This window comes from Oncorhynchus masou, chromosome 18 (assembly GCF_036934945.1).
Source record: "Oncorhynchus masou masou isolate Uvic2021 chromosome 18, UVic_Omas_1.1, whole genome shotgun sequence".
NCBI lineage: Eukaryota > Metazoa > Chordata > Actinopteri > Salmoniformes > Salmonidae > Oncorhynchus > Oncorhynchus masou.
Genome location: NC_088229.1, coordinates 52,167,099 through 52,446,426, shown reverse-complemented (window position 1 = coordinate 52,446,426; position 279,328 = coordinate 52,167,099). Strand labels below are relative to the sequence as shown.

Below are 279,328 nucleotides of genomic sequence, written 5' to 3'. Positions count from 1 at the left end.
TTTATTCCCAAGGACCCTGCCTTTGATCCATAACTATTTAGTTCCCCCTAGTGATACGTGGTTGGAAGTGTAACTCTCGACCTGATAGGATATAGTGAAGCCTATACTTATGGAAGTAAATTAGAGACAGGCGTGTAAAGGACGATTTTCAAATGTAAAATATGAGTTGCACCTGTATAGCCCTAATCAGTTTTCTATTTGCAAAATATATTTTCAAACATTTAACTTATTTTGGGAATAAATATAACAACACTTGCAAGCATGTAACTTGATAGGTGAATAAATGCTATAAGATTTGCAAGCATGCAACTCAATCTGTGAATCAAAACTACATTTGTCAATCTGCACACTCAAGAGTTTTGTCTCTACTTTTAAGAGCTGCTCTGCAAGCAAACTGCAGCAGAGAAAAACAAAGAGCTCTTGTGGGCAGAGCTTTTTCTTCCAACCAATCAGATGAGCTGGCATCATTCAGGAACGTGCTTTCAAACAGGGTTCCAGGGATCCAGTATGGGAGGACACTTTCCACTGTGTTAAACATAGATCAAATTATTTAAAATGACTGAATGATATCCACAGAATTTGAAAGCTACATGAAGGTGTTGGTGAGGGAATTGAAGGGAAAAATTAAAACAAGTGTTTCCACATAGCATAACCGCTCCAAAGCTGATGCTGTTTTGAGGAGAACAGGCTAGCTCCCTGTAAAATTAAGACAAGAGGGGATGGGGAAGAAGATTAGATGTGCAGTTGCTTCATCTGGCTGATGCCGTTCCTAGACGAGATGAGATTCAACTGTTATTGAGATGGGAGATCTCTCAGATTCTCCCTTTATCTCGATAAGCTTGCTAAATGTCAACGTTGAACCAAAGCAATGATATACATTTTATTGGCTTGCTATATGAGCTGCTTTTCCTGAAAATGTCTATCTGATTCATCTCGTCATGCATCTGCAGACACAGCGAGGAGGAGAAAAGCCTGCTTCGGGTGAGCTACCTAGAACAACATCAACTAGCTAGCTGTAATATCAGATAGACATTTTCAGGAAAAGCATGGCTAGACATAGCTATCAGTATGAACATTATTGCTTGAAACCACCACATGCACATCATCTGTATCTGTTACATTCCATATGATGTTTTAATATATTTGTACCGTGTTGCTATCTGTCTCAAGATGTACAAATCATCAGCATGAAGAATACTGAATTCTGTTGAATTGTCAAGTGGACTGAATTCTCATGAAAATATTGTTGTGCCTCTCTTTCAGATCTGCTAAGCACACCTCTTCCTCTGCTAGCCACACAACCACTGCCTCCTGCTTGGCCTTGTCCAGGGGATGACACTAAACAGGCCCACAGTGTTTCCCAAACCCCCTTTCTCACCCCCCAGTAATTATTTTGCAATAGCTTATGTTCCGTGGGGTTAGGGTCAACTTGTCTTATCTGGACCTGTATTCACAAAGCGTCTTAGAGTAGGAGTGCTGATCTAGGATCCGTTTTTCCTTTAAGATCATCATTAATCAAATTATATTGACTAGTGGGACCTGACCCTAGGTCAGCTCTCCTACTCTTGTGGTGTATTTCCATATTGGATTTACCCCAGTGCTTTACCCAAAAGGCTCAGACTTTTCGGGTTTCCATCTACGTGGGCCAGAACCTGGGCCATGGCTCCAGCAGACCTGCTCTCATTTGGGGCCAAAGCCAGGCCACTGGTACTTTTCAGCCAGCATTTACATAACTATGGCTAACTGTGAATTTTCTAGAAGAAAAAGAAACGCACACCTATTTAGACAAGGTGCTGGCTAGCGGAGTAGAAACTTGAAAATAAAAGAGAGCTGCACATTCTAGGAGCTCAGATGCAAAAATTTAATTACCAACGTTTCGACAGCCAAGCTGTCTTCATCAGGGTATAATCACAAACACTGCGGGATGACTCGTTTATATAGTGTCAAAAGACACAGGTGTCTGTAATCATGGCCAAGAGTGGCCTCATATCATTGGTTAATAATCAAATATTAAAATGTCATACAAAGAACAGCATACAAACAACAAATGGATAGCATACGATCATAGATTAATTTGACTACACAAGTTTACAAATCATTACAATGGCAAAGTCACAATAATCACAAGAATGGTTTCTGATCAAAGTCTACGTTGAGACGAAGGGCGCAAGGGTCTTTAAATTAAAGATCCAGGCAGCCTCTCGTTTTAACAATAAATTATCAAGGTCACCCCCTCTCCTAGGGAGGGTGACATGTTCGATGCCAATATAACGCAGAGACGAAATCGAGTGGCCTGCCTCCAAGAAGTGGGCCGCAACTGGATAAGTAATGGGGCTATGATGCTCTGAGATACGTAGTTTTAATTCGCGCTTTGTTTTACCTACATCATTTTTACCACAAGGACAAGTTATAAGATAAATAACTGTGGAGCACGTAATAACACCTTTTATTGGGATCAATTTCCCTGTTTGTGGGTGTTTTGAAGGATCTACATTTATAAGTGCCATTGCATTGAGCACATCCATTACATTTGTAATTTCCATCCAGTAGGGACGCAAATAGACGTTGTTCAGGAATATCTTGGGGTGGTAAATCAGAGTTTACCAATTGGTCTCTGAGATTTCTGCCCCGCGAGAATACGACCAAGGGAAGGACCGAATAACACATTACCGAGACTATCATCGGATTTTAGGATGTGCCAATGTTTGTGAACAATTCCCTTCATTTGTTCAGAGCACTTTGAATAGCGGGTAGTTAGAACGCAAGAATGCGTCTTTTTGCGAGACTGACCTTGAAAAAGGTCATTCAACAAACTGTGAATTTTAACACCTCACAATGCAACTGTTTTGATTATGCAGAGGTTGTTGATTCTGCTCCTCACAAGTCCTAGCTGTCAGTCCTAGCTATGGAAACACAGTATCCCTAGTATAACATAAGGGTGTATACACTAGTGTAACAATGGTGCTACAGTCGAAAAACAACATTGGATGCTTTGTGAATATGGGCCCTGGTGAAGTGTGTGATCTTAGGCATGCTCCCATGGCTCCAGCAGACCTGTTCTCACTTGGGGCCAAAGCCAGGTCACTGGAACTTTTCAGCTGTCATTTACATAACAATGGCTAACTGAACTTTAACACCTTCTCACAAAGCAACTGTTTTGATGTAATGAGTGATTTTAGGCATGCTCCCACTAATCCCCCCACCCCCTTTCTCCCTGTGTCTCCATTCCCAGAGGACCTGAGCCCCTGCTCGGGCTGGCGTTCCGACTGCAGCTATGGTCTTCTGGCCTGATATCACCGGGCATGCTACCTTATCCTGGACCCCTGCTAGAGTCCTCACTGTCAGTCCTAGCTCAGCCAGGTAGTCACTGTGCTTCTGCCTCTGCATTGCTTGGTCTTTGACATTTTAGGCTGGGTATCTGTAAAGCAATTTGTGAGTTGTTCAGGGCTGTCTTGTTTCATGTGAGACAATAGTCATGCATTTGTAACAAGAACAGTGGTTTTTTGTGTTGGGTTTGTATATCCTTATTTTGCCAATTTGAATGTTTAGCTGATCTGGAGTGGACTACATCTGAATTTAAATGATTCCCTAGGATGACTAACATCCATCATTATCCATGAGTACCATACACATGCAATCCATCACCACTTTCTTTAATGAACACTCCTCCTCAATCTATTGTACATGGAACCATAAAGTTAATATTCACTTTTGTCAATAATAACTTCTACACATATTGGCAACATGCTTGAATGAAAACATTTCTTTAGACTTTATGGATGTTATGGGGGTGGTGCTGTTGCTCATCAGATTTCATATTATCAAATCAAATTGTATTGGTCACATACACATATTTAGAAGATTTTATTGCGGGTGTAGTGAAATGCTTGTATGTAGCGATTTTGCCAATATGTCAACGTTATCAATTAGGAAAGATGGTGTTGTTCATAATAACAAGTTCATGACTGTTGATGTTCACAGGACCCTACTAATGCTATGTTGAACGAGCACCATGGACAGAGGGGGAGGAAAACAGACAGCTACTCTCTACCACACATTCACCAAGTCATCCAATGTTTGCATCATGAACAATTTTTGCATTTTCTAAAATAAATATATAATACATTTTAATCATTCTGTTTCTAATGGTTTGTTATGCTAGATGTGAATAACTTAGCAGGTCTATGCTATAATGTATTGTTTTTAAATGTTTATTAAATATATATACAGTGGGGAGAACAAGTATTTGATACACTGCCGATTTTGCAGGTTTTCCTACTTACAAAGCATATAGAGGTCTGTAATTTTTATCATAGGTACACTTCAACTGTGAGAGACGGAATCTAAAAATCACATTGTATGATTTTTAAGTAATTAATTTGCATTTTATTGCATGACATAAGTATTTGAAAGGGCAGTGTTGAGAAAAGGGCAGTGTTGAGATTGCATCATCTGTGGATCTGTCTGGGCGATATGCAAATTGGAGTGGGTCTAGGGTTTCCGGGATGATAGTGTTGATCTGAGCCATGGCCAGCCTTTCAAAGCACTTCATGGCTACAGACATGAGTGCTAAGGGTCGGTAGTCATTTAGGCAGGTTATCTTGGCATTCTTGGGTGGACTATGGTGGTCTGCTTTAAACATGTAGGTATTCCAGACTCGGTCAGGGAGAGGTTAATATGTCAGTGACACTTGCCAGCTGCTCCGCGTATGCTCTGAGTACAGGTCCTGGTAATCCGTCTGGCTCCGCCGCCTTGTTTATGTTGACCTGTTTAAAGGTCTTACTCACATCGGCTACGGAGAGCGTGATCACACAGTCATCCGAAACAGCTGGTGCTCTCATGCATGCATCAATGTTGCTTGAACAAAAGGCACTGCTCGTGGCTGGGTTTCCCTAGTTTGCAAGACCTGCCAAATCCGATGGGTGTCAGAGCCGGTGTAGTATGATTCAATCTTAGTCCTGAATTGACGCTTTGCCTGTTTGATCGTTCATCTTAGGGCATAGCGGGATTTCCTATAAGCGTCCGGATTAGTGTCCCGCTCTTTGAAAGCGGCAGCTCTAGCCTTTAACTCAGTGCGGATGTTGCCTGTAATCCATGGCTTCTGGTTGGGATATGTTTGTACGATCACTGTGGGGACGTCGTCATTGATGCACTTATTGATGAAGCCGGTGACTGATGCGGTATACTCCACAATGCCATTGGATGAACCCTGGAACATATTCCAGTTTGTGCTAGCAAAATAGTGCCGTAGCTTAGCATCCATGCCATCTGACAACTTTCGTATTAAGCGAGTCACAGGGACTCCCTGCTTTAGTTTTTGCTTGTAAGCAGGAATCAGGAGGATATAATTATGGTCAGATCTGCCAAATGGAGGGCGAGGGAGAGCTTTGTACGAGTCTCTGTGTGTGGAGTAAAGGTGGTCTAGAGGTATTTTTCATCTGGTTGCACATGTGACATGCTGGTAGAAATGAAGTAAAATGGATTTAAGTTTGCCTGCATTAAAGTCCCTGGCCACTAGGAGCATCGCTTCTGGATGAGTATTTTCTTGAATGAAATCAGAAGGAAACATTTGCATCATTTAGGTTGTTTTCTAAAAGAAGAGTAGATTTACTGTTGACGCAAAGACTTGACACATTTGGTTTTTAAACTGTAACAGGTTTTGGTTTTTCCAATTATGTTTTAAGGTTGGACTTTAGCACACATAGCACAAAGGGCTTACCAATTGGTGTCACCTTGTTAGTCAGTATGTGTTCCACCTGTGCTGGGTTGTCCATCTCTTTAGTCTGAGAGAGGTTTCACCTGTGTTGGCACAGGTGGAAGTGAGTGCTACAGGGCGGTAGTCATTTAGCTCAGTTACCTTAGCTTTCTTGGGAACAGGAACAATGGTGGCCCTCTTGAAGCATGTGGGGACAGCAGACTGGGATAAGGATTTATTGAATATGTCTGTAAACACACCAGCCAGCAGGTCATGTCTGTAAACACACCAGCCAGCTGGTCTGAGCATGCTCTGAGGACACGACCGGTGATGCCATCTGGGCCTGCAGCCTTGCGAGGGTTAACACGTTTAAATGTTTTACTTCACGTTGGCTCCAGTGAAGGAGAGCCCACAGGTTTTGGTAGCGGGCCATGTCAGTTGCACTGTATTGTCCTCAAAGCAAGCAAAAAAGTTGTTTAGTCTGTCTGGGAGCAAGGCATCGTGATCGTGGCTGGTTTTTCATTTGTAGTCCGTGATTGACTGTAAACCCTGCCACATACCTCTCGTGTCTGATTCGTTGAATTGCGACTCCATTTTGTCTCTGTACTGACGCTTAGCTTGTATGATTGCCTTGCGGAGGGAATAGCTACACTGTTTGTATTCGGTCATGTTTCCGGTCACCTTGCCCTGATTAAAAGCAGTGGTTCACGCGTTCAGTTTTGCCATCAATCCACGGTTTCTGGTTGGGGAATGTTTTAATAGACGCTTTGGGTACAACATCACCGATGAACTTGTTAATAAACTCACACAATGAATCAGCGTATTCGTCAATGTTGTTGTTTGCCACAATGTGGAACATATCCCAGTCCACGTGATCGAAACAATCTTGAAGCGTGGAATCAGATTGGTCGGACCAGCGTTGAACAGACCTGAGCGCGGGTGCTTCCTGTTTTAGTTTCTGTCTATAGGCAGGGAGCAACAAAATGGAGTCGTGGTCAGCTTTTCCAAAGGGCGGGCGGGGGGAGGGCATTATATACGTTGTGGAAGTTAGAATAATGGTGGTCTAGGGTTTTGACAGCCCTGGTAGCACAATCGATATGCTGATAGAATTTGGGGAGACTTGTTTTCAGATTAGCCTTGTTAAAATCCCCGGCTACAATAAATGCAGCCTCGGGATATGTGGTTTCCAGTTTACATAGAGTCCAAAGAAGTTCTTTCAGGGCCGTCGATGTGTCTGCTTTGGGGTAATATACACGACTGTGATTATGATCGAAGAGAATTCTCTTGGTATATAATGCGGTCAGCATTTGATTGTGAGGAATTCTAAGTCAGGTGAACAAAAGGACTTGAGTTCCTTTATGTTGTTATGATCACACCACATCTCGTTAATCATAAGGCATACACCCCCGCCCTTCTTCTTACCAAAGAGATGCTTGTTTCTGTCAGCGCGATGCGTGAAGAAACCAGGTGGCTGTACCGACTCAGATTGTGTGTCTCGAGTCAGCCATGTTTCCGTGAAACAAAGAACGTTACAGTCTCGGATGTCTCTCTGGAATGCTACCCATGCTCGGATTTCGTCTACCTTGTTGTCAATAGACTGGACATTGGCGAGTAGTGTGCTCGGGAGCGGTGCGCGATGTGCCCGTCTACGGAGCCTGACCAGAAGACTGCTCTGTCTGCCCCTTCTACGGCATCGTTGTTTTGGGTCGCCGGCTGGGATCCGATCCATTGTCCTGGGTTGTAGGCCAAACAGAGGATCCGCTTCGGGAAAGTCCTGGTCGTAATGTTGGTGAGTTGACGTTGCTAATATATCCAATAGTTCCTCCCGACTGTATGTAATAAAACCTAAGATTACCTGGGGTGACAATGAAAGAAATAACATAAAAAAACTAAATACTACATAGTTTCCTAGGAACGTTGTCAGGATTTGGCCAGGGTTGTTCCGGGTTTTTGTCAGTAGATGTCCCCATTGTGCTTTTTGTCCCTGTGTTTTTCCCTTGATCCCCATTATTGTTTGCACCTGTGTCTCGTTTCCCCTGATTGTATTTAAACCCTTTGTTTCCCTCAGTTCTGTGCTCTGTGTTTGTATGTTAGCACCCTTCCCTAGTGTTCTGTGTGCTCTTGTCGATTCCGGGTGACGTTCTTGTGGTATTCTGTTTTTTGTTTTTGTTTATTTTTGGTGAGTTTCTTTTGAGTTCTTTTGTGTTTTTCCTACCACCTTTTTGGATTTGCCATTTTTGTATTTTTTGGATTTTCTTTCTTTATTAAATTCACCGTCTTAAGTACTGCTGTGTCTGCCTCATCTTCTGGGTTCTGCTGTCTATTCGTGGCTCAGTTGGTTAAGTGACTGTTTCTCACTCCGGAGACCCAGGTTCGAAACCGGGTCCTGACAAACGTGAAGCGAGGCGGCCATCTCTGTTTACGCCGGAAGCGATGCTTTAGTGATATGGACAGTTAACACCTTCAGTTGATTTTCTTTTGATTCTTTATCTGATGTCCCTGTTTTTGTTTTGCTCCACTATTTGGTTTGCTAGGTGTTTTTTTTGTTTTTTTGCCTCCTCCTGGGCAAATTTAGTGGGCGCTCATAGAGGGTGTCTTTTAGGTTCCAGTTGTTGTTGCTAGTCAACTTTCAATTCACACCCCCACGAATGTCTTTCAGAACCACTCCTAAAACCCCACCTGTTTTGCCTTTGTTTGAGCGACATTATTTGGTTTTCTTGCTGGGGAATGTAACATAAACATCCCGGCACAAATAATCTGGCAAACTGGAAACGTTGGAAATACATTTTAAAATATTACACAATGCATTTACATTGAAAGAGAGAGAGAGCACAGTATGCAATTATTGTGATAACCAGACCCATGTACAGTTGAAGTCGAAAGTTTACATACACTTTGGTTGGAGTCATTAAAACTTATTTTTCAACCACTCCACAAATTTATTGTTAACAAACTATAGTTTTGGCAAGTCGGTTAGGACATCTACTTTGTGCAGGACACAAGTAACAATTCCAACAATTGTTTACAGACAGATTATTTCCCCTTATCACAATTCCAGTGGGTCAGAAGTTTATATACACTAAGTTGACTGTACCTTTAAACAGCTTGGATTCCAGAAAATTATGTCATGGCTTTAGAAGCTTCTGATAGGCTAATTGACATCATTTGAGTCAATTGGAGGTGTACCTGTGGGTGTATTTCAAGGCCTCCCTTCGAACTCAGTGCCTTTTTGCTTGACATCATGGGAAAATCAGGAGAAATCAGCCAAGACCTCAGGAAAAAAATGGTAGACCTCCGCAAGTCTTGTTCATCCTTGGGAGCAATTTCCAAACGCCTGAAGGTACCACTTTCATCTGTACAAACAATAGTACGCAAGTATAAACACCATAGGACCACGCAGCCATCATACCGCTCAGGAAGAAGATGAATTCTGTCTCCTAGAGGTGAACGTTCTTTGGTGTTAAAAATGAAACTGGTACAAAAGTATCTATAACCACAGTTAAACAAGTCCTACATCGACATAACCTGAAAGGCTTGGTCACAAATGGGACTTCCAAATGGACAATGACCCCAAGCATACACTCAAAGTTGTGGCAAAATGGCTTGAGGACAACAAAGTCAAGGTATTGGAGTGGCCGTCACAAAGCCCGACCTCAATCCCATAGAAAATTAGTGGGCAGAAATGAAAAAGTGTGTGCGAGCAAGGAGGCCAACAAACCTGACTCAGTTACACCAGCTCTGTCAGGAGGAATGGGCCAAAATTCACCCAACTTAATGTGGGAAGCTTGTGGAAGGCTACTTGAAATGTTTGACCCAAGTTAAACAATGTAAAAGCAATGCTACCAAATCCTAATTGAGTGTATGTAAACTTCTGACTCACTGAGAATGTGATGAAAGAAATGAAAGCTGAAATAAATAATTCTCTCTACTATTATTCTGACATTTCACATTCTTAAATCAAAGTGGTGATCCTAACTGACCTAAGACACAGCATTTTTACTCGGATTAAATGTCAGGAAATGTGAAAAACTGAGTTTAAATGTAGTTGTCTAAGGTGTATGTAAACTCTCGTCTTCAACTGTATGTATGGCTCCACCCACCTCTGCACACAAGTGGAAGTAGCAAAATAGGATGGTGAACTCGGAGTGGGCGATGAGGGAAATTATTAACACCAGGAACAGGAACCCAAACATGTAGTACACAGGGTGAACATTTTGTTGTTGAAAATACTCAACAATCAATCAAATTCAGTCTCCTTGCTCAGTGGCTGAGTGGCCTTAGTTCAAATACATTATTAAGTATTTACTTATGAGTTAGATTGTAAATGTTAATTACACATTAATAATATATTTTCTTTAGGAATCATTATACAAGCACCACTAGGCAAATTCATGCTCCTGGTTGAGAACCTTGTCCTTACCAGATGTTGTTGAGGATAAAAAAATTAGCTGGAGGAAGATGCATCCAAAGGGCATGATGCCGCCTTTGACAATACCGGGCATGGGCTGGATGAAGAAGGAATGTTCATGGATCTGCCTGGAGTACAGAGAGTAGCATAGAAACTCATCAAGACATTGTTAGACCTTTGTAAGTGTGCTATGTTTTCTACGATGGTTATACCAGTGTGAAATAGATTGCAAACACAGAAGGGAAATGTACACAATGTAAGATTACCTGAAATAGCTATTCATACAGACATTGTGATTGATAGCTGAAACTCACAGGTCTCTGCCCACAGAGATGCCAAACCACAAAGCAATGGCCACTAGTGTGCCGAAAGGGATGACTGCCACGAAGCCTTCCAACCACAGGATCAGTTTAATCAGAGAGAGAGAGGGAGATAAAATGTGTGGGGGAGGGGCGGGACAGTGAATATCTCACTGGGGACAATGCCTAATATCACATATTACACCAGGGCCCATATTCACAAAGCATCCAATGCTGCTTTTCGACTATACACCCTTATGTTATGCTTGGGAAAATGTGTTTCCATAGCTAGGACTGACAGTGAAGACTTGTGAAGGGCAGAATCAACAACCTCTGCATAATCAAAACAGTTTCTTTGTGAGAAGATGTTAAAGTTCACAGTTAGCTATAGTTATGTAAATGCTGGCTGAAAAGTACCAGTGGCCTGGCTTTGGCCCCAAGTGAGAGCAGGTCTGCTGGAGCCATGGGAGCATGCCTAAGGCCACACATTACACAGGGCCCATATTCACAACACATCCAATGCTGCTTATCGACTTTAGCACCATTGTTACACTCGTGTATACACCCATATGTTATACTAGGGAAATTGTATTTCCATAGCTAGGACTGATAGTGAGGACTTGTGAAGAGCAGAATCAACAATCTCTGCATAATCAAAACACTTGCTTTGTGAGAAGGTGTTAAAGTTCAGTTAGCTATAGTTATGTAAATGCCAGCTGAAAAGTACCAGTGGCCTGGCTTTGGCCCCAAGTTACTGGGGGACTGAGACGAGGGGGGTTGGGAGTAACTGTGGCCCCATTCAATGTCACCCCCAGACAGACCAAGCAGGAGGGAGCTTACCCAACCACTCTAAGGTAGTGTTCATGTGGCTAGCAGAGGCAGAGCTGTGATATGAAAGAGACACACAACAATATTTGAATGAGAATTCAGTCCACTTGACAATTCAACGGAATTCAGTATTCTTCATGCTATTGATTTGTGCAACTTGAGACAGAGAGCAATAGAGTACGAATATATTAACTTCTTGGAACTCTAGGGGCGCAATTTCATTTTTGGATGAAAAACGTTCCCGTTTTAAACAAGATATTTTGTCACAAAAAGATGCTCGACTATGCATATAATTGCTACTGTTCGAAAGAAAACACTCTGACGTGTCCAGAAATACAAAGATCTTCTCTGTGCGTGCCCTTTAACGTGAGAGGCAAAACCAAGATGAGATGGCATCCAGGAAATGACAAGGATTTTTGAGGCTCTGTTTGTCATGATCTCCTTATATGGCTGTGAACGCAAGAGGAATGAATCAACCCTCTGTCGTTTCCCCAAGGTGTCTGCAGCATTGTGACGTATTTGTAGGCAGATCATTGGAAGATTGACCATAAGAGACCACATTTACCACGTGTCCGCCCGGTGTCCTGCGCCGAAATTGGTGCGCAAAAGTCACCTAGTATTTTTCCAAGGAATACAGAGAGGAAAGCAAGCTTCCACGAACTGCATGTCAATGAAGAGATATGTGAAAAAACACCTTGAGGACTGATTCCAAACAACGTTTGCCATGTTTCGAATATTATGTAATTCATCCGGAAAAAAAGTTTTACGTTGTAGGTGACTGCATTTTCGGTTCGTTTCAGTAGCCAGGCGCAATGTAGAAAACGGACGATTTCTCCTACACACAGACGAGGAAACACTGCGCATTTGGCATGTGACTGAGAGTCTCCTCATTGAAAACATCAGAAGCTCTTCAAAGGTAAATGATTTTATTTATTTGGTTATCTGGCTTTTGTGAAAATGTTGCGTGCTACATGCTACACAAAATGCTATGCTAGCTTTGCATACTCTTACACAAATTAGTCCATTTCTATGGTTCAAAAGCATATTTTGAAAATCTGAGATGACAGTGTTGTTAAGAAAAGGCTAAGCTTGAGAGCAAACGCATTATTTTAATTTTATTTGCGATTTTCAGAAATCGTTAACGTTGCATTATGCTAATGAGCCTGAGGCTTTAGTCACGATCCCGGATCCGGGATGGGGAGTTTCAAGAGGTTAAAACATATTGACTGATGGCACCGACAGAGAAACTATGCAGTATTTCGTTTTTTTTATGTATTATTTCTAACATTGTTACCCCAGGAAATCTTAAGTCTTATTACATACATCCAGGAAGAACTATTGGACATAAGAGCGACGTCAACCTACCAACATTACAACCAGGAATATGACTTTCCTGAAGCGGATCCTCTGTTTGGACCACCACCCAGGACAATGGATCTAATCCCAGAAGTGCCGCAAAAGGGGGCAGACGGCGCGGCTTCCTGGTCAGACTCCGTACGCATGCACATCGCCCACCGCTCCCGAGTACACTACTCGCCAATGTCCAGTATCTTGACAACAAGGCAGACATAATTCGAGCAAGGGTTGCCTTCCAGAGAGACATCAGATATTGTCACATTCTCTGTTTCACGGAAACAGGTTCAGTCACCGGGCTTCTCCATGCATTGCCCCGAACAGAGATAAACACCTCTCTGGGAAGAGGAAGGGCGGGGGTATATGTTTCGTGATTAACGACTCGTGGTGTAATCATAACAACCTTCTGCTCACCGACCTAGAATTCCATACAATCAAATGCCGGCCATATTACCTCCCAAGAGAATTCTCATCAGTTATCGTCACAGCTGTGTACATTCCCCCTCAAGCAGACACCAAGACGGCCCTTGAGGAACTTCACTGGACTATTGAAATTGGAAACCACATATCCTGAGGCTGCATTTATTGTAGCTGGGGATTTTAACAAAGCAAATTTGAGAACAAGGCTACCTAAATTCTATAGGCATATTGATTGCACTACGCGCAGGGTAATACACTCGATCACATCTACTCTAACTTCCGCGATGCATACAAAGCCTTCCCCCGCCCTCCCTTCGGCAAATCCAACCACGATGCCATCTTGCTCCTACCATCTAATAGGCAGAAACTCAAACAGGATGTACCAGTGACTAGAACCATTCAATGCTGGTCTGACCAATCGGAATCCACGCTTCAAGATTGTTTTGATCATGCAAACTAGGATATGTTCCAGTCAGCCTCAGAGAACAACATTGATCTAAAATCAAATCAAATCAAAATTGTATTTGTCACATACACATGGTTAGCAGATGTTAATGCGAGTGTAGCGAAATGCTTGTGCTTCTAGTTCCGACAATGCAGTAATAACCAACAAGTAATCTAACTAACAATTCCAAAACTACTGTCTTATACACACAAGTGTAAGGGGATAAAGAATATGTACATAAAGATATATGAATGAGTGATGGTACAGAGCAGCATAGGCAAGATACAGTAGATGGTATCGAGTACAGTATATACATATGAGATGAGTATGTAAACAAAGTGGCATAGTTAAAGTGGCTAGTGATACATGTATTACATAAAGATGCAGTAGATGATATAGAGTACAGTATATACGTATACATATGAGATGAATAATGTAGGGTATGTAAGCATTATATTAGGTAGCATTGTTTAAAGTGGCTAGTGATATATTTTACATAATTTCCCATCAGTTCCCATTATTAAAGTGGCTGGAGTTGAGTCAGTGTGTTGGCAGCAGCCACTCAATGTTAGCGGTGGCTGTTTAACAGTCTGAAGGCCTTGAGATAGAAGCTGTTTTTCAGTCTCTCGGTCCCAGCGTTGATGCACCTGTACTGACCTCGCCTTCTGGATGATAGCGGGGTGAACAGGCAGTGGCTCGGGTGGTTGTTGTCCTTGATGATCTTTATGGCCTTCCTGTAACATCGGGTGGTGTAGGTGTCCTGGAGGGCATGTAGCACTATTGTAAAGTGGCTGTTCCACTGATGTCAGAAGGTGAATTCACCAATTTGTAAGTCGCTCTGGATAAGAGCGTCTGCTAAATGACTTAAATGTAATGTAAATGTAGTTTGCCCCCGGTGATGCGTTGTGCAGACCTCACTACCCTCTGGAGAGCCTTACGGTTGTGGGCGGAGCAGTTGCCGTACCAGGCGGTGATACAGCCCACCAGGATGCTCTTGATTGTGCATCTGTAGAAGTTTGTGAGTGCTTTTGGTGACAAGCCGAATTTCTTCAGCCTCCTGAGTTTGAAGAGGCGCTGCTGCGCCTTCTTCACGATGCTGTCTGTGTGAGTGGACCAATTCAGTTTGTCTGTGATGTGTATGCCGCGGGAACTTAAAACTTACTACCCTCTCCACTACTGTTCCATCGATGTGGATAGGGGGGTGTTCCCTCTGCTGTTTCCTGAAGTCCACAATCATCTCCTTAGTATTGTTGACGTTGAGTGTGAGGTTATTTTCCTGACACCACACTCCGAGGGCCCTCACCTCCTCCCTGTATGCCGTCTCGTCGTTGTTGGTAATCAAGCCTACCACTGTTGTGTCGTCCGCAAACTTGATGATTGAGTTGGAGGCGTGCGTGGCCACACAGTCGTGGGTGAACAGGGAGTACAGGAGAGGGCTGAGAACGCACTCTTGTGGGGCCCCAGTGTTGAGGATCAGCGGGGTGGAGATGTTGTTGCCTACCCTCACCACCTGGGGGCGGCCCGTCAGGAAGTCCAGTACCCAGTTGCACAGGGCGGGGTCGAGACCCAGGGTCTCGAGCTTGATGACGAGCTTGGAGGGTACTATGGTGTTAAATGCCGAGCTGTAGTCGATGAACAGCATTCTCACATATGTATTCCTCTTGTCCAGATGGGTTAGGGCAGTGTGCAGTGTGGTTGAGATTGCATCGTCTGGACCTATTTGGGCGGTAAGCAAATTGGAGTGGGTCTAGGGTGTCAGGTAGGGTGGAGGTGATATGGTCCTTGACTAGTCTCTCAAAGCACTTCATGATGACGGAAGTGAGTGCTACGGGGCGGTAGTTGTTTAGCTCAGTTACCTTAGCTTTCTTGGGAACAGGAACAATGGTGGCCCTCTTGAAGCATGTGGGAACAGCTGTCACCCACTGTGACTATACGCTGACTTGATGTGTGAGTTTATAAGGAAGTGCATTGGAGATATTGTACCCACTGTGACTATTAAAACCTACCCTAACCAGAACTCATGGATGGATGGCAGAATTCGCACAAAACTGAAAGTGCGAACCACGGCATTTAACCATGGAAAGAGGTCTGGGAATAGGGCTGAATATAAACCGCATAGTTATTCCCTCCTCAAGGCAATCAAACAAGCGGAATACCGGTACAGGGACAAAGTGGACTCGCAATTCAATGGCTCAGACATGAAACGTATGTGGCAGGGTCTACAGGAAATCACGGACTACAAAAAGAAAACCAGCCATGTCACAGTCACTGACGTCACGCTTCCAGACAAACTAAACACCTTCCTTGCCCGCTTTGAGGACAATACATTGCCACCGTCGAGGCCTGCTAACAAGGACTACGTCCCCCTCTCCTTCTCCGTGACCAATGTGAGTAAAACATTTAAACGTGTTAACCCTCACAAGGCGGCATCCCTAGCCACGTCCTCAGAACATACACAGACGAGCTGGCTGGTGTGTTTACGGACATATTAAATCGCTCCCTATCACAGTCTGCTGAACTCACATGCTTTGAGATAGCCACCATTGTTCCTGTACCCAAGAAGGCAAAGATAACTGAACTACTGGCCCGTAGCATTCACTTCTGTCATCATGAAGTGCTTTGAGAGACTAGTCAAGGATCATATCACCTCAACCTTACCGGCCACCCTAGACCCACTTCAGTTTGCATACCACCCCAACAGGTCCACAGACGATGCAATCACTATCACACTGGACACTGCCCTATTCCATCTGGGCAAGAGGAACACCTATGTAAGAATGTTCATTGACTACAGCTCAGCATTCAAACCATAGTACCCTCCAAGCTCATCATCAAGCTGGAGGCCCTGGGTCTCAACCCCGCCCTGTGCAATTGGATCCTAGACTTCCTGATGGGCTGCCCCAGGTAGTGAAGGTAGGTAACAACATCTCCACTTCGCTGACCCTCAACACTGGGGCCCCACAAGGGTGTGCTCAGCACCCTTCTGAACTCCCTATTCACCCAAGACTGCGTGGCCATGCATGCCTCCATCTCAACAATCAAGTTTGCAGACAACATAACAGTAGTGGGCTTGATTACCAACAACGACGAGACAGCCTACAGGGAGGAGGTGAGGGCACTCGAAGTGTGATGTCAGGAAAACAACCTCTCACTCAACGTCAACAGAACAAACGAGATGATTGTGGACTTCAGGAAACAGTAGAGGGAGCGCATATCCACATCGAAGGAACAGCAGTGGAGAAGGTGGAAAGTTTTAAGTTCCTATGCGTACACATCACAGACAAACTGAAATTGTCCACCCACACAGAGTGCAGTGAAGAAGGCGCAACAGTCGCAACAGCGCCTCTTCAACCTCAGGAGGCTGAAGAAATTTGGCTTGTCACCCAAAACCTTGACAAACCTTTACAGATGCATAATCGAGAGCATCCTGTTGGGCTGTATCACAGCCTGGTATGGCAAATGCAAAGCTCTGAACCGCAAGGCTCTCCAGAGGGTGGTGCAGTCTGCCCAACGCATCACCGGGGAAAAACTACCTGCCGGCCATGACACCTACAGCACCCAATGTCACAGGAAGGCCAAAAACATCATCAAGGACAACAACCACCAGAGCCAATGCCTGTTCACACCACTACCACCCAGAAGGTGAGGTCAGTACAGGTACATCAAAGCTGGGACAGAGAGACTGAAAAACAGATTCTATCTCAAGGCCATCAGACCGCTAAACAGCAATCACTAACTCAGAGAGGCTGCTGTCTACATTGAGACCCAATCACTGACCACTTTAATAAATGGATCACCAGTCACTTTAAACAATGCCACTTTAAATAATGCCACTTTAATAATGTTTACATATCTTACACTACTCATTTCATACGTACAGTTGAAGTCGGAAGTTTACATGCACTATGTTGACTGACCGTGCCTTTAAACAGCTTGGAAAATTCCAGAAAATTATGTCATGGCTTTAAAATCTTCTGATAGGCTAACTGACATCATTTGAGTCAATTGGATGTATTTAAAGGCCTACCTTCAAACTCAGCGCCTCCTTGCTTGACATCTTGGGAAAATTAAAAGTCTGGTTCATCCTTGAGAGCAATTTCCAAACGCCTGTAGGTACCACGTTCATCTGTACAAACAATAGTACGCACGTTTAAACACCATGGGACCACGCAGCCGTAATACCGCTCAGGAAGAAGACGCATTCTGTCTCCTAGAGATGAACGTACTTCGGTGTGAAAAGTGCAAATCAAGGATGGAAAATGACGTTTATACATTGAAGCAACATCTCAAGACATCAGTTAAAGCTTGGTCGCAAATGGGTCTTCCAAATGGACAATGACCCCAAGCATACTTCCGAAGTTGTGGCAAAATGGCTTAAGGACAACAAATTCAAGGTATTGGAGTGGCCCTCACAATGCCCTGACCACAATCCTATAGAAAATTTGTGGGCAGAACTGAAAAAGTGTGTGCAAGCAAGGAGGCCTACAAACTTGACTCAGTTACACCAGCTCTGTCAGGAGGAATGGACCAAAATTCACCCAACTTATTGTGGGAAGCTTGTGGAAGGCTACCCAAAACGTTTGGCCCAAGTTAAACAATGTAAAGGCAATGCTACCAAATACTAATTGAGTGTATGTAAACTTCTGACCCACTGAGAATGTGATGAAAGAAATAAAAGCTGAAATAAATAATTCTCTCTACTATTATTTTGACATTTCACATTCTTAAAATAAAGTGGTGATCCTAACTGACTAAAGCCAGGGAATTGTTACGAGGGTTTAATGTCAGGAATTGTGAGAAAAAAAGTTTAACTGTATTTGGCTGAGGTGTATGTAAATTTCCGACTTCAACTGTATATACTGTATTTTATACCATCTACCTTGTATATGCCTCTCGGCCATCGCTCATCCATATATTTATATGTACATATTCTCATTCCCCCCTTTAGATTTGTGTTCATTAGGACGTTGTTGGGGAATTAGATTGCTTATTAGATATTACTGCACTGTCTGGAAACGAGAAGCACAAGCATTTCGCTACACTCACATTAACATCTGCTAACCCTGTGTATGTGACCAATACAATTTATTTTGATTGATAACATGGAATGTAACAAAGATACAGATGATGTCCATGTGATGGTTTCAAGTAATAATGTTACTACAGAAAGCTGTCTAGCCATGCTTTTCCTGAAAATGTCTATCTGATATTATAGCTAGCTAGTTGATGTTGTTCTAAGTAGCTCACCCAAAGCAGGCTTTTCTCCTCCTCGCTGGTCTGCAGATGCATGACTACATGATCATAATTTTGTGTCTGTAACATTTAAGAAAATATTGCACTAGCGCAACAACTAGTTTGCTGTATCAGATAGACATTTTCAGGAAAAACAGCTCATATAGCAAGCCGATAAAATATATATCCTTGCATTGGTTCGACATTGACATCTGGCAAGCTAATCAAGATGTAATCTGAGAGATCTCATCTTTTTATCTCTATAGCAGTTAGCTCATCTGGGCACTGCATCAGCCAATGGAAGCAACTGAACATCTAATCTTCTTCTCCATCCACTCTTGTCTTGAGTCTACATGAAGCTAGCCTGTTCTCCTCAAAACATTATTAGCAAGCTAGCTAACTTCAGCCATCTTGAGCAGAGATCTCAGCTTGATAACTAGCAAAGCCAACCAACTACTTTACACACCAAATATACACAGAGCAAGCAATTATTTTCTAATCTAATGTTAGTCTTAACGAAATTACAACTACATACTACATACTATTGCTCTGTTAAACAACGTAAGAACCACTAGATACAGGCTAGCCAGAATGTTCTAATGCTAGCTTGTTAACCAGCCATGTAATTTCAATTGAAAAGAGGCTAGCTAGCTAGCATCAGATTTGTAACGGTTTTGCTATGTTGGAACACTATTTTGAATTCTTCCCATCATTTTTCTCACAAACACCTTGCTGTAGTTTTCAAATTCTTTGCATATCATTTTGTAATTTTGTAACTAATTTGATCCATATTAAGCGATGCCCAAAGCATGCTTCTAGACCGGAACCCTGGACCCCTGTTTGAAAGCACATTCCAGAATGACAACACCTCAGCTGATTGGTCAGAAGAAAAAGCCCTACCCGCCAGAGCTGTCCTTTTTTTCTCTGCTTCTTCTTCTTCTTTGGTATTGTTATGGAAATGTAACGCATGTGACACTCGAATTCAATCTTAAATGAATCATTGTTTATTACCAGCAAGCTGGAGAAGTCACAATCAAACTTGGATACACAAAGTACCGTTCTGAAGTCAGCTCTCCCGGGGCCGTCCAGTTATATATCTTATACACTGGTTACAGACACGTTACATAGTTCAGATGGTTGGTTCCGGCACCGTCTTCTATCTTAACTTATAGAACATGTTCTGGGCATTCTGCTAGATGGTCGTCGCTCCCCCCTCATATCTCCACCTAGCACATTCAGGAACCAAGATGAACATTTTCAAGGCTGTCTCCCCACAAGGTAAAATGTAAGCTTTAAATATTTGCTTCTATCAAAAGGTTCTATACTTCTATTATAGTAAGGGAAATCAACATGAAAAACCAGACACTTCATTTCAAACCCTTCATTCTGGGTGATACAATCAAATTAATATGGTAATAATATCATCATAATAAAGGTTACACTTCCATTAGTGGGAGTGCATTTATCAAAAATACACACACATGCACAGCATGTTAAATAACACAAATAGGCAAACTAAGCCAAAAAAGACGCTGCAGCACATTTGGCAATTTGGGATCCCCAACTTCCAAACAGTGATTCCAACCAAGTTGACGGCTTCCACTGGTTGTGGGGAATTATTCTTAGCAACAGTGGCAATATATTCAGTGAGATCAGTCATATTAGAAGAGTGATCTGGGACAAAAGTACAACATTCATCACCAATGTGTAATGGGTGCCTGCTGGTGGCAGAGAAGTCAGGCGCAGGAGAACGAACCTGGTATAAAGTCGTTTAATAAGTGCTCACAAACTCCGAAAACCAACATATACAAAATAATGAACGTGGGTACAAAACCCGTCGCACACCAGAACACCAATACATACAATAAACAATCACCGACAAGGACATGAGGGGAAACAGAGGGTTAAATACACAACATGTAATTGATGGGATTGGAACCAGGTGTGATGGAAGACAAGACAAAACCAATTGAAAATGAAAAATGGATCAGTGATGGCTAGAAGGTCGGTGACGTCGACCGCCGAACAGCGCCTCGGACATGGAGAGGGACCCGACTTCGGCGGAAGTCTTGACACAATGATTGCACAAGTGCCCCCTTGACCACCCGAAAGAGAGTCAAGAGTCTCTCTGTTTTACACTGCCAATTTACGCAATTCTTTTAGCATTAACAACTTTCTCTACATCTCAAAAGATCTCCCGAATTTGGTCGAGGGCACATTGTTGGTCATAGTCTTAAAATGATTTTTTCATATCAATGCTATATTAAAGTTCACCACTTAACCGGACTCAACCCAGGAGCCAGCAGGCCTCCTCTTCCACGATGACCATCTACTTCTGGGCAGCTACTCCGGGCCGGCGTTGGTCCCTTTCTCTCAGGATCCCTTTACTTTGCCTACGGCCACAAATACATTTGCACATGAATCATTCCATCTAACCCATAACACATGAATTGCTCCACTTATATAGTTAAAAACATACTAAAAACTTGCTCAAGTCAATTAGTCAGTTACAAAAAATGTGTCTGTTTCCAACAATCCCTCATCTGGAACAATGATCACTCACATGTTCCACACAACCTAGATACCATGTTGACTTTCATAGGGAAGAGAGAGAACGCATGTTATAACAGTTTCACACCAACCTTGATAAGAATGAGATTGGGGCAAGGTTAGCCAAAGGTTCAATCTAGTGGCTCTCCTCACATTTTGGTGACATCTTTTTGTCTCTCGAAACCTCGCCTTTCCAAATCATAATTAGAACTATTGATAAGTTATCCAACCCAAATTTAGAATGACAGGCCTTCATTGCTTCACGTTGGGTCTCTCACTTCAAATTTTAAGACCCTCAATTTAGCACACACTGATACTGGCAGAATGTAGATTTACATTGATATACGGTACTTTTCTCATCACGGGCCCCATTTGCAGGGTTGGGTATGTTACTTTCAAAATGTGATCCGTTACAGTTACTAGTTACTTGTCTAAAATTGTAATCAGTAACAACATTTTGTGTTGCCCGAACTAGTAACAAAATCTGATTTCCTCTTAAGAGGCATTAGAAGAAGACACAAATGTATGTTACCAATTGAACGACATCTATTGCAGGATGAGTCAATGTTAAAGTTTACATAGCTGGCCATTTATGGATGTAAAATGTTACTTTATGTGTTGGTTATGAAGGCTTCTTCTGACCCATCGCTTTCTACTACTACTAAATTTTGTCTTTACATTCACAAACAAAGTCTATCAGAATTCCAGTCATTCCAATAAATGTTATTTTAAGAATGTGAAATGTCAGAATAATAGTAGAGAATTGTTTTAATTTCAGCTTTTATTTCTTTCATCACATTCCCAGTGGGTCAGAAGTTTACATACACTCAGTTATTATTTGGTAGCATTGCCTTTACATTGTTTAACTTGGGGCAAACGTTTTGGGTAGCCTTCCACAAGCTTCCCACATTAAGTTGGGTGAAATTTGGCTCATTCCTCTTGACAGAGCTGGTGTAACTGAGTCAGGTTTGTAGGCCTCCTTGCTCGCACACGCTTTTTCATTTCTGCCCACAAATTTTCTATACGATTGTGGTCAGGGTGTTATGATGGCCACTCCAATGTCTTGACTTTGTTGTCCTTAAGCCATTTTGCCACAACTTTGGAAGTATGCTTGGGGTCATTGTCCATTTGGAAGACCCATTTGCGACCAAGCTTTAACTTCCTGACTGATGTCTTGAGATGTTGCTTCAATATATCAACATAATTGTCCATCCTCATGATGCTATCTATTTTGTGAAGTGCACCAGTCCCTCCTGCAGCAAAGCACCCGCACAACATGATGCTGCCACCCCCGTGCTTCATGGTTGGGATGGTGTTCTTTGGCTTGCAAGCCTCCCCCTTTTTCCTCCAAAAGAACAATGGTAATTTTGGCCAAACAGTTCTATTTTTGTTTCATCAGACCAGAGGACATTTCTCCAAAAAGTAAGATCTTTGTCCCCATGGGCAGTTGCAAACCGTAGTCTGCCTTTTTTATGGCGGTTTTGTAGCAGTGGCTTCGTCCTTGCTGAGAGGCCTTTCAGGTTATGTCAATATAGGACTCGTTTTAATGTGGATATAGATACTTTCGTACCTGTTTCCACCAGCATCTCCACAAGGTCATTTGCTGTTGTTCTGGGATTGATTTGCACTTTCCACACCAAAGTACGTTCATCTCAAGAGTGGTATGACGGCTGTGTGGTCCCACGATGTATATATTTGCGTATTATTGTTTGTACAGATGAACGTGGTACCTTCAGGCATTTGGAAATTTCTCCCAAGGAGGAACCATAGGTCCTGGCTGATTTCTTTTGATTTTCCCATGATGTCAAGCAAAAAGGCACTGAGTTTGAAGGTAGGCCTTGAAATACATCCACAGGTGCACCTCTCAACCTGTCTTCATCATAAGGGAGGTTTCTGAGTCAAAGGTGAACAAGGTGATTAGCTCACTAAAGAACTCTAAAGCCAAAGGTGTGTTTGGGATGGACTCTACCTTTCTTAAAAACTACAAAGAGTCACTCATTGGCCCCATTACTAAGGTCACCAACACATCTATTGGTCTCGGTGTGTTTCCAAGGGTATGGAAGTCGGCCATAATAACGGCCATCTTTAAATCAGGCGACCCTGCTGACGTGAGTAACTACAGGCCCATTAGTATACTACCTGTGGTGTCAAAGGTTGTTGAAAAGTGTGTAGCAGAACAACTGATTGCCCACCTCAACAACAGCCCCTTCACATTACACTCCATGCAGTTTGGCTTCAGAGCGAAACACTCCACAGAAACGGCCAACTGCTTTCTTCTGGAAAATGTGAAGTCCAAGATGGACAAAGGGGGTGCTGTTGGGGCTGTGTTTCTGGACCTAAGGAAGGCTTTTGATACTGTTAACCATGAGATTCTCATCAAAAAATTGTCCAAGTTCAACTTTTCCCCTGATGCCTTGAGATGGATGAAATCATACCTTGAAGGCAGAACTCAGTGTGTCAGAGTGAGCAATGAGCTGTCGCCCTCTCGTAGCTATGATGTGGGCGTGCCCCAAGGGTCAATACTGGGGCCCCTCCTGTTCAGCCTGTACATTAATGATCTGCCTTCTGTCTGTACTGGGTCTGAAGTTCAAATGTATGCAGATGATACAGTGATATATGTGCATGCAAAGAGCAAACAACAAGCTGCACAAGAACTCACTACTGTAATGGTCCAGGTTACAAAGTGGCTCAGTGGCTCGTGTTTGCATCTCAATGTGAAAAAAACTGTTTGCATGTTCCTCACAAAGAGGGCAACAGATGCTACTGAGCCAGATGTCTATGTGTCAGGGTAGAAGCTTCAGGTGGTATCCGATTTTAAGTACTTTGGCATCATACTTGATTCCAACCTCTCTTATAAAAAGCATGTGAAAAAGGTAATTCAAATAACTAAATTCAACCTAGCTAATTTCCGATTTATATGAAATTGTTTGACTACAGAGGTAGCAAAACTGTACTTCAACTCTATGATACTCCCCCACTTAACATACTGCTTGACTAGTTGGGCCCAAGCTTGCTGTACAACATTAAAACCTGTCAGGACCCGGTTACGAACCTGGGTCTCCAGAGTGAGAAACAGTCACTTAACCAACTGAGCCACGAATAGTCAGCAGAACCCAGAAGATGAGGCAGACACAGCAGTACTTAAGACGGTGTATTTAATTAAGTAAAAAGGAGAAGTCCTTAAATACAAAAATGGCAAATCCAAAAGGTGGTAGGAATAGCACAAAAAAGCCTCAAGAGACACTCAAAAACAAAAACAGAATTCCACAAGAGCATCCACCGGAATCGACAAGAAAACACAGAACACTAGGGCTGGGTGCTAACATACAAACACAGAGCACAGAACTGAGGGAAACTAAGGGTTTAAATACAATCAGGGGAAACGAGGTACAGGTGCAAATAATAATGGGGAACAAGGGAAAAAAACATAAGGTCAAAAAGCACAATGGGGGCATCTAGTGACCAAAACCCGGAACAACCCTGGCCAAATCCTGACAGAATCCCCCCCCCTAGGAACGGCTCCTGACGTTCCTACCAGCTCTCTCAGGGTGGAGGGCCCTGAACTGACGAATGAGGTCAGGATCCAGGATGTCTTTGGCAGGAACCCAGGAGCGCTCCTCGGGACCGTAGCCTTCCCAGTCCACCAGATACTGCCAGGACCGCTGCACCCGGCGGGAATCCAGTATCCTATGGACGGTATAAGCCGGCTGGCCTCCAATGACACGAGGCGGAGGTCTGTCTGCTGGGACAAGGGGAGAAAAAACAACAGGTTTTAACAATGAAATGTGAAATGTGGGATTAATCTTAAGGGATCTGGGTAAGTGTAGGCGATAGGAAACTGGGTTAACTCTCCTGGCAACCTTGAAGGGACCGATGTATTTTTGGGACAGCTTGCGAGACTCCACCCGTAGAGGTAAGTTTCTTGTGGAGAGCCAGACTCTCTGGCCGGGGCGCAAGGTAGGCCCGGGACGGCGACGTCTGTTGGCTTGTTGTTGGTACCTCTGTGAGGAACGCATAAGATTAAGACGGGTCTTCCTCCACATAAGCCGACAGCGTCTGACGAACTTCAAGGCTGAAGGCACTCTGACTTCTGCCTCCTGGTCCGGGAACAATGGAGGAGCATAGCCAAACTGACACTCGTGCGGGGACATACCAGTGGAGGAGGAGCGCAAGGTGTTGTGCGCGTATTCGGCCCAAACAATAAAGGATGACCATGTGGACGGGTTGTCACGAGTCATACATCGGAGGGTGGTTTCCAGCTCTTGATTCATCCTCTGTTTGGCCGTTGGATTCCGGATGGTACCCTGAAGATAGACTGGCAGAAGCCCCCATGAGTTGGCAGAAGGCCTTCCAAAACCTTGAGGCGAACTGGGGACCTCTGTCAGAAACCATATCTTGAGGAATGCCGAAGACTCGGAACACATGATTAATTACCAACTCAGCTGTTTCCTTGGCAGAAGGTAACTTAGTCAGAGGGACGAACCTGGCCGCCTTTGAAAACCTGTCGATTATGACTAGGATAGTAGTATTGCCATGGGATGGAGGAAGTCCAGTAATAAAGTCCAATGAGATATGGGACCAGGGTCTGTGGGGAACAGGTAAAGGGTGAAGGAGTCCTTGAGGGCGGAGGTGAGAAGATTTGCCCTGGCAGCACACGGGACAGGCATTGACGAAAGTGGCAATGTCTTCTCTTATGGTAGGCCACCAGAACTTACGCTGGATGAACTCCAAGGTGCGACCTACGCCCGGATGACAGGTGAGGCGAGAGGAGTTCCCCCACAGAAGGACCTGAGTCCTCACTGCCTTGGGGACAAACAACCGATTGGCAGGACCTCCTTTCGGGTCCGGTTCGCTAGCTTGAGCACGTCTCACGGTATCCTCAACTTGCCACGAGATCGGAGCCACAATCTTAGCAGCAGGAAGGACAGGCATGTCCGTGTCATCTCGAATGGCAGGAGCGTAGACTCGGGACAGGGCATCCGGTTTGAGATTCTTCGACCCGGGCCGATAGGTGAGGATAAACTGGAATCGATTGAAGAAAAGAGACCATCTAGCTTGTCTAGAGTTCAACCGCTTCGCCTGCTGGATATACTCCAGATTTTTGTGGTCCGTAAGCACTTGAAACGGGTGAGAAGCCCCCTCGAGCCAGTGTCTCCATTCCTTCAATGCCATCTTAACCGCTAGGAGTTCACGATCCCCCACATCGTAGTTCCTCTCAGTCGGGGTAAGCCGGTGTGAGAAGAAAGCGCACGGATGAAGCTTCTTGTCTTCACCCCTCTGAGACAGGACAGCTCCAACACCAACCTCTGATGCGTCTACCTCCACCACAAATGGTTCATCCGTAGTCGGTAGTATCAGGATGGGAGCAGAGAGAACGCGCTGCTTGAGTCCTTGGAAGGCCGTCTCAGCTTCTCTTCCCCACAAAAACCTTGCATTGCCACCCTTGGTTAAAGCTGAGAGAGGGGCTGCCACCAAGCTGAAGTTCTTGATGAACTTGCAGTAAAAGTTTGTGAAGCCCAGGAAACGCTGAACTTCCTTAACGGATTTGGGGGTGGGCCAATCCGCTACCGCCCCTACCTTCCTGGGGTCCATTTGGACTCGACCGGGTTCCACTACAAATCCCAGGAATTGTACTCGGGATGAATGGAATTCACATTTTTCCGGCTTAACGTACAGATGGCTGTCCAGGAGGCGTTTGAGTACTTGTCTGACATGCTTAGTGTGTTCTTGAAGGAGCTCGAAAAGATGAGGATGTCATCCAAGTAAACGAACACAAAAATGTTAAGCATATCCCTAAGCACATCGTTTATGAGCGCTTGGAACACCGCTGGGGCGTTGGTCAGGCCGAAGGGCATCACCAAGTATTCATAGTGACCAGTAGGCGTGTTGAAAGCGGTCTTCCACTCGTCACCAGGTCTGATCCGCACAAGATGGTATGCGTTCCGCAGGTCAAGCTTAGTGAAAACAACTGCTTCCTGGAGCAGCTCGAAGGCTGTGGCCATAAGGGGTAGCGGGTAACGGTTAAGGACGGTTATGGCATTGAGTCCCCGGTAGTCGATGCAAGGACGTAATCCACAGTCTTTCTTGGCCACAAAGAAAAACCCTGCTCCCGCCGGGAGGTGGATGGACGCATGAGGCCTGCTTCCAGAGCGTCCTTGATGTAGGTATCCATAGCAGCTCGTTCGGGTGGAGATAGGGAAAAGATCCGACCCCTGGGGGCAAGTGCCCGGAAACAGGTCGATGGGGCAATCGTAAGGTCTATGGGGTGGTAGCATGGTGGCCCTCTGTTTGCTAAACACCAGTTTGAGGTCATGGTAACACTCGGGAACTCGGGTCAGGTCGATGGATTCAAAAGACTCGGGAGTAGAACTCGGGGAATTCTGGAAAATACAAGTAGCTTGGCACGTAGGACCCCACTGCTTGATAGTGCCCACAGACCAGTCGATGTGAGGGTTATGGCTGTGAAGCCAGGGGTATCCAAGGACGAGAGGGAACTCGGAACAGGAGATCAAATGAAAGTTCATCAATTCCTGGTGTTGTGAAACTGAAAGTCGCAAGGAGGTAGTTACATGAGTGACAAGTCCAGATCCCAAAGGGCTTCCATCCAATGTAGTGACCCTCATGGGTTCACTTAGAGGTTCAGAGGGAACGCCATTCTCCTTCGCCCAGACACCATCCATGAAGTTACCTGCGGCTCCAGAGTCTACCAAGGCTTGAAGGTGAAGCTTGTGGTTGTCCCAGGAGAGGGTGACTGGAATGAGCAGACGGGAGTTGGACGGATGGGAGGAGGTTATGTTTCCCGTTACAGTTCCCCCGGTCTGTACGGGACAGAGCGTTTCCCTGGAGCCCGGGACACGTGGAACGGAAATGGCCCGGTTTGCCGCAATATAGACAGCGTCGCTCCCTCATCCGGCGGTCTCTCTCAGCCTGGGAGATGCGTCCAATCTGCATGGGTTCCGATGGAGCCAGCGAGGATAAAGGTGGGGACTCGGAGCTGGGACTGATAGGGTTCTAGAGGTCTACGGTTGAGTTCTCTCTCTCTCAGACGCTGGTCAATGCGTGAGGCCAACTTGATCAGGGACTCGAGATTGTCCGGTGGTTCCCGAGTGGCCAGTTCATCTTGGATAGTGTCGGAAAGGCCTTTCAGAAAGCACACCGTGAGCGCCTCGTTGTTCCAGCCACTTGCTGCTGCCACCGTGCGGAACTGGATGGCATAGTCCGTCACGCTGCGCCAACCTTGGTGGAGAGTCAGGAGCTGTTTGGCTGAGTCAGAACCACTGCTTGGGCCTTGAAACACTCGTTTGAATTCCTCTGCAAAGGCAGAGTAGCTGGCACAGCAGGAACTATGGGCATCCCACATAGCAGTAGCCCAGGCCAGGGCTTTTTCCAACAGCAGGGTGATGATATAAGCGATCTTAGACCGGTCGGTGGGAAACGACGAGGGTTGTAGCTCAAAGGAGAGAGAACATTGGGTGAGAAACCCTTTACAATCACTTGGATCACCTGAGAACCGTTGGGGAGGTGGAAGACGAGGTTCAGCCAGGGGGTTAACTACCATGGGTACGTGAATCTGAGGTACTGGGACGGGAACTGTTGCCGGAGTAAGACGATCAGATATTTGCTTAATGGAAGTCAGCATCTCCGACAGAAGATGAGAATGTCTAGCCATTAAGGCCTCTTGCTGAACCAGGGCGGCTTCGTGGCGTTGGACAGTCTCCTGGTGGTGGGACAGCATGGCAAAAAGGTCCTGGGAACTGGCTGCCTCTGGGTTCATTTTGGCTCTGTGTTTCTGTCAGGACCCGGTTACGAACCTGGGTCTCCGGAGTGAGAAACAGTCACTTAACCAACTGAGCCACGAATAGTCAGCAGAACCCAGAAGATGAGGCAGACACAGCAGTACTTAAGACGGTGTATTTAATTAAGTAAAAAGGAGAAGTCCTTAAATACAAAAATGGCAAATCCAAAAGGTGGTAGGAATAGCACAAAAAAGCCTCAAGAGACACTCAAAAACAAAAACAGAATTCCACAAGAGCATCCACCGGAATCGACAAGAAAACACAGAACACTAGGGCTGGGTGCTAACATACAAACACAGAGCACAGAACTGAGGGAAACTAAGGGTTTAAATACAATCAGGGGAAACGAGGTACAGGTGCAAATAATAATGGGGAACAAGGGAAAAAAACATAAGGTCAAAAAGCACAATGGGGGCATCTAGTGACCAAAACCCGGAACAACCCTGGCCAAATCCTGACAAAAACCTATTCAGTCTGTCTACAAACAGGCTCTCAAAGTGCTTGATAGGAAGCCCAATAGCCATCATCATTGTCACATCCTTAGAAAGCATGAGCTCTTGAGTTGGGAAAATCTTGTGCAATACACCGACGCATGTCTTGTATTCAAGATCCTTAATGGCCTGGCTCCCCCTCCACTCAATATTTTTGTTAAACAGAAAACCCAAACATGTGGCAGCAGATCCACAAGGTCTGCCATGAGAGGTGACTGTATAGTTCCCCTAAGGAAAAGCACCTTTAGTAAATCTGCATTCTCTGTGAGAGCTTCCCATGTCTGGAATACATTGCCATCAGAGACACACAACTGCACCACATATCACACTTTCACAAAATGCTTGAAGACATGGCTAAAGGTCAATCAGATTTGTGAAGATGGTCCCTAGCTGTGTGTTGCCGCTTTCCATGTTGTCTGTTGTCTGTAGCTTGTGAGGTGTGGAAACACTTTGTTGCTTTTATGAATTTTGTCTTGTTGCTTTTTGTTCTATGTTGCTCTGTCTGTATGCTACGTCTTGCTTGTCCTATGTTGCTATGTCTTGCTTGTTCTATGTGGCTATTGTTTATATTGTAATTGTTTTTAATAACCTGCCCAAGGACTGCGGTTGAAAATTAGCCGGCTGGCTAAAACCGGCACTTTTACTGAAACGTTGATTAATGTGCACTGTCTCTGTAAAAATAAAAATAAACTCAAACTCAAACCTCCAATTGACTCAAATGATGTTAATTAGCCTATCAGGAGCTTCTAAAGCCATGACATCATTTTCTGGAATTTTCCAAGCTGTTCATAGGCACAGCCATGTAGTAAACTTCTGACCCATTGGAATTGTGATACAGTGAATTATAAGTGAAATAATCTACCTGTAAACAATTGTTGGAATAATTACTTGTGTCATGCAGATGTAGATGTCTAAACCGACTTGTCAAAACTATAGTTTGTTAACAAGAAATTTGTGGAGTGGTTGAAAAACAGTTTTCATCACTACAACCTAAGTATATGTAAACTTCCGACTTCAACTGTATATACAGTGAGGGAAAAAAAAATATTTGATCCCCTGCTGATTTTGTACTTTTGCCCACTGACAAAGAAATGATCAGTCTATAATTTTAATGGTAGGTTTATTTGAACGGTGAGAGACAGAATAACAACAAGAAATCCAGAAAAACGCATGTCAAAAATTTTATAAATTGATTTGATGAGCTGTCCTAAATAAAGTGTCTAGAAAAGGTCATTTATTAAGTGACACAATTCTACTACTCTATTCAAACGATTGTATTCTTCTACTCTTATCACCACTGAGAACCATCGACACGGCTGGCTAGCCTATCTTCAAATGAACGTCTTCCAGAGAGAGTGGAGGGAGAGTGAGCTCTGTAGTTCTGTTCAGGACTACACAACAGGTCACCGGATGCCAGGCGACGGCAGAGGAGAGCAACAGCACGAGACAAGTCGGGACCCCTTTTGGATAATCAGAGCCTTTACAAGCAGGCCGCAAACTGGCCCCACAACCTTTCCAAGAAAGCCTGGTTCCGACTGAAATCCACGAAGAACCAAGACATTTACACGTAAATACATTCATGATTTCTTATTCAAATTGGGCGGCGGTTCGAGTGCAAAGTATATGATTACTGTTTCTAAATGTATTATGTCTCTGTCTCTCTCGCCCTCTCCTTGTCTTTTGTAACAAGCCGCCAAATTGTGTCAATCCGCTAGGGACCTGTTTCTAACGTATTAAGTGTGTATGTTTATCCTGTGTTATCATTTAGTTAGCTAGTAAATAAATAATTAAACCAATTTGTGTAGTACTGAATCATAAGTACTCATTCAAGGTTTTTACTTTTTTAAACTATTTTCTACATTTTAGAATAATAGTGTAGACATCAAAACTATTAAATAACACATAAGGAATCATGTAGTAACCAAAAAAGTATAGTACATGTCTGTCGGGAGCTCTCCTGGGGCAGTCCCGTTAGATCTCTTACATACTGGTTACAGACACATTACATAGGCATAGCTCATAGGGTTGGTTCCGACATGTGTCTGGCACCGTCTCTCCTATCTTAACTTATAGAACATATTCATGGCGTTCTGCCAGATGGTCCTAAGGAGTGGGTCATGTCACCCCCCCCCCCATATCTTTACCAAGAACAGACACGAAAGACAAGATGAACATTTTCAAGGTCTCTTCACATGATAAAATTTCGTTCACAGTGTCATGGCTTTGCACATTGTTTCTGCATTCCGCTACCTACTGTGTGGTAGTGTGTGGTCGATCACGTTACATTCTGTCATACAAAAATAGAAAAGCACCACCACCAATATTTCATCAAATAAAAATATCACCACCCCATTCCACTACTTTGACCCTAACTGATCCTACACCAGGCAGACGGCCTGGGAGGACGAGACTCTTTGATTCAACACACCTTTGTAACTCTCCTGCAGTAAAACCATGTACACCCAAGTACTTCTCTGCAGCTGCCACCATAACATTCTCTGTGATTTACGTTCCATTGCTGCGGTACATTTGATAACAATGGCAATGAATGAATGCTAAGAAGCCAATCTAACTGAAGCACAAATTCATATCACTCTGTATTGGCCTGAGCCTACTACTCACCATTGACCCATCATCCTCTACTCTCTTCACTGTCTCAGCATATGACCCCCTCTGTTCCACTCTGACCCTCACAACCCCAACCTGTCTCTCTCGCACCGGACAATTGTGATCCCCAGCAACATGGACACCCCCACAATTGACACCCCCAGTTTTTCCCACTAATACTACACATTCCTTTGTCCCATGCCCTCCTGCACACTTCTCACATCTCAGAATCTCTCATCCTACACTCTGCTGCTACACGTACATGACCATAAGCGTGGCATCTGAAATCCCTTAGTGGGTTTGGCACAAAAGCTCTCACGGGATAACTGACCTATCCTAACAAGACTTTATCAGGTAAAGACTTCAAAACTCAAAAGGACAGACAAAGTTTCACCACGCTCGCCACTGGGTATGCATCGCACCAAACGGCGTGTGTCACTTTCAATGGCACCCTGCTCCTGAGAGCAAAACAATTCACAGGTCTTGTCCCTAGGCGAGTGACGCGAAGCACCCACTCCCTCTGGATGGAATAATCAATAGAAATCCACTTTGAGCTACCTTCACATGATACAAAATTCACTTTTAAGTGTTTTGTTCACAGAATAGTAGCTGTTTTCATCAGAAGAGAAATGTATGCAATTTTCTTAATTTAACCTTTATTTTGACAGGGAGTCAATGCTGCAACCAAGGTCTCTTTTCCAGATGAGCCCTGTATACCACCACAATACAATAAACACATTAAACTACACATTCATAAACACAATACAATACACGTTAGTATACACAATAATAAACTAAAAGCAAAACACAATCATAAAAAACAGATGCAATAAAAAGGTCCCCTAACAGCCGTTTGAAATGCTCTACACACACCAATTCCTCACATTTTAATGTGTATTGTAGATCATTCCACACATAAGGTGCAAGGAAATGAAAGGCTGATTTGCCTGACTCTCTAGACACCAAAGGAGTGTTCAGAGTTAACCAACCCTGTGAACAGGTTTGATAACGTATCATTTTAAATCTTAACAGTGATGTTAGGTAAGCCAGAAGTTTGTGGAGCAGGGCTTCGTAAACAAAAATAACATAACGATTTGATCTACGGGATTTCAAAGAGGTCCAGCCAACCTTTTGGTAAAGAATATAGCGCTGAATAATACAACTGTCTCCTGTGATAAAACAGGAGGGCACAATGAAAAATGACATTCAATGGTTTAAGAGTAGAAGCAGCTGCACTTTGATAAATATTATCACCATAATCAAAAACAGTTAGAAAGGTTGACTGCACAATCTGCTTCCTGCTGACTAGAGAGAGACCAGATCTGTCTCTGTTAAAGTCTGTTCACCGTTTCCAGCAATCAGTCAATACTATTTCACAACATTGTAAATCACCCCATCAGTGTCAAACCATGTACAATATAGGGAAAGATCTCTAGGCAATGGGGACTCTTATTTTTATGTTGTTGTTGTTTTACAATATTGCAGACACGCGGAGATGCAGAGAATGAAGTTGGGTTACTTCTAAGTGACTTTGGTTTACTCCTAAGTCATCCTCTCCAACATTGTGACCTTCCATTACAATGGCGTCATGCCGATAGACTGGTTGATTGTTTAGCAACAAACCGAGGTGTGCGCCACTATGGGGCAAAACAGATGGGTTTGACTTAGATTGTTGACAACATGTAAGCCATATTTAGCCTTCAATGTTTATTGAAAACATAAATATGAGCAATGAACACTTGTTATCCCTCCAATACATTGCTACAGTTGCAAGTTAGCACGCTAGAGAATTTTAGCCATATTACCATTGACATTAAATCAGTCAAAACACCTCAAAACAAGATATGGTTTCAATAACAAGATGAAATGACCCACTTACGATTCCCCGCATGGCAGTTTCTTGTCGTCCTTGCTAACAATCTGTCCATTCAGAATCACAACAACACGCTGACCTCTGCCCCATGGACGCGCACACATCGTTTCCGTGACATTTCTAGCTAACCCATCTTTAGAGGGCACAGGGTCGCGTGCCTCCTCAGATTTGTCCTGTTTAAAAAATTAAAAAATAATTGTTTTCTCTGCAATACTAATAACCACTTAGTAATTTTATGAAGCTGGCTTTATCTAGCCCGGATAGGTTCCCCATTTCCCAAACTCATAACTAGGTACCAAGAAGCCATTTCAGGCTATGAATCAAGTTAGAGTAGCTAGCTTGTCTAACTATCATAGCTGGCTTGCCTGCTGGCAAAGTTAGTAGACTTTAGTAAAACAATCAATAACTAAATGTACTGAATAAGACACACATTCCCTTCAATCTTTTATCCAGATTTGAGCAAAGATGCTGACAAGCGTCAGGAGGATACAGAAAGCTCAAGAGTTATGCTTTGATGTGCAGAAAAATATACTTTAAAAAAAAGAAACTCAGAAAAAAAAGAAACCTCCCGTTTTCAGGACCCTGTCTTTCAAAGATCATTTGTAAAAATCCAAATAACTTCACATATCTTCAATGTAAAGGGTTTAAACACTGTTTCCCATGCTTGTTCAATGAACCATAAACAATTAATGAACATGCACCCATGGAACAGTCGTTAAGACACCAACATCTCACAGACGGTAGACAATTAAGGTCACAGTTATGAAAACGTAGGACACTAAAGAGGCCTTTCTACTCACTCTGAAAAACACCAAAAGAAAGATGCTGTGAGATGTTACCCCACTCATCCACCAAGGACATTTCTGGAGGGAATGGCCCTAGCCCTAACCCTCCGATCCAACAGGTCAGAAACATGCTCAATGGGATTGAGATCCGGGCTCTTCGCTGACCATGGCAGAACACTGACATTCCTGTCTTGCAGGAAATCACACACAGAACGAGCAGTATGGCTGGTGGCATTGTCATGCTGGAGGGTCATGTCAGGATGAGCCTGCAGGAAGGGTACCACATGAGGGAGGAGGATGTCTTCCCTGTAACGTTGAGATTGACGACAATGACAACAAGCTCAGTCCGATGATGCTGTGACACACCGCCCCAGACCATGATGGACCTTCCACCTCCAAATCAGACCTCGGTGTAATGCTCATTCCTTCGATGATAATGCAAATCACCCCTGGTGAGACAAAACCGCGACTTGTCAGTGAAGAGCACTTTTAGCCAGTCCTGTCTGGTCCAGCGACGGTGGATTTGTGCCCATAGGCGACGTTGTTGCCGGTGATGTCTGGTGAGGATCTGTCTTACAACAGGCCTACAAGCCCTCAATCCAGCCTCTCTCAGCCTATTGCGGACAGTTTGAGCACTGATGGAGGGATTGTGCATTCCTGGTGTAATTCGGGCAGTTGTTGTTGCCATCCTGTACCTGTCCCACAGGTGTGATGTTTGGATGTACCGATCCTGTGCAGGTGTTGTTACACATGTTCTGTCACTGCGAGGACGATCAGCTGTCCGTTCTGTAGCGCTGTCTTAGGCATCTCACAGTATGGACATTGCAATTTATTGCCCTGGCCACATCTGCAGTCCTCATGCCTCAGTCATGTTCACGCAGATGAGCAGGGACCATGGGCATCTTTCTTTTGGTGTTTTTCAGAGTGAGTAGAAAGGCCACTTTAGTGTCCTAAGTTTTCATAACCGTGACCTTAATTGCCTACCGTCTGTAAGCTGTTAGTGTCTTAACAACCGTTCAACATGTGCATGTTCATTAATGTATGGTTTATGGTTCATTGAACAAGCATGGTAAACAGTGTTAAACTCTTTACAATGAAGATCTGTGAAGTTATTTGGATTTTAACGAATTATCTTTGAAAGACAGGGTCCTGAAAAATGAACTCTTTTATATTAAACTTGGCAAGTCAGTTAAGAACAAATTCTTATTTACAATGACAGCCTACCCTGGCCAACTGTGCACCGCCCTACCGGACTCCCAATGACAGCCGGACATGATGCAGCCTGGATTCGAACCAGGGACTATAGTGTCACCTCTTACACTGACTTAGACCGCTGCTCCTCTCGGGAGCCCTATGGAGCAAGGATTTCAGCAAGCATTTGATACATTTTCCCTGTGCTAGGCAATCATTTACCATATTTCTTCATCTATATTGATCCATTAATAAATAATGAAATGTATATAATCTACTCAGGACATTGAAAGGGTAAGCACACTTGCACTCTTCATCAAAAGAGTACTGGTGCTCCTCCCTGAACTTCAGTTCCCCTCCTTTGTCCAGGCATGTCAGCAACTTGTTTGGGTCATTTAGGCTGGACATCTTTCAATCCCTGAAGTTATAAAGGTCTGCAGCATCAAGTAAGATTATGACAACAATCCTGCAGACCTCCAGAGACAACTCAATGTCAGAGAGGATGACCAGTCCTAGAAGTCCTCTTTTGATGGAGACTGAAGTGTGCATTCCCTGATAATATCCTGAGCCACGTCTTCAGCCAAGATGTCTTGAGTTACCACTCATTGTCCGCTTGATGTTTCAGTGTGAGCAAAAACCATTTCTGCTGAAACATCATTACAATATTATTTAAGTAGAGTTGAGTCACCATGTCTTTCTTCAGTGTGTTCTTCTTGGCTTTAAAATGGGCCAGGTCTCCCCAGGGGCAGTGCAAGCTATTTGGAATTTGATTTGGGGCCCTCTCGCAACCTCCTCCCCTTGGTTAACACATTGGACTCAGAGAACTCTTGCAGTTGGGACTCTTTGCACAGTATGGAATCTGCTGTTGGCCTCCCCAACCATCTATCTATTTTAGGACTAGCCTCACTGATGGAGTGATTTACAGTCTCAGTTGAAATATTCCTACTATGAAATGAATTAATCTCTCCTAGAATGACAGTAACACAGGCCATATGAATCCAGTCCACAGCAGTATTTGGATGCCACTTTGGGGCTTTTTTGGCTTCCTTAGCAACCAAGGCAGTGACGGAGATGAACGGCCGCATCGTGGGCACCAAGCCGCTATACATGGCCCCAGCCCAGAGCCAGAGCAGACACACTGACAACCATGAGCAAGACTCAGTACAAGTAGGCTACGTACAGTGCATTCGGAAAGTATTCAGACCCCTTCACTTTTTCCACATTTTGTTATGTTACAGCCTTATTCTAAAATTGATTAAATTGTTTGTTTTACTCAACAATCTAAACACAATGCCCAATAATGACAAACCAGAAACTGTTTCGAATTTCTTGCAAATGTATATTTAAAAAAACCTGAAATATGACATTTACATAAGTATTCAGATCCTTTACTCAGTACTTTGTTGAAGAACCTTTGGCAGTGATTACACCCTCGAGTCTTCTAGGGTATGATGCTACAAGCGTGGCACACCTGTATTTGGGGGGTTTCTCACATTCTTCTCTGCAGATCCTCTCAAACTCTGTCAGGTTGGATGGGGAGCATCGCTTGATCAATCTTGGTTTCATCAGACCAGAGAATCTTGTTTCTTATGGTCTGAGAGTCCTTTAGGTGCCTTTAGGCAAAGCGAGTTGTCATGTGCTTTTTCCTGAGGAGTGGCTTCCACCTGGCCACTCTACCATAAAGACTTGATTGGTGGAGTGCTGCAGAGATTGTTGTCCTTCTAGAAGGTTCTCCCATCTCCACAGAGGAACTCTGGAGCTATGTCAGAGTGACCATCGGGTTCTTGGTTACCTCCCTGACCAAGGCCCTTCTTCCTCATTTGCTCAGTTTGGCCAGGCGGCCAGCTCCAGGAAGCGTCATGGTTTTTCCAAAATTCTTCCATTTAAGAATGATGGAGGCCACTGTGTTCTTGGGGACCTTCAATGCTGTTTTGGTAAACATCGCCAGATCTGTGCCTTGACACTATCTTATCTCGGAGCTCTATGGACAATTATTTTGACCCTATGGCTTTGTTTTAGCTCTGACATGCACTGTCAACTGTGGGACCTTATATAGACAGGTGTGTGCTTTTCCAAATCATGTTCAATCAATTCAATTTACCACAGGTGGACTACAATCAAGTTGTAGAAACATCTAAAAAAAACATGTCAATTTGAACAGGATGCACCTGAGCTCAATTTCGATTCTCATAGCAATGGGTCTAAATACTTACATAAATAAAGTATTTCTGTATATAATTCTTTAATAAAATAGCAAACATTCATAAAAACCTGTTTTTGCTTTGTCGTTATGGGGTGTTGTGTGTAGATTGATGAGGAACATTGTTTATTTAATCCATTTTAGAATAAGGCTGTAAAGTAACATGTGGGGAAAAAAAATTGGAAAAAGTGAAGGGGTCTGAATCCTTTCCGAATGCACTGTATGTATGATAGAATGAAATGTGCCTTGTTAACCTTTTACTGCAATGGGCTACATCAGGGTCACACTGAGTGTTCCTTGGTAGTCTTAAGCAAGTCTACTTTGAAACAAAAGTATACACCTCACACACATGGTTATGGTCTTAAAAATGTAAGACACCAGTATCATGTCAGATATAGACATGAAATGTATTCAATTTGGAGTTTGTATCCCAGTATTACACTTTGTATACATCACAGAAGACTGAACTATAACATAACCGTTTGAGAAAACACTGGATTATATTAAATATTAATAACATTCCACCCATGTGTCCACTGGAGGGCGATTTGGTCATTTGACTGCAGGAAGGGGCTACATAAATGTGTTTGTACAGCATAAAGTGATGTTTAGCTGATTGTTAGTTCTTATAGATGACATTATTTAAAAAATAAATAGGTCCGTTATCTACATACTTTATGTCTGGTTTTTACTCGTTTTAAGTTTTTATTCAGAAATGTTATTGGGAAAAAAAGCTGATTTTTTTTTTTTTTACACTGTTTGGACTCTGTGACCCGAAACGGCCCACCCAGGGATTTCAATGGCAGAAATATCCCTGGCTCTTTTGATGTCAAGAAATTCCTATAGAGGTAGAGCACTGCAAGGTGGATGAGGCAGTGGCTGTGCTTTAAGCTCGCCAGGCTAAAGTTGCTACACAGAAATCTGTCCACAACACAGCTGGAGCTTGAACCCAAGGAAGGGACCACGATCCTTGAAACTTCCTTGAAAAAATAAGACACCAGTAAAAATGTCAGAAAACATTTTTACGTTGAAAAACATCTGGAAACTGCAATATTGATATAGAAGCACTTCTTTACTTTTTTGAATGAAATTAATACATAAATGTATTCATACATAATTAAATGTACCACTAAGCAATATGATAATCATTCATCTGAGTGTGATAATACATGTACGATCTGTGTCCTCAGGGTTTTTTTCTGGATCAAAAAATGGCTTGGATGGTGGGCGTGGCAGGGGGCACGGTTGGACCGTCTGAAAGGACAAAAAGTGGATACAGTTTTAGAGTAATTTTGGCATTTTTAAGCCAATGTCCTTCAATTCTACAAATTTCTCATTGGAACTGAAAAACAATTTTTCCATTTTAAAATAAATTTCCTGCAATTCTACACATTTTGCCATGGAGCTGTGAAAAACTGTCTAGCTTTTACTTAGTTGTTAGTTTTCAGAGATTAAATTATTTAGAAATATATAGGTCCATTATCTTTTCTACATGCTATATATATCTGGTTTTACTAGTTTATGTTTACACTGAAAGGGTTTTTTCATTCTGAAATTTTACTGGAAAAAAAATAAATATATATATATATATATTTATTTATATTACACTCTCTGGACTTGGCAACCGGAAACAGCCCGCCCAAGGATTTCAATGGCATAAAAATCCCTAGCTCTTTTGATGTTGTCACGCCCTGACCTTAGAGATCCTTATTATTCTCAATGTTTGGTTAGGTCGGGGTGTGACCCGGGTGGGAAATTCTATGTCTTCTGTTTTTTTGTTTTTGGCCGAGTGTGGTTCCCAATCAGAGGCAGCTGTCTATTGTTGTCTCTGATTGTGGACCATACTTAGGCAGCCCTTTTTCCCACCATTAGGTTGTGGGATCTTGTTTTCTGTTTAGTTTCTGTAGCCTGACAGAACTGTGCGCGTTTGTTTTTTGACGTTGTTATTTTGTTTGGTTTCATCAATAAAGTTACGATGTACGCCTACCACGTTGCGCCTTGGTCTCCTTCTACCAACGAGAGCCGTTACAGATGTCAAGAAATTCCTATAGAAGGAGCGCACAGCAAGCTTCTCGTTCATTACAAATGTAACAGAAGCAAGCTTTGGTGTCCTTGGGAATCATTTCTCATATCTTCCCCCATCCAGGAGTACAACATTACAAAGCAACCCAATACCCAGAGCTTTCCATATTCAAGTCCAGGAGCCTCTGATGGCCTCTGTGCTGGCTGCTGTTCTTCCTCCTCAGGAACAGAAGCAAATGCTGGGTGAGAATCTCTTCACCCTCATACAGAACATGCACCCCTGCCAGTCTAAGAAGATCACAGACATGCTGCTGGAGTTACAAAACTCTGAGTTGCTCCACATGCTGAAGTTCCAAGAATACCTGTGGTCCAATGTGGATGAGGAAGTGGCTGTGCTTCAAGCTCACCAGACTAAAGGTGCTACACAGAAATCTGTCCCCAACACAGCTGGAACTTGAACCCAAAGGAGGGACCCCAATCCTTGAAACTTTCTTAAAACTTGCTTCACTGAAACAATTTTACATTGAAAAACATCTGGAAACATTGCAATACTGATAAAGAACTAACTCTTTACATTTTGAATAAAATAAACACTTTGAGTACGTGATTGACCAGACAATTTGAACGTGTGTGTGTGTGTGTGTGTGTGTGTGTGTGTGAGAGAGAGTGAGATAGAGATGGGCAGAGACCTAGCCGATCACATTTGTTTCAAATAATGATGCAAAAGACCACTGCAAAAGACCACATTAACTCAATATTCAGAATGTTGTGACTTCTATCATCAGAAGCCCATCTGCATTTGTTTAATCTACAGTGCAATGATGATTTACCTTACAGAATTACAATTGAGCCACAATAAAATAAAACAAAATATAGTGGTCTAGTGGATAATATTCCAGTCAAAAATATCGACCTGACAGTGGAAAAGGATGTTGTGACCTTAGGTCACACTAGCCATCTCTAGGGTACTGCAAGTCTGCAGTCTCCAGTCATCACTAGCTTCTATAGCCACAAAGGCATAAACCCTGCATATTCATACAATATATCTTCTTAAAATTTAATTTTAAACCTAACCCTAACCTTATATCTAACCACACTGCTAACCTTATTCCTAAACTAAACCTTAAATTATGTTTTGTTTATTTGCCAATTTGGGCTTTGCGGCTGTGGAATCTGACTTTGTGGCTATCAAAGCTAGTGGAAAGCCCATTGCTTTCCGGGTTCGGTGAGAAATCCCCACCTCATTGAAGTTTAAATGTCAAATTGTTAAAGGTAAGGGTTAAGGTTTTTGATTCACGGTATGGACGTCCCAAGGACCCCAGATAGCGCTGTCTCTAGGGGAAACCCCTGTCTCCTCCCCTCTCAGGACCCGTCTGCTCGCTAGACCCATAATTCCCCGCGCCAAGACAAGATGGAAGAAAGCAGGGGCCCCAAGACAACAATGTTTTGGCTATAAAACCTAAAAAGAACGAGAAAGGGAAGAAAATACGAACGTTTAATGCAAATAGCGGTCATGTGTAGGTAAATATACATTTCCATTTAATTTGGAGTATTTGTTGAAATTTGTCGAGTTACGTGGAAATGTCAAACGCAAATCGTTTCAACCAGCGAGAGATTCACTCAAAGCCGAGCATCATTGTTTCTCTGTTGCATGGATCATAGTAATGCGGGGTTTCAGTTGGAGCGGCTAGCTCGTTAGCTTTAGCAAGCTGGTATGCACTAATTTGGCTCATAGCATCCGTAGTTACTATTTGCAGAATGCGGTGCAATTTAACTTTAGATCCCAAACAGTACATAATGTATTACTAAATGCAGCGGTAATTGCTAGCTATAATTAGCTACAGTTATAGCTAACTAGTTAAGTAGTAGTCTGATAAATATTACTCGAACGCCAGAGATGACCATAATGTATTTATCGAGCCTGGTCCCAACCAAGGACAGCAAACCAATCGTTTTTCATAAATGGGTTAATAAAAACGTGAGCTAATGTCAGTATTTGAGTTTTTATTAAGGTCGACCTGTAAAGCCATTGAATCCCAGGGTAATGTAATGTTTTGTCAGTTTGAGATTAACGTTACTTGGATTTAGCTAGCACAACTAGCGAACGTTAAACACTATTATTGAGCCGTCGCCATCTAGGTTCTATTTTCATAATGTATGAGTCGATGTGTTGTCCTGTGTTATTGTGTTTTAATAGTATTGCATTTATGTGACAGAAGTGTGTTTTGTATCAGCAAAGCTGGCGAGGACATCTAGGTAGGTAGCTAACGTAATTCGTTTCATTGTAGCCAGCTAGCTAGCTATGCATCACAAAAGCCCATCCGCTTTCCGTATAATTCGATGTCGCGTAGCCAAATGGTAGGCTAGACTAAACAATACAATTGCGCCTGAGCCGTTCGGGATCCAGCTGGAATAGTCAGCCAAAGAGTAGTTTTCAACGTTATACTACATTGTTACTAAATTAAAGGTGAAATATGGTTTGTTTTAGACTAGTGGACCGTGTAATTTGATGTGTTTATCACAGGTAGTGACTGAAGCCTGTGGTTCTTCTTATAAATTGTCAAGGGCAGCAAATTCAAGGTGTTCACATCCCGGGTAATACATTTTAATCGATTGTCAACCAGACGGTGTAATTTGAAATGGAGAACATAAAATTGCAATTTTTTACATTGCAGCAACGATTTTTGTTTGGCTGCATGTGATATACAAAATGTCGCACGTAACACGTGATTTGGATAATGTTTCAGAAGTGGCTAGCCTACATTTGATTGGTGATGGTTGGCTACACTGTTCTTCACGGACCTAATGTTATGGTGATGTCTAATTGGCATTGGGCGAGCACAAGGTCATTTGAGAGGGTTAGAATCTAGGGCAACATTTTATTATGATGCATTTAGGACCACAATAAGGAAGAGATAATCAACAAGGGGCTGCAAGCGCATCGAAGGAAAACAACTTCCATGACGTTCATTATTTTCTATAGAACACATACTGCCCTGAGCTGATTGTTAAGCAATAATGCACGAGGGGGTGTGTTATATTAACCATATACCACAAACCTCCTAGATGCCTTATTGCTATTATAAACTGGTTACCAACGTAATTAGAGCAGTAAGAATTAATGTTTTGTTAAACCTGTGGTATAGTGCCCTGATATACCACGGTTTTCAGCCAATCAGCATTCAGGGCTCGAACCACCCAGTTTATAATCCCTTTTATACCAATGGTATAATTCTTAATTTGCCTGTAGAAATGTGTTCAACATCCACTAAAGTAGTTGGCAAGTTTACAAGATAGCTATAGTAGTTGCCTGGGTAACCAAACAGACTCGCTAGTTTAGCTAACCAAACCATCAGCTTGCTATTATGAAAATCCAATTTAGCAATGCCAGTAATGTTTTTAATTCGACAGTTGCTATCAAAAGCAGGTCAAGCAGAACAAGTAAGCATGAACTATAGCCTTTGAATTCTACTGTGAGGATATACCTTAATGCATGCTCTATAAAAGCCCTTCCAGCCAATCAGAAATAGGCTTAGGAGGTGTACCTCATAGTGTTTGGAAATAGCCACAAGGTGGGTTTTCAATAACATCAATACTGTGAAGTTTAAAAAATATATATAATATTTGTCGCTACTTTAAGTAAATACCTGCAGGTAACTTGTGCAATGCGTTAGATGAAGCAGATTGTGTTCTTATTTCACCTGTCACGTTATTTTACATTTACACTTAGTTACTTACTTAGTTCCCAAGCACAGTTGAGCCACATGTTTGTTTGTAATTATGAGCTTGGTGGTTCGAGCCCTGAATGCTGCTCTTATTACGTTTGTAACCAGTTTATAATAGCAATAAGGCACCTCGGGGGTTTGTGGTATATGGCCAATATACCACGGCTAAGGGCTGTATCTAAGCACTACGTGTTGGGTCTAATGTTGATTAGTTAAAACCGCATTTCATCCGATGTCTATTTCACAACTTTCTACCGGCTAAATCTATAACGTTAAAATGCCTATTTACTGTGTTCCATCTGACTGTGCAATCCACTCTCATCAGCCCAGCCAGACATTTTATAAACTTCATCTCCACTATAAAAAGCATCTAGACATTGTCTCACATTTCTTTTAGACTAACATTTAGTTTTCATCTGCTAAGGTTTTTATAAACCTTGCTTGTCTGTGTCTGACATTTGTAACATTGTCAGACAGTCGAAACCACGAATCAGCTGGTGTAATTTTTATGGATATATATACAAAGAAATGTAAATTGGAAAAAGATAAAAATAAATGAAAAAAATAAATGAAGTGCAGCTAGTTTGCAGTCATTCCAGCTTCAGTTAGATGTGATTGTGTTAGCTGTGTTGTAGGCTAGCTCCTCTGAACACCGGTTTTCTGACGAGAGAACACATTTTCTATGCCAGGTATAATCGTGCCTCATTAGACTGTATCTTGCGGAAGGATGAACTAGTATGAATAAATTCCTCAACATAACGTTTTTGTGAAAATATGTTAATCATTATTTGAATATGTTAACCCGTTGAATAAAAGTGATAATGCCATTGATGCCGACGTTTGGAAGATAAATTGTCACAGTTTGCCAGCCCTCGGCTTCGTCTCGGGCCTAACACCCGTGCCAATATATCCTCCAAACCCCGGCTTCTCTGCATTATCACTTAAATAGCACAACAGGAGAAAGCGGGAGCAGATGAGTCCAGTTGTGTATTGACAGGGGGTCAAGATTTATATTGAAAGTAGTGTTTTATTGCTTCTCTGGGGTATTCAGGGACGTGCAACTATCGTTTTCCATCACAGAAAATACATTAGTGCAACATTCGACATAAAATGGCTTCCATTTTCATCAGATGACAACACTATTTGGCTGGAGGCCACACAAGTAAATGAGCTTACAATAAATAAATAAAACTATGCATGGTCATCATATTTCTAATGTTTGAAAAACACTGAATTATGCGTAAACACGACCCCTGTTTTTTTGCTATCTAAAGGTGGCTGAATTAATAAGGTGACGGAGAATCATATTGTGTTAGCTTTCTGCCGTGTTTGAGATGGTAAGCCCTTTTGGATGAGTTATTTGTACAGCTGCCATTGCTATCTTGATTTCCTTGTATTTTTCTCTTCTCTGTTCTCAGCCCGTCTGCTCCTCCCCCCCTCATCTTAGAGCAGGCAGGCCAGTTACCCTAGCGACTCCAGACTCCACACATCTTGTAGACATGCTGCTGGAGCGCCAGTGCTGCAATTCGTCAAAACTTTGTTAATTTGCACAATGTCTCATTCACATTCACTTGTAATGTCCAAACTCGAACAAAAATGACATTCGGTAGCTCCTACCTAGATATGTGGAACTTTATGAGCTTGATTACCGGTCTTTGCATATTGTTTGCGCCTTGTTAGCATATTTAGCTAGCAGCCCCCATGCAGCTTCGCTATATATAGACGCCAAATGGGCTTTTTCGTGTTTTTTGTCGCCCACCTGTGTATTAAACCGCTTATACCAGAAATCACAGTGTGAGAGAAGGACGGTATGACGATATGACAATCTAGATGCTGCCCAACCCCAATCAGACTGCAACATAGGGGCCGGAGAAATTCTAGTTCATCACTCACCACTTTAGGCTATCAAATGCTCCAAAAAAACACATCTTTGCTGAAACATCAATACTAGCTAGCTAAGTTTTTCCTTGATGGATCTGCATTTACAATGTAGTGTGGTTGTTGGTTTAGCTTTCTGTAACTTTGTATTTAGTATGGTCTGTATGTGTAGGTGCATATTGCGTCAGGATTGCAAGGTGTCCCGATATCTTTTACAAGTGTCCCGCTACCTGGTTTTAATGTCCATTTCAGAATGCCCTTCTAACCAATCAGAAATTAGTATTCTACAATGCTGTGGTATAAACATTTTTAACATTTGCGTAGACCATGGATAAACAAGTAGTCGTTGAGAGTCGACGCCAAATGACTCAATTCCTCGACTCCTTACCCATCGTAGTTGACATCGGCTACTTCCGAGCACAAACTTTTTTTGCGTCTTTCACAGCAAATAATGAGCTGGGGGGAGCATAGATAAGCAAGTCGACAACCAGGCAGACAGTCCTAACCATGCGTCGGTATTCAAATGCTGTATCTTGCAATGCTGTATCTGTCAATTTCTTGACTTGAAATGTCTCAAGTTCACTAAAGTGGGGGTTATCATGAGTAGGCTAAGGTATTCTAGATGCAACAGACCGAAGACTGAACACACACTTGCATCTTTCATAGCTAGGATAAAGAGCAGGCAAGGGGGAGACAGTCAGTCGTAACCGTGCGCGTAGACTATATCTTTAATTTGTATCTCGCAATGTCTTATCTTGCAATGCCATGTAAATTCACCAAGAGTATATTAAAGTATAGATTATGCTATTAATGAGTATGGCTAAGCTATTCTACAATGCTCAAGTGGAATTGAAGTTCATCATCGCCAAATGTGTCAATTTAATTAGGCCAAAATGGGCAAAAAGTGCTGTGCCTACATATCTTCTTTAATGAATTCCTGGCTGTTGATGTCCTAGGCAATAGATCGCAACGCAGAGCATCCCCGATTCCCCGCTGTGCAAAATTTATTGAAAAGCGCAATTTCACTTTCTCGTCCATAAATGCGGCTCATGTGCAAATACTGTTCAGCAGCTCAAATCAGCAGGATGGGAAGCATTTTTATTAGGGCGGCATATACCATGAATTGCTAAAATAATGGTTATCACAGTTCCTTAATTTAAATATTATGGGGACATGTATACGTTTGGCAGTCAAGCATGAGTTATCAGTGTAGCCTATATTGTTCTTTCGACCAATCGATTGGTCAATTTTTTTTTGCCGTGTACAGTGCCTTTGTAAAGCATTCAGACCCCTTTACTTTTTACGCATTTTGTTACGTTACAGCCTTATGCTAAAATGGATCAAATACAACATTTTATTACAACCCACCTTATTTACATAAGTATTCATACCCTTTGCTATGAGACTCAAAATTTGTCTCAGGTGCATCCTGTTTCCATTGATCATCTTTGATGTTTCTACAACTTGATTGGAGTCCACCTGTGGTAAATTCAATTGATTGGACATGATTTGGAAAGGCGCCTAACACCTAAGGTCCACAGTTGACCGTGCTCGTCAGAGCAAAAACCAAGCCATAAGGTTGAAGGAATTGTCTGTGGAGCTCCGAGACCAGATTGTGTCGAGGCACAGGTCTGGGGAAGGGTACCAAATTCTGCAGCATTGACGGTCCCCAAGAACACAGAGGCCTCCATCATTCTTAAATGGAAGACGTTTGGAACCAACATGACTCTTCCTGGAGCTGGCTGCCCAACCAAACTGAACAATCAGGGGAGAAGGGCCTTGGTCAGGGAGGTGACCAAGAACCCAATGGTCACTCTGACAACGCTCCAGAGTTCCTCTGTGGAGATGGCTGTCCTTCTGGAAGGTTCTCCCATCTCTTAGCATTCATTTCAAAGCGTCACGTCTGGAGGAAACCAGGCAGCACTCATCAAAAGCAAGGTCGTGACAGCATAATGCTGTGGGGATGTTTTTCAGCAACGGACTGGGATACTATTCACGTTAAAGGGACAGATGAACAGAGCAAAGTACAGTGAGATCCTTGATTTAAAACCTGCTCCAGAGCACTCAGGACCTCAGACTGGGGCGGAGATTCACCTTCCAACAGGACAACGACCTTAAGCACACCGCCAAGACAACGCAGGAGTGGCTTCAGAACAAGTCTCTGAATGTCCTTGAGTGGCCCAGCTAGAGCCCGGACTTGAACCCAATCCAACATCTCTGGAGAGACCTGAAAATAGCTGTACAAATTTCTACAGTCCTGTTTTTGCCTTGTCATTATAGGGTATTGTGTGTGGATTGATGTAGGGGAAAACAATTTAATCAATTTTAGAATTAGGCTGTAACAAAATGTAGAGAAAGTCAAGGGGTCTAAATACTTCCCGACTGCAATGTACACTGCTCAAAAAAATAAAAGGAACCCTAAAATAACACATCCTAGATCCGAATGAATGAAATAATCTTATTGAATACTTTTTTCATTCCATAGTTGAATGTGCTGACAACACGATCACGCAAAAATTATCGATGGAAATCAAATTTATCAACCCATGGAGGTCTGGATTTGGAGTCACACTCAAAATTAAAGTGGAAAACCACACTACAGGCTGATCCCACTTTGATGTAATGTCCTTAAAACAAGTCAAAATGAGGCTCGGTAGTGTGTGTGGCCTCCACGTGCCTGTATGACCTCCCTACAACGCACCAGTGGCGAATTTGCTAATCTTGGTGTTCTCTGGCAAATGCCAAACGTCCTGCACGGTGTTGGGCTGTAAGTACAACCCCCACCTGTGGACGTTGGGCCCTCATACCACCCTCGTGGAGTCTGTTTCTGACCGTTTTAGCAGACACATATACATTTGTGGCCTGCTTGAGGTCATTTTGCAGGGCTCTGGCAGTGCTCCTCCTTGCACAAAGGCGGAGGTAGTGGTCCTGCTGCTGGGTTGTTGCCCTCCTACGGCCTCCTCCACATCTCCTGATGTACTGGCCTGTCTCCTGGTAGCGCCTCCGCGACACTATGCTGACAGACACAGCAAACCTTCTTGCCACAGCTCGCATTGATGTGCCATCCTGGATGAGCTGCACAACCTGAGCCACTTGTGTGGGTTGTAGACTCCGTCTCATGCTACCACTACAGTGAAAGCACCACCAGCATTCAAAAGTGACCAAAACATCAGCCAGGAAGCATGGGAACTGAGAAGTGGTCTGTGGTCACCACCTGCAGAACCACTCCTTTATTGGGGGTGTCTTGCTAATTGCCTATAATTTCAACCTGTTGTCTATTCCATTTGCACAACAACGTGAAATTTATTGTCAATCAGTGTTGCTACCTAAGTAGACAGTTTGATTTCACCGAAGTGTGATTGACTTGGTGTTACATTGTGTTTAAGTGTTCCCTTTTTTTTGAGCAGTGTATAAGAAGCATACAAATGACATGACTTATTATGATGATCATAATAATTGTAATAACAATTAGGTAAAGAAAAAGGAGGGTGTAGGAGAAAGAGCTGCGTGCATATAATCGACCTGTTGACTCGAATGGCGTCAGCCCAAGTCGCATACTCCCTTTAAAGACCTTCGCTTGAAAAACTTGAAAAAACCCACAATAGCATATTTTATGTCTCTTGAGACACCAGCGCCAGTATACACTACCTCAAAATAGTAACTAGATAACTCAAGAAATCTGTAATTTCTTTTGTTTTTTGCAGAGGAGATCTTAGTTGCACAATTTTACATCTATGATGCAGTTTTTCTGAAGTGGACACATTTGCATGAAAGTGAGTATCGTTGAATGACAAACACTTAATTGAAGAATGCCTACTGTTGACCAATGAACCAACAAAGGGCCGTAGACTTCAGCTCCCGAACTTGGGCTTGCCTCGAGAAAAATGTTTGTGCACAAAATCCTTGCCAAAGACAAAATGTTGTCATAATAAATGCACAAAATGTTTTGGATGGGAGCATGCAGACAACTTAAAGAATCCTCCGAAACCACTAATTCCTATAACTTAGTGTTACACTAATATGTGAGAACAATATTTTTTGTAAAATGTTTCATTTTGTCAAGGTTGGAAGCAACATGAAAATTTGTTTTGGAAATCTGTTGCAGGTCAAGTTGACTACAAAACCCACAATGCTCTCTCTATTGGCTGGCTAGCTAGCTAGCAAATGTTGCGGCTCACAGTAATACCAACGTCAATGTGAAGTCACCATGTGAAGTGGCTAGTTAGCTGTAAAATCACCTGAACAAACTGCACTATTAATTTAGGAGTCTACAATCTCACCATGTTCAACCTGGAGATCGATGTGCCTCAGTGGAGTCTGACATTCGCAACGACAACATGCAATGCACCCTGGACTGAAAAGGCTGACAAATAGGAGAAAAGTTTTAGGGCCTCTGTTAAATTACACATTTCTCGAGAAGGAATTTAACAAAAACGAAAAAGAGAACCTACTGCATTATGACATCGGACAGTATTGAAATCTGAGATGTATGATGTATGCAGTCTAAAAGTCAACTTACTAACTTCCAGTGTAGTGAGAGCGGCGTTATCGCAATGCTTCATCATACCAACCGATCTTCTGCCGGCTTGAACGGTAATAGCTCAGATACACGTGAAATGACCCAGGGAATCATCATAGATTCCAAAAACAATATAACCGGGTGATCTTCTGTCCGGTCAACTTACTAACTTCCAGTGTAGTGAGAGCGGCGTTATCGCAATGCTTCATCATACCAACCGATCTTCTGCCGGCTTGAACGGTAATAGCTCAGATACACGTGAAATGACCCAGGGAATCGATAGTTTCACTCAGATTCACAAAAACAATATAACGTTCAAACTGGGTGAATCGTTTTCTTAAGTCTCCATATCAATCTACATTCCTATTTGATATGAAGGTCCGGCTGCAGGGGATGTCCACTGTTCGGTAGTCTAGTGCCTGAAAAATGGTGCAAGGCGCATCGCAAGCGCTGATTTATTGACGTTTCTAAACATTAAAACAGAGCATTGGGATTGTATTTTGCATGATCCCACCGGTAAGCAGTGCTTCTAGCTGAGAACCCATGGGATAAGGCGGAATGCCTCTTTTAATGCGTTGGGTTTTCGAGAGCAAAATCTTCAGCACCATTTATTAGGCAGATATTCCATTCAGACTGCCACAGCTGCTGGCCTTGGTCCATTGTTGGGTGTATGCTGCCTGCAGTCAAGGGGTTAAGCTTTGCTTTAGCTTAAGTCATTTCTTTAATCTTTGTTGACCCGGTGAGAGAGACTTAGCATGGTTAGTAATGGCCTTGATTTTGCTGCGGTGCTGTGAACCCTATGTGACATTGATATAACGCATGTCGCTCCGCTAGTGCTTTGCATGATAGCACTGGACTAGGCAAATTAGTCCCTGCTTTAACAGCATAGTTATTTTGCGCTCTTTAATCATGGCCATTTGATTTAGCCATAGCCGCCTGGCATTTGGAAATGTGAGCTATCCTACATTGAACATTAGACCATTACATTGCTTCAAGTGAACAAGAGGCAGGATGTTTAAAAGGTCTTCAAAGGAGCCACAGAAGTTTTGCTCGATAACCAGCAACTATATCATAGCCTCACTCCATAGAAATGGAATACTCATATGCATCCTGTTCCAGATAGGCAAAGCCAATAAATCCAATCAAGTAATTAATGGATGACTGGGGAAATGGAGGACACGCTGACTCCACCTGGGACCAGTCAAGCCCTGAGGTCAGGGTTACAAGATTACTTTACAAGATTGCAGTCTTGCAGCCTATATCTTCCTCGGAATAACTGTCCTGTTTTTTTCCTCTCGCGCAAAAAAGCCACAGGAGAAAACAACTTTTCTATTATATTCTCTCAACTCAAGATATAGAAAAATCTGTCAGCGTGCCCTCAAGCAAGGCAGTTAAAGGGAAATTTCCCCAGCACCACCCCAACATCAACATGTGCTAATAGTACATTTCTAATTGTTGTAGTCAAAAAGATAGAGAAGGGTTTCCAATGACGTCGACCAATAGTAGGCAATGCCTACTCATTGGTTAAAGTCAATGATGTCATTGGAAACATCCCTGCTGGAGAGGATGAATATGAAGTTGAACAATTGTGAAATGTCCCTTTAACCCCAATTAATCCTTTAACCTTTCTAGGACAAACCCCCCTCGACAACATTCCGCTGAAAAGGCAGTACGCAAAATTCAAAAATATATTTTTTAGAAATATGTAACTTTCACACATTAACAAGTCCAATATAGCAAATGAAAGATAAACATCTTGTTAGTCTACCCATCGTGTCCAATTAAAAAATAAATAAATGCTTTACAGCAAAAACACAACATATGATTGTTAGATCACTGCCAAGTCCAAAAAACACAGCCATTTTCCCAGCCAAAGATAGGAGTCACAAAAAAACAGAAATAGAGATTAAATTAATCACTAACTTTTGATTATCTTCATCAGATGACACTCATAGGACATCATGTTACACAATACATGTATGTTTTGTTCGATAATGTGCATATTTATATCCAAAAATACTTTTACATTGGCGCCATGTTCAGAAATGCCTCCAAAATATTGCAGAGAACCACATCAAATAACAGAAATACTCATCATAAACTTTGATGAAAGATACACGTTTTACATAGAATTAAAGATACACTTGTTCTTAATGCAACCTCTGTGCCAGATTTCAAAAAAACTTTACAGAAAAAGCAACCCATGCAATAATCTGAGACGGCGCTCAGATAAAAACAAAATTTCTCCGCCATATTGGAGTAAACAGAAATACGAAATTACATTATAAATATTCCCTTACCTTTGATCTTCATTGGAATGCACTCCCGGGAATCCTAGTTCCACAATAAATTGTTGTTTTGATCGATAATGTCCATTATTTTATGTCCAAGTAGCTACTTTTGTTAGCACGTTTAGTACACATATCCAACGCTCGTGCAGGTCCAGGCAAACGTCAGACGAAAACTTCAAAAAGTTATATTACAGGTCGAATAAACTTGTCAAACTAAGTGTAGAATCAATCTTTAGGATGTTGTTATCATAAATATTCAATAACGTTCCAACCGGAGAATTCCTTTGTTTCTATAGAAGTAATGGAACCGCAAGTTGATATCATGTGGAATGCGCCTGACCAGGACCTGGCTCTGTGCCAGACCACTGACTCATTCGCCTCTCATCCAGCCCCACATCAGAGTAGAAGCTTCATTCAAGGTTCTATAGACTGTTGACATCTAGTGGAAGCTGTAGGAAGTGCAAACATCCATATCCCACTGGGATTTCAATAGGCGATGAGTTGAACCTCTTATCGACCAACCTCCGATATCCCACTTCCTGGTTGGATTTTTCTCAGGTATTCACCTGCCATATGAGTTCTGTTATACTCAGACATCATTCAAACAGTTTTAGAAACTTCAGAGTTTTCTATCCAATAGTAATAATAATATGCATATATTCGCATCTGGGACAGAGTAGGAGGCAATTCACTCTGGGCACGCTATTCATCCAAAGTGAAAATGCTGCCCCCTATTCCCTAAAAAGTTAAGTTGCTCTGTATAAGAGTGTCTACTAAATAACAATTGTAAACTGTAAAACTGATGTGGTTCTATACTTAGCCTCTTCTCCTCCTTCTCTTCCAGGACATCCCCACCAGGCCCCATTTAGTGTTTCCCCTTTCTACACGTGCTGACCAACCATGAGTATTATCCAAGACAAGCTAGGCAACGAGTTTCTGCGAGGCAATGGGGGCATGGACCCAAACTTTGCCCCCGGCATGCTTATGTTCAGCCACCTGCCGCCCGTCACCAGCTTCACCCGCCTGGCCTCGCAGTCGGTCATGGGGGGCGACCTGCCACAGGAGATGATCCTGAAGAAGGAGCGCGACTCGCCACCCAACGCCCACGGCTTCCTCCACGGCATGGGCATCAAGCAAGAGCGGATGAGCGAGCTGGACTACCGCATGCCCCTTTATAGCGGAGCTGGCGGGGGAGGAGGAGGGCTGGGTGGCAGCTGTGGCGGAGGGGGCGTGGGGAAGGGCAACGAGATGCTGGAGATGCAGTTTGGTGGAGGCCACCACCACAACCATCAGAACATGCTTCTGCACGACCTCAGTCTCGGCAATGTCCGAATGGGAGAGCCGGTGAGGGACCCATGTTTATTTGTAGAGTTGTAGTGTTAGTGGCTGAAAGAGGGCCTCACTCAATAGATATTTTCTGTAGAGTTATCATGTGTGCTTTGATATTTTTGTCTTTGGTACTGTACTCTCTCTGTGAAGATCAAAATGAGTTATCAGTATAGCACCTATCGCTCCTTTGAGAATATTCACACTGCGTGTGTGTAAGCACGTATCTGTCTACATGGCCAACCTCTTCCTCCTGCTTTGTCCACAGATGTCTGGAAGACCAGAGAAAGGGTCGAAAGAGACGTCGGGAAGAAGACGGAAGAGCAACAGTGATGGGGAGGGGAAAGCCAGAAGAAAACGTGGAGAAGCCAAGGTAGAGCACATCTCTAGCATTTTCATTAATAAGCATTTTTAGAACCAAAGCTACCAAAAAGTCGTACAGCAGATCAGTTTTTCTGTGGTCAGGTCATGTTAACAGCAGTTTGTCCCCTCAAACAACATGTTTGCACTTTGACGCAAAGTTGCATTCGGGTTATACTGACCTTTCATTCTGTCCCGCGCCCCGCTCAGGCCATGATGTTGGACGGCGAGGGGACCGGCCTCTCTCCCAACTCCAAACCGCACATCTGCGAGCACTGCAACGCTGCCTTCCGCAGCTCCTATCACCTCCGTAGACACGTGCTCATCCACACAGGTGAGAGGCTTTCAGTGCTTTCTGCATGGGAATTATTTTGGGGTGGCTGGAGTGTGCACTTTGTTTTAGGTCATTCTATTGATCCTAAAGTGAAATCCTCACCAGCCCAAAGCACAGGGTGTGCTAAAACGAATACACCCAATATCACTGACGTGAGTAGCATGGATGACATTTGTTTGATGCTACAAATGTCCTGTAAATGTTGAGGTAATCTAAATGACAAACATTTCTTGCAGGTTTGACTCAGTCGCCGCGGTGAGGAATTCTGTTTTATTCTGTTTCTTTCAAGCGAATGTTCAGCCAAATTACAAATGTCTGTGTGTGTATATATACATTATATATTTTATTTATTTATTTACCTTGAAAGTAATCTATGGACAAGGAGAGAATGCGATCCACATTGGTTTCGGCAAAACAAAACACTGTTCCCGCAAAGTGTTTTATTGCTGATTCTGTCCAGAGATTGCTTTCAAGGTAAGGGAACAAATATAAATGTGTTATTTGGCTGAACTATCCCCTTTAGGTTTTCACTCAGTAACTTACCCTAGCGTGTTTGCTTCATCTGCAGTGTTTATCCAAAAAGTTTAATTTAATGAACTGAGACTTGAATAAAGCCAACTTCTGCTTTCCCCCACTGATAGTCAATTAATGTGGAGAGTGGGTGATTGTATTTTTGATCGCACAGGTGAGAGGCCTTTCCGGTGCAGTCAGTGTAACATGAGCTTTATCCAGAAGTACCTGCTGCAGCGGCACGAAAAGATCCACAGTGGTGAGTCTTGACCTATGACAGCCAGCGCTGTGGTCAATTCCATTTCAATTTAGTCAATACAGGAAGTAAATGGAAATTCAAAGAGACATTTTGGATTTGAAATTCAGTTTACTTCCTGACTGGAAATTAACCCAACCCTCATGCCTGAATACCATTTTTTTTGTATGTATGTATGTACAGTACCAGCCAAAAGTTTGGACATTCAAGGGGTTTTCTTTATTTTTATATTTCCCAGGTTGTAGAATAATTGTGAAGACATCACAACTATGACATATCACATATGGAATCATGTATTAACCAAAAAAGTGTTAAACAAAACAAAATATATTTTATATTTTGAGATTCTTCAAAGTAGCCACCCTTTGCCTTGATGACAACTTTGCACACTCTTGGCTTTCTCTCAGCTTCATAAGGAATGTTTTTCCAACTGTCTTGAAGGACTTCCCACATGCTGAGCACTTGTTGGCTGCTTGTCCTTCAATCTGCAGTCCATCTCATCCCAAACCATCTCAATTGGGTTGCGGTCGGGTGATTTTGGAGACCAGCTCATCTGATGCAGGACTTCATCACTATCCTCGGTCAAATAGCCCTTACACAGCCTGGAGAGGTGTTTTGGGTCATTGTCCTGTTGATAAACAAATGATAGTCCCACTAGGCCCAAACCAGATTGGATGGTGTATCGCTGCAGAATGCTATGGTAGCCATGCTGGTTAAGTGTCCCTTTAATTCTAAATAAATCACTGACCGTGTCACCAGCAAAGCACCCCACACCATCACACCACCTCCATGCTTCATGGTGGGAACCACACATGTGAAAATCATCTGTTCACCTACTCTGCGTCTCACAAAGACACAGTGGTTGGAACAAAAAATCTCCAATTTAACTAATCAGAACAAAGAACAGATTTCCACCGGTCTAATGACCATTGCCCATGTTTCTTGGCCCAAGCCAGTCTCTTCTTCTTATTGGTGTCCTTTAATAGTGGTTTCTTTGCAGAAATTCGACCATGAAGGCCTGATTCATGCAGTCTCCTCTGAACAGTTGATGTTGAGATATGTCTGTTACTTGAACTCTGAAGCATTTATTTGGGCTGCAATCTGAGGCTGGTAACTCTAATGAACTTATCCTCTGCAGCAGAGGTAACTCTGGGTATTTCTTTCCTGTGGCGGTCCTCATGAGAGCCAGTTTCATCATAGCGCTTGATGGTTTTCGCTACTGCACCTGAAGAAACTTTCAAAGTTCCTGATATTATCCAGATTATCTGATCTTCATATCTTAAACTAATGGGCTGTTTCTCTTTGCTTATTTGAGCTGTTCTTGCCATACTATGGTCTTTTACCAAATAAGGCAATCTTCTGTATACCAACCCTACCATGTCACAACACAACTGATTGGCTCAAACACGTTAAGAAGGAAAGAAATTCCACAAATGAACTTTTAACAAGGCACACCTGTTAATTGAAATGCATTCAAGGTGACAACCTCATGAAGCTCATTGAGCGAATGCCAAGAGTGTGCAAAGCTGTAATCAAGGCAAAGGTTGGCTACTTTGAAGAATCTCAAAATATAAAATATATTTTGTTTTGTTTAACTCCTTTTTGGTTACTACATAACATATATTAAATTATTTCATAGTTTTGATGTCTTCACTATTATTCTACAATGTAGAAAATGGTACAAATTTAAGAAAATCCCTTGAATGAGTAGGTGCATCCAAACTTGACTGGTAGTGTGTTTGTGTATCTACATACACACACGCAGTGCATTTTGAAAGTATTCAGACCCCTTAACTTTTTCCTTATTTTGTTATGTTACAGCCTTATTCTAAAATGGATTAAATAGTTTTTTCCACTCATCAATCGACACACAATTATCCCATAATGACAAATAATATTTAGCAAATGTATCAAAAATAAACAACTGTAATCACATTTACGTTAGTATTCAGACCCTTTACGCCTTACTTTGGCATTGATTACATCTAGTCTTCTTGGGTATGACGCTACAGGCTTGGCACACTTGTATTTGGAGAGTTTCTCCTGTTCTTGTCTGCCGATCCTATCAAGCTCTGTAAGCTTGGTTGGGGAATTTCGCAGCACAGCTATTTTCACGTCTCTCCAGAAATGTTGGATCAGTTTCAAGTCCAAACTCTGGCTGTGCCTCTCAAGGACATTGAGACTTGCGTTGTCTTGGCTGTGTGCTTACGTTCATTGTTCTTTTGGAAGCTAAACCTTCACCCCATTCTGAGGTCCTGGAGCAGGTTATCATCAACGATCTCTCTCTGTACTTTGCTCCTTTTATCTTTCCCTTAATCCTGACCAGTCTCCCAGTCCCTGCCCTTGTAAAAAAAATCCCCACCGCATGATGCTGCCACCGTCATGCTTCACCTTAGAGATGGTGCCTGGTTTCTTCCAGGCGTGACACTTGGCATTCAGGCCAAAGAGTTCAATCTTGGTTTCATCAAACCAGAGAATCTTGTTTCTCATGGTCTGAGTCCTTTGGGTGCCCTTTGGCAAACTCCAAGCGGGCTGTGCCTTTTACTGAGGAGTGGTTTCCAGTTGAATTTACCACGTGGATTCCAAGGACACCACATCACTATAGTAGCCTCCAAGCTCATCATTAAGCTTAAGTCCCTGGGTCTGTACCCTTCCTTGTGCAATTGTGTCCTGGACTTTCTGACGGGCCGCCCCCAGGTGGTGAAGGTAGGAAACATTGAGTCGAGACAGCCTACAGGTGAGGGTGCTCGGAGTGTGGTGTCAGGAAAACAACCTCTCACTCAACCTCAACAAAACAAAGGAGATGATTGTGAACTTCAGGAAACTGCAGAGGGAGCATTCTCTATCCACATCGACGGGACAGTAGTGAAGGTGGAAAGCTTCAAGTTCCTCGGCGTACACATCACGGACAAACTGAAATGGTCCGCCCACGCAGACATTGTGGTGGAGGCGAAACAGCGCCTCTTCAACCTCAGGAGGCTGAAGAAATTTTACTTGGCACCTAAAACCTCACACACTTTTACAGATGCACAACTGAGAGCATCCTATCGGGCTGTATCACCGCCTGGTAGGCAACTGCACCGCCATCAACCGCAGGGCTCTCCAGAGGGTTTTGCAGTCTGCGCAATGCATCACCGAGGGCAAACTACCTGCCCTCCAGGACACAGACAGCACCCAATGTCACAGGAAGGCCAAAGGGATCATCATGGACAACAACCACCCGAGCCACTGCCTGTTCACCCTTCTACCATCCAGAAGGTGAGGTCAGTACAGGTTCATCAAAGCTGGGACCGGGAGACTGAAAAACAGCTTCTATCTCAAGGCCATCAGACTGTTAAACAGCCATCACTAACACAGTGGCTGCTGCCTAAATAGACTCAATCATTGGCCACTTTAATAAATGGATCACTAGTCACTTTAAATAATGCCACTTGAGTAATGTAAGATATATAAACATTATTAATCTATTATGTTTGTACTCTATTTTATACTATCACATCTTGCCTATGCTGCTCGGCCATCGCTCATCCACGGTAGTTGTGGAATTGTTAGATTACTTGTTAGTTCCGACAGTGCAGTACTATCTATCAGCACAAGCATTTCGCTACACTAAGATTATTAACATCTGCTAATCAAGTTGTAGGAACATCTCAAGGATGATCAAAGGAAACAGGATGATCAAAGGAAACAGGATGCACCTGAGCTCAATTTTGATTCTCATAGCAAAGAATCTGAATACTTGTGTAAATAAGGTATTTTGTTTTTGAAATGTTTTATATATATAAATTTGCCAAATATACCCTGTTTTTGCTTTGTCAGTATGTGGTATTGTGTGTAGATTGAGGAAAAATGCATAAGGCTGTAACAAAATGTGGGAAGTCAAGGTGTCTGAATAGTTTCAGTGTGTGTGCACGCACAAGTTTGGACAACTACTCATTCAAGTGTTTTCTTTTCTTTTTGCTATTTTCTACCTTGTAGAATACTGGTGAAGACTTCAAAAACTATGAAATAATACACATGGAATCATGTAGTAACCAAGTGTTAAACAAATCAAAATATATTTGATATTCTTCAAAGTAGCCACCCTTTGCCTTTATGACAGCTTTGCACACTCTTGGCATTCTTTCAACCAGCTTCATGAGTTAGTGACCTTCAATGCAGTTCAATTAATAAGTGTGCCTTGTTAATTTGTGGAATTTCTTTCTTTCCTTAATGCTTTTGAGCCAGTCAGTTGTGTTGTGACAAGGTAGGGGTGGTATACCGAAGATAGCCCTATTTGGGAAAATACCAAGTTCATATTATGGCAAGAACAGCTCAAATAAGCAAAGAGAAACAACAATTTGGTTCTGTGTCAATGTTGTCCCATTCTTTCCTTAGGAGAGAAGCCCTTCAGCTGTGACCAGTGTAACATGTGCTTCATCCAGAAGTACCACATGGAGCGACACAAGAGGACCCACAGCGGAGAGAAGCCATACAGATGTGACACCTGCCAACAGGTCAGTCTGTCAGTCAGTCACAAGGGTAACTCGGTTTTACCCTCAAAGCAGAACAGATTGAAATTTAGTTTTTCAATTACTTTCAAACACATTTCGAGGTAAGTCTTTTTTTAAATGTAGTTGAATGTATTTGGAAATACTTGGAAAGTATTGTTGTGTATTTAAGTATTTTCAAGTACAAATATGTAGCCTTTAACACTCACAACAAATTTGGTTACTGATAAGCTCCTAAAATGGAACGCAGTAGCTGTACAGTAAGCTGTACATGAAGTCATAGTTCAGGGTCTCCGCCTTTTCAGCTCTGTATGGGATTCAACTGACAGCCTTTCTAAACCTGAGCACTACTTGCAACAAGAATATGCCCCCAATCCTCCCGATGATTGGGCTCCTTTTACAAATGTTTTGTCTGAGTGAGGGCAATGCTGTAAATCAATATGTTCTGAGACGTTGAGAATTATTAAAAAAATACCGCTTTGACGTCATGAAAGCAAACCACACGTCCGTGAGTCCAAATGTGCATTTCACATTTCCATATGATAAAATGTGTCATTTGTATATCAACATTTATGATCGCTTTGTTTGATGTACAGTTACGAGGATGACATGGCGTCATACCCTGGGTTCTTCTGAACAGAATGAGCCTGTGTTGGTCATATTGTAAAGAGAATGATCATGAGAACAAGCACCCAAATGCACTCATGACTCTATTCTATGCCCAACAGAGATACGATGTGTCTCTGAAGTTCTTTGTGAAAGTCTAGCACTGTAAGATCATATTTTCTAACTTCGCTAGTAGCGATGGGCATTTGACATTTTTATGTTCGAGTAGTCAAGTACACTTTTTTTTAGAAAAGGGCCCACACTGGGGTGGGGGGGATGATGGTCTAATTATCTATATGCCAACAGTGCGCAACAATGCCTCATTTATTACCATTACAGATAACGAATCCTAATTGCTAAATTGCCTCAGACTCTGAGTGTACAAAGCATTAGGAACACCTGCTCTTTCCATGACAGACTGACCAGGTGAAAGCTATGATCCCTTATTGATGTAATTAATTCAATCCACTTCAATCAGTGTACATGAAGGGGAGGAGACGTTAAATACGGATTTTTAATCCTTGAGACAATTGAGACATGGATTGTGTATGTGTGCTTGTCAGAGGGTGAATAGGGAAGACAAAATATTTATTTTGCCTGTGAATGGGTATGGTAGTAGGTGCCAATCACACCAGTTTGAGAGTTTTAAGAACCACAACACTCCTGGGTTTTTCACGCTCAACAGTTTCCTGTGTGTATCAAGAATGGTCCACCACCCAAAGAACATCCAGCCAACTTGACACAACTGTGGGAAACATTGGAGTCAACATGGGCCAAAATCCCCGTGGAACGCTTTCGACACCATGTAGTCATGCCCCAATGAATTGAGGTTAAAGGGGGGTGCAACTCTATATAAAGGTGTTCCTTTATGTTTTGTACAGCCAAGAAAAGAAAAGTGCCATTTAAGATTCCCTTATTGAAACCGTAATATCAACTGGTTATATTATGCAACACGATCTTCACAAAGGTAGTACCCTCAGTGGCGCTTGCTTGTAGAAGCCTATGGCTGTGCAATGGCATAGTCTTGTTTTGTTAATTTAGTAGACAATACCCTCTTATTTCCCGAGCCCATATTGCAGTCAAGACTCATCTGTTTTATAGTATAAAAAACATGATTATAATATAACAGAATAAAATAGAACGGAATAGTGCGAGGTGACGCGCATCTCGTGTCTGGAACAGTTATTCTCAGAGTTCAAGTCCAAGTCTTTCAGGGTTACAAACAAATGTCTTTTTCAATATACCGTTGTTCGATTTGGCCTGTTCTTTTGGAATTTTCTAAATGGAATAACAATTCCACTTTGAACTGTGGGGGGGGGGGGGGTGAAATATGCTTGAGTAGGCCTAGGGATAATGATTCTGATGAATATACGCTCTTTGTCAAACTAAAGTTTTTGTATAGGGGGTTAAAGCTTAGGCTAACCAATTCTAAATGGCCCTAGCAGTTTGTAAAGTAGGGTCCCCGCAGCCATAAACCCTGGCTTTTTGTACGATTTCTCTTAAAAGCTGATTTTAAATCTAACTTTAACCACATTGTTAAATTTATGCCTAATCCGAAACTTAAATGAAGAGCAAAAATGTAATTTTGTTTCTGTATTATTTAAATAGGCCATTTTGACTTTGTGGCTGTGGTAACTAGTGACAATTTCAATTATTCCAACACATTTCCTTACTTCAGTCAACCAGTCCATTTGTGTGTGGCTACATGGAGACACTAGTTAGACCTCTCACTCAAACCCTTGTCATTTTTTCTGTTTGATGCACCGAACTCCAAGTCTCATGAATATTCTTACTATGTTACTGAATGTAACCAGTGTTATTTCAGATTTCTTTCATTGACAAATGCTGCAAAAAGTACAGTAAATGTAAAATGCACATAAAATCAAGTGTAATGTTTGGATTCAGTCTTGAAATCCGTCCGGTAAGGTGAACTGTGGTGGATTTCCAAAGTGTTCTCTTTCATTTGCTACCATGATTATACATATGCTTCTCATATTTCTTCTGTTAACATTTCTATTCTCATATTTCTTCCGGTTAAAAACATTGTGCCCCTATAGGCCAATGGAAAAAGGTTTAAGTACTAAATGCACTTGAACCAAGGTCTGCTTGGTCCTAGGTGTATTTGATATAATGTATTTGGAAGTAAGTATTTGAAAATAGTTTTGTCCATTTATAGGAATTTATTTGAAAATGCTACATAATATGTAAAATAGAAGTAGCTGATTTGGCCACATTATTTGAAAATACTTAAATACACATGTTCTATGTATTTTAGTAACATACTTGAATACGCATTTATTTGAACCCAGGTCCGATTGACAATAGTTATTGATGTCTGTTCTTGATGTTTGCAGTTTATCTCAATCTAGCATGTTTGCTCAAAATATCATGGGTGTTGGACGCTTGCTATGTGCTCTGTCATCAGACATTTCAAACCATAACACCTGGTCAAGAGCCAGATCAAATTTTATTTGTTACATACACATGGTTAGCAGATGTTAATGCGAGTGTAGCGAAATGCTTGTGCTTCTAGTTCCGACAATGCAGTAATAACCAACGAGTAATCTAACAATTCCACAACTTCTACCTTATACACACAAGTGTAAAGGGATAAAGAATATGTACATAAAGATATATGAATGAGTGATGGTACAGAACGGCATAGGCAAGATGCAGTAGATGGTACAGAGTACAGTATGAGATGAGTAATGTATGGTATATAAGCAAAGTGGCATAGTTTAAAGTGGCTAGTGATGCATGCATTACATAAAGCACTTTGGGTGCATCTAACAGTGGGCCGATGCATTTTGCTGTCGGTGAGCCATTTGCTCAATCCAGTGACTAGAAAGTTTTCAAATACTCTGCACCACCCCCCCCCCTGTTCCCCTGTAGTTTTTCTCGAGGACAGACCGGTTACTGAAGCACAAGCGGACCTGCGGAGAAGCCATAAAGAAGGGCCCGGACCCCAGCATGTTGGAGCTTGCCCACGGGGACATGGGCCAGGGCAACTACTCACTCACTCAGGGAAACGCTACCGCCACCTCTGCATGCAAGAGGGGCAAGTCCAAAAACGCAGGCGAGGGCGGTGATCGTAAGCGTAAGAAGGCTGCTGCCACCACCGCGTCGTCCGGGGGCCTGCAGGACTACGGAATGGAGTGTTCCGACCCCAGCCTGCAGGGCCGCACACCCAAGCTGGTGTTCAAGAAGGCAAAGAAGGGCCTCGTCCCCATGGAGGACGGGGGGCCGAAGCTCCTGTCTCAGAAGCAGGGCTCCATGGAGCTGGCGGGGGGCTCTGGGCTAGATGCCATGGTCCTCCTCCAGGGCTCCTCCAGCGGCGGGGCAAAACGAGGCCCATCAGCCACAAGCAACAACTACGATGACGCCATGCAGTTTGTGAAGAAGCGGCGCTACCTCCAACACGTGGCCAGCAACGACTATGCGGCGCCCTCCCTCCACATGGGCCAGACCCATGCCAGCAGCGTGATCCAAGGCTCGCTGGGACACCACAACGAGCCCACTCTCACCATGCTGGACACTTCGCCCCTGGACCTCAAGCACCACGACAAGTCGGTCATCCCGGACGAAGTGCTCCAGAGCCTGCTGGACCACTACAGCCACAAGTCTGATGGCACGCACCACCACCACCACGACGTGACCTTTGACCTCTCGGACCACAGTGTCCCGCACCACGTGACCCTGCAGCCAGCGGCCCCTGTCACCCCAGAGCTGGACGACGACTCGCCCAGCGGCGGCGACAAGCAGGTGGTCATGAGTGAGTACTCCAAGTTCCTTCTGCAGGCCCTGGAGCGCACCAGCCACAGCGGGCCCTTCTCCACGCTGGGACCCAGCGGGCCCTTCCCTTTGCTCTCCAGCCCTACGGGGCCCCTCTTCTCCGATAAGCATGTCTACACTACATCTCCGCTGGAGTGCGGCTACCCGCCCGCCGACTCCTCGCCACTGCCCATCCCCTCCATCTCTTCTTCTTCCTCCTCCTTGTCTTCCTCTAAGTCCCACTACAGCATGGTGGTGGGCTCCCCCTCCCAGCCGGCCTTCCACCTCAGTGGCCTGGAGGCGGCTGGCCACCAGCAGCTCATCCCCTCTCAGGAGCTCACAGAGCAGCTGGAGAAGCAGCACCACTCTCCTGCGTTCCAGCTCACGCCCCAGGAGCTGACGGCCGCCGGTGGAGCCCCCAAGGAGCAGGGGGCCAAGGGCAACGGGAGAAACGGCAGCTACTCCGACCTGGACACGCCCAAGGAAATGGACCTGCGGGCCACCTACCAGATCGAGAACTTCGCCCAGGCCTTTGGTTCCCAATTTAAGTCGGGCCGCCGCACCCCGCTGGGCTACGGCACTGGGGCCGAGGTCGACCACCGAATACGAACTCCTGTGTCAGAATTCTCAGGGTATACCAGTTTGTTAGCTGACGTCAGCGAGCCAGTAAGTACAGGATCGAAAACCCCAACAAGCCAAAGTTTCAGGTAAGGGTTAAAACGAGGTGAACCTAGTTGCGGGTCTTGTGTTTTTCTTTGTGTCCCTATACCCTTCTACATTTTGTTCTTGTAGCAAGGTCAATTTATTTTTTAAACACTGCCATTAAATGTTGATAACGAGAACTCTACCAGGGGAAGGTCTTCAAGGCCTCAAATGCAATTTTTTATATTCCTTTTTTTTAAATCTGTATTTTGTCTTTATTTTGTTAGCGTAGTTGGTATGATATGAACGTAAACGTAGATTTTAATGTAATTTAAACTGAAAAATTAGGGGTTAGATAAGCTTGATGATTTTTCTTTGAACTCTTGTTTTACCAAACATCATACAGTTGTAAAGTAATGATGAATGATGTTAATAATTTCAATAATATTACGTTTGTGGCAGGGAAAGGCCCAGAATTCAAATGGCAAAAAAAGTTCTATATTGTCTGTTACTAGAATCGTATTACTCAGGTATTAAGGCAAAATTGTGTAATAATAATAAAAACTTTGTATTATGAGATGCAATTAGCACACTTTTTTAAGTGTGCTTTGAGACTACAAAGCTTTGTTACTATTTATCCCTCGAGGAGCAGGGGAACAAAAAGACAAAACAAATTCAGCGGATCTTCCTGTTCAGTTTTCTTCGCCATTGAACAACCCTTTCCTCTACGTGTAGCTGTGTAGAGATTACGGTACTTCTGTGTCAATGTGAAAATGACCGTTCCCATTTCCTCCCCGTAAAGGGCCACATGTAAAACACACGCCGACGCGGATATTTATACACTCAAGAACTCGTAGTGCACACAGTCCAGGCTCAATGGAAAGAGGTTTCAATCCGCAAACCTTTTTTGTTTATAAACAGTGTCAAGTGATGTTTGTCTAGGCCATGCACCTTTTGGATGGCCCCTTCAGTGGCCCGTGACAAGGAAATGTGCTGGCCCCGTTGGCGAGGTTTCAACAACTGTTGTCGCTCATTTTTACTGGGTTCCACTCCACTCCTGGCTGTTAACTACTTCTTGTTTTTTGTCAGTGGAAATCAAACAAGCACTTTGAAAAACAAAATTGTCATTGAAAACTGAAAACATCCCAACTCAATTAAGGATGTGCAAAACCAAGTGATTATTCTTTTTTATTTTATTAGAGGAGAGAACTGTGAACGGGGGTGGGTGGGATAGGGTGGTTTGTTGCTCTGTAGGGAGGGTTAGACTGGGATTGAATAGATGTTTTTTGTTTTTTTTTTTTTGACGGTTTGGTCAAGGGGAAGGGTTGTACAAATGATTTGCCATTACTGTATGTAACCCAATGTTCTGAGAAGATCTCTGTATTGATACCGAACAAAAATATAAACAACATGCAACAATTTCAAAGATTTGACTGAGTTACAGTTCATATAAGGAAATAAGTCAATTGAAATGTATTCATTAGACCCTAATCTATAGATTTCACATGACTGGGCAGGGGTACAGTTATGGGTGGGCATAGGCCCACCTACTGTGGAGCCAGGCCCAGCCAATCAGAATGAGTTTTTCCCCACAGAAGGGCTTTATTATTTTTGGTTCCCAAGTGGCGCAGTGGTCTAAGACATAGCATCTCAGTGCAAGAGGTGCCACTGCAGTACCTGGTGATTGGGACTCTCATAGGGCGGAGCACAATTGGCCCAGCGTCATCCAGGGTAGGCCATCATTTTAAATAAGAATTTGTTCTTAACTGACTTGCATAGTTAAATAAATAATATTACATTACATACCAAAATACCGCTCAGCACAAATGAAAGAATTAAAGCTTTTTGTGCGTATGGAACATTTCTGGGATTTATTATTTCAGGTCATGAAACGTGGGACCAACACGTTACATGTTGTGTTTTATATTTTTTGTTCGGTGTAAGTTGTTTCGAGAGGGGGCAGGTAATATGCTGCAACACTTCCCACTGATGTACTAAGACTCTACTGGATGCAAAAATCAAACTATTTTCCCTTTATTTATTTGTAACCTAGCAAGAGTTTTTTTATTTTTGCAGGTCGTTTTTGAAGTGCAAGTACTCACTGTACATCAATCTGTCTGTACCTTATGAAATCAGGCCTGATACATACAAATTACCTCACTCATACAGGCTCAACGTTATGGTGTATGTGTATATATATATATCCCCCAAAAAGGCAGTCCTTCAAACTTTGCAAGAATAAACAATGGCCTTCTTTGTCTTCCGCAGCTCAAGCCATTCTCTCCTGGCAGTCAGGGTTGATATTTAGTTAATTTCCTGTGTGCCCCCCTCCCCACCCCCACCACAGCTGATAGACTTTAAAAGCTGCTCAGATCACAGGGAACAAAAGAATGACTGACTGGCCACTTCACTCCAAAACACACTATGCTTTTAAAGAAAAGAGGGAGAGCGAGAGACAGATGAGGAAATAAAAAATAGGATTGACCTAAATATACAGTGGGGTCCAAAATTGACAACCTTGATAAAGATCAATAAAAGTGACTGTAAAATACTGAGCTCTATTGTATTCTCAAACAAATGGGGGAAATGTATTAGATTATGCTTCATTGCCATTATTCTCTGAAGGTAAGGTATTGAAAACAGAGGTATCAATAATTTTGACCCCCACCTTCGTTCTCTGAGCAATTGTATTAGTATTCAATATTGTATTTTCCCCAGCATGCAATATAGCTCAGTATTGGAATTATTTTATACAGCAATTTTTGCTCATTTTTGTCAAGTGTCTTTCAGAGATCAATGTACCTCATATCACTGAAGCGTCAGAAAACAGGGACACGTTTCATGTATGTAGTGGAAATACTTGTAGTATAGGTTAAACATTTGTATAATCACGTAACAATGCCTGTGTTTACAATTATAGAAGCGCAATTGACTCGTTGAATTGCAAAATGTATTTGTTTTGTCTAAAGCCTTCACGCCAAGCAGTGTTGCATTCTAGATGCCTCATAGAAACTTTAATTTCTCATGTTATATCCCTTATTTTTGTTACTCGCCATAAATGTGTTGATATGATCTCTAGAAGGATATTGTTTACAAAAATGTACAAAAACACTAAAAATGTATGTTAATTTTTATGTTTTTGTTTCTACCGATATGCATGATATGTTTTTATGGCTTTTTTTCTGATCGTCACCACAACACCAAATTTTGTAGCAGATGCCTCCCCATCCCTGTCTTTTTTTTTTTTTTTTTTTTTTTTTTTCAAGACCCTTGTGATATGATTTCCAGGGCTGTACCTGTTACTGAATTTATAAAACGATTTAGAGAAGCCAATAAAAACATTTTTTGGTAATAAAAATGCAGACTGGACTTGATTGTGATAGTGAAGTCCTCAACACGTCAGCAATGATGTTTCTAAGGGTTTGAATCACAGTAAAAACCGGCAAGAGCTCACATTTTTGATTTTTGGATTGACTCAATTATATTGCAAGATTTGAGTTGCAGGGGGATACGGGAGCAAAATAATGGAAATATCAATGTTAGTGTAATTTGGACCATGATATGTTCTATTGTAAGTCTCTTAAAATCTTCCTGATATGATTATTTTTAAAATCATATTTTAAGATTCTTTATCAATGCTCTCAATTCGAAGCGGACGCTAACATCGGTACTGACTGGTAAGTGACCTGGCATATGGAGAATCTCAATTGCATATCCTCTTCCGCTCTCTCTCCTCCTTCTCAAAACCCTTTTGAGGAGAATGTTGGAGGAGAGGTACATCTGGCTTTCTCATCCAATGGGTTTTGAGAAAGAGGTGAGGAGCATGCTATTGAGATTCTCCCATAGTCTTTCTCTACCACACTCGGCCATTCATTCATTTCTCTGCCACACTCTACCACACTCGGCCAACCTTAAGTTGGTCAAGGTAGCCTAGCGGTTAAGTGTTGGACAAGTAACCGAAAGGTTGCTGGTTTGAATCCCTGAGGAAACTAGGTGAAAATCTGTGCCCTTGAGCAAGGCACTTAACATCTGCTAAATGACAATACATTTTTTTCCATGTCTTATGTTTTGGTAATACTTTACATTAAGGTTCCCTTTAAATGTGTAAATGGTTAATAAGTAGTTAGACAGTTTAAATATCAATTAATATGAATTGGGACTTAATGTCAAACTAATGTTAACCCTTTACCATCTCCCATTAAAGGGTACACATTTGTCCCCTCTGTAAGGAATCATCTTTATCCTAAAGCTTCATGTTCAGATATTCCATGTTCTTTTTTGTTCTCAGCTTGACAGTTACTGCAACCATGTATCCCACTGATGTCTTCATGTTTGCTGTCCTGATACATTCTTTACATTTTATTTCACCTTTATTTAACCAGGTAGGCCAGTTGAGAACAAGTTCTCATTTACAACTCCGACCTGGCCAAGATAAAGCAAAGCAGTGCGACAAAAACAACACAGACTTACACATAAACAAACGTACAGTCAATAAGAATATAAAAATTGAAAAATCTATGTACACTGTGTGCAGAGGTAGGCAATAAATAGGCCCTAGAGGTGAAAATAATTACAATTTAGCATTAATACTGAAGTGATGTGCAGATGATGATGTGCAAGTAGAGATACTGGGGTGCAAAAGAGCAAGAGGGTAAGTAATAATATGGGGATGAGGTAGTTGGGTGTGCCATTTACAGATTGGCTATGTACAATGATCGGTAAGCTGCTCAGACAGCTGTTGTTGTTAAAGGACTAATAAAGTTGAATACAGAAGTATAATTTACCAATTTTTTTTGTTATAAATTTTCACTCGTCTTTATCTTATCCCACCTTTTGGTTTTGCTTTATTTCTCCCCACTGGCAGTGGGAAGAGGGGTGTAGGAGAAAATGGCATTCCCTTTAACCAATTGCAAAAGCCACCTGAACTATCTGATAAGATGCCAGGAACAGTCCAAAAGGCTCAAGTTCTAGACTTCACAGCTTAAAATTATAACACACACCCCACATGGTGTAAAGAGAGTGGGGAGAACCTTGGGTCGGCTCTAGGCATAAGCGAAAATAAGCGACTGCTTATGGCCATGTGGCCGGTAGGGGTTCCTGACCATTTAAAAGGTAATAATTGTGTGTGTAATTATTTATTTGTGTATATATATATGCAACGATTTTTACTGAGTTGCGATTCATATAAGGAAATCGGTCAACTAAAATAAATGAATTTGTCCGTAATATATGGATTTCACATGACTGGGCAGGATTGCACTGATGGATGAAGACTAGAGGTGGACCGATTTAGATTTTTCAACACCGATACCGATTATTGGAGGACCAAAAAAGCCGATACGATTTTTTTTTGGGGGGGGGGGGGGTTAACAAAAAAAATGTAATAATGACAATTACAACACAGAATGAACACTTATTTTAACTTAATATAATACATCAATAAAATCATTTTCGCCTCAAATAAATAATGAAACATGTTCAATTTGGTTTAAATAATGCAAAAACAAAGTGTTGGAGAAGAAAGTAAAAGTGCAATATGTGCTAACGTTTCAGTTCCTTGCTCAGAACATGAGAACATATGAAAGCTGGTGGTTCCTTTTAACATGGGTCTTCAATATTCCCAGGTAAGAAGTTTTAGGCTGTAGTTATTATAGGACTATTTCCCTCTATACCATTTGTATTTCATTAACCTTTGACTATTGGATGTTCTTATAGGCACTAGTATTGCCAGTGTAACAGTATAGCTTCCGTCCCTGTTCCTCGCTCCTCCCTGGGCTTGAACCAGCAACACAACAGCCACCATCGAAGCAGCGTTACCCATGCAGAGCAAGGGGAACAACTACTAGAAGGCTCAGAGCGAGTGACGTTTGAAACGCTATTAGCGTGCACTAACTAGTTAGCCATTTCACTTCGGTTACACCAGCCTCATCTCGGGAGTTGATAGGCTTGAAGTCATAAACAGCGCAATGCTTGAAGCACAACAAAGAGCTGCTGGCAAAACACGAAAGTGCTGTTCGAATTAATATTTACGCCCCTGCTTCTGCCTACCACCGCTCAGTCAGATACTTGTATGCTCAGTCAGATTATATGCAACGCAGGACACACTAGATAATATCTAGTAATATCATCAACCATATGTAGTTAACTAGTGATTATGATTATGCTTGCTGTTTGGGGTTTTAGGCTGGGTTTCTCTACAGCACCTTGAGATATCAGCTGATGTATATAAATTTGATTTGATTACTTTACTGCATTTGCGTAACAGGCAGTCTCCTTGTGGAGTGCAACGAGAGAGAGGCAGGTCGTTATTGCGTTGGACTAGTTAACTAAAAAAATCGGCGCCCAAAATACCGATTTCCGATTGTTATGAAAACTTGAAATCGGCCTTAATTAATCGGCCATTCCGATTAATCGGTCGACCTCTAGTGGAGACATTGGGAGCTAGGCAAAGCTAATCGGAATGAGTTTTTCCCCACAAAAGGGCTTTATTACCGACCAAAATACTCCTCAGTTTCATCAGCTGTCTGGGTGGCTGGTCTCAGATGATCCTGCAGGTGAAGAAACCGGATGGCATGGTTACACGTGGTCTGCAGTTGAGGCTGGTTGGACGTACTGCCAAATTCTCTAAAACGATGTTGGACGTGGCTTATGGTATAGAAATTAACATTAAATTCTCTGGCAACAGTTCTGTTGGACATTCCTGCAGTCAGCATGGTAATTGCACGCTCCCTCAACTTGAGACATGTGGCATTGTTACCAAACTGCACATTTTAGAGTTGTCTTTTGTCTCTAGCACAAGGTGCACCTTTGTAATGATCCTACTGTTTAATCAGTTTCTTGATATTCCACATGACAAGTGGATGGATTATCTTGGCAAAGGAGAAATGCTTTTTAACAGGAATGGAAAGAAATTTGTGCACAAAATTTGAGAGATATAAGCTGGACATTTTCTGGTATCTTTTATTTCAGCTCATGGGACCAACACTTTACATGATGCATTTATTTATATATATATTGTGTGTGTATTTACACAAGCATGCATGCATACACACATACTCTACCGGTCAAAAGTTTTAGAACACCTAGTTTTTTAAAGTTTAAAAAAAATATATTTTCTACATTTTAATGCAGGCATCCCGGAGTCGCCTCTTCACTGTTGACGTTGAGACTGGTGTTTTGGGAGTACTATTTAATGAAGCTGCCAGCTGAGGACTTGTGAGGCATCTGTTTATCAAAATAGACACTCTAATGTACCGGGGCCTCCCACTCTTTCAATTCTGGTTAGGGCCAGTTTGCGATGTTCTGTGAAGGGAGTAGAGATCTTCAGTTTCTTGGCAAGTTCTTGCATGGAATAGCCTTAATTTCTCAGAACAAGAATAGACTGATGAGTTTCAGAAGAAATTATTCAGACACCTTGACACACCTATATTTGGGAGAGTTTCTCCCATTCTAGGCCACTTAAGGACATTCAGAGACTTGTCCGAAGCCAAGACAACAAAGGAGTGGCTATGTGCTTAGGGTCGTTGTCATGTTGGAAGGTGAACCGTCGCCCCAGTCTGAGGTCCTGAGTGCTCTGGAGCAGGTTTTTATCAAGAATCTCTCTGTACTTTGCTCCACTCCTTTCCCTCATCCTGACTAGTCTCTCAGTCACTGCCGCTGAAATACTTCTCCACATCATGATGCTGCCACCACCATGCTTCACCGTAGGGATGGTGCCAGGTTTCCTCCAGACGTGGCGCTTGTCATTCAGGCCAAATAGTTCAGTCTTTGTTTCATCAGACCAGAGAATCTTGTTTCTCATGGTCTGAGAGGCCTTGAGGTGCCTTTTGGCAATATCGCAAGCGGGCTGTCGTGTGTGTGTATATACTCACTCACTCAATCACTCAGAGGGAGAGAGAGTGCATTCTGACAGTATTCAGACCCCATTGATTGAGGGGGGAAATGATTTAAACATTTTAGAGTAAGGCTATAAAGTAACAAGTGAAGGGGTCTGAATACTTTCCAAGTGGTGTCAAGAGAGAGAGATTCCGATATAGTAGGAAGTCAGTCGGTGTCTCAACTTACTGTTGAGTATTAGAATAGTAGAATACACAAGGTGGAATTTTGAAATTTGGTTGTGCATCAGAATAATTGGAATCTATGCTTCAAGATTGTTTTGATCACATGGACTGGGAAATGTTCCGTGTTGCCTCTGAGAAGAGTATCAACTGACTCTTCATCAAGAAGTGCATTGAGGATGTTGTTCTCATTGTGATGTTTAGAATTGACTCAAACCTAAAAACATGGATAGATGGCAGCATTCGTGCAAAACGGAATGTGCAAACTGCTGCATTTAAGCACTGCAAGGTAACTGGGAACATGGATGTGTACTAGCAGACCACCTATGTCCTCCATAAGGATATCAGAGGCAAAATGACAGTACAGGGACAAAGTGGAGTCGCAATTTAACGGCTCTGAAACAACGTATGTGGCAGGGACTTCAGACAGTCACGGATTATAAAGGGAAACCCCTTCTTTGCCTGCTTCATATTCAATCTCTCCATATCCTAGTCTGTTGTCCCCACTTGTTCCTGTACCCAAGAGAGCAAAGGTAACTGAACTAAATGACTATTGCCTCATAGCACTCACTTCTGTCATCTAATTTAGGATCATATTACCTTAACCGACACCCTAGACCCACTACAATTTGCATACCGCCCCAACAAAACCCCACCCTGTGTAACTGCATCCTGGACTTCCGGACGGGCCGACTCCAGGTTGTGAAGGTAGGAAGCAACCCTTCCGCCACTCAGGCCCCAGTGTTGAGGATCACACAGGGGTGTGTGCTCGGTCCCCTCCTGTACTCCCTGTTCCCCCATGACTTTGGGGCCACACACTTCTGCAACTCAGTCGTCAAGTTTTCTGCTGACACAACAGTGGTAGGCCTGATTTCTAACAACGACGAGAATGCCAGGGTGGTGCCAGGAAAATAACCTCTCCCTGAACGTCAACAAAACAAAGGAGCTGATCGTGGACTACAGAAGACAGCAGAGAGAGCACACCCCCATCCACATAGATGGGCTACAGTGGACAGAGTCAAAAGATCCCTACCCTCACAAACTTCTACAGATACACCATCGATCATTCTGTCGGGTTGGCACTCTGTCTGCCCTCCAGGACAACTACATTACCCAGTGTCACAGGAAGGCTACAAACATCATCAAGGACCTCAGCAACCTGAGCCACGGATTGCTCACTGTGTCTTATGACCGAAAAGAGCTTCTGGATATCAGGACAGCGATTACTCGCCCTGTACTGGAGGAATACCTTTTCTTTACGAGTCGGATGGGAAGGATTTACTTCAGACGCCCGACAAGGTTATCATCCCGTCATTCGCAAGAGAAAGAGACAGGGATATCAGGGACAAAGGTCTGGGTTCCTTGTAAGGATCCGACGACGAGTGGTTAATCTGCCTTTACTATTGGTCCTATTAGCCAATGTACAATCATTGGATAATAAATTAGACGAGCTACGAGCACATATAACATTAAAAACGGTAAAATCTTATTCTTCACCAAGTTGTGGCTGAACGACGACATGAATAACATAGCTGAAGGGTTTTAAGCTTTTTCGGCAGCATAGAACAGCGGCCTCTGGTAGGACAAGAGGTGACTGACTATGTATATTTGTAAACAACAGCGGGTGCACGAAATCTAGGGAAGTCTCAAGGTTTTGCTCACCTGAGGTAGAGTATCTCATGATAAGCTTTAGACCACACTATTTACCAAGAGTTTTCATCTATATTTTTCATAGCAGTCCATTTACCACCACAAACTGATGCTGGCACTAAAACTGCACTCAATGAGCTGTATGCGGCCGTACGCAAACAGGAAAACGCTTTAATGCATGGAAACTTAAATCCGTTTTACATCATTTCTACCAGCATGTTATATGTGCAACGAGAGGGGGAAAAAACTCTAGACCACCTTTACTCCACACACAGAGACGTGTACAAAGCTCTTCCTCGCCCTCCTTTTGGCAAATCTGACCTGATTCCTACTTACAAGCAGATGGAGCAGATGCTAAGCTACAGGACTGTTTTACAAGCACAGACTGGAATATGTTCCAGGATTCTTTCCGATGGCATTGAGGAGTTCACCACGTCAGTCACTGGCTTCATCAATAAGTGCATCGATGACGTTGTTCCCAGAGTAACCTTAGGTACATACCCCAACCAGAAACCATTCTGGATTACAGGCAACATCCCCACTGAGCTAAATGGTAGAGCTGCCGCTTTCAAGGAGCGGGACTCGAACCCAGAAGCTTATAAGAAATTCCGCTATGCCATGTTGCTGTGCGTTTTGTTGCCAACCTTACTTTGCTACCTGACAACTTTACGGTTTTTACTTTTTAATTACCGTTTATATTTTTGGTTTTTCCCTCAACCTTTTTTTTTCATTCAACTTTTTCACTCCGGACGCTTTATCTGGACATGGTTCGTCAGGACCTCCAACAGCCGAAGCTAAGTAGTTTTAGGTTTGTGAGTACAGTATATACATATGTAACATTAACATGATGCCTTATAATTGCAGTCGATGTACTCATAATATACAGGAGAACGATCGCCTTACGGTGAGGATAGCTGTGCTACAAGCCCAGATTCAGACGCAATCGTTAGGCAAGGGTAATTTCAGTGTAGGAAAGGATGAAACGGCATCTGTGCCACCAGTAAGTACAGATAGTAACGTTAGTATAAATCCCTTCGCATGGTCCCCGCAGCCGGACAACTTTCTCAAGATTTCTGGAGAGAAATGCTGTAGGAATGCTCAACTGGTGTCGCTCATTCAGCAGACAGAAACTTTCAACCGGTTTTCCCCATTAAGCAATGAGTCAGAGTCAGAGGCCAAGCCTTCTCTTGTCTCTACTCCTCCCGTTACGGGGTCTGAGACGCCGAAGCTTCCCACCATTAGCTCTGACAAATTGAAAACTCTAGTCATTGGCGACTCCATTACCCGCAGTATTAGACTTAAAATGAATCATCCAGTGATCATACACTATTTACCAAGGGGCAGGGCTACCGACGTTAAGGCTAATCTGAAGATGGTGCTGGCTAAAGCTAATACTGGCGAGTATAGAGATATTGTTATCCACGTCAGCACCAACGATGTTAGGATGAAACAGTCAGAGATCACCAAGCACAACAGCTTCAGGGTGTAAATCAGCTAGAAAGATGTGTCGGCATCGAGTAATTGTCTCTGGCTCCCTCCCAGTTAGGGGGAGTGATGAGCTCTACAGCAGTCTCACAACTCAATCGCTGGTTGAAAACTGTTTTCTACCCCTCCCAAAAGATAGAATTTGTAGATAATTGGCCCTCTTTCTGGGACTCACCCACAAACGGGACCAAGCCTGACCTGCTGAGGAGTGACGGACTCCATCCAAGCTGGAGGGGTGCTCTCATCTTATCTACCAACATAGACAGGGCTCTAACTCCTCTAGCTCCACAATGAAATAGGGTGCAGGCCAGGCAGCAGGCTAATAGCCAGCCTGCCAGCATAATGGAGTCTGCCACTAGTACAGTCAGTGTAGTCAGCTCAGCTATCCCCATTGAGACCGTGTCTGTGCCTCGACCTAGGTTGGGCAAAACTAAACATGGAGGTGTTCGCCTTAGTATTCTCACTAGGATAAAGACCTTCTCCACTCCTCCTGTCATTATTGAAAAAGATCATGATACCTCACATCTCAAAATAGGGCTACTTAATGTTAGATCCCTTACTTCAAAGGCAATTATAGTCAATTAACTAATCACTGATCATAATCTTGATGTGATTGGCCTGACTGGAATATGGCTTAAGCCTGATGAATTTACTGTGTTAAATGAGGCCTCGCCTCCTAGCTACACTAGTGACCATATCCCCCGTGCATCCCGCAAAGCCGGAGGTGTTGCTAACATTTACGATGGCAAATTTCAATTTACAAAAAAAACAAAAACGTTTTCGTCTTATGAGCTTCTAGTCATGAAATCTATACAGCCTACTCAATCACTTTTTACATTTACATTTACATTTAAGTCATTTAGCAGACGCTCTTATCCAGAGCGACTTACAAATTGGTGAATTCACCTTCTGACATCAGTGGAACAGCCACTTTACAATAGTGCATCTAAATCATTTAAGGGGGGGGTGAGAAGGATTGCTTTATCCTATCCTAGGTATTCCTTGAAGAGGTGGGGTTTCAGGTGTCTCCGGAAGGTGGTGATTGACTCCGCTGTCCTGGCGTCGTGAGGGAGTTTGTTCCACCATTGGGGGGGGCCAGAGCAGCAAACAGTTTTGACTGGGCTGAGCGGGAACTGTACTTCCTCAGTGGTAGGGGGCGAGCAGGCCAGAGGTGGATGAACGCAGTGCCCTTGTTTGGGTGTAGGGCCTGATCAGAGCCTGGAGGTACTGCGGTGCCGTTCCCCTCACAGCTCCGTAGGCAAGCACCATGGTCTTGTAGCGGATGCGAGCTTTAACTGGAAGCCAGTGGAGAGAGCGGAGGAGCGGGGTGACGTGAGAGAACTTGGGAAGGTTGAACACCAGACGGGCTGCGGCGTTCTGGATGAGTTGTAGGGGTTTAATGGCACAGGCAGGGAGCCCAGCCAACAGCGAGTTGCAGTAATCCAGACGGGAGATGACAAGTGCCTGGATTAGGACCTGCGCCGCTTCCTGTGTGAGGCAGGGTCGTACTCTGCGGATGTTGTAGAGCATGAACCTACAGGAACGGGCCACCGCCTTGATGTTAGTTGAGAACGACAGGGTGTTGTCCAGGATCACGCCAAGGTTCTTAGCGCTCTGGGAGGAGGACACAATGGAGTTGTCAACCGTGATGGCGAGATCATGGAACGGGCAGTCCTTCCCCGGGAGGAAGAGCAGCTCCGTCTTGCCGAGGTTCAGCTTGAGGTGGTGATCCGTCATCCACACTGATATGTCTGCCAGACATGCAGAGATGCGATTCGCCACCTGGTCATCAGAAGGGGGAAAGGAGAAGATTAATTGTGTGTCGTCTGCATAGCAATGATAGGAGAGACCATGTGAGGTTATGACAGAGCCAAGTGACTTGGTGTATAGCGAGAATAGGAGAGGGCCTAGAACAGAGCCCTGGGGGACACCAGTGGTGAGAACGCGTGGCGAGGAGACAGATTCTCACCACGCCACCTGGTAGGAGCGACCTGTCAGGTAGGACGCAATCCAAGCGTGGGCCGCACCGGAGATGCCCAACTCGGAGAGGGTGGAGAGGAGGATCTGATGGTTCACAGTGTCGAAGGCAGCCGATAGGTCTAGAAGGATGAGAGCAGAGGAGAGAGAGTTAGCTTTAGCAGTGCGGAGCGCCTCCGTGATACAGAGAAGAGCAGTCTCAGTTGAATGACTAGTCTTGAAACCTGACTGATTTGGATCAAGAAGGTCATTCTGAGAGAGATAGCGGGAGAGCTGGCCAAGGACGGCACGTTCAAGAGTTTTGGAGAGAAAAGAAGGATACTGGTCTGAGTTGTTGACATCGGAGGGATCGAGTGTAGGTTTTGAATCGGAGGGATCGAGTGTAGGTTTTTTCAGAAGGGGTGCAACTCAGGTCGCTCTCTTGAAGACGGAAGGGACGTAGCCAGCGGTCAGGGATGAGTTGATGAGCGAGGTGAGGTAAGGGAGAAGGTCTCCGGAAATGGTCTGGAGAAGAGGGAGGGGATAGGGTCAAGCGGGCAGGTTGTTGGGCGGCCGGCCACGGAGCGGGAGGGGAGGACACAAGAAGCGAGATTTCATCTGGAGAGAGAGGGGAGAAAGAGGTCAGAGCACAGGGTAGGGCAGTGTGATCAGAACCAGCGGTGTCGTTTGACTTAGCAAAGTAGGGGCAGGATCGGATGTCAATGAGGTTAGTGGAAGAACAGCATCTTCTTTGCCTTGTGAGTAGGGGGGAAGGTGAGAGGGTGAGGTCAAAAGAGGAGAGGAGTGGAAAGAAGGAGGCAGAGAGGAATGAGTCAAAGGTAGACGTGGGGAGGTTAAAGTCATCTGGACTGTGAGAGGTGAGGGAAAGGAGCTTATCAAGGGGGGAGGGGGATGAACTCTCCGATTCAGGATGTTAAGAAAGGAGGTAAGGACAGCATGGAATTCAAAGGAGGCGATAGACAGATGGGTAAGGGGAGAAAGAGAGAATGACCAAAGAGATGAGGATCCCGGTGCCACCACCCCGCTGACCAGAAGCTCTCTTCCTAGGGTTAGTTGTCTGTGGTGATCATGATGGGAGGGAGGCATTTGAACTCTGCCTTGTTGGCCGAATCGGTTCCAGAGGCTACCGGAGACCTGGAACTCCACGTTCGTGCGCGCTGGGACCACCAGATTAGGTGGCCGCGCCACGCGGTGTGGAGCGTTTGTATGGTCTGCAGAGAGGCTACGCTAATGCAAAGGAGGAGGACAAGTGGACTACACTTATCGAATGTTCAGGGAGTGAAGAATCTTATTGATGCCAGGTCCTAGCTGGCAGGGCTAGGACACTACACTAATCAAGTCGTTCTTTCTACAGTGCTGCTATTCGGGGCTAAGCAGTGTTGATTACGTAACGCAAAGAGAAAATTCCAGGACACTCAAAGGACACGGAGCGGGGAGGGGAGGGACCGGGCGGCCTGCAGAAAGGAAGAAAGGGAAGGGTTGAGGAGGCAGAATCAGGAGATAGGTTGGAGAAGGTATGAGCAGAGGAAGAGATGATGGGATGGAAGAGGAGAGAGTAGCGGGAGAGAGCGAAAGGTTGGGACATTGTCTTTTATAGCTACTGTTTACAGGCCTCCTGGGCCATATACAGCGTTTCTCCATTGAGTTATAGCAGATAATATTCTAATCTTTGGTGACTTTAATATTCACATGGAAAAGTCCACAGACCCACTCCAAAAGGCATTCGGAGCCATAATCAGTGGGTTTTGTCCAACATGTCTCTGGACCTACTCACTGTCACAGTCATACTCTGGACCTAGTTTTGTCCCATGGAATAAATGTTGTGGATCTTAATGTTTTTCATCATAATCCTGGACTATCGGACCACCATTTTATTATGTTTGCAATTGCAACAAATAATCTGCTCAGACCCCAACCAAGGAACATCAAAAGTCGTGCTATAAATTCACAGACAACACAAAGATTCCTTGATGTCCTTTCAGACTCCCTCTACCCAAGGACCCCAGAAGACAAAAATCAGTTAACCACCTAACTGAGGAACTCAATTTAACCTTGCGCAATACCCTAGATGCAGTTGCACCCCTAAAAACTAAAAACATTTATCATAAGAAACTAGCTCCCTGGTATACAGAAAATGCCCGAGCTTTGAAGCAAGCTTCCAGAAAATTGGAATGGAAATGGCGCCACACCAAACTGGAAGTCTTCCGACTAGCTTGGAAAGACAGTACCGTGCAGTATCGAAGAGCCCTTACTGCTGCTCGATCATTCTATTTTTGCAACTTAATTGAGGAAAATCCTAAATTCCTTTTTGATACTGTCACAAAGCTAACTAAAAAGCAGCATTCCCCAAGAGAGGATGGCTTTCACTTCAGCAGTAATAAGTTCATGAACTTCTTTTGAGGAAAAGATCATGATTATTAGAAAGCAAATTACGGACTCCTCTTTAAATCTGCGTATTCCTTCAAAGCTCAGTTGTCCTGAGTCTGCACAACTCTGCCAGGACATAGGATCAAGAGAGACACTCAAGTGTTTTAGTACTATATCTCTTGACACAATGATGAAAATAATCATGGTCTCTAAACCTTCAAGCTGCATACAGGACCCTATTCCAACTAAATTACTGAAAGAGCTGCTTCCTGTGCTTGGCCCTCCTATGTTGAACATAATAAACGGCTCTCTATCCACCCGATGTGTACCAAACTCACTAGAAGTGGCAGTAATAAAGCCTCTCTTGAAAAAGCCAAACCTTGACCCAGAAAATATAAAAAACAATCGGCCTATATCGAATCTTCCATTCCTCTCAAAATCTTTTGAAAATGCTGTTGCACAGCAACTCACTGCCTTCCTGAAGACAAACAATGTATACGAAATGCTTCAGTCTGGTTTTAGACCCCATCATAGCACTGAGACTGCACTTGTGAAGGTGGTAAATGACCTTTTAATGGCATCAGACCGAGGCTCTGCATCTGTCCTCGTGCTCCTATACCTTAGTGCTGCTTTTGATACCATCGATCACCACATTCTTTTGGAGAGATTGGAAACCCAAATTGGTCTACACAGACAAGTTCTGGCCTGGTTTAGATCTTATCTGTCGGAAAGATATTAGTTTGTCTCTGTGAATGGTTTGTCCTCTGACAAATCAACTGTACATTTCGGTGTTCCTCAAGGTCATCTACAAGACCCTGCTAGGTAAAGTCCCCCCTTATCTCAGCTCGCTGGTCACCATAGCATCTCCCACCTGTAGCACACACTCCAGCAGGTATATCTCTCTAGTCACCCCCAAAACCAATTCTTTCTTTGGCCGCCTCTCCTTCCAGTTCTCTGCTGCCAATGACTGGAAGGAACTACAAAAAGCACTGAAACTGGAAACACTTATCTCCCTCACTAGCTTTAAGCACCAACTGTCAGAGCAGCTCACAGATTACTGCACCTGTGCATAGCCCACCTATATTTTAGCCCAAACAACTACCTCTTTCCCTACTGTATTTAATTAATTAATTAATTTTGCTCCTTTGCACCCCATTATTTTTTATTTCTACTTTGCACATTCTTCCATTGCAAATCTACCATTCCAGTGTTTTACTTGCTATATTGTATTTACTTTGCCACCATGGCCTTTTTTTTGCCTTTACCTCCCTTATCTCACCTCATTTGCTCACATCGTATTATAGACTTGTTTATACTGTATTATTGACTGTATGTTTGTTTTACTCCATGTGTAACTCTGTGTCGTTGTATGTGTCGAACTGCTTTGCTTTATCCAGGCCAGGTCGCAATTGTAAATGAGAACTTGTTCTCAACTTGCCTACCTGGTTAAATAAAGGTGAAATAAAAAGGTTCCGTTTTAGGACCACTATTGTTTTCACGATATACACTGCTCAAAAAAATAAAGGGAACACTTAAATAACACGATGTAACTCCAAGTCAATAACACTTCTGTGAAATCAAACTGTCCACTTAGGAAGCAACACTGATTGACAATAAATTTCACATGCTGTTGTGCAAATGGAATCGACAACAGGTGGAAATTATAGGCAATTAGCAAGACACCCCCAATAAAGGAGTGGTTCTGCAGGTGGTGACCACAGACCACTTCTCAGTTCCTATGCTTCCTGGCTGATGTTTTGGTCACTTTTGAATGCTGGCGGTGCTTTCACTGTAGTGGTAGCATGAGACGGAGTCTACAACCCACACAAGTGGCTCAGGTAGTGCAGCTCATGCAGGATGGCACATCAATGCGAGCTGTGGCAAGAAGGTTTGCGGTGTCTGTCAGCGTAGTGTCCAGAGCATGGAGGCGCTACCAGGAGACAGGCCAGTACATCAGGAGATGTGGAGGAGGCCGTAGGAGGGCAACAACCCAGCAGCAGTACCGCTACCTCCACATTTGTGCAAGGAGGAGCAGGAGGAGTACTGCCAGAGCCCTGAAAAATGACCTCCAGCAGGCCACAAATGTGCATGTGTCTGCTCAAACGTTCAGAAACAGACTCCATGAGGGTGGTATGAGGGCCCAATGTCCAGAGGTGGGGGTTGTGCTTACAGCCCAACACCGTGCAGGACGTTTGGCATTTGCCAGAGAACACCAAGATTGGCAAACGTGACAGAGTCTGACAGAGTCTGGAGACGCCGTGGAGAACATTCTGCTGCCTGCAACATCCTCCAGCATGACTGGTTTGGTGGTGGGTCAGTCATGGTGTGGGGTGGCATTTCTTTGGGGGGCCGCACAGCCCTCCATGTGCTTGCCAGAGGTAGCCTGACAGCCATTAGGTACCGAGATGAGATCCTCAGACCCCTTGTGAGACTGGTGCGGTTGGCCCTGGGTTCCTCCTAATGCAAGTCAATGCTAGACCTCATGTGGCTGGAGTGTGTCAGCAGTTCCTGCAAGAGGAAGGCATTGAAGCAATGGACTGGCCCGCCCATTCCCCAGACCTGAATCCAATTGAGCACATCTGGGACATCACATCTGGGACAACTCCATCCACCAACGCCACGTTGCACCACAGACTGTCCAGGAGTTGGCGGATGCTTTAGTCCAGGTCTGGGAGGAGATCCCTCAGGAGACTATCCACCACCTCATCAGGAGCATGCCCAGGCGTTGTAGGGAGGGCATACAGGCACGTGGAGGCCACAAACACTACTGAGCCTCATTTTGACTTGTTTTAAGGACATTGCATCAAAGTTGGATCAGCCTGTAGTGTGGTTTTCCACTTAATCTTGAGTGTGACTCCAAATCCAGACCTCCATGGGTTGATAAATTTGATTTCCATTGATAATTTTTGTGTGATTTTGTTGTCAGCACATTCAACTATGTAAAGAAAAAAGTATTTAATAAGAATATTTCATTCATTCAGATCTAGGATGTGTTATTTTAGTGTTCCCTTTATTTTTTTGAGCAGTGTATTTCACCTCTTGGGGATGTCATTCGAAAACATAATAGTAACTTTCACTGCTATGCGGATGACACACAGATGTACATTTCAATGAAACATGGTGAAGAACCAAACTTGCCCTCGCTAGAAGCATGTGTTTCAGACATAAGGAAGTGGATGGCTGCAAACTTTCTACTTTTAAACTCGGACAAAACAGATGCTTGTTCGAGGTCCCAAGAAACAAAGAGATCTTCTGTTGAATCTGACAATTAATCTTAATGGTTGTACAGTCGTCTCAAATAAAACTGTGAAGGACCTCAGCGTTACTCTGGACCCTGATCTCTCTTTTGAAGAACATATCAAGACTGTTTCAAGGACAGTTTTTTTCCATCTACGTAACATTGCAAAAATCAGAAACTTTCTGTCCAAAAATGATGCAGAAAAATTAATCCATGCTTTTGTCACTTCTGGGTTAGACTACTGCAGTGTTCTACTTTCCGGCTACTCGGATAAAGCAATAAATAAAATTCAGTTAGTGCTAAATGCGGCTGCTGGAATCCTGACTAGAACCAAAAACTTTGATCATATTACTCCAGTGCTAGCCTCCCTACACTGGCTTCCTGTCAAGGCAAGGGCTGATTTCAAGGTTTTACTGCTAACCTACAAAGCATTACATAGGCTTGCTCCTTCCTATCTCTCTGATTTGGTCCTGCCGTACATACCTACACGTACAGTACGGTCACAAGACACAGGCCTCCTAAATGTCTCTAGAATTTCTAAGCAAACAGCTGGAGGCCGTGCTTTTTCCTATAGAGCTCCATTTTTATTGAATGGTCTGCCTACCCATGTGAGAGACGCAAACTCGGTCTCAACTTTTAAGTCTTTACTGAAGACTCATCTCTTCAGTGGGTCATATGATTGAGTGTAGTCTGGCCCAGGAGTGTGAAGGTGAACGGAAAGGCTCTGGAGCAACGAACCGCTCTTGCTGTCTCTGCCTGGCTGGTTCCCCTCTTTCCACTGGGATTCTCTGCCTCTAACCCTATTACAGGGGCTGAGTCACTGGCTTACTAGGGCTCTTTCATACCGTCCCTAGGAGGGGTGCGTCACTTGAGTGGGTTGAGTCATTGATGTGATCTTCCTGTCTGGGTTGGCGCCCCCCCTTGGGTTGTGCCGTGGCGGAGATCTTTGTGGGCTATACTCGGACTTGTCTCAGGATGGTAAGTTGGTGGTTGAAGATTTTTCTCTAGTGGTGTGGGGGCTGTGCTTTGGCAAAGTGGGTGGGGTTATATCCTTCCTGTTTGGCCCTGTCCGGGGGTGTCATCGGATGGGGCCACAGTGTCTCCTGACCCCTCCTGTCTCAGCCTCCAGTATTTATGCTGCAGTAGTTTGTGTCGGGGGGCTAGGGTCAGTTTGTTATATCTGGAGTACTTCTCCTGTCCTATCCGGTGTCCTGTGTGAATTTAAGTATGCTCTCTCTAATTCTCTCTTACTCTCTTTCTTTCTCTCTCTTGGAGGACCTGAGCCCTAGGACCATGCCTCAAGACTACCTGGCATGATGACTCCTTGCTGTCCCCAGTCCACCTGGCTGTGCTGCTGCTCCAGTTTCAACTGTTTTGCCTGTGATTGTTATTATTTGACCATGCTGGTCATTTATGAACATTTGAACATCTTGGCCATGTTCTGTTATAATCTCCACCCGGCACAGCCAGAAGAGGACTGGCCACCCCACATAGCCTGGTTCCTCTCTAGATTCCTAGGTTTTGGCCTTTCTAGGGAGTTTTTCCTAGCCACCGTGCTTCTACACCTGCATTGCTTGCTGTTTGAGGTTTTAGGCTGAGTTTCTGTACAGCACTTTGAGATATCAGCTGATGTACAAAGGGCTATAAAAATAAATTTGATTTGTTTTGATGCCCTCTGATGAACCATCAAACAGGCAAAGCGTCAATACAGGACTAAGATTGAATCGTACTACACCGCCTCCGACAGTCGTCAGATGTGGCAGGGCTTGCAAATTATTACAGACTACAAAGGGAAGCATAGCCACGAGCTCCCCAGTGACACGAGCCTACCAGACAAGCTACATTACTTCTATGCTCGCTTCGAGGCAAGTACAACTGAAACATGCATGAGCGCATCAGTTGGCCCGGAAGACTGTGTGATCACGCTCTCCGTAACCAATGTGACTAAGACCTTTAAACAGGTCAACATTCACAAGGCCTCAGGGCCAGACGGATTACCAGGGTGTTCACTCCTGGCATGTGCTGACCAACTGGCAAGTGTCTTCACTGACATTTTCAACATCTCCATGTCTGAGTCTATGATACCAACATGTTTCAAGCAGACCACCATAGTCCCTATGCCCAAGAACACTAAGGTAACTTGCCTAAATGACTACCAACCCGTAGCACTCACGTCTGTAGACATGAAGTGCTTTGAAAGGCTGGTCATGGCTCACATCAACACCATTATCCCAGAAACCCTAGACCCACTCCAATTTGCATACCGCCCCAACAGATCCACAGATGATAGAATCTCTATTCTACTCCACACTGCGCTTTCCCACCCTGACAAAAGGAACACCTACAGTTGAAGTAGGTAGTTTACATCCACCTTAGCCAAATACATTTAAACTTTTTCACAATTCCTGACATTTAATCCTTGTAAAAAATCCCTGTTTTAGGTCAGTTAGGATCACCACTTTTATTTTAAGAATGTGAAATGTCAGAATAATAGTAGAGAGAGTGATTTATTTCAGCTTTTATTTCTTTCATCACATTCTCAGTGGGTCAGAATTTTACATACACTCAATTAGTATTTGGTAGCATCGCCTTTAAATTGTTTAACTTGGGTCAAACGTTCCAGGTAGCCTTCCACAAGCTTCCCACAACAAGTTTGGTGAATTTTGGCCCATTCTTCCTGACAGAGCTGGTGTAACTGAGTCAGGTTTGTAGGCCACCTTGCTCGCACACGCTTTTTCAGTTCTGCCCACAAATTTTCTATAGGATTGTGGTCATGGCTTTGTGATGGCCACTCCAATACCTTGACTTTGTTGTCCTTAAGCCATTTTGCCATAACTTTGGAAGTATACTTGGGGTCATTGTCCATTTGGAAGACCCATTTTCGACCAAGCTTTAACTTCCTGACTGATGTCTTGAGATGTTGCTTTAATATATTAACATAATTTTCCTACCTCATGATGCCATCTATTTTGTGAAGTGCACCAGTCCCTCCTGCAGCAAAGCACCTCACAACATGATGCTGCCACCCCCGTGCTTCACGGTTAGGATGGTGTTCTTCGGCTTGCAAGCCTCCCCCTTTTTCCTCCAAACATAACGATTGTCATTATGGCCAAACATTTCTATTTTTGTTTCATCAGACCAGAGGACATTTCTCCAAAAAGTAAGATTGTTGTTCCCATGTGCAGTTGCAAAGAGTAAACCGCTTTTTTATGGCAGTTTTGGAGCAAAGGCTTCTTCCTTGCTGAGCAGCCTTTCAGGTTGTCGATATAGGACTTGTTTTACTGTGGCTATAGATACTGTACCTGTTTCCTCCAGCATCTTCGCAAGATCCTTTGCTTTTGTTCTAGGGTTGATTTGCACTTTTCGCACCAAAGTACGTTCGTCTCTACGAGACAGAACGCGTCTCCTTCCTGAGTGGTCTGACGGCTGTGTGGTCCCATGGTGTTTATACTTGTGTACTATTGTTTGTAAAGATGAATGTGGTACCTTCAGGCTTTTGGAAATTGCTCCCAAGGATGAACCAGGCTTTTGGTGGTCTACAATATTTTTTCTCATGTCTTGATTGATTTCTCTTGATTTTCCCATGGTGTCAAGCAAAGTTTTACAGTAGGCCTTGAAATACATCCACAGGTACACCTCCAATTGACTCAAATTATGTCAATTAGCCTATCAGAATCTTCTAAAGACATTTTCTGGAATTTTCCAAGCTGTTTAAAGGCACAGTCAACTGTGTGTATGTCAACTTCTGACCCACTGGAATTGGTGCGTTCTGAGCCCTCTCCTGTACTCCCTGTTCACCCACGACTGCGTGGCCACGCACGCCTCCAACTCAATCATCAAGTTTGCGGACGACACAACAGTGGTAGGCTTGATTACCAACAACGACGAGACTGCCTACAGGGAGGAGGTGAGGGCCCTCGGAGTGTGGTGTCAGGAAAATAACCTCACACTCAACGTCAACAAAACTAAGGAGATGATTGTGGACTTCAGGAAACAGCAGAGGGAACACCCCCTATCCACGTCGATGGAACAGTAGTGGAGAGAGTAGCAAGTTTTAAGTTCCTCGGCATACACATCACAGACAAACTGAATTGGTCCACTCACACAGACAGCATCGTGAAGAAGGCGCAGCAGCGCCTCTTCAACCTCAGGAGGCTGAAGAAATTAGGCTTGTCACCAAAAGCACTCACAAACTTCTACAGATGCACAATCGAGAGCATCCTGGCGGGCTGTATCACCGCCTGGTACGGCAACTGCTCCGCCCTCAACCGTAAGGCTCTCCAGAGGGTAGTGAGGTCTGCATAACGCATCACCGGGGGCAAACTACCTGCCCTCCAGGACACCTACACCACCCGATGTTACAGGAAGGCCATAAAGATCATCAAGGACATCAACCACCCGAGCCACTGCCTGTTCACCCCGCTATCATCCAGAAGGCGAGGTCAGTACAGGTGCATCAAAGCTGGGACCGAGAGACTGAAAAACAGCTTCTATCTCAAGGCCATCAGACTGTTAAACAGCCACCACTAACATTGAGTGGCTGCTGCCAACACACTGACACTGACTCAACTCCAGCCACTTTAATAATGGGAATTGATGGGAAATTATGTAAATATATCACTAGCCACTTTAAACAATGCTACCTTATATAATGTTACTTACCCTACATTATTAATCTCATATGCATACGTATATACTGTACTCTATATCATCGACTGCATCCTTATGTAATACATGTATCACTAGCCACTTTAACTATGCCACTTTGTTTACATACTCATCTCATATGTATATACTGTACTCGATACCATCTACTGTATCTTGCCTATGCTGCTCTGTACCATCACTCATTCATATATCCTTATGTACATATTCTTTATCCCCTTACACTGTGTATAAGACAGTAGTTTAGGAATTGTTAGTAATCTGCTAACCATGTGTATGTGACAAATAAAATTGGATTTGATTTGATTTTGAATTGTGATACAGTGAAATAATCTGTCTGTAAACAATTGTTGAAAAAATTACTTGTGTCATGCACAAAGAAGATGTCCTAACCGACTTGCCAAAACTATAGTTTGTTGACAAGAAATTTGGGGAGTGGTTGAAAATATTGTTTTAATGACACTAACCTAAGTGCATGTAAACTTCCGACTTCAACTGTATGTGAGAATGCCATTCATTGACTACAGCTCAGTATTCAACACCATAGTGCCCTCAAAGCTCATCACTAAGCTAATGTAACGGATGTGAAACGGCTAGCTTAGTTAGCAGTGGTGCCTGCTAAATAGCGTTTCAATCGGTGACTTCACTTGCTCTGAGACCTTGAAGTAGTAGTTCCCCTTTCTCTGCAAGGGCCGTGGCTTTTGTGGAGCGATGGGTGACTGTTGTTGATGTGTGCAGAGGGTCCCTGGTTCGCGCCCGGGTATGGGCGAGGGGGACGGTCTAAAGTTATACTGTTACACTAAGGACCCTGGGACTAAACACCTCCCTCTGCAACTGGATCCTGGACTTCCTGACGGGCCACCCCCAGGTTTTAAGGGTAGTTAACAACTCTTCCGCCACGCTGATCCTTAACACGTGGGCCCCTCAGGGGTGCATGCTCAGTCCCCTCCTGTATTCCCTGTTCACTCATGACTGCATGGCCAGGCATGACTCCAAATATCATCATTAAATTTGCTGATGTCACAACAGTGGTAAGCCTGATCACCGACCATGATGAGACAGCCTATAGGGAGGAGGTCAGAGATCTGGTCGTGTGGTGCCAGAACAACAACTTCTCCCTCAACGTGATCAAGACAAATGAGATAATTGTGGACTAGAGGAAAAGGAGGACCGAGCACGCCCCCATTTTCATCGATGTGGCTGTAGTGGAGTAGGTTGAGAGCTTCAAGTTCATGGGTGTCCATATCACCAAAAAACTATCATGGTCCAAGCACACTAAAACAGTCATGAAGAGGGCACAACAAAGTACATCACTGGGGCCAAACTTCCTGCCTTCCAGGACCTCTACACCAGGTGTCAGAGGAAGGCCCTAAAAATTGTTTGAAGACTCCAGCCACCCAAGTCATAGACTGTTCTCTCTGCTACCGCATGTCAAGAGGTACCGGGGTGCCAAGTCTTGGTCCAAATGACTTCTTAACAGCTTTTACCCCCAAGCCATAAGACTCCTTAACAGCTTATCAAAGGGCTCTACCCAGGCCCCTCTTTTATGCTGCTGCAGAGGTTTATTATTATCACTTTCTCCACCTACATCTTACCTTAATTACCTCAACTAACCGGTGCACCCACACATTGGACTCTGTACCGTTACCCCCGGTATATAGCCTCACTATTGTTATTTTACTGCTGCTGTTTAATTATTTGTTGCTTTTATTTTCTGTTTCAACTAACACTTATTTTTCTTAAGGCATTGTTGGTTAAAGGCATTGTAAGCAAGCTTACCACTGTAAGGTCGACACCTATTCCAATCGGCACACATAACAAATAAAATTGTTTTGAAGACAGACAGTACGGGTGCATCAGAACTGGGCCCGAGAGACTGATAGAAGCTGTTTATCTCCAGGCCATCAGACTGTTGAACAGTCATCACTAGCCGGCCCAGTAGCCTGCCCTGAACCTTCGTCACTGTTACTATCCGGCTAACAACCGTTACTCTATCCTTCATCTTCTGCTGCCCTATGTACATAGTCATTGAACACTGGTCAATGTAATAATGTTTACATACTGTTTTACCCTCTTCATACGTATATACAGTAATTATTCTAGTCATTGCTCATCCTACACATCTACTGCTGTACACACCTTTTCTATTCATATACTGTCTATACATTGAGTGTACAAAACATAAAGAACTTTTTCCATGAGGCTGACCCAGGTGAAAGCAATGATCCCATATTGATGTCACTTGTTAAATCCACTTCATTCAGTGTAGATGAAAGGGTTTTTAAGCCTCGTGACAATCACAACATGAGTTGTGTGTGTGCCATTTAAGAGGGTGAATGGGAAAGACAACCTATTTTAGTACCTGTGAACGGGGTATGGTAGTAGGTGCGAGGCGCTCCGGTTTGAGTGTCAACAACTGCAACGCCGCTGTTTCTTTTAACGCTCAACGTTCTCCCGTGTGCATCAAGAATGTTCCACCACCCAAGGACATCCAGCCTATTTGACACAACTGTGGGAAGCATTGGAGTCAACACGGACCAGCATCCCTGTGGAACACTTTGGACACCTTGTAGAGTCCATGCCCTGACTAATTGAGGCTGTTCTGAGGGCAAAAGGGTGGGGGGTGCGCAGCGCAACTCGATATTAGGAAGGTGTTCCTAATGTTTGGTTTACTCCGTGTGTACGCCATTATATTAGGTACACCACTCCATTCATGAAAATGGTTGGCTCCTACAGACTGAGAGTCACATAGCAGTGGTTTTCTCTGTAACGCAGGCAGACCGGCATCGAGGCATTCAGTTCCTCTTCAAAGACTGGCCTCCTGGGCTTTTCACACATGACAGTGTCTAGGGTGTACCGAGAATGGTGCGGCAAGAAAACAAAACAAAACCATCCAGTCAGTGGCAATCCTGTGGGCCAAAACTGCTCGTTGATGAGAGGTCGAAGGAGAATGTCAAGAATCGTGCAAGCGAACAGGCGAGCCTCAAACAAATAACAGCGCAGTACAACAGTGGTGTGCAGAACGGCATCGTGAAACGCACAACTCGTCGGTCCTTGTCACGGATGGGCTGTTGCAGCAGGCTACCACACCGGGTTCCACTGCTATCATCTAAAAACAACAAGATGCAGCTTCAGTTGGCACACGATCACTGGACGATTGACGAGTGACAAAAACATTGCTGGTCTGATGAATCCGGTTCCTGTTGTGTCATGCTGTTGGCAGTCAGGATTTGGCGTATGCAGCATGAGTCCATGGCCCCATCCTGTCTGGTGTCAGTGGTACAGGCTGGTGGCGTAATGGTTTGGGGAATGATTTCCTGGCACACATTAGGTCCCTTGATATGAATTGACGACTGTTTCCATGCCCGAAGAATTTTGCTAGGTATTACTGCACTGTTGGAGCTAGAAACACACGTGTTTTGCTGCACCTGCTACATCTGCAAATTTGTAGAATTGACCAATAAACTTAGATTTGATTTAAGCAGTTTTCTGTTATCAGTTATTTTTTAGATTGGTAAATTAGTCTAGCCAGCTATCTAAACTTGTAGTAGGCTAATCATGGTCTAATCATCCACTGGACATGTGCCCAAGGGCCCTGACCCCAACAACATTTTTGCGTAGGGCCCCCAAAAGGCTAAGGCTTGAATACTTTTTTAGTATTCAACCTCCCCTTAACCCATTTGATATTTGGAGTGTAGTTTTCATCCACATCCTGCCCTAAAAACAATTAATCGTCAAATGTATTTCAAGCATGTTTTCTGATTCACCTCATGCTGGCTCTTTTGTGGAAATATACAGTTTTATTTTCTATTAGACTCCTCTCTCCCAGTTTAGATTTAAACCACCAGTTAGGTCATTGAGTCTTTATATTTGAGTATCTTACCATTACATTCATATTATCAACACATTTATTCTGTCATCAAAATACAGTGTGTAATTACACTGCCGTCAAAGCCAAGCTAACTATCTCTCACCCCGTCAAAGCTGTTGGCTGAAGTTTTGTCCAACTACTGTAGGGCTGGGCCAAGTGAACTCTTGGTCCAATGTGGTCAAATTGTGGTCCTAATCATCATTAAAGTACGTTGCTACCATTTGCAATAGTCGAGTTGGGTGTGGGTGAGATGGCCTTCCCCGCAAGTGACGTGAGAAACTGTGGACTTTCCCATGGGAATGCGACAGTGGCAATTCCCAAACCGTGACGTTGATGCACCCTTGCCATGACTGCCTGTTAATCTATAAGTCTCTTCTAGTGTTTACATTTCTCACAATGGTCTCTGCTCTTATCTCTAGACCCTTGTGAGGCCAATGTCAAAGTTTTATGACAATCAATGGGCCTTTTCTTATAGTGGGTACAGTGCAATGATGTATATAAACCCTGGATTGCTGATGTTATTTTTTTGGCCATGGAAATGCTTTGAAGGCACTGGTCGGCCATATTGGCACTCCTCAGAAAAGCAGTCCTCCACAGGAATGAATGGAATTCTACAGTATTTCATTTAAATGTAAAGACAAAATTACATGTAATTTAAGTATTTATTTTCTGTAGTTGTGACAGTAACATTAGTACTTTCTTAAAATTATACTTTAAGGAAAAATATTTTTATAGTTTTTATTTTTATGTTTAGCTCACATACAGTACCAGTCAAGTTTGCACACACCTGCTCATTCAAGAGTTTTTCTTTTTTTAAACTATTTTCTACATTGTAGAATAATAGGGAAGATATCAAAACTATGAAATAACAGATATGTAGTAACCAAAAAAGTCTTAAATAAACCAAAATATATTTTAGATTCTTCAAATAGTCACCCTTTGCCTTGATGACAGCTTTGCACACTCTTGGCAATCTCTCAACCAGCTTCACCTGGAATATTTATCCAACAGTCTTGAAGGAGTTCACACATATCCTGAGCACATGTTGGCTGCTTTTCTTTCACTCTGCAGTCCAACTAATCCTAAACCATCTCAAATGTGTTGAGGTCGGGTGAATGTGGAGGCCAGGTCATCTGATGCAGCACGCAATCACTCTCCTTCTTGGTTAAATAGCTCTTACACATCCTGGAGGTGTGTTTTGGGTCATTGTCCTGCTGAAAAACTAATTATATTTCCACTAAGAGCAAACCAGATGGGATGGCGTATCGCTACAGAATGCTTTGGTAGCCATGCTGGTTAAGTGTGCCTTGAATTCTAAATAAATCAGACAGTGTCACCAGCAAAGCACTGCCACACAATCATACCTACTCCTCCATGCTTCACATGCAGAGATCTTCCATTCACCTACTCTGCGTCTCACAAGGAAATGGCAGTTGGACCAAAAGACAGATTTCCACCGGTCTAATGTCCATTGCTTGTGTTTCTTGGCCCAAGCAAGTATCTTCTTATTATTGGTGTCCTTTAGTAGTGGTTTCTTTGCAGCATTTCGACAATGAAGACCTGATTCACGCCGTCTCCTCTGAACAGTTGATTTTGTGATGTGTCTGTTACTTGAACTCTGTGAAGCATTTATTTGGGCTGCAATTTCTAAGTCTGGTAACTCTAATGATCTTATCCTCTGCAGCAGAGGTAACTCTGGGTTTTCCTTTCCTTTGGCGGTCCTCATGAGGGCCAGTTTCATTATAGCGCTTGATGGTTTTGCTGACCTTCATGTCTTAAAGTAATGGACTGTCATTTCTCTTTGTTTATTTGAGCTGTTCATGACATAATATGGACTTGGTATTTTACCAAATAGGGCTATCTTCTGTACACAACTGATTGACTCAAACGCTTTAAGGTTCGGACCATTTTTTTCTATTTTTGCCTAAAAAGACATTCCCAAATCTAACTGCCTGTAGCTCAGGACCTGAACCAAGGATATGCATATTCTTGATACCATTTGAAAGGAAACCCTTTGAAGTTTGTGAAATTAATGTAGGACAATATAACACATTAGACCTGATAAAAGATCATCTGAAAAAAACATGCAATTTTTTTCCCATCTTTGAAATGCAAGAGAAATGTCACAATGTATTATTCCAGGTTATGCGCAATTTGATTTTGGCCACTAGATGGCAGCAGTGTATGTACAACGTTTTTAGACTGATCCAAGGAACTTCTGTTTAAAATGTTGTATCAAGTCTGCCCAAATTTGCCCAATTGGTCAATATATAAATGTTCAATTACATTCTTGTGCACTCTCCTCAAACAATAGCATGGTATGTTTTCACTGTAATAGCTACAGTGCAGTTAGATTAACAATAATTTTTCTTGCTACCTACAACCTAAACTTGTGAAGACTTACAGAAAACGTTTGACATCTGTCATTGCCAATAAAGGGTATATAACAAAGTATTGAGATAAACTTTTGTTATTGACCAAATACTTATTTTCCACCATAATTTGCAAATAAATTCATCAAAAATCCTACAATGTGATTTTCTGGATTTTTTTTCTCATTTTGTCTGTCATAGTTGAAGTGTACCTATGATGAAAATTACAGGCTTCTCTCATATTTTTAAGTGGGAGAACTTGCACAATTGGTGGCTGACTAAATACTTTTTTGCCCCACTGTATACACACACACAGTGTTTTCGGAAATGATTCAGACCCCTTGACTTTTAACTCGTTTTGTTACGTTACAGCCTAATTCTGAAATGGATGAAATAAATCTTTTCTACACACAATACCTCTTTATGATGAAACAAAAATAGAATTGTTTGACCGTAAAGACCATCGTTATGTTTGGAGGAAAAAGGGGGATGCTTGCAAGACAAAGAACACCATCCCAACTGTGAAGCATGGGGGTGGCAGCACCATCTTGTGGGTGTGCTTTGCTGCAGGAGGGATTGGTGCACTTCACAAAATGCATGGGAAGGAGGAAGGAAAATTATGTTGTTATATTGAAGCAACATCTCAAGACATCAGTCAGGAAGTGTCACGCCCTGACCTTAGTGAGCCTTTTTATTTCTCTATTTGGTTAGGTCAGGGTGTGATTTGGGAGGGCATTCTAGTTTGTCTATTTCTTTTTGGCCAATCAGAGGCAGCTAGCTGTCTATCGTTGTCTCTGATTGGGGATCATACTTAGGGAGCCCTTTTTCCCATCTTCATTTGTGGGATCTTGTTTGTGTGTAGTTGCTTTCTGCACTGCATATAGCTTTACGTTCGTTTTGCATTTTGTTGTTTTTTGGTGTCATTTAAAATAAAAGTATAATGTACGCTTTCCATGCTGCACCTTGTTCTCCTTCTAACAACGGACGTAACAGGAAGTTGAAGCTTGGTCGCAAATGGATCTTCCAAATGAACAATGACCCCAAGCATACTTCCAAAGTTGTGGCAAAATGGCTGGCACCATCACTCCGGAATGGGGATGTTTTTCAGTGGAAGGGTACTGGAAGACTAGTCAGGAGGCAAAGTGGAACGTTGCAAAATACAGAGATGAAAACCTTTTCCAGAGGACTCAGGACCTCAGACTGGGGCAAAGGTTCCCCTTCCAACAGGCAAATGACCTTAAGCACATAGCCAAAACAACATAGGAGTGGCTTTGGGACAGGTCTCTGAATGACCTTGAGTGGCCCAGCCAGAGCCCGGGCGGGGCTGTAATCGCTTCCAAAGGTGCTTCAACAAGGTACTGAATAAAGGTTCTGAATACTTATGTAAATGTGATATTGCTTTGTCATTATGGGGTATTGTGTGTAGATTGATGAGGATAAATACTTTAATCTATTTTAAAATAAGGCTGTAATGCAACTAAATGTGGAAAAAGTCAAGGGGTCTGAATACTTTCTGAATGTACTGTAAATCATTGGTACAGTGCCCCTTCGCTAGACAAGTATAGCCCTATAATTTGTAGGGGTCCACCACAGAGCCTTGAAATTGTGGATGGTCTGAAATCTTCATTGGTCATTAACTAGAAGGCCAATCTTATATCAGGGTGATTACATCAATCGTTTATAGAAATGAGATGCATTCCATTTAGCCCCACATGAATAAAAAATGTATTAATAGAACTGAACTTGAATGAACCCAAACCATGTATTGATAGAAATGACATGTAATCGTCAAACATTGATCATGCATATGATAATTAGGGTCAGATCCACTGAATTGGGGTCAAACTAAATGAATTGGTGCAATTCGATTGACTAAATTGACAAACAAATTTTTGTGCATGTGATGGAGAAACGTTTCATGTTACAAGGCTGGTGAAGCAGGAACCCGGATTGCCACATTTCTATTCCCGGATGTTCCCTATCATAAATCATCCCATATAAAGTTGATATGTTTGTTTATATGTTTGTAATTTGGAATGATCAGAACACTTTATATGGAAATTCCCTCCTACGATAGCTGCACACTACTGAATATTATGTAGAAAATGTCAACATCGAGTAAAGGGCAATTCCACGATAAACGAGTGCCGCTGAGACTTTACCTTTTCACTTTAAAATGTATGCCAAGCAGAAATCCTTGCCTGCAAAGTTCAACAAACCATACACCAATATGCAGGATGTCTACTTTTAACAATTGCCACTGACTATTTTACAAAGACACCCTTACTTGAGGAACCGTGCATGTGGAAAGTTTGGTAACAGAATGAGGGTAAAATCTCCCTCAGTTTTTGATGAGACTACATTTTCTAAGAACTCTATTAAAGGTCCAATGCAGCCATTTTTATCTCAATATCAAATCATTTCTGGGTAACAATTATGTTAGCTTATTGTGATTTGTTTTCAATTAAAATGGTCAAAAACAAACAAAAATAGCTTCTTAGCAAAGAGCAGTTTCTCAAGCAATAGTTTGTCTTATACTAAAAGGGCATTGGCATCATTTTCACAGCATTATTCCAACCTCATAGTATGGAAATATCACTGGACAGTTTATTTAGTACAACCTTCTAATAAACCATGTCTGACCCCACTTTGCCTCCAGAACAGCTCCCGAGTGGTGCAGCGGTCTAAGGCACTGCATCTCAGTGCAAGAGGCGTCACTACAGTCCCTAGCTCGTATCCAGGCTGTATCACATCCGGCTGTGATTGGGAGTCCCATAGGGCGGTGCATAATTGGCCCAGCATCGTCCAGGTTTGGCCGGGGTAGGCCGTCATTGTAAATAAGAATTTTTGAGAATTTGGCAGTAAATTCAACCGGCCTCACAACTGCAGACCACGTGTAACCACGCCAGCCCAGGACCTCCACATCCGGCTTCTTCACCTGCGGGATCGTCTGAGACCAGCCACCCAGACAGCTGATGAATCTGTGGGTTTGCACACCCAAAGAATTTCTGCACAAACTGTCAGAAACTGTCTCAGGGAAGCTCATTTGCGTGTTCCTCGTCCTCACCAGGGTCTTAATCTGACTGCAGTTCGGCGTCGTAACTGACTTCAGTGGGCAAATTCTCACCTTCGATGGCCACTGACACGCTGGAGAAGTGCGCTCTTCACCAATGAATCCTGGTTTCAACTGTACCGGGCAGATGGCAGACAACGTGTATTGCGCCGTGTGGGCGAGCGGTTTGCTGATGTCAATGTGGTGAACAGAGTGCCCCATGGTGTCGGTGGGGTTATGGTATGGGCAGGTATAAGCTACGCTCAACAAACACAATTGCATTTCATCAATGGTAAAATTGAATGGACAGAGATATGGTGACAAGATCCTGATGCCCATTGTCGCGCCATTCATCCGCCGCCATCACCTCATCTTTCAGCATGATATTGCACAGCCCCACGTTGCAAGGATCTGTACACAATTCCTGGAATCTGAAAATGTCCCAGTTCTTCTTCTGGCCTGCATACTCACCAGACATGTCACCCATTGAGCATGTTTGGGATGCTCTGGATCCACGTGTACGACAGTGTTCCAGTTCCAGCCGATATCCAGTAACTTCCCACAGCCATTGAAGAGGAGTGGGTTAACATTCCACAGGCCACAATCAACAGCCTGATCAACTCTATGCAAAGGAGATGTCCTGCTGCATTTGTCAAATTGTGGTCACACCAGATACTGACTGGTTTTCTGATCCATGCCACTGCCTACGTTTTGTATTCCCAGTCATGTGAAAGCCATAGATTAGGGCCTAATGAATTTATTTCAATCGACTGTTTTCCTTATATGAACTGTAACTCAGTCAAATCTTTTAAATTGTTGCATGTTCAACACAACCCCTTGTCCATTGATAATGTATGTTTACATTTCTTTCGGCTCTATTCTTATTGCACCAGACAAAAACATGCAACGACACAGCCAGCACACATATCCCGACAATGGATATGCTATTTGTTATATTGTCTTTGGGCATGTTCAGTTGCAGTGCTCTTTGTAAAAATATTTGAGCAAGTGCAACATCAATTGTACAAAGCACTTTTCATTTAAGATCAAGAAGCCTAAATTACATTATCACTCCATAGGTGCTTGATCAGTTTGTGGACACCATTTGGAAAAGATAGCATAATATTATTGATCTCAGAATCTGTTAATGTATCATTTATCTTCTGGAATGTTACTTTTTTTTACGTCAAGATGTATGTTTGAGTCAATACTATCAGAGAAGAAAGAAGGAGTGGAGGGTAATAGTGTCCGGTTGTACATTTTAGTTTTAAATGTTGGTCAAACTTTGTCTAAAGCCTACAGGTATAGCCAGCTTTAAATGCTTTATAACTTGTTATGCATGAGCCTCTTATTAAGCTTATAGTTATGTTAAAAATGTTAAACTTACTCAAAATGTCTGGTCTTTAGTCATAATCATTATGATATATATTATTTTGATGATATTACATTAGAATGGGGTCAAACATAAATGACTTATATCTGGCCAGACAGCCTACTGTATGTAGCCTATTTTCGACTCTAGTCATATTGAGAAATAGATTGACTCACTTTGATTATTTGTCCAAAATACGCCATTTAGTCTTTCCCACTACTTTTCATGTCAAAACCCAGAGCCTTATAAATACATTTCTATTTTTATTAAGTAACAGATCGGCTGTTTTTGGCGGCGCGGAATTTATTCCTAGGATGACAATTACCCTAAACACGAAAGTAGGCGAGCGGATTGATTGTGTCCTTCTATTAAAAAATAATAATATGTACTAAGAATGACGAGGTTATTAAGTGATCATAGTGCATTAACATACTCATAAAATAAAATAAGTGCCGCCCTCGCGATGAGTGGTCAAAGACACCTGAGCCATTAGTATTCACACAAGGAGGAAGACTACCTGGCGACGCACCTAGAACACGTCGTATTGATCGCCTGTCTCTGTTTTTTTTTGGCCAGAAGAAAGTTTTTCCCTTTATATTAATTTGATTTCATGAGCTGAGCAAGATGTTCGTCGTTAGACTTATTCTTGCAGTGGCCGTTTTCGGACAGATAACAAGTAAGTTTAACGGTCTCTCTCCCATTTTGGACAACAGGTTGTCATTATATAGTCTATTGAATGTCTTGTCGAACAACGCATTTCAAACCAGTTTAGTTCGTCTTAACGCTAGAATCCTTAATCGAAACAATAACAAAGCGATTCCTTGCCTCTGTATTGCTAAAAAACAAAACAAAGGGATGGGCCTGGAGAACTCTCAAATGTATAGACTGAGCTATGGATGAAAGGACTGACCATCCATGGTATCAACATTTGAGTTTAACCATGTTTTGAGGCTATACAGTGTTTGTTTACGTTTACAAAGTTCACAAACATAAATGTATAAGTCGAAAAATGGATGTCGGAACTAAGGATTCTAGTTTTAAAAATAAAAACAAATCAGTAAAAGTTGGAATTAAACCATAAGACTAATGCACTGAGTTATCCTTCCGTTCTCATAAATCAGTAGTAAGGCTGAAGTTAATGAAAGCAGGCTATCTATCGTTGGTTAAAGGCTGTAATGCTTTCAAGTTGCCTCTGAAGAGTGAGCGCTCAATCTGCTGTTCAATGGTCACTTCTAACTTCCAATACTAATTTACTCACACAAATTCAAAGAAATTAGTAGGCCAATAATTGTCATTGTTGAAACATCTGCATTTGCTTATTTGTCATCATTTTAGTATTTTTTTAATACCCTTCTGTGCATGTTTATATTGTCCAAAGTTAATATGTCATTCGGTATCTCTGCAATTGAAGACAAGCAGTAGGCTACAGCAAACATTAACTAGCTATTTTTCACAAAGAGCATCTCTATAGTCACCTCTCATCCATAATTGGCTTGTATTTTCTACTGTAATTGAATTTCCCTCAGATGGTACACTGCCATACAAATGGGTTGGGAGTCTGGTGAGCTAAGCTGAAATGTATTGGCGATTGCAACATTTTCATTATAAAGACATTCATAATTGTTTTGCTACTGCTGTAGGTTTAATCCTTACCACCAAGGAAGGAAACAAATCATTTTCATCAAATCTATGAATATGCAGTATTCATTTTGTAAAGGACCAGTCTAGTCTGCCTTTGCTCCTGAAGAGTCATTTGGGTGGCCTTAAGCTTTTGAATAGATATTTTGGCTAATTCTCAGTGTTTGCAACTGTTGAAGATGCCACACAGATTCCATGTCAGTCAGGCTGTTTAGTTACTATATTTGAGTCTGGTCCTTACAGAGTTTGGCGGATATGGGATCGGCTAGCATGCCAGGATTAAGAGATGGTGCTAGCTCAACCACGTCACCACGTCAACAACGTTGTGTCATATTTGAACCTTTCAAATTGTTTGCCTTCACACTTTGATCCCGGTCTACAGTATTTACTACAGTATATGAAGTGGTTACTCATTTTCTATGGTGGCATGCCACCTGAAACAATGTTTTTAATGTCATTGCTTGAATTACTGTGGCTCTGGAAAGTTTTTGATTGTGAGGAAGGATAACATAAGGAATGCAAATTTAAGTTGGTTCTTCTTCGCATCTGTAAGAAAAGCCAGTTTTGAACCCCCAGTTGATCATATCAAGAAATTGCATTGAGTTGGTCATTGAAATCTTCATCCAACCTGTAAATGGCAAACCGGGATGTTCTGTCCTGAGAGGAGATGATACAGCTGTGGCCCACTGATTGCCCATCTCAGTTTTTTTGTAGTCTAGGACTGCAACCTGCACTGCTTGATGGGATAATGACTATTTCAGGAATGCGCTCCTAATCCCCCCGAGTAAGCGGGAGATGTTACCACAGTAACCCAGGAGAGCGATGGCTAGGCCCTCCGTCTTTTTTAAAACTCAAATGACACTGCACAGTGAAGACCCCTGAGTTTCTCGCTCATTGGGATATCAAATGGCTTGGCTTGATTGAGACTCAAATGACTCAGCACAGAAAATACCCTCATTTTTTTGCTCAGTGAGGACTCAAAAAGTCCAGTGTTTCAGGGAATCCAATGTCCTGGCATAATTCCGACTCCATTGACTTAGCACAGTGAGGAATCATATTGCTTGATTCAGACTCTAATTATCTAATTCAGTCTGGAATGAGTCAATTTAAGCTAACTATGGATGACTATCCTCAATTAAGGCTCTTGTTGTGATGAGACAAATATGACCTGAGACATTTAGGCCTACTCAGGGAACCCCCCACTTGTTCGCCATGATCACTGTAGTAAACAATGTATTGTACCTTGGCCTTTTTTGTGATGGTTTCTTTCCAGAGAAACAAAAAGGCAAAGTCCATGACCTCATAAATACCTAGGCTTCTCGAACATTATGTTCTTGTCGTGCTGATAGGCGTATATTTTACTCATCGATTTGATGATCAGTTGACCTTAGATAGTGGAGTTGATTCATATGCATTGCTTTTATAACTACTCATTGACACTGATGTGTGTTGTTTAACAACTACTCAATGACACTGATGTGTGTTGTTTAACAACTACACAATGACACTGATGTGTGTTGTTTAACAACAACTCAATGACACTGATGTGTGTTGTTTAACAACTACACAATGACACTGATGTGTGTTGTATAACAACTACTCATTGACACTGATGTGTGTTGTATAACAACTACTCATTGACACTGATGTGTGTTGTATAACAACTACTCATTGACACTGATGTGTGTTGTATAACAACAACTCATTGACACTGATGTGTGTTGTATAACAACAACTCATTGACACTGATGTGTGTTGTATAACAACAACTCATTGACACTGATGTGTGTTGTATAACAACAACTCATTGACACTGATGTGTGTTGTATAACAAGGACTCATTGACACTGATGTGTGTTGTATAACAACTACTCATTGACACTTGTGTGTGTTGTATAACAACTACTCATTGACACTGATGTGTGTTGTATATCAACTACTTATTGACATTGATGTGTGTTGTTTAACAACTACTCAATGTCACTGATGTGTGTTGTATAACAACTACTCATTGACACTGATGTGTGTTGTATAACAACTACTTATTGACACTGATGTGTGTTGTTTAACAACTACTCATTGACACTGATGTGTGTTGTATAACAACTACTCAATGACACTGATGTGTGTTGCCATTAGTGCCCTGATAGAAAATGATTGACATGGACAAACATTTTGATTATGAGACAGGGACTCTGTGTTGGTCTTCTTCATACACTTTCAGTGGGAATGTGCAAGTACGACTGTGCATGTGAAGGTGTGTGTGGGTAGGAGAGAAGAGTGTGGGGTGGGTTGCTTGGAGGTCAGATGTGAGGCTTCAATGGGCGTCTTTCAGAAATCAGTGTGATTGTGTTTTCAGGTATGTCCACACACACACACTGTCTTATCGTCCCTGTCAATTAATAACATTTTAAGTGCTCTCGGTTGCAAGTCATGACTTGATAAAAAGGCTGTTAAAGAAATGTCTCAACAAGATGGTAAATTTTACGCATGTAGTGATAGAATGTCTGGATAATGTAGGCCTCTGACCTAGATGTAATTTTGAGTACAATAAGTTCCTTGCATTGAATTCAATCGCAAAACTAGAATAATTGACATAATATGAGAAAAAAACACACATCACGTAGAGGGATTCAAACTTGGCAAAATATTCCCTCTTAGTTAATATTCTATCCATCTGAGAGGTGGTGATAAAGGTCAATCAGTTACTTTCTCATGGGTCTTACAATCACTAACTTCAACTTTTTTATCGGGATTTTTGTGGTTCAGCTCAGAGTTCTCAACGTTTGTGTGTTTTCCCAACCATTGTGTTGGTGGGCCGTCCCTCCTATCTGGATCAGACTCTATGGAATAGTATTGTAGCATGTCCACCCACTCTACACAGAGTGGGTGAAAACGTGCTTAGTTGATGGAATTCCTTACTTCCTTACCAAGACATATGATCATTGATCTTCTGAATTGTTCAGTGAGGTCTTTCTCTAACGTACACCACATGGCCAAAAGTATGCACAGTAGCAAGAAAAAATATGTGAACCCTTTGGAATTACCTGGATTTCTGCATAAATTGGTCATCAAATTTGATCCGAACTTCATCTAAGTCACAACAATCAAATTTGATCCGATCTTCATCTAAGTCACAACAATAGGCAAACAGTGTGCTTACACTAATAACACACAAATAATTGTATTTTTTCTTGTCTATATGTAATACATCATTTAAACATCCACAGTGTAGGTTGGAAAAAGTATGTGAACCCCTAGGCTAATGACTTTTCCAAAAGTCAGGAGCCAGCTAACCTGGAGTCCAATCAATGACACAATATTGGAGATGTTGGTTAGAGCAGCTGGTTTTGCCCTATAAAAAACACTCACAAAATTTGAGTTTGCTATTCACAAGAAGCATTGCCTGATGTGAACCATACCTCGAACAAAATAGATCTCAGAAGACCTGAGATTAAGAATTGTTGAATTGCATAAAGCTGGAAAGGGTTACAAATGTATCTCTAAAAGCCTTGATGTTCATCAGTCCACAGTAAGACAAATTGTCTATAAATGGAGAAAGTTAAGTACTGTTGCTACTCTCCCTAGGAGTGGCCGTCCTGCAAAGATGACTGCAAGAGCACAGTGCAGATTGCTCAATGAGGTTAAGAAGAATCCTAGAGTGTCAGCAAAAGACTTACAGAAATATCTGGAACATGCTAACATCTCTGTTAGTGAGTCTACGATAAGTAAAACACTAACTAAGAATAGTGTTCATAGGAGGACCCCACGGAAGAAGCCACTGCTGTCCAAAAAGACATTGCTGCATGTCTGAAGTTTGCAAAAGTGCACCTGGAAGTTCCACAGCACTACCGGCAAAATATTCTGTGGACAAATGAAACTACATTTGAGCTGTTAGGAAGTAACAAAAAACACAAAGAAAAAAAGGCACAGCACACCAACATCAACCTCATCCCAACTGTAAAGTATGGTGGAGTGAGCATCATGGTTTGGGGCTGCTTTGCCGCCTCAGGGCCTGGACAGCTTGCTATCATCGACGGAAAAATGAATTCCCAAATTTATCAAGACATGTTTCAGGAGAATATTAGGCTACCTGTCCGACAATTGAAGCTCAACAGAAGTTGGGTGATGTGACAGGACAACAAACCAAAATACAGAAGTAAATCAACAACAGAATGGCTTCAACAGAAGAAAATACGCCTTCTGGAGTGGCCCATTCAGAGTCCTGACCTCAACCTGATTGAGATGCTGTGGCATGACCTCAATAGATCAGTTCACACCAGACATCCCAAGAATATTGCTGACCTGAAACAGTTTTGTGAAGAGGAATGGTCCAAAATTCCTCCTGACCTTTGTGCAGGTATGATCCGCCACTACAGAAAACGTTTGGATGAGGTTATTGCTGCCAAAGGAGGGTCAACCAGTTATTAAATCCAAGGGTTCACATACTTTTCCCACCCTGCATTGTGAATGTTTACACAGTGTGTTAAATAAAGACATGAAAAGCAAACTGTGTTTGGCTTTTGTTGTGACCTAGATGAAGATCAGATCAACTTTTATGACCAATTTATGCAGAAATCCAGGTATTTCAAAAGGGTTCAAATACTTTTTCTTGCCACTGTAGATACCCCTTCAAACTATTTAAGCTACACCCAGTGCTGACAGGTGTATAAAATCGAGCACACAGCCATGCAATCTCCATAGATTAACATTGGCAGTAGAATGGCCAATACTGACGAGCTCTGTGCCTTTCAACTTGGCACCATCATAGGATGCCACATTTCCAACAACTCAGTTCGTCAAATTTCTGCCATGCTGGAGCTGCCCGGTGAACTGTAAGTGATGTTAGTGTTACGTGGAAACGTCTAGTGGCAACAACGGCTTAGCGGCCACACATGTTCCCAGAATGGGACCGCCGAGTGCTGAAGCGTGTATTGCATAAAAGTCGTCCGTCCTCGATTGCAGCACTCACTACCGAGTTCCGAACTGCCACTGGAAGCAACGTCAGCACAATGGGAACGCCTTCTCTGAAGTGATGAATCCCGCTCCACCATCTGGCAGTCCGACGGATAAGGGATTAATCTGTGTTTGGTGGATGCCAGTAGAACGCTACCTGCCTGAATGCATAGTGCCAACTGTAAAGTTTGATGGAGGAGGAATAATGATCTGGGGCTGTTTTTCATGTTTCTGTCTAGGCCCCTTAGTTCTAGTAACGCTACAGCATAAAATGACATTCTAGACGATTCTGTGCTTCCAACTTTGTGGCAACAGTTTGGAGAAGGCCTTTTCCTGTTTCAGCATGACAATGCCCCCGTGCACAAAGCGAGGTCCATATGTCGATCTGTGTGGAAGAACCTGACTGGCCTGCCCAGAGCCCTGACCTCAACCCCATTGAACACCTTTGGGATGAATTGGAACGCTGACTGCGAGCCAGGCCTTATCCCCCAACCCCCATCATCAGTGCCCGACCTCACTAATGTTCTTGTGGCTGAAGGGAAGCAGGTACCCCGCAGCAATGTTCCAACATCTAGTTGAAAGCCTTCCCAGTAGAGTTATAAGCAGCAAAGGGGGGACCAACTCCATATTAATGCCCATGATTTTAAAATGAGATGTTCGACAAGCAAGTGTCCACGTCCTTTTGGCCATGTAGTGTATCAGTAACACTATTTCCCAAAAGTCAGATTTTATAACCTAATACATCTGAAAATAAGAACTGAGCTCTGACATAGCTGTGAAGTTTTCTCGTAACAACTTTGACGATTTTACATTTTGTGGTTCTATTTAAAGTTGTTTCCGCGGGTTTCAAAATTAGCATGACACAAGCTGAATTAAATGTAAAAGGCTTTGAAAACAAAATCTTGGTATATGCTCAGTGCTCCGTTGATTTCAAATTAATATGAAAAGTGTATACTAAAATATGAAAATACTAGTAAGTCATGTTTCAAAATCAATATCCATCTTAGCTCAATTTTCTATGTCCTTTCGAGCACGTCTGGGACCTGTTGGATCGGAGGGTGAGGGCCAGGGCCATTCCCCCCAGAAATGTCCAGGAACTTTCAGGTGCCTTGGTGGAAGAGTGGGGTAACATCTCACAGCAAGAACTGGCAAATCTGGTGTAGTCCATGAGGAGGAGATATACTGCAGTACTGACTGTTACTTTTGATTTTGACCTCCCCCTTTGTTCAGGGACACATTATTCCATGTCTGTCGAACTTGTTCAGTTATTGTCTCAGTTGTTGAATCTTGTTATGTTCATAGACATATTTACACATGTTAAGTTTGCTGAAAATAAACACAGTTGACAGTGAGATGACGTTTATTTACATTTGCAGAAAAAAAAAACTTTTCTTTGTCATTATGGGGTATTGTGTGTAGATTGAGGGTAAAAGGTCTGAATACTTTCCGAATGCATTGTAAACATAGTATTACTTTCTTAGCTACAGCAGCAGCATACAAGACATTGTTGGACTCACCCTGTTGTTGTGCTCTGCTCACTTGAACAGGAAGGTGATGCGGCAGGCCTTCGTGGGCAAATCTTGTCATCAGGCTTTGTCATCAAAGTCTGTCATTCTCAGGATTTATGGAGCTTTCAAGACAACTGGGAACTCCGGGGAAATAAACGGTTGAATCATGATGTTAGTGATCTTCAGGTCGGAGCTTTAGAAAGAGGCCCAGGTTCCCGACTTGGAATTCCGAGTTGGATGACAGTTCAAAATGTATTTTCCCAGTCTAAACTTGTTTTTTTTTCTAGAGTTCCCAGTTGTCTGAGATATCGCAGTTCCGATTTTCCAGTTGTTTTGAACGCGGCAGAAATCATGACAGCATGACAGCATGGCCAATGTTGAATGTTTATCCTTTTAAGCTTGGAAAAGAGACCTTTAAACACAGACTTGGAGCACACATCCACTCCAATGAATAGCAGGCTAGTGATTGCTTTGCAATGTTTGCAGTTAGCCACTGATACCTTCCAAACCACTCATTGTTGAACTTGCGATTTCAAACTTGTTGTGTAGTGTTTATGTCCAATGGCCGATGAGCACCGATATGTTTTAACCCACCACCACAGAAATCACTGAGCTAGGCTGGAACACCTGAATTACTCAAGAAAGCAAAAAAAAAAAAAAAGATACTGTTTGTATGCGGCTTTATTAATTCAAATGTATTTCGTTTTTTCCATTGTTTGCAAACTGATATGTGACACGTATTAATGCCAAAATAACATACAAGACAGACAAACCTGCACTGAATGACGGGTCGCCACTTGTCATTAAAAGGAGCTGGTAAAAGCAGTATAGGAACTTATCAGAAGAATTCTGATAAGTGCCAGGAATATTTTGCAGTTTACTTCCCTAACCATTACAAAGTAGTTTCATTGTAGGGCAAATTCATGTCCCGAATTGTCTTGTGTGTTTTATGGGTGGACATGAATCATTATATAATTTTACTGTGACACGAAAGAGGAAGAGACAGTCAAAATCGGTCCCTTTCCTGGCTGCTCACCCCCCAGTGAACACTGGTAACCAAGCGATAAATATATTTAGTCACACAACACAAAGTACAGAGCAGGTTACCTACCTACAGTACAAATAATGGAATTGTCTACGCCTAGTAGTTATGGCCTTGGACAGTGGACTCTTGTGTATTTTATTACTATACCTGCTTTTTCTCTGAGTGATACCCGTAAATATGTTTCCTCTGACAGAGTAGGCATATACAATGTAGAGTGAAACTTTAGCCAGGTGCCTCAAGTGTTGCTGGTTGGATAGCTTTGTTCTCTTTCAGGGGCCCCTGTAGTTCTCTTGGGACAGGGTTGAGCTGTATACAGTCAAGAGCTGAACCCACAAGACTCCAAATAAAGACCCTATTCTTTGCTGCTGCTGTTCTGCAAGAGCATCACGGTGGACAGTGAATGAAAGGATGTGGGTGTTTGTGTCTGCATTGTCTGTGTGTAGGGGTTGGTGTCTGCTTCAGTTATGAAATATGACCGTTTAATCAGTGTCTATCTATCTTGGTGAACTTGGATCTGTCTTATCCTGCCGACTACAATTATCCAAATGAATGGCATATTATAGATTTTATCGTAGCATTAAGTAGCAATGGCTTAAGTCACAGAGGGACCTAGCCTATACTGTGTTAACTGTCACATGCCCAATGCTGCACTTTTATTCGTTCACAGCTTGCTGTTACGTGCCCTGGATTGCACCTGAAACTTAAACATAACGCAATGTTTATCATCCCGATGGTCTTATGATCAAGGTGACGCATTCTGCTGAAGTGGACACATCCTGTGTTTGGCAACCCTGTTATTGACGTGCTATATTATGGCTTTCAGGTTTGGTGGAGGGAAATATGGTGGGGAGGGTGGAGAACTTTTCTGAATTCTGAATTGACCCATAGGCCCTACCCTTAGACTCTTCAAGTTTTATTTATTTTTTATTTTTTTATTTCAACTTTATTTAACCAGGTAGGCTAGTTGAGAACAAGTTCTCATTTGCAACTGCGACCTGGCCAAGATAAAGCATAGCAGTGTGAACAGACAACACAGAGTTACAAATTGAGTAAACAATAAACAAGTCAATAACACAGTAAAAAAAAAGAAAAAAAGGGTCTATATACATTGTGTGCAAAGGCATGAGGAGGTAGGCAAATAATTACAATTTTGCAGATTAACACTGGAGTGATAAATGATCAGATGGTCATGTACAGGTAGAGATATTGATGTGCAAAAGAGCAGAAAAGTAAATAAATAAAAACAGTATGGAGATGAGGTAGGTATAATTGGGTGGGCTATTTACCGATAAGACTATGTACAGCTGCAGCGATCGGTTAGCTGCTCAGATAGCAGATGTTTGAAGTTGGTGAGGGAGATAAAAGTCTCCAACTTCAGCGATTTCTGCAATTCGTTCCAGTCACAGGCAGCAGAAAACTGGAACGAAAGGCGGCCAAATGAGGTGTTGGCTTTAGGGATGATCAGTGAGATACACCTGCTGGAGCACGTGCTACGGGTGGGTGTTGCCATCGTGACCAGGGAACTGAGATAAGGCGGAGCTTTACCTAGCATGGACTTGTAGATGACCTGGAACCAGTGGGTCTGGCGACGAATATGGAGCGAGGGCCAGCCGACTAGAGCATACAAGTTGCAGTGGTGGGTGGTATAAGGTGCTTTAGTGACAAAACGGATGGCACTGTGATAAACTGCATCCAGTTTGCTGAGTAGAGTGTTGGAAGCTATTTTGTAGATGATGTCGCCGAAGTCGAGGATTGGTAGGATAGTCAGTTTTACTAGGGTAAGTTTGGCGGCATGAGTGAAGGAGGCTTTGTTGCGGAATAGAAAGCCGATTCTGGATTTGATTTTCGATTGGAGATGTTTGATATGAGTCTGGAAGGAGAGTTTACAGTCAAGCCAGACACCTAGGTACTTATAGATGTCCACATATTCAAGGTCGGAACCATCCAGGGTGGTGATACTAGTCAGGCGTGCAGGTGCAGGCAGCGAATGGTTGAAAAGCATACATTTGGTTTTACTAGCGTTTAAGAGCAGTTGGAGGCCACGGAAGGAGTGTTGTATGGCATTGAAGCTTGTTTGGAGATTAGATAGCACAGTGTCCAAGGACGGGCCGGAAGTATATAGAATGGTGTCGTCTGCGTAGAGGTGGATCAGGGAATCGCCTGCAGCAAGAGCAACATCATTGATATATACAGTAGATCTGAAAGGATTAGATAGGTATAAGCAATATTGTACTTTCCCCTTTTTGACTCAGTTACACCTGTCCAAGCCTTTAGGTATTTCTGTAGAGCTAAGGGACATTGGATAAGGGTTCTTCCCACACCCCTTCTACCTGAAGTGTGCACTTGTTCAAGTGTCTACCATATTTCTTACACCAGTCCAATTCTTTGAAATCCTTGAGGGGGAGAGAATGAATAGATACCGTCACCTCAGGGAGAAGCGGGAGAAACCATATTGGGCTAGGGTGGAACATAGAGGATAGGAAGACTCAATGTTTTTCCAGGGCCCATGCCAGTACGTTGTGGGAGTCTTCCCAGCTGGGCTGATTAGAGAGGGGAGGAAGAGAGTCTGGCTGTGGCAGTACAGCCTTGTTTCCATTTTGTGATAGTAAATCAAGAATGAACTGGTCTTCTCTACCCGTCACAGTACCTGACCATCAACAATATTTCCTGTTCAATTTCATTATATAGAATTTCTTAGAATTAAAACGTTTTTGTAACAGATTATTATACATTAGCTGCAGTAAAAACTAGTGTCAACTTTTTTAAGGGACACAGACCTTTCCAGTCAGCCACTGAATGTTGTTTTTGCTACAGTAATTATCTTAAAGGGCAATTCCATCACTTTTCAACCTCATATTCATTATCTCCAGTACAATACCAATACCAGTTTCTACATATGTGAAAACGCCGTATTTCTAAGTTTTGTAGATAAAAATATGAAGTTAAAATATTTTACTCAATGACATCAAAAGTAAAAACATTGATTTTCAAACAATATGTGATTTGCTGTGACACTGAAATGGCAAAAAAATCATTGCAGGTTTTGAAAAGTGGTGCAATTGCACTTCAATCTTTTTTTAATCTATACCCTTCAGACACTAATACCAATTCTGAACCCCCAGCTACTGAGGCTCCCACGTCTACATTGGCTCCCACGTCTACTGCGACTCCCACGTCTACTGCAACTCCCACGTCTACTGCGGCTCCCACGTCTACTGCGGCTCCCACGTCTACTGCGACTCCCACGTCTACTGCAACTCCCACGTCTACTGCGGCTCCCACGTCTACTGCGGCTCCCACGTCTACTGCAACTCCCACGTCTACTGCGGCTCCCACGTCTACTGCTGCTCCCACGTCTACTGCGGCTCCCACGTCTACTGCGGCTCCCACGTCTACTGCGACTCCCACGTCTACTGCGGCTCCCACGTCTACTGCGGCTCCCCCGTCTACTGCGGCTCCTCCGTCTACTGCGGCTCCCCCATCTACTGCGGTTCCTCCGTCTACTGCGGCTCCCCCATCTACTGCGGTTCCTCCGTCTACTGCGGCTCCCCCATCTACTGCGGCACCAACACCAACACCGGAGGCCACTACAACACCATCAAAATCAGGTAGGCTCATTAGTCGTCCAGCTTTCCTTCTTGTTTTTCCATGACCAAGGGTGTCAAACAGCAGGGCCAATTTCATATGGGCCGTCATGTTGGCTTGGTAAGATTTTTTTCTTTAAAAAAAATTAATTGAATGACTAAAGCCACATAGCTTGTAGAAATGATAATGGCTGTGTCACGACTTCTGCCAAAGTTGATGCCTCTCCTTGTTTGAGCGGTGTTCGGCGTTCGACGTCGCCAGTCTTCTAGCCAATGCCGATCCATTTTTCATTTTCCTTTTGTTTTGTCTCGTTTTCCCACACACCTGTATCTCATTATGTGTTGTGTATTTAACCCTCTATTTCCTCCTTGTCTTTGTGTGGTATTGTTTATCTGTTTTCATGTACAGTATGCGCATGTTAGGCTGGTTGCGCTGGGTTATGTTCAAACCGTATTTGTATTTCGTGTTCGTTTGTGCAGTGTGCTTTTGGTTTGCCAAATAAAAGGCTCAGTTTTACTACCAAATATCTGCTCTACTGCGCCTGACTTCCTACAGCCCTTCACGCATACCTTGACAGACTGATGGAAAATGTTTAACTTAGCAATCACTGAAACGAAAGCTAGACAGTCAGGGAACATTTATTGAAAGAGGAGTAATTGTTTTGCAGATTTTGACGATAAAACAAAAGCTAAAGTGATTGAGCATCAGAAATTCCAAAGACTATGGATAGAGGAGTATATTTTTCAAACTGTGATGGCAAGGCAATACAACCCATTTTCATTGCTGCCCTCTCGACATCAGTGACTTAGTTGTTTAGATGACAGAATGGCAGCTCCCTAAATTGACTGGAATAGGATATGGATTGGGTTAACACCATTATCAGACCAAGCAAAGTTATCTGGTGACATGATTAGATTTCAGGCAATTATTTCAATGCACATATACAGCGCCTTCAGAATGTATTCACGCCACTTGACTTTTTCCACATTTTGTTGTGTTACAGCCTGAATTTAAAATGGATTAAATGTAGATGTTTGGTCACTTGCCCACACACAATTACCCATAATGCAACAGTGACATTTTAAAAATGAAAAGCTGAAATGTCTTGAGTCAGAAAGTATTCATCCCCTTTCTTATGGCAGGCCTAAATAAATTCATGAATAAAAACGTGGTTAACAAGTCATATAATAAGTTGCATGGACTCTGTGTGCAATAATAGTGTTTAACACGAGTTTTGAAGGACTACTTCATCTCTGTACCCAACACATACAATTTCCTGTAAGATCCCTCAGTTGAACAGTGAATTTCAAACACAGATTCAACCACAAAGCAAGGGAGGTTTTCCAATGCCTCGCAAAGATGGGCACATGTTGGTATTTTATTTTATTTAACCTTTATTTAACTAGGCTATTCAGGTAAGAACAAATTCTTATTTACAATGATGGCCTAGGAACAGTGGTTTAACTGCCTTGCTCAGGGGCAAAATGACAGAATTTTAACTTGTCAGCTCGGGGATTCAATCTAGCAACCTTTCGGTTACTGGTCCAACGCTCTAACCACTAGTCTACCTGCTAATAACAATAACTCAGTTGCCGGAGAGGAAGGAAACCGCTAAGGGATTTCACCATGAGGCCAATGGTGACTTTTTAAAACAGAGTTCAACCGCTGTGATAGAAGAAAACTGAGGATGGATCAATAACATTGTAGTTACTCCACAATACTAACCTAATAAAAGAAGGAAGAATACAGAATAGAAAATATTCCAAAACATGGATCTTGTTTGCGACAGGGCACTAAAGTAACACTGCAAAAAATGTGTCTAACTTTTTGTTGAACATTTTGTCCTGAATACAAAGTGTTATGTTCGGGGCAAATCCAATACAACACATTACTGAGTACCACTCTCCCATATTTTCAAGCATAGTGGTGGCCGCATCATGTATGCTTGTAATCGTTAATGACTGGGGAGTTTTTTAAGATAAAAAAGAAACGGAATGGAGCTGAACACAGACAAAATCCTTGAGGAAAGCCTGGTTCAGTCTGTTTTCCACCAGACACTGGGAGATGAATTCACCTTTCAGCAGGACAATAACCTAAAACACTGTAGTTACTTCTACAGTGATTACCCATTATGGGCATAGCCGATTCAATATTAAAATCCAAAATGAGTGCCCCATTGCCAATCTTAAATGGTGATATAATATCCCACTTTGGATATTTTTTTTATTTATGTACATCATTTTCAGAGTAAGAATTTTAAAAGGTAATTAAATTTTGTACATAATTTTCAGGATTCACAGATGAATAATTGACACCTGGTGTGGTGGCAGGTAGCCTAAAGGTTAAGAGCATTGGGCCAGTAACTGAAAAGTTGCTGGTTCGAATCTCCAAGCCAACTAGATGAAAAATTGTTCTGTGCCCTTGATCAAGGCACTTAACACTAATTGCTCCTGTAAATCACTCTGGATAAGAGCATCTGCTAAATGACTAAAATAGAAAAATGTTTTACTTTTTACAGCATTAATACACTCTGTATAACAAGTATTCAACTCCAGTATTCAACTACAAAATACATTATTTTGTTATTGTAAACATGTATACATATTTATTAAGCATTTGTAAGTACTGCATTGCAAGGATGAATACATAATAATTTACAAACCATTTTTAAGCATTTATAATGGCTTATTTATTAACATTTTTATAAATTGTAATAAATTAATGCAAGTAAATAGTTACAAAACATATCATTACAACTCCTATTTTAGAGCAAATAGTAAGGTTTCAAGTAACAGAATCTGTGCCAAAAATTTGCTTGCAAAAAATGCCATATCACAGTACTTGCAGTGGAATTTAAAATTATAAACCCGTCAGTTTGGGTCCTGGATGCTGATTGGTTTAAACAGCATTTCAGCCATGAGTATATCAGACAATATTCCATTTGTTTACTGTTCTATTTATGTTGGTAACCAGTTTAGAATAGCAATAAGGCACCTCCGGGGTTTGTGGTAGATGGCCAATATACCATGACTAAGGGCTGTATCCAGACACTCCCCTTCACATTGAGCATTAAAACAGTCCTTACCATGGTATATTGGCCAATATACCACACCGCCTTGACTTATTGCTTAAATATATAACCAGCACAAATGTGTGTCACGTGCAATATAGGCTAATTGAAAGCTGCAGGAATTCGAGTAATTTGAGTAAGTGCCACTTGTGTGCATATATATTTTTAATTTGAGTCATTTAGCAGACGCTCTTGTCCAGAGCGACTTACAGTTAGTGCATTCATCTTAAGATACAGTTGAAGTCGGAAGTTTACATGCACCTTAGCCAAATACATTTAAACTCAGTTTTTCACAATTCCAGACATTTAATCCTAGTAACAATTCCCTATCTTAGGTAAGTTAGAATCACCACTTTATTTTAAGAATGTGAAATGTCAGAATAATAGTTGAGAGAATGATTTATTTCAGCTTTTATTTATTTCATCACTTTCCCAGTGGGTCAGAAGTTTACATACACTCAACTAGTATTTGGTAGCAAGCTTCCTACAATAAGTTGGGTGAATTATGGCCCATTCCTCCTGTCAGAGCTGGTGTTACTGAGTCAGGTTTGTAGGCCTCCTTGCTTGCACATGCTTTTTCAGTTCTGCCCACAAATTTTCTATAGGATTGAGGTCAGGTCTTTGTGACGGCCACTCCAATACTTTGACTTTGTTGTCCTTAAGCCATTTTGCCACAACTTTGGAAGTATGCTTGGGGTCATTGTCTATTTGGAAGACCCATTTGCGACCAAGCATTAACTTCCTGACTACGTCTTCAGATGTTCCTTCAATATACCGACATAATTTTCCTACCTCATGATGCCATCTATTTTGTGAAGTGCACCAGTCCCTCCTGCAGAAAAAGCACCCCCACAACATGATGCTGCCACTCCTGTGCTTCACGGTTGGGATGGTGTTCTTCGGCTTGCAGGTCTCCCCCTTTTTCCTCCAAACATACCGGTGGTCATTATGACCAAATTGTTCTATTTTTGTTTCATCAGACCAGAGGATATTTCTCCAAAAAGTACGATCTTTGTTTCCTTGTGCATTTGCAAACTTGGTTCTTCCTTGCTGAGCGGCCTTTCAAGTTATGTCGATATAGAACTCGTTTTATTGTGGATATAGATATTTTTGTACCTGTTTCATCCAGCATCTTCACAAGGTCCTTTGCTGTTGTTCTGGGATTTATTTGCACTTTTCGCACCATGTTCATCTGTAGGAGACAGAACGCGTCTCCTTTTTGAGCGGTATGACGGCAGTGTGGTCCCACGGGGTTTATACTTGCGTACTATTGTTTGTACAGATGAATGTGGTACCTACAGGCGTTTGGAAATTGCTCCCAAGGATGAACCAGACTTGTGAAGGTCTACAATTGTTTTTCTGAGGACTTGGCTGATTTCTTTTGATTTTCCCATGATGTCAAGCAAAGAGGCACTGAGTTTGAAGGTAGGCCTTGAAATACATCCACAGGTACACTTCCAGTTGACTCAAATGATGTCAATTAGCCTATCAGAAACTTCTAAAGCCATGACATCATTTTCTGGAATTTTCCAAGCTGTTTAAAGGCATACTCAACTTAGTGTATGTAAACTCACTGAAATTGTCAGAACGGCGTGCTCGGGTCTGGGATTAGGGTTTGAGAATAGCTTGACGGTTGGGAGGGGCAGTTCCTCTTGCTGCACCATACTTAAGGATGGGAAAACTCCAGGGCTGGATGGCATACCAGTGGAAGTATACAAAACTTTTTGGGGTATACTCAAAGGACCATTATTGGCTTGTTTTAACCACTCCTATATAAATGGTAGATTATCACACACAACAAGAAGGTCTGATATCATTATTACTAAAACAGGACCCAAGTGGTATATATAAAGATACAGTCCATTTAAAAAATTGGAGACTTCTTACACTTCAGTGTTGTGATGCAAAAATCCTAGCAAAATGCTTGGCACATAGAATTAAAAAAGTATTGTCAGATATTATTCATCCTAATCAGACATGTTTTTTACATGGACGATACATTGGAGATAATATAAGACAAGTACTGGAAACAATAGAACACTATGAAATATCGGGGACACCAGGCCTGGTTTTCATAGCTGATTTTGAAAAGGCTTTTGATAAAGTACGACTGGAGGTTTTATATAAATGCTTAGAATATTTCAATTTTGGGGAATCTCTTATAAAATGGGTTAAGGTTATGTATAGTAACCCAAGGTGTAAAATAGTAAATAATGGCTAGAGGAGTAAAACAAGGTTGTCCACTATCGGCATATCTATTTATTATTGCCATCGAAATGTTAGCTGCAAAGATTAGATCAAACAATAATATTAAGGGATTAGAATTCTGTGGCTTAAAAACGAAGGTGTCATTGTACGCTGATGATTCATGTTTCCTTTTAAAACCACAATTGGAGTCTCTCCACGGCCTCTTAGAGGATCTAGATAATTTTGCTATCCTCTCTGGATTAAAACCAAATTGTGATAAATATACCATATTACGTATTGGATCACAAAAAAATGCACGTTTTACATTACCATGTACAGTGCCTTGCGAAAGTATTCGGCCCCCTTGAACTTTGCGACCTTTTGCCACATTTCAGGCTTCAAACAAAAAGATATAAAACTGTATTTTTTTGTGAAGAATCAACAACACGTGGGACACAATCATGAAGTGGAACGACATTTATTGGATATTTCAAAAAAATTTAACAAATCAAAAACTGAAAAATTGGGCGTGCAAAATTATTCAGCCCCTTTACTTTCAGTGCAGCAAACTCTCTCCAGAAGTTCAGTGAGAATCTCTGAATGATCCAATGTTGACCTAAATGACTAATGATGATAAATACAATCCACCTGTGTGTAATCAAGTCTCTGTATAAATGCACCTGCACTGTGATAGTCTCAGTGGTCCGTTAAAAGCGCAGAGAGCATCATGAAGAACAAGTGTGAAGAAGTTTAAAGCCGGATTTGGATACAAAACGATTTCCCAAGCTTTAAACATCCCAAGGAGCACTGTGCAAGCGATAGTATTGAAATGGAAGGAGTATCAGACCACTGCAAATCTACCAAGACCTGGTCGTCCCTCTAAAGCACATATGTCAGAGTCAAGGCCCGCGGGCCACATCCGGCCCGCGAGAAGGTTTTTTACGGCCCCTGGGATGATCTTGATTTATTATTAGAACAGACCGCAGCAAGCCGGCAGCCCGCAGATCTTTTACACGCACCAATACTACATTTCCCACAATGCAACGGTGACGCACCGAGCAGTAGGCTGCTTCATTTCAATATTTATTGGCACAGCAGTCGTCAGCATCACAGTAAAATTAACTTTCAGATACCCATCAAAAATGGCAAAACGGAAGGTGGACACTGAGAACCGGGGTTTCAAACAAGGTGGGAGTCGGAGTATATGTTCACGGAGGTAGCTGGAAAACCTGTGTGTCTTCTGTGTGGAGAAAGTGTGGCGGTACTGAAAGAGTATAATCTGAGACGACATTATGAAACGAAACACGCGGACAAAAACAAGAATATGGACATGGAACAAAGGCTACAAAAGGCAGAGGAATTAAAACGAGGCCTCAAATCTCGACAGGCTCTGTTCAAAAAAGCCAAATCACAAGGCCAGGCTGCTGTCAAGGCCAGTTTTATTTTGGCAGAAGAGATCGCTAAATCAGCCCGGCCATTTACGGAGGGGATTTCATCAAAAACTGCATGATTAAAGTTTGTGACGAAGTTTGCCCAGAAAAAAGGCAACTCTTTTTAAATGTGAGTCTGAGCAGAAACACCATTGCCGAGAGAGTAGACCAGTTGTCCATCAATCTAAAAGAGCAGCTTGTGAAAAAGGGAAAAGATTTCATTGCATATTCCTTGGCTGTGGATGAGAGCACCGACATTTCTGACATTGCCCAGTTGTCAATTTTCATCCGCGGAGTGGACTCCAGCCTAAGCGTGACAGAGGAGTTTTTGGCTTTACGTCCTATGCATGGCACAACTACGGGGCATGATTTGTATGAAGAGGTGTCAAGATGTGTAAATGAGATGGAACTGCCTTGGGAAAAACTCGTGGGTTTGACAACCGACGGAGCACCTGCGATGTGTGGACACAGGAGCGGACTGGTGGCGAAGATACGGGAAAAGATGCAAGAGGAAAACGCGACAGGTGAGCTGACAGCTTATCATTGTATCATACACCAGGAAGCGTTGTGCGGTAAAGCCTTGAAAATGGAGCATGTAATGAGCATCATCACGCGCACAGTTAACTTTATCAGAGCCAAAGGTTTGAATCACCGCCAGTTCAAGGCATTTCTGACGGAGTTAGAAACGGAGCATGGTGATTTGCCTTATCACACAGAGGTGCGATGGCTAAGCCAGGGAAAGGTGCTTCAAAGATGTTTCGAGCTTCGTGAGGAGATTTGTCTGTTCTTGGACAGCAAAGGGAAAGACACAACACAACTCCGAGACGAAATGTTTCTGTGTGAAATGGCTTTTCTGTGTGACATTACGAGTCATCTGAATGCAATGAACTTGCAGCTGCAGGGTCGGGATCATGTCATCTCTGATATGTACAGTACAGTGAAGGCATTTAAAACCAAACTGACTCTGTGGGAGACGTAGATGCGGAAAGAAAATTTGAGCCACTTTCCCAGCTGCCAGACCATGAAAGAGAAGCTCTCTACCAGTGCGTTCCCAAGCGCACAGTTGGCTGATAAAATAGGTATGCTTGCCGCTGACTTTCGACGCCGATTTGCTGACTTTGAAGCACAAAAAAGCAGGTTGGAACTGCTCGGTAACCCATTTGCTGTTGACGTGGAAAGCTCACCACCAAACCTCCAAATGGAGTTGATTGACCTCCAATGCAATGATGCACTGAGGGCAAAATATGCGGCAGTGGGTGCTGCGGAGTTCGCCCGTTTCCTCCCCGACACAATGCCCCAGCTGCGCATCCAGGCTGCTCAAACGTTGTCTATGTTTGGCAGCACATACCTGTGTGAACAACTTTTTTCTTTGATGAACCTGAACAAAACATCACACAGAAGTCGACTTACTGCTGAACACCTCCACTCAATTCTGAGGATTTCCTCAGCTCAGAGCCTTACCCCGAACATTGATGAACTTGTGGAAAAGATGGGACACCACCAAGTATCACCCTCAACCTCAAACAAGTGAACATTACTGTGCAATCACATATTTAGAGTTTTTACTCAGTTCAAGTTTAAAAGTTAAAGTTTAATATTTGTTTTCACTGCATGTTACTTCTCCTTAAACAAAGTGTTGTTTTTGATTAATAGATTTTTGCACTTTATTTTATTGTATTTCAATCCAATTATATTTTAAAAATATTTCAGTTGAGTGGATGATAGAAAATTGCTATTATTGTTTTTTTCTTTGAAGTAAATTTAGCCCACTTTTGCTAAAATAGAAAATATAGGCTACTGATGGTGCCTTGAATACCGGTTTCTTTCATTTAATGTTCATGTTATGGGGATTTTTATATAAAGGAAATTTGTCTTTTGTGTCTGTTGAAAATTAAAGATTACTGACAGAGCCATAAGAAAATATTGCTTTATTTATCTGATCATATTGGAATATATTTGTTAGGTTTTCAGTAGGTTCAATTAGGTTCACTAGACTATATGCGTCATTTAAAAATTTTTCAATGAACATTCGAACAGTCCGGCCCTCGGCTTGTAGCTAAATTTTTTATTTGGCCCTCCGTCCATTTGACTTTGACACCCCTGCTCTAAAGTTTCAGCTCATACAAGGAGAAGACTGATCAGAGATGCAGCCAAAAGGCCCATGATCACTCTGGATGAACTGCAGAGATCTACAGCTGAGGTGGGAGACTCTGTCCATAGGACAACAATCAGTCTTATATAGCACAAATCTGGCCTTTATGGAAGAGTGGCAAGAAGAAAGCCATTTCTTAAAGATATCCATAAAAAGTGTTGTTTAAAATTTGCCACAAGCCACCTGGGAGACACACCAAACATGTGGAAGAAGGTGCTCTGGTCAGATGAAACCAAAACTGAACTTTTTGGCAACAATGCAAAACGTTATGTTTGGCGTAAAAGCAACACAGCTCATCACCCTGACCACACTATCCCCACTGTCAAACATGGTGGTGGCAGCATCATGGTTTGGGCCTGCTTTTCTTCAGCAGGGACAGGGAAGATGGTTAAAATTGATGGGAAGATGGATGGAGCCAAATACAGGACCATTCTGGAAGAAAACCTGATGGAGTCTGCAAAAGACCTGAGACTGGGACGAAGATTTGTCTTCCAACAAGACAATGATCCAAAACATAAAGCAAAATCTACAATGGAATGGTTCAAAAATAAACATATCCAGGTGTTAGAATGGCCAAGTCAAAGTCCAGACCTGAATCCAATCGAGAATCTGTGGAAAGAACTGAAAACTGCCGTTCACAATTGCTCTCCATCCAACCTCACTGAGCTCGAGCTGTTTTGTAAGGAGGAATGGGAAAAAATTTCAGTCTCTCGATGTGCAAAACTGATAGAGACATACCCCAAGCGACTTTCAGCTGTAATCGCAGCAAAAGGTGGCGCTACAAAGTATTAACTTAAGGGGGCTGAATAATTTTGCACGCCCAATTTTGATTTTTGATTTGTTAAAAAAGTTTGAAATATCCAATAAATGTCGTTCCACTTCATGATTGTGTCCCACTTGTTGTTGATTCTTCACAAAAAAATACAGTTTTATATCTTTATGTTTGAAGCCTGAAATGTGGCAAAAGGTCGCAAAGTTCAAGGGGGCCGAATACTTTCGCAAGGCACTGTAGGTTACCAATTAAATGGTCTGACGGAGATGTGGACATACTCGGTATACAAATCCCAAAAAGAAAGAAATGATCTCACTCCAATAAATATCTATAGAAAGTTAGCAAAAATAGATAAGATCTTGCTACCATGGAAAGGAAAATACTTGATTATTTGTGGAAAAATCACCCTGATTAACTCCTTAGTTATATTACAGTTGACCTATTTGCTTATGGTTTTGCATACACCTAATGACCTGCTTTTTAAATTTTATGAACAAAAAATATTCAATTTTATTTGGAACGGCAAAAAAATGTAAAGGTCCTATTTATATAACGAATATGAATTCGGTGGGCAGAAATGATTAAATATTAAAGCATTAGACTTCTCACTAAAGACATCAGTCATACAAAAGTTATACTTAAATCCAAACTGGTTCTCTAGTCAATTGGTACAAATGTCTCATCCTATATTCGGGAAGGGCCTTTTCCCCTTTATTCAGATTACACCTGGTCACTTTCGGTTGTTTGAAAAGTAAATAATCTCCAAAATATCTTTATTTTTTTAAACAAGCCTTGGAAAGTTGGTTGCAATTTCAGTTTAATCCACCTGAAAGGACGGAACAAATACTACAACAAATATTGTGGTTAAATTCAAATATACTAAAAAAACTGTTTTTATTGAAGAAATAAAAATAAAATAAAAGGTATAATTTTTGTGAATGATATCATAAATAGGACTGGTGGAGTTATGTCACACATGCAGCTAACACAGACATATGGAAATGTCTGCTCTACCCAAAATTACAACCAATTAATTGCAGCATTACCACAAAAATGGAAGAGGCAAGTAGAAGGGGAAAAAATAAGGAACTTGTATGTCGGCCTTGTATTAAAGAACGTAAATGGTTAAAGAAAAGTGTGATAAATAAAAACAAATACCGATTTCATTCAAGGACCAAAAAACTGACAGCTGTGCCATATAATTTGTAAAATTTATGGCACATGGTTTATGAATTGATACGCACAACAACGCCGGATTCAAAACTTCACATTTTTCAATATAAATTACTATACAAAATTCTTGCAACTAATAGAATGTTATATATATGGGGGATCCAATCTTCCCAGCTCTGCAGATTCTGCTGTGAGGAGGCAGAGTCATTAGAACATTTATTTTGGTATTGTCCATATGTAGCTCATTTTTGGTCACAGGTCCAGGAATGGCTGAAGAATTCTAACATTTGCCTAGAACTAACACTACAGATAGCAATACTGGGTGATTTGAAAAGCCATAGTCAATCAATCAATCAATAATATAATAATTATTTTTGCAAAAATGTTTATTTTTAATTTACAATCTGTAGAAGCTATAATAATAGGAAGGTTCAATTATTTTGTGAAGCATCACAGCACATAAATATATGGCAAGTAGAAATCCGAAATGGATGATGTTGAGAGACAAATGGGAGGGGTTGAATGGAACTGAAGGGTGGGACTAATAACAAGATAAACAATGTAAAATATACGGGATCTGTAAAATGAATATAGGTTCGGAACGTTTGTGAAATAGCATAGTTACAAATAGAAATCAAACTGGATGGACATCAGAAATAGAGGAAGGACTAAGAACAAACAAGAGAGAACTATTGTAAAGTAGACTGTGTCTGTAGAATGTGTATAAGATGTGTGGATTGAAGGTAGAAGCAGAAGTGTTTATTAGTTTACTTCAATTGGGGGATCGGCGGTAGGGTTTGCGGGGAATAATAATAAAGGTATATTCTTTAAAAAAGTATGTATGTCTATACAGGTATGTGTATATGTGTATATATATGCATGTGTGTATGGATCTATATATTTACCCCCAAAAAATGGGCGGTTGGAAATTATACAGACAATTACATTGGAAGCAACATTCTTTCCGCAATATTAAGCTGATCCACCCTCAAATTTGTAATAAAAAAAATGGACACTTACCACGCTGCACATTTGTCCTCACCTTCTTCCACCGCCAACGGCCGTTACAGAATCACCCACCAATCAAGGACCAAGCAGCGAGATCTGGACTATGTGACAACTTGGGACGAAATAGAAAGGTGGTTGGTTGACCCTGGGGGAGTGCTGGAGCCCGCCTGGGATTCTCTGGAGCAGTGCGAGGAGGGTTACAGGAGAATGGAGTTGGCGACACGAACACGGCAGCGCAACAGGCACGAGAGGCAGCCCCAAAAATGTATTGGGGGGGAACACGGGGAGTGTGGCTAAGTCTGGTAGGAGACCTGCGCCAACTCCCCATGCTTACTGTAGAGAGAGGTGGACCGGGCAGGCACCGTGTTATGCCGTGAGGCGCACGGTGTCCCCGGTGTGCAGGCATAGCCCGGTGCATTACATAGCAGCGCCTTGTATCGGCCGGGCGAGAGTGGGCATCGAGCCAGGTGCCATGAAGCCGGCTCATAGCATCTGGTCTCCAGTGCGTCTCCCTGGGCCGGGGTACACATCACCAGCCCTACGCACGGTGTCCCCGGTTCGCCAGCACAGCCCAGTGGGGTCTGTTCCACCTCGCCGCACTGACCTGGCGAGGGGGAGTATCCAGCCAGGTTGGGTTGTGCAGGCTCGGTGCTCGAGACCTCCAGTGCGCCTCCACAGTCCAGTCTGTCCGGTGCCTCCTCCACGAACCAGGCCTCTAGTGGCAGCCCCAAGCACCAGGCTGTCTTTCCGTCTCCTTCCTCCAGGTGCTCCCTCCTGTTCAGCACTGCCGGAGTCTCCCTCCTGTCCTGAGCTGCCAGAGTCGCCCGTCTGTCCTGAGCTGCCAGAGTCGCCCGTCTGTCCTGAGCTGCCAGAGTCGCCCGTCTGTCCTGAGCTTCCAGAGTCGCCCGTCTGTCCTGAGCTTCCAGAGTCGCCCGTCTGTCCTGAGCTTCCAGAGTCGCCCGTCTGTCCTGAGCTGCCAGAGTCGCCCGTCTGTCCTGAGCTGCCAGAGTCGCCCGTCTGTCCTGAGCTGCCAGAGTCGCCCGTCTGTCCTGAGCTGCCAGAGTCGCCCGTCTGTCCTGAGCTGCCAGAGCCGCCCGTCTGTCCTGAGCTGCCAGAGCCGCCCGTCTGTCCTGAGCTGCCAGAGCCGCCCGTCTGTCCTGAGCTGCCAGAGCCGCCCGTCTGTCCTGAGCTGCCAGAGCCGCCCGTCTGTCCTGAGCTGCCAGAGCCGTCCGTCAGTCAGGAGCTGCCAGAGCCGCCCGCAAGTCAGGAGCTGCCAGGGCCGCCAGTTAGTCAGGAGCTGCCAGAGCTGCCGCCAGGCAGGAGCTGCCAGAGCCTTTTTAATCCGGAGCTGCCGGAATAACCCTTCACTCCGGCGCTGCCGGAATCTCCCGTCCATTCGGGGCCCACTGCTAGGGTCCCCAGTCCGAGGTCGGCGGCGAGGGTCGCCGCTCTAAAGAGGCCACGGAGGCGGGTAAAGAGGCGGGCAAAGACTATGTGGTAGTGGGGTCCACATCCCGCGCCAGAGCCGCCACCGGGGACAGAGGCCCACCCAGGCCCTCCCCTATAGGTTCAGGTTTTGCGGCCGGAGTCCGCACCTTTTGTTGGGGGTACTGTCACATTCGGACCTTAGTTCTTTTGTTATATCTTTGTTGTGAAAATTAATATTTGTGTCATTATCAAAACTTTTGGCCACGACTGTATATAAACCACTTGTAAAATTAACTATATCAACTACACTTTTTTTTATCATATTTTAACTACAACTAAAATAGGAAAATGAAAAATGTATAGAACCGAACTCACCCTTGGTTTCCCTGCTAGAAATCTGTACCTCGTTGAAATGCATCAGGCCAAACCAGTTGTACCCCCCAGGTGTAGGGGAATTATGCTGTTTAGTGGACAGAAAGTCTCCCCAAGACTTGCTCTGTACCATCTATTCTACACAGATGATTTTGTATTAATAAATGCATCACAAAGTGCTATGTGTGTTCTGAAGAACTGTGTTCCTCTTTGATTTTAAGATCCCTGTGCCACAAACCCATGCAAAGGTGGCAGCAGTTGTCAGCCAGGCTATGACTCCCACTTCACCTGTCTCTGTCTGACTGGCCAAAAATACTCTGAGGTTCGAAAGCAATGTGAGGAAGGTGGGTAATCTCCTGTCTGCCACCACTAGTGGGTGCTACAATACCATGGAAGACAGCGCGATATAGGCCTAAATAGCTCTGATTGGTAGGGAGGAGAGCTTCATCATCTGCAATGAAAAGTTAGGAACTTCAGAAACTATTCTGATTTAACACCAGTTGAGAATGTTTTGTCCTGAGTATGGTTAAGTGTGGATAAACTGGTTCGAGATTTGTATTTAGCTTCCACGTGAAACAATCGGATAGGCTTAGGTTTTGGCCAATAAATTGATATATTTATAAATGTATGAATACATAAATGAGAGCAACCCAGATGACAGTGGCTAGAGGAGTCAAACTCAGTTAAATATATAAGATATTAGCTATAGCATCTATACATGTATATTGGATCTCATGTACCATCTCCACTGTGGGCTTTTTAACACAATGCTGCATCCACACTGTTTTCAATAAGTGCTTATAATTCTTATTTGTCATGTGTTGATTCTGATTTTCAGCCAAGGTCTTCCCAGGATCTCTGACCCTGCCCAGTATGACCTTCAACGATGACATGACCAACCCACAATCAGAAACTTTCAACTCATCAGCTGACACGTTAATTACGATGGTAAAATAGATATGATACTTTTTACACTAAGTATGTCTGGCTGTAGTTCAAAATCACAACTGTTCTGCAATGTTACATAGGTCATTACCAAGCTGTTTGTGACATTTTTGACAACGTGTGAGCGGGGTAACAGCTGTATTACACTTATTTCTATGTCCTTGGAAACTGTCCCAGTCAACCCAGGTTGTAGAAGCTGTATAATTTTCCCAAGCAGGTATTTTCAGAACAGTTAGTGCAGTAATTCTGAGGAGAAAATATGGGTTAACTTGATCTTCCAAGGAGCATCCATGTTGACCCATTCAATCAGTGAACATACATCTACTGTAGTAGTATGAACATTCTCATTTACTTCCTTAATCTCACATATGAGATGAAGTTGATAAAGAATTGCCTATTTCTATTTTAAACATTTTCTAATTAACATGATGGGATACAATTTAATGTGTGTGGGGGTATCCTTCAGTCAGTATCAGCTACTGTAATGGCCTCGAAATATGCTATTAAAGATGGACCCCCATGTAAAAATATGATAACGACGACTTTAGTACAGCACCTAGGGATTTTACCCTCTTGGTGTAATGGATCAGGTCTGGGCCACAGTATAGTTTTCCGAGACAGCTATTTTTGGTTGTTAGTGTGGCATGCAGTACAAGGTAATCAGAGCTATTCTCACTATATTGAAATGACTTAGCCGCTATTCAGCTTGATTTCTACATGTAAAACTTCTCTCACAACGATAAAAACAAACCAAAAATGGTTTTAGACAGCTGAAGCAAGCGCACACATTTCTTCAGGAAATGTACCATTTCAGTCGATTTTTACCTTCGAGGTATTATGTCAGTAGGGATGTTATCCACCATAAAGCCCATGTTTACTTTGCAGGCCGACGAGCATCTATTGAGTGTTGGAATGTCCCATCAATGTAATGCTCAAATCAACTTATACAAGACACGTTTTACAGCTATATAATCCAAAAGAAAGCTTGATATTTACTGGAAGCCTGAGAACATTTTTTTGCTGTTAACCTTTCAGTGGGTTTTTACATCTTAACTTTTTCCTTTTGCTGTTTGCAATTTCACAGATGATTATTTGAAGTCAAATTGTTCGATTCCCCATGATCGAACCGTACCCCGTCTACGACAATGTTTGTAGCAAACAACAGTCTCCTTTATTTAGCTGTACTAGGCAAAAAATGATGAACTGCCCAGTAAATTTATATTGTGAACTAATTAGCATTTGTCTGTCCAAAATACAGATGAGGAATGTTTTCCAGAGTCACATTGACTACATTGATTCCACAGTGCTGAATTTCAGGTCAGTGTTAATGTAGTTACTGTGGTCCCTGCTTTTACCAATAAACTATCATTTTGCATTACCACTCACGCTATAGGCTACTCTACAATTTGTTTGTTGTTGGTTTGATTCTAACAAACTACCTTCATCCTTGAAGTTAATGTCTTCTTGAATTTTTTTAACCTAATTTATTGTGTCAGTCCAGATTATTATAGCCATCATGATAATGTATAATTTTGATTTGGAAGATATCACACGCCCAAGACAAATATTGACAGAAGATTGATGCTGTTGCTATCACTACTTTCACGAGTATGTGATAGTTCCATGATGATCATAATTCTAAAAACACTGACACTAATTTGCCTCCTAGCAAAATGGCTAAGGGTCCGGCCCGTACCATCTGGTCACTCAAGTCAGGAGGTGTCAACGTGGCCATGGAGAACAATTTTAAACTCGACTCCCTCATCACAGAAGTCGTCATCAATGGAACGATACAGGGTGCTATTGTAAACTGTGACAAAATGCGTTCCGGGTGTTTAGATCATATACTTAAAAATGCAGCATACAAAGGTACGTCCCCTATAGTAATAGTAAGGCACTATTCCCTTGATGTATAATGACTGTGGTTTAACATAAGCTAGGAGGCAATCTTGTGAGCATAGCTACAATGAATGTCAAGGGGAAGACAGAAAATCAGTGGTGGAAAAAGTACTCAATTGTCATACTTGAGTAAAAGTAAAGATAACTTAATAGAAAATGACTGATGTAAAAGTGAGTCACTGAGTAAAATACTACTTGATTAAAAGTCTAAAAGTATTTGGTTTTAAATAAACTTAAGTATCAACAGTAAGTGGAATTGCTCAAATGTACTTAAGTATCAAAAGTTAAAGTATAAATCATTTCAACTTCTTTATATTAAGCAAACCAGACAGCATCGTTTTCTTGTTTTTAGTTTATTTATGGATAGCCAGGGGCACACTCCAACACTCAGATATAATTTACAAATTAAGCATTTGTGAGTCCACCAGATCAGAGGCTGTAGGGATGACGAGGGATGTTCTCTTGATAAGTGTGTGAATTTGACCATTTTCCTGTCAAAATGTAATGAGTACTTTTGGGTGTCAGGGAAAATGTATGAAGTAGAAAGTACATTATTTTCTTTAGGAATGTAGTGAAGTAAAAGTTGCCAAAAATATAAATAGTAAAGTAAAGTACAGATAGCCCCAAAAACTACTTAAGTAGTACTTTAATAAAGGACTTTTACTTAAGTCCTTTACACCACTGCAGAGAACTAAGTATGCAATCAATCACAATCATGATGCTGTCATATGACATTGGTAGTATGATGTAACTTCACACTAGAGTACTGATCCTCTTAAATCCTGTTGCTGGAGAGCTGTACCTGAATTTTGTTCCGTGATTCAACTTTTAATCTGATCTTCAACCCCTTCACTTGCTGTATCCTGTGTTTCACTGCTAAGCTACAATACAAACTTGCAGTACTGCAGCTCTCCAGGAGCAGGATTGAGGATTACTGTTATATGTAAAAGAGGAGTTGAACAGTAGAAAACGGTTTGTCACTGTAACTCCTATTGATAGACAACTGGAGCATTCAGTAGACTAGGCAACTATAATGTTAACTAGTCAATGAATTCTGAACACTATCCACATTACTATGTCACAAATTTTTGTAATGCTTAGTCATGTCTTTTGGATGCGATGCATTCAGGCATCCGGGGGGGTAATGAAGACATGATGGGGGGGGGGGGGGGGGGGGGGGGAATTGTGTTATATCAGGAAATTGATTGAATTGATGGAATTGAACACTATTTGCCCCAGCCACAATGCTGAATGGAGGTACTTTCTTACTGTATGTAATCCTCTCCCTGTGGCACTGTCTATACAGGAACCGATCTGTGTGATTCGTATCGGAAACCTTGTAACGACGCGTCAACTACTTGTACTTCTGACAGTGGTAGACCTAAATGTACTTGTCGGGACAATTACGTGAAATCGGAATACTCTATCAGAACATGCAAAGGTGAGTGGCACCGATTGTTCCTCTTACAAGAGACTCTGGGGGTTTGTATGAGAGAGGGTAAAAAGAGATTTGGTCTTGGTGGTGTGTGTGTGTGTATGTGATAGACTTACTTTACCGTCTCTGTCTGCAGCTTGTGAAAGTGGGAAGAAAGCAGAGGACGGTGTGTGTAACGAGTAAGTACTTAAAACATTTAATCAATTTAGTCATTTCCCATCAATTCATTTATTCAGTCATATCTATTTTCACGTAAACAATGTCTTTCAACTGGGAGTTTGGATACAGTGCAATGGTTAACTTGCATTATTGGTCTGTGCAAAGATTTAAAAAAATGTTTTTTTCTTTCAGTTGTTCATTTGGTTATTCGGGTTTAAACTGCAATGAATGTAAGTATAACATACCATATTATGGTATGATTCTTCCTTCCAAGGATTTGACACTATTGACACTTTGGCAATAGGTGTTGTTCTCTCCTTTCATGTGGTGTTTCCTGTAATAGTGGTATTGAGTATACTGGTGTTGGCAGGTTTAAAAAAAAAATATCTCTCCCCCCTCTCTCTTGCTCTCTCGCTCTCTGTCTCTCTGCAGCATGGGAGTTGATTCTGGTGATTGTCGGGACTGTTCTTGGTGCGCTGCTACTCATCACACTAATCATGCTGCCAGTAGTTGCACGCAAGTGAGTCACACACACACAGAGGACAACATTTACACCATAATATTTGAATCACATCAAATACAATTCAATATATACCTTCATCTTTAATCTTGTTACGATTCCAAGATTGACCCTAATGGAGTATAAAAGGAAGTTGCTAAATCTTATGTGTATTGTCGTCTTCTATAGGACGTCCAAGAAGAGCTCCTCCAAGAAGTCCTCGAAGAACGCTGAGGTTCCTACCTACACCAGCCCCTATACCGCCAAGGACTTCAGGGCATCGGCCTTAACCAATGGGGGGGTGACCAATGTCAGTTCAGGTTTTGCGGGCGTACCCAAGATCCCCCGGGCCATGCCCAACAACAACAGCTGGGACCGTGGCAGCAACCTGGAGATGACGGAGAGCGGTAGCAGACAGGCACTGGTGACCAGGGGAGACAAAGGAGGGGTAAGAACCTCGGGAAGGGAGAGAGGAAGAATGAGTGAGAAAGGAGGGTGGGGAAGATACAAGAGTTCATCTGGCCAGATAACTACAGATATATTACTTTATGTCTAATCTCGGACATCCAGAACTAACATCTTGCGTAATTTCACCAGATGCTCGATTAAGTTCTGGGGGTAAAGGTGTTAGAAAATCTACTAATGAGACTAGCGAAGTCTCCACCTCTAAACCAAAATACTCTGCCGGTTTTAGGCAAGTCTATGGTCAGCATGTCCCCTGATTTATCCATATGATCAGTGGCACAAAGTCAGTGTGGAATTCTGGGAGGGAAATGCTCATGCAGGGTTATTGCTAAATTGTCAGATATTTAAATGTTAGTTACTATACATATAAAGTACCAAATAGTACAAAGAACTGGGCCAATTTAACCCCATGAAAAACTATTTATTGAAGAACATTTCAAGCACTTGCGTTCAACATTAATTATGCATTAAAGTATACACAAAAAGGTGTATTTTTAGGAAATGTTTTATTGGTTGTAATATGATGTCTTCTCAACCAGAACACTAGTTACAACCAGAAAATGTCGTCATTAAAATGTCTGGTGCCAAATTTTTCCCGCTGGGTAAAGACCAAGACCCCCAGGACTGAGATTGTCAGATACAGATGTTGTTTTGTGTTTTAGATTGGCAGCTACCAGAACCCTGATGACACAAGGAGCTTCAACAACAGGAACCCCTACCAGAGCGGAGGTCAGTGCAACAACTCCTACCAGAGCGGAGGTCAGGGCAACAACCCCTACCAGAGCGGAGGTCAGGGCAGCAACCCCTACCAGAGCGGAGGTCAGAGCAACAACGCCTACCAGAGCGGAGGTCAGGACAACAACCCCTACCAAAGCGGAGGTCAGGGCAACAACGCCTACCAGAGCGGAGGTCAGGGCAGCAACCCCTACCAGAGCGGAGGTCAGGGCAACAACCCCTACCAGAGCGGAGGTCAGGGCAACAACCCCTACCAGAGCAGAGGCTAGGACAACCCTTACTTTACACACGACAATGGAAGAAGAAACTGAAGACCCACTGGAACAGTCAATAAGGATACCATTTTCTTCAGAACACAAATGCTTAGAAATCAGAAACCAATAACAATGGTTTTTAAATAGTCCTACTTGTGATTCTGCCTATGTTCTACTCAACTTTTATGCAGTGTGTATCAATCTTTTTTTTGTTGTACAATAAATGATAGTTGAGGTGCAGTGTCCATTCTGTCCAAGAGTGGGCGGTGTATCCAAGCTCCTGAAATGTATGAAGGCTACTAATGTATTGTCGCTCAGTTTTCCTTATGTTTTTAAATATTAGTTAAATCCATTCTCATGCCCTGATTGTATTGTATAACTGTAATGAATGTGTTTTTTCTAATATCAATCCAATACTGTATTCATGTGTGATACATGAGGGCTTAGTCTGTGACTCATGCAAATCTTACGTTAATGCCAATGCAAGATGTTATAACATGAAAGGCCCAAGTTTTATGTGTTAAATCATCATTATATTATGATTGCATGGGTCTGTCATTTTAAATGCTTCTTGTTAATTTATTTGAATATGGACGAACCAAGTTAAATTGATGTTAGGGGAATTTATTGGTGTGGTTCGCCATTATCTATTTGATCTCTTGTACATCTACATCGGGGTTTAGAAATAGCAAATAATGCCTTTTATCCTTAATGTGCCATCTTAATACATATTGTATATGTAAAATAAATATAGTCAAATATAAATAAACAGAATGTGTGTAAAATTGTTCAATGATACACACAGTTCAGTATGATGACTTTTACACAATACATTTTGTAAATGAGACTGGCTTCTCGTTGGAATAAAGAAAAGGAAAATAAATCAATGAATTTACAACTGCATTTGGTTATTAATTCAGAGTTTGTGTGTTTCTGTACATAATGGAATTTTAATAGTGAGACTGTATCATATTGAAAATATGTAATGTGTGCTGTCAGGATGCAGTTCTGTATTTTAAGATTAAGATCACATCATTCAACAATTGTACACAAGGTCCACCCGAAACTGGGCTTTCGATTTATCCCAACCCCTCCGAAAGGCATGGATTTTTAATAACACTTCTGAATAATGTCTGTAAAGTGTAAAGGCACACGTGTTTAATATGATGCTTAGGTGGAATTTTTAGTATTTCTGTCAAAAATAGCCTGTGGATACATAACCCAGGCTAGGTTGGAGGTTAGCAGGGGAGCTTGTAAAGGTTTCCAGATTTCTCCCTCTACCTTTTGATGTCTCAGATTGTATATTTGTTCGTAACCCCAAATTCTTGTTTTTCCAATGTGTATTTGTAACTATATTTATGGTAGGTCTTCGGGAAAAAGGTAATGCTTCAACAGATTTCAGCATGATTTCAGATTGTGTTTAGATAAAAGTAACATTGCTCTCATAGAATGTAGTTCCTTGAGCACTACAGATATCAACCCAATGTTATTTGTGAGAATTGCTCCATTGTTAAACATTTTGTTGGTGACCCACACTTTTATGGTATGTACAGTCGTGGACAAAAGTTTTGAGAGTGACACAAATATGAATTTTCACAAAGTCTGCTGCCTCAGTTTGATGGCAATTGGCATATACTCCAGAATGTTATGAAGAGTGATCAGATGAATTGCAATTAATTGCAAAGTCCCTCTTTGCATTGCAAATGAACTGAATCCCCAAAAACATTTCCGCCTCCCGGGTGGCGCAGTGATTAAGGGCACTGTACTGCAGCGCCAGCTGCGCCACCAGAGACTCTGGGTTCCCGCCCAGGTTCAGTCGTAACCGGCCGCGACCGGGAGGTCCGTGGGGCAACGCACAATTGGCCTAGCGTCATCCGGGTTAGGGAGGGTTTGGCCGGTAGGGAAATCCTTGTCTCATCACGCACCAGCGACTCTTGTGGCGGGCCGGGCGCAGTGCGTGCTAACCAAGGTTGCCAGGTGCACGGTCTTTCCTCCGACACATTGGTGCGGCTGGCTTCCGGGTTGGGTTGAAGAAGCAGTGCGGCTTGGTTGGGTTGTGTATCGGAGGAAGCATGACTTTCAACCTTCGTCTCTCCCGAGCCCGTACGGGAGTTGTAGCGATGAGACAAGATAGTAGCTACTAAACAATTGGGGAGAAAAAGGGGTAAAATTAAATAAAAATTAAAAAACATTTCCACTGCATTTCAGCCTTGCCACAAAAGGACCAGCTGGCATCATGTCAGTGATTCTCTCGATAACACAGGTGTGAGTGTTGACGAGGGCAAGGCTGGAGATCACTCACTCTGTCATGAATAACAGACTGGAAGCTTCAAAAGGAGGGTGGTGCTTGGAGTCATTGTTCTTCCTCTCAGCCATGGTTACCTGCAAGGAAACAAATGCCATCATCTTTGCTTTGCACAAAAAGGGCTTCACAGGCAAGGATATTGCTGCCAGTAAGATTGCACCAAAATCAACCATTTATCGGATCATCAAGAACTTCAAGGAGAGCGGTTCAATTGTTGTGAAGAAGGCTTCAGGGTGCCCAAGAAAGTCTAGCAAGCGCCAGGACCGTCTCATAAAGTTGATTCAGCTGTGGGATCGGAGCACTACCAGTACAGATCTTGCTCAGGAATGGCAGCAGGCAGGTGTGAGTGCATTTCCATGCACAGTGAGGCAAAGACTTTTGCCAACAGTAAAGCATTCTGAGACCATTCATATGTGGGGTTGCTTCTCAGCCAAGGGAGTGGGCTCACTCACAATTTTGCCTAAGAACACGGCCATGAATGAAGAATGGTATCAACACATCCTCCCGAGAGCAACTTCTCCCAACCATCCAGGAACAGTTTGGTGATGAACAATGCCTTTTCCAGCATGATGAAGCACCTTGCCATAAGGCAAAAGTGCTGACTAAGTGGCTCGGGAACAAAACATCGATATTTTGGGTCCATGGCCAGGAAACTCCCCAGACCTTAATCCCATTGAGAATTTGTGGTCAATCCTCAAAAGGAAGTTGGACAAACAAAAACACACAAATTCTGACAAACTGCAAGCAATTATAATGCAAGAATGGGCTGCCATCAGTCAGGATGTAGCCCAGAAGTTAATTGACAGCATGCCTGGATGGATTGCAGAGGTCTTGCAAAAGAAGGGTCAACACTGCAAATATTGACTCTTTGCATCAACTTCATGTAATTGTCAATAAAAGCCTTTGACACTTATGAAATGCTTGTAATTATACTTCAGTATTCCATAGTAACATCTGACAAAAATATCTAAAGACACTGTGGTAGCAGACTTTGTGAAAATGTATATTTTTGTCATTCTCAGAAACTTTGACCCAGACTGTACAGTTAAAAATGGGTCTTGATTGGTGGGATCTGATCTTACAAAACCAGGATGAAAATAACAATTCCTGTCTTCCTGTTGCACAACAATGACTGGGGATGTTTTCTTGCTGATGTGGACAACATCTCCACCAGTACAAGTTAATCTTAGATGAATTTAATGTAAAAGAGAGTCATAAAAAGCTGTGTACTTCAAATTGGACCCTATGTCATTTGAGTTTAGAAAACTTCATCCAAAAGACACTCTGGTTTACACTGGGCTTAGAGGGAAGAGAGGTGATAGTTAAGATTGAGTATGAATCAATTTTGTTCATCATACTAATTTATACCCAATCAAAAAAAGAGAGAGTATTGACCAAAGGGAGAGGGTGCTTGAAGATGGACCTCTTAGGTCTAAATGTTCTGTCTCTCTTACTGCTCTCTCAAGGAATTCAGCTTACTCAAGGTATGTATGATTTGAAAAAAGGATGTGTCTATTACTGTTTGTTTTAATTTACTTTAACAAATTGTTATAGTACATGTATTGCCTTTATGGCACAGAGATAATGCATTATTTTTGTTTTTTTGAATCGATTTAATCATTGTCTTTCTACATGATTTGAAAAGTGTCCTCTTAGTTGAAGAGTTAGGTGTTCAATATGCTTTCCAGAATGCTACGTGCAGTCAATGCCCAAACATAAAAAAGATGTGTATTTACCACAGGCCTAACCAAGATCAGTAGGTGTGCTGACCTTATTCTATTATACCACAGGTTCCTTCAGTAAAGAATGTCATAAGATATAATGTGCAATCGTGTAGACATGTTAAGTTTAGAATTTTAGGGGGGATCCAAATATGTTTTGAAACATGTCTTGGTTGTTATTTTCATAGACAAACACTATGAATCGTTAGATTGACTAGCAACAGCACACATTTTGATTTATATGAACGTAAAATATGTCTGCTGAATGTAAAATATGTCAGATTTATCTGAATGTAAAATATGTCTGCTGCTGCACACTGAACATTTAGATTTATCTGAATGTAAAATATGTCTGCTCAGAGCTGCACACATTTAGATTTATCTGAATGTAAAATATGTCTGCTCAGAGCTGCACACATTTAGATTTATCTGAATGTAAAATATGTCTGCTCAGAGCTGCACACATTTAGATTTATCTGAATGTAAAATATGTCTGCTCAGAGCTGCACACATTTAGATTTATCTGAATGTAAAATATGTCTGCTCAGAGCTGCACACATTTAGATTTATCTGAATGTAAAATATGTCTGCTTCAGAACTCGACAGGTTAAAGTCATCAAATGATTGTTTTTTTTAAACGGAGTAGCTGATCGATTATCAATATGTATGAATATGTATTTCCTTTGAAACGTATGACATGGTGACAAGATTTGACCATCTAAAACCAGCTATATGATCAAGGACTCATCTTTCATGAGTTTCAAGGTTCATAGGATGTGCCCTGACTGCATTTATGGGCAATAAATAACTCTATTTTTAAAGGTCCGCCACATAAGGTAGGGTTCAAATGCCGTACAAAGTAGACGAAACAGTAGCTGTAGTTGTCATAAAACACTGTTACTTATTGTTCAGGGAAACAGTAAAACATTTTTCTATTTGTTTTATAGCAAATTCTACCAGATGAAGAGATTCAAAGATGTGTTATGAATAGTTAGTCCATCTCAATGTCAGTTTTGTTCAAATGCACCGAAGACTGTCATTTTATTCCCTTCACATCATGTCATTTTGTCAATCTAAAAGTACAACATATCATTTGTATTAAGACATGAAATGATAAAGGTTCTCTAGTTCTGTAGACGATCCGGGAGTGTACAATTTGATATTCTTAATGGTTTAGATAAGTGATGGGGTGGGGGGGGGTCACAAAATATCTGAACTCATCATGAGGGGCCGCAGTGGCTCCCGGGTCTGCGTACCCACTTCCATAATCACATGTGCAGTCAGAGATGGCCCTAGCCTTTTGGGGGCCCTAAGCTATTTATTTTTTAACAAGTCAACCATACCGCGGTTACCACGATAAACTCTGCTACTGACCGCTGCACTCTCTTTTTTGAAGGCCAATGTGACAATGGTAAGTTTCAGTGTGCCAACGGTCAGTGCATTGACTTAGACTGGAGGTGCGATGGAACCAAGGACTGCACAGATGACTCTGACGAGCTCAACTGTCGTGAGTATCACCGGTACCATGATCTTGGAATTCCTTATACTGTACATGGCTTCAGGTTTGCTCTTATACATGCTGAACATGACGCTAACTGTACCAGATAAAATTCAATTCAAATTTGATTGAGTGTTTTTGAAAACGCCAGGCACTAGGTTTTGATTGAATAGTTCCCTATGCATAACTTGTCCTGGGCCTTATTCATGAAGCGTCACAGAGTAAGAGTCATGATCTAGGATCAGGTCTTCCCTGTCCATATAATATTTGTATCAGGGCACAAGGTGAGACCCAGATGCAGACACAGGAGGCAGATGGTTAGAGTCCAAGATGTTTATTAACAATGCAAAAGGGGTAGGCAAGAGAAAGGTCATGGACAGGCAAAAGGTCAAAACCAGTTCAGAGTTCCAGAGGTACAGAATGGCAGGCAGGCTCGAGGTCAGGCAGGCAGGAATGGAGTCCAGAAAAACAGGCAAAGGTCAAAACCGGGAGGACTAGTAAGTAAAAGAGAATAGAAAAGCAGGAGCACGGGAAAACCACTGTTGACTTGAACATACAAGACGAACTGGCACAGAGAGACAGGAAACACAGGAATAAATACACCAGGGAAAATAAGCGACACCTGGAGGGGGTGGAGACAATCACAAGGACAGGTGAAACAGATCAGGGTGTGACACTGCCATTGTAATCTAAAAGGAAAAACGGATCCTACATCATATTCTGAGACGCTTTGTGAATATGGGCCCTTGTGTATTTCTGTGAGGCAGCACCTCCATCCTGTAGCTTCCAGCAGTTTAAGTGTGTGACGGGAGGCGAGTGTATCTCCCTCCAGTTTGTCTGCGATGGGGAGGAGGACTGCACTGACGGCTCAGACGAACAGAGAACCTGCAGTACGTACAAGTTCACAAGGCTTCACTTTGGGTTACATAGGGTGCCAGTTTCCTCTGGATATCACTCACTTAAGACCAACATTTTAGTCTGAGACGCTTTAAACATACAGGCCCTGACCTCACACAGTTTGGTCTTATCTCAACCTGGTCTCAGAGAATTTCGTATTATTCTGTACATAAATCTAAGACACTCCATTAAGTATGATTCTTTTACGTTTTGTATGGTATGCATTAATTTGTGGATGTCCATCAGCCATTTTGTATGATAAGTTACGAATTAGCAAAACATGTTATATGTTATGAATTTGAAAACCGTACAATATGTTACGAATTTGCAAAATGTATGGGGTGTTACACTTGCATCACAATTTCATATCAAGTGTCAGGAGTAATGTATCTTACAATTTGACTTTACTTAAAAATAACAAGGCAGTAGAGTTTCTGCATCTCAACAGCTCAAATATTCTCAAATGTTGTAATGTCTTATTCCTGGGGATTAAGACAAAGCTGTTGCCTATCTCTCTCAATGTTTATAATCCAGAAGTAAAATGTGTTGTATTGGATATTCGGTTTTCGGTTTTCTCTTGTCAATAGCTATTGAACCAACCATGCCATGACTTTGAAAATGTTAAATTCTGAATCAGGGGTGGATGGAGAAAAATACACTGTAAAAAAATTTATAAAATATTGCTTTCAACCTTCAATAGCTCTTGAACAAAACATGCCATGACTATGCAATATATATATATATATATATATATATATATATATATATATAGTACCAGTCAAAAGTTTGGACACAGCTACTCATTCCAAGGTGTTTCTTTATTTTTTACTATTTTCTACATTGTAGAAGAGCCCTATTTGGTAAAAGACCAAGTCCATATTATGGCAAGAACAGCTCAAATAAGCAAAAAGTAATGAAAGTCCATCATGACTTTAAGACATGAAGGTCAATCAATATGGAACATTTCAAGAACTTTGAAAGTTTCTTCAAGTGCAGTAGCAAATACCATCAAGCGCTATGATGAAACTGGCTCTTATGACTACCAACACAGGAAAGGAAAACCAAGAGTTACCTCTGCTGCAGAGGATGAGTTCATTAGAGTTACCAGCCTCAGAAATTGCCACCCAAATAAATGCTTCACAGAGTTCAAGTAATAAACACATCTCAACATCAACTGTTCAGAGGAGATTGTGTGAATCAGGCCTACATGGTCAAATTGCTGCATTGGAAACCACTACTAAAAGACACCAATAAGATGAAGAGACTTTTGCTTGGGCCAAGAAACACGAGCAATGGACATGAGACCGGTGGAAATCTGTCCTTTGGTCTGATGAGTCCAAATTTGAGATTTTTGGTTTCCACCGCTGAGATGCAGAGTAGGTGAATGGATGATCTCCGCATGTGTGGTTCCCACCATGAAGCATAGAGGAGGAGGTCTGCTATGTGGCGGTGCTTTGTTGGTGACACTGTCTGTGATTTATTTAGAATTCAAGGCACACTTAATCAGCATGGCTAACACAGCAGCAATACGCCATCTCATCTGGTGTGCGCTTAGTGGGGCTATCATTTGTTTTTCAACAGACCCAATGACCCAACACACCTTCAGGCTGTGTAAGAACTATTTGACCAAGAAAGTGATGGAGTGCTGCATCAGTGCTGCATGACCTTTCCTCCACAATCACCCAACCTCAACCCAATTGAGATGGTTTGGGATGAGTTGGGCCACAGAGTGAAGGAAAAACAGCCAACAAGTGCTCAGCATATGTGGTAACTCCTTCAAGACTGTTGGAAAAGCATTCCAGGTGAAGCTGGTTGAGAGAGTGCCAAGAGTGTGCAAAGCTGTCATCAAGGCAAAGGGTGGCTACTTTGAAGAATCTAAAATATAGAATATATTTTGATTTGTTTAACACTTTTTGGTTACTACATGATTCCATATGTGTTATTTCATAGTGTTGATAACTTAACTATTATTCTACAATATAGAAAAATAGTCAACAAATTTGAATAAGTAGGTGTGTCCAAAATGTTGACTGGTACTGTATATGATATATAAACTGATATATGATATGATATAAAAACGAAATTTGAATTGGAAAAAAAGCAGTGGATTTTTGCCCATCCTCCCATGATTCTGAATATATTATTTTCATAGTCATGTCACAATTTGTGTAAGAGCTATTGAAGATTGAAAGCAAAAAAAGGAACAAAAAAAGGTAACACAAAAAAAAGAAAAAGCAGTGGATTTTTGTACATTCTCCTCTGATTCTGAACATGTCATTTTCATAGTCATGTCATGCTTTGTTTAAGACTATTGAAGATTGAAATCCGAAATTGTATAATTTACAAAAAATCATGAAAAGAGTGTGAATTTTTCTCCATCCACCCCTGATTCATATGAATTCCCTCCTGATCCATTTGACATTACATTGACATACCTTATGATTGCTGTGCTCGTGTTCTCCTACGTTTTCAGGAGAGCAGACTTGTGGACCACACCAGTTCACGTGCCAGGAGGGCCAGTGTATTCCCAAAGTGTACCGATGTGACCGTGTGAAGGATTGCTTGGACAACTCAGACGAGAACAACTGCAGTAAGAATTTTAAATCCATGTTCTTTAATAAGATTGGTCTGTAGTTTAAGGCTCTAACAACTTGTCTGGTTCATTTGCAGTAGATAATTTCTGCTGAAAGCAGAGGTTGTGGACATTTGTCTACTTTGACAATAACACATTTTCTCATGATTGAGTGTTATAGATGCTTGTGATGTACCGTATGATCGATGTAGGACTTATGCATGTACTGTATGTTCATTGTGAATGACACTGCAATTTGTGGGATTTGCAAATGTGCAAATTCAGACTGTTCTATTGTATATGGGACTACTTTTACAACAATTTCGTATTAAAAATAAAAGAAGCATTCCAGTTTTGTTCCTGCTAGATATGCTTTAGTCACCAAAGGGTTTGATTTTTAATTAGGGCTTGTTATGTTGTTAACTCAGATTGCATCTCCTATTACAGGCCACTGTTCATCTTAATGTGGCAACACAGGAGTAGACTTTATTCTCTCTTCTTTTTTTAACAAGAAAGTTGTTCAAATCCATCATAGGTCATTGCTTTTGTCACAATTTTGTCCCCACAACCATTTTGAGGTCTTGTGAGAAAATGCTTCAACATGACAATCTACCTTTTAGCATGAGTGTGTGTGTGTGTGTCAAGGGTCGGGGTCATCTCAAGTTGAAGTCAGCTAATTCAAGGAGTGATTCAAATACAAACATGTTCAAACTTTTGAAGTACATTGCTTCTCCTTTTCAGTTTATTGAGAATTAATTTAACATAACTGGCCTTTTCTCACTTATGGAATTATAATTTCAGTTTACTTCCTGAATTGACTCATTTCAGTTCGAAATTGACCCCCACCCTTGTGTGTGTGTGTTATTCTCCAGACTACCCCAGCTGCACTGAGAAAACCTGTGCCAATGGAGCTTGCTACAATAACTCGCAGCACTGCAACGGGCTGCAGAACTGTCGGGACGGCTCAGACGAATCCAACTGCAGTAAGTCGAATGGGTCAGGGGAATGGGTCAGGGGAATGGGTCAGGGGAATGGGTCAGGGGAATGGGTCAGGGGAATCGAACTCGACAGCGTCAATCGAGTTAGTCAATTGATCTTCAGTGGATCAAGAGAGTCTGGAAAAATTCAACTGAAGATAACCGTCTGTTCGAGGGAGTAGGCTTGACCCCAAACACCAAAGACACCTAGCAGGATGATAAAATATATGGCCCAATTAAGAAATGATGGTTTGACGTAATCAAATAGTCGTGCATTTCTCCCATTTTTAATGACAATGACAAAGACACAAAATATATACTAAATATATGTCAGGCATATGGGTTGACATAAAGATTCATGAATTTATTTCATTTTCCTATATGTCTGCTCTTTTGCTGAGTATATTACATTGTGTCTCTTAGCGACACAGCAATGTCCTCTGCACCAGTTCCAGTGCACCAATGGCCACTGTATCCCTATGTCCTTCATCTGTGACCACTGGGACGACTGCGGGGACAACAGCGATGAGCAAGGCTGTGGTAAGAAGCACATAGACCACCCACAGTACACAGGATATTCTTACCTCACAACGTAAACACGGTGAAGTCCTAAAACATTGGTGTAAATATGTGTTAATCTGAGATTGCTATTTCAAACCTTTGTACCTCTCGCTAAATCAACTCAACAATATCAACCATACAGAATCTAATGGAGGTTTCATCGTGCCTATTGTTATGAGCCCACATGATAAATACTATAGTATTCACTGTTGTGTTATTTGTGAACATTACTGTAGTATTTACTACAGCGTTATTTCTGCAGATAATACTGTAGTATTTACAAAATGCTATAGTAAACACTGCACATGATCGAGGGATACTACAGTGTGAAGTATAATATTCTTCAGTTTACTACAGTTTACAGTAAGTACTGTAGTATTCTATAGTAAACTGTAATATTTTTTCATGTTGGGGGCAGCAATTCAGATTTGATGGCTAGTCATGGCTTTGTTGAATGAAAGACACACACACACACACACACACACACACACACACACACACACACACACACACACACACACACACACACACACACACACACACACACACACACACACACACACACACACACACATTGCATTGTATTGTTGTAATGTATTGTATTGCATCATTTTCTTCCCCTTAGAGTACCAGAGCTGTAGTGGAACTCAGTTCACCTGCCCCAGTGGCCGCTGCATCCCTCAGAACTGGGTGTGTGATGAGTTCAACGACTGTGGGGACTACAGCGACGAGAACGGATGTGGTGAGAAATTCACTAGGAAATATTGGACAGTTTATTATGTCACTGACTATGAAGATTGAGACATTGTTGATTTGGAAATCTAAACGGTAATGTGTAATAAGGGGAACAAATAACATTGTAGCTATATGTGTAGTATAGCAAATATAGTAGCGGTAGTGGTGGTCATACGAAATGAATTGAATGTTTTTTTTAAGCATACTGTTTCATCAGCCCTAAAACATTGACGAATAAATGAATAAATGATGAATGCATGAATTATATTTTATTTTCATGTCATGTTGCCAGTTGGTAACCCATTCCTTACGGGATTAATTGACACATAAACAAACGTTACAATAATTCACCGTGATAATTCAGTGCACGCTGCATAAGGAGTGACAAATAAATCAATAAATAATAGTAAATAAGGTTATCCAGGAAATAATTATATTGATATTTTAGTCAAAGCTGAGTGAAATGTATAATTAAAGGATAAAAATAACTGTGTCATTGAGGCCTACCCAGCAAAAGGTGTCAAATGAAATGTGTTGTCTTTTCTCTTTCAGATAGTAACTCCCGAGACTGTTACCCTGGTGAGTGGCCTTGTCCAGGCTCCTCCATGTGTGTGCCAGTGGGCAAGGTATGTGACGGCAAACCAGACTGCCCCAGAGGAACAGATGAGACCAACACCACCGCACAGCAAACCTGCAGTGAGTCTCTTCTTCTGTCTGACACGTTTTACTACAGGGCGCACCTTTGTACTGGGTTTTAGGAGGTTAACAATTTGGTCAGCGAGACCTTTCTGTGTATTTGAAAATACTCAAATACACAGAAAAAGTATTTTCACCCCCCCCACCAGATACATAAAATACACATGTATTTAAACCCAGGTCTGACACAAGCACACGCACATGGACACACACACACACACACACTTAAAAGGACAGTAGCGTACACAGTCAGCTCAATGCTGTGTGATGTTAAATTGGGCAGTAAAGCCAAGGTCCTGTGGTCATGCAACAAGACTGTACTCTTGAATGTTTTGATGTTCCTCCAAGCTCACCTGTTACGACCGCTGTCGTCACATTTATGGCTTTAACTCTCACCTTCCCTTATCCCTTCATCAGCATGTGCGTGCACACTCTTTGTTAAATATTTACATTTGCACTTTTACTTACTACTGTGCACAACTACATAAAAATGTCCTCCTTAGTAATTGTACTGGTGTTAGTGTAAGTCATAGGCAGCCAGTAGAAGTTGGATGGTGGACAATCAGAGACAGTTTCCCACAACAGAAATTAAGCTTAATCTTTTTTTAGAATCTCCATTCAACATTGTTTCTTAGTCCAGGACTAGGCTTGATCTGTGTCCAGGAAACGGCCCCTCAACGGCTGCTACCCAAATGGTACCCTGCTCCCTATTTACTGTGCTACTGGTCACAAAGTAGTGACTATAGGGAATAGGCTGCCATTATGGACGCACAATCTAAAAAAGTGTTAAAAAAGTGTTTGAAAACTTAAAGTGCTAGTACAGCATTGGGGGTGTAGTAGATCATATTTCCTGTTGCGGTCCGGCCCATTTCCAACACTAGTTGTATTTCCCGTCTCTTTCCCCTCTCCCAGGCCTGGACCGGTGCTCAGCGCTGAGCTGTGAGTACCGGTGTCACCTCACCCCACAGGGCGGAGCCTGCTACTGCCCAGATGGCTTCACTGTGGCCAATGACAGCCGCTCCTGTGTGGGTGAGTCTGAGTGTGAACGGTTTGATTGGTGGAAGTAGTAAGGACAGAAACAGCTGAAGGAAGTGAGGAAGGAAACAGGGCCACTAGCAGTGATGTGACAAACGCTATGAATGAATCCACATACAGATGACTAAATAGAAACAGATGTAGACCAGAGAAATGATCAAAAATGACCATTCTTTAACATAGACACACAGAGGTCTGTTCTATTCTATTCTACTCAATTCTATTATGTTAGTGTAGGTACAGGTAACCAAAATAAAATAAACACTGACATAAAGTGTCTTAATAGGGTGTTGGGCAACCACAAGCCGCCAGAACAGCTTCAATGCACCTTGTCATAGATTCCACAAATGTCCTGAACCCTATTTTGTATTTTTGTATTTATTATTATCCTCCACTTTGAGCCAGGAGAGATTGACATGCATAATATTAATATTAACTCTCTGTGTACATCCAAGGGCCAGCCGTGCGCCCCTGTTCTAAGCCAATTGCAATTTTCCCGAGTCCCTATTTGTGGCACCTGAACACACGACTGAACAGTAGTCCAGGTGCGACAAAACTATGTTCTGTAGGACCTGCTTTGTTGATGGTGCAGTTAAGAAGGAAGCGCAACACTTTATGATGGACAGACTTCTCCCCATCTTAGCAAGGAGGGATGCGGCACCGTTCTTCCACAAGAAATTCCATAATTTAGTGTTTTGTTGATGGTGGTGGAAAAACGCTGTCCCAGGCGCCGCTCCAGAATCTCCCATAAGTGTTCAGTTGGGCGGAGATCTGGTGGCACACACACACACCCTTCAGACTCCCTATGCTCCTTTGAAAACCTCCTTTCAAAGTCAATGAGATCTCTTCTTCTAGCCACGGTAGCCAAAATAATGGGCAACTAAGCATTTTTCATGCATGGCCCTATGTTGTGTGGAAGCACCTGCTTTCTATTTACTTCTTATCCCTCATTTGCTCAAGTGTTTATTTTATTTTGGTAGTTACCTGCAGGTTTAGGCTTACATGACAACACTGTGGTTGTGTTACCCAGACTATGACGACTGTGACATCTGGGGGATCTGTGACCAGCTGTGTGAGGACCGCCCCGGGACTCACCGCTGCAGCTGTGCAGATGGATACTTCCTGGAACAGGGTGACCGCTGCAGGGCCAACATCTCAGGTACAGGATGTGACACCACTAGCGTCACTCGTGATCACGTGGGAGCACAACTGTATTTTTGTTCAGGTTCAAGTTAATTTAATTTATATCTTAATTGTGTGATGAATCAAATAAACGTAAAACAAGCAAACAGTCACGAATTGTGGGAGTTCCATTGAAGGCCATTATTACAAAAAGGTCATTGTGAAAAGACCTTCCTTGTGTGCATAACTGTGCTTAAGTAAACTTACTGTAAGTGTACCAGTTATCATTCCAAAATATAAAACGACTGTCCTATATCGGGTTATCTCCGTTGTGATCAAGTTCAAGGACCTGGATGTAAGCCCTGTACTCTTTTCAATTATCTTCTCAGAAAACATGTTAACTTGAACTCAGGTTTCTGCCTAATCCATAGATAATAACCTAACATGGTGTCAGAAGTAGGATCAGAATGAACCCTTTACAGCAGGGATGGGAAATTCCAGTCCTCGAGGGCCTGAATGGTGTCACAGTTTTTCTCCAGCTAACACACCTGACTCCAATAATCACCTAATCATGATCTTCCGTTTAGAATGCAATTTGATTAAATCAGCTGTGTTTGCTAGGGATGGAGAAAAAGTGTGACACCAATCAGGCCCTCGAGGACTGGAGTGCCCACCCATGCGTTACAGGATAACAACTTATGCTTTATGTCTACCCTGTAGTTGGCTTGCCGCAGCTCATCTTCACCAATGGTGGTGACGTGATGATGGCAGACATTCATGGGCGCTTTATCAGAACCCTGGTCCCTTCACAGGGCAGAGGTAGTTCGGTGGGTGTGGGGTACCACTGGCACAGTCAGAGGGTCTTCTGGACAGACACTAACACTCAGAAGGTGGGTCGTATTTACTGCTTGTGGGTGACATTTTCCTCACTCTAAAACAGCACTGCGCGGTGAACTAATGCAATGATCTAAATAAGGGGAGCTCCGATGCCTCAGAGCGATTGCATTGGTTTGGCGCATGTAGTGCACTGTTTACTACATTTCTGGTTAAACTCTGGACAAGAGTATGGGTGAAAGATCTCCTTTATAGTAAAAGCATGGCATGAATCTATCATCATATTTGCAGGTATTTTATAAACATTTCATGCAATTCTACATCATTTTACATATTAGCAGAATACTTTTTTTAATACCAAACAAATGACCCCAATTAAAGGCTAAGAATGGACAGAGATATAGGCCTATTTGTTCATCTTGTCATATTTCTCCAATGCCAAATCAGTGTGTCTTGTTTGCAATGAAATTGTCCCTGTTCTGAGACATCATTCGGAATCTGAGCACGGTACTTTCAAAAGTTAGGCCTACCTTTCCACCCCAGACCGCAGGCCGAGTGACACATAAACAGTTAAGCTTTAACTGCTGGCTACTCTTCTTCCGTGGCTTAACCCAACGGGAGAAGGTCACAAGTGTTTCCCTGAAAGCTGTCTGGGTTTTAAACATATTCTATTGTACAGGAAGTGAATAGCTTATTCAATTGATGGTAACAGAATTTGATTACTTCCCTAGTAAATTTGAGGTCTCCTCGGCTATAGAAGGTTGTAGCTCAGCCTCTGGATGTCAAAGAAACGAAACAATGACATCCCCATATGCATCTTAGCCACGTTTTCCCTGATATTTTACAGCTTCTTTGCTGTAGATCACTTTAGATAATCGGATCTGTTTTATTTTCTTCAAAATCGTAATCTAACAATAGGTAGGTCTGTGCTTTTTAAAAATCATTTTCTTTAATAAAAGGTAGGTCTATTGCATACCCTCTCATACCACCTCAATTAGAGTCCTGGTTTTAACTTAACAGTCCTTCACTGACACGGAGGTAAGCTATTTAAAGAGTGCATGGCGGGTGGAGGAATTGGCAGACACATCTATGGATATAGCAGCATATAGCCTAATTTCGTCTATCAAACAGGTAGGCTCCAACACAATAGTCTTCAACAGTAAGCCCTCTTGTTGGTCAAGTCTAATTAAAATGAAGATGGTTGAAGTGAATTATGCCTACTTGAATTTGGCTACTTTCAGCACCATGAGCTGTCCATTTCCGATTGATTGTGCAGCAGTTGCTGCTTCTAGTTTCAGCACCACAATGTAAGTTACGCAAATCTGGTAAATAACTCTCATAAATACATCATGGGCAAGAAACATCTTGTTTTTATTCAAATGAATTATAGTAGTAGCAAGCTATCAAAGTTTACCTCCGGTCCTCCTTCTCATCTTCAGGTCCTCATTCTCAAAATGAAAAGCACGTAGGCTATAGACTAGACCGCCCGCAAGATATAGATCCCAACATTTTTTCAGAAGAATTCTTTGACTCTCCTCCTGAACTGCCACTGTAGGCTTACACAGGTCAGCATTGGTTAGGCAGCACAAACAAAAGTTTTGATCAGCAATAGCAGAGCAGGCTGGGGCTCAGGGTTGGAATATCCATTGCAGTGTGCAATGCAGCCCAGTTTTATTCACACCATCCCAGCAGCGCAAAAGACTCAGGAAGGAATTTTCTTAGAAATAGAACTTTGCTCTGTACTTCTCTGAGTATGCACTTCCTAGCCTATAGCCTAAAGACTATGGGTAATTTGAGATTACACTAAATAGCCTATAGGCACAGTTGATATTGTGCGCTCAGCAGAGAATCAGAAATGAGGGTTGATATATAGCCTAATAAGCCACTAATTCTAAAACACTGCTGATTGAAAAAGCTAAACTAAACCCTCTCCTTGAATGAAATTGAAAAAGCATCCCCCATTTTCCTCCCTAAGTCTAAATGTTAAGAATAAGATTGACATGTTTGCTATATGTAATAAACTCACAAACTAAAGACACACGTCAAACAAGCTTTGTTTGTGTTTGCTGAATCAGACTTGCCTTTAAATTACTGTTGCAACACAATATTAATACAACAAATACATTTTTTAACACATCTGTCATGCAATCATTTTCAGTATGGCGTGTCCCTTGAAACTGCACTCAGGTTAATGGTGCAATCTGGGATGTTTGCAGCTGTTTTTGAACAATTGCAATGAATGATATACCGTTTTATTCTTCAAGGATCCCAGATTGTATCTTCAATTAGTGTCACTCTCTCCCTATAGGTGTACTCTGCCAACTTTGATGGAGGTGATATCCAAGAAGTGCTGAACGAGGCCGTTCACAGTGCCCAGAACATCGCTGTGGACTGGATCAACTTCAAGCTCTACGTCCTAGAGGCCAGGGTGGAGCGCATCGACATGTGTGACTTTGACGGAGGCAACCGGGTCACCCTTGTGGCCGAGAACCTTTTGTCTCCCCACGGGCTGGCTCTGGACCCCACCGTGGGGTAAGAACTTAGAACTTTGAACGTCTCACCACCAAAGAAATGAAACATGGAACCCATCCCCTTTACATTAATATAGCCCATCGACAAACATACCCATTGGAAAAACAAGGACTGAAAGAAAGAGAAATTTGATTGTCAACCTTTTCAACTCCCCTTACATGTATGTAAAAACCAACACTGTTTTTGAGCACAGTTATGCTATCTTGGTACTAACCAAACTTACATCATGAATTCAGTTCCTCTCCCACACTGTACTGCCCATAGTATTATTAATAACTGCTAACTAGCACTGGCTAACGCAAGCTAATCAACTCAATGCAAACCCTCCAAATCTAACTTGGCTCCTGCTTTTTGAAGGTACATGTTCTTCACGGACAGCGGCTACGTCAGTGAGGACATGAAGCTGGAGAGGGCTTACATGGATGGTAGTAACCGTGTGGAGCTGGTGAAGACCAGGCTGGGGATGCCGACTGGCGTCACCCTGGATATTGTCACCCAAAGGGTCTATTGGTCCGATAGCCATTTTAACATGGTGGAAACGGTCACCTACAGTGGTCTGGAGAGGTAAGCATGCAAGTCCTCAGGTCTCAGGCAAGGTCCTACTAATTAGAGAGGTGGATCTGCAACTGGAGGGTTGCTGGTCCAAATCCCAAGTCAGACAGGAAAAATGATAGGTATCCTTGATGCCATATCCTGCCTGTATGTCCTTAACCCCAAAAACAGCTCACACATTTGAATGAGCTCAAATTGACAATGAATAATAAAGTATTCTTCTTTTTTTACAGAACCACCACCTTTACACTAGCATTCTTTTCTATATATAAAAATCATTGCCTTCTACAGTGTTAGGCATCTTTGCTAATTTTCCACAGGAAAACGGTGCTCAACGGTGGCACCCAGGTTCCATACCCGTTTGGCATCTCTGTTTTTGAAAACCATTTGTTCTTCACCGACTGGACCAAGATGGGGGTAATACGGACCAACCGCTTCAACGGTAGTGACCCGAACCTCATCTACCGCACCGCAGACAGACCCGGTCACATTGTGGTCGCGCACCCTGTCCTGCAACCCATTGGTGAGTAGAAGAACAGCAGACTGCCTATCAATAAAGCACATGGTTTTCTCCAGTGTTGCAGTACTTTATAAGCCTGGTTCCAGATTTGTTTGTGTTGTACAGCCAACCGCTATGGTAATTTTCATGTTCAGGAGTTGGAAAAAACAGCACAAACAGACCTAAAATGAGGCTAGTACTTTATACAGTATATCTTACCAATTAATGTACTTTTGCTAGTTTGAAATGTGCCTGATTCTGCCTGGCATGGACCTCTGCAGGAGGTTGAGAGCATGTTGCTCTGTCTGGTTGCAGTAAAGTCCATAGGCATTGTGAGATTTGATCATCACACAATGATGTCACAACATATAAAACCTTGGGGATATTTAAGATGGTTTGACTTTGAACATGAACATCCTTATTTGCATTTATGAATCTAACTTTTTAAGTTTGAGTCAAAACTCACTACTGAGTCCATCTTTAATTAAAAAAAATGGTGGGCTTTTAGCATTGTTGTAATTGACCGTGTGCGGTTCTACTCTGCTCTCTCTCTCTCTCTCGCTCCCACAGTGATGAGTCCCTGCGGTCGAAACAACGGGGGCTGTCAGCACATCTGCGTCCTGAGTCACCTCTCCGACAATGATGGCCTGGGCTTCCGCTGCAAGTGTCGTCTGGGTTACGACCTCCATGAAGACCGCCACAGCTGCTTCAGTGAGTGACTGGGACGGACGGGGTCTCATAAATGATTAAAAGCCCAATCCTGAATTAATTAGTAAAACAACAAGATGACGGTTTTGACACTTGGTAAAGAGTTTAATAATAAAGAGTTTATGACTGTTCTGTCCCCCCTGCAGAGGTGAGAGACTACCTGCTACTGGCCACCCAATACGCAGTGCGTGGGATCCCCCTGAACGTGTCCCTACAGGAGGATGTGACCCTGCCGCTGACCGGTCTGGGGGTCACCTTCTCTTCATCGGCCGTGGAGTTCGACGGCAACGAGGAGGCCGTGTTCTACAATGACCGCAGCAGGCAGATCATCTACAAGTCCAACACCAACGGCTCCAGTGAGTTTGTAGTCTTTCAGGTCCCGTGTTCACAAAGCGTTTCAGAATCGGTTTCCTGATCTAGGGTCAGGTCTTCCCTGTCCGTGTAATCTTATTCATTATGATATAAAGGGGAAAAATGTATCCTAGATCAGCGCTCCTATTCAGAGCTACCCAGGTCTGGCTGAATGTGTTCTGTCATGTCCTGCCGTTAAAGATTGCAATGTGTTGTACTGCAATATCAGCTCTGTTCCAATATTCACATTAGCATACTGCTTAGAATGAAGTGATTTATTGGACATGCATTCTAAGTGAGATGTTAGTATAGACATAGAAAAATAGCTTCCTGTCTTTATGCACATAAGTGATCTTGTAGTATGGAAAAAGATGAAGAGGTAGAAGGCTGAAGAGGACTTTACACATAAGATTTCACCTTTACACCTTCTACATTGCTAGTTTAAGTCTGCGTTGCTACCTTAAAGTGACTTATTTCTCCAACTCACTAATTCTACTCTTTCATTTACTTACAACAAGCTTTATTGAAGTTACCGATACGTAACATTTCAACATATCTGTTTTGTTTTCTGGTATTAAAAAAGAAAAATACCACATCCCATTGTCAGGCGCCGGACAAAGAAAACATAAGAGTTCGTGGACATGACATTTTTCATGCCGGGAATTGAATGTTTTGTTCTCCAGACACAGAGATCCTGACAGGCTTCAGGGTGGGCCATGCGGAGTCCATGGCGTACGACTGGACCTCCAAGGTCCTCTTCTGGACATCCAGCTCCTACAGGGTGGTGGTGGCCTTCAGAGTGACCGACAAATCCAGGCGGGACATTGTGACAGGCCTGAAGAGCCCCAGGGGTCTCGCTGTGCACCCCAGTGCCGGGTGAGAACCAGAATTTTTACTTAAATGTAATCTTTATTTATTCAGGTTAGTTTCATTGATATAAAAATCTATTTTTGAAGAGAGACCTGGTCCAACCAAGACAACAGCAGCGGGGAATAATGTTTCAAATAAATCTCAGACAAAACAACACATCATAAACAATTTAGGATCAGTTTGCCTCGTAGGCCACAGTGAATAAGAATACATGGACGGGGGGGGGCTTTCTCTCTCTCTAGACAGTCCTATAACAAAGATATTGGCCCACAGATATCTGTTCTGGACTGACTGGTACCGGCCAGCAGTGATCATGAGGTCCTGGACTGACGGTAGCAACGCTGTTCCCCTCATCAACACCACACTGGGCTGGCCCAACGGACTCACTATTGACTACATGTAAGGAGGAATACTATACACATCTGTTTGTTTAGGTGTTTCTATGCGTCCAAATGTTCCACCCTTCTGCCCAATCATACTCGACTCGAGGTGATTGCCGATGAAGACGTTCCTTCGCGGATTTAAAAGGAAAGGACTGGTATACGACGTAAAGTGGAAACTGCCCCTAGCCCATGCCTTTACCAATCCAATGCTTTTAAATGTAAGGGGAAGAGTACACGAATGCACACTTTTCAGAGAATTGCCGTTCGTCCCCTAAGATTTCACTCCAGCTCTTATAGTAATGGGCGCTTCCTTCACAATTTTAGTCCGTTGACATGTTTTTTTTTTTTAAACAACTGGAATTGTATATGGAATTGATAAGATCTCTGCTAGCATGTCACGGGAATACTTGTCTCATCCATGTAAAGATGCATAGCTGATTCCTGTGATGATTTGGCGCCTAAATAACAACCTGACCTCTTCTGACTTGGTTCCGGTTGGCAGGAATGACAGGCTGTATTGGGCGGATGCCCTTCTAGACCAGATAGGCCACGTGGGCATTGATGGGTACGACAGACTGACGTTCTCCAACATCGGGCAGATCACCCAACCCTTCTCCATCACTATCCATGCAGGTGGGCACAGTCAGATGAGCCAATAACTCATCTTTATTTGTGTAACTGTGAATTGAACTACACGTACATTTACATGTTAAAATGTTTACATGTGGGTTACAAGTGAGTCTTGCCATGAAGATCTGACATTTACAAGATTACACTGATTGGCCCAAGTGGGGTGCCATAGTAATCATTTGAAATGTTTGAACGAGCATATCTCCTGTCCCGTCTGAGCTACAGCCATGAAATGTTATACATATATGCAGAACCCTCATGAGTAACATGTTCCCGTAAGGTCCTACAGTATAGGTTTTAAGGCTCCCGAGTAGCGCAGCGATCTAAGGCACCGCATCTCAGTGCTAGAGGTGTCACTACAGACCCTGGTTCAATTCCGGGCTGATCCCGGGCTGTATCACACCGGCCGTGATCGGGAGACCCATAGGGCGGCGCACAATTGGCCAGCATCGTCCGGGTTTGGCCGGGGTAGGCCGTCATTGTAAAATAAGATTTTGTTCTTAACTGATTTGCCTAGTTAACTAAAAATAAGCTTTGCCCATTAGATTTTCAGATTTTTTTTGTCCCTCACCAAACTTTGAACAAACCTGTCTCCTGCCCTGTTTGACCAACAGTCATGTAATCTTTATACATATGCATCTCCTCATGACAAACAAAAATGTTTCCCATAAGGACCTATAAACTCTGCAAATTAGGCTTTTTGTCCAACGCGATCGTGTGGGGGAATAGATTTTTTAAATAAAATGCTGCTACTCTTCCTCCCTATACGATTCGATGACACTACATAACCACCTGGTCTTTTGTGACAAAACTTTGCACAATGATAGAAGATCACTCCAAGGTCCCTCCGATTGACCACATGGTATCTTAAATGTGGCTATTGTGTGCTTGGCCCCTGGAATTGCTACTTGCAGCTATATTTCTGCAAAATTGACATTCAGATTTAAAATAAAATAAAACTACATAGCACGATTTCGCAACAGCTCTGACACATCTACCTGTGAAATGAATGTATTTTCCCACATGCCACTAAATTTGTCGTCTTTCCTTTATCCCGTAATCTCTCTCTCCAGATTACCTGTTTGTGTCAGACTCGAGGACCAGGTCGGTGTTCCGGATGCGGAAGAGGGACGGGGGTGAAATTACCCCTATCCGAAAGGGAATCTCCGGAATCCTGAATGTCAAGGCTTACACAGCTGACCTTCATGGCAGTGAGTGAAAAATAAGCAATTTTACAACGTGTTTTGTGAATAGAGTTTATGCACCTAGTACACAAAATTAGCAACAAATGACACGAGTGGTAAGGAGTGTAATGTTAGCTAAAAAAGACTGGTACCCAGGCTAGTAGAGATGACATTTCGCGAGTAACCTAAATGCGGATGCTAATTTAATACTGCCGTTCAGTTAAACCACCTTGTTTTGTTTTTTACCACTATATCCCTGGTTATGGGGGCTGGTGAAAGAAGGGTTTATCTTCATGCACTGCTAAACAACAGCTGTGCTGTGTCTTTTACCATTGTTCTCAACCGAGCCGCAAGTCACACAAGTTAAACACAGACATTGCTGTATTGATTTGTACTTATAAAAGCTTTTGACATGGTTCTGCAGCATTTCCTCTGGGTGTTATGAACCAGACACTATTTCTCTCTCTTTTCTAGTAATAAAATAATACATGGGTTTTATTAAAATACCCAAATATGTTTCTGCATGTCTTTTTTTTGCACATCTTTTCCTCGTCTTTCTGTGTTGTATTCATTTCATCCTCTCTGCCTCAAAGTGTTCAACAGCCGGTGTAACATGGTACCAAATGGCCGCTGCAGCCACTTCTGCTTCCCCGCGCCCTCCTCTAGCCGCGTGTGTGGCTGCCCCTACGGCATGAAGCTCCAGGAGAACCAGAGGGACTGTGTGAAGGACGACTCAGAACCCCCCATAGACACCAGCTGCGGAGACTACTCCTTCCCCTGCGACGGGGGCCGCTGCATGCCCGACTCGTACCGCTGCGACGGGGTTAAAGACTGCATGGACCAGACGGATGAGGCCAACTGCACTGACACAGGTGGTGGCACTAGAATACACGTTTAGCATCCTGGCAATGTGACTAAAACGAAGGCCATCTCGGTCAGGGATTCTTTTGTTTTAGATCTCTATGAGTGGGGGACCGTGGAGGCATTTTGTGTTTGAGTGGGAGTGTGTGAACGTACATGTGCAAGATCGTTTGTGGTTTTCATTAGTGTGTGTGTTTATGTGAAATAATGAAAACTGTACGAGCGTGTGTCAAAAGTGTTGTGTTAACATAGAAAACATGTTTGTGTGTGAGATAATCAGCATCATGTAACTGTATCCTATCGTGCTCCCAAAGCAAACAAACACAGACAACCCAACAAGTTTGACCTAATGTCCTCCTCTTCATGCTTCTTTCCTCTTCTCCTTCCTTTACCTGTTTACCAGGCATGACCTGCTCCCCGTGGGCGTTCACCTGTGACAACAAGCACTGCATCCTGTCCGGCTGGCGCTGTGATGGCCACGAAGACTGTGGCGATGGCTCAGACGAGGTCGACTGCCCCACACGTCTGCCCTTCACCTGCAGTTCAGAACAGTTCGCCTGCACTGACGGCAGCAGATGCATCCCCAAAGCCTGGACGTGTGATGCCGACAAGGACTGCAGCGATGGCTCGGATGAGAGAAACTGCAGTGAGTAAAAGGGGGGGGGGGCAGGATTGTTAGTGGCGGATAGAGTTTTATAAACATACTGTTACTTAAGTGTATCCCTAGTCAAAAAAATCCTATAGGGGGGCCTCCCGGGTGGCGCAGTGGCTAAGGGCTGTGCCACCAGAGACCCTGGGTTCACGCCCAGGCTCTGTCGGAACCGGCCGCGACCGGGAGGTCCGTGGGGTGACGCACAATCGGCCCAGTGTCGTCCGGGTTAGGGAGGGCCTGGCCGGCAGGGATATCCCTGTCTCATCGCGCACCAGCGACTCCTGTGGCGGGCCAGGCGCAGCGCGTGCTAACCAAGGTTGCCAGGTGCACAGTGTTTCCTCTGACACATTGGTGCGGCTGGCTTCCGGGTTGGATGTGCGCGGTGTTAAGAAGCAGTGCGGCTTAGTTTGGTTGTGTATCGTAGGACGCATGACCTTCAACCTTCGTCTCTCCCAAGCCCGTATGGGAGTTGTAGCGATGAGACAAGATAGTAGCTACTAACAATTAAATACCACGAAATTGGGGAGGAAAAGGGGTAAAATTTAAAATAAAAAAAAATCCTATAGGATTAGTGATTTTTCTAATCGAATCCTATAGGACTTTGTCACCTCTATCATCCTATTGCACTACTTTTTTCCTATTGGAAATCAAAAGTAATCCTATTGGATCCTATGGGATTAACAAAATCCTATTGGATTTTGTGTCAACCATTGGAATCATATTGGGCTACCTTTTTCCTATTGGCAATCCAAAGTAATCATAGTGGATCCTATAGGTTTCGTAGGATTTTGTCACCCCAATCAGAAGTGTTTTCTTAATTTAACACATTAAGTTATAGTTTGTTCTCATGTGTTCCAGAACAGTAAAATAATGTAATTGACAACATTTTCTGTTTTATTCACCACAACACAATATGGGAGAGTATCAAGGGTGTTCATTTGAAGTATGACCACCAGTACAGCACACCTTTTTCGACAAAACTCTCAGTTATTTGATTTGATTCTTATTCATGCAACTTGTCTATGAATGAGACATTACAATGTGAAATACAATACTATGTACAATGCTACAATAACACAAGAATGTAGGGGGTTTCCCTATAGAATGCACAGCATCTTTACATTTCTTATATGTAGAAATAAAATACATTTACCTACAGTAACACAATACAAGAATCCAATAGAAAAATCCGAATTAGATAAAATCATATAGGATAGGTTCCAAAATATGATATGATTTTGTATTGGATTCTAATAGGATTTTTTTCATTCAAATCCTATAGGATTATTTGACTAGGGACATGTTTACTTGCCTGACGACTCAAACGGAATTCTTCCGCTGCTATATGTTCACGACATACTTAAATCTGAGACTGCCATCATGGAAGTTGTTTGTGTTGATGTCAAAATGAGGGGTGTTGTACAAAACCAATTAATCAGCGATTGGATCATCGCTAACCAATCAGTGTACCAAAGCCAATGATGAATTTTTGTGTTGAATTAAAATGCTTTGTACAAAACCAATTAATCAGGTGTGTTCAATCAGTTCAAAGCCAATGATGAATTTTCTCTGGTGTGTTCAACTTCTGACTCTGGCCGAACCCATCTGTTTCTGGGACCAATCAGAATGGTTAGAATGTGTTTGCGGTGTAGAAATGGTCAGGGAGGTACTCAGATCCAGACTCATTGCGGACAAGAAATTAACATCCGTTGGCGTAGCGTTTGGACGGAGCAAGGAATTTGGGTAGCCAGGAAAATATTTCACAGTATATGATTGCCTTGCGGAATTGTACTGAACTACATTGTTGATTTGTGTGTTGTTTTATTTGAAGGTGCAGACTCATCGAGTCCTAACTTCTCATTTCTCAATCCTTTATCCTCTCATACCTTTAGCAAACAGACGTGATGTTAAAGGGATAGTTACATTTTTTTAATAAACTAAAACATGAACTATAAGGATTGATCTCTCTCTTAATAAATCTGTCAGGTTGTCTGATTGTTTGATCTGTCTGATTGTTCTGCCATTGAAATCCGTGGACGGGCCTTTTTTTCAGGTCGTCTTTAAGTCCAAACTGTTTAAACTTTTTTTGGGCTGAGATTTTTCCCGGGATGGAAAAACACTTTTAATGTAAACGTAAAGCTGCAATATGTAACTTGTGTGAATTATAGATCTGTTATTCTCATTGAAAGCAAATCTAAGAAGCGGTAGATCTGTTCTATGTGTGCTTTTACTTTCGATTTTGTACATCAGCTTCAAACAGCTGAAAATGCTATATTTTTGGTTATGGAAAATATATTTCACAGGGGTTTAGATGGTACGATGATTCTCTAGACTATACTTGCTTGTTTTGTCCCATAAACTGAAATTAGGCGAACAATTTGAATTTTCGCAACCAGGAAATGGCAGAGCGATTTCCGCATAGTGCACCTTTAAACGACTATACCAGATATGAAGTATGTAGAAAATATAATGGACCTATATATTTTAACTAACAATCTCTACCGCCAAGATGGGAGGCCTCTGAAATGTCTCTAAAATTCAGCCGTGTCGATGGGCCAACTGTGCCCCCTGCCACACCGGTGTCGCGTCAACCACCTAAGCCCAGTTTTGATTCAGAAAAAACCCTGCTCTGACTCTTCTGACAGACGGGACCATTGCTACGTGTGAGCCTGGGTACTACTTCTGTCCCGACCACCGCTGCATCTACAGCTCCTACGTGTGTGACGGAGACCAGGACTGTATGGATGGCTCCGATGAGAAGGACTGTGGTACGATGAGTAATCTAAGACTATCCTCCTTTGTGTGCTCTGCCACTGGCATGCATAAGAGAGAATTAGTTATTTTCAATAAGCTTCTATTTCTTTTTAATAAGCGTCTATTTCTTTAAGTACTCTTGTTAATCTAAGTTTTGTATTTTGCAATATTGTGCAATGTTTTTCCCTCACCCTTTCTATTTCTCTACTATGCTCTTTCTTCCCTCTCATTTTCATACTCTCCCTTCTCCTCCGCCCACAAATCCCCCTTTCCCTCTTCTCCTTTACCACACCTCCTCTTCTCTTCCTCTCCTCTCAGAGTTCTCCTGTTCAGCCTATGAGTTTGCCTGTGCCAGTGGTGACCATTGTGTCAGTAGCATCTACCGCTGCGACGGGGTCTTTGACTGTAGGGACCAATCGGATGAGAGCGGCTGCCGTAAGTCAACACTACCCGCTTCCTGTACCATCATCCTGAGTTGACTCAGATTTCGAGTCATATGACAAATTCAGTTTTGTTTTTCCCGTAGGAAAAATAATTGCTTTATACTTCCTAACTTTGAGTATGGCTGTGTTTGAATTTTATTGCAAGGACTTATCAAGCCAAATATTTGTGCTTATCTGAGATATATGATTCTATTTATTGTATCATATTCAGCCCTCCAATGCCCTTTATGGACTCCTCAGTCAATGTGTTAATTTCTTACGCCTGCAGCCACGCGAGGACCTGGCCTCTGCCACAATGATGAGTTCCAGTGCCAGACGGACGGCCTGTGCGTGCCCGACGAGTGGGAGTGTGACGGGCATCACGACTGCGAGGACGGCTCGGACGAACACAACTCGTGCCCGCCTGTAACATGCCACATCAACTATTTCCAGTGCGCCAATGGCAACTGCATCTCTCCGAGCTGGGTGAGTGAGTGAGTGAGTGAGTGGATGGGTGAGTGAATGAATGAATGAATTCATTTGATTGGACAAATTTGAAACGCACGGGAGTGTATCGACTTGTTCCCATCGTGGTCATTGTTATTATCAGGTGTGCGACGGCGACAACGACTGCAGGGACATGAGCGATGAGCAGAACTGCCCCACGCTTCCTTTCATGTGCCCCTCGGGCCAGTGGCTGTGCCCCACTGACCAGGTGTGCATCGTCCTAGGGAAGGTGTGCGATGGACAGCGGGACTGTCCAAATGGAGCTGATGAGTCACCCCTCTGCAGTGAGTGACAAGGACGTTTCTAGTTTAGAAGTAGTGTATGACATGTAAGAACTTTCAGGTACACAAGTGAAGTCATCAAGAAAGATGCCTGCACACTGTTGAGTGCTCCCGCAGTGTTATTGTGCTTGGTTTTGACCTGAGGTAGTAATGAGAGATGAATGCTTTTTGAGTTCGGTTTCGGTTAGATTATTAAAATATAATATATTTTTTTTACATTACATGCACTATGCATTATGTGGGTTGAATGCTGTAACAACACAGAATATACGTATTAATTCAAGTCCCATGAGGGTAGTGACAGCCCATTACTGCTTATCACTAAGTGATATGACTTTTATAAGTAATATTAACCATCATTTATTCACATTACTTTTATAAAATATTTCAGTTGTGTGCATTAAATTTGTTTTCTCTCCCTCTAAGTGTCTGCCCCACACAGACTGCACAAGTAGACTCGCAATGGAGCGTGGTAATTGTAGTTAATTCAATTGAAATCAAATCAAAATTACTACGTTTTCTGTGCTGATCTATGTAGAACAAATGCCTGTTAGAAACTACAACTCACTACTACACTGAACAATAATATTAACGTGTTGGTCCCATGTTTCGTGACCTGAAATGAAAGATCCCAGAAATGTTCCATAAGCTTTTTTCTCTAAAATGTTGCACACAAATTCATTACATCCCTTTCATCGAGCATTTCTCCTTTGCCAAAACGAACCATCCACCTAAAAGCTGTGTCATATCATAAGAATCTGATTAATCAGCATAATCATTACACAGGTGCACCTTGTGCAAGGCACAACAAAAGGACACTCTAAAATGTGCATTTCGGTCACACAACACAATGCTAAAAATTTTTGAGGGAGCATGCAATTGGCATGCTGCAGGAATATCCACCAGAGCTGTTGCCAGAGAATTTAATGTTCATTTCTCTACCATAAGGCGTCTCCAACGTCGTTTTAGAGAATCACAACCGCAGACCACTTGTAACCACGCCAGCCCAGGACCTCTGCATCCGGCTTCTTCACCTGCAGGATTGTCTGAGACCAGCCACCCCGACAGTTGATGAAACTGTGGGTTTGGACAGCCAAATCATTTCTGCACAAAGTTGTCTCAGAGAAGCTCATCTGCGTGCTCGTTGTCCTCCCAGGATCTCAACCTGACTGCAGTTCGGCGTAGTAACCAACTTCAGTGGGTAAATGCTCACCTTCGATGGCCAATGGCACGCTGGAGAAGTGTGCTCTTCACGGATTAATCCCAGTTTCAACTGTACCGGGCAGATGGCAGAAAGCGAGTATGGTGTTGTGTGAGCGAGCAGTTTTCTGATGTCAACGTTGTGAACAGAGTGCCCAATGGTGGTGGTGGGGTTATGGTAGGGCAGGGATAAGCTAACATTGAATTTTATCGATGGCAATTTGAATGCACAGCGTGTTCCAGTTCCAGCCAATATTCAGCAACTTCGCAAAGGCATTGAAGAGGAGTGGGACAACATTCCACAGGCCACAATTAACTGCCTGATCAACTCTATGCCAATGAGATGTGTCACGCTGCATGAGTCAAATGGTGGTCACACCAGATACTGACTGGTTTTCTGATCCACGACCCTACTTTTTTTTTAAAGATATCTGTGACCAACAGATGCATATCTGTATTCCCAGTCATGTGAAATCCATAGATTAGGGCTTAATGAATGTATTTCAATTGACTGATTTCCTTATATGAACTTAAACTCAGTAAAATTTGAAATTGTTGCATGTTGCGTTTATTTTTTTGTTCAGTGTACATCGCACAGTTCGGGCTTGATCTGATTTCAAACAAAAAAAGACAAATTGAACTGACATAGCTCAAGTAATTGTTTAAAAATCCTCAGCACTACCGGAAGGTCTTAGTCAGGCTGACAATGACGTTACATGCAGTTGTCTCTGACTTTGCCTGTCTGTTTCGGTGATTGAAGTACAAAATGAAAGAAATTGCTCAACAAGACAAGTGATGGTGTGTGAATAGACATTACTGACCTCTCTTGAAAGGTCACCTTATGTGTTTGCTCCCCTTTCCTAGGGTATATTGACTAGCGCCTCAAATGTTGATGTTAAGATTGACATGTGATATACATTTTTTAAATGGTCATGGATGTTGAGTGAAGACTTGTTTTAGTCTGTCCATGTTAGGTGAGGGCGCCATGCAATAAGTAGTAGTGGTACTAGTGTGACTTTAACATGTGACAACATACACTCTATATGCAGAAGTATGTGGACACCCCTTCAAATTAGTGGATTTGGCTATTTCAGCCACACCCATTGCTGACAGGTGTATAAAACCGAGCACACCGCCATGCAATCTCCATAGCCAGTAGAATTGGCAGTAGAATGGCCTTACTGAAGAGCTCAGTGACTTTTTCAGTGATGTTTCACTGTCATACGATGCCACCTTTCTAACAAGTCAGTTTGCCAAATTTCTGCCCTGCTAGAGCTGCCACAGTCAGCTGTAAGGGCTGTTATTGTGAAGCAGAAACTTCTAGGAGCATCAACGGCTCAGCAGCAAAGTGGTAGGCCACACAAGCTCACAGAATGGGACCGCCGATTGCTGAAGCGCGTAAAAATGGTCTGTCCTCGTTTGCAACACTCCCTACCGAGTTCCAAACTGCATCTGGAAGCAACGTCAGCACAATAACTGTTCATCGGGAGCTTCATGAAATGGGTTTCCATTGCTGAGCAGCTGCACACAAGCCTAAGATCACCATGCGCAAAGCCAAGCGACGGCTGGAGTGGTGGAAACGCGTTCTCTGGAGTGATGAATCACTCTTCACCATCTGGCAGTCTGACGTAAGAATCTGCGTTTGGCAGATGCCAGGAGAATGATACATGCCCGAATGCATAGTGCAAACTGTAAAGTTTGGTGGACGAGGAGTAATGGTCTGGGTTTTTTATGGTTCGGGCTAGGCCCCTTAGTTCCAGTGAAGGGGAATTTTAACGCTACAGCATACAATGATCTTCTAGACGATTCTGTGCTTCCAACTTTGTGTCAACAGTTTGGGAAAGACCCTTTCCTGTTTCAGCATGACAATGCCCCTGTGCACATAGTGAGGTCCATACAGAAATGATTTGTCGATCTGTGTGGAAGAACTTGACTGGCCTGCGTAGAGCCCTGATCTCAACCTGATCGAACACATTTGGGAAGAATTGGAACACCGACAGTGAGCCAGGCCTAATGCCCAACACCAGTGCCTGACCTTACTAATGCTCTTGTGACTGAATGGAAGCAAGTCCCCGCAGCAATGTTCCAACATCTAGTGGAAAGCCTTCCCAGAAGAGTGGAGGCTGTTAGAATGGCGGCAAAGGGCGGACCAACTCCATATTAATGCCCATGATTTTAGAATGAGATGTTCGACGAGCAGGTGTCCAGATACGTTTGGTCTAACATTTTAATATGTTTACATATTACGTTTATTTAACAGTGACACATATACTGTAATTAAAACATAACTCTCAAGGAGAAATGTGATGCATTGTACTAGATTTAGCTAAACGAGTTATTCATCTCTACTGTCCCTGAGCAGGTGAACCAATAAACATGCCTCCATGTTTGTTCCCTCCATAGACCAGGAGGACTGCGCATTGAACAGCGGGGGCTGCAGTGACGGCTGTATCCAGGGTCCTTTCGGAGCAGAGTGTACCTGTCAACCAGGCTACCAGCTCCTCAACGACTCCAAGACCTGCGACGACATCGACGAGTGTTCCATCCCAGGCTGGTGTAGCCAGCAGTGCTACAATGAGAGAGGCTCCTTCCGCTGCTCTTGCTCAGACGGCTACCTGCTGGAGGCCGATAGTCGCTCCTGCAAAGCCGCCGGTAAGGGTGCAATCTGACATTTGAGCTGTTTGTTCATTGCTAGTTGCACTTCGACAGAATACATGTATCTTTATAATTTTGAGGTGAAAGAGATGTGATTATTTTGGCATTAACAGTAAAAAAACTAATCCCAATCGTTTTTATTGGCGAATACAAAGTAAGATATTGTTTTGGAAAAACATTTGTTAGCAAATATTTGTTATTACAATATATTTGTATTAACCTAAACTCTAACTCCCTCTAATCTATTGTGAAATACTTTTCTTGTACTTCCTATTTATTTGTTTACCCGCAGACCCCACAGCAGCCACGCTCCTAGTTGCCAAGCGCAGTCAGATCATCTCCAACAAAGTCAACCTCCAACCGCCCCTCATCCACCCTGTGGTCAGCGGTTCCGACATCGTGACCGTTGACTTTGACCGCTTGACCAGCAGAATCTACTGGGCCGACGCCTCGCTGAAGAAGATCTTTACCTCCTTCCAGAACGGCACGGACAGACGCGAGGTCTGAGAACATACGTTAGGAACACGCTGAATGATGCTTATTTTTCGGTTATTGCTCCAAGAAAAAAAGCCTTCGTCCAGTTTTTAATAACAAATATAGTTATTTAACATACGTCAGAATGCTGTGCCTTATTAGGATTCTTAATATTTCATCCGTATTAACACAATATAACAGTATGACCTATATGACACGCTGAATATCCCAAATATTTATAATATTTATTTGTAACGGCAAGAATTCAAGCACATGAAATTGAACTCCCCTAGGGTCTACAGTGTTCTAATATACCACACTTTGTTCTTCTGTGGTTCTAGGTGTTCTCCACTGGTCTAATGGTACCGGAGAGCATAGCTGTGGACTGGGTGGCGAGGAACCTTTACTGGACCGACTCGGTGATGGAGAACATCGAGGTGTCCACTCTGGACGGCCGCTTCAGGAAGGTTCTCCTCAACAAGAACGTCACTAGCCCCCGTGGACTGGCTCTGGACCCCCGAAACCAGTAAGGCCTTTCACTGCTAACCATAGGAACACAGCAATGATTGAATGATCAGTAACACTGAAAGGTACCTACATAAGGATTTTATAGCACATTTATTAACCATACATAGCACATTCATTAACCATACATAGCACATTCATTAACCATACATAGCATATTCATTAACCATATATAGCACATTCATTAACCACACATAGCACATTCATTAATCACACATAGCACATTCATTAACCACACATAGCACATTCATTAACCACACATAGCACATTCATTAACCATACATAGCACATTCATTAACCATACATAGCACATTCATTAACTATACATAGCACATGCATTAACCATACATAGCACATGCATTAACCATACATAGCACATGCATTAACCATACATAGCACATTCATTAACTATACATAGCACATGCATTAACCATACATAGCACATGCATTAACCATACATAGCACATGCATTAACCATACATAGCACATGCATTAACCATACATAGCACATTCATTAACCATATATAGCACATGCATTAACCATACATAGCACATTCATTAACTATACATAGCACATTCATTAACCATACATAGCACATGCATTAACCATACATAGCACCTGCATTAACCATACATAGCACATGCATTAACCATACATAGCACATGCATTAACCATACATAGCACATTCATTAACTATACATAGCACATTCACTAACCATACATAGCACATGCATTAACCATACATAGCACATGCATTAACCATACATAGCACATGCATTAACCATACATAGCACATGCATTAACCATACATAGCACATTCATTAACTATACATAGCACATTCATTAACCATACATAGCACATGCATTAACCATATATAGCACATTCATTAACCATACATAGCACATTCATTAACCATACATAGCACATGCATTAACCATACATAGCACATTCATGAGCAGTAGACAATAATTCATTAAATTCCTGTCAACAAATGCTCAAATTATGAATTACTTAAGTTACTTAATTACTGCTTATGAATGTGTTATGCTGCACCTTTTTAGGAACCCTTCAAATAAAGAATTGCTAAATTATCCAGCACCACTGCATTTTACTTTACATGTTGTTCTTTGAATCATTATTGTGCATTATTTTTCTCTCTGTTGAGTTCTCGACATCTACCTTATTCACTGCACAATCACAGCACAGCAAAGGTTAAAAAACATTATCATAATTGATTTGTCATTTGACCTTTCCCAGCACCAACGTAATGTTCTGGTCAGACTGGGGTCAGAACCCGAGGATAGAGATGGCCTACTTGGACGGCACCGGGAGACAGGCCATTGTCACCACCAAGCTCTACTGGCCCAACGGTCTGGCCCTGGACTACACCACGCGCCGGGTCTACTTTGCTGACGCCTACCTCAAGTACATTGACTACTGCGATTACAACGGCAACAACCGCTTCCAGGTCATGGCCAGTGATATGGTGAGCATGGGTAAAAGCAGCAGGCTGAGGTTGTCCTAAAATGGACACTGTACACTAGTATCTTATTCTTATTGTAAGGGCCCATGAATCATTTGTTCTCATGGCACTACTTCCTACACTATCGCATTCATTGTTAACACTTAATGTAACGGCGTTCTTCGTTTGTCGAAAGAGAGTCGGACCGAAATGCAGCGTGTTGGTTACTCATGTTTTTTAATGAAACAAATAACGGAACTATACATGAAATAACGAATAAATACAAAAACAACAAACGGAACGTGAAAAACCTATACAGCCTGTCTGGTGAACACTAACACAGAGACAGGAACAATCACCCACGAAATACAAAGTGAAACCCAGGCTACCTAAATACGGTTCCCAATCAGAGACAACGAGAATCACCTGACTCTGATTGAGAACCGCCTCAGGCAGCCAAACCTATGCAACACCCCTATTCAGCCGCAATCCCAAATACTACAAAAAACCCACTATGAAATACAACAACATAAACCCATGTCACACCCTGGCCTGACCAACTAATTAACTAAAACACAAAATACTAAGACCAAGGCGTGACACTTAATGCAGATGGTAATGCATTGTATTGGAAGACTTGAGCATAAGCATTTATGACCCTTTATAATGTCTTATTATCATCTCATGTTTGTGGCTAAATAACTGCTATATAAATACATGATAAGTTGTATAGTAAGACATTATAAAGTCTCAAACTATAACATGTAATAAGTTGTGATAAGTTGTATAATAAGACATTTTAAAAGCTCAAACTAACATGTAATACGTTGTGATAAGTTGTATAATAAGACATTATAAAGGCTCAAACTATAACATGTAATAAGTTGTAATAAGTTGTATAATAAGACATTATAAAGGCTCAAACTATAACATGTAACAAGTTGTATGATAAGACATTATAAAGGCTCAAACTATAACATGTAATAAAGGATTGAACACGTTGGCTTTCAGTAAAGTGTCACCCTTTTATCCTTTATAAATCCCGGTTTCTCCACCACTCTGTCCTTCCCCCTACCTCTCTGTAGGTTCTTCAACACCCCCACGGTATGACCATCTTCGAGGACCACATCTACTGGTCGGAGCGCTATTCTTACCAGGTCCTGAGGACCAACAAGTTCCACGGGGGAAACACGACCACCGTGATCACCAACGTCTTCCAGCCCATGGGCATTGTCATGGACCACCCCATCAAACAACCAGCAGGTAACATTCAAACAAACAGTAGGTAATGTTCCAAAACATTCTGGATGACATTCTAACAACCAGCGGGTTACTTTCAAAATACATCCATAAAACATTCAAACTTACCATTTGTTTATAGTGGATAGTGCTGAACAATTAAAATAAATTCTGGTTATTGTTAAATTATTTGAATACCATTTTTTTTTTGGTGAGGGCAATGCAGTTTCTCTAGAGAAATCAGATCAAGCCTGAACTGTGCGTTGTAGTAGGGAGTTCTATGTTCTATGTTCGTCATAACGAGGAGACCAAGGGGCAGCGTGATAAGAATACATTCTTCTTTAATTAAGAAAGAACACTTAACAAACTATAACAAAACGACCGTGAAGCTACAATAACAAGCGCTGACAGGCAACTACACATAGACAATAACCAACAAAACCAAAATGGCAACATAAATAGGATCCCCAATCAGAGACAACGATAAACAGCTGTCTCTGATTGGGAACCAATTCAGGCCACCAATTTCCATTTTGGTTTTGTGGGTTATTGTCTGTGTGTTGTTGCCTGACAGCACTTGTTATTGTAGCTTCACGTCTGTTTTGTTAGTTTGTTAGTTTGTTAAGTGTTCTTTCTTAATTAAAGAAGAATGTATTCTTATCACGCTGCGCCTTGGTCTCCTCGTTATGACGAACATGGATCCACACGGCGAGGATCCACAGTTCAGAGCCTCCGGTGATGGGCCACGGTTCAGCTCCACAAAGGCGGAGGGACCAGTGTAAAGATGGGGGGCGGCGTCCAGAACCAGAGCTGCCACCGAGGGTAGATGCCCACCCGGACCCTCCCCTATAAGTTCAGGTTTGCGGTTGGGAGTCCGCACCTTTGGGGGGAGGGGGGGTACAGTCACGCCCTGACCTTAGTTATCTATGTTTTATGTATTATTTTGGTCAGGTCAGGGTGTGACGAGGGTGGGTATGTGTGTTTCTGTCCTGTCTAAGGTTTTTGTATATCTATGGGTTTTTTGTATGTCTAGGTAATGTAGGTCTATGGTGGCCTGAATTGGTTCCCAATCAGAGACAGCTGTTTATAGTTGTCTGATTGGGGATCCTATTTAGGTTGCCATTTTCCATTTTGGTTTTGTGGGTTATTGTCTATGTGTAGTTGCCTGTTCTGCACTTCTATATAGCTTCACGGTCGTTTTGTTAATTTGTTTAGTATTCTTTCTTTATTAAAAGAAGAATGTATTCATATCAGGCTGCGCCTTGGTCTCCTCTATACGACGAACGTGACAACGTAGTTTAGTGCAGAAAATGTGATAATTAACTATAACCATAACCCATTGTCCGGTCTGAGATGGAGAGAAGGGACAGAAGAAGGCACAAGCGAGAGGGATAGAGAGCTTCGTGAGGCATCTCTACCTGAAAATACATGATATGTGGTTGATAGTTGGTATTTAGCCTTATTTACTTTGAAGAATTACTAAAACAGTGATTTTGTCAGACCGCATAGGCAGCAGCTCTATAGAGATGAGATGATGACTTGGAAATGAAATAATAAAGTCATCAAATAAGCCTAAAACAAATGTAATATACACAGCAACTGTAATATTGTATTAAAGTAAGGTAATGTGAATAAATTATGGTTAATAAGCAGTAATGGGCAGCCACTACCATCATTGGACTTTTATTCATTGTTTTATTGTTGTTACAGCATTCAACAGACATAAATGTATTGCATAAGGCATTTAACGTTTAAAAAATAAAATAAATAAATAAATAAATATATATATATATAAATAATCGAAAACCGTGATTATTTTTAAATAATTGAACCGAAACCGAACTGACCTCAAAAAGCACTAATCGCTCAGCACTAGTAGTGGATAAAGCATGACTTTATAGTTCCATTGACATTATTGTTCCATTGTTTTCCACTATGCAGCAATCAACCCATGCGCGGAGCACCTGTGCAGTCAGCTGTGCCTACTGTCTGGCTTTAGGCCCAGGTACTACACCTGCCACTGCCAGTCTGGCTGGAACCTCAACAGTGATGGGCGCACCTGCATCAAAGGTACCCTAACAGCAGCTCTAATGATAGGCTTGTAGCATCTCTCTTAACTCATCTATTTGAGGGATTTTTTTTCTAGTCCTAATCAATTGTATTGTTTTCTGTACCACTCTGATTTATACTATTCTGTATGAAGGCAAATGTGTTATGTATTTGTCATGACATGATAAATGGAGATAATGATATTGCAAAGGCCAATCAGAAAAAAACTATGGTTGATTTTGCTTTTCTGTCTTGCTTGTCTCTTTCATATTCCACTCCACTCCACTCCACTCCACCTCATCCCTTTCTATCCTACTCTGTCTCTACCTCAGATGACACTCCGTTCCTTATGGTGGTGAGGGAGACTGTGATCTTCGGCATCCCTGTGGACCCGGCCGACCCCTCCAACAACGCCATCGCACCCGTGTCTGGCATCACTCAGGGGCGGGACATTGACTTTGACGACCAGGAGCAGTTTGTCTATTGGGTGCAGGGCTCGGTGAGTGACAAGTTGCTCACAGTAAATAAGCCACTACCATTTTAAGGGTTGCAAAAATCTGGTTTTGCAAAATTTCCAGGTTTTCAAGAAATCCCGGTTGTGAGATTCCCTTAATAGGGCAGGAATAAGCAGAGAATCTGGAATCCTTCAACCAGAATTTCTTGAGGGAAAAAATGGGACGGTTACTGGAATCTTGCAACTTGAACCATTTTGAATGCTGTAAGGGCAGAATCCCAGCTTAATATGCACACACTTAACTAGACTCTTGCTTAACTCACACATTGATGTCAGAGGAGGATTTGCCCCTGTTAGGTTCTGACAAACAGAGTAAAAACTCAAACGGACAACTCAGGAAAAGCTCAAACCAAGTTTATTCACCCACCAAGTCCAAACAGCTGAAAAGACAAAGACATGTTTACACAAGTGCATATATTTATACCCTCTACTGGGCAGAGTCCACTTCTTGCACATCTAGACAGCCAATACATCTCTATTGCTGGGCAGGAACTTAAGTGATTCCTCTCATGGATGTAGTCACGGCCTTGCCTCCTGTGTGTGTATGTCATAGGACTGTTCCTGCTCACTACATCTGACCTGACCTCGGCCCACGTTCCTCACTTCTCCCTAATCCACGGCTATACAACCTTATCAGCGACTGAAACCAGACTGTTACTCTTTCTCTCTCCCCATAGGATACATGAGATTTGACAACAACATGTTCTGACAGAATGTACATTTTCTGGGCTCCGCTCTCTCTCACTTAGATTTCCATACACCCAGTTCTAATATGGTAACATGAATAAGGATATTTCCAATTAGAACCCAACACCTCAAAACTCACTTATTTCAAGTCTGGATTCGAGTCTAATATAAGTTAATTGTTTGCTGTCTCCCACTCGCAGAGCTCCATTTACAGGGTGAAAACTGATGGAACCAATAGGACTCTGTTTGCTCCAGCTGCAATCATTGGCTCGCCCTCTGGTCTGGCTTTTGATTGGATAACTCGCATGATGTACTACACTAATCCAACTAATAAAGCAATAGAGGTAGAGTGTCATGTCCTCACTGTAAATGATGTATAGACTATTATCTGACTTACTTTTGTAGAGATACAATGTCATTACTTGGCTCAAGGTGTTACTGGATCCAATATAGAGATGATAACTGAGTAGTTTCATGCTAATTGTGACTCTATCTCTTTACTTTGCATAATGTAGTCTTTTAACCGTGTTGGTAGTAACGTGGTTATAATGTATTAATTCAACATGATATAGCAAGTTTCTCATCTACCGTAGGTCATTCGTGTGGATGGAGTTCAACTCTACAGGAAGACCCTCATCACAAACACAGGGAAGCCAGAGGGAGCAGGGGAGCCTATTGGAATAGCCCTGGACCCAGCCAGAGGGTAAACACTCATCTGTGTATCATTATTACTAGTTACAAAGGATACAACTAAATGAATATAATACTGACAAAGAAGTTGTACTGTATGTGTGTGTGTCATCCTGCATGTTTAATTGTCAAGTAATGATACTGAACAGTTTGTTGGCTACTGATCTATTTAGGAAGTAAAATAATCAATGTGACTTTATACCAACATTGTACCAAGCATTTCATAACGTTATAGGGAAAGTCAACACCAGACATATTTTGAATTGCTAGTTAGTCTTCATTCCATGTCATCATCAGTGGATTAGTACTAACGCTAGTACTAATTAATATTGAACTTTCTGACTTCCTGCTTGATAGTCAATTGTTCTGGACAGACCGGGGCACAGACAGTGGTGTACCTCCTAAGGTTGCCAGTGCTGACATGGATGGAGGCAACCTGAGGAACCTCTACACCGTCAACCAGGGGATCATTGGGTTTATCACCGCAGACATCGCTATGAGCAAGCTGTACTGGGGCGTAGCCGGCACCGGAGTGGTGGGTACCGAGTTACACAGAAACAAATATATCAAATTTGATTGGTCACATACGCATATTTGCAGATGTTATTACCGGTGTAGCGAAATGCTTGTGTTCCTAGTACTGCACTGTTGGAGCTATCTAACAATTCACAACAGTACACACAAATCTAAAAGTAAAATAATTGAATTAAGAAATATATCAATATTTGGAGGAGCAATGTCGTAGTGGCATTGACTAAAATACAGTATAATAGAATACAGTATATACATATGAGATGAGTAAAGCAGTATTACAGTGATTACATGTCTATTTATATAGGGCAGCAGCCTCTAAGGTGCAGTGTTGAGTAACGGGTGGTAGCCGGCTAATGATGGCTATTTAACAGTCTGATGGCCTTGAGAAAGAAGCTGTTTTTCAGTCTCTCGGTCCCAGCTTTGATGCACCTGTACTGACCTCGCCTTCTGGATGATAGCAGGGAGAACAGGCCGTGGGTTGGGTGGTTGATGTTCTTGATGATCTTTTAAGCCTTCCTGTGACATCGGGTGTGGAAGGTGTACTTGAGGGCAGGCAGTGTGTCCCCGGTGATGCGTTGGCTAGACCGCACCACCCTCTTGAGAGCCCTGCGGTTGCGGGCGGTGCAGTTACCTTACCAGGCGGTGATACAGCCCGACAGGATGTGCTTTATTGGGCATCTATAAAAGTTTGTTAGGGTCTTAGGGGCCATCCCGAATTTCTACAGCCTCCTGAGGTTGAAGAGGCACTGTTGCGCCTTCTTCACTAGACTGTCTGTGTGGGTGGACCATTTCAGATCATCTGTGATGTGTACGCCGTGGTACTTGAAGCTTTCCACCTTCTCCACTGCGGTCCCGTCTATGTGGATCGGGGTGTGCTCCCTCTGCTGTTTCCTGAAGTCCACGATCAGCTCCTTCGTTTTTAGATGACATTGACGGAGAGGTTATTTTCCTGGCATCACTCCCCTCACGTCCTCCCTGTAGGCTGTCTCGTCATTGTCTGTAATCAGGCCTACTACTGTTGTGTCGTCTGCAGACTTGAGGAGAATATATGCCATTTAGAAGACACTAAAGTGACTTATGTGTGCATACATGTTATGTATGGGTGGTCCAGGGAATCGAACCCACTACCCTGTCGTTACAAACGCCATGTTCTACCAACTGAGCTACAAAGGACCACACGGACGGACGGACAGACGGACATGCATGCGCGAACGCGCACAACCACTGTCGTATTCATTTCTCATTTAGTGCACACAACTTTATTGCATATCATATACGTGTTGTTGTATGTGTCTGAAACACCACTAGCCCTAGTAATAATTACCCTAAGGGGACAAATAAGGTTGTACTGAATTGTATTGAATAGTGCGGCAACTGCAACATACAGTAACTCTAAATGTCCCTGACTCCCTCTACTCTCCCTTTCCCTGTGAACAGATTGAGTGTGGTACGATGGACGGGGTCAGCAGGGTGACCATAGTGAGCCAGCTGTCCCACCCCTGGGGCCTCACAGTGCACCAGGATTACCTCTACTACACCGACCTGGACTACGAGGTCATCGAGAGGGTGGACAAGGGCACCGGGGCCAACATGGTCGTGCTGAGGAGTGGGATGACAGGAGTCCGAGCCCTCAAAGTCCACGCCCGAGACAGTGAGTGTGGCTACCTACAGCTGATCTTCTAGTCTTCATCCGTTAGTCTTTTTTCAACAGAGAGCGACAGTATGTAGAGTATGATACGGAACATTTTACTGATCCGATATTGGGTACATTTGCCACCAAGTAGATTAAAAGGTCCTTGAAATTTCATGTAATCATGCAAGTTGGTGTCAGTGGGAGATTTTTGTGAACATAATGTGTTCTACACAGGCATTATATCTCAAGTTAATTTCTCATCCTTTCTCTTCTTCCCCAGACTCGGCAGGCACCACCAACGGTTGCAGCACCAACAATGGGGCCTGTCCCCACCTGTGTTTGCCCAAGCCTGGGGGCCAGAAGACATGTGTCTGCACCACGGGCTTAGTGCCTTCACCGGATGGCACCACCTGCGTGCAGTACGACTCCTACGCAGTGGTCTCCACCCCCAGACTTATCCGAGGCTTCCACATCAACAGCTCCGACCACTCGGAGGCCATGGTGCCTGTTGCTGGATGTACGTTGCCCTAACTCTTTCTATAAAGTAACCGGACCTAAATATACCCTAAGTCTATGTCTGAAACACATCTTGTCATGAATCCTCTTTCACGAATCTATACCCAACTTTGTTACTAATTTACACGGTAACTGAGTATCTCGATAAGTTAACATGTCTTTACCCACTGCAGACTCTTACTCTGTGATGGACAAGCTGGATGTCCACGTCGCCTCTAGGTACATCTACTGGATCGACAACAGCACTTCCAGCTCGTACAGAGGGATCTTCAGGGCCCAGACAGACGGTGGAAGTTTCACTCCCGTCGTCCACCAAGGCATCGGCCGAGGTGGTATACAAGGGATGGCTGTGGACTGGATCTCAGGTTAGGATCCATGATGTAAAGAGTTGAGAGACATACTCCGAGTTGTAAATAGTTCTGGTACAGATCCTCATCTATATGCCACATCCAGCAGGAAAAACTGGTTGAAATGACTTCATGCAATTGTTACCTGGAGGAAAATGGGGGGGGGGGGGGTTTAGTACTTTTTATTTAGTCCAGGGGAGGGTCATGTAATTTCTAATCGATTGAATGTTAGTATTTGTCAGCATTTCGGAATTTACGCATTGAATTAGACTCTGTGTAACTTTGACGTACAACCCAAAAGAACTGGGGCATATTCATCACGATGGTTCTGTTGCAAAACCTTTCTTAAACGGAAGCGAACAGGATGAAACGGGTAGGGACCTACAAATATAAACTCTCGTTTTGCTCTGTTTGTTTTCGTTTGGTTATCAACAGTAAACTGTTTCCGTAATGAATACGCCCCTGGCTGGGAATTTAAAAGGAGAGAGAGAGAGAGAGAGAGACTGCTTAGTGATGTGATCAAAATACACCAAATGAGTAGCCTGCTAATGTACCTTTCAGGACATTGTAAACTGTAGACCCATAAATGATCCAAATGATTGTATAATCAGGCCTAGGCTGTATGGCACTCCCTGTATATACCTCCATTCTTGTGTATTTTATTCCTCGTGTTACTATTTTACTCTGCATCGTTGAGAAGGGCTCGCAAGCAAGAATTTCACGCTAAGGTCTACACCAGTTCTATTCGGCGCATTGTGCTTTTTTATTTATTTGGTTCACTCTAATCAGAGGGCTAGTATCAATACTATTGCATGCCAGTTTCTCTTGGCTAAAAGTAAAGGAGAGACTGATTGCATCACTTTTTGTTTTTAGAATTCTTGCCTCTCTCTTCCAGCTATTCCCGTGCGCAATATGCTATAGGCTACAGACGCAAGCCTCTGCTATTCCTCTTCTCGTGAAATCCCAGGAAAAGCTATAGGCTACAAAAACGATAGGATTTTTTTTTTTGCTGTTGCATTTTCTTTATACTAGGTATTATAGGCTTTTCGTGGAGAGTTGAAGGCTTTCTTGCTACTGCTGAATGTAAAATAGGCATTGGCCAAATGAACTGTCGGGGAAAGTTGCGGAGAGAAAGTGCAGTGATGATAACATTGTTGCACAGAAGTAGCCTATTAAATGGTTGCACAGGATAGAAAGACGGCGAGGGAAGAGGATCCAAATGAATTTACATCCATTAGAAAAATGGAAATCACTTTCAAAACACATGAGCAACGAGGAAATCAATGACACGATGTAAAAGATGTGCAGGCTAAACAGCGTTTGTTGTTGAATTTCAACATTTGATTAACATTTTCATTAAGCTACATGTATTTGAAATATTATTTGCAGTTGTCACAATAACAATGAACACACTTTGAAGCACTGAATGGTCTGTGCTATCACCTTATTAATAGGCCTATGGCGTGCAGTAGGATGCGTTGACAGTTGATTGACAGGTGTAGGCTACTGTAGAATGTAAACTTTCTTCTAGTGTGGATGCTTAAATTGGTAAATGCCTCCTTCTAGCGGATAACATGAATGTGGTATGAATACAGCAGTGGTTCTCAACCACGGGTTTATTTTGATAGAAAGCACGTCTGCAACATTGATAGCCTACTAAAAAGGGATTTAATATTCCCTGATATTTTGTTTAAATAATTATTTTTGGAGGGGGGTTACATGTTCAGTTTTTTTTATGCTCGGGGAGGGCCAGGTAAAAAATATTTTTCCTCATTTCAAAAAGGTCCAGGTATCCCTCAATATAAATGTTGTTCACTCCCTAAATGTTCTTTCTCCCATACTCTCCCCCTTAGGCAACCTCTACTTCACCAACGCTATTGAGGCCCAGACCTACTTGGAGGTGACCCGCCTCGAAACCCCCTACCGCACGGTCCTCCTCAAGTCCACTGAGGACCGGCCCAGTGACCTTGCAGTCAGCCCCAAACTCCGTTTTCTCTTCTGGGCCGACGGAGGCCAGAACCCCAAAATTGGTAGGTAGTCCAGAGGTTATAGAGGTTGACCAATAACCGAAAGGTTGCTGTTTCAGGTCCCCGGCTGGGCGATGAGAACAGTGACCTAGGGTGGTCTAGCGGTCTAAGCCGCTGTCTCCTGCACACGTCTAAAGGGTTGGCATAGGTTTGAATCCGGCCTATTGCCCTTTGACACAACTTCTCTATCTTTCCCCACTCACCCTCTCTCTCTGTTCAATAAAGTCAGAAAACACCTTACAATATACAAAAGTGGGAATTGAACTGGCTACTGGAGGGCTGCTGGTGTCATTACCACCACTACCGTTGTGCCCTTCAGCAAGGCCCTTAACCCCCAAAATAGCTTTCCATCCAGTGGTGCTGCATCCTGTGCCTTTCAATGTGTGTGTAACAAATGTATTATTTTCTATTCTAGAACGTGCCCAGCTAGATGGTGCCAACCGCACCGTGTTAGCCTCCGAGAGCCTGGCATCGCCACGCGGCCTCACTGTCGACTACACCAACGATTTCCTGTACTGGACAGACGACGTGCTGGATATGATTTCGCGCATGGCGCCCGATGGGACACAGAGGGAGATTGTCCGTTATGGGAGTCGATACCCGGCTCCCTATGGATTGTCGATATTTGGGAATTCTATGTTGTGGGTGGATAGAAAGCTCGGGAAGCTTTTCCAGGCCAGCAAGGATCCAGCGAATACGACCCAGCCAGAGGTGATTATGAAGTAGCTTTATTTAGCCTAGTGTCTTAAAAATGAATTATCAAAGTAACATAACAGAATACTTGTAATTTATGTTGCAACGAGTAAACCCACAGCATACAATTCCTAGACAAGCTGCACAAAAGTAACACAAAATCACAAAGCACAAAATAGTGTCTTTTCACATTCAAAGACGGAAATAACCACGCCACTGTCATCACCAGGTGATCCGCGACGGCATTGACGGGCTCACGGACGTGGTGGTCTTCAACTCCCACGTGCAGCCCACCGCTGCCAACCTGGTGGGCTTCAACCCGTGCCAGGAGGACAATGGGCGCTGCCAGCAGCTCTGCTTCGCCCTGCCCGAGCAGGAGAGACCCACTTGCGCCTGCGCCCACGGCTCGCTCCTCAACAATGGAGTGTCGTGTGGCTACGGTCTGGACGAATTCCTGGTATTCACCACGGACTACACCATGAATAGTTTACGTTTAGACTCCTCCGATCACACTAGCCCCTACCCTACTATCAACCTGGGCTATAATGTGGTGGCACTGGATTTTGACTTTGCAGACAAGAGGATATTTTTTACTCAGTACACGGGGATAGGCCGAAGCAGGATAGGCTATGTCATCACCACGGTTACCGGTGCACCTGTCATCATAGCCGACAGTAAGTGTTGTGAATCCGTGGGTTGGGCAAGACGATGTATAGTGTGGTTTTCCAGTTTTTGTAAATGATTGTGAAAATGATGATAATGCCCTTTTTGTGGAAGAGTTTGAAAAAAATACCTGGAATTCCAGCCTGCTCAGATTGTGACATCACAATCGGGTCTGATTATTCTGATCAATGACCAGTCATCCTTTATTTGCATATGTATCCTCCTACTTTTAAGGGTAAGCGCTAGGCTGTAGAGTCTAGACAAGTGGTCGATCTACAAGGCATTCCTTGTCAATCACCAAACATTTATGTTAAAACCAAACGATAAAGCCTTGCCTTCCTATTTGCGTTATTATTATTTTTATTTTTTAGCGCTCTTGCTGATAGATGCACTTGATTCAGCAGCTATAGCACCGGGAAGGCAAAATATTCCCACTTTGAACCATTTCATGTGTCTGAAGGTAGAACTCCGCCTACCCTGCAGGCCAAGAGAACATATCAAGTGCACCTATAGGTTTACTGCTGGCCAATCAGAAAGCTCAGATCACCATGTCTGCACAGTTTCATCGAGCCATAGACTGTCAAAAGAAACCTTGAACGCACAGCAAAGTTGATACTGTGAGATTTCGAAACATTTAAAACCATGACTAGAGAGAGACAACGAATACAGCAAAGAGCTGCTGTTTTTATGAGTAACTTCATGTTTAAGTTGTTGTTCAGCACTGTCAACACTTTGCTCAATATTGTATTAGCCATAAAATCTCTCTTCCATTTACGCTACAACCAGCACTGCAGCTGCAATGAATTAGTATTTTCGAAGTGTTTCGATAAGCTTGCATTGTTATTATTAGCGACATATGTCTTTTTTAATATCGAGGAATATTTCACTTTCTCTGTTCATAGGCGTGACAACATGAATTGGTGCATTCGGCAGAAATAATGCAGTGTGACCCTTGACTTTATCGGCCATCAGTCTGGAATTATTATGACTGCTACAAATTGTCTATTACCAGTTTTCTCTGTGGAGGGAGGGAATTCAAGCATAGCCAATATGCAGTGATAATATATTCGGAGGGAGGGGATAATATACCTAGGCCTACTGCACAAACCTCATTGAGGGAGGGAGGGAGAGAAAGAGGATCTCAGCTTCCGTTTTGACTCAAAGTGATCTTGACTCAGAAAAGGTTGGTGACAGTTGACCACTGGGACAATCCTATCCGCGAATCAGGGCTGTGTATGTAAATATATTGAAATGTGTAGGACACGCCCATGCGATCAGGAGCATTTCAATGGCAAAGGGGAGGCTCAAATAACAAATATATGTGGAATTATTTTTATGAAATAAACACACACAGTGATTTATTAGATAAACTGAGATTTGAACATCAAATAAAAAAGTGGGCCTTTAAGGCCCAGTACAGTCAAAATTAAGTTTTCCCTCATTTTGATGAAATTAACACTGTAAAAGTGTGAAATAATTTTATCATTGTTATTTCCTGATATTTGCTGGTTGAAAGTACAATCTACATTGAACAAAAAATATATATATGACATGCAATATTTTCAAAGAATTTACAGTTCATATAAGGAAATCAGTGAATTGAAATAAATAAATTAGGCCCTAATCTATGCATTTCATATGACTGGGAATACAGGTTTGCATCTGTTGGTCACAGATACCTGGTAGGGGAGTGGATAAGGGTCTGGATCAGGGGGCGTGGATCAGGTAGGGGTTTGGATCAGAAAACCAGTCAGTATCTGGTGGGATCCAGAGCATCCCAAACTGCTCAATGTCTGGTAAGTATGCAGGCCGTGGAAGAATTGGGACATTTTCAGCTATCAGGAATTGTGTACAGATCCTTGCGACATGGGGCCCTGCATTATCATGCTGAAACATGAGGCGATGGTGGCGGATGAATGGCACGACATTTGGCTTCAGGATCTCGTCACTGTATCTCTGCATTAAAATTTCCATCGTTAAAATGCAATTGTGTTCATTGTCCGTAGCTTATGCCTGCCCATACATTAACCCCACTGCCACCATGGGGTACACTGTTCACAACGTTGACATCAGCAAACTGCTCACCCACACGACGCCATACACGTGGTTACATGTGGCGTGTGGTTGTGAGGCCGGTTAGACGTACTGCCAAATTCTCCAAAACAACGATGGAGACGGAGAGAAATTAACACTATATTCTGGCAACAGCTCTGGTGGACATTCCTGCAGTTTGCATGCCAATTGCATGTTCACTCAAAACTTGAGACATCTGTGGCATTGTGTTGTGTGACAAAACTGCACATTTTAGAGTAGTCTTTTATTGTCCCCAGCACAAGGTACAGCTGTGTTTTTATTTATTTTTTTAATAAGCTTTTTGTGCTTATGGAACATTTTGGGGATATTTTATTTCAGCTCATGAACATGGGACCAACACTACATGTTTTGTTTATATTTTTGTTCAGTGTACATAGGACCTTCTAACTAGCAAGTTTTGCATAGGGGGAGTTTTGGCTTGCCTGGTGACATCACCAGATGGTAAATTAGTTAACTATATTTTGGTATTTGTTTCATTAGTCCATTGTTGATATATTCAAAAAATGTTTTGCATGTCAGCAATCGAGTTTTCAAGATATATAACTTTCAAAATACAGAAATACAGCCAATGCATAATGCGTAATGAAAGAAATGCCAAAATATGCTTTTGTTTTCCTTTAATAGACCTATAATAAAGAGTTCCAAAGCTCTCTGCCAATAGCAGATGCTATTCAGTTTCCCCCTTCCTACTTCCAGACAGTCTTAGCAAAATTCTGTCTTGAGAATTTTTTTTGCTGCAAAAAATCTATTTTGACCATGGATAACTATTACAGTAAGGTACTTAATTGCTACCCCGGAATGATTTGATGTTGATACAAAAACGGCTGCATTGGGCCTTTAATGTCTTGTTGCATTATTGAGTGTAGCTGTTAACATCTATAAGTTGCAGTATTAGTTACCTTGGTGACTTAGGTTGTCTCTATCCTCACCTTTATCTTTTCCCACTCTGACTCTTTTCTCTCTCTCTCTCTATTTCTCTCCCCTCTCTTTTAAATGTTCCTCCTCTCTCTCACTCTCGCTCTTTCTCTCTCTCAGATTTAAATTATCCACAGGGGCTGGCCTATGACTGGGTTCACAAGCGCCTTTACTTCACCGACTACTACAACAGAAGTGTCCAGGCCATGGGGGTGGACGGGCAGAACCGTTCCTTGATAGCCCATGCCAACCGCCCTCTGGCATCATTGTGGATCCCTGCTATGGGTAAAACCAACTGAGATGTTTGCATACATTGATCGCTAATTTGACAAATCCCATCAAATCAAAGTTTATTTGTCACGTGCGCTGAACACAACAGGTGTAGGTAGACCTTACAGTGAAATGCTTACTTACAGGCTCTAACCAATGGTGCAAAAAAAGGTGTTAGGTGAACAATAGGGTAAGTAAAGTAATAAAACAACAGTAAAAAGATAGGCTATATACAGTAGCGAGGCTATATACAGTTGCGAGGCTACGTACAGACAATGGTTAGTCAAGGCTGCCGGCCCAGGCGGCATCCCTAGCCGCGTCCTCAGAGTATGCGCAGACCAGCTGGCTGGTGTGTTTATGGACATATTCAATCAATCCCTATCTCAGTCTGCTGTTCCCACATGCTTCAACAGGGCCACCATTATTCTTGTTCCCAAGAAAGCTAAGGTAACTGAGCTAAATGACTATCACCCAATAGCACTCACTTCCGTCCTCATGAAGTGCTTTGAGAGACTAGTCAAGGATCATATCACCTCCACCCTACCTGACACCCTAGACCCACTCCAATTTGCTTACCGCCACAATAGGTCCGACGACGCAATCACACTCCACACTGCCCTAATCCATCTGGACAAGAGGAGCACCTATGTAAGAATGCGGTTCATTGATTACAGCTCAGCATTTAACACCATAGTACACTGGGTCTCCCCCGCCATGTGCAACTGGGTCCAGCACGTTCTGATGGACCACCCCAAAGTGGTGAGGGTAGGAAACATCTCCACCCCGCTGATCCTCAACACTGGGCCCCACAAGGGTTCATTCTCAGCCCTCTCCAGTACTCCCTGTTTACCCATGACTGCGTGGCCATGCACGCATCCAACTCAATCAAGTTTGTAGATGACACTGTAGTGGTAGGCTTGATTACCAACAACAACAAAACGGCCTACAGGGAGGAGGTGAGGGCCCTCGGAGTGTGGTGTCAGGAAAGTAACGTCAACAAAACAAAGGAGATGATCGTGGACTTTAGGAAACAGCAGAGGGAGCAGCCCCCTATCCACATCGGCGGGACAGTAGTGGAAAAGGTGGAAAGTTTTAAGTTCCTCGGCGTACACATCACGGACAAACTGAAATGGTCCATCCACACAGATAGTGTGGTGAAAAAGGCGCAGCAGCACCACTTCAACCTCAGGAGGCTGAAGACATTTGGCTTGTCACCAAAACACACAAAACTTTTACAGATGCACAATAGAGAGCATCATGTCAGGCTGTATCACCGCCTGGTATGGCAACTGCTCCGCCCACAACCGTATGTTTCTCCAGAGGGTAGTGAGGTCTGCACAACGCATCACCGGGGGCAAACTATCTGCCCTCCAGGACACCTACACCACCCGAAGTCACAGGAAGGCCAAAATGATCATCAAGGACAACAGCCACCCGAGCCACTGCCTGTTCACACTGCTATCATCCAGAAGTCAGGGTCAGTACAGGTGCATCAAAGCTGGGACCGAGAGACTGAAAAACAGCTTCTATCTCAAGGCCATCAGACTGTTAAACAGCCATCACTAACATTGAGTGGCTGCTGCCAACATACTGACTCAAATCTCTAGCCAATTTTGTATTATTAAATAAATGTATTACCAGTCACTTTAAACAATGTCACTTTATAATATTTACATACCCTACATTACTCATCTCATATGTATATACTATCCTCTATACCATCTACTGCATCTTGCGTATGCCGTTCGGCCATCGCTCATCCATGTATTTATATGTACATATTCTTATTCATTCCTTTACACTTGTGTGTATAAGGTCATTGTTAGGAATTGTTAGATTACTTGTTAGATATTACTGCACGGTCGGAACTAGAAGCACAAGCATTTTGCACACTCGCATTAACATCTACTAACTATGTGTATGTGACCAATAAAATTTGATTTGATTAGCTATTTAGCAGTCTTGTCTAGCAGTCTTATGGTTGGGGGTAGAAGCTGTTCAGGGTCCTGTTGGTTCCAGACTTGGTATACCGGTACCGCTTGCCGTGTGGTAGCAGTGAGAACAGTCGATGGCTTGGGTGGCTGGAGTTTTTTGGGGGCCTTCCGATATGATGTACTGGGCATTACTCACCAACCTCTGTAGCGCCTTGCGGTCGGCAGTGGTGGAAAAAGTACCCAATTTTCCTACTTGAGTAATAGTAAAGACACCTTAAAAGAAAATGACTCAAGTAAAAGTCAGCCAGTAAAATATTACTGTAAAAGTCTCTAAAAGTATTAGGTTTTAAATGTACATAAATATCAAAAGTAAAAGTATAAATATTTTTACATGTCTTATAGACGACACAACGTTCTTGTTTTTTTTTTAAATTACGGACAACCAGGGACAACTCATCATTTAAAAACTAAGCATTTGTTTTTAGTGAGTCTACCAGATCAGAGGCAATAGGGATGACCAGGGATGTTCTCTTGATAAGTGCGTGAATTAGACAATTTTCCTGTCCTGCTAAGCATTCAAAATGTAACGAGTACTTTTGGGTGTCAGGGGAAATGTATGGAGTAAAAAGCACATTTATTTTCTTTAGGAATGTAGTGGAGTAACAGTAAAAATAGTCATGTACAGACACCCATAGGGGCCTTGGCTAAGCTAAGATGCCAGGATAACATTTCTCTTTAACTCTCTCTCTCTGTAGCTACCTATACTGGACTGACTGGGGGAGCCCTGCTAAGATAGAGAGAGCTACTCTGGGTGGAAACTTCCGGGTGCCCATCATCAGCACCAGTCTGTCCCAGCCCAACGGACTTTCCATAGACTACGAGGAAAGGATGCTCTACTGGGCCGACGCTTCCCTGTAAGAACACGACCATTAGTAACATTCTGTAATGTTTCAGCTGTTGTTTGTTTTGTGTTAAAATGTACAGCACTAAACATGAATCTCAAAGAAAGAAAGTAACTCATAGGTAATTACCATTTGACCGTGTCATTTCTTAGAATGTAGCTGGTCGCTTAGTTCGAAATGAGGTGGAATCAATAAGTCCAAATCATGTGCCATTTGTGACACAATTGCTTTTTTTTACCCAGAAAAGTGTTGAACAATTCTCCACTTCCTTAAATATTTAAAAGCAGTAGGCTACACTGTTTTTCTATGCACCCATTTCTCATGATCTCTTATCATTCTAACTCTCCATCCATTCATCCTTCCATCCCTCTATGCATCCATCCACCGACTCACCCACCCATCCATTATTGTTCTCCACTCCCTTCCCTCTCACCATTAGAGATAAGATTGAGCGTTCCACCCTGACCGGGGAGAGCCGCCAGGTGATCATGAGGGGCGTCCAGTACCCCTACGCTATGACCGTGTTCCAGCAGGACATATACTGGACTGACTGGACCACGCGAGCGGTCTACCGTGCCGGGAAGGACGACGGGTCAGGTTTCACGGTCCTGGTCCAGGAACTACAGTACAGGCCCAACGACATCCATGTGTACGCCGGCTCCAAGCAGCAGGCTTGCTCAAGCCCCTGTCAGCAGTTTAACGGAGGGTGTAGTCACGTCTGCGTGCCAGGTCAGGAGTTTGAATAACAAAACATTTGTTTTTAGTGTCTTGGAGTTCCTCCAGGGCTTGAGATCCACATGCTAAACTCAAATGTCTCATCTCTCATTGACATCAATTAATGATTCAGGTGAAATTCTGAGAACAACAATACCCACTGGGCTCACCACATTATCTCAACATGTATAATTTCGTAATACAGTATTTGGTTGTATTTGGTAATCATTCAGATTACAACCTATATTCACCCACTCAAAAAGACAGGCAAAAGTTATTTCAATTTACAATCACTATGATTTCAACCATCTAAAAGCACAACCACATTTTTACGGATAAACAATTTCTGATTTTTGTTTTAATTGTCACCCAAATGTCTATCACTGTGCTTTCAACCATTTAAAAGTACAGCAAAGTTTAAATGGGAATACAATGTCAGATATTTTGTTTAATGCGCTATCACTGTGCCTCATCCAATAGCAGAATCAAATTACCTGGATTGCAGTTGAGATTGCATTAAAGGTACATGGTGCACCTCCCGGGTGGCGCAGTGGTTAAGGTCGCTGTACTGCAGCGCCAGCTGTGCTACCAGAGACCCTGGGTTCGCGCCCAGGCTCTGTCGTAACCGACCGGGAGGTCCGTGGGACGCACAATTGGTCTGGCGTCGTCCGGGTTAGGGAGGGCTTGGGCAGAAGGGATATCCTTGCCTCATCGCGCACCAGCGACTCCAGCTCTTCCCCAAGCCATAAGACTTCTAAACAAGATTGATAAATAGCAAATCAAATGACTACCTGGATTTACCCTTTTTACCCTTCTCTTGCACTGACTATGAACACACACTGGACTCTACCCACACACACACACACACACTCACACATGCTTACACATGCTTACACACACGCGCGCATACTGACGCCACACACACACTCACCACATACGCTGCTGCTAGTAACTTTACCCCTACCTACAGTATATGTACAGTACATAGCTACCTCAATTACCTTGTACCCCTGCACATTACCCTGTACCCCTGCACATCGACTCGGTACTGGTAACCCTTTTTTAAAGCCATGTTATTTTCTACTCCCTATATACTGTATAGCCATGTTATTTTTACTTGTTATTTTTATTCGTTACTCACTGTCTTGTTTTTTTATATCTATATATTTTTTATCTTTAACTCTGCATTGTTGAAAAGGAACCGTGAGTAAGCATTTCACTGTTAGTCTACTCCTGTTGTCTACGAAGCATGTGACCTACAATATTCATGCCATCTTGAACATGCATGCTTTATATGATTACATAAAACATTTATAGTTACAGAAACCTCAAAATGAGGCCATTTTAAGGTTGAATGTTACATTAGTTTGTACGATAGCCTTAACTATATTTACAGGTATTACAAAAGTAATATTGAATTGTGTTTGGTTGACAACGCCACCGAATATCGACGTTTAAAGGAGATGTATCTGCTGCCTGGATAGTTCCATCTGAGTCACTGGCTTAATCCCATTCTTTAACTTAGATTTTTGGTTAAATTGGAGATGAGAATCCAACATCTAATTGGTTGAATTGTTGACAAGTTAATAGGCTGTTTATTATATCTCAAAAGTGATATTGAATGGTTTGGTTGTCAACGCAACCAAATACCAATATTTGAAGGTGTATCTTCTGCTTAGATAGTTCCATCTGTGCCACTGTCTGGCTTCAATTCCAGTTTGTCTACAAATTAGTCATTGATGTGTTGGATTCACGTCTCCATCTCAACCAAAAATCTAAGTTTAAGAATTGGACTGAATCAAATCAATCTTTAAATGCACTTCAAATAAAGTTTGATTTGATTTCGACCTGTTCTTTAACTAGATTTTTGGTTGCGATGGAGACGTGCATCCAACATATCAATCGAACTGGAATTAAGGCCAGACAACGGCACGTATGGAACTATCCAAGCAAAAGATAGAGGTAACTGCCAAAATAAAGGAAACATTTGAGTTGTTTGAGCTGTCATGGTGTGGGGTGCATTTTCCTGGCATGGTTTAGGTCCACTCAACCCCTTAGAGGGAGAGGTAAACACCTATACATACACAGCCATTCTGAGTGATCAGCTTTAACATATGGTGAAGCATTTCTATCCTGATGGGTGGTTTCTTCCAGGATGATAATGACCACAGGGAACAAGTGGTCACAGAATCGTTTGATGAGCATGAACACGTTGTAAAACATATGCCATGGCCATCTCAGTCACCAGATCTCAACTCAATTGAACACTTATGGGAGATTCTGGAGCGGCGCCTGGGACAGCGTTTTTCCACCACAATCAACAAAACACTAAATTATGGAATTTCTGCTGGAGGAATTGTGTCATCCCTCCAATAGGGTTACAGACACTTGTAGAATCTACAGTCCATTCTGAAAGTATTCAGACTGCTTGACTTTTTCCACATTTTGTTACGTTACAGCCTTGTTCTAAAATTAATTAAAACGTTTTTCCCCCATCAATATACACACAATACCCCATAATGGCAAAGCAAAAACACGCTTTTAGACATTTTGGAAAATGTATAAAATAAACTATTACATTTACATAAATATTCAGACCCTTTACTCAGTACTTTGTTGAAGCACCTTTTGGCAGTGATTACAGGCTCTAGTCTTCTTGGGTATGATGCTAAAGCTTGGCACACCTATATTTGGGGAGTTTCTCCCATTTTTCTCTGCAGATCCTCTCAAGCTCTGTCAGGTTGGATGGGGAGTGTCTCTCCAGAGATGTTCGATCGGGTTCATGTCTGGGCTCTGGCTGGGCAACTCAAGGACTTTCAGAGACTTGTCTCGAAGCCACTCCTGTGTTGTCTTGGCTGTGTGCTTAGAGTCGTTGTCCTGTTGGAAGATGAACCTTCTCCCCCAGTCTGAGGTCCTGAGCGCTCTGGAGCAGGTTTTTATCAAGGATTTCTCTGTACTTTGCTCCGTTCATCTTTCCCTTGATCCTGACTAGTCTCCCAGTCCCCTCAATCTTGGTTTCATCAGACCAGAGAATCTTGTTTGTCATGTTCTGAGAGACCTTTAGGTGCCTTTTGGCAAACTCCAAGCAGGCTGTCATGTGCCTTTTCCTGAAGAGTGGCTTCCGTCTGGTCGCTCTACCATAAAGGCCTGATTGGTGGAATGCTGCAGAGATGGTTGTCCTTCTGAAAGGTTCTCCCATCTCCACAGAGGAACTCTGAAGCTCTGTCAGAGTGACCATCGGGTTCTTGGTCACCTCCCTGACCAAGGCCATTCTCCCCCGATTGCACAATTTGGCTGGGCAGCAAGCTCTAGGAAGAGTCTTGGTGGTTCCAAACTTCTTCCATTTAAGAATGATCGAGGCCACTGTGTTCTTGGGGACCTTTAATGCTGCAGAATTTTTTTCGCACCCTTCCCCAGATCTGTGCCTCGACACAATCCTGTCTTGGTGCTCTACGGACAATTCCTTCAACCTCATGGCTTGGTTTTTGCTCTGACATGCACTGTCAACTGTGGGACCTTATTTTGACAGGTGTGTGCCTTTCCATATCATGTCCAATCAATTGAATTTACCACAGGTGGACTCCAATCAAGTTGTGGAAACATCTCAAGGATGATCAATAGAAACGGGATGCACCTGAGCTCAATTTCGAGTCTCATAGCAAAGAGTCTGAATTCTTATGTAAATAAGGTATTTCTGTTTTTTAAATTTTATATAATATATATATATATATATATATAACATAAACATTTGCTAACATTCCTAAAAACCTGTGTTTTGATTTCTCATTATGGGGTATTGTGTGTAGAGGATTCGTTATTTTAAATTGATTTTAGAATATCGCTGTAACATAACAAAATGTGGAAAAAGTCAAGGGGTCTGAATACTTTCGGAATGCACTGTATGCCAAGGTGCATTGAAGCTGTTCTGGCGGATCGTGGTGGCCCAACTCCTTATTAAGAAACTTTATGTTGGTCTTTCCATTATTTTGTCTGTTACCTGTAAATCTCCTTCAAATGTTGATTTAAAAAAAAATGTTGCGTTGACAACCAAACACAATTCAATATCACTAAATATCATTACGTTTGAAGTTAGCCAGAGCTTGAAACTTGAAACCCTATTCCTATGCATTGCCTATTTATTGTTGAATCCTGGGTTGAATTGAAACAATAGCTGTTCATGACTTGGTATATCAGTGTCATTGATGATATTTGAGGTATAAATTATGGTTACATTTCATTTCATCTGTTAAACCTGTTTAGTTTTTAAGTAGAGATTTCTCAACAATCTTTCTCACTATAGCACATTAGTAATAGTCAGTGACAAATATCATAGCTAAGGAGGTCTGGGTTAAAACCCTGAATTGGAGATCAAAGGGTAGTTGTAGATAGATCAATTCTCCAGTACAGCCCAGCCTATTTATATATTTGTTGATAGTGGCAGAGGTTGAAAAGTAACAAATTGCCATACTTGAGTAAAAGTAAAGATACCTAAATAGAAAATGACTCAAAAGTGAAAGTCACTCAGTAAAATACTACTTGAGTAAAAGTCTTAAAGTATTTGATTTGAAATATATTTAATAATAATTTAAAATTAATTATATTAGGCAAACTAGACGGCACAATGCTATTGTTTTTATAATATCATAATATAATGTCAGGGGCACATTTACAAATGAAGCATTTGTGTTTAGTTATTACGGCTCAGGCTAAGACCCTAGATCCAGACACAGGAGGCGGATAGTACGAGTCTCGGTGTTTCTTACAGTTCAAGGGGCAAGGGGCAAGTCAAGGCAGGCAAAGAGTCATAATCCAAATCAGAGTCAGGCAGGTACAGGACAGGCAGAAAGGTCAGCACTGGGAAGACTAGGGAAAAACTAGCGCACAGGGAACCCGCTGGTGGGACATGACAGAAACCATTTTGCTGTTCCGTTTTTAAAATGCATTTTTTATTTAACCTTTATTTACTTTGGATGTCAGGGAAAATGTATGGAGTAAAAAGTACATTGTCTTTAGGAATGTAGTGGAGTAAAAGTAAAAGTTGTCATAGATATAAATAGTAAAGTACAGATACCCCCCCAAAAAACGACTTAAGTAAAACAACTTTAAAGTACTACTTAAGTATTTACACCACTTGTTAGTGGATACAGCATTGAAGATCTGAAGTTGTTTTAGAGCTATAAATTCAACAAATTCAAGGTTTGTCGATGTTGAAATTTTGTTACCATGATGACATAATCCTGTGGTTTAAATGTTACCCTCAAATAACTTAACCTCAGATAACTTTTTTTCAAATCCAATATATTTTCCACATCACAATAAGTTGACAAACTAAATTTAAACAAAGTTTAATCAACCAGTTTGTTCCCCGTGTGTAGTCACACACTTAACTCACAATAAGATTGAGCAACTAAAGCAACATCTACTTATGTCCATCCTGCCAATGTCTATCACCCCTGACCCTGATGATGGTTCCCTCTGCCTATAGGTCCCTCTGGTCCAGAGTGTCAGTGTCCGGTATCGGGTAACTGGTATTTGGCCAACAATGGCAGGGACTGTATCCATGACAATGGTAACCGTTGCCAGCCCGAGCAGTTCACCTGTCTGAATGGTGGCTGTATCTCAGTGCGTTTGAAGTGTGACAGCTACAGTGACTGCCAGGACAACTCAGACGAGCTGGAGAGAGTGTGCGGTGAGTGTATTTACCTCAGTGTTTTTTGTCGCCATTTTAGTCAGGACCCAGCAACAGCAAAGCCAAGAGCTCTTAAGTTTTGAATCTTTCAAACTCAGCGGTCATGTCAAATGTTTTATAGCTCAAGTGTGCTCCCTGTACTGTCATTTCCCTGCACCTAGCAACCTTGTTAAAAAAGACTCCATTAATGGTATTTCCCATACTAGATTTCCACACTTGCTCAATCAAATAATCAATCAATCAATCAATCAAATGTATTTATAAAGCCCTGTTTAGATCAATTGTCACAAAGTGCTTTACAGTAACCTGGCGTAGACCCCAAAGACTAACCGGTGACCCGGCACATTGATTCTGTACCGGTACCCGCTGTATATAGCCTTGCTATTGTTATTTTACTGCTGCTCTTTAATTATTTGTGACTTTTATTTCTTATTCTTATTTTTTTTAGGTATTTTATTATTTATTCATTTTTTAACTGCATTGTTAGTTAAGGGCTTGTAAGTAAGCATTTCGCTGTAAGGTCTTCACCTGTTGTATTCAGCGCATGTGACATACAATTTGATTTGATTTGAAAAGCACAATGGCAAGAAAGAATCTTCCGGATAAACCAGTTGTGCTCACCCTCTCTTACTTCCCCTCTCAGCCTTCCACGAGTGCTCGGCCCAGGACTTCACTTGTGACAACGGCCGCTGTGTGGCCCTGTCCTACGTTTGTGACTACGCGAATGACTGCGGCGACAACAGTGACGAGCTGGGCTGCGCGTTCACCACCTGTGCCTCCGCCACCGAGTTCACTTGCACCAATGGACGCTGCATCTCCGCCACCTTCGTCTGCGACGGCTACAGTGACTGCCGCGACAACGACACCTCAGACGAGATCAACTGTCGTGAGTGATAACTGCTGTGAATAGAGTTGATTTAAGGAGAGTCGAAACAAAGATATTAGCAAGAGTGCCAAAAAAGAGACTGCACTAGTCCACAGATACTGTTAAGCATCTGCACATGTGCTTAGGAGTTCACTCTGTCCAGCAACATATTAGCTGTGTGACATAAGTAAAGTTTGACCTCTTTATTCAAACTCTTTTTGCTAATGTCAAAAGTTACCCCGCTCCTTATTGTAACCTCATATTGTTGAATCTACCTTTAACCTTTTCTACTTTACTCCGTTCCCGTAGCGCCCAGAACGTGTCCCTCCGGACAAACCAAGTGTGACAGCACCAACATCTGTATCTATGCGAGCCAACTGTGCGACGGTTACAACAATTGTGGGGACAACAGTGACGAGAACCCTTTGTTCTGTGGTAAGTCTAGCTATGATGTGTGTTTTGTTTTATACACTGAGTGTGCATCCTCTTTCCATGACTTAGACCAACCAGTTGAATCCAGGTGAAAGCTATGATCCCTTATTGATGTCACTTCAATCAGTGTAAATGAAGGAGGAGGAGACAGGTTAAATAAGGCCTTTAAGCCTTGAGACAATTGAGAAATGTATTGTGTATGTGTGCCTTTCAGAGGGTGAATGGGCAAGACAAAATATTTCAGTGCCTTTAAACAGGATATGGTAGTATGTGCCAGGCGCACCGGTTTGAGTGTGTCACAAACTGCAACGCTGCTGGGTTTTCCACGCTCAACAGTTTCCTGTGTGTGTCAAGAATAGTCCGCCCCCCAAAGGACATCCAGCCAACTTGACATAACTGTGGGATGCACAGGAGTCAACATGGGTCAGCATCCCTGTGGAACGCTTTCGACACCTTGTAGGGTCCATGCCCCGAATTGAGGCTGTTCCGAGAGCAAAAGAGGGTGCAACTTAATATTAAGGTGTTCCTAATGTTTTGTACACTGTATATCATGCCTGTACCTGCTGTGGTTTTGGACAAGGTAGTTGTCTTTTTATCCCTGACTTGTTTGCACATGTATGTTTTTTCAGTTTACGTCACTCTCCACAGTCTGTTCACTATATACTGTGCCCTTGTGTGTGTATGGGCATACATGCGTGTGTGTGTGCATGCGCGTTTGTGTGTGTGTTACAGCGGGCCGGACGTGCTCACCCGACCAGTTCCGTTGTGACGAGGGGAAGTGTATCCCCAGCCACTGGGTGTGTGACTGGATCAGAGACTGTGTCGACGGGACCGACGAGCCCCCCTCCTGCCGTGAGTACTACCTAACCTGGGCCATGTTCAGGCACCAAAGGCAAGAAAACAGACTGAAACAGGGAGATTTACCTGGACATTTCCAATAAGAAATTAAAATGTTTGTTTTCCACTTCAAAATGTTTTGCAACAGTGCACCCTATATCATGGCCGCATTCAGAAGGCAAACTTTGCGGACTGTTGCAAATAATGTAATGTTGTAAAACTGTATTGATTCCGTATTCTACAAGACAGAGAGGCTTGTTTGATGTTTGATGTAACATATTTCTATCTGAATATTCAACAATGTAGTGAAAACAATAGCTGTTAAATTGTCCCCCTCTCTCTCTTTCCTCCAGAGGACCAAATAAACACCTGTCACCCTGACCAGTTCACATGCACCAACGGGAACTGTATCCCCATGTCACTGACGTGTGACGGCAACAATGACTGCTGGGACAATAGTGACGAGGCACTGGAACTCCAATGTGGTGAGACATTACAGTATACAGTGCATTCGGAAAGTATTCAGAATCCTAGACTTTTCCCACATTTTGTTAGGTGACAGCCTTATTCTCTAAAACGTATTATTGATCCCCCCCCCTCATCAATCTACACAAAATACCCCATAATGACAAAGCAAAAACAGTTTTTTAGAATTTTTGCTAATTTATTAAATTTTTTAAAAAGTGTTCAGACCCTTTACTTGGTACTTTGTTGAAACACCTTTGGCAGCGATTACCACCTTGAGTCTTCTTGGGTTTGACGCTACAAGCTTGGCACACCTGTATTTGGGGAATTTCTCCCATTCTTCTCTGCAGATCAGGTTGGATGGGGAGCGTCGCTGCACAGCTATTTTCAGCTCTTTCCAGAAATGTTCGATCAGGTTTAAGTCCGGGCTCTGGCTGGGCCACTCAAGGACATTCAGAGACTTGTCCCGAAGCCACTCCTGCTTTGTCTTGGCTGTGTGATTAGGGTTGTTGTCCTGTTGGAAGGTAAAACCTTTGCCCCAGTATTAGGTCCTGAACGCTCTGGAGCAGGTTTTCATCAAGGATCTCTCTGTACTTTGCTCCATTCATCTTTCCTGACTAGACTCCCAGTCCCTGCTGCTGAAAAACATCCCCACAGCATGATGCTGCAACCACCATGCTTCACCTTAGGGATTGTGCCAGGTTTCCTCCAGATGTGACGCTTGGCATTCAGTCAAAATAGTTCAATCTTGGTTTAATCAGACCAGAGAATCTTGTTTCTCATGGTCTGAGAGTAGGTGCCTTTGGCAAACTCCATGCGGGCTGTCGTGCCTCCTGAGGAGAGGTTTCCGCCTGGCCACTCTACCATAAAGGCCTGATTGGTGGAGTGCATCAGAGATGGTTGTCATTCTGGAAGGTTCTCCCATCTCTACAGAGGAACTCTAGAGCTCTTTCAGTGACCATCGGGTTCTTGGTCACCTCCTTGACCAAGGCCCTTCTCCCTCTATTGCTTACTTTGGCCAGGTGGCCAGTTCGAGAAAGAGTCTTGGTGGTTCCATACTTCTTCCATTTAATAATGATAGACACCACTGTGTTCTTGGACCTTCAATGCAGCGGACATTTTTTGGCACCCTTCCTCAGATCTGTGCCTCGATACAATCCTGTCTCGGGGCTCTACAAACAATTCCTTCGACCTCATGGCTTGGTTTTTGCTCTGGCACTGTCAACTGTGGGACCTTATATAAACAGGTGTGTGCCTTTTCAAATCATGTCCAATCAATTGAATTTACCACAGGTGGACTCCAATCAAGTTGTAGAAACATCTCAAGGATGATCAATAGAAACAGGATGCACCCGCGTTCAATTTCGAGTCTCATAGCAAAGGGTCTGAATACTTACGTAGATAAAAAAATAAAATTGAAAACATTTCTATAAACCTGTTATCACCTTGTCATTATGGGGTATTGTGTGTAGATTGCGGAGGATTATTTATTTAATTCATTTTAGAATAAGGCTGTAACGTAACAAAATGTGAAAAAGGTCAAGGGGTCTGGACACTTCCCAAAGGCACTGTAACTCAGAATCTACACACCACAAACAACACATAAGCGTGACACTATTGGTCTATCAACTTATAATGTGGGTGCTACACCAGAAGCAGGAAATGAAAGCAATCATTTTTGTAACAATTGTGTACGCTTCAGAGCATAAAAAGACGGTTCAGCAAAGAGATCCATGTGTTTTTCTTCACAATGCTTCAGATGTCTCATTTGGGGTTTGTTTCAACTCTTACAAATGTTCTTCAAAATATTGTGTGTGCATCTTTACTTACCTCTCCCATTTCAGGAGAGCGGACATGCGCTTCTCATCAGTTCACCTGCCCCCCTCCATGGCGTCCTGGCCACCCGCGCTGTGTCCCTCTGAGCTATGTGTGTGATGGGGAGAAGGACTGTGCCGACGCAGCTGATGAGCTTCAAAACTGCCCCAACCGCACCTGCCACATGAATGAGTTTGCCTGCGCCAATGGCCTGTGTATCCTCGTCCCCTTCCAGTGAGTTTGTGTGTGTGTCAGTCACATACTGTAAAAATAAGGTGTGTTTGTGTGTTTTTTTTGTTGTTTTCCTATCCTTGTGGGGACCAGAAGTCCTCCTAAGGATAGTAAAACAAGGGAAATTCAGAAAAGTGGGGACATTTCGCCAGTCCCCACAAGGAAAAAGGCTATGTTAGGCTTAGGGGTTAGTGTTACAATTAGGGTTAGGGTAAGAATTAGGGTTAGGGAAAATAGGATTTTGAATGGGAATCAATTGTTTGGTCCCCACAAGCGTAGTAAAACAAACGTGTGTGTTTTGTACAAATTTGCCTCTGTATTTGTGTAAAAAAAAGGCTGGCCCTCTCAATCTGATTGGCATTCAGATCTATAAATCACATTCATCCCAACCAATCAGGGCGCTTGGACGCACTTTAGGGCTCCGCCTCCTATCACTTCACGTTAGTGCCCGGAATATACCATCCCGAGAACAAGCAGGTTTTGTGTTGCAGACGGACCTTTGGACAACTGAAGCGTCCATTGACAAGTGTGTGTTGGGAATGTTATTGTGCTAATAGGGGGTGCAATAGTAGCAAGTTACGGTACCTTATTGTGCAGTGTACTGTAACAGTGTAGATAAGTTTGCAAGTAAGAAGTTGCAGTGTTGTTTGCTAGGTCTCGTGTTAATGCTAGCTCCAGTTAATTTGTATGTACCCTGCCCTGTGCATGCTACTTCGTCTAGTATCTTTATTCATTGCTATAAGTGTGTTTATTGAGTCCGACTAGCCTACTCATTAGTAAGTATAAGCAATGTTTTGTATTACTTGCATGCCCCCGCTGCAATATGTTTATATTATATGCATGCTACCGCTGCAGTATATTTATATCTGCAATATGTATAGCCTCTTGTGTTACTTGTATAGTAGCTGGTGTCATTCTACAGATTCTAGAAGTTCCCAGAATGTTCTAGCTCTTTCTGTGCGCAAGCACATGTGCACTAGCCCTAAGTTGAGATCTCAGCCAGGCCAGAGAGAGAGCCATAAAGCTCCATGGCCTTAGCCTTCTATTTCTCTCTCTCTGGACATGTACAGTGCCTTTGCAAAAGTATTCAGACCCCTTGGATTTCTTCACATTTTATTGTGTTACAAAGTGGGATTAAAACGTATTTGTCATTTTCTGTCAACATTCTACACAAAATACTGTAATGATTACCGCCCCGTAGCACTCACGTCAGTAGCCATGAAGTGCTCTGAAAGACTGGTCATGGCTCACATCAACACCATCATGACGGAAACCCTAGACCCACTCTAATTCACATACCGCCCCAACAGATCCGCAGATGACACAATCTCATTCGCACTTCACACTGCCCTTTCCCACCTGGACAAAAGGAACACCTATGTGAGAATGCTGTTCATTGACTACAGCTCAGAATTCAACACCATAGTGCCCACAAAGCACATCATTAAGCTAAGGACCCTTGGACTAAACACCTCCCTCTGCAACTAAATCCTAGACTTGCTGACAGGCCACCCCCAGGTGGTAAGGGTAGGCAACAACATATCTGCCATGCTGATCCTCAACACTGGGGCCCCTCAAGGGTGCGTGCTTAGTCCCCTCCTGTACTCCCTGTTCACCCATGACTGCATGGCCAAGCACAACTCCAACACCATCATTAAATTTGCTGACGACACAATGGTGGTAGCCCTGATCACTGACAACAATGAAACAGCCTATAGGAAGGAGGTCCCAGGACAACAACCTCTCCCTCAATTTGAGCAATACAAAGGAACTGATCGTGGACTACAGGAAAAGGAGATCCGAACAGGCCCCCATTAACATCGACGGGGCTGAAGTGGAGCGGGTCGAGTTTCAAGTTCCTTGGTGTCCACATCACCAACAAACTAACATGGTCCAAACACACCAAGACAGTTGTGAAGAGGGCACCACAGCACCTTTTCCCCCTCAGGAGTCTGAAAAGATTTGGCATGGGTCCCTAGATCCTTAAAGTTCTACAGCTGCACCATCAAGAACATCCTGACCGGTTGCATCACCTCTTGGTATGGCAACTGCTCGGGATCTGACCGTAAGGCACTACAGGGTAGTGCGTACGGCCCACTACATCACTGGGGCCAAGCTTCCTGACATCCAGGAACTACAGTTGAAGTCGGAGGTTTACATACACTTAGGTTAAAGTCATTAAAACTTGTTTTTCAACCACTCCACAAATGTCTTGTTAACAAACTATAGTTTTGGCAAGTCGGTTAGGACATCTACTTTGCATGACACAAGTAATTGTTAATTGTAATCCAACAATTGTAACTGTAATCCAACAATTGTTTACAGACAGATTATTTCACTTATAATTCACTGTATCACAATTCCAGTGGGTCAGACGTTTACATACACTAAGTTGACTGTGCCTTTAAACAGCTTGGAAAATTCCAGAAAATGATGCCATGGCTTTAGAAGCTTCTGACAGGCTAATTGACTTCATTTGAGTCAATTGGAGGTGTACCTGTGAATGTATTTCAAGGCCTACCTTCAATCTCAGTGCCTCTTTGCTTGATATCATGGGAAAATCAAAAGAAATCAGACAAGACCTCAGATTTAAAAAATTGTAGAACGCCACAAGTCTGGTTTGTCCTTGGGAGCAATTTCCAACCGCCTGAAGGTATCACGTTCATCTGTACAAACAATAGTACGCAAGTATAAACACCATGGGACCACACAGCCATCATACTGCTCAGGAAGGAGACGTGTTCTGTCTCCTAGGAGACAAACATACTTTGGTGCGAAAAATGCAAATCAATCCCAGAATGACAGCAAAGGACCTTGTGAAGATGCTGGAGGAAAAAGTATCTATATCCACAGTAAAACAAGTTCTATATCGACATAACCTGAAAGCTTCTCAACAAGGAAGAAGCCACTGCTCAAAACCGCCATAAACCATGAAGCACGAACCATGAAGCACGAAGGTGGCAGCATCATGTTGTGGGGGTGCTTTATCGCAGGAGGGACTGGTGCACTTCACAAAATAGATGGCATCATGGGGAGGAAAATTACGTGGATATATTGAAGCAACATCTCAAGACATCAGTCAGGAAGTTAAAGCTTGGTGGCAAATGGGTCTTCCAAATGGACAATGACCCCAAGTATACTTCCAAAGTTGTGGCAAAATGGCTTAAGGACAACAAAGTCAATGTATTGGAGTGGCCATCACAAAGCCCTGACCTCAATCCTATAGAAAATGTGTGCGCAGAACTGAAAAAGTGTGTGCGAGCAAGGAGGCCTACAAACTCGACTGTTACACCAGCTCTGTCAGGAGGAATGGACCAAAATTCACCCAACTTATTGTGGGAAGCTTGTGGAAGGCTACCTGAAATGTTTGACCCAAGTTAAACCATTTTAAAATGCTACCAAATGCTAATTGAGTGTATGTAAACTTCTGACACACTGGGAATGTGATGAAAGAAATAAAAGCTAAAATAAATCATTCTCTCAACTTAACTTCTTGAAACTCCCCATCCCGGATCCGGGATCGTGACTAAAGCCTCAGGCTCATTAGCATAACGCAACGTTAACGATTTCTGAAAATCGCAAATAAAATTAAAATAATGCGTTTGCTCTCAAGCTTAGCCTTTTCTTAACAACACTGTCATCTCAGATTTTCAAAATATGCTTTTGAACCATAGAAATTGACTAATTTGTGTAAGAGTATGCAAAGCTAGCATAGCATTTTGTGTAGCATGTAGCACGCAACATTTTCACAAAAGCCAGATAACCAAATAAATAAAATCATTAACTTTGAAGAGCTTCGGATGTTTTCAATGAGGAGACTCTCAGTTACATAGCAAATGTGCAGTTTTTCAAAAAAATATTATTTGTGTAGGACAAATCGCTCCATTTTGTTCACGTTTGGCTATGAAAAAACCCTGTATACAGTTATAGCCTGAAGCTCATTAGCATAATGTAACGTTAACGATTTCTGAAAATCGCAAATAAAATGAAAATAATGCATCTGCTCTCAAGCTTAGCCTTTTCTTAACAACACTGTCATCTCAGATTTTCAAAATATGCTTTTGAACCATAGAAACGACGCTTGGCGTTGCAAATTGACTACTTTTTACATATGGGTGGCCCCAGTGGAAACGAATTTGTGTAAGAGTATGCAAAGCTAGCAATGTATTTTGAATAACATGTAGCACGCAACATTTTCACAAAAACCAGATAACCAAATAAATAAAATCATTTACCTTTGAAGAGCTTCTGATGTTTTCAATGAGGAGACTCTCAGTTACACACCAAATGCGCAGTGTTTCCTGAAAGCGTCTGTGTGTAGGAGAAATCGTTCCGTTTTCTACATTGCGCCTGGCTACTGAAACGAACCGAAAATGCAGTCACCTACAACATAAAACTTTTTCCGGATTAACTACATAATATCGACGAAACATGGCAAACGTTGTTTGGAATCAGTCCTCAAGGTGTTTTTTCACATATCTCTTCATTGACATGCAGTTCGTGGAAGCTTGCTTTACTCTCTGTATTGTTTGGAAAAATACTGGCAGGTGACTTTTGCGCACCAATTTCGGCGCAGGACACCGGGCGGACACGTGGTAAATGTGGTCTCTTATGGTCAATCTTCCAATGATCTGCCTACAAATACGTCACAATGCTGCAGACACCTTGGGGAAACGACAGAAAGGGCAGACTCATTCCTCTTGCGTTCACAGCCATATAAGGAGATCATGACAAACAGAGCCTCAAAAATCCTTGTCATTTCCTGGATGCCATCTCATCTTGGTTTTGCCTGAAGCTCACGTTAAAGGGCACGCACAGAGAAGATCTTTGTATTTCTGGACACGTCAGAGTGTTTTCTTTCGAACAGTAGCAATTATATGCATAGTCGAGCATCTTTTTGTGACAAAATATCTTGTTTAAAACGGGTACGTTTTTCATCCAAAAATGAAATTGCGCCCCTAGAGTTCCAACAGGCTAAAATAAAGTGGTTATCCTAACTGACCTAATACAGGGAATTTTTACTAGGATTCAATGTCAGGAATTGTGAAAAACTGAGTTTAAATGTATTTGGCTAAGGTGTATGTAAACTTTCGACTTCAACTGTATATACTAGGTGGTGTCAGAGGAAGGCCAAATATTTGTCAAAGGCTTCAGTCACTCAAGTCTCACACTGTTTTCTCTACTACCGTACTGCAAGCTGTACCGGAGCACCAAGTCTAAGACCAAAAGGCTCCTTAATAAACCTTTTTGGGCTAGGGGTTCCGCTAGTGGAACGTTTTGTCAACATCTGGTGAAGTGGCAGAGCGCGAAATTCAAAACAAATTATTAGAAATATTTAACTTTCATACATTCACAAGTGCAATACACCAAATTAAAGCTTAACTTCTTGTTAATCTAGCCATCATGTCAGAATTCAAAAAGGTTTTACCGCGAAAGCACACCATGCGATTATGTTAGGACAGCGCCTAACCACAAAAATCATACAGCCATTTTCCAGCCAAGGAGAGAGCTCGCAAAAGTCAGAAATTGCAATTAAATTAATCACTAACCTTTGATCTTCATCTGGTGGCACTCCCAGGACTCCATGTTACACAATAAATGTTTGTTTTGTTCAATGAAATCCCTTTTTATACCCAAAAACCCCAGTTTAAATTGGCGCGTTATGTTCAGTAATGCATTGTCTCAAATAACATCCGGTGAAATTGCAGAGAGCCAAATCAAATTACAGAGATACTCATCATAAACATTGATGATACAAGTGTTATACATAGGATTAAAGAAACTTCTTGTTAATCCAGCCGCTGTTTCAGATTTCAAAAAGGCTTTGCGGTTAAAGCAAACCATGCTATTAACTGAGGACAGCACCCCATCAAACAAAGACAGACAGACATCATTCAAACCGCCAGGCATGACACAAAACTCAGAAATAAAGATATAATTCATGCCGTACCTTTGACGAGCTTCTCTGTTAGCACTCCAATATGTCCAATGAACATCACAAATGGTCCTTTTGTTCGATTAATCCCATCGTTATATATCCAAAATGTCCATTTATTTGGTGCGTCTGATCCAGAAAAACACCGGTTCCAACTCACGCAACATGGCTACAAAATATCTCATAAGTTACCTGTAATCTTTGTCCAAACATTTCAAACAACTTTCCTAATACAACTTTAGGTATTTTTTTACGTAAATAATCGCTCAAATTTAAGACGGGATAAACTCTCTTCAATACCGGAGGAAAACAAAGTGGAGCGTGCTTTTCAGATCACGCGCCTCTATCAAACAGTACACTACACACGACCCTCATTCTGAACAAGGCTACTTCTTCATTTCTCATAGGAAAAACATCAACCAATTTTTAAAAGACTCTTGTCATCCAGTGGAAGCGAAAGGAACTGCAAAGCAACTTCCTTAGAATTCTAGATTCCCAATGAAAATCCATTGAAAAGAGACCTAAAAAATAAAATCCTGGATGGTTTGTCCTCGGGGTTTCGCCTGCCAAATAAGTTCTGTTATACTCACAGACATTCAGACAGTTTTAAAAACTTCAGTGTTTTCTATCCAAATCTACTAATACTTTGCATATCATAGCTTCTGGGACTGAGTATCAGGTATTTTACTTTGGGCACGCTTTTCATCCGGATGTGAAAATACTGCCCCCTAGCCCGAAAAGGATATTAACAGCTTTTTTTTTTAAATGTTTTTTTACTTTACCTTTATTTTACTAGGCAAGTCAGTTAAGAAAAAATTCTTATTTACAATGATGGCCTAGGAACAGTGGGTTAACTGCCTTCTTCAAGGGCAGAACAGATTTTTGACCTTGTCAGCTCAGGGATTTGATCTAGCCACCTTTCGGTTACTGGACCAACGCTCTAACCACTAGGCTACCTGGTGCCCCAATATATGATGGCCATGCATCGTTTTAGCAAAAAATACCATGCTTTTTCATTGTAAGCTCATTTACTTGTGACTGCCAGCTAAATAGCGTTGCACTTCTGTTAGCTTAATTTTCATCAGATTACATTTTCGGCCAACTGTTATGCGCTAATGTATTTTCTGTAAATGAAAACTACAGTTGCAAAAAAACACTTGACTTTTAATATAAAACGCGACCCGTGTCAATATAAAGCTGGACTCACCTGCTCCCGCTTTCTCCTGTTGTGCTAGTTACAATCTGGCTCAACTGTTAAGGGTAACTATGGTAAGCTTCATAATGTAAAATCATGTGATGAGTGAAATGAAGAACCCAATATTCTTTATCTCCTAACAAATTGCACAACTTAACTGCAGGTATTTACTGAAACAGTAGCTACAAATATTACAATTTATTGAAAAACTTCAAAGAAATAGTTTCAATGGTATTGATGGTTTTAAAAAACCATCCCGTTGCTATTTCCAAATAGTTTGTTATACGGAACACCGCCCCATTCTAGACAGCACAATAATGGGCAGATCTTAGTGAATCAGTTCAAGTGGACTAGCGGGTGAGGGCCACTCAACCATAAAGGCCTGATTTAATGGAGTGTTACAGAGATGGTTGTCCTTCTGGAAGGTTCTCCCATCTCCACAGAGGGACTCTGGAGCTCTGTCAGAGTGACCATTTGGTTCTTGGTCACCTCCCTGACCAAGGCCCTTCTCCACCGATTGCTCAGTTTGGCCGGGCAGTCAGATCTAGGAAGAGTCTTGGTGGTTCCAATCTTCTTCCATTTAAGATTGATGGAGGCTACTGTGTTCTTGGGGACCTTCAATGCTGCAGAAATGTTTTGGTACCCTTCCCCAGATCTGTGCCTCAACACAATCCTGCCCCGGAGCTCTACTGATAATTCATTCGACCTCATGGCTTGGTTTTTGCTCTGACATGAACTGTTAACTGTAGGACCTTATAGACAGGTGTGTGCCTTTCCAAATCATGGACAATCCATTGAATTTACCACAGGTGGACTCCAAGTTGCAGAAAGATTTCAAGGATGACCAATGGAAACAGGATGCATCTAAGCTCAATTTAGAGGTTCATTGCAAAGTGTCTGAATAGTTATGAGGTATTGTGTAGAATTATATATTGTGTAGAATTACATCTGTTTTAGAATACGGCTGTAACGTAACAAAATATGGAAAAAGTCAAGGGGTCTGAATACTTTCCGGATGCTCTGTATTTTTTGAGTGTCTCTCTCTCTCTCGTACATTAAAGAGTAGGGGTACTTACACAAAGACTTCATACCCCATTGTTTACCTCCCCTCCTGTTAGCTGTGACCGAGTCAATGACTGCGGGGACGGCAGCGACGAGTTGGATTGTTCCTACGACACCTGCACCAGCTACCAGTTCACCTGCCAAAACGGCGCCTGCATCCCAGCCACCTTTGCCTGCGATGGCGAGGCCGACTGTCTGGACGGTTCTGACGAGGCAGAAGGCATGTGCAGCACCCCCCAGCCTACCTGTGCCCCGGGAGAGTACTTGTGCAAGTCGGGCGAGTGTATCGACACCCACAAGGTCTGCAACTCGCAGAAGGACTGCTCGGATAACAGTGATGAGAAGGGATGCGGTAAGATCTCTCGTACAGCGAAGGGTGTAACACAATGGGGAAGGGACAGATTTATTTCCTTTGAGTGAATGGAGGTTGTGACAGTTGTACAATACGTATGCGAATGTAACCACACTAAATTTATGATATTTCAAGATGTACACTGTTTTTGGAGTAGGAAATACTGTTAAGTATGCGGAATAGGAAATTAGTATTTGCAGTAAGAACATAAGAATTTAGAGTTGGAAAAGGGAACTTTGATATGGATTCCTAGATTAATCTTACAGCACATCTTAATCTTACAGAAGTCATCCTACCTCTCTCTATCTCCTTCCCTCTCTACTCTGTGCAGGAATTAATGAATGCCAAGATCCGTCGGTCCACAAGTGTGCCCAGGTCTGCACCGACACCCTGACAGGTTACTACTGCTCGTGTAATGCTGGCTACCACCTCATGCCTGATGGTAAGGCGTGCGCAGACCTGGACGAGTGCCGCGACACGCCCGCCGTCTGTAGCCAGATCTGCGAGAACTCCGCCGGCTCCTTCCACTGCAAATGCGCCCCGGGCTACGTGCGTGAGCCAGACGGGCGCACGTGCCGCCAGAACAGCGCCATCGCCCCTTATCTTCTGTACAGTAATCGTTATTACATTCGTAATTTGACGACTGACGGTTCGCAGCTGAGCGTGGTTCTGCAAGGACTGTCGAATGTGGTGGCGCTGGATTTTGACCATTACGAAAAGAGGCTGTACTGGTTGGATGCGGGAATGGTGCGGATTGAGAGGATGCGATTCGACGGCAGTGAGAGGGAGACGATAGTGGATAACAACGTGGTAGGGGCTGAGGGAATGGCGGTGGATTGGGTTGGCAGGTGAGTGAAGGGGGAGAGGCATCAGAGCATGATTGTCATTTTAAAATCATTGGCCTCATGGCGACGCAGTTTCCTTAATCTCCAGCACCTCAATTGGAAAGGACAGGTGAGGGAAAACTATGAGTGTGAATAATTTCATGATGCACTGTGTTGTGTTCAAAAGCTTAATAAATCTGTCTCACAATTCACATTTTGATTATAGCCTACAGTTGGCTTATAATGACACATTTGTATCTCCTTACAATTATATGTTTCATAGCAAAAGGTCTATATATACAGTGGAAAGAAAAAGTATGTGAACCCTTTGGAATTGCCTCGATTTCTGCATACATTTGTCATAAAAGTTGATCTGTTCTTCATCTAAGCCACAACAATAGACAAACACAGTCTGCTTAAACTAATGACACACAAACAATTATACATGTTCATGTCTTTACTGAACACACTGTGTAAACATTCCCAGTGCAGGGTGGAAAAAGTATGTGAACTCCTTTTTGCAGCAATAACCTCAACCAAAAATGTTCTGTAGCTACGAATCAGAACTGCACAACGGTCAGGAGGAATTTTGGATTTTCTTGGGATGTCTGGTGTGAACCACGCTCTTGAGCTCATGCCACAGCATCTCAATCGGATTGAGGTCAGGACTCTTACTGGGCCACTCCAGAAGGTGTATTTTCTTCTGTTGAAGCCATTCTATTGTTCATTTACATCTGTGTTTTTTGTCGTTGTCCTGCTGCATCACCCAACTTCTGTTGAGCTTCAATTGGCGGACAGATAGCCTTACATTCTCCTGCAAAATGTCTTGTTAAACTTGGGAATTCATTTTTCCATCGATGATAACAAGCTGTCCAGGCCCTGAGGCAGCAAAGCAGCTCCAAACCATGATGCTCCCTCCACCATACTTTGCAGTTGGGACAAGGTTTAGATGTTGCTGTGCTGTGCCTTTTTTTCTCTACACATAGTGTTGTGTGTTCCTTCCAAACAACTCAACTGTAGTTTCATCTGTCCACAGAATATTTTGCCAACATCCAGGTGCTCTTTTGCGAACCTCGGACGTGCAGTAATGTTTTTTTTTGGACAGCAGTGGCTTCTTCCATGGTGTCCTCCCATGAACACCATACTTGCTTAGTTTTTTACATATAGTAGACTCGTCAACAGAGAAGTTAGCATGTTCCAGAGATTTCTGTAAGTCTTTAGCTGACACTCTATGATTCTTCTTAACCTCATTGAACATTCTGCGCTGTGCTCTTGCAGTCATCTTTGCGGGACGGCCACTCCTAGGGAGAGTAGCAACAGTGCTGAACTTTCTCCATTTGTACATCATTTGTTTTACCATGGACTGATGAACATTTAATGTTTTTAGAGATACTTTGGTAACCATTTTCAGCTTTATGGAAGTTAACAATTCTTAATCTTAGGTCTTTGAGATCTCTTTTGTTCAATGCATGGTTCACATCAGTCAATGCTTCTTGTGAATAGCAAACTCACATTTTGTGAGCGTTTTTATAGGGCAGGGCAGCTCTAACCAACATCTCCAACCTTGTCTCATTGATTGGACTCCAGGTTAGCGGACTCCTGACTCCAATGAGCTTTTGGAGAAGTCATTAGCCTAGGGGTTCACATACTTTTTCCAACCTACACTGTGACAGTTTAAATGATGTATTCAATATAGACAAGAAAAATGCAATCATTTGTGTGTTATTAGTTTAAGCACACTGTGTTCATCTATGGTTGTGACTTAGATGAAGATCAGATCAAATTTTAGGACCAATTTATGCTGAAATCCAGGTAATTCCAAAGGGTTCACATACGTTTTCTTGCCACTGTATGATATTGTATCTATGCACATGTCCACAGTCTTTCTTGTATGTTTATGTGTGTGTATCCCAAAGGAAGCTCTACTGGGTAGACGGTTACTACGGTTCTCTCCACGTGTCAGAGCTGGATGGTCGTTTCCAGAAGAAGTTGCTGAGTGGCTGCGTGGGACCTAACGCCACCTACTGCTTTGTCCGGCCCCGTGCCGTAGCCGTCAACCCCAAATATGGGTACTAACCAGTGGAGGCTGCTGAGGGGAGCACGGCTCATAATAATGGCTGGAACAGAGCAAATGGCATGGCATCAAACACATGGGAACCATGTTTTTGATGTATTTCAAATCAAATCAAGTTTTATTAGTCACATGCGCCGAATACAACAGGTGGAGACCTTAGTCAAATGCTTACTTACGAGCCCCTAACCAACAACGCAGTTATAAAAAAAAATATGAATAAGAAATAAAAGTAACAAGTAATTAAAGAGTGGCAGTAAAATAACAATAGCGAGACTATATACAGGTGGGGACCGGTACAGGATTAATGTGCGGGGGCACCGGTGAGTTGAGGTAATATATACTGTATAGAAGTCCTGCATGGCAGGAAGCTTGGCCCCAGTTGATACCATTCCACCTATTCTGCTCCAGCTATTACCACAAGCCTGTTCTCCCCAATTTAGGTGCCACCAACCTCCTGTGGTACTGACATGCACATGCACGCGCATACACACAAACATACTAGGTCCCACACATCCCTACCTGCACGATAGAGGAAGAGTGGCCATTCTTAATTAATGGCAGATATTGAGGCATTTTTCGATAATCATGACATCTTTGATATATTATTGAGTAATACCAGTTAACAAATTACATCACATTTTTTGTTCCCTTTTTTAAAATTTACTCTCCATTTGATTCTCTCTGCCTGCAGCTGGCTGTATTGGACAGACTGGGGGGACACCGCCTACATTGGCAGGGTTGGTATGGATGGTACCAACGCCACTGCCCTCATCACCACCAAGCTGGAGTGGCCCAGTGCCCTGACCATTGACTACACCACCAACAAGATCTTCTTCGCCGACTCCCACCTCAATTTCCTAGAGTGAGACATCAACACAACGCTGTCTTCAGAAATGAACTTAATAATTCACTCTTAATACTTTTCTCTGTAGTACTATCGGGCTTTATCATGAAAGTGTCGTAGGGTACAAAAATAAGGCATTATGACCCCATCACATCTATGCCTTGAATATCAGGGTTGAATGAGATCATTTTCAGTTGAAGAAATAAAACACTGAGGATAAGTAGGTAAGAAAACCCCTGGTAGAGAAAAGGCAGGAGGAATGGAGGAAAAAACTCTTTAGTTAGGAAGAAAGCAGGGAGCCCGGCCCCATCCTTCTCAAGCTTGCCTGTTTGAAGACCAGAGATCAAAGAGGTCAGACAGGAGTTACCCTGCGGAACTTTACGTTGATATACATTTTCTTTGTTTATTTGGATCCCCATTGAGCTGTTACAGTCGGAACTGCTATTCTTCTTGGTGTGCACAAAAAAAATATTTAAAAAAGACAAGAACAAAATAAAGACAACAGAACAGTAGAGTTAAAGTGTATGCCCTCTCTCTAACTCTCTAACTCTCTAAAGTTTTGCTGATATGGACGGGGAGAACCGCCACCGGGCCATAGCAGGCTCCCTGCCTCACCCCTTTGCCGTCACCCTGTTTGAAGACTGGGTCTACTGGACTGACTGGAACACCCACACCGTTGAGAAGGCCCACAAGTACACTGGCACCGGCCGCGTCGTCATGGGCAACAACACACACCGGCCAAACGACATCCATGTATACCATCCCTACAGGCAGCCTCGCAGTATGTATAGTACTGTGCCCTTTGACCCTTTGGAATTCCCATACATTGCTTGCTTAATTTTCATTTGTATACACTACTGTTGTACTTGTCTTTCCTGCACTCATATTTGTATTTTCTTACTGGCCCTGATTTTGCAGATAGCAGCTTATTTAAAATATATATTTTTACTTGCAATGACTTTGATATGTGGTTGTTTTCCTCTACCCTAGTTGAATGCACTTACTGGATAACAGCATTTGCTAAATGGCTTGAATGTCCATTGGGACAATATTATTAGCTTTCCACCATTCTTATGGCTGCTGATTGGTGTTTCCTAGGCGATAACCCTTGTGCAACACACCACCTAACCTGTAGCCACCTGTGTCTGATTGGTCCTGGCGGGACCAGCGCTACGTGTGAGTGTCCAGACCACTTCATTGGCCTCTCCGTGGGCTTCAAGATCCAGTGTGTGGCCGACTGTTCCAGCACCCAGTTCCGCTGCGGAGACAACGAGAAGTCAGTCTGAATTTATGTCACTTATGTCACTTATCAGGAATATTTGTTTTCCATGTAGTAGAATTTGAATCAGGTTTTTTTTGGATCAGATACTGACACAACCGTACAATTTAGGGCTTTTCACAATACCGAGCTGAGCCAAACTAAGCTGCACTAAGCTTGCTTGAAAAGGACAATGTGAAATATTTGAGCAAGCACAGTTTGGTTTGGTGAGTGTGGAAAAGGGTATTTGGATCCATGTGACTATTTGCTTGATAACTTGTGTGGTTGCACAGTTGTCTAAATTCATTAAGTGAGTGAGTTAACTCTTCACTCTCCCTACACCTCTCCTTCTCATCCCCTAGGTGTGTCTCCATCTGGTGGAAGTGTGATGGTCAGTCCGACTGTGGTGACGGGTCCGACGAACCCCTCACCTGCCCGCCCCGCTACTGTCCAATCGGTCAGTTCCAGTGCCAGGATGGGAACTGCACTTATCCTGGCTTCCTGTGTGACGGACACGCTGACTGCCATGACAATTCAGATGAGGACGCTGCCCTCTGCAGTACGAAAACCCTATTCCACCTATTTGTACCACACCACTTCCATCCCACCATTCTACTTGCGTCAGAAACCCACAGTGTGATTGTTCAACTGCTCTCGTTGCTCTATCTTTCTGTTGTAGTGTCTTTAATAGCGATTACGAACAAACCTTGGGGGGGGGGGGGGGACCTTCTCTCTTCTCTGTGCCTTCTCTGATCCCTCAAGATAAACTAAAACTTTCAGAGATGTGGCCTTAGAATCAAAACACCCAATCCTTCAATCCCCTAGGTGACCACAGGTGTGCAGAAAATCAGTTCCAGTGTAAGAACAAGCAGTGCATCCCTGTGTCACTGCACTGTGACGGCATCATCGACTGTTCTGATGGGAGTGACGAGGAACCTGATGGCTGTGCCCAGAAGACATGCCGACCGGGCCAGTTCACGTGCGCAAACGGAGTGTGTATCCCGCCCAACTATGTGTGTGACGCTCAGAACGACTGCGGAGATGGATCCGATGAGCCCTACGAGATCTGCAGTGAGTTTGCTATGTTTGTATAAGTCTGGATTTTTTCGTTCGGTGCTAATTTTGAATTTATGTTTTATGAACCGAAACAGTGGCACTTATGGGATCAGGAGAGAATTGGGCTCCGTCATCTGCATAGTGCTTAATAAATCAATAAACAAACACTGTCTTGCAGAAACACTCACTGTGTCCATCTTTTTTCTCTATCTATCCCTTCATCCCTTTGTCTCCTCCCTCTGTAGTGGGGCCAGAATATAACTGCGACGAGCTCACAGAGTTCTCCTGTAAGACCAACTACCGCTGTATCCCCACCTGGGCCGTGTGCGATGGCTTCAATGACTGCATCGACAACACTGATGAGCAGAACTGTGGTGTGTGTGTGTGTGTGTGTGTGTGTGTGTATGCTTGTGATATAAGGGCAAAGTTACATTGTCTGAATATGGATACAGAAAATGTATAGCAGGCTACCAATCACATTTCTGTAAGCTCCGGGTCCTGCTTTTTCCTTACATTTCACTAAATAACTTCAAATAGATCATTTCAAACTATTTGACCCATCATTAACCTGACCCCTGACCTATTCACAGAGGCGTTGACCTGTGACCCCCTGGGAGACTTCCGTTGTGATAACCACCGCTGTGTGCCCATCCGCTGGAAGTGTGACGGCAGCAACGACTGTGGTGACGGCTCTGATGAGAGGGACTGCGGTGAGTAGAGGTCAACTTCATAACCATCTAATAGGGATCAAGTTCGTAGCCCTCTCATACGGTTCAACTCTGTAGCCCTCCTAATGGAATTCAACTCCATAGCCATCTAACAGGGTTCAAAGAAATGATGCAAAAAAGGTGGGAAACAAGTCAGACTGCTCAGCTGATTTAGTTTACATACTGTCATTTGAGAAATGCTGTGACTAAACTTTAAAAAATAAATTATATTACCAAAACAAGATAAACAACATCAACAATGGGAAAACAATTGAGCACCTGTTACGTCCGTCGTCGGAATGAGACCAAAGCGCAGCACTGGGCTATACAGTAACAGTGCAAAAACAAGATCCCACAAACTCCAGTGGAAAACAGGCTGCCTAAGTATGATTCCCAATCAGAGACAACGATAGACAGTTGCCTCTGATTGGGAACCATACCCAGCCAACAAAGAAATAGAAAACTAGAATGCCCACCCAAATCACACCCTGACCTCACCAAATAGAGAAATAAACAGGCTCTCTAAGGTCAGGGTGTGACAGCACCTTACATTTGGTTTTCTGCCCATAATATAATGACTCCATCGTTCATTGAAGTTGATGGATAATTTATAACCAAACTTTTTGATAAAGACAATCGTTAGCAGACTGTACTGTTACCCCTATTTGCCATGCCTTTAACCAAAGCCTAAAGGAGTGTGTGTCCACAGTTATGGAAGGAAGCTAAAGTAATTCCACTATCTAAAAATAGTAAAGCACCCTTTGCTGGCTCTAACAGCCGCCCAATCAGTTTGATGCCTGTTCTTAGTAATCTAATGGAGAGAATTGTGTTTGAACAATACAAAACTTTTTTTTTTTACAAAATAGCAAACTACTGACTTCCAGCATGCATATAGGGAAGGGCACTCAACTTGTACTGCACTGACTCAAATTAATGTATAATAAGATGATAGTTGAAGCTGTATTGTTAGATTTCAGTGCAGCCTTTGATGTTATTGATCATCATTTGTTTTTTTTAAACTCACTTGTTATGGCTTTACATCACTTGCCATCACATGGTTGGAGAGTTACTTACGGAACCCAGAGAGTATTCTTCAATGGAAGATTCTCTAACATCAGATATGTACAGTGCGGTAACCCGAAGGTACACCAGCAACTGTGGAAGGTAGATTAAAACAATCTACCAGCCACTCAGATTTTTACCTGCCCAAATATATCAAGAATAAGAATATGCATATCCTTGCTTCAGGTCCTGAGCTACAGGCAGTTAGAGTTGGGTATGTCATTTTAGGTGAAAATTGAAAATGGCACTATCCTCATGGTGTTATAATTGAAAAAGTTGAAGAAGCTTGAGCTCCTAGGAGTAACATTGGATGGTCAATTGTCATGGTCAAGTCATATTGACAAAATGATTGTGAAGATGGGGGGAGGTACAGTATGTCTGTTATAAAAATGTGTTTTTGACACAGATCAACTGTACATGTTGTTCAGGTTTTGACCTTGTCCCATCTTGATTACTGTCTGGCAATATGGTCATTTGCAGCAAAGATAGACTCAGCAAAGCTGCAGCTGTCTCAAAACAAACCAGCACACCTTGCTCTTAACTGCACAAACATAACTAACATCAACAACAAGCATGATAGTCTTTCATGGTTGCGGGTTGAGGCGAAGTTGACTACATTACTTCTTGTATTTTTAAGATTTTTTTGTGTATTGAAAATGCCTAAACACTTGTGTAATATATTTGCATACACTTCAAACAGACGCCACTATGGGTTTCTTCACGGTACCGGTAACCAAAAACAGATTTAAAGTGTCGCTCAGTTATGTATAGAGCCATGTCATTGTGCATGGAATGCTCTGCCACCAGAGGGTACTCAGGCAAAAAGCGAGATTAGCTTTAAAAAAACATCTTGTATGACATCCTCTCCTCTTTCTAAAGATCTGATTTAACTGTACTGTATATAAGAATATGAATATATGAAGTGTGTAAATAGTATTTTTGTTGTGTCATGTATATTGTTGGGGGCGGGGCGCACCTGGGAAAGGGGTCCTCATTGCTCGGGACCAGTGACGTCCTGGGTTTTGACCACAACATGGCAAAGGCTGTCCTCACGTGCCATCTCTTCAATAGGTTCACGTAAATCTGTTGGGGTTTCTGTCTCCCTGGCTACGGTAAGCGGTAATTTACAGGTCCCAGCTTTTCTGTCACCCCGTATGGCCTGTGCCATATTGCCAGAAACGTACTTTCTGCGGTGGGGATTAAAACTAGAACTTTGTCACCGTCATGGAACTCTCGGTGCTGGGTACCCCGATTGTAGGCTTGGGCGCACTGTGCCTTCTCCATATGTTCCCTTACCATTGGCCCACTCCTCCTTGGCAAGATCCAGTATGCTGCGTGGATTCCTCCCGTAGAGGAGTTCAAAAGGGGAAAACCCAGTGGAGGCCTGGGGCACTTCTCGGATCGAGAACATTAGGTAGGGTAGTAGCTGGTCCCAGTTGTTCCCGTCCTGCTCGATGACCTTCCACAGCATTTGTTTGAGTCCATCCATCTGTGGATGAAAGACTGAGGTCCGAATCTGCCTTAGCTGTAGGAGAGCACACAAATATTACATTAGTCAGGACATGAACTCGGTACCTTGGTCGGTCAGGATGTTGTTCGGGATGCCCAGCCGGCTAAAGAGGTGGAATAGTTTCCGGGCGATTCCCTTGGAGACTGCTACCCATAGGGGAATGGGCCTCGGGATATCGGGTGGCATAATCTACTATTACCAAGATGTACCATGGCGATGCATTCAAATGGCACTCCGATGATCGGTAGGGGAACCAGCAGTTCCCGGAAAGGTGCATTTGGGGCGGTGATTTGACACTCCAGGCAGCTGCGACAATAGTCTTCCATGGCCCACCTCATCACGGGCCAGTGGAACTGGGCAGCGATCCGTTCCCGCGTCTTCTCCATTTCCAGGTGCGCCCCCAACAAACGAGTGTAGACCAGCTGAAGAACGGTTCCGTCGTACCGGCGGGGCAGCAACAGCGCCTCTCAAAGATCCCCCTGTTCGTACGACAACTGATACAACAGGTTATTTTTTATTTGGAAATGAGGGTATCGCCAGTCACTCACCCCCGGAAGAAGCTGGCCATCCACCGCTATCACTTGAGCTGCGGCGGCTGTCAAGTTCGGATCCTCCCACTGGGCGGTCCCAAACTGTTCCCTCGGGGCTCAGGGCAGGTGTCTTGATGGGTTCCTCGAAATCAAAGAGGGGAAGCATGGGCTCTTCCTCCGGTTGTTCACCAGGTGAGGTTGGTTCCGGCGCCCCCTCGGACTCCGGGTCCGTAAACACAGGATTGGCAAATGCTTGCTTCCGGGCGGCGCAGGTGACAGTCCCTCCCCGCTGTTGTCTGTCGCTGGCTCTGACTCTTTTTTTCCCAGCTCATGCCTCCGCAGTGCCACGAACAGCGGACAATCTCGTCCCACAACTCAAGTACGGCACACACCACCATTTGGCAGCTACTTTGTGGCATCACGATGGTGGCCTCCCCAGTCGAATACCACTTGGTGTCGCCATGGACATAGGAGACAGACATCTCCTCACCATGGTCGGCCGGATGGACCAGCACACGCGTTTGTACGAGCGTTTACCACACTCACGGAATCCAACAGAGTGTGGGTGTCATGACCGTCAACTTTCACCATGACCATAGGTGCTGGTGGTTCACTGTGGGCCCTACAGGAGGTGATGTAGTTTACTGCGTGGCCCGGCTCATCTCCGGGGCCCGCTGATGTCATCGACTCTTCTCGAACCCGGCAATTCCATGCAAGGTGTCCCCGGGCCCCACACTCAAAATACCTCCTTTGGTCTTGCTCAACCCGGGATTGTCGGCGGTGGGTCGATTCTCCCCTGGCTCCTTCCGCGTGTCTGCAGTCCTTTAGCATGGCTGACTTCCGGATTGGGAGTACGTAGTGGGGTTGTCCTTCCGCCCCCCCCTGATCGCTCACGGACTCGGTCTGCCTCCCCTTCAGCAGGTCCTCTGTATTCTGGTGTGTCTCCCAAGAGGTTCTCCAAGGTCTGGGGCACGCGTAGGCTCACTGTCCTCTTCATGTCGTGAGGTAGTGCCCGTAAGAAGAGATCCATGACCACTTTGTCGATAACGGGGAGGGTGGCTATGTCAGTTGGGAGAAATGCCCTGGTGATGCGCAGTAGGTCGCTCATCTGGGCACAGGGGAAGCTTCGCCCATGAACCTCCAGTCATAGAACAGTTGGGCCCGACAGTGCCAGGCTGTACCCGTAGCAGCTGAGTACCTCGCCCTTGAGACCATCGTAGTTAGCCGTCTATTTAGTGTTGAGGTCATGATACGCCTTTTGGGCATCTCGGGACAGGAACGGGGACAGCAGACTCGCCCACTTCACGTTGGGCCATCTGTCAAGGAGTGCTGTCCGTTCGAACGTACAGAGGTAGGTCTCGATGTCATCATCCTCCGTTAGGTTAATTAAAAACTGATTGGGCTGCGTTTCTCCTTGCAGCTTCCTGACTTCCTCAAGCAGGCAGATATTCTGTAGACGCTGTTCTTCCAGCATTCGTTTCTGAATGTCCTCTTGGGCCCGAATGAACTGAGCTATCAACTCGTCCATGCTGATACTACGTAAACGTCAACCTTGGTCTGACCACATTGTCAAATGCCTGCATTCTCCATCACTTGTGGCAGACCAGGGTTTTGGATCTAGATGTTTACACAGATCAGACATGGACACAAGTGTGATACCTCAATTTCAAGAGTGTTTATTTAAAACTATAACGAAAAATAAAAGAGATGGGTCTCCTCCAGGACACCTCTTCTGGGTAACCATCTTCTGGGCTCTGGGGAATGCTGTCTCCTCTGCGGTGGAACACCGAGGCCCTCGGTTCTAGCAGACCATGAGGACGTCTATCCTGTAGCAACCGCTCACTACATCCAAACCTCCCATGTGCTGGCCTCCTGGCAGCTTTATGGGCCCCATACGGGTGGTGAGCAATCAGCCCCTTGATTACTCACAAGCCTCAATCAGTCCCAATTAGTCCTGGCCAGAGGATCCGTCGAGACCTGGTACGTCCAGCAGAAGGAGCCACTGCCGTTGGATGTAGACTCTGTCTGTCACCTTCGACAAGTCTCCCCCTGGTGGCTTGTACACAATACGCCACAATGGAGTCGCCTCTTCACTGTTGGTGTTGAGACTGGTGTTTTGCGGGAACTATTGAATGAAGCTGTTGTGATGCGTCTTTCTCAAACTTATCCTCTTGCTCAGTTGTGAACCGGGGCCTCCTACTCTTTCTATTTTCAGTTAGAGACAGTTTGCGCTGTTCTGTGAAGGGATGAGTCCACAGCATTGTACGAGATCTTCAGTTTCTTGTCAATTCCTCGCATTGAATAGCCTTAATTTGAAAGAAACATACAGGAACATACAGGAACTCAAATCCTTCTGTTCACCTGATTTAGAATTCCTCACAATCAAATATAGACCGCATTACCTACCAAGAGAATTCTCTTCGATTATAATCACAGCCGTATATATCCCCCCCCAAGCAGACACATCGATGGCTCTGAACGAACTCTATTTAACTCTTTGCAAACTGGAAACCATTTATCCGGAGGCTGCATTCATCGTTGTTGGGGATTTTAACAAGGCTAATCTGAAAACAAGACTCCCTAAATTTTATCAGCATATCGATTGCGCAACCAGGGGCGGAAAAACCTTGGATCACTGTTACTCTAACTTCCGCGACGCATATAAGGCCCTGCCCCGCCCCCTTTCGGAAAAGCTGACCACAACTCCATTTTGCTGATACCTGCCTACAGACAAAAGCTAAAAAAGAAGCTCCCACGCTGAGGTCTGTCCAACGCTGGTCCGACCAAGCTGACTCCACACTCCAAGACTGCTTCCATCACGTGGACTGGGACATGTTTCGTATTGCGTCAAATAACAACATTGACGAATACGCTGATTCGGTGTGCGAGTTCATTAGAATGTGCGTTGAAGATGTCGTTCCCATAGCAACGATTAAAACATTCCCTAACCAGAAACCTTGGATTGATGGCAGCATTCGTGTGAAACTGAAAGCACGAACCACTGCTTTCAATCAGGGCAAGGTGTCTGGCAACATGACTGAATACAAACAATGCAGCTATTCCCTCCGTAAGGCTATCAAACAAGCTAAGCGTCAGTACAGAGACAAAGTAGAATCCCAATTCAACGGATCAGACACAAGAGGCATGTGGCAGGGTCTACAGTCAATCACGGACTACAGGAAGAAATCCATCCCAGTCGCGGACCAGGATGTCTTGCTCCCAGGCAGACTAAATAACTTTTTTGCCCGCTTTGAGGACAATACAGTGCCACTGACACTGCTTGCAACGGAAAAATGCGGTCTCTCCTTCACTGCAGCCGAGGTGATCATCATCAAGTTTGCGGACGACACAACAGTGGTAGGCTTGATTACCAACAACGACGAGGCGGCCTACAGGGAGGAGGTGAGGGCCCTCGGAGTGTGGTGTCAGGAAAATAACCTCACACTCAACGTCAACAAAACTAAGGAGATGATTGTGGACTTCAGGAAACAGCAGAGGGAACACCCCCCTATCCACATCGATGGAACAGTAGTGGAGAGAGTAGCAAGTTTTAAGTTCCTCGGCATACACATCACAGACAAACTGAATTGGTCCACTCACACAGACAGCATCGTGAAGAAGGCGCAGCAGCGCCTCTTCAACCTCAGGAGGCTGAAGAAATTCGGCTTGTCACCAAAAGCACTCACAAACTTCTACAGAGGCACAATCGAGAGCATCCTGGCGGGCTGTATCACCGCCTGGTACGGCAACTGCTCCGCCCTCAACCGTAAGGCTCTCCAGAGGGTAGTGAGGTCTGCACAACGCATCATCGGGGGCAAACTACCTGCCCTCCAGGACACCTACACCACCCGATGTTACAGGAAGGCCATAAAGATCATCAAGGACATCTACCACCCGAGCCACTGCCTGTTCACCCCGCTATCATCCAGAAGGCGAGGTCAGTACAGGTGCATCAAAGCTGGGACCGAGAGACTGAAAAACAGCTATCTCAAGGCCATCAGACTGTTAAACAGCCACCACTAACATTGAGTGGCTGCTGCCTACACACTGACACTGACTCAACTCCAGCCACTTTAATAATGGGAATTGATGGGAAATGTTGTAAATATATCACTAGCCACTTTAAACAATGCTACCTTATATAATGTTACTTACCCTACATTATTCATCTCATATGCATACCTATATACTGTACTCTATATCATCGACTGCATCCCTAGGTAATACATATATCACTAGCCACTTTAACTATGCCACTTTGTTTACATATTCATCTCACATGTATATACTGTACTCGATACCATCTACTGTATCTTGCCTATGCTGCTCTGTACCATCACTCACTCATATATCCTTATGTACATATTCTTTATCCCCTTACACTGTGTATAAGACAGTAGATTAGGAATTGTTAGTTAGATTACTTGTTGGTTATTACTGCATTGTCGGAACTAGAAGCACAAGCATTTCGCTACACTCGCATTAACATCTGCTAACCATGTGTATGTGACAAATACAATTTGATTTGATTTGATTTGATTTCCCAGAACAAGAATAAACTGACAAGTTTCAGAAGAAAGTTCTGTTTCTGGCCATTTTGAGCCTATAATCTAACCCACAAATGCTGATGCACCAGATACTCAACTAGTCTAAAGAAGGACAGTTTTATTGCTTCTTTAATCAGGACAACAGTTTTCAGCTGTGCTAGCATAATTACAAATGGGTTTTCTAATGATCAATTAGCCTTTTAAAATGATACATTTGGATTAGCTAACAACGTGCCATTGGAATACAGGAGTGATTGTTGCTGATAATGGGCCTCTGTAGATATTCCATAACTTGTTTTTATTTTATATTTTAAAATCAGCCGTTTCCAGCTACAATAGTCATTTACAACATTAACAATGTGTTTCTGATCAATTTGATGTTATTTATTTATTTTTTACCCCCTTTTTCTCCCCAATTGGTAGTAGTTACAGTCTTGTCCCATCGCTGCAACTCAGGAGAGGCGAAGGTTGACAGCCATGCGTCCTCCGAAACACAACCACTAAGCCGCACAGCTTCTTAACACAACGCACATCCAACCCAGAAGCCAGCCACACCAATGTGTCAGAGGAAACACCTGGCGACCTGGTCAGCGTGCACTGCGCACGGCCCTCCACAGGAGTCGCTGGTGCGCGATGAGACAAGGATATCCCTGCCAGCCAAACCCTCCCTAACCCGGACGACGCTGGGCCAATTGTGCGTTGCCCCATGGACCCCCCGGTCACGGCCCGGTTGCGACAGAGCCTGGGCTCGAACCCAGAATCTTTTAGACCACTGCGCCTTCCGGGAAGCCAATTTGATGTTATTTTCATGGACAAATAATGTGCTTTTCTTAAACAAAAATAATGATATTTCTAAGCGACCCCACACTATTGTGTGTGTGTGTGTGTGTGTGTGTGTGCGCGCGCGCATGCGAGCTATACGCCGGGAGTCAGAAAGCATGAAGTCTAGGTGTGCCTAATGATGAGGCGCAGGTGTGCGTAATGAAGGTTGCCAGGTGTGCATAATGATGGGTTACCAGGACAGGTGGTTAGCAAACCGGCGACATCGAGCACCGGAGCAGGAGTAGACGTGACAATATAACTCTTATTTTTTCATGTTTTTTTTATTGTAATATCTGATGTTGTTTTTGTCTATTACTGTTCTGTATTTTGTATGTATTTTTACATTTTATGTGGACCCCAAGAAGAGAAGCTGCTGCATGTGCAGAAGCTAATGGGGATCCTAATTAAATAAACGCCATAACCATCTAATAGGTTTCAACTCCGTAACCATCAAGTAGAGTTCCCCTCCGTTACCATATAATCCTTCAAAATAGAGTGTAAAGAGAAAAACAGTGAAGAGTTTATGTGTGTGTGTTCATTCACAGTGCCAAGGCCATGCTCGGAGAGCGAGTATCGCTGTGACAACCAGCAGTGCATACCTGGAAACTGGGTGTGTGACCATGACAACGACTGTGGGGACAACTCAGACGAGCGCGACTGTGGTGAGATGGACCACTATATCTCTTCTCTCCTCTCTCTTCTCCCACTTTCTTGCTCTCTTTTCTCTCATTCTACATGTCTCTCTCACATATACACACTCACCTGGTCACTCTACCTTCCTCTCACACACAGAGTTGAAGACATGTCGTCCAGGGTATTTCCAGTGTCTGTCGGGTCACTGTATCCCCGCCGCTCTTCAATGTGACGGACGACCAGACTGCTTGGACATCTCTGACGAGAGCTCCTGTCGTAAGTCTCTACAAGAGGAACTGTTTCAATTAGCGAGCCATTTCACTACCCCAAGGCTAGCCGTTTCGGTATATTGCTTAACCAATGCTAGCCATTTCTCTACACCTTTACCAGCCATTTTGCTACACCAATGCTAGCCATTTCGCTATTTAAAAAAAATGGTATGCAAATACATCTCTCATTCCCTACCTTTTCCCCAAACCATAGCGACCCGTTACCCAGGGGGCCGCTGGTGTCCCAACCACCAGTTCCAGTGTGCGAACAAGCTGTGTGTGTATGAGAACTGGGTGTGTGACGGCAACGACGACTGTGGAGACCACTCCGACGAGGAGCTCATCTTATGTAGTAAGACACACACACATGCAAGTACTCCCTAACACACACACACACACACACACACACACACACACAAAACTCTCTAAGATGATGGCATTTATTTGGTTATGTCTTCTGGTCTCCTTTTCATGGCAGACTACTTAAAGGGCAATTCCACCACTTTTCAACCGCCTATTCATTATCTCCAGCACCATACCCGTGTCTACATAATATGTACATATAATGTGAAAACGGCACATTTCTACTTTCTTTGGATAAAAATATAAAAAGAAAGGACATTAAGTCGTACTCTATGACATCATCGAGTAGGATTAGAAGTTTAAAAAAAAAAGATTTTCAAAACCTGCAAAGAGTTTTGTTCCCCTTGTCATTGTGAATCTCAAAGTGTTTTAAAATCACTGATTTTAAAATGTTTTTACTTTTGATAACGTCATCAAATGGCACTTTTAAAGAACAGCAGTAAAATAACAATAGTGAGACTATATACAGGGGGGCACTGATACAGAGTCAATGTGAGGGGGCACCGGTTAGTTGAGGTAGTATGTACATATAAGTAGAGTTATTAAAGTGACAATGCATAGATGACAACAGAGAGAAGCAGTGGAGTAAAAAGGGGGAGGCAATGCAAATAGTCTGGGTAGCCATTTGACTAGATGTTCAGGAGTCTTATGGCTTGGCTTATGGCTTATGGCTTAGAAGCTGTTTAGAAGCCTCTTGGACCTAGCCATGGCGCTCCGGTACTGCTTGCCGTGCGGTAGCAGAGAGAACAGTCTATGACTAGGGTGGCTGGAGTCTTTGACAATTTTTAGGGCCTTCCTCTGACCTCACCTGGTTAGAGGTCCTGGATGGCAGGAAGCTTGGCCCCAGTGATGTACTGGGCCGTACGCACTACCCTCTGTAGTGCCTTGCGGTTGGAGGCTGAAAAGTTGCCATTACCAGGTAGGATGCTCTCGATGTTGCAGCTGTAGAACCTTTTGAGGATCTGAGGACCCATGCCAAATCTTTTCAGTCTCCTGAGGGGGAGTGCCCTCTTCTGACAGTCTTCGTGACTGTCTTGGTGTGCTTGGACCATGTTAGTTTGTTGGTGATGTGGACACCAAGGAACTTGAAGCTCTCAACATGCTCGACTACAGCCACGTCGATGAGAATGGGGGCGTGCTCGGTTCCTCCCTTTCCTGTAAGTCCACAATCATCTCCTTTGTCTTGATCATGTTGAGGGAGGGGTTGTTGTCCTTGCACCACACAGCCAGGTCTCTGACCTCCTCCCTATAGGCTGTTTTGTAGTTGTCTGTGATCAGGCCTACCACTGTTGTGTCATTGGCAAATTTAATGACAGTGTAGTGTTGGAGTCGTGCCTGGCCGTGCAGTCATGAGTGAACAGGAAGTACAGGAGGGGACTGAGCACGTTCCCCTGAGGGGCCCCTGTGTTGAGTATCAGCGTGGCAGATGGGTTGTTACCTACCCTTACCACCTGGGGATGGCCCAAATCCAGGATCCAGTTGCAGAGGGAGGTGTTTAGTCCCAGGGGCCTTAGCTTATTGATGAGCTCTGAGTGCACTATGGTGTTGAACGCTGAGCTGTAGTCAATGAATAGCATTCTCACATAGGTTTTCCTTTTGTCCAGGTGGGAAAGGGCAGTGTGGAGTGCAATAGAGATTGCATCATCTGTGGATCTGTTGGGGCTGTATGCAAATTGGAGTGGGTCTAGGGTTTTTGGGATGATGGTGTTGATGTGAGCCATGACCAGCTAGTGCTAGGGGTCGGTAGTCATTTAGGCAGGTTAACTTAGTGTTCTTGGGCACAGGGACCATGGTGGTCTGCTTAAAACATGTTGGTATTACAGACTCGGACAGGGAGAGGTTGAAAATGTCAGTGAGGACACTTGCCAGTTGGTCAGCGCATGCTCGCAGTATACGTCCTGGTAATCTGTCTGGCCCAGCAGCCTTGTGAATGTTGACCTGTTTAAAGGTCTTTACTCACATCGGCTGCTGAGAGCGTGATCACACAGTCGTTCTGAACAGCTGGTGCTCTCATGCCTTTCAGTGTTATTTGCCTTGAAACAAACATAGAAGTAGTTTAGCTTGTCTGGTAGGCTCGTGTCACTGGGCAGCTCTTGGCTGTGCTTCCCTTTTGTAGTCTGTAATGGTTTTGCAAGCCCTGCCACATACGACAAGCGTCCGAGCCGGTGTAGTACGATATGGTCTTAGTCCTGTATTAACGCTTTGCCTGTTTGATGGTTTGTCGGAGGACATAGCGGGATTTCTTATAAGCTTCCGGTTTAGAGTCCTGCTCCTTGAAATCAGCTGCTCTATCCTTTAGCTCAGTGCGGATGTTGCCATAATCCATGGCTTCTGGTTGGGGTATGTATGTACGTTCACTGTGGGGACAACGTCATCGATGCACTTATTGATGAAGCCAGTGACTGATGTGGTGTACTCCTCATTGCCATCGTAAGAATCCTGGAACATATTCCAGTCTGTGCTAGCAAAACTGTCTTGTAGCTTAGCATTTGCTTCATCTGACCACTTTTTGGATTGACTAACTAATGTGCCCCCGCACATTGACTCGTACCGGTATCCCTTGTATATACTCTCGTTATTGTTATTTTACTGCTGCTCTTTAATTACTTGTTCCTTTTATTTCTTATTTGTATTTTTTTGTAACTGCATTGTTGGTTAGGGGCTTGTAAGTAAGCGTTTCACTGTATTTGGCGCATGTGACTAATAACATTTGATTTGAAACTAATATGCGTTTGCCAGCCGAAAATAAGGCCCTCAGTATATTAATTGTTGTTTTTTTCAGTCATTTTCGCTCAACTTTATCAAGGCTGTCAATGATTTCAGACCCCACTGTATGTATTTGAATATTTATATTTTTAACACACAAAAACATTTGATTAATGAAATATTTAATCAGTCGTCTGATGGGATGATGATGCACTCTTTGCAAACGGAGGGAATCTAATTTGATTGGTCCCCTACTCACGGCTGAAACCCTTCATTCATTATAATTGGAACTATCCCGGAGATTGCCTGCTCCGGAGCAGGTTAGTTCTGAAGGATTCATTGCCATACAAATTTAACTGCCTTAAAGGTGTGCCACTTTCGTGTCATCGGTTATCCCGAGTTGACCAAATTTACCGCGCTAAATCCTCAAGCCAAATTCGTAGTATAGGGCTCAGGGCAACCAATAATACTGTAGAAATACAGTCGTGTGTGTGTGTGTGTGTGTGTGTGTGTGTGTGTGTGTGTGTGTGTGTGTGTGTGTGTGTGTGTGTGTGTGTGTGTGTTTGTTTGTCAAATTAATTAATACCCATTTCCTCCTTTGGTGTTGTTTGCCAGTGAACATCACCTGTGAGATGCCATCGAGGTTCCGCTGCGCCAACGGCTACTGCATCTACTCTGGGAATCTGTGTAACCAGAAGGACGACTGTGGGGACGGAAGTGATGAGAAGGAGGACCTCTGTAAGCAACGCACCCCCAACGCAACATTTGTGAATGCTGCCATAATGCAATATGTTGTGGAGGTTAGGTTCAATAAACACAGAAATAATGCAACCTGTAGTGATGTTTAGTGAAGTGAACATAGCCCTCGTGCAACATATTGGGGGTTTATCTAGGTTTAGTTAAAACAGCCCTTATGACTTATTTGCCCTTATGCAAATAGTATTATGATTATGTTTGCGTGAACGTATCCCTAACCCAAATATTCATTAGGTCAAGGTTCAGTGAACACAGCCCTTATATTTGAAAATGTATTGCAATATGCACTGAGTGTAAAAAACATTAGGAACACCTTCTTAATATTGAGTTTAATCCACTGTTGCCCCCAGAACAGACTCAATTTGTTGGGCTGTGAACTACAAGGTGTCGAAAGCTTACCACAGGGATGCTTCCCAAAGTTGTGGCAAGTTGGCTAGATGTCCTTTGGGTAGTGGACCATTCTTGATACACACAGGAAACTTGAACATGAAAGACCTAGCAGCGTTGCAGTTCTTGGAGCAATCAAAACCTAAGCGCCTGGTACCAAATTCCATACCCCGTTCAAAGGCACTTAAATCTTTTGTCTTGCCCATTCACCCTCTGAATTGCACACATACACAATCCATGTCTCAATTGTCTCAAAAATCCTTCTTTAACCTGTCTCCTCCCCTTCATCTAAACTGATTGAAGTGTAATGAACAGGTGACATCAATAAGGGATCATAGCTTTCACTTGGATTCAGCTGGTCATGTCATGGAAAGCGCATGTTTTGTACGCTCAGTGTACTTTTTCCAATGCAATCTTCCCGAACATTCCATGGATAATGACTTTGTTAGGTTACCCTCTATGTTAAAGTGCAGATGGAGGGGCACTCAGTGACTTAATCTCAAATTAAGGGTGAAAGGCAAGAGGGGCAGCATTTATCACTATTGAAATAACAATATTAGAGATAAATCAAAAGTAGTTATTTGTTTCATTGTTGTACAATCCGGCATAAAAATCAATCTAGGCAAATTATTTTTAGACGAAATTGCTGTTATGAATTTGGGTAGTTTTGTAATATTTTTGGGGGTACAAGAGGATGAGACAAAAAATACATTAAGAGTTGAATGCACCTTTTGATTGTGTTTTAAATATTTGTGTGCCTGTGTGTGTGTGCTCATCCTAGCGTGTGCGTGTGTGTGTGCTCATCCTAGCGTGTGCGTGTGTGTGTGCTCATCCTAGCGTGCGTGTGTCTGTGCTCATCCTAGCATGTGTGTGTGTGTTTCCTTACAGGCCGTGAGCCCACCCTGGCTCCTTGCACGCTCCAGGAGTTCAAATGTACCAATGGACAGTGTGTTTCCCTGCCCTATGTGTGTGACCACAATGACAACTGTGGGGACCTCACTGACGAGATAGGCTGCAGTGAGTTCAACATCACTCTCTCACAACATGAATCTTCTGAGAGAGCAAAACCCATTGCTCATAATTATTTGTATTACATTGTTGATACATTACAAATGAGTAAACATGATCTGCAATGTACATTTGAAGTCGGAAGTTTCCATAAACTTAGGTTGGAGTCATTAAAACTAGTTTTTCAACCACTCCACAAATTTCTTGTTAACAAACTATAGTTCTGCAAGTCAGTTAAGACCTGTACTTTGTGCATGACACAAGTAATTTTTACAACAACTGTTTACAGACAGATTATCTCACTTATTTTTTTATTTTATTTTTCCTTTATTTTACTAGGCAAGTCAGTAAAGAACAAATTCTTATTTTCAGTGACGGCCTAGGAACAGTGGGTTAACTGCCTGTTCAGGGGCAGAATGACAGATTTGTACCTTGTCAGCTCGGGGGTTTGAACTTGCAACCTTCCAATTACTAGTCCAATGCTCTAACCACTAGGCTACCCTGCCGCAGTATCACAATTCCAGTGGGTCAGAAGTTTACATACACTAAGTTGACTGTGCCTTTAAACAGCTTGGAAAATTACAGAAAATGATGCTATGGCTTTAGAAGCTTCTGATAGGCTAATTGACATAATTTTAGTTAATTGGAGGTGTAATTATGGATGTATTTCAAGGCCTACCTTCAAACTCAGTGACTCTTTGCTTGACATCATAGGAAAATCAAAAGAAATCAGCCAAGACCTCAGATTTAAAAAATTGTATAACGCATGAAGGTACCACGTTCATCTGCACAAACAATAGTACGCAAGTATAAACACCATGGGACCACACAGCCGTCATACCGCTCAGGAAGAAGACGCGTTCTGTCTCCTAGAGCTGAACATACTTTGGTGTGGAAAGTGCAAATCAATCCCAGTACAACAGCAAAGGACCTTGTGAAGATGCTGGAGGAAACAGGTCCGAAAGTATCTATATCCACAGTAAAACGAATCCTATATCGACTTAACCTGAAAGGCCACTCAGCAAGGAAGAAGCCACTGCTCCAAACCACTCTATAAAAAAGCCAGACTACGGTTTGCAACTGCACATGGGGAAAAAGATCATACTTTTTGGAGAAATGTCCTCTGGTCTGATGAAACAAAAATAGAACTGTTTGGCCATAATGACCATCGTTATGTTTGGAGGAAAAAGGCCAAAGAACAAGCCAAAGAATACCGTGAAGCATGGGAGTGGCAGCATCATGTTGTGGGGTTGCTTTGCTGCAGGAGGGACTGGTGCACTTCACAAAATAGATGGCAACATAAGGGAGGAAAATTATGTGGATATATTGAAGCAACATCTCAATGGGTCCAAATGGACAATGACCCCAAGCATATTTCCAAAGTTGTGGCAAAATGGCTTAAGGACAACAAAGTCAAGGTATTGGAGTGACCATCACAAAGCCATGATCTCAATGCTATAGAAAATTTGTGGGCAGAACTGAAAAAGCGTGTGCGAGCAAGGAGGCCTACAAACCTGACTCAGTTACACCAGCTCTGTCATTATTGTGGGAAGCTTGTGGAAGTCTACCCAAAACATTTGACCCAAGTTAAACAATTTAAAGGCAATTCTACCAAATACTAATTGATTGTATGTACATTTCTGACCAACTGGGAATGTGATAAAATAAATAAAATAAAATAAATAATTCTCTCTACTATTATTCTGACATTTCACATTCTTAAAATAAACTGGCCTAAAACGGGGAATTTTTACTAGGATTAAATGTCAGGAATTGTGAAAAACTGAATTTAAATGTATTTGGCTAAGGTGTATGTATGCTTCAACTGGCTTCAACTGACTTCAACTGTATCTGTGAAGGAACTGGCCGTACCCATGCACACTAAGAGGCTTATTAAAATGGTAAATGGACTGGAAACATTTTCTAAATCTGTAAATAATTATTGTAAAACAGATGGGTTAAAAAAGAGGTTAAAATACAGGCAATTGATCCAAGATGGCGTAGCAGTCGGACGTGTTTGTCTTGTCCTGTGTAAATGGTCGTTTTCCTCGTTTTTTTCCATATATATTTTAATCTCACTTTCCATCTACGAACTGAATATACTTTCCTGCAACCCGCCTCACCCAATGTCGTACGGTTCTGCTATTTTTATACTTTAGAATTGGAACCCCCATCAGAAGCTAGCCAGCTAACTAGCTAGTAGTCAGTTAGCCCTGCTAGCGGTCTTCACCGTTAACTCGGACACCAGCCAGCTTCAGCTCGGTCAATACCTGCCAGTTTGCACAGCGCGATATCAACCCAGAGCATATCCGACTGCTTTTTCTCTACCTCATCACCGGATTCTTGCAGCAAGCCCTGGACCATTACACCAGATCGTCACAGGTAGCTAGCTGCAATCGAGTGGCTATTGCTGGTTAACACACCTGTCCCGAAGCAAGCACCAGTTAGCCATGAGCTAGCTTTGAGCTAGGCCTTCTCCCGGCTAGCCGAAGAGGTCTACCAGCTAATTCTTGGTCTACTATACCTCTTTTGCCAATTGGCATGGACCCTTTGTTGCCGACACGGAACCCCACCGATCTATCACGACTGGTCTGCCGGCGTAATCGTCTGAGGTGTTTTCAGCAGGCTTTTCCATTGCGACATTGCCGAAGCCCATCTGCTATCCTCGGCCCACTAGCTCTGAATCGCCATGTCTCCAGCTCGCCTAGCGTAGTAGTGGCTACTGAAGGCTACCTGACTCATTGGACCCTATGATCACTCGGGTATACATGCCTCTCCCTAATGTCAATATGCCTTGTCTATTGTTGTTTTGGTTAGTTATTATTGTCTTATTTTACTGTAGAGCCTCCAGCCCTGCCCAACATGCCTTAGAGAGCCCTTTTGTCCCACCTCCCCCCACACATGCGGTGACCTCACATGGCTTAACTGGTGCCTCTAGAGACAAAACCTCTCATCGTCACTCAATGCCTAGGTTTACTCCACTGTTCCCACATCCTACCATACTCTTGTCTGTACATTATGCCCTGAATATATTCTACCATGCCCAGAAATCTGCCACTTTTACTCTCTGTTCCAAACACACTAGGCGACCAGTTCTTATAGCTTTTAGCCGTACCCTTATCCTACTCCTCCTCTGTTCCTCTGGTGATGTCGAGGTTAACCCAGGCCCTGCAGCCCCCAGCACCACACCTGTTCCCCAGGCGCTCTCATTTGTTGACTTCTGTAACCATAAAAGTTTCATGCATGTTAACATCAGAAGCCTACTTCCTAAGTTTGTTTTATTCACTGCTTTAGCACACTCCGTCAACCCTGATGTCAACCCTGATGTCTAAAGGTTATAAAATCAACAAACTTTCCTGCAGAGCATAAAAGCATGTCTACCTCCTTTCATTAAGTATGTCTCCTACACTGTTCAAACAGACGCCATTCTAAAGCAACACACAATAACTAAGATCAATGATTAACACTGTAATTAAAATCAACACACTCAAACTGACAAGAGAAACACTTGAAACTGTTGAAGGTGAAGTTGATGGGACTTTTATAGCAATGTTTGAATGAAATGAAACACACTTTGTGCGGAATTAAACAACATATTTGACAAACTAACACATTTAAAATGTATAAGTGAAGATGCATTGTCCTTATGCAGATGCTGTCTTCACAATCTATTATGTAAAGTAGGTCATTTACCTCAACCTTTCTCCACCGCAAAAAGTTTGATGTATTCAAACACCACTGAAACTAGTGAACTAATCAGCAAAGGGTGTGCAGGTGTTGGAGTACAACTAAATTATGGAATGGCTGGTGGGCCTCGGGGATTGGGTTGAGAAAGGCTGATCTACCTTACTTTAATCCTACTTTCATAGCCTGAACCAGAATCCTTCACTTTAAACAATTGTTTATTACTGTGATCTTATCACTTTCTCCATTTGATTTAGACAAATGGAGAAAGTGACGCATTGTGTGCCCCGTTTCAGATTTTGGCCATGACCGGACCTGTGAGGAGAAACTGTGTCAGCACGAGTGTACCAACCTGAACAGGACCGGCTTCATCTGCTCCTGTAGACCTGGATACAGAGTGGACCCGGACAGCACCTTCAACTGCACAGGTACACACATATAAAGACATTCTCACTAGGGCTGACCCAATTTAGTCATCTGGTCGATAGGCTGTTTGTTGTTTGACCGAGATTTCTTCAGTTGAGCAAAAAATAAATAAAATCACCTGTCTGAGTGGACTACTCCATTGTGGAGGCTGTGGGGATGGCGCAGTCTATCACTGAGGCATGTGCTACTGAAATTGCATATGGTTAAGGACAATGGTACGACACTTATAATTTTTAAAATATATTTTATAAAAAATGCGCTTTCTCCCTCGTTTGATCGTGGTTGCTGTCCGCTGTTCTGAAACATGAGCGTGCCTTGGTGTCTTTTCCTAGACCATGTTGCTATGTGCATAATAGCAAAGTTAACCAGTATATTGGTGTTGAAAACAATGTGGTGGAGGCAGCAGCAGAGTTAGGAGACGAAAAAACAACCCTTGCCTTAATTGTCTAAGAAAAGTGAGGAGAGAGGAAACCCAAACTTAATTAGGTCTATAATCAATAGCCTAACTGTTAAATGTGCCTGTTTTTTAAATCCTCCATATATAGTTTATCTACAGAAATAAGACAGATCCTGCTTGTGTTGCCTGTTTGAGTGTTTGTTTAATAGCCTACTGATTCCGTGAGTACCAAGCCTCATGCAAGACAACATGTCGGATAAACTATTTCACAAATTCGGCTGTTTTTAATATTTGCTGTGCTATAATTTTTTTCATTAGAACAGACTCTCTGGTATTACTTGTTTATTTAGTGTTTATACTGTTGTCAGGAAAATAATATTTATAATAACAATAAGCCTCCTTTTCTTGATCTCCTTGTTATTGTTATTTTCATGATCATCGTTATAAGTAATGTCATTAGCAGGGTTAATAGTTTATAAGCTATATGGAATTGTTTTAGGAAGGTCATACCAAGGATCATTTTGCTATTAGATTTTTTTAATTTTAAGACGCCTTGAAGTATCAAAAAAATATTACAAAAATCATTTTTGGGCCTTACTGCTATTAGCCCATTCAAACGCATTGAATAACAGATTCATTATATGGAACAGCAGATAGTCCCAAACAAAATCAAAAGGACGTTTGTTCTGAAGTGTCTGTCCTATATCTCAGACATGTAAGAAAGATCAGGAAACATTTTTTGTATTTTTTGTACATGTATTTAACCCCTTATTTTTGTCACTAAACAGTGTCCATATACTGTTTTGTTTCAACTAGTACAATGGGACCTTCATTCTAGTCTTTTGAGGCCTAGAGCAAAACAAGACTCTCACCTTTACACAAAGGGGTCATATTAGTGTGTAGCCCAAACCGTTTGGGCGCTACAGACAGATGTTGGCAAATCGGTTGTACCGACTGCAGATGAGTCCCAAGACTCTTGTGGGGGTGTCATAGAGCAAGATTCTCGTCTTTCCATAGAGGGGTCATAATAGCTTCTAGGCCAAACCATTGGGACGCTACAGACTATTTTGTGAGTATACCGATCTTTGGGTCGTCGTGTTCGGACAAACACCGCTCTAGTTCTATCACCTTTCACTGCAGCTCCGGAAGTGTTGCTTAGACGGATGCGGTGGACTGAGATGCGTCCAATGTCAAATTGATATCTCTAGCTTAAACTGACAGACTTTAATGGGGATTTTTGTACCATGCGAGTTCGATTTCCACGAGGGCGCGGACATCGACCTTAGGTTAATTATTTAATCAGACAGAGCGCTCAAAGCACCATACAAGCTCAGTGCATATAGTTGATTTGATTAAAACACATAGGATGTGTCTCTATATGGACAAATACACGTTTAAAATATGTTGACCTATCACGATACATACATGCCACACACACTCCAGAATTCACTTAAACAACATTCAACTTAGACTACACCCACGCAGACATAAGCAACATGAATATTGTTTATTAACTGGATCGTTGCTTTCATTCTATCTCGTCCTTGTAGAGTTGTTGTTCACTGAAAACAATGAAACACAATCAACGCAGCGTAGATAACCCTCTGAAAGAACATGAATCAAAGTGTTTGTTGTAAAAAAGCAGCATTAGTACAACTCCTTTTTGTGGTTGTATACAGTATTGGTCAATTCTTTGTCCAAAACATGTTTTGCTGAGAAAATAACATTTAAGTCCATGTTTACAATATGGAGGGCAAACTCACTTCCTGACATGCACCCACCCCTACCTAGACCTTGCTACCCTATAAACAATAACAAGCACATATAGTTACTTAACTTTCTACCGAAATTTTCCCCAGATATCAACGAGTGTGAGGTACATGGGACTTGCCCGCAGGTCTGCAAGAACACCAAGGGCGGGTACGACTGTGTGTGTGCCCCCGGGTACCGCAAAGTGGGCAATGGCAACCAGTGTGAAGCTGAGGGTGAGTTCACACCTCTACCATACTGTTGTTTAGACCTGAGAAAGCTTTGCTTTAGAAATATGCTAATTTCTAAGTATTTTGCTAATTATAGACCAGTTGTCTAATTTGCAAATTAACAGTTTGTTGTTTTTATCTAATTTTAGTACTGTTTAGGCCTATAAATTGACTGTTTGGGATGTCAAAATAATCTGCATAATATTATATACTATTATGAGTAACAATATTGTTGTTATTACAGTTGCTATTAATTTATCGATGTTTCTGGAGAAATGTTTTATGGGGAAACTTTAAAAATTAACTCTTTCCTACTTCAACACAAACTTCCCAGGTGCCGGGCCTCTCCTGTTGCTCCCAGAGAATATCCGTATCCGGAAGTTCAACTTGCAGATGGAGACCTACCATGACTTCCTCGAGGAGCAAGAGCACATCATGGCTCTGGACTATGACTGGGACCACAACAACACTGGACTCAGTATGTCACACCAACAAAATTAGCTGCCTCCTACGACCCAGACAAAATAGCTACGATAATACTAAAAAATACTATTTTATTTGTATTTTTTAATTTAATTTTTTATTTTTATTTTTTATTTACAAAGAAACATTATGTTTCTAAAGAAACCTTACATATTCAAATACATGTTTAACATGTTAGTTAAAATTATCATCAATATCATAAAAAAGTTACTAATTATATTCAAACGTGACTAAGTAATGCAAAAATAATAATCCTGACAAAAATAAGGTCTCCACGTTAAAAGAGAGCTGAGTAAGCTCTCCATGTCTTTCTCAGGTATGGTGTATTTCACGGTGGAGGGGAAGGACAATGCGGCAGGCGCCATCAAGAGGGCATATATACCCACAGTGGATGACAATAGCAACAATATTGCCGCCGCTGTCGACCTGGGCATCGAATACATTACCACACCAGATGGCATCGCTGTTGACTGGGTCGGAAGGTAGGATGGCATGGCTGCGCCTCTTTTATTTATTTATTTGTTTGTTTGTTGTTCAGCTTCCCTTGTGTAATGAAGAACTGGGCATACTCCCCTACTGTGTGGTTTTGTGTTTCATTCATATTCTGAAATGTTCACATTATGGAAATGTAATGTAATCTGTTAAGCTAATATATTTATCGATCACTGAAATTGTCATGGCAGTGGTATCTACACATTACTTGTTATATTTATGATAATGGCTGTGAATGACTTTGATATGCAGTGCTATAACATGTTTGGGACATAGCATAACATGTTCTTTATTTTCCTGTGAATAGGAACCTGTACTGGGCGGACTCGAGAGTCAAGAGGGTAGAGGTGGCCATGCTGGACGGGCGCTACAGGAAGCACCTGGTCAAGACGGACATTGACCATCCCTCTGCTTTGGCTGTCAATCCTCGACTGGGGTGAGAATCATTGTAGACTGCAATGAGTCTGGGGCTTGTATTGGGTGCTGTGGATGATGCTTCGCGAGGCTCACAATTGTTTTGTCCCAAAACATTCATACACACAGAAAATGTGAACTGGGTTCAACTGCAAAATTGATGGATCATCGCAGTACGACAGTTTTCACAATTGACTTGCAAGCAGTCATGGATGAGACATGGTCATATTTGTCGTTGACCTCGGAATTCTTTGGACAAAAAAAATCTGACATTGTCTGAAAAGCCCTTTGCAAAATAAATCTACTGAAGGTGAAACACTTATCCCTCATTTTCCTTTTCCACTTTACCATCTTCATCCAGGATGCTGTACTGGGCGGACCGTGGAACCGCGGCCAAGATCGAGTACTCATGGTTGGACGGGCAGCACCGGAATGTCCTGGTGCCCGACGGCCTGGGTTTTCCCACAGGCCTGTCAATCGACTACGCCAACGGTGACCGGGTCTACTGGTCCGATGCCAAGGAGAGTCGCATTGAGTCGGTGCTACCTTCCGGAGAAGACCGCCGCACTGCACTGTATATTGGTGAGGCTGGAGGGCGGAGTAATACACCATGGGGTGGAGGGAAACACGAGGCCTGAAAATAGTCTATTTTTTATTGTTTGCTTTACTTGTACAAAACTCTATCATACGATTGCCATGCCTCTCTGTGACAGTCGGCTGACTTACTATTCAAACTTGATGCTTTTTTAATTCTTTAAAGGGACATTACACTCAATCTAAGTTTGTGGAGAATTGTATCGTTTTGACATTGGACTACTTATAGGTCTGAAAATGAAAAGAAATTTAAGGTGGTACATTACATGGTTTCTAACCCTATTTTCTTTCATCGGTAACCTGTCATTTCTAACCCCTGTGTTTGTCTCTGTGGACCCAGATGTGCGGTACCCTTTCAGTGTGAGTGTGTTTGAGGACCACATTTACTGGAGCACACAGGAGAAAGGGGAAGTGTTCCGACAGGACAAGTTTGGCCGTGGCACCAAGACCAAGCTGCTCACCGCTGGGCCCTGGCTCACCCAGATCAGTGTGTACCAGCAGCAGAGATACAACTCAATAGGCAGTGAGTGACACTTCAAACATCTCTTGTGTTTCCTGTTTGAGAATAAATTAAAATGCCGTCTAGGTTTAAGTGACATTGTTTACTTGTGTCTGTCAGTGAAAACCCCTTGTAAAGGGACCTGTAGTCACTTGTGTCTGCTCAGACCTGGAGGCTACACCTGCGCCTGCCCCGAGGGATCCAGCTTTGTCTCTGGCAGCAACACAGACTGTGATGCAGGTACCAATGCCTCCTCCATCTTGGACTGATGACTCTGTCTTGTATTGTAAATGTCAATTATCTGTATCTTGTTCCTCTAGGTTTGACTGTTGTGGTTAGCTACATTAGGTTTTTAATCTATTTTGTGTGCCACAACAAAATTGGAATAGCTGTAGGTGGGTCAAAAATACATGTTTTTGAGACACTGTTCCAAACATTAGTATTGGGCAGAGACAGGATATGATGTAATACCTTAAACAGAAAGTAACACTATGAAGGAAACTGTGCTGAAATTGTGCTGACTAGTGTTGACCATGTATTAACCTTTGAACTCTGACCTCTGTCAGGATTTGACCCCCCACCCACCATGCCCCCTCCATGCCAGTGTATAAATGGCGGAACATGCTACTTTAATGACAACAAGGCCATGTGCATGTAAGTTGGCTGTTACATAAACTTGTCCTATTAGTGCCATTTTTAAGTGTCCACGGGTCCTTAAAAAGTATTAGTCTTAAATGAATTTATCCGATTTAAAAGCCTTAATAAATCCTAAAATGTCTTAAATTCAGTCTTCAAATGTCTTAACAAATGTGACGGAGAGGACTAGAGTGTTTCCTTTATATTGTGCTGCTGCTAAGGATCCGCCACTTTTTTTCAATTTTTGCCTAAAATTACATATCCAAATCTAAATAGCTGTTACTCAGGAGCTGAAGCAAGGATATGCATATTCTTGATACCATTTCAAAGGAAACACTTTGAAGTTTGTGGAAATGTGAAATTAATGTAGGACAATAAAACGCATTAGATTTGGTAAAAGATAATACAAAGAAAAAAACATGTGTTTTTTTGTATTGGTTTTGTACCATCATCTTTGAAATGCAAGGGAAAGGCCATAATGTATTATTCCAGCCCAGGCAGAATTTAGATTTTGGCCACTAGTTGGTAGCAGTGTATGTGCAAAGTTTTAGACTGATACAATGAACCATTGCATTTCCTTTCAAAATGTTGTATCGAGACTGGCCAAATGTGACTAATTGGTTTATTAATAACTTTTCAAGTTCATAACTGTGCACTGTCCTCAAACAATAGCATGATATTATTTAGATTAGATTAACAAGAATTTAAGCTTTCTGCCAATATCAAATATGTCTATGTCCTGGGAAATGTTCTTGTTACTTACAAGCTTATGCTAATCGCATTAGCCTACGTTAGCTCAACTGTCCCATTGGGGACCCACCAATCCTGTAGAGGTTTTAATTGTTGCCACCACGGCAAAAAAATAAAAAATAATAATACCTGAGGCACACTTTCGAAAAGATGTTGAAGAGCTATCCAACCACGTCTGTGTGCGCACATCAGGTGCGTGTGCCAGTGCGAGTCGGTCCGTTGCCAGAGAAGAGAGATGAGAGCAATAATAAGTAGCCTAATAAGTAGCAATAGTATAGTAGCCTAGCAATAGTAGCCTAATAAGCCTATACAATTTGATAGACAACACGAACATTGCCCTCTTATCGAAGCAAATGTGCGTACATCTGTCATTTCGGTCATTTCCTGCAGATGTTTTGGCTCTAAAAGCTATTATTTGGTCAACAATAATGTGCTTTAATTAATCTACTTCCTGCAAAGAAAGTATGTATCTGCCCTGTCCCTGTTTTGTCCTGGCTCTCACTTCCGCTCACCTATTTAAACATGGAGTGAAGGGAGAGATGTATTCTGATACGTGCAAGCATACCGACAGTTGAGCAACATTTCAAAATGCAATTGTGTGAAAGACAGTTAAAAAAAAACTACTTATACTGTTGTTAAAAAAAGAGGAGTGTCTCAGATTTATGGGAGTGTAACAATTTTTTCTCTACTGTCAATACAGAGGAAATAAGACCACTTTATAAACAGAGTATGTCATTGAGAGCATGTAGCTGGCTAGTGGTGGCTATTCAGCAGCTGGCTAGTGGTGGCTATTCTGGGGGTAGAACCTATTGGTCAGTCTGTTATTTTTAGCCATGATGCTCCTATACTTCCCGCAGCTGAGTGATGGAAGCGGGGAGAACAGGCCGTGGTTCGGGTGGCTGAGGTCCCTGATAAACTTCTTGGCCTTCCTGCGACACCTGGTCTGGTAGGTGTCTTGAAGAGCTGGCAGTGTGCAACCAATGGTGCGTTCAGCTGAGCATACCACCCTCTGTAGAGCCTTGCGGTCAGCGGCGTTGGAGTCGTCGTACCAGTCTGTGATGTGGTCCGACTGTATGTTTTTGATGCGAGGGCCTTCTGGGACAGGCCGAATTTCTTCAGCCTCCTGAGGTTCGAGTGGCTGTCGTTCCTTCTTTCACCACAGTGTTAGTGTGGTTTGACCATTTCAGCTCTTTGGAGATGTGTACACTGAGGAACTTTTTGACAGTCTTCACAGCGGCCCCATTGATGAGGATGGGGGCATGCCCAGCCTGGTTCCTCCGGAAGTCCACAATCGGCTCCTTTTGTTTTGCTGACGTTAAGAGGTTTTTTACCTGGCACCACACCATCAGTGCCTACCTCCTCCCTGTAGGCCATCTCATCGTTGTTGGTAATCAGGCCTACTACTGTCGAGTCATCAGCACTCTTGATGAGGGAGTTGGAACTGTGTGAGGCCATGCAGTCGTGGGTATACATTGAGTACTGGAGGGGACTGAGGACATACTCTTGTGGGGCCCCCATGTGGAGGAGGTAATGTTGTCTACCTTCATCATCTGGGGGCGGCCCGTCAGGTAGTCCAGGACCCAGTTGCATAGTGAAGAGTTCAGTCCCAGGGCTGTGCGCTTTGTGGTGAGCTTAGTGGGCACAATGGTTTTGAAGGCCGAGCTGTAGTCGATAAAAAGTATTCTCACATACAGTACCAGTCAAAAGTTTGGACACATCTACTATTTCAAGGGTTTTTCTTTATTTTTACTATTTTCTACATTGCAGTGAAGACATCAAAACTATTAAAAAGCACATATAGAATCATGTAGAAACCAAAAAAGTGTTAATCATATTTTAGATTTTTCAAAGTAGCCACCCTTCGCCTTGATGACAGCTTTGCTGGATCTATTGGGGCGGTAAGCAAATTGAAGTGGGTCTAGGGTGTTAGGTAACGAGCCTCTCAAAGCACTTCATGATGACAGAAGTGAGTGCTACGGGGCGATAGTCATTTAGTTCAGTTACCTTTGCTTTCTTGGGTGCAGGAACAATGCTGGACATCTTGAAGCAAGTGGGAACAGCAGACGGGAATAGGGAGAGATTGAGTACGTTTGTAAACACTACAGCCAGCTGGTCTGCGCCTGCTCATGAGGAAGCGGCTAGGGATGTCGTCTGGGCCGGCAGCCTTGCAAGGGGTAACACTCTTAATTGTCGTACTCACGTCGGCCACGGAGAACGAGAGCCCACAGTCATTGGGAGCGGGCAGCGTCGGTGGCTCTGTGTTATCCTCAAAACGGGCGAAGAAGGTGTTTAGCTCGTCTGGGAGCAAGACGTCGGTGTCCGTGACGTGGCTGGTTTTTCCTTTGTAATCCGTGATTGTCTGTAAACCCTACCACATATGACTCGTGTCTGAGCCGTTGAATTGCAACTCCACTTTGTCTCTATACTGACGTTTTGCTTTGTTTGATTGCCTAACGGAGGGAATAACTACACTGTTTGTATCAAATCATATTCCCAGTCACCTTGCCATGGTTAAATGTGGTGGTTCGCGCTTTCAGTTTTGCGCGAATGCTGCCATCTATCCACGGTTTTTGTTTTGGGTAGATTTTAATAGACACCGTGGGAACAACATCCCCTATACACTTCCTGATGAACTCAGTCACCGTGTCCGGGTAAACGTCAATGTTATTCTCGGAGGCTACCCGGAACATATCCCAGTCCTCGTGATCAAAACAACCTTGAAGCATGGATTCTGATTGGTCAGACCAATGTTGAATAGACCTTAGCACGGGTACTTCCTGTTTGAGTTTCTGCCTATAGGAAGGGAGGAGCAAAATGGAGTTGTGATCTGATTTGCCGAAGGGAGGGTGGGTGAGGGCCTTGTAGATGTCTTGAAAAGGTGAGAAGCTGTGATCTAATGTTTTTCCTAAGCGAGTACTACAGTCAATATGTTGACAGAACTTCGGTAGCGTTTTCCTCAAATTTGCTTAGTTAAAATCCCCAGCTACAATAAATCACGATATGTGGTTTCCAGTTTGCATAAAGTCCAGTGTAGTTCCTTGAGGGCCGACGTGGTTTCGGCTTGAGGGGGAGTATACACGGCTGGGACTGTAACTGAAGGGAATTCTCTTGGGAGGTAATACAGTCAGCATTTGATTGTGAGATATTCTAAGAAGGGTGAACAAAAGGACTTGAGTTTCTCTATGTTATCACAATCACACCATGAGTAGTTCATCATGAAACATTCACCCCCACCTTTCTTCTTCACGGAGAGTTCTTTATTCCTGTCTACATGATGAACTGAGAACCGAGCTGGCTGTATGGACGGGGACAGTATATCCCAAGAGAGCCATGATTCCATGAAACTGACTGTTACAGTCCCTGATGCCTCACTGGAAGGAAATCCTTGCCCTGAGCTTGTCTATTTTGTTGTCCAAGACTGATCATTAGCGAATAATATACTCGGAAGCGGTGGATGGTGTGCACGCCTCCTGAGTTGGACTAGAAGTCTACTCCGAATACCTCTTCTCCGCTGACGGTATCTTGAAGCAGCCTCTGGGATAAGTTAAATTGCCCTGGGGGGGGTACGAACGAAGGATCCAATTCGGGAAAGTTGTATTCCTGGTCGTAATACTGGTGAGTTACCGCCATCTGATATCCAAAACCGCCCTCTGATTTCTGGCTGTATGTAATAACAGAAAAAATATTCTGGGCTATTAACGTAAGAAATAACACAGAAAGAAACAAAACACTGCAGAGTTGCTTAGGAGCTAGAAGCAGAGCTGTCGTGTCTGTCGGCGCCATCAACAGCTAACTGGTCTGCACATGTTCTGAGGATGTGGCTAGGGATGCCGTATGGGCCGGCAGCCTTGCGAGGGTTAACACGCTTGAATGACTTGCATACGTCCTCCGTGAAAACCGTAACCACATAGCCCTTGTTGTCGTCAAGGGCTCTACTCAGCAGCTCAGAGTCGTTTTGCTTAAAGCATGAGAAAAAGTTGTATAGCTCGTCCGGTAGGGCGGCGTTGGTGGTAATCCGTGATCATTAGAAGCGCTTCATATGCAACTCGTATCCACCTCTTTTCCTCCACTTTGTCCCTATATTCATCATCTTGATCAATCTGCGTAGATTGTATGTGTACTGTTTAGTCATACAATTGCCCCTGGTCAATATGCACAAAAAACATTACAAATCAAAATCATATATATAATTCATGCATTCCATTAACATGTCTTACTTGGCACTGGAAAAACTCAGGCTAGAGCTACCTTGCTTCAAAGTATAGCCATTTGATACCTGATTCACTGACAAGGGAATTATTTTATTAGGCTTTTTGGTTGTAGGCTAATGTTCTAACGGTATAGCATAATAACTCCAAGAGAGCTACTGGTTGTGTAGACTTTTGTTCCACCCTCAACTCTAAAACACCAACTGCTCAACAGGACCTTGTTAAGCTGACTCGGGTGTGTTTGAGCAGTGCAGGATTAAAAGCCTGCACACCTAGTGGCTTGGATTTCCAGATGGAGAGTTGATCACGTGTTTTATACAGTAACATAGCTGTATATTTGACTTTAAGGCATTTTCACAGTGGTTTCGTTATGATATTGAGCACCAATTTGTAAGTCGCTCTGGATAAGAGCGTCTGCTAAATGACTTAAATGTAATGTAATGTAATTATACTAAACTTGATATTGGTATCGAAGCCAAAATTCTGAACACTTAGGCCTAGAGTTTGTGATTTAGCTAATGATTTGCCCATTTGGGGTAGCCTAAACAAATGCAGATGGGCAACCCCATGCTTCAGCCATCTATATCCTAACCACTATGCTACTACATACGTTAGGCTACAGGAGAATGTGCATTGCTAAAATAGAACACCTGCCTGATAATGTACTGTTGGTTATAGCCTTTGGTGAAATTCAAACATAAAAATACTACTTTTTGCCAACATGGAGTGGAATATTAGCAGGTGTGTGGCGCTTGCAAACCTCAAAATTGGTATTGATTTGCATTCCAAGTGGCATTAAAAAGTCTTAAATTCAACAAATAACCTGAACATAACGTGTGACTCTGTCCTTATTATGGATAGCGTACGGGCCCTGCCGGCGTTACCTCTCTCTGTATAACATTGGTTACATTTTTTTCCTCAGATGTCCTCCAGAATGGCAGGGAGACTTTTGCGAGATAAACATATTTGGGGTGGTCGCATCTTCAGGTACATACTACAGTTCATCCATGATCCATCGTTATTTTGTTCATACATATTTGTTTTTCCATACCACAAGATGCCAATGTCTTTCCATCTCCCCTTTGTCTCTGTCTTTCTCCCTTTCACCTCATATCCTTCTCTCCCTTCTCTTTCACCCTCTCTCTCTCATTCTCTCCCTCCCAGTGGGCATAGCCATCGGGGTGACTGTACTGATAGTACTTCTCCTTGGGGGTCTGGTCTATGTTGCCCAGAGGAAGGCCAGTGTCACGGAGACAATAAGCCGCATCATGCCAAGTACGCCTAGCTTCAGGTGAGCCACAGTTCCACAGGTACTGCCACACTATATCTCGTCCACTAGCCCACTAGAATCTCAATGGATGCTAATGCTAAAGCTAGCCCACCCCCCCATCTCATTAGATTCTAAATCTCAATGGATGCTAATGCTAAAGCTAGCCCCCCCATCTCATTAGATTCTAAATCTAAAGGGATGTTAATGCTAAAGCTAGCCCCCCCATCTCATTAGATTCTAAATCTAAAGGGATGTTAATGCTAAAGCTAGCCCCCCCCATCTCATTAGATTCTAAATCTAAAGGGATGCTAATGCTAAAGCTAGCCCCCCATCTCATTAGATTCTCAGTCTAAAGGGATGTTAATGCTAAAGCTAGCCCCCCCCCCATCTCATTAGATTCTAAATCTAAAGGGATGCTAATGCTAAAGCTAGCCCCCCCATCTCATTAGATTCTCAGTCTAAAGGGATGTTAATGCTAAAGCTAAGTTTCCTCATAATACAGAGCTAATATCTGTGTCCTAATCCTTTCATTCATACCAAGTGTACTTTTATTGGATATTTTCAGGGGTTCCCCATATCAAAGCTCTGACCCATCAAAGGAGGAGGGGAGTGACCCGGGCCCAAGCATCAAAGCGGTTTGTCTGATCATGATTTCTTAATAACCCATAAAACCAAAACATTAAAGTATTTCAATCAGTATTTTCCAGCACACAGATGCCTACAGTACTGTGGTTAGCTTATGTTCATGCAAGGGGTCTCTTTACATAGTCTTACGGTCTATGTCTCATCTTTGTCTCATCATTGTCTCATCAGGAGCCCTGTACTGCTGTTCCTATGGAGGAGGCAGGGGGGAAGAGTTTTGAGAACCCCGCCTATGCAGCTGAGGGGGATGAGAGACCTGCCCCTAACGGCATCACTACTGCCATCCTTGTGCCCAATGGGACAGCAATGGTCAATGCACCAAATATACTTTATTAGCTAATATAAGTACTATGTAACCTTTTATTTAACTAGGCATGTCAGTTAAGAGCAAATTCTTATTTACAATGACGGCCTACACCGGCCAAACCTGGACGATGCTGGGCCAATTGTGCTCCGCCCTATGGGACTCCCAATCAGGGGCGGATGTGATACAGCCTGGAATCGAACTAGGGATGCAGTGCCTTAGACCACTGCGCCACTTGGGAGCCCTATAATATACTGTATTCTGTTAAATCATCCCAATGTGGATTTCAGCAGTTCTATGATTTTATTTTTACTAAGACAACACTTGCGGGTCACATCCAATCAGCTTGTGGGCCATATTGAAGACCCTTGATTTGGAGTTTCAATTGAGAGCTCGTTAAAAAGTTATTATTGTTTTTAGGGACATGCACAGGGCAGTATGCCAATCTCATTCAGAACATAGAACATGAGGAAGACCACCCTGTCGACTGTATCTTGCGTGTTCTTTATGATGTCCTTGGTTCTATAGGAGAACATTGAGAACCCGTTGTATGCTGAGGTTCGTGTGATAGCTGAGCCTGACCCTGAGCCTGACGCTAGCGCCACACCTGCTAATACTTTATCAGTCGAGGTAGGCACCATTTGAAAAAACAAACATTTAGGGGCTAGTTATAGTTCACATCTAAAATAAAAGCTGATCAGCTTGTATTCATTTTCATGGGATAGTTAGCTTTTTAAAGTTTTAGCTGACTTTTGACATAGGGCGAATTATCCCTTTAAATGTAACTCAAACAGACTGACAAGTTTTGATTTTGAGGTGAACTATCCCTTTAAAATATCAGACAATAGAGTAAAATCTTTACAGTTCAGGCTTTTATACCATTTTTCTTTTGGCTGACATGTTAGGGGGCCTTTGAGAATCCAGATGAGGAACTGACTCCCGAGGAACCAGTCCGCGACGAGTCACTAAAGGTATCCATGGAGATGATAAAGGACAATTAGACGTGGATACTACTCTGCACTTTGTGAAAATTATATATGACGATGAGTACTGTCATGTTTTAATTGTAGTGTACAGCTCTCTCTGTGTATACCATACTATGAAAATACTGTAAATATCATGCGTACATGAATATGGTCATATGATGTCTATGTTTGAGATATAAGTTCATGTTAATTTACCTGAATGCTAATAATTGTTTTTTTTCACATCACCCTCTTCAGTTCGAACCCATTCCTGATGACAATGCCGACGACAGTTTCATAAACCCAATGTTCTCGGTGAGTGTTCAAGAAATAAAGGGTGCATTCCATCTCTGCATTCTACAGTAGAATATGTGTTTTATTGTTTTCGTTTGCTCTTTGGTGTATTGATGTCATCTTTATGCATAACGGCAGGAATAAGTTGTAGACCTAGGTAGACTACTTAATAATACTTTCTAGTTTCAAATAAACTCCAAGCTACATCAAGCACACGTCAAACACGTTCAAATCTTTAAACACACAAGATCAAATACTGTCTGTCTTCATTCTACTGCTCTTTCGACAGGATCCCACTTACCCACCCACCCCAGCAGACTCCTTCATTTGACCTCCACACCAGGCAAATCAGTGGACAAAACAACAGGACTAAACTGAACACTCGGACTAACACTGGACTAATCATACCTCCCCCACCTTTCCCTGGTTGGAAAATAGGTTATTAAAGCTAACCTACTGTCATTTTTTCCTCAATATATTTCATGATGCAATGATGTGCCAAATATGTGATTTAGTGGATTATTATCGGGTAAGCATTAGAATAATGTCTCTAGGAGCTGATCCCTCGTCAGTCTTGTGGAATACTTCTAATTTAAAGGTAAGATTTGAATGGAGAAAGCTGATCTGAGAGCAGTGCTGGCTTTCTTTTGATCCTATCAGTATGGACATATTCTCCAACGTAACACTGAGTGAACATTAACTCTACATGGTGTTCTGGAAACGCATGTTACATCTTCAGCCGTTGTGAGAACAATGCATCAATAAAACACTCATTAAGTTCCATTGCTATCGGGAAACTGGGGCCCAGAGCAGTTAAAGGAAGTGATGCGATAGTGGGTGAACGGTAGAACGGATGTTTCTAGAATGATGTGCCTTAGTTATAAGTCTTTATAACTAAGGCTATATTTTTATGATTACAATCTGTGATTAATGATATTTGATTGACTCTCGTCATAAAGCGAAACAAACTGTTGATGTATATGATGTTGTAAATTATCTTGTTTGATACTGTATGATTAAACCGTTTGTTGTTGAGTTTCATAAGTGTTCTTGGAGATGAACCTTGGCAACCTGACCTTCGATTTCTTCATCCCATCAATTATGAGACGGGCCCTGTGTATTGCTTAATAATGTCACATGACCTGAATTTGTTGCTTTATTTAAAGCTTTTTCATCAATCTGTCCCCTTTTTTTATGTCAGATGGTCCAGCACCATCCTCAGACAGTTTCTTTCATTTTTGGTATAATTCTCATTTCTAGAAAAGGCTTTAAAAATCCCGGTCATGTGACATGATTAACCAAAACACAGGGCCATAATTATGAATTATGAATTGTTTGGATGAAGGACAATATGGATGGTAATTATGTTAGTATTAGCAACAAGACATTGGCCACCACTCCACAATACAGTAGACTACATATACACATATACTCTCTCCCTCTCTCTCCTTCCCCTCTCTCATTCTCTGCATCCCTTTTTGTGTTTGTCTGTCCACTCCACACATTTGCCAAGCAATCAGCATAGAGACTCACACTGGTGTCATCTGAGTAGGATGACCCTGATACCCATGTAGTGTTTGCTGTGACCCACTGAACGTGGCTGCTTCCCTGCTCAGCCATAAAAGCCTACAGCCCTACACTAACCACATAGCCACGCCTTAATGATTACTGATGGGGTAACAAGAGCAATGACTCCAGCACTTTGCAACTCCCTTCCCTTCCTCTTCTCACCTCTCCTCCCCTGTCCTCCTCTGCCTTTCCCTCCTCTCATCCTGCCATCATAAATGTCTTATCACATCAAGGCTTCTCCTTTTGACTGAGTGGACTGTAACTACACTTCAAAAGGGTTCTTCGACTGTCCCCATAGGAGAACCCTTTTTGGTTCCAGGTAGAACCCTTTTTGGTTCCAAGTAGAACCCTTTTTGGTTCCATGTAGAACCCTCTGTGGAAAGGGTTCTACCTGGAAACCCCCAAAATTATACCTGGAACCACAAAGGGTTCTTCAAAGGGTTATCCTATGAGTGTAGGGCACTAAAAGAGAGAGAGGGAGTAGATGGAGGACAGAGTGGTTGGTTAAGGGATAAGTAGAGTGATGGTGCGGTGATGGAAGAGTGGAGGGATGGGGGGCAGAAAAGGAATGAAGTAGGGGGACTGGTAAATTTAGAACCATAAAGGTGCTATCTAGAACCTAAAAGTGTTTTTAGGCTGTCCCCATAGGAGAACACTTTAAAGAACCCTTTTTATTTCCAGGTAGAACCCTTTTGGTTCCAGGTAGAACCCTTTCCAGAGGGTTCTACCTGGAACCAAAAAGGTTCTCCCTATAGGGACAGCCGAAGAACCCTTTTTGAACCCATTTTTCTTAGTGTTTCATTTAGCAGACACTCTTATCCAGATCGATTTACAGGAGCAATTAGGATGAAGTGCCTTGCTCAAGGGCACATCGACAGATTTTTCACCTAGTCTGTTTGGGATTCGAACCAGCGGTGTTTCAGCTACTGGCCCATCGCTCTTAACCGCTAGGCAACCTGCCACCCCATAATGACTCATAGGCATGTTTTAGTTCTACTACCCCCACATGTCAAATCTGCTTATCAGCTCAAGCATGTCACAATCAGCAGCATTGGTGAAGCAGCTAGAGAAAGAGTGGGAGGAAAGGGGTGGACCACAGATCCTGCATCCATGCGTCTGTATGTGTGTGAGAGGAAGAGGGAGAGCGAGAGGAACGGCCTGAGTGATATAATGAAGATAGACAGATAGGGGGAGGGAGGAGCCTGAGCGAGAGATAGAAAGGGAGGACCAGCGAAGTGCAGTGCTGCACGCGTGTCTGTGTGAGGAGGAGGAGAGAGTGATACAGATAGCAGGGAAGCTAATGGCAGGTTTACACAGGAATCAAGACACAGCGCTAGGCACCAACCCAAAGGAGGGATTGCCAATGCACACACGCCCACACAGATACACACCACAGACAGAGCAGAGCATGAATAAGGTAAGGATCTTATTCTGTTTCATTTATAATTATTCTGGCAGACGTCTCAGCAGGAGGGAAGGATTCAGCAATTAAAGAGATTGAGGGATACAACGTGTGTCCACCTTTATGTGAAAGCTGCAGGGATGCTCAGCCTTGTGTATGTTCTTGTGAAACCTGCTAGGATTCTCCAAATGCTAGATTGTACAAAAACAAGTGTAGTGGGTTTATAGAATGCCATATGTACTCTTTAAATCAAATCTATTTAGTTTGCTATAGCTGCTTTATGTTAGATTTGATATTAGAGGTAGCATTGAATGCCATGGAACTGTAGGTTGAATGATACATTTAGTATGTCTTTGTGTTCTGTGGGGGGGGGGGGGGTCCATGTTGATAAGTGTGTGCTGTGTTAATGCAAAGTCAACTTCTCAGTCTAATCATATCCATTGATACAAATTGCATTTGAATTGCAAAGGTGTATTATGAAACATCAGCAATGGAATGGCAAGGACACACATTGCATTCTTACCTTGCCCTGCTCTCTTTGGCCTGGAATGATTCAATACATGACCTTAGAGTGATCTGGTCATCTCACAATATTTATTTTTTAAATACTACAGAATATTTTGAAACCACTTGCCATAAGCCATCACATTGCTTACACCAACTCGTTGCTTTTCAGACACTTTCAGGGACAGAGGAAAGAGGTTTGATTGCAGACCGAGCAGTCAACCATTACTTAAGGATAACAGGTGAGGCCGTGGGCTTTGTCACGCACCAACACACACACACACACACACACACACACACACACACACACACACACACACACACACACACACACACACACACACACACACACACACACACACTGGGTAGAAGGGCAGATGGTGCCAGGTCTGTGTTTTGAGTGACCTTGCCTTCCCCCTCTCTGGCATCACCCACAACAACAGATAAATCATCCACTCTTCATCTGACTCTACAGGCAGTCAAACAGGTGGTGAGGGAGAGAGAAAGGGATGGCGAGAGAGAGGAAAGAGAGGAGAGTGCATGTGTGTTTGTGCGTGACTCCACCCTTGGCATTGACAGAGAGATGGGGAGGGAGGGAGGGAGGGGTCAACAACAAGGGGTCAAAATCTGCTGAATGAAGACCGTGCTATCATATAATACTGTGACCTTAGCTGAGGGGGTTCACCATCTGTTATAGAGACAGGCACTATGAAAGGCTATTGTATGTCTACGCAACATAATGATGAGTATAACCTTGCCTGAGACCTGAAGACTTGTGTCAGAGCTAAAATGCTTATAGGCTTTGTCTCAGTAGGCTGATGTGGTCCTGAGACACAAGACCGTAAACTACAGGAGTGAGATTTAACAGATTTGAAGAAAATATCTTAACGATCTCTTTAAAAGTCTGTTCACACTGCTTATCATTTAGGCCTCTGAAGTTTAAACAGACAACGATTTTGGCTTTTAACACTGTCGCAACCATGTCCATTAGACCGATGCTTAGGGACTTGGCTAAAAGTACAGACCTCTTTGTCTAATGCTTAGTCTTCTGGACCAGATGATAATCCTCTCACCACCCTCACCACCCAAAACTACTGCATGCAGCAATATAGTATAGTGTGCATGTAACAGAGTGCCATGCCACAGATGGTACTAACAGATTGTAGTCCGACTACTATTCAATGACCACTCTGTATTAGAAAGTACTACCAAAGGCATTCCTCTTGTCCCGGACCATATAGCCAGTAAGAAATGTCATGTTGTTCAGTGGCAGGCAGACAAATGTCAGTGGGAGGAGGCTGTCCACTCTAAGCTCTCCTCTACTGCTTGTTATCCTGGAGAGGGGAGGGATGGAGGAATATAGGGGATGAACAGAGAAGATGGCGAGGGAGAGAGAGAAGGTAGGGGGGAAGGGCAGAGAGGATGGTAGGGAGTAAGAGAGAGGGAAAGATGTGGGCATGAAAGAAGGGTAAGAGGGAGAGGGGTAGAGAGGACGGGTAGGGAGAAAGAGAGAAGAGGGATGGGGAGGATGAAGGAGGGAGAGAGGGATACAAAGATGGGTTGGGAGGTAATGAAGAGGAATGGAGAGGGCGAATTGAGGAGAGAGAAGGGATCCAGCTTTTGTCAAATTAATATCAAAATGATCATTTTTAGCATTTTAGCTAACCCTAACCCTTTCCTAACCTTAACCTAATTCTCATAACATGCTACATTCATTTTCCTAACCTGCAGCGTAAATTCTAACCTGCTACGAAAAGTCAAATCTGACGTTATTTTAACAAAAGCTGGATCCCTTCTAGCCATGACCGAGCAAGAGGGGCCTGAGAGGGAGGCAATCTGTAGAAATTACTGATTTTCTGAGCAGAGAGGTCAGGGCGTCATGGCCTGGTTTGTTCAGATAGAAATGGACGGTCTAGATTGGAACAGACATGGCTTTTTGTTGTAGTGTATATAACCACATTAATGAACTGCAAAAATCTCTGAAGCTGGAGACTCTTACTACCTCCATCACTAGCTTTAGCACCAGCTGTCAGAGCAGCTCACAGATCACTGCACCTGTATATGGCTCATCTGTAAATAGCCCATCCAATCTACCTCATCCCATACTGTATTTATTGATTTATCTTGCTCCTTTTCACCCCAGTATCTCTACTTGCACATTCATCTGCTGCACATCCTACCATTCCAGTGTTTTATTCCTATATTGTAATTACTTCGCCACCATGACCTATTTATTGCCTTACCTCTCTTATCCTACCTCATTTGCACATGCAGTCTATCGATTTTTCTACCTTATTATTGATTGTTTATTCCATGTGTAACTCTGTTGTTGTTGTATGTGTCAAACTGCTTTGCTTTATCTTGGCCAGGTCACAGTTGCAAATAAGAACTTGTTCTCAACTTGCCTACCTGGTTAAATAAAGGTGAAATATATATTTTTTTAAATCCCTGAAGGCCTCTTCCTAAGGCAACCATGACCGTTTTATTATACTCTCTAGCTTGTCATTGGTAGGCGCAGAGTGATTTGTTACCTCTTCTAGGAATAGAAGTATCAAATCAAAGTGTATTGGTCGCGTACACCAGAGGCGTTCTGTTCCGTTTATGATATTTTCTTTCATGAGCATGACCTTATTTCTACTACAGCATCTTAGATGACTGTCATTCATATTCCATTCACCCAATTCAAAGTAACATCGCTCGGTTTAGGCTACTACATGATACTCTAATTTTCCCTATACCCACATCATGAGGATGGTACAACCTAGCCTATGAATGAAGGTATACAATGTCGGTGCACACAAGAAACATTTGAAACATTTGAGATGACCGTGACACATGGACAGACAGTGACACATTCAATACCGCCTTGCACACTCTTGCCAGCATCTAGCTTAGCTCGGGTGTAAGGATTAGTCCATCAGTTACAAACAAGTGTTTCTATTGGACAAATTCTGGTATTTTTGTCTCCGTTTTCGTTTTCTTCTGTTTAAGAAATGTTTTTCAACAGAATCTGTGGAATGTATACACCCTTGATCACGCATAAACACAGTTCACTTTCATAGCAGCCACATTGTATTCATTCTAGTCTCTATGCACTCTCCTCCTCTCACCTTTTCCCTTCAATTGTGGACTTTAATGAACAACATATCAGCTATATGTGACCAGGCAAAAAACCTTTCCAAGCCAAACCATGTCATAACCGCTACACACAGCCTACATCGTTGTCCCCGTATTAGCTAAAGTAACGTCCTAGGTCAACATAGCTAATAGAACTAATGCGTTAGTAAAACCACTACAATCATGCAGTAACGTTAGTTAGTCAGTAAGCAGTTATACTGGCGTGGCCCCAGTGGCAATAAATTAATAAAACCTAAAGCTTAACTTAACTTGACTTGGAATGAGTGTATTAATACCTTCACACATGTATCAGGTTTATCTCTGAATATGAGGAGATGTTAATTATTTGCGTTAAAAAGATGTGACTTGAACTCAGTTTGTAATATCCCTGTAAAAGATGTGATCACATATCTTGGTATTACAGTTAGCAAAGATCAGAAAGAAATGGCCAACTGAAATGTCTCTCCTATTGTAGAGAAAATTGGAAAGAGATTTAACTCCTGGTTATTAAGAGATCTGTCTTTATCTGGATGTGTACTTTTATCACAATCTGAAGGTCTGTCCAGATGAGTTTATACCTCCCTTGCCTTGGATGTTCCTCTATCAGTAACTAAAATGGTTGATACTAAATTATTTAAATATGGAGGAATTAACCTCATTATTTAAGAAAAGCAATAATATGTAGTACCCAAAGTGAGGGAGGGTTGAATGCTCAGGATTTTAAAACCTCTAATATAATATTTAAGATTAAATGGATACAAAACTATTTAAGGAATAAGGATTGCATTTGGAATATCATCCCTAATTTAATATTCCAACAGATTAGTGGTCTAGAATTCTTACTAAAATGCAACTTTGATATGGGTAAAATCCCTATTAAGCTTGCAAACTTTCATAAATATGTACTTCTAACTTGGAACCTCATGTACAAACACAATTTTTCCCCTCATAGGTATACAATATGGAATAATAAAGACATAAAATACAAAAACAAGTTGTTTTTTTCCAGAACTGGTTTGACAACAACATTATTTGGGTTAAACAATTATTGAATAATGATGGACAACTATATGATTATCCAGCATTTATGAGAACACACCATGTTACATTCACTCCTGAGGAGTATCAAACTGTTGTTAGAGCTGTCCCTAAAGGTGCTATTCTTCTTTTAGGAGAATATAACACTACTCCAAGTGAAACTATTGAGGAATTTGTAGCCTCAATACAATTAGAAGGAATTGACATTTTAAACTATAAATGTAATAACATGTATATAAGGAAACTATGTCAAAATGTTTCTATTCACTCTGCTAAAATGTACTGGAATGCAGCCCCAGGACAAGTGAACTTTAACAAAGTTTCGTTGTTGTCTCGTAAATATTGTATATCTAATAAGGTGAACGAAGTATCATACAAACTCATTCATAGAATCTACCCTGTAAAGACCTTTATTATACACAGATTTAAAATAGTTATTGATAACAAATGTGTATTTTGTGGTTGTGACCCAGAAACTCTTGACCATTTATTTCAGGACTGCTCTTATGTCAGAAGATTTTGGAGTGAGTTAGAAGATTTTATTTTAAAAGAAACAACTATTAATGTTCATTTGAGAGACTCCGATGTTATGTTTTATTTTGATCCAAATGATATGGACCCTGATTTAACTTTCATTGTTAATTTGTTTATCTTTCATGGATGATTCTGTATCCATAAAATTAAGTGGGCAGAGAACAAACCCCTCTTCACATGATTTAAGATATAATTTCAAAATAATATTTAAATTCTCAGTAAATGTAAAAACAAAAAAGCAATACGCACCATAAAAGTATTTAACAAATTGAAAATGATTCTTGATATGTAATAACCCTGTATGTTAGGTTTATGTACTCTTGTTTGTACATTTCTGTTTTTTTTGTATTTGTTGTGTTCATAATAAAAATAAAAATAAATATTTTTTTAAACGTTTAAAAAAAAGAAGATAGTCATAGCCAGCTAACTAACATAAACACCCGGCAGACAAAGGGATGCTGAGTAACTAAACAAGCCAGCTGCATTTACTAGCTAAGTGAGTGAAACTGAAGGTGGAAAAAAATGATTCTCTCTCACTCTTGCTTCTCCTTAATTTTTGAAGAAATTAATTTGTTGAAAACTGTTCAACTGTCTCTCTTTCTTTGAGTCAACTACTCACCACATTTTATGCACTGCAGTGCTAGCTAGCTGTAGCTTATGCATTCAGTACTAGATTTATTCTCTGATCCTCTGATCATGTCAGTTCATGCTGCAAGAACTCTGATAGGTTGGAGGACATCCACCAGAAGTTGTCATAATTACTGTGTAGGTCTATAGAAGGGGGTGAAAACCATGAGCCTCCTAGGTTTTGTATTGAAGTCAATGTACCAAGAGGAGGACGGAAGCTAGCTGTCCTCTGGCTACACTATGGTGCTACCCTACAGAGTGATGTTGAGGCTACTGTAGACCTTCGTTGCAAAACAGTGAACATATTTTGTATAGTTTTATCTAAAAAGGATTACTTATTCAATGTTAATATTATTGATTTCCATGAAATTCACTGCGGAAGATGATCCTCCTCTGAGGAGCCTCCAGTGGCAGATTTGCAGACGTTATTCAGGGTCAGCAAAATGCTTGTGCTTCTAGTTCCAACAGTGCATTAATAATACCTAGCCAATAACAATTACTAAACAATACACAAATAACCAAACAAGTTCTAATGTAGAAAGCAATTTTGTTCATATATATATATATATATATATATATATATATATATATATATATATATATATATATACACATAATAGTCCAAAATGACAAGGCAAAAACAGGTTTTTAGAAAATTTTGCAAATGTATTAAAAATAAAAAACATTTTCAAATCAAATCCAATTTTGTTTGTCACATACATATGGTTAGCAGATGCTTGTGCTCCTAGTTCCGACCATGCAGTAATATCTAACAAGTAATCTAACCTAACAATTTCACAACAACTACCTTATACACACAAGTGTAAAGGAATGAATAAGAATATGTACATAAAAATATATGAATGAGTGATGGTTGAACGGCATAGGCAAGATGCAATAGATGGTATATTGTACAGTATATACATATGAGATGAGTAATGTAGGGTATGTAAACATTATATAAAGTGGCATTGTTTAAAGTGGCTAGTGATACATTTATTACATCAAGATGCAGTAGATGGCATAGAGTACAGTATATACATATGAGATGAGTAATGTAGGGTGTGTAAACATTATATAAAGTGGCATTGTTTAAAGTGGCTAGTGATACATTTATTACATCAATTTTTCCACTATTAAAGTGGCTAGAGTTGAGTCAGTATGTTGGCAGCAGCCACTCAGTGTTAGTGATGGCTGTTTAACAGTCTGATGTCCTTGAGATAGAAGCTGTTTTTCAGTCTCTCGGTCACGACTTTGATGCACCTGTACTGACCACGTCTTCTGGATGATCACGGGGTGAACAGGCAGTGGCTCGGGTGGTTGTTGTCCTTGATGATCTTTTTTGCCTTCCTGTGACATCGGGTAGTGTAGTTGTCCTGTAGGGCAGGCAGTTTGCCCCCAGTGATGCATTGTGCAGACCTCACTACCCTCTGGAGAGCCTTACAGTTATGGGCAGAGCAGATGCCTTACCAGGCGGTGATACAGCCCGACAGGATGCTCTCGATTGTGCATCTGTAAAAGGTTGAGTGTTTTTGGTGACAAGCTAAGTTTCAGCCTCCTGAGGTACAATTAGCCCTGATGTGCCTTCTTTTAACCACGCTGTCTGTGTGGGTGGACCATTTCAGTTTGTCAGTGATGTGTACGCCGAGGAATTCAAAACTTTCCACCCTCTCCACTACTGTCCCATCGATGGTTAGGGGGCTGCTCCCTCTGCTGTTTCCTGAAGTTCACAATCATCTCCTTTGTTTTGTGGACATTGAGTGTGAGGTTATTTTCCTGACACCACACTCTGAGGGCCCTCAACTCCTCCCTGTAGGCCGTCTCATTGTTGTTGGTAATCAAGCCTACCACTGTAGTGTCATCTGCAAACTTGATGATTGAGTTGGAGGCGTGCATGGCCACGCAGTCGTGGGTGAACAGAGAGTTCCGGAGAGGGCTGAAAATGCACCCTTCTGGGGCCCCAGTGTTGAGGATCAGCGGGTGGAGATGTTGTTTCCTACCCTCACCACCTGGGGGTGGCCTGTCAGGAATTCCAGTACCCAGTTGCACAGGGCGGGGTTGAGACCCAGGATCTCAAGCTCGATGACGAGTTTGGAGGGTACTATGGTGTTAAATGCTGAGCTGTAATCGATGAAAAGCATTCTTACATAGGTATTCCTCTTGTCCAGATGGGTTAGGGCAGTGTGATGCCGATTGTGTCGTCTGTGGACCTATTGGGGCGATAAGCAAATTGGAGTGGGTCTAGGGTGTCAGGTAGGGTGGAGGTGATATGGTCCTTGACTAGTCTCTCAAAGCACTTCGTGATGATGGAAGTGAGTGCCTCGGGGTGGTAGTCATTTAGCTCAGTTACCTTAGCTTTCTTGGGAAGAGGAAAGATGGTGGCCCTCTTGAAGCATGTTGGAATAGCAGACTAGGATAAGGATTGATTGAATATGTCCGTAAACACACCAGCCAGCTGGTCTGCGCATGCTCTGAGGACGCAGCTGGGGATGCCGTCTGGGCCTGCAGCCTTGCGAGGGTTAACACGTTTAAATGTTTTACTCACATTGGCTGCAGTGAAGGAGAGCCCGCAAGTTTTGGTAGCGGGCCGTGTCAGTGGCACTGTATTGTCCTCAAAGCGAGCAAAGAAGTTCTTTAGTCTGTCTGGGAGGAAGACATCGTGGTCCGCGATTGGGCTGGTTTTTCTTTTGTAGTCCGTGATTGACTGTAGACCCTGCCACATACCTCTTGTGTCTGAGCCATTGAATTGTGACTCTACTTCGTCTCTATACTGACGCTTAGCTTGTTTGATTGCCTTGCAGAGGGAATAGCTACACTGTTTGTATTCGGTCATGTTTCTGGTCACCTTACCCTGATTAAAAGCAGTGGTTCGCACTTTCAGTTTTGCACAAAATTTGCCATCAATCCACGGTTTCTGGTTGGGGAATGTTTTAATAGACGCTATGGGTACAACATCACTGATGCACTTGCTAATAAACTCGCTCACCAAATCAGCATATTCATCAATGTTGTTGTTCGACGCTATGTGGAAGCAATCTTGAAGCGTGGAATCCGATTGGTCGGACCAGCGTTGAACAGACCTGAACGCAGGTTCTTCCTGTTTTAGTTTCTGTCTATAGGCTGGGAGCAACAAAATGGAATCGTGGTCAGCTTTTCTGAAATAATGGCGGGGGAGGGATATGCGTTGTGGAAGTTAGAATAACAACGATCTAGGGTTTTGCCAGCCCGGGTCGCGCAATTGATATGCTGATAGAATTTAGGGAGCCTTGTTTTCAGATTAGCCTTGTTAAAATCCCGAGCTACAATAAATGCAGCCTCAGGATATGTGGTTTCCAGTTTACATAGAGTCGAATTAAGTACTTTCAGGGCCGTCGATGTGTCTGCTTGGGGGGAATATACACGACTGTGATTATGATCGAAGAGAATTCTCTTGGTAGATTATGCGGTTGGCATTTGATTGTGAGGAATTCTATGTCAGGTGAACAAAAATACTTGAGTCCCTGTATGTTGTTATGATCTTGTTTCTGTCGGCGCGATGCGTGAAGAAACCAGGTGGCTGTACCGACTTTGATAGCGTGTCTCGAGTGAGCCATGTTTCCATGAAACAAAGAATGTTACAGTCTCTGATTTCTCTCTGGAAGGCAACTTTTGCTCGGATTTCGTCTACCTTGTTATCAAGAGACTGGACATTGGCAAGTAGTATGCTCGGGAGCGGTGCACGATGTGCCCGTCTACGGAGCTTGACCAGAAGACTGCTCCCTCTGCCCCTTCTGCGGCGCCGTTGTTTTGGGTCGCTGGCTGGGATCCATTGTCCTGGGTGGTAGGCCAAACAGAGGAACCGCTTTGGGAAAGTCGTATTCCTGGTCGTAATGTTGGTGAATTGACATTGCTCTTATATCCAATAGTTTCTCCCGACTGTATGTACTAAAACCTAAGATTTCCTGGGGTATCAATGTAAGAAATAACACATAAAAAAAACGAAATACTGCATAGTTTCCTAGGAACGCGAAGCGAGGCGGCCATCTCTGTCAGCGCCGGAAGTACTGAGGTAAATTACATAAGTAATCAGACACTTTGTTATGAGACTTGAAATATAGCTCAAATGCATCCTGTTTCCATTGGCCATCTTTGAGATGTTTCTACAACTTCGAATAAATTGTCTGTAGAGTTCCGAGACAGGATTGTGTCTTGGCACAGACCTGGGGAAGGTACCCACAATTGTCTGCAGCATTGAAGGTTCCCAAGAACACAGTTTGCCAAAGGGCACGTAAAGGAGAAACAAGATTCTCTTGTCTGATGAAACCAAGATTGAACACTTTGGCATTAATGCCAAGCATCACGTCTGGAGGAAACCTGGCACCATCCCTAAGGTGAAGCATGGTGGTGGCAGAATCATTCTGTGGGGATGTTTTTCAGTGGCAGGGACTGGGAGACTAGTCAGGATTGAGGGGAAGATGAATGGAGCAAAGTACAGAGAGATCCTTGATGAAAACCTGCTCAAGAGTGCTCAAGACCTCAAACTGGGTCAAAGGTTCACCTGTCAACAGGACAACGACCATAAGCACACATGCAAAACACAGCAGGAGTGGTTTCGGGACAAGTCTCTGAATGTGCTTGAGTGGCCCAGCCAGAGCCCGGACTTGAGCCCGATCGAACATCTCAGGAGAGACCTGAAAATAGTTGTGCAGCGACGCTCCCGATCCAACCTGACAGAGCTTGAGAAGATCTTCAGAGAAGAATGGGAGAAACACCCCAAATACAGGTGTGCAAAGCTTTTATCATGATACCCAAGAAGACTCAGGGCTGTAATCGCTGCCAAAGGTGCTTAAATAACGTACTGAGTAAAGGGTCGGAATACTTATGCAAATGTGATATTTCCGTTTATTTATTTGTATAAATATGCAAACATTTCGGGAACATTTTTTGTTTTGCTTTGTCATTATGGTGTATTGTGTGCAGATTGTTTTCCCCCTCAATGTAATCAATTTTAGAATAAGGCTGTAACGTAACAAAATGTGGAAAAAGTAAAGGTGTCTGAATACTTTCTGAATGTGCTGTGTATATACGGTGTACACTGAAAACAAAATATAAACACAACACATTAAGTTTTGGTCCCACGTTTCATGAGCTGAAATAGAAAATCCCAAAAATGTTCCATACGCACAGAAACCTTATTTTTCTCAAATGTTGTACATCAATGTATTTATATCCCTGTTATTGAGCATTTATCCTTTGCCAAGATAATCCACCTGGCAGGTGTGGCATATCAAGAATTTGATTAAACAGCATGATCATTACACAGGTGCACATCGTGCTGGGGACAATAAAAGGCCACTTTAAAATGTGCAGTTTTGCCACACAACACAATGCCACAGATGTCTCAAGTTTTAAAGGAACAAGCAATTGGCATGTTGACTACAGGAATGCCCACCAGAGCTGTTACCAGAGAATTCAATGTACATTTTTCTACCATAAGCCACCTCCAACGTCGTTTTAGAGAATTTGGCAGTACATCCAACCGGCCTAGCAAACGCAGACCACATGTAACCACGCCAGCACCACATCCTGCTTTGTCACCTGTGGGATTGTCTAAGGGGGGTGGGGCCTATGACTTTCCAGGCCCACCCATGGCTGCACCCCTGCCAAGTCATGTGAAATCCGTAGATTAGGATCTCATTTATTTATTTAAATTGACTGACTGATTTATATGAACTGTAACTCAGCACAAAGCAGTCTCTAAAGTGCAGGGTAGATTCCAAGGTGGTAGCCGGCTAGTTAAAGTTACTAAGATTCAGGGCAGGGAACTGGGCAGAGGCCGGCTCATGGTGGCTGTATAAGAGTATGATGGCCTGAAGTTATAAGCTGCATATCAAACTCTCTGTCCCAGTTTTGATGCACCTGTACTGTCTCCTACTCGTAGGTGGGAGCGGGGTGAACAATTAGGCACCATGGTTAGTGTCAATGCCATTTCAATTCAGTAATTTCAGGAATTGAACTCAAATTCCAAATGTTCTCAATGAGAAGCATTGAGAAATGCCAGTTTACCTTCTGAATTTAAAAGGAATATGATCCCAACTGGTAGCCACTAGCCATAACATTCTCTAAACTTTAATTATTTTATTTCATATTCGCATGCAAGCTATGTTACCTAACATATGGGTAACACACACACAGTTCGTTTTTCCAGGGAAGATAAAGTAAGATGCAGTGTATTGTCACGCTCTGACCATAGTTTTTTATGTCTCTATTTTGGTTTAGTCAGGGTGTGATTTGGGTGGGCATTCTATGTTCCTTTTTCTATGTTTTTGTATTTCTTTGTTTTGGCTGGGTATGGTTCTCAATCAGGGACAGCTGTCTATCGTTGTCTCTGATTGGGAAACATACTTAGGTAGCTTTTCCCCAAAGGGTTTTTGTGGGTAGTTGTTTTCTGTATAGTTTAGTTTCCTTACAGAACTGTTCGTTTTCCTATTTGTTATTTTTTTTGTTCAAGTGTTCTGATATAATAAAATATCATGAACACGTATCACGTTGCGCTTTGGTCCAGTCGTTTACGGGAAGAGGATCGTGACATGTATGGTGCAGGCATGCAATCATCATGTTGTTTGGATTAAACTTTTCATTTGTATGATTATGTTGTTTGGGTTTGTAAGTTAATGGATAAGATTGATGCGTGCTTTTGTTTATAGTACAGGATAATCATGTAATGCAGGTTACACACACACACACTTTCAGTCACACACATGCACAAACACAATCTCTCTCCCTCTTTCTCACACACACACACACACACACACACACACACACACACACACACACACACACACACACACACACACACACACACACACACACACACACACACAGAGAGCGCGCCCTTCTGTTATCTGTGAGTCATTTTCCATGGTGGGAAAAGATGTCATGGTGTTGTTTTCTACAGATTTTTTCAGCACCATCTATAGGATTACACACATGATTACCAAGAATAGATAACACATACAAATCAGCCAAAAACGATAATGGGGCAAATTGGTATTTAGAGGACCACAGTGGAAATAAGCCTTTGGGCTTTATTGTATATTGTCCTCAATAATGTATTTTTTTAGATACACCGTAGTAAACCAGAGCCTTTAATGTACTTTTAATGTTCAAATAAATAAATAAAATATTATTAACAGATAAGAAAGGTCAACCATATACGTAACAGGGAATAGTAACAGTTTTTAGTCTTGTTTCCAACTGCTTTTTTTGGTTCAGCACGGGGTGGTGTCTCTCTCTCACACACACACACACACACACACAGTTAGTGTCAATCACTGTAGGCTGTATGATGGAGAATGGACTGACGTTTCCATGAAAGGTGGTAAGGAGTTTCCTGACCACCCACACTTATTTCTCAGGTTGACTATGTCGTGCGTGAGGAAATGGCTACGCTCCAGTGTCTATATTAGCATACTACTTTGGATGATGCATGCACGTTACATTATTTCATTCTAAGTAGTATGCTAGTGTGGATATTGAAACAGAGCTATTGTGCGCCTATGCCTGTGAGGGATGAGAAGTGAGTACTGTACAGTATTTTAATTGGTATGTCCATTTCAATCATAAGTCCATAACTATGTCAACAGGTGCAGCCTTCGGGAAATGATGTCCTCTCACTGTTAGAAAACCCACACTACACTTCCCATGACTCCACAGTCAGCCATTTTGATGCACAGGTGTAAAAGATTTCCCATTCCCGATCAGCTCTGCTGGCCCCACTTCATCAAGAAACCGAACACAGCACATTAAAGGCCCAGTGCAGTCAAAAATGTGATTTTATGGTGTGAAATAACACTGTGAAATTGTCAAAATAATGATAATGCCTTTTTAGTGTAAGAGCTGTTTAACAAAGACTACCTGACATTTCAGCCTGCTTTGGTGGAAGGGAATTTTGGCCTTCCATGGGTGACATCCCCATGCAGTAAATTAGACCTTGTCAGTTTAGGGATTCGATCTAGTAAACTTTCGGTTACTGGTCCAACGCTCTAACCACTACGCTACCTATCGTCACCTATGTCTGGAATCCTTACATCGTAACACATCAGGAGAGAGTGGTTTCATCACTGTAGCACTGTGGATCGATTTATAGACAGTAATCTAAAGTAATTAAATTATTTTAAACAAACACGTTATTTAGTATTTGTTATTTTAGGTATTTTGTTAGGATCCCCATTAGCTGTTGCGAAAGCAGCAGCTACTCTTCCTGGGGTCCATATAAAACATGACATAATACAGAACATTAATAGACAAGAACAGCTCAAGGACAGAACTACATAAGTGTCAGTCATTTGTCATAGACGGAGAAGATTAATATGAGATGAATGCCAGGATGCCAAGCTTGAGTTCTGTGAGAAGTTCACAGCGATGGGGGCAGACTTTTTGATCAAGAGACCTTTAGAAAGTATGCACATTTTCCTCTAACACTAAATATACAAATTATGTATTTTACAGGAAGGTGAAATATTATAGTTAGTCATTTTAGAAATCGTTTTAGAAATGTATTATACTATATTTAGATTTTTTTTTTCAAGCATAATTCATAGTTTTGTTGAATAGGAAATACATCATATAAAATATTTCATATTTGTACTTTAGCTTCAAAAATGACTACACCTCAGTAATGTTTAAAATTTTGTTTTACCAGAAAGGTGAGATTTTATCCTTTCTTGGAGTATGCAACATAACTATTGTTAATGGCACAATAATTACTTTTGGGGTTTACGTAGATTACATTTTCGATTACATTTAGTTACATTTAAGAAGCGCTAGCAGTTTGTTTTGTTGTTGTTTTTTTCCTGTAGGATTGACAGCTGGGGTATAAATCTGGATAATAAGAAAAAGGAGGCAGAGAAAGAAGCTCCAGCAACTCTATCTTCCTTTTCTGTCCATCCTGAGTCTACACTAGCTGGCCCTTCCAGCTTCTAAATGATTGAAGCCATGCCTCAACTCTCTGGAAGCACAGGTAAGGGCAGACATATGGCTAAGACTCATGCAACTACATTATTTTTTATTTAACTTGGCAAGTCAGTTAAGAACAAATTTTTATGTACAATGACGGCCTACCCCAGCCAAACCCAAACGACGGTGGGCCAATTGTGCTCTGTCCAACCCGGCTGGATGTGATTCAGCCTGGATTTAAACCAGTGACTGTCGTGTCGCCTCTTGCACTGAGATGCAGTGCCTTAGACCGCTCGGGAGCCCCCTGCCGCGTGGGAGCTAAGAGTGCTCTTCTTAGTACCAGCTTTTTTGGGGCCAGCCAATCACAGAGTTCTGTTGTCCCCTAATTTGAATATTAATTGTGGGTAGCACTGGGCTACAGCATGCAATATGAAAAGGCCTATAAGGTAGTACAGCCTCTGCCAAGAGGTGTTAACCTTGATGGCATAAGAGGTAGTGTGCTTGCCCTGCAGTGGTGTAAAGTACTTAAGAAGTACTTTAAAGTATTTTGACTTAAGTATTTTCGGGGGGGTATCTGTACTTTACTTTACTATTTATACATTTGACTACTTTTACTTCACTACATTGCTTAAGAAAATATTATACTTTTTACTCCAAACATTTTCCTTGACGTCCAAAAGCACTCGTTACATTTTGAATGCTTAGCAGGACACGAAAAATGGTCTAATTCACACACTTATCAAGAGAACATCCCTGGCCATCCCTAATGCCTCTGATCCGGCAGACACACTAAGCACACATGCTTCAATTGTAAATTATGTCTGAATGTTGGAGTGTGGCCCTGGCTACCCGTAAATGTTTTAAAAACAAGAACATTTCACGGTCTGGTTTGCTTAGTAATATAAGACATTTGAATAAATTAATACTTTTGATACTTAAGTATTATTTTTAACCAAATACTTTTAGACTTTTAACTCAAGTAGTATTTTACTGGGTGACTTTTACTTGAGTCATTTTCTATTAAAGGTATCTTTACTTTTACTCTAGCATGATAATTGGGTACTTTTTCCACCACTGTTGCCCTGTAATGGCATCATGCTTTTCTCACTGTAGGGTTGCATGAGACTCTGGCCCTTCTCACCTCTCAGCTCCACCCTGATGCCAAACACAAAGAAGACCTGGTGTTCCTCAAGGATGTCTTCAGCGAGAAGAGCCTGGCATATCTGATGAAGGTACAACCCTAAAGATTTGTCCCCCTTATGTCAGGTCTTATAGGCAAGTCCGGCTGAATTTGATCTTCATACTATATGTGTTGCAGAGAAGGCTGGTGGGAGGAGGTATAGGAGGACAGGCTCGTTGTAATGTCTGGAATTGAATTAACGGAACAGAGTCAAACATGGTTTCCATATGCTTGATGTGTTTGATACCATTTCAGCCATTACTATGAGCCTGTCCTCCTATAGCTCCTCCCACCAGCCTCTGATGTGTTGTACCACAGATCCATGAGAAGTTGCGGCAGTATGAGCGGCAGAGCCCTACTCCAGTTCTCCACAGCGCCTCCTGTCTGGCAGAGGATGTAAGTACATCCACAACCCACTGAGTTGAAAACACAGGGCAGGTGAAGAAGATATGGTGGATGCCTCCTGGAACTTTGCTGTCACCTACCCAGTTAATAAATGTCAGTGAAAATGGAGGAAGATAGATTCAGTTGTGTTGAGTCACCAGCAATATGTCTCAGGCCTACTTATGATGACATCCTAATGCTGTGGTTGACAGTTGGCCGAGGAGATTCAGAATGGACCGATGGAAGGTGATGAGAGGGAACTGCTTCTGCTTCTGAGTGCTCCTCATCTCAAGGTACACATGTCACACACACACACACACACACGTCTCTCTCTCCCTCATGTTTTTTTTATCTCTTCAACATCATCAAAAGCAAGCACTAAGCCTTTTTACAGCCCCGACACAGTCTGAGTCCCAAATGGCACCCTATTCCTTACATATTGTGAAAAGGTAGTGCACTACGTAGGGAATACGGTGCCATTTCAGACGCAGCCACAGACAGTCCTCTTCAGTCACATTAATCAAGGTCATTATGCTCAATTTAATGGCTTTTTATTTCAAACAGCTAGGGATGAAATCACAGCTCATGACATTAGTGTAGTAATATCTTCATTATACCCGCTCGTTGGCACAATAGCCTGGGGGGATTTTGTCTCTCTTACAATCTCTTCTCAAGGTTCTTCAGTCTCAATTACTTTGTGCCTCTCTTTCATCCTTTCTCTCTTTCCGTGCCTTGCTCATTGAATTGATGGATTGTCTGTCCCACTCAGTTTTAGTGGAAACAAAATATCTATTATCATCGTCATTGTTTAGGATGTGTCCCATCTCACTATGGTCTGTCTCTCTTTGACCTATAGGCTATCCTGGCAGCCCATGACACGGTGGCCCAGAAGAACTTTGACCCCGTGCTGCCCCCACTGCCAGACGAAGTGGACGACGAGCTGGAGGAAGAGTCTGTGAAGATCGTCCGGTTGGTGAAGAACAAGGAGCCCCTGGTGAGTCTTGATAGGATATGATGTGATATGATACAATATACGGTACAATTTACGTTAGCTTACAATATACGTTACAATACTTTATTGTGGGAGCATGAGATTCTGACCCTCATTTCATGGAAATTCATTTTGAGAGGCCAGTGGAACATTTAAAATATAATATGCACAACCATTTAGAATTTGAAAGGCTATAAGTAGGAAGGTGTCATGCTTTGCGATTGTCTTCTGTGAGCTAGTTAAGCGTCTGCGAGCTAGTTAAGTGTCTGTGACCTAGTTAAGTGGGAGCAATAATTAAGCGCATCACCCGGTGAAATTTTCCAGGGGGCGACCATCCGCAGGGATGAGGTGACGGGGGCTGTAATAGTGGCCAGGATCATGAGGGGAGGGGCTGCGGACCGCAGTGGTAAGAGAGCAGCATGTGTAAGCACGTGTACACACACACAGCACAAACCCTCACTCCCACAACAATGCCCTACCCCTCATATGGTACTGCACCAACCATATCTTAGAGCCTTCCCCATACCGACACCACCAAAGTACCCTGCCTCCTCCATTTTTCATCCACATTCATACCCACCCTCATAAACCACCAACCTGGACTCAGGGGTAGTAAATATAATATAGTACATATAAACATAGTAAATATAAATCCGAGACACTCCAATTAGTATGATTAGTATTAGTATTTTATATGGTATGTATTAATGTGTAGATGTCCATCCTATGATGAGTTATGAATTACAATTTGTACAATATGTTCCAAAGTTGCTAAAATGCTTAAGTTGTCTGTGTGGAGATTCAAACACGGAACCTTTGGGTTGCTAGACGTTCACGTTATACGCCCACCCATCCTGACCAACCAGCCTTAAGCAACCTTCTGTCTTATGTAACCATACTGATGGGTTCTGACTTCTAAACTTGAAACACTGTTAATCATCAGGTATCCTATGGAAATGAGAAGGGCCACAGTCTGGTTTCGACACCAAAATAAAATGATTATCTGTAGGAGGAATGTGTACGGTGGAGTCAATTAAGGTCGGATATGAGCCACGGGCTTGGAATGTTCTGAGTAAAGGAAAGGCAATCAAATGGTTGCGGTTACTGGGGGGGCCGAGGTCAGGTCAGATTAAGGGAGCTTATTACCCACATTACTTAACTTCCTGCCTAGAAATAAATATGTCATGTTTAGAGGGAAGGAGGAGATTTCACCCAAATTAGGGTTTATATACTGGTGGGAACATGTCTTTGTCTGGTCAGCTGTCTGACCCTTTGGGTGTATAAACTTGGTTTGAGCTTTAATAATCGTCCGTGAGTTTTTACACGGTTCATTTAGAACCTAACAATACCAAACGCATCATATCATACTAATTTGAGTGTGCCGGATTTAAATTGACTATGTTCGGTCTATTCTATGAGCCCTGGCTGAAACTACAGTTCCACTTTACTCAACTCAACCCTACAGCATCCCAATCTATTACAACATAACGAAGGTTATTCATGGTCAAAAAGTCCTCACCTCAAAAGTCAAACTTCTTGGTTTAAGTCAACTGGATGACTCAACGCAGCAAGTCCATCTCTCTCAACCACGACATTCCGAAGACAGAGAAGGAAGACCTTCAGATTTACACCCAAATTTGAAGTTGAACAAATATTGAAATGCTGATAGGAGAAGGGATTATATGTCATGGCCTCACAGAAATCAAACGAGTCACTACTCTATATGGACTAGACATCAAATCCTTCAGATTAGGCATGTGCCTCAAGATTGCATTTTGCAGATTATTACTGAGAGGGGTTGCAGTCAAAGCTGGTCATTGCCATGGAAACGTTATCAACCGTGTCTGTGTTTTGTTTAGCTCATATATTTTAGAAAGTAAATGCACGTGTTGGTGTTTGACTGACTGGTACGGCTTGTGCTGTTTCATGTCTGTCTGTCTATCTGTCTGCTTGCCTCGAGGTCTGGTGCATGTGGGAGACGAACTTCGAGAGGTCAACGGGAACCTGATCATTCACAAAAGACCAGATGAGATCAGTCAGATTCTGGTAGGTGTAAAGCTTTGTAAAGCTGTCATTGTTTTCATTGACGACTGCAGTAATTGATTATCAAGGTCATTTTAGCCTGATGCTTTTATCCTTCTGACTTCTATTTAACCAGTCCCAGTCACAAGGCTCCATCACTTTGAAGATCATCCCTGCCGTTGCAGAGGAAGATAGGCTGAAGGAGAGCAAGGTGAGGAGGGACACCAAAACTTTACATTCTTAGTGCCCCCAGTTCAGGTAGTGTGAAAACGTTTTATCCCTGCTGAACACAACCCGGACTTGTTATGAGAGTATCCAGCCACTGAATTACAAGGCATACTTCTATGTAATAAGAACATTCTGAGGGATGTTCGTAGTCCATTGACAGTCAAACGTTATGAAGGCCATTGATGGCCAGAATGCTACGCTTTTATTTATTTATTGGCAATAAAAAAAAATAAATAAATAAAGATATATAAACTCCCAGTAATTTATTGGGTAAAACACCAACTTGAAGGCACAGTGATGCCGAAACGTTGGTGCTTTACCCAATAAATAAATTACTGGGAGTTTATATAGTCAGCACCTCTACACAAAATCATTTTCTCTGGGTATGTGCCAGCTCATGCTATTTATTTATTGGTACACAAGAAAATACAAAACAATATGATGAGAGTTTAAAAGGCAAACGAAAAAGGGGTTAAAAAACTGCACCTCTTCTTCTCTTTAGAATGACCCCTGTCATGATTTGAACCCTGTTCTTCCTGTACTAGGTCTACCTGAGGGCCCTGTTTGACTACACCCCCTTTGAGGACAAGGCCACGCCCTGCCAGGAGGCGGGACTTCCTTTCAAGCGGGGGGATATCCTGCAGGTGGTGAGCCAGGACGATGCCACCTGGTGGCAGGCCAAGAGAGTGGGCGACAGCAACCTGAGGGCCGCCCTAATCCCCTCTACACAGTTTCAGGAGAGGTAGGCAAGACTGATTTTTTTTTTAAGAGTAGTTTAAACTTTAAAGAGTACAAAATAATGGATAACTTACTTAAGGGGCCCTGCTGTATATGATGTCCTATTGCTGAATTTACCTTTACTTTGAGGAATAGATTTGTATTCTGCATTTTCCAAACACTGTTTGGATTTAATTGCCAATGATATTGGGAAGAGCCCGTCGTGTTAGTCTTGGCAGATTAGAATTTTGTTATTGTTGATTTTCTATAAACTGGAAGTCACCTCGCTGTGTATGATTATGTCAAATTGCAGAGTCTACTTTAACTTTGAGGGATTTTTATCCCATCTACACCTCTCCCAGGCGTCTTAAATACAGAATAAAGATGGGCACTTACCAGGCGCCTGAGTCACCGAAAACACCCACATGTAAGCTCTCTCAATACACTGATTCCCAAGGATCACTTATATTTTACACCATTAGTAATAAAAAACAGTTTTGTCTGCATTGTATTATTTGCATTCTAGAAATTTGTATGCTTTTTGTAGAGAAAGAGAAAAAAAGGTTAAGGATATCAAAAGAGAGGAGGGATTTTAAAACGATCCTCCAAGGGTTAATCCTTTTAACCAGTTCGGAAGCAAATATGACAACAAATCTGTAGGTGGGAAAACAAAGGGTAAAATAACTGTCCTCTCGTATCTTTATCTGTCTGAGTATTGACTGGGAAGTCTTACATTTTGATATGCACTAATGTTAGCTGTACCTTGACAAAAATGCATGACTTATCATGTGGGCACTGCCTGTTTGAGTTGTGTTAATTCCCCCCCACCCCCCTTACTGCTCACCTCAGATGATCCTGCTGAAAGAGGTAGGTGGAGAGAGCACACACACACACACACACACATACATACAGACACTTGTCGAATGTTATTTTCTTTGCCTACTTTCCTTGACCCAATACCTGTAACACACCTGCCTGCTTTGCTTTACCACCCTAACCCCCCCTCCTGGACTCTTCAGAAACCTCCACAGTCCACACACCCCTTCCCTCTTTACCCTCCCCCTCTCACCCTGTCTTCTCTCCCTGCTTGCCTCCCTACAGCAGACTGTGACAGTGAGGGCTCTCAGAGTGGACAAGACATAGGTGAGGGCATCACGGACTAAGCTCCACTCGCCAACACGCTTCATTTTTAGCCCCGGCGCTAAAGCTAAGCTTTACCTAGCCTCGCGGCTAAGCTAATCCATTCACTGAAAGGTCGATGTGGGCTTAGTCCGTGAAACACATTTTGTTCAAATGAATGCATTATGACAACATTATTTACCCTTATGAGGTCTTTACTATGTAGCTCTGGTCCCCTTTTGAGAGTTTAAGTGAAGGTTTACAAGATATCCATCACACCACATCTCCTTTACCTTGACCTTACCCCTCCTTGTGACTGTGGCCATGTTGCAGACCGCCTGCAAAGCAGTCGCACTGCACACATTAACCGATGATTGAATACATCATATCCATTGCAGTCGTGCATCAGATTACATTATCATATTGAAGTGGTTACCTGCAATGTGGGTGGCCTCGAACGTGGCCTATATGACAACTCTGCTGCACTCCCCGGTCCACAAACCCACATCCACCTTTCTAGCTAGTATATCTCTACTGCTTTGCTAATTGCTAATACAGGCTCCACCTTTCATACTATGTTAGAAATGGCTTAATGCTGCTGAACACTTTTGCCACCTCCTTTTTGGTTTCTTGAACAGAGTTGGGTCAATTCCGTTTCAATTGTGGTTGGTTGAATTACAGTTGTGCTCCTATGGGAAAAGAATCTACATCCAATTCAACAAACTGTTAGCAATGTGTTAGTGCTATTAGCATTGTGTGCTTCTTGTCTACTTTCAGTATGCTCTGTGGCCTTTTGTTGAGCGCCATTGCTGTGAACTTGTGTGGTGCTTGGCGTTTGCGCCTCACTGTGCAGAGGAGCAGCTTCCTTTAAACTATATTGTGTACAGAGAGCGCTTCCGTTATTTTATACTTTAAGCTATAGGTGCTTCTTGTGTTTTTGTCTATTGGTGCTTGTCTTTAAAGAGGCCTTGCGTTGGACTCATGGCTAACTCGACCAAGCTGATCTGCTCTTTTGCTGCACCATATCAGACACGGGGGCTGGTTGAGTAGTGGTCTAATAATGCTAGTTGTAGTTTTTCCCAATAAGAGTAAAGCGACCCCAGCTTCCTGTGGCCATGCTTTTTCCTGGGATTTGTACTCAGGTACCATTACAGACTTTTATTCACGTCGTGGTGTTGTGTTATGTTGCTTTTTCCTTCCATACATTTTTTTGGGGGAGAGTGGAATTGATCATTTTATCTGGAGCCCTTTGATCAGACAACTAACGTTTTGTGATTCGAAGCCTTTTCTGAAAAAAAGCTTCTCTAAATTATACTGTGAATTTAGCCTGAGTGTTAGTTTGTCTCTGCTTTTGCAAGTTATGAATCATCAATGTTGTGTTATTTAATTTAAAAAACAGTCAGGCACCCAGCCAAAAGGTTGAAGTGTTCATTTTAGGCACCCAGACTAAAGTGTTAAGTGCTCTTTCTTGCGTTTTGTATCTGTCTGTCCCTCATATTTGTCTGTCTTTTCGTGTGACTGTTACCTCAGCTGGTCTACGCAGAAGTTTCTGTCTGAGCAGAAAAGATCGACAGGGGTCCCCGGGAGAGCCTCGCACTCCAGACTCGGCCCCGCTGGACTTCCTAATCTATGAGGAAGTGACACGCTACCAGCCCCGCCCCAGCGAGAGGCCTCGTCTAGTGGTACTGATAGGTAAAGGACATGAGGGCTCTGTAGTTTATTAGTGTCAAGTGGACAATGGTCTTGGGATATATTGAACTACAGGTATAAGATTTAGCATTTCTGAACATACCAATCCATAATGTTAGCTAGTTGTGTTAAAAATATACTCTCTATATACAGTACAAGTCAAACGTTTGGACACACTACTCATTCAGAGGGTTTTCTTTATTTTTACTGTTTTCTACTTTGTAGAATAATAGTGAAGACATCAAAACTATGAAGTAGCAAAAATGGAATCATGTAGTAACCAAAAAAAAGTGTTCAACAAATCAAAATATATTTTATATATATATATTTTTTTAATTTTACCTTTATTTAACCAGGCAAGTCAGTTAAGAAAAAAAATCTTATTTTCAATGATGGCCTGGGAACAGTGGGTGAACTGCCTGATCAGGGGCAGAACGACAGATTTGTACCTTGTCAGCTCGGGGGTTTGAACTCGCAACCTTCCGGTTACTAGTCCAACGCTCTAACCACTAGGCTACCCTGCCGCCCCATATTCTTCAAAGTAGGCAAGCTTTGCCATGATGACAGCTTTGCACACTCTTGGCATTCTCTCAGCTTCATAAGGAATGCTTTTCCAACTGTCTTGAAGGAGTTCCCACATATGCTGAGCACTTGTTGGCTGCTTTTCCTTCACTCTGCACTCCAACTCATCCCAAACCGTCTCAATTGGGTTGAGGTCAGGTGATTGGGGAGGCCGGGTCATCTGATGCAGCACTCCATCACTCTCCTTCTTGGTCAAGTAGCCCTTACACAGCCTGAAGTATGTTTTGGGTCACTGTCCTGTTGAAAAACAAATTATAGTCCCACTAAGTGCAAAACAGATGGGATGGCGTATCACTGCAGAATGTTGTGGTAGCCATGCTGGTTAAGTGTGGTAAGCTGGTTAACACTTGAATTCTAAATAAATCATGACAGTGTCACCAGCAAAGCAGCATCACACCTCCTCCTCCATGCTTCACAGTGGGAACCACACATGCAGAGGGCATCAGTTTTCCTACTCTGCGTCTCACATAGACACGGCGATTGGAACCAAAAATCGCAAATTTGGACTCATCAGACCAAAGGACAGATTTCCACCGGTCTAATGTCCATTGCTCGTGTTTCTTGGCCCAAGCAAGTATTTTCTTCTTATTGGTGTCTTTGCAGCAATTCGACCATGAAGGCCTGATTCACGCAGTCTCCTCTGAACAGTTGATCTTGATGTGTGTCTGTTACTTGAACTCTGTGAAGCATTTATTTGGCCTGCAATCTAAGGTGAAGTTAACTCTAATGAACTTATCCTTTGCAGCAAAAGTAATTCTGAGCTTCCTTTCCTGTGGCGGTTCTCATGATAACCAATTGCATCATAGCACTTGATGGTATTTGCGACTGCACTTGAAGATTGACTGACCTTCATGTCTTAAAGTAATGATGGACTGTTGTTCTTTTTGCTTATTTGAGCTGTTCTTGCCATAATATAAACATGTTTTTCTTAACCAAATAGGGCTATCTTCTGTATACCCCCCCTACCTTGTCACAACACAACTGATTTGGCTCCACAAATTAACTTTTAACAAAGCACACTTGTTAATTGAAATGCATTCCAGGTGACTACCTCATGAAGCTGTTTGAGAGAATGCCAAGAGTATGCAAAGCTCTCATCAAGGCAAAGAGTGGCTACTATGAAGAATCTCCAAAATAAAATATATTTTGATTTGTTTTTTGTTTTTTTTGGTTACTACATGATTCCAATGTGTTATTTCATAGTTTTGATGTCTTCACTATTATTCTACAATGTAGAAAAAAGTAAAAATAAAGAAAAACCCTGGAATGAGTAGGTGGGTCCTTTTGAGTAGGTGGGTCCAAAGTTTTGACTGGTACTGAATATATAGTGCCATTGTTTTATTGAGGAACCTTAGCTGATCGGTTGAATCGCGTGTGCTTGTCGTTGAAAGCATTATTAATACCTACAACAATTGATAAAAAATGTACATTACCCAGTGGAGGCTCCTCAGTGTAACAGCGGAGGACCATCCTCCTCAGTGAATTTCATAAATAAAAAAAAATAAAAAAAATAACATTACAAAAGTTATCCTTTTTAGATAAAACTATACTAAAAATATTCAAATGTCACCAAATAATTTATTAAAACACACAGTTTTGCAATGGTCTACAGCAGAAGCCTAAGCAGCACTCTGTAGTGTAGCACCATGGTGTAGCCGGAGGACTGCTAATTTCCGTCCTCCTCTGGGTACATTGACTTCAATACAAAACCTAGGAGGCTCATGGTTCTCACCCCCTTCCATAGACTTACACAGTAATTATGACAACTGCCAGAGGACATCTTCCAACCTATCAGAGCTCTTGCAGCATGAACACTGATATGTTGTCCACACAATCACAGAATCAGTACTGAAAGCATAAGCTACAGCTAGCAAGCTGCTGCAGTTCATAAAATGTGGTGAGAAGTTGACTCAAAGAGAGAGAAAGACAATAGTTGAACAGTTTTGAACTCTTCAAAAATGAAGAAGCGAGAGAGCAAAAGAGATCAATGTATCTTTTTCACTTTCACTTAGCTTGCGAATGCAGCTAGCTAGTTTAGCTTACTCAAACACCCGGCTCAAAGAAAAAGATGCTATGTTAGCTAGCTGGTTATGGCTATCCAACACTGGAACTTTTCCAAGTCAAGGTAAGCATTTGACTGTACACTGTACTGCATGATGGTAGCGGGTTTACTAAAGCGATAGTTCTCATAGCTATGTTGACTATGGCGTTAGTGAATATGGTGACAATGATGTAGGCTGTGTGTAGCGGTTATGATATGAAGGTTTGGCTTGGAACAGTGTTTTCGCCTGGTCACAGACAGCTGATTTGTTGTGCACTGAAGTCCACAAGCGAAGGGAAAAGGTGAAAGGAGGAGAGCACGTAGATGCGAGAAGGAATTATGTGATTATGCTGTTTGTATGTGGCTGCTATGAAAGTGAACAGTGTATGTGTGTTATCAGGGGTCTATTCCTTCAGCTGATTCTGTTGAAAAACGTGCTTTAAACAGAATAAAACAGGGATAAACATACCTGAATTTGTCCAATAGAAACTCTCGTTTGCAACTGTTGGACAAATTTTTACATCGTAGATCAGCTAGATACAGGCAAGAGTGTGCAAAGCGGTATTGAATGTCTCTGTCACCTTGATTACTCACATTTTTCTCTCGACCTGTGCACCTATGTTGTAAACGTTCATTCATAGGCTACTTTTTAGCAACCTCATGATGGGTATAGGGAAAATTAGAGTATCATGTAGTAGCCTAAACCTATCGATGTTACTTTGAACTGGGTGAATGGAATATGAATGACAGTTATCCAATATGCTGTAATAGAAATAAGGCAATGCTCATAAAACAATAATCGCCCTCCCTCGTCTTCAACGGCACCGACCGCTACTGACATTATCACACTCCCTTATAGAGACATTTAGAAAGGTAGTCCTGTTTCATGAGAGTCTCATTTACAAGGGAGGTCCTTCCTACCTGGACTGGCCTCTACTGATCTGCACTGTAAACATGTCTGTCTATGTAATGTAGACTTGACGACAAGTGTTCAGACGGTAGGTAAACAAGGTGTTCTATCATTGTCTGTCTGGCCACAGGTTCCCTTGGGGCCAGAATTAATGAGCTCAAACAGAAGGTGATCGCTGAGAATCCCTGCCACTTTGGTGTGGCTGTGCCGCGTGAGTCACGCACACACGACTACATTTCACTCACACACACACACACACACAACTACATTTCACTCACTCACACACACACGTGACTTTATTTCACACACAGACACACAGAGTAAGTGGCATTGTGTCCATGTTATTCTTGGTATTGTATCTGTGAATTTCCTTTCCACCCTAGACACCACTAGAGCCAGGAAGAGTCACGAGAGGGAGGGAGTGGAGTACAACTTCATCACTAAACAGGCCTTTGAGGCTGACATTCAGAGCAACATGTTAGTTCATGCTTCTAACATTATATAGATTAGCTAATTAAAAAAAAAGATATAAAGGAAGTTTGTGGGCTCAATTCAATGTGCAGAAGTTCAGCGTTAAATCCTGATTGAAATTTAAAGGCAATGTTCCCGCAATAGCTGAGACTGCATATGCCGCTTCAATCGGAAATGACCTTAACATTTCTATTGCGGAATCTGTAACGCTTCAGCGGTACAGATTGAATAGAGCCCTTAGTATCTATCAATAATAAAGAAATGTTGTTTCTACTGCGTTGTGTTAGGCTACGTTTTGTTTGTTCAGTTTTATAGAGTATGGGGAGTACAAGGATCATTTCTATGGCACCAGTCTGGAGGCCATCCGCAGTGTGCTGGATCGAAATAAGATTTGCTTGGTGGATGTACAACCAGAGGTATGTATGTATGTATGTATGTATGTATGTATGTATGTATGTATGTATCTCAGCCAGTGGAGGGAAAAATTGGGAACGGTGGGCTCATTGTACCGGCTGGAATGGAACGGTCCTCCCCTTTTCCTTACTCCACCCTCCTCTACTGATCTCAACCAACAGATTCACATAAATATTGTAAGTACAGTGACGTGTACACAATCAACTGAATAAAAAACAAAACTACTACTTGCGGTGTTTATACGTTATGCAACAAAAGTTTGCGACTATGGCACAACTTGCATGTGTCTCAGGCTGTTTCGGTGTAAACCATTTGAGGTTAACCCGAACCATGTGTATTGTGCCGTCCAGGATGACGATCATGACGAGTAATGTGTTCTGCTCTCCATCAGGCACTGAAGATCCTACGGACAGCTGAGTTTAAGCCTTATGTTATATTTGTGAAGCCTCGTATCCACGAGAGCCACTGCAAACGTCACGGCTCCTCTTCGTCACTCAGTGTAGGCATCACTGTGAGTTACACACACACACACACACACACACAGTAGGGACAGGAGTTTTTTCCTGATCAGCATGCATAACCAGGAAAAACCAAACACATAGCCACACACATAGGCATAACCTTTTCCCCAGACACACTACAGACTGAAGACATAATATCCACTTAAAAACAAACACATTCACCCTATCAATACACCAATGCTATGGAAAACCCACCTATCCTATAGACCACCCACACCTTTAAGTCAAACTCACCCTATGGACACACGCAACCTCGTATGGATAGCAGTCGCATCCTATTGATAATACATAGGTGTGTAGCAACAGTAAAAAAAATCAATGCTTTTGAAAACATCTGATCGTCCTGAATCTCTCTCTTCCCCATGGTTAGGAGGAGGACCTTCAGGAAATGAGGCAGTCGGCCGTGCTGATGGGCGAGCGCTACGGCCACCTGGTGGACCGGGTACTAGTGAAGGAGGACTTGGCCAGTGCATGCGTTGAACTCCGGGACATCTTGCAGAGGGTTGAGACCGAGGTTCACTGGGTGCCTATTGGCTGGGCCCGAACCACCTAGCATACACTCCCTGGCGCTACAGAGGGGCCAGTGCATATAATACAATTAAAAACCAGGCCATTAGAAACTAGCGGGTGACATTGAGATAATGGGAATGGATTTGAACTTTGAAGTGTTTTACTGCCATTGTGTTCAACCACTCCTGTAATCTCACAAGCCAGAACCAAATCTCAGATGCGCTTACGCTAACAGTCACAAGAGACTACCACTGCCAGAGTGATGGTTGTTGGTGGTGGCAAACTGACATTGAGATGAGTGGAGAACGAAACGAGGGGACTTGGGAATGGGACCTTTCCACGAGGACAACGGCTATCGGTGGTGACTCAAGTGAATACGATGGAATCATTTGGAGCAGTTTGGGTTGACAGACTCTTAATAAGAGACTTGTCGTTGCCTTTACATGTTGGATCAGACGTATTGGCTGCCGTCACCTCAAGATCAAGTCTATTTTGCATTGCTGAATTGTGGACAGTTTAAACATGTGTATTATTCCTTCATCCTCATTGCATGAGCTTGTCCTGTTAGAGGCTATGTGCAATGGGGAATTGTGGATACTGGCTGAACTAAAGCATGGGAATCAAATGTTGTTGATCAGGCGGCTAAGACACTAAGTCCCAAATGGAAGTGTAACAGATTGTAGCCTCAGAGACTCCACAGAAATCTGCCAAAATAAAGCTCAATAACTTAATGCATCCACACACTCCTATTGATCGTTCACCAGTATTGTGAGTAGGGCTATGCCATCTTGATCTGCATAATAATCCTAATTGGCAATGTCGTAACAACCATGAAAAAGCATATAATACTTGCATGTGAGAGTAATGGTCTTGAAAATGTATACTATTTATCAGAGCCACGCATTCTATAATAATCTAGAATGTGTACAGTAGATTAGTCTAGTAAGTACTGAACATCAAACAGAATACAGTACAAATATTGGTTTTCAATGATACATAAGATGTGGGCAAGATGGAGATGTGATTTCATTATGAATGATCAATGATGATTACTCATTGAATGCAAAATAATACTGAGGACTGTGTGCTTTGTGATGAAGTAATTCAATAAAATCTCTTCCTTAAAGATACAAGATGACCCTGTTGATTTGGCCACCCTCTTCATTGTCCTTCATACACCTGGCACCATCATGTTTTTTTTTTTGATTTTATAAAGAGGATCTGATCACAGTTTACTGCGTCTCCTCGTGGTATTAAAATGCCTTTTATGCGTCCACTGTGTCCCCAATGTGACCAGATTTCCACCATTTCAATGGTGCCAGGAGAGGACAAGAAATTGAGAAAAGAATAATTGAGAAAGAGCCCTGGAATTCTGCCCAGAGGGGTTTAGCTGTTTCAGTTATGTTCTGAGGGCAACTCCACACCCAGGGCACTGGCAGATCAAATGTATTGGTTTGATGAAAGCTCAGTGGGCAGAGCTTAGAGTGACAAGTCAGTGAGTGGAGTTTACAGGTGAGCGTAAAACAAAGACAAGGCTGGCAGGGAGGTAGGCCCCTAAACCATTTCCCATGCATTGTCTATGGGGTTTCTTAACAAAACCGGGTGTAATATTCTTGCCACTGGTTGGTTTTGTGGCACTAGTCAGTCTGATTTCACATAGGGAACACTAAACTGGAAGAGGTGCATATTTCCTCACCCAGCAAGAGTCACAGAAATGGTAAGATGAGGAGTGTTGGTGTGTGTCTATTTGGCAATAACAGCTGGTGCTCAATGTCTAATATTAAGGAAGTTTGGAGGTATTGCTTGCCTGAGGTAGAGTACCTCATGAAAAGCTGTAGACCACACTACCTACCAAGAGAGATCTATATTTTTCGTAGCTGTATTAACTACGACAAACCGATGCTGGCACTAAGACCGCACTCAATGAGCTATATAAGGCCATAAGCAAACAAGTAAATGTTCATCCAGAAGCGGCACTCCTAGTGTCCGGGGACTTTACTGCAGGCAAATTTAAATCAGTTTTACCTCATTTTTACCAGCATGTCACATGTGTAACCAGAAAATAAACCTCTAGACCATCTTTACTCTACCCACAGAGACGCGAACAAAGATCTCCCTCGCCATCTATTCGCTCAAGTGGTCAGATGATGCGGATGCTACACTACAGGACTGTTTTGCTAGCACAGACTGGAATATGTTCCGGGATTCATCCAATGGCATTGAGGAGTATACCACCTCAGTCTCAGGCTTTATCAATAAGTGCATCAATGATGTCGTCCCACAGGCAAAGCGTCAATACAGGACTAAGAATGAATCCTACAACACCAGCTCTGACGCTCGTCTGATGTAGCAGGGCAAACTCTTACGGACTACAAAGCGAAACCCAGCTGCGAGCTGCCCAGTGACGCGAGCCCACCAGACAGGCTAAATGCCTTTTTATGCTCGCTTCAAGGCAAGCAACACTGAAGCATGCACAACTGTGTGAAAAAGGATATCAATTATTCAGATCTGGATTGACAAGTACGCTAAATTACAAAACCTCTAGGGCTTAGTCTACACAAATTAAATAAAGGATGCAGGACCTGAGCCCACGACCATGCATCAGGACTACTTGGCCTTATGACTCTTGGCTATCCCTGTCCACCTCATCGTGCTGCTGATCTTGTTTCTGTCTGCAGCTATGGAACCCTGGCCTGCTCAGGACTCACCCATATTCTTATCGGCAGACTCAGCCTCGGTTTTTCTAATGACTGCCTTGCCTGGTTCACCAACTACTTTGCAGACAGAGTTCAGTGTGTCAAATCGGAGGGCATGTTGTCCGGTCCTCTGGCAGTCTCTATGGGGGTGCCACAGGGGTAAATTCTCAGGCCTACTCTTTTCTCTGTATATGTCAATGATGTTGCTCTTGCTGCGGGCGATTCCCTGATCCACCTCTACACAGACGACACCATTCTGTATACTTCCGGCCCTTCCTTGGACACTGTGCTATCTGACCTCCAAACGAGCTTCAACGCCATACAACACTCCTTCCGTGGCCTCCAACTGCTCTTAAACGCTAGTAAAACCAAATGCATGCTTTTCAACCGTTCGCTGCCTGCACCCGCACGCCCGACTAGCATCACCACCCTGGATGGTTCCGACATAGAATATGTGGACATCTATAAGTACCTAGGTGTCTGGCTAGACTGTAAACTCTCCTTCCAGACTCATATCAAACATCTCCAATCTAAAATCAAATTTAGAGTCGGCTTTCTATTCCGCAACAAACGCCGCCAAACTTACTCTAGTAAAACTGACTATCCTACCGATCCTCGACTTCGGCAATGTCATCTACAAAATACTCTACTCAGCAAACTGGATGCAGTTTATCACAGTGCCATTAGTTGTTACTAAAGCACCTTATACCACCCACCACTGCGATCTGTATGCTCTAGTCGGCTGGCCCTCGCTACATATTCGTCGCCAGACCTACTGGCTCCAGGTCATCTACAAGTCCATGCTAGGTAAAGCTCCGCCTTATCTCAGTTCACTGGTCACAATGGCAACACCCACCTGTAGCACGCGCTCCAGCAGGTGTATCTCCCTGATCATCCCTAAAGCCAACACCTCATTTGGCCGTCTTTCGTTCCAGTTCTCTGCTGCCTGTGACTGGAACGAATTGCAAAAATCTCTGAAGTTGGAGACTTATCTACCTCACCAACTTCAAACATCTGCTATCTGAGCAGCTAACCGATCGCTGCAGCTGTACAGTCTATCGGTAAATAGCCCACCCAATTTACCTACCTCATCCTCATCCCTATACCGTTTATATTTATTTACTTTTTTGCACACCAGTATCTCTACCTGTACATGACCATCTGATAATTTATCACTCCAGTGTTAATCTGCAAAATTGTAATTATTCGCCTACCTCCGCATGCCTTTTGCACACAATGTATATACTCTTTTCTTTTTTTCTACTGTGTTATTGACTTGTTTATTGTTTACTCCATGTGTAACTCTGTGTTGTCTGTTCACACTGCTATGCTTTATCTTGGCCAGGTCGCAGTTGTAAATGAGAACTTGTTCTCACCTAGCCTACCTGGTTAAATAAAGGTGAAATAAAAAAATGCTACACTGGCCGCAAAAGGTGATAGACAATTAACACACATGCATACACTCCCTCTACTTAATCACATCCGCTTTAGCCGACATCAGCATAGCGGTTGTTTTGGTGGTGTCTGAAGTGGAACTGTGTTAGAGCTGTCAAATCCAAAAGCGGCTCCTGGCATTATACAAAGTCGCATTAACAGAAATCTAACGCAGCCCTGTTTACAAGTTTAAACACGGGAATGTGAGATGTAATCTACAATTTGATTGGGCTGATAGAAATCCTCATTATTTCATTTAATGATTTTGAATTTGAGTCATTACTTCTGTGTAGCCCACACTTCCTCGTTCTGAACTTGTAGCACGAGAGGCAAAACATCAGCTATGCGGGTGTCGGCGGTTAACGCTTGATCTGATTAAATCTAGGCCTTATAGTCATTCTGTTTAGTTGTAGGATTATTGTCAGATCTGCAGTCACAGCAGTCCTCTGCTGTGGTATTTAATTTGCCGGCTGCACCAGTAACTCCCACACTGGCCGTGAAGGGAGAAACCTTTAAGGGGTCTTACAATTCCAAATCAAATAGCTAAATGATCATTGGTATGTCCATCTTACAACAATTCCGTATGTTAGCATCTGACAAAATATGGTCAGAATCAGAACGTAGATAAGATCAGGACAAAGTGTGCATGGTTTTAATAGGGTTTCTGTTCAACGTTTCCCACGTCTACACATGGTATTAAAATGTCTCCCAAATTAGATGTTTTGCCAATCTGAGCTTTTACCGAATGGCTAAACAGCACATGGTATCTGGTCTTTTGAGTTCAGATTTATTACCATATCCATATGTGGATCTTAATC

The 279,328-nt window shown here is 42.6% G+C and overlaps 4 protein-coding genes across 7 annotated transcripts; all 4 read left to right on the top strand.

Moving 5' to 3' along the window:
• The first annotated feature begins 41,598 nt into the window (after positions 1-41,598).
• znf281b (zinc finger protein 281b) lies at positions 41,599-66,118 on the top strand. 3 transcript variants are annotated; one of them, XM_064923654.1, is made up of 7 exons: positions 41,599-41,712; positions 53,453-53,952; positions 54,203-54,307; positions 54,505-54,628; positions 55,305-55,397; positions 59,772-59,890; positions 63,383-66,118. In XM_064923654.1, the coding sequence occupies exons 2-7, from the start codon at positions 53,509-53,511 to the stop codon at positions 64,970-64,972; spliced, it is 2,475 nt and encodes an 824-aa protein (XP_064779726.1). In that variant the 5' UTR covers positions 41,599-41,712; positions 53,453-53,508; the 3' UTR covers positions 64,973-66,118. The 3 variants fall into 3 exon arrangements, with proteins under 3 accessions (XP_064779726.1, XP_064779727.1, XP_064779724.1); XM_064923655.1 differs by having other exon boundaries at positions 41,599-41,716; positions 55,314-55,397; XM_064923652.1 differs by having other exon boundaries at positions 41,599-41,716.
• A 33,375-nt stretch (positions 66,119-99,493) lies between these two features.
• On the top strand, positions 99,494-132,622 carry muc13b (mucin 13b, cell surface associated). Its single transcript, XM_064923651.1, has 12 exons — positions 99,494-99,685; positions 111,279-111,764; positions 125,555-125,677; positions 126,172-126,281; positions 127,537-127,595; positions 127,948-128,147; positions 129,484-129,618; positions 129,749-129,791; positions 129,964-130,001; positions 130,204-130,291; positions 130,460-130,718; positions 131,398-132,622. The coding sequence occupies exons 1-12, from the start codon at positions 99,634-99,636 to the stop codon at positions 131,737-131,739; spliced, it is 1,935 nt and encodes a 644-aa protein (XP_064779723.1). The 5' UTR covers positions 99,494-99,633; the 3' UTR covers positions 131,740-132,622.
• A 2,692-nt stretch (positions 132,623-135,314) lies between these two features.
• lrp2b (low density lipoprotein receptor-related protein 2b) lies at positions 135,315-243,908 on the top strand. The gene is given in 84 exon segments (XM_064923650.1): positions 135,315-135,513; positions 137,147-137,257; positions 138,016-138,138; positions 140,619-140,735; positions 141,590-141,700; positions 142,118-142,234; positions 142,881-142,997; positions 143,543-143,686; positions 144,599-144,715; positions 145,752-145,880; positions 146,564-146,733; positions 148,986-149,209; positions 149,567-149,773; positions 150,082-150,284; positions 150,831-150,971; positions 151,115-151,324; positions 152,003-152,195; positions 152,463-152,588; positions 153,075-153,205; positions 154,276-154,413; positions 154,980-155,258; positions 155,651-155,893; positions 158,545-158,667; positions 158,972-159,088; positions 159,365-159,561; positions 159,686-159,866; positions 163,467-163,715; positions 164,011-164,219; positions 164,534-164,718; positions 165,977-166,205; positions 167,267-167,444; positions 169,362-169,490; positions 169,802-169,968; positions 170,871-171,014; positions 171,264-171,373; positions 171,718-171,895; positions 173,332-173,545; positions 173,808-174,044; positions 174,217-174,408; positions 176,244-176,420; positions 176,833-177,128; positions 177,340-177,784; positions 180,903-181,037; positions 181,040-181,067; positions 183,742-183,900; positions 184,328-184,617; positions 190,088-190,291; positions 190,935-191,177; positions 191,466-191,591; positions 192,321-192,440; positions 192,779-192,910; positions 194,735-194,939; positions 203,185-203,480; positions 203,812-204,328; positions 206,221-206,373; positions 207,070-207,240; positions 207,780-208,003; positions 208,321-208,498; positions 208,843-209,039; positions 209,306-209,551; positions 209,782-209,910; positions 210,127-210,246; positions 219,260-219,376; positions 219,507-219,623; positions 219,831-219,968; positions 223,301-223,423; positions 224,717-224,845; positions 228,817-228,948; positions 231,203-231,328; positions 231,657-231,800; positions 232,122-232,287; positions 232,605-232,733; positions 233,073-233,293; positions 233,646-233,828; positions 233,925-234,044; positions 234,371-234,458; positions 240,321-240,385; positions 240,563-240,689; positions 241,234-241,303; positions 241,482-241,619; positions 242,143-242,244; positions 242,520-242,585; positions 242,838-242,894; positions 243,163-243,908. Coding segments are annotated over 84 exon segments (13,848 nt in total). The 5' UTR covers positions 135,315-135,446; the 3' UTR covers positions 243,205-243,908.
• Positions 243,909-245,644: 1,736 nt separating this feature from the next.
• Positions 245,645-275,513, top strand: mpp3b (MAGUK p55 scaffold protein 3b). Of its 2 annotated transcripts, none has more exons than XM_064923649.1 (20): positions 245,645-245,859; positions 246,521-246,590; positions 260,505-260,665; positions 261,715-261,833; positions 262,100-262,177; positions 262,378-262,458; positions 263,022-263,159; positions 263,481-263,562; positions 265,117-265,202; positions 265,315-265,389; positions 265,952-266,148; positions 266,486-266,550; positions 266,973-266,990; positions 267,225-267,266; positions 268,773-268,934; positions 272,595-272,675; positions 272,848-272,941; positions 273,243-273,351; positions 273,741-273,848; positions 274,241-275,513. In XM_064923649.1, exons 3-20 carry the CDS (start codon positions 260,629-260,631, stop codon positions 274,421-274,423), a joined length of 1,755 nt encoding a protein of 584 aa, XP_064779721.1. In that variant the 5' UTR covers positions 245,645-245,859; positions 246,521-246,590; positions 260,505-260,628; the 3' UTR covers positions 274,424-275,513. The 2 variants fall into 2 exon arrangements, with proteins under 2 accessions (XP_064779721.1, XP_064779720.1); XM_064923648.1 differs by having other exon boundaries at positions 245,650-245,859; positions 273,741-273,860.
• Positions 275,514-279,328: the final 3,815 nt, after the last annotated feature.

What these genes read in the sequence shown, in the direction of transcription:
- znf281b (XM_064923654.1), top strand. Translation starts at nt 53,509, where the DNA reads ATGAGTATTATCCAAGACAAGCTAGGCAACGAGTTTCTGCGAGGCAAT. An exon ending in GAAAACGTGGAGAAGCCAAG is followed by an intron (nt 54,308 to 54,504) that starts GTAGAGCACATC and finishes CGCCCCGCTCAG; the next exon opens with GCCATGATGTTGGACGGCGA. An exon ending in ACACGTGCTCATCCACACAG is followed by an intron (nt 54,629 to 55,304) that starts GTGAGAGGCTTT and finishes ATTGTATTTTTG; the next exon opens with ATCGCACAGGTGAGAGGCCT.
- muc13b (XM_064923651.1), top strand. Translation starts at nt 99,634, where the DNA reads ATGTTCGTCGTTAGACTTATTCTTGCAGTGGCCGTTTTCGGACAGATA. An exon ending in TCCACAGTGCTGAATTTCAG is followed by an intron (nt 127,596 to 127,947) that starts GTCAGTGTTAAT and finishes TTTGCCTCCTAG; the next exon opens with CAAAATGGCTAAGGGTCCGG. An exon ending in CTGCCAGTAGTTGCACGCAA is followed by an intron (nt 130,292 to 130,459) that starts GTGAGTCACACA and finishes CGTCTTCTATAG; the next exon opens with GACGTCCAAGAAGAGCTCCT.
- mpp3b (XM_064923648.1), top strand. Translation starts at nt 260,629, where the DNA reads ATGATTGAAGCCATGCCTCAACTCTCTGGAAGCACAG. An exon ending in CCTCCTGTCTGGCAGAGGAT is followed by an intron (nt 262,178 to 262,377) that starts GTAAGTACATCC and finishes TGTGGTTGACAG; the next exon opens with TTGGCCGAGGAGATTCAGAA. An exon ending in AGGGGCTGCGGACCGCAGTG is followed by an intron (nt 263,563 to 265,116) that starts GTAAGAGAGCAG and finishes GCTTGCCTCGAG; the next exon opens with GTCTGGTGCATGTGGGAGAC.